The sequence below is a fragment of the Pelophylax lessonae genome (genome assembly GCF_965119305.1).
Source record: "Pelophylax lessonae genome assembly, chromosome: 4".
NCBI classification, from domain to species: Eukaryota; Metazoa; Chordata; class Amphibia; order Anura; family Ranidae; genus Pelophylax; species Pelophylax lessonae.
This window is the reverse complement of record NC_138771.1, coordinates 111,381,489-111,648,151: the sequence shown is the minus strand read 5'-3', so window position 1 is coordinate 111,648,151 and position 266,663 is coordinate 111,381,489. Positions and strand designations below refer to the sequence as shown.

Genomic DNA, 266,663 nt, shown 5'->3' with positions numbered 1-266,663 from the left:
AAAAAATAAAAAAAAAATGTCCCTCGATGTAGATCCATCATCAACCACGATACCCTCTGCACTGCCAGGCCTGGAGAAAGAAGAAAAAAATACATTTCTGGTTTCACCGCCCCCCTGTAATGTCGGTGACCCAGCATTCACTGGTTTAAGTTGCAAGCTGAGGTTTTTTGTTTTTTTACCCCATACTTATTCACATGGGTGGGCAGAATCTGGAGCAGGATCCAGATGCTGATAAGCCCCCAATCTGCAGACCCCCACAACCACAGTCCAAGGTAGTGGAGAAGAGGCCCTTGTCCCAATCAACATAGGGACAAGGTGCTTTGGGGGTGCCCTCACGTTGAGGGCATGTGGCCTGGTATAGTTCAGGAGGGGGGGGGCGCTCACTAGTCCCCTCCCTTTCCTGAGCTGTCGGGCTGCATGCTCGGATAAGGGCCTGGTATGGATTTGGGTGGGGGGGGGGGCATGTTGTTTATTTCCCTGATTTTTTTTTTTTGCCGGCAATACTTTTTTTTTCACATTCAGCTGAGCATTCAGCAAGCCTACTGACAGCTGATGACTCCATTGTCAAGGACGCGGTGGCCAGTTTCCTGGCCCACTCCTTAGCAACCAGCTACACACTGTTAAAGAGAAAAAAATGCAAAATGGATGTAAAAACACATCAAAAACACAACACTTGCGTTTTTGGTGTGGGTCCATTGAAGTCTATTATATGCAAAACGCAATCTGATGCAGGAAAAAAAAAGTCCCTGACCCTTTCCAAAAGTGCACTGGCTGAAAAACACAGACAGTGTACCATAGGAAACCATATTTAATGGACTGTAGTGCATTTGTACAAACTGCAAAAAGCACTAAAAAAATGCATAGGTGTGAACGTAGGGTAAAGGATAACTAAACCCCAGAACAAAGATGAATTATATTGCAGCTTACAGTTCTTAGATATGGTGGCTGTATTTGTTTTCCTTTTTTTTCAAGCTAAGAACATTTTCAGCAAATACAAAAAATACCTGTTTATCTTGTTAGAAATGTATGTTCTTGTCACTTCCTTTGAACTACATTGAAGAATGTCTTGCTTCCCTGTTATCCTCTGTAAACTATGAAGTGCCCTGGCAGCCATGTAATGTAGATGAAGAGATATGAACATGTTTGTAGTCCATAAATGACAACAAAACAAGGGCGCACCGGCCTAGTCCATTATCTCTTAGACAGTTTAAATTAAAATAATAGATTAAAAATACTCACAAACAAGTTTCTTGATAAAAAGCACATCAAATAGATATAAAATCCTCAGCAACAAGGCTCTGAGGAAGAGGCGTTGCCTCGAAACGCGTAAGCCTGCACAGCTTCAGGGGACAATTCAATCCCAATCTTGTTGGTGAGGATTTTATATCTATTTGATGTGCTTTTTATCAAGAGACTCGTTTGTGAGTATTTTTAATCTATTATTTTAATAAACCTGTCTAAGAGATAATGCACTAGGCCGGTGCGCCCTTGTTTTGTTGTCGTTTATAGTGTTTTCCGGACCACCCTGGTCCAGCGAGGGGCTGCAAGGCTGAAGTATTATCAAGTTGCCGTGTCATCTGTTCTCATCTACAAGCCTACAGTCAGGTTGGACAAGAGGATTGCACCACTCAGAGCGCAGGGAATAGGTGCTGCATCGACAGTACATTTGCTTGTATGTTTGTAGTCCATATCAGGAGAGCAGCCTTGTGTGACAACCATGGCTCCCTCCTTTAATACAGTGGAGGAGTGACGTAATCACCCAGGGCAAAGAGTGTTGTATTTGCAAGATTACTAGGTGAACCAAAAGCAAAAGAAATGTTAAAAAAATTAAAATAAATGCAGCCACCACAACAAGGAGTAGTAAACTGTAATTTATTACATTTTTTGTTCTTGGTTTAGATACACTTTAAGATACATTCATCTTCAAAACTGTAAAAATGGTCTTTGAACTGAGAGTAAGAAAGGCAGAAGGCCAATATAAATGAGCACCCCAGGTAACATACTAAAACCAATTTGACCACTTTGGTCAAATAACCATCATTGTTCTATTCAAGTATTCTAAAGAAGGTAAACATTATGGGGTTGATTTACTAAAGGCAAATAGACTTTTCCCCCCCACCTAATAAATGTGGTAGGTAAATACACTTTAAAAGAACACCTAATCACATGGAAGGAAAAAAAAATGTCAGAGCTTCACGTCATTTACTAAGCTAAAAAAATCCTTGTAAAATGAAATACCCTTGCAAAGTAAACAGCTTATTTGCTTTTGGTAAACCAACCACTATATATTTTTATATTTTTTATGTTAATATACCAGCCTGACAATCAGTATATGTATCAAGATCATGGATTGACCACCGATCCATGTTGCAGATCTATGGCTTGCAAGCAAGATTCCCAGATCACAAAGAGTACAAAAGGGGCATCCTTGTAATTGGCACTGTCAGATATGGCTATCATGAACTATGCCAGCTGTCAGGTATTTGGTCTTTCATGACGGCATATCTTGGGAATAATTTTCACACCATACATATGTATTTATTAATAGTTTATGTTAAAAATGGCCTAATCTGACATGCAGATCAGGACATATATGACCAATTTAACCTTAAGATTCCAGCAACACTTGATAACTATACAACTAAAGCTGACCTCCACTATTGAGTGTTTTTCTGGTACTATGAAAAACACATTTCTGAGAAATGATTCCAGTCAGTTCAATGGGGAATGGACTAAAAGTAAAGTACTCATAATAACTCTCTTTTCCTATCCAGTTTATTAATGATTAGGTGTGAACGGGGATAATGAAAAAGTATTGTGGTTTTTTTTGTACATTTGTCCTGTATGTGGTTTATAGAGACAAGACAGAACCAATGAAAGAAATATAATGACTAAGTTTAAAAAATTAACGTAAGACAGTGTTGTGCAATAGTAATGTACAAAGTGCTATAACCATTAGCAACCAATCCGCTTTCAGACTCACATACTTATTTACAAGATTATTTCCGATGGGTTGCTTTGGGTTACTTCACCTGCATATTATTGCTCATTTCTCAGCAAACCCAAATTCATCCAATAATACTTGAAACACGGCTACAATGATAGAGCAAAAACACAATGAAGTTACTTTAAAAAAATGATGTTTTTTTTAAACAAGGTGCAAGGTTTCAACTTAGCTGTTTAGCAATTCCTGCTAAACTGCTGTCTGATTGGTTGTCATGGATTTCAACAAATCATTCTTCTTTATACTTGCAATAAATACATTACAAAACACTTAATTTAGTCAAGGAATCAGTATTTAAAAGACCACTGAGAAAAATTTCAAATGGTATTAGAAAACAGATTGTTTTTCCAAAAACAAGTTCCAACTTTTAGTGTTCTTACAGGTCCGTAACTGATACTTGTCTTTCAGTAGATAAAATAGTAAAAACAAGGGTACATTGTTATGGTTTTGGAGATTAATATGGTAAATCGGTACAGGAAGACAAGATCATGATACAGTTCCTAGATGCAAAATATTATTTTGTAGGTGTTCATCCAAACCTGCTTGTTTCCTCCAAAAGAAATGCTGGCAGGGTAATAGCCTTCCACCTGTAATTGGCCCTACTGTGTGTGCATGTATGAACTTCTTCATTACAGGTGCTAGATTGTAAGCTTTTTTGGAGACATACTGATGTGAGTGGTTCAATGTTCTCCATAAAGCGTTGTGTAGAGCTGAGGAATGTATTGGCGCCACATAAATGTATAAAATAAATATAACTATGCTTAAGCCTCCACACATTACCAAATGTTGTTGAAATAACACTAAGTTTATAGGCAATTATTTATAAAGTGGTCCAGAATTGACATCTCTACAAGGGCCTTATTTTAAAGCAATTCATTGGAAACATATCTAGTGAAATATCTAAAATATAAAATATATAAAGACTATTTGGATGCTAAAATGCTTCTAACTCGGTTTAGTCGTTCTGGCTCTGGCACTCTTGACAGTCATTTATACAATGGAGTGTGATCACCAGCCTATCCTCAGCCTCCAGACTACGTTTTGCTCTCCCAAACCCTCAACAACCTCTTAGTGTTAAGCTAGCCATACACTGGTAGAGTTTATTTGAAAACTGTGGTTCTCCATACCTTTTTTCGAAGGTCAAGGTAGTCAATTTGACAACTGTTTTTGAATTCGCTGACAAGGAAAATTGAAAGAGAAGGTTGTAAAATTTCTGGTTTCTTATCTGATTGAACAAAAGTCTAACTGTGAATGTGGTTCCTATTTAGAATCAAATTCCCTTCCATCTATTCCAAATGAAATGTTACAGAATTGTGGTGTCATTTAAACAAACATTTTCAAGCTGAAATATAGGTATAGAATTCCAGGAATGGCACTTTTCACATAGTTACATTGGTCCAACTTTGTCCAACATAAGTATGTATGTGCATACCTGTGAGATCCCCCTGGGAGCTGGAAATCACTGTAGTAGGCACTGCTACTACACTGATTGTCACTAGCTTCAGCATGGGACTCCTATGGTTCCTACTACAGTGATTGCCAGCTTCAACGGGAATCCTACAGCTAGGGCATATGAATATTCCAAGCTGTACCAATGTAACTATGTTAACTTTCCATAACTTGCCATTCCTTGCCATACATTGCCTTCATTTTTTGTAGGACTTTTATATGAACTTTGTATAGAAACTGATGGCATTATTTATTGTTCTTACAATCTTCATACAGGCGATCACATGAAAATCTAACGGTAATGGAGGCTGATCGGCTTACAATGGTTGCCTTCCTTCTCCGTCTTGCTGTACAAATCATTACAGGAAGCTGTTATAATGGCAGCTTTTTACTAGCAATGTTTTAAAATAAATATATTCATTTTAATGAATACATAACTGGAGTAATTTGTAGTTTTATTATATCTGCCTGGAGTTTGTTTTCATGTCAAACTTTTCCCAAAAGTGGCCTTTTAACTTTTAAATTTGTATTACTCATCTGAATGTTGCCTGTACTTTGTAAAGTATTGTGTAATATGTCAATGCTACATAAATACAGAAGATAGTAATGGAAGTTTCTCAAATACAAATACATAAATCAATTAAGACCAAGTTAATTAAGCCCAAAAGGAAGGAAGTTGCTGATTTGTTCATGACAACTAATCAGATAATTATTTTATTTCAAAACCTGCACAAGACAGATTATAGCTGGGGTCCAGTTGGTTGATGTGTGGTTGCCGAGGATCCTTCTTCCGGACTGTATGAATCAGTCCCTATGAATGAAGTGCTGCCTTAAACTCTAGAGTCTCTAGGGAACTGTGCTGCTACCCTTTTGGCACTCAGTAGATTTAGATGGGCTTTGATTAATATAGTGAGTTGAAGTAAATTATTAAAGCTGAACTCCAGGATAAGCAAACATTGTCTAAATCAAAGAGGCATGTGTAACCCTTTTTTTTTTTCAAGAAAGAGGCATGCGTATGCTTACTTGAATCTTGCTGTGCTTTGTGTATTTTTTTTCCAGATCTATACAGTAATCCAGTGTAAAATATAATCTCTGTGCAGGAGCTTCCTGTGATAAAGACTGCTCACTTCTGAGCTCTCTTCTTATGCAGGGTGACTGGTCTTGTCTCTGCCCCCTCCTGTAGTTATTTGCAACAGCCTGTAGTTGTTGGAGCTGCTGGGCCCCTGCCACAACCCTGCTGTCTGCACAGCAGTGCCAGGACAAGGTCATCCAGTGTCTATGGTGAATATGGGAAACTGCGCCCCCCCACACTTGGTACCCCACCACCTCACAACCCCCACTGCCTATTACCTCACCACTACCACCCACCCCCCTTTAGGTAGATAAGGGGATGGGGCCAACATCGGAGTGCACCAAAATGTTTTTGGTACACTGCAACCAACTGAAAAGTTTAAAATCGATGCACAAATATAGGACTAAATGTGGCAAAGGAAAAAAATGTCCCTGCATTAGCAGGATCACTGAAATAAAAAATATGTAATTCAGTTGGTGGTGTGACTGGAATAAAAAAAATGTCACTAAGGCAGTGGTGTCTCAAAAAGGAAAAATGTACCTAGGTCGGTGGTGTCACTTAAAAAAACAATGTCTCTGAGTCGGTGGTGTCACTGGAAGGTACAATGCTCCTGTGTCAGTGGTGCTACTAGAAGGAAAAATGTCCTTTAGTCAGTGATGTTACTAGAAGAATAAAATGTCCCTGAGTCAGTTATAGAAAAAACACCATAACAAAGCCCCCCCCCCATTATAGACCTTTTCTCTCAACCCCTTAAACTCTCCCCACTTCTACATTGCCCCCCCCCCCTGCCTTCTCCCCTCAAACCCTACTGCAGGGCTCCCTCCAGTTCATAGCTCTGCCCCCCCCCCCACTACAAAGCTCTTTCCCACTTCCCCTTGTCAGTAGAGAGCTCTTAACGCAACCCCTAAACTCCCCCCCCCCCCCACAGAGCTCTCCCTTCCACCGCAGTGCTCTGTGGGAGGAAAGGCGCACTTTCATTTATACACACGGAATCCAGCACAAGAAGTCGACTTCTGTGTTTACAGAACAGAAAAAAGTGAGAAAGTGACAGCAGTGGGCACTAGTGCGGGAGGGCACAATACCGAGTACCGCCACACTTCAGAACAAAAAATGCCCTACTGACAGAAGTTACTGTATACTGTAGTCCCTCCTGTCAGTATGGAGGAAAGAGGTGAGCTGCTGGAACTCCTGATGCACCCCTGCCTCTACATAAAGAGACTGCACCCGGGGCACATTCTCGTTCTGCCCCCCTCCTTCCCCTGTACCTGCCCTGCTGCACAGCCTATAAACAGTGCAGTGATGATGTCACTGCTACCTTTAAAGGATAATAACTTTGTTTTAAAAAGCATTTGGTGCACACAAAGTGGATTTATATCCTTTGTGGCTAATGAGACATATATTTAAATTAGGTTTGTTGTGCCTGGAGTCCAGCTTTAAAACTAGGGTACTTTTACTACTATGAAAACACAGCTACAACACCGTATTATCATAAGAAACATTGACTACAAATAGTTACTTGCATTGTAAATTTACGAGCAAAATATGTGTTCATTTTGTTTTGATAAAAGACATTTTCACATCGTTTGTTGTCTACATTTTTACTTTCAAATCAGATGTATAAACCTCGATAATTCCTCACCATAACTATTGCTTTTTCTACTAATTTTTTTTTAAACAAGTTGATGAACTTCTATCATCTAACATTCCCAGTAAAAGTTGCATTAAATATAATTCAGAATCTTATATATCCACTGATATACAGTACCTCTTCTTAGAGGATCTCAACAACAATTCCAGATACTAAAAATCCAGTTACTAAGCCATGCAAGGAGCAATGCATGTTCTAAAACTAGACCTTAAAAAAATGTGCAAAGATGTTTATCCATCAAAACGACATATTAATTTGTCCTGTGCAAATTGGGTAACAGTGAAGTATTCAGTTTATGTTCTCTGCAGAGCAAAATATATTTCTTTAACCACTTAAGCCCCAGAGGATTTGGCTGCTAAACGACCAGGGGGTATTTTGCGATTCGTCACTGCGTGACTTTAACGGACAATTGTGCGGTCGTGCGACGCTGTACCTAAACGAATTTGGCGTCCTTTTTTTCCCACAAACAGAGCTTTCTTTTGGCGGTATTTGATCACCTGTGCGATTTTTTGATCACGCGCTATAAACAAAAAAAGTGCGTAAATTTTGCAAAAATAGCAATATTTTTCCCTTTTTTTTTATATGAAATTCCCCCCAAAAAAATGTAAAAATCAAAATTTTTTAACATTTTCGGCCAATTTGTTTTATGCTACCTATGTTTGGTAAAAAAATCGCAAAAAGCGTATTTTGATTGGTTTGCGCAAAAGTTATTGCGTTTACTAACAAAGGGAAAGATTTTTGTCATTTTTGTTGTTTTTTTTTTAACACGTAATGGCGGCGATCTGCGATTTTTTTTGCGGTACTGCGACATTGCGGCGGACAGATCGGACCCTTGACTGACATTTTTGACACTTTTGGGGTTACCAGTGACATTTCTACAGTAATCAGTGCTATATACAGTGGGTACGGAAAGTATTCAGACCCCCTTAAATTTTTCACTCTTTGTTATATTGCAGCCATTTGCTAAAATCATTTAAGTTCATTCTTCTTCCTCATGAATGTACACATAGCACCCCATACTGACAGAAAAACACAGAATAGTTGACATTGTTGCAGATTTATTAAAAAAGAAAAACTGAAATATCACATGGTCCTAAGTATTCAGACCCTTTGCTGTGACACTCATATATTTAACTCAGGTGCTTTCCATTTCTTCTGATCATCCTTGAGATGATTCTACACCTTCATTTGAGTCCAGCTGTGTTTGATTATACTGATTGGACTTGATTAGGAAAGCCACATACCTGTCTATATAAGACCTTCCAGATCACAATGCATGTCAGAGCAAATGAGAATCATGAGGTCAAAGGAACTGCCTGAAGAGCTCAGAGACAGAATTGTGGCAAGGCACAGATCTGGCCAAGGTTACAAAAAGATTTCTGCTGCACTTAAGGTTCCTAAGAGCACAGTGGCCTCCATAATCCTCAAATGGAAGACATTTGGGATGACCAGAACCCTTCCTAGAGCTGGCCGTCCGGCCAAACTGAGCTATCGGGGGAGAAGAGCCTTGGTGAGAGAGGTAAAGAAGAACCCAAAGATCACTGTGGCTGAGCTCCAGAGATGCAGTCAGGAGATGGGAGAAAGTTGTAGAAAGTCAACCATCACTGCAGCCCTCCAGCAGTCGGGGCTTTATGGCAGAGTGGCCCCACGGAAGCCTCTCCTCAGTGTAAGACACATGAAAGCCTGCATGGAGTTTGCTAAAAAAACACCTGAAGGACTCCAAGATGGTGAGAAATAAGATTCTCTGGTCTGATGAGACCAAAATACAAATTTTTGGCCTTATTTCTAAGCGGTATGTGTGGAGAAAACCAGGCACTGCTCATCACCTGTCCAATACAGTCCCAACAGTGAAGCATGGTGGTGGCGGCATCATGCTGTGGGGGTGTTTTTCAGCTGCAGGGACAGGACGACTGGTTGCAATCGAGGGAAAGATGAATGCGGCCAAGTACAGGGATATCCTGGACAAAAACCTTCTCCAGAGTGCTCTGGACCTCAGACTGGGCCGAAGGTTTACCTTCCAACAAGACAATGACCCTAAGCACACAGCTAAAATAACGAAGGAGTGGCTTCACAACAACTCCGTGACTGTTCTTGAATGGCCCAGCCAGAGCCCTGACTTAAACCCGATTGAGCATCTCTGGAGAGACCTAAAAATGACTGTCCACCAACGTTTACCATCCAACCTGACAGAACTGGAGAGGATCTGCAAGGAGGAATGGCAGAGGATCCCCAAATCCAGGTGTGAAAGACTTGTTGCATCTTTCCCAAAAAGACTCCTGGCTGTATTAGATCAAAAGGGGGCTTCTACTAAATACTGAGCAAAGGGTCTGAATACTTAGGACCATGTGATATTTCAGTTTTTCTTTTTTAATAAATCTGCAACAATGTCAACAATTCTGTGTTTTTCTGTCAGTATGGGGTGCTATGTGTACATTCATGAGGAAGAAGAATGAACTTAAATTATTTTAGCAAATGGCTGCAATATAACAAAGAGTGAAAAATTTAAGTGGGGTCTGAATACTTTCCGTACCCACTGTATATGCACTGTTACTGTAAAAATACACTGGTAGTGAAGGGGTTAACTTTATTTGAGAGGGAGGGGCTGTGTGTGTCCCTAGGGGCGTGATTCTAACTGTGATTGGCTGTGGCTTCAACTGTATGCAGAGTGATCAACGGATCTACATAGTAGATCCATATGATCATCTCTCATACAGAGGGGAGAATGACAGGCAGCTTGTTTACACAAGCTGCCTGACTTTCTCCCTCTCCCCCGCCGATCGCAGAGTGGCCGGCGGACATCGGGTCCGCTGGTCACACGCGCGGGGGGGTCCGTGACCAAGCGGGAGCACTCCCTAGACCCTCACAAGCTAGTGACGTAGCCCTACGTCACTTTGCCTGTGAGGGGCTGACCGCCGACGTAGATAGTCGTGCGGCGGTCGGCAAGTAGTTAAAAAAAATGTGAATGAAGAAAATACCATATTAAGGCCACTAGATGGAATTGTGGTGGGGGACACAGTGGTTATTTAAATAATCGTCTATTGGCACCTCCCCCAAGAAGAACAAAGATTGTATGTAGGGAGTGAAGGCATGTGCTGGTCTACACACAGAAAGGGTGCAGTCCAAGCATCAGGCCTGGGGGTTTAAATGTGCCACATATACTAACAAAGGAAATTATTTTCACACTTCCAAACCATGTAAAAGGTAACAGATATGATTTTATTAGGTTTATGTTGACAACAATAGGAAATGTAAGAGTTAGATGTGGTACAGCAATCATAAATACATATTATTACATTACATAAAGCCCCAAAGTGTCCGGGCTACATAGATAGAATGAAGAGCTGGAACTACGCGTTTCGCATGAGATGCTTCCTCAGGTTCCAGCAAGGTAGAAATAACAATATGTTCTATGAAATAAGCAACATATACATTAATTTATAAATAAACAAAGATATATGTTAATATTATTCATACATGTGGAATATATAGAGTCTTAAGAGTAAAGAAGATTGCCAACTTTACACTGTTTGGATCTTATCAATATATCAAGAATTATTTATCTCTATAAGATTAAAAAATATTTTATTCCTTTATTCTGACCAGTCTTATATCAATGAATATTTATTTCATATTTTCTAAGCTCTATATTCTAGAAAAAAACTCAATTAATGTTATTTCTTTAGTTAGTATACTCAAAATAATAAAAGGAAGAGAGGAAAAATAGAATAAAGGTAAGAGGAAGAGAGAGAGAAAAGAAAAAGAGAGAGAGAAAGAAAAAAAAAAGGAAAAAGGGGGGAGGGGTACCTATTAGCATATATAGTAATCCATCGGAGAAACTTAAGGGGGGGGGGGGATCTAAAGAAAAAAGAGGCCCCAATGGAAGGCCTCTTATCTAATTGGCGGGACTGGACAAAAAAAGACTATAAGGCCTTAAAAATCCTCACCGAACTAGAGGACGAATCAGGTCCCTCTTTGGATGGACCCTCCACCTCTGAATCAGCAGAGATTGTTAAAACTAAGCAGAATACATTACAATCTTTCAAACAAAAATCAAAAAGATTTCCAAGTCAAACTCATCCAAAAGTAGACTTATTTGTGCACTTAGTAACTAGAGACATAAAACAAATGAAACCTCAACAAAAGACTAAAAATCTTTCTGAAACCGAATACCAGGCTTTAAAAGATCTTCAGACGAGAAATGATATTATTATCAAGGCAGCCGACAAAGGCGGCAATGTAGTTATTTTAAACGATACACAATATACAGAAATGTGTATGGATATTCTCAACAATCAAGCCTGGTATTCGAGAGTAAGCTGTCTCGAATTACAGAAAAATCAAAGACAATTCACACAACTTATCAATCAATATTTCCAATGGGGTATCATTACTAAAGAACTAGCTGACTTCCTTATCATTAAGGAACCGACCACCCCAACCTTCTATGCGTTGCCAAAAATGCATAAGGGTAAAACGAATCCCCCCGGACGCCCCATTGTGTCCGGTATTAATAGTCTGACACAAAATGCTAGCTCGTACATAGACGCTTATCTACGTCCACACGTAGAAGCATTACCATCATACCTTAAGGATACGGTGCACATGCTATTAACAATCGAAGGGATCCAAATAGGCAAAGACACACTCCTAGTCTCCATAGATGTCGAATCCTTGTATTCAAATATACCCCATGTATTAGGGGTCGAAACAGTGGAGACCTTCCTTGACGAAAGGGGACTCGACCACAGACGTTTGAATAAATTTATTTTAGATTTATTATTTTTCATTCTCACACATAATGTGTTTGTCTTTGATGGGTCCCACTACCTCCAGGTACAGGGAGTAGCGATGGGGACTAAATGTGCCCCATCCTACGCTAACCTGTACCTGGGGGGGTGGGAACGATGGTTGTTCTCTCAAGAACACCTTCTACCATACATGGAATATATTGAAATCTGGAAACGTTATATCGATGATATTTTTGTTCTGTGGTCGGGTCCCCTTGACAAACTCAAGGCCTTCACAGAAATGCTAAATACTAACACCTTCAATTTGCATTTCACATACACCTTCGATAAATACAAAATTCCGTTCTTAGACTTGGAGATCTATAGAGATTCCAACGATACAATTGCTACAACTCTTTATAGGAAACCTACAGCGACTAATTCCTTACTGCACGCTAACAGCAGTTACCCCAAACACGTCATTGAAGGAATCCCTAAAGGCCAATACTACAGAATAAAACGGAATTGTTCACAGAACACAACCTTTGAACAAGAGGCCAAACAACTTCAAACAAGATTTCTCAATAGGGGTTATAGCAAAAAAAGTACAAAAAGGGCATACAAAAAAGCAAGAGACAGCCCCCGGGATCTCCTGTTATTCCAAGGAGAGCCCACTCCAATTCCAAATAAAACTAGGATAATAACTAAATTTTGTTCCCAAACGGACCAGGTGAAAAAAATTGTAAAAAAACACTGGCATTTACTAACAGAAGACAAGGTTCTAAATCACTTTGTACAAACCAAACCTAACCTTATATTTAGGAGGAATAAATCGGTTGGTGACTTAGTTACAGTTAGCCACTATGAGAGAATTAAAAAAAAGGACCCATGTGCAAAATTACCACATGGGACGTTTCCATGTCGTTCCTGCACATACTGCCAATTCATAGCCACTAAAACGCAACAGAAACTACCAAATGGAAAAATCTTCATATCAAGACATTTTGTCACATGTGAGACAATTGGTGTTGTTTATTTGTGGAAATGCGAATGCCCAGCCTTTTATGTAGGCAAAACTAAACGTCATTTTTGGGAACGCATTAAAGACCACGTGACATACATAAAAGGAGGGGATCTTGAAAGCCCCATAGCTCGTCACATCGCCCATGTACACAGATATAAACGGCCCAAATTTAGTTTTTTTGCCCTAGAAAGGGTCCACCCAGGCCCCAGGGGAGGACCCTTCGACAATGTTATTCTTCAGAGAGAATCTCGCTGGATTTTCAATTTAGAGGCCTGTAGTCCCCCAGGCCTAAACGATCATCTGAGCTACGCACCGTTCTTGGAAAAATAGCATTGTCCCTGTCTCTATGGGGTAACTTTGAGAGGCTAACCACCTATAACGGTAGATGGATTAAACCCCATCCTATTTCTTCCACTTCCTGCCCTGGCTCGTCGGTCATGATGCTCCTGGGGATAAAAAGTTATCCCTCTCTCCCTTTCCTTCCCCCTTTTTCCCTTCCCCTTCTTCCCATCCCTTCCCCGGTTTTTTTTTTTTTTTTTTTTTTCCCTATTTTGCATATAATTAACTATCGGGGTACCTTTTGTCCTGTTATCCTTCAAATCCACCCTATACTTTTTGAAATCTTAAGATACAAAGGCTCTTCTATGCATAATATTTACAAACAACAGAGTATTAAATGCATTAATGAATATACCTTTGAGAGGTTAAAAGATATATAAATTAATTTAATACTAGTGAATTAAACATATTATTCTGCCTTTGAATTTTTATAACATTTATTTTATATATATATATAATCTCTCTAATAATAATAAATGATCTACTATAGATACATTTTCTCTTTGGAAAACAATTGATAATCAAATGAGAAACTGGCTTCCCTCGGATTATTCTTTAGAAACTTTAATTGTTTTTTGCTGTTTCCTGTGACAAATCTTTTAAATTTTATGCATATAGTGTAGCCGAATGCCGCCCTTGGAGCGATCTGCTAAATCGGTTCTTATACAATCTTTGAACTTGATGGCTCGCTGCTTACTCCTTGAAGGTACCATCTCTGCTGACACTATAGGTGGAGCGCTACCGTCACTTCCGGTCCACATGACCGGAAGTTGACGCAAGCGTCGGATATACAGGAACGTCCTCCCGCAAGTCCGTTCTGGACAATTGACGGGCGGACGTGGGGGGCGGGAGACGCAAGAGGGCTGAAATTGGCGCCAAACTGACCTCTATTTAACTACCAAACAAATGTGCAAATAAATATGGCCAGCGTAACATACGGGACTATACTTACCTGCAAACCTTTATACTCTACGATTGACATACTCTCTCATTGAACGCTGATGGAACTAGGTAATAACTTATGAATTTTAAATACACTTTCTAGTCCATTCCTCTTTGAAAGAAAAAAAAAAAAAAGAAAAAAACTTTAGAAATTCTATTTTTGGTCTTGTTTGACCTTCTTTGCTTCATTTATGAACAAAATTGATAAATCTTTCTATACAAAACCCTTTTTTTCCTTTAGATTGGATGTCTACAATTGACTTCTTAGTCATAAGCATTCCCATACAGCGCTATTGAGAGATATGGCCATATCCTTCCAAGTCTATATCCCGGTGATATATTATATTTTTTAAATACACTATATTCACTATTTCCTTGGGTAATTCATCTATACCCTGATATATATATATATCTATCCGATATATTTCATCCCAGCTTCATTGGGTAAGTCTCTCTTTAAACAATTGGTCTTTTAAAAAACAAATTATATAAAAAAAAAAAAAAAATTATTTTCAAGCATGTACTCTCATTAACACTTTCACACTTTTAAGCACTTTTTAATCACCTTTCTTTTCCTTTTTCCTCTATTATGCACATTCTGTACTTATATCACCACTCCTTCACTTATAAGCAGCACTGTTCCCTGATATACTATTTTGGAATTCTGTAACACTGCCTAGTTTCTTTAGTAACCCCCTGCCTTTTTATATTTTCACTTGTCAACATACTGGATATTTTATCCTCTCTATTTATTTACACATTGTTTGTTAAATTAAGAAAAAAACCCCCCCTTAAGTTTCTCCGATGGATTACTATATATGCTAATAGGTACCCCTCCCCCCTTTTTCCTTTTTTTTTTCTTTCTCTCTCTCTTTTTCTTTTCTCTCTCTCTTCCTCTTACCTTTATTCTATTTTTCCTCTCTTCCTTTTATTATTTTGAGTATACTAACTAAAGAAATAACATTAATTGAGTTTTTTTCTAGAATATAGAGCTTAGAAAATATGAAATAAATATTCATTGATATAAGACTGGTCAGAATAAAGGAATAAAATATTTTTTAATCTTATAGAGATAAATAATTCTTGATATATTGATAAGATCCAAACAGTGTAAAGTTGGCAATCTTCTTTACTCTTAAGACTCTATATATTCCACATGTATGAATAATATTAACATATATCGTTGTTTATTTATAAATTAATGTATATGTTGCTTATTTCATAGAACATATTGTTATTTCTACCTTGCTGGAACCTGAGGAAGCATCTCATGCGAAACGCGTAGTTCCAGCTCTTCATTCTATCTATGTAGCCCGGACACTTTGGGGCTTTATGTAATGTAATAATATGTATTTATGATTGCTGTACCACATCTAACTCTTACATTTCCTATTGTTGTCAACATAAACCTAATAAAATCATATCTGTTACCTTTTACATGGTTTGGAAGTGTGAAAATAATTTCCTTTGTTAGTATATGTGGCACATTTAAACCCCCAGGCCTGATGCTTGGACTGCACCCTTTCTGTGTGTAGACCAGCACATGCCTTCACTCCCTACATACAATCTAAGGCCACTAGATGGCGCTGGGTATCATAGGAAATAAGTATGCTTCTCATCTACATATGGGGATCATAATGCGGTATTTTCCCCATTCAAATTTATACATTTTTTTCAATGAAGACTATTTGATCAACAGGGATTATAAACCTAAAAGATAAAGGGAGTGTTTGTAATAAGTATTCAATTTTAAATGGTACCGACATCCCTAGTTGTCATCGTTTGAATGGTGGGAATCACCCCAAAAGAAGAAAAGGAGGACAGACTTAGGTGATAGAGCCTGTCGACCTAAAGTGCAGTAGAATTGAAAAATTGTGAGGGCTAAGTGGGGTTTTTCAGGTGGTACTGTACTATATCATGTAGAATGACACATAAGCAAAAAAATAAAATGTATAGAATTTATTTATCCAAGGTTTAAAAACCATACAAATACAAAAAACATTATAAAATACAAAGAAACATCAAGGAGTTCTCAGTGCTTAGTACGTTCGATATGAATATCGGATATTGGACCCGACCATGTTTCGCAGTTATATCCAACTGCTTCTTCAGGGGTGTACAGTAATATGGTAGCAATGTTATCCTGAGTTTTCCTGTAAAACAGACAATAGAGTAAGTTATCAAGAATTATATCACGAAGCAGGCAGCATATCTGCATAGGGATCCGATGTCTCAGTGCACTCCCCAATGAGCCCAGAGCACCCCAGTGACAATGTAAGATTTATTACCAGGTTTTCCTCACATGAAGATCTGCTACGTAACATCTTAAAAAAACACTGGCCGATCTTGACTCGGGATCATATCCTAACTAAATACCTCAATCCACAACCCAATCTGTTCTTTAGAAGGGCTACCTCTTTACGAGACCGCCTTACTAAAAGCCATTATACTACCAAAGAGGGATGTCAGATTTCAAGAAGTGGTACCTACCCCTGTGGTTCTTGTAATAAATGCCCCTGGGTCAAAGCTGGATCAGGTGTCCGTCTGCCCAATGGCAAGTGGCACAAGTCAAAGCAATTTGCCGACTGTAATACCCAGGGCTTGGTTTACCTTATGACCTGCAATTGCGGAGCGTTTTACGTCGGTGAAACTAAACGCAAACTCAGCCAGTGGATAGGAGACCATATCTATTACTCCGAAGGAGGCACCATTCAAACAAGTGTCACCCCACACATAGGCCTGTACCACAGATACGACAATACGGTGGTCTTGTTTTTTGTTTTGGAGGTGATACCCCCAGACCCCGAGGGGGGGACTGGGATAAACGCATACTCCAAAAGGAGACCCTTTGGATAGAGCTTTAAGAAGCTACAAGACCTCCTGGGATCAATGAAGCGTTGTCCTATAAGCCCTTTTTGGGCTAATGATATATATACATATCTATAAGTACTTACTCAACTCTAAATGTCTCTTAACCCGCCAAAATCAGTTTTTTCGTTTTTTGTCCACAAATCTTTATTCATACTGATATAACTAGCTTATATAGTGGCAAATCCTCTTGGATACTATAATTGCGTGCGTTTGCGCGCTGGTGGGCGAATGGCTGGCGTCCTCATAGATTAGGTCTCTTGTACAGACAAGACAAAAATTTAATTTGTATTCATAATATTTTGCTTTTGTTTTTGTTCCTGTATATTTGTGTATTCTTTCTAATATGTCTATACCCGTTCCAGTATGATGCTTTTTTCTAAGCATTGGCACGGTTTGAGGGCCTCTCCTCCCCTTTTCCCCTATATAACCATGCCCTTGTGTGTATATAAGTACAAATTAGGTTTCATGTGGTTGCATGATCCCTTTAAATTTAATGATGTATAATGGTTGATATACATATTTATTATATGTTTCTCAAAAAGGTGTTTCTCATTGACTAGTTTTAGTCATATACAGTGCCTTGCAAAAGTATTCGGCCCCCTTGAACTTTTCAAACTTTTGCCACATTTCAGGCTTCAAACATAAAGATATAAAACTGTAAGAATCAACAACAAGTGAGACACAATCATGAAGTGGAACAAAATTTATTAGATATTTCAAACTTTTTTTAACAAATAAAAAACTGACAAATTGGGTGTGCAAAATTATTCAGCCCCCTTAAGTTAATACTTTGTAGCACCACCTTTTGCTGCAATTACAGCTGTAAGTTGCTTGGGGTATGTCTCTATCAGTTTTGCACATCGAGAGAGTGAAATTTATGCCCATTCCTCCTTGCAAAACAGCTCGAGCTCAGTGAGGTTGGATGGAGAGCGTTTGTGAACAGCAGTTTTCAGTTCTTTCCACAGATTCTCAATTGGATTCAGGTCTGGACTTTGACTTGGCCATTCTAACACCTGGATATGTTTATTTGTGAACCATTCCATTGTAGATTTTGCTTTATGTTTTGGATCATTGTCTTGTTGGAAGACAAATCTCCGTCCCAGTCTCAGGTCTTTTGCAGACTCCATCAGGTTTTCTTCCAGAATGGTCCTGTATTTGGCTCCATCCATCTTCCCATCAATTTTAACCATCTTCCCATTCCCTGCTAAAGAAAAGCAGGCCCAAACCATGATGCTGCCACCACCATGTTTGACAGTGGGGATGGTGTGTTCAGGGTGATGAGCTGTGTTGCTTTTACGCCAAACATAACGTTTTGCATTGTTGCCAAAAAGTTTGATTTTGGTTTCATCTGACCAGAGCACCTTCTTCCACATGTTTGGTGTGTCTCCCAGGTGGCTTGTGGCAAACCTTAAACAACACTTTTTATGGATATCTTTGAGAAATGGCTTTCTTCTTGCCACTCTTCCATAAAGGCCAGATTTGTGCAGTATACAACTGATTGTTGTCCTATGGACAGAGTCTCCCACCTCAGCTGTAGATCTCTGCAGTTCATCCACAGTGATCATGGGCCTCTTGGCTGCATCTCTGATCAGTCTTCTCCTTGTATGAGCTGAAAGTTTAGAGGAATGGCCAGGTCTTCGTTGATTTGCAGTGGTCTGATACTCCTTCCATTTCAATATTATCGCTTGCACAGTGCTCCTTGGGATGTTTAAAGCTTGGGAAATCTTTTTGTATCCAAATCCGACTTTAAACTTCTCCACAACAGTATCTTGGACCTGCCTGGTGTGTTCCTTGTTCTTCATGATGCTCTCTGCGCTTTAAACGGACCTCTGAGACTATCACAGTGCAGGTGCATTTATATGGAGACTTGATTACACACAGGTGGATTCTATTTATCATCATTAGTCATTTAGGTCAACATTGGATCATTCAGAGATCCTCACTGAACTTCTGGAGAGAGTTTGCTGCATTGACAGTAAAGGGGCTGAATAATTTTGCATGCCCAATTTTTCAGTTTTTTATTTGTTAACAAAGTTTGAAATATCTAATAAATTTCGTTCCACTTCATGATTGTGTGCCACTTGTTGTTGATTCTTCACAAAAAATTACAGTTTTATATCTTTATGTGAGAAAGGGAGGGAAGGTACTGGGCGCTGCCAAATTGATAAGGTTTAAATAAATGTAGGGAATTGATAAAAAGTGTAGGAATCTCTCAAAGGAGTGGTGCAGGTGCTAAAGTGCTGAATGCAGTATGATGCAATAAACTGAAAAATTGATAAGATGTCCTAAAAATCAATGCACAATAAATACATGTATAAACAAATAAGTTGGTAAAAAACAATGTCCCCAAATTGATCGATAAAGTGCAATGGAGTGGTGTAAGTGCTAAAGTGCTGAGTGCAATATGATGCAATAGGCAGAAAAATTGATAAAAAATCCTAAAAATCAATGCACAATAAATACATGTATAAACAGACGAATTAGTAAAAAAACAATACCCTCAAATTGATCGCTAAAGTGCAATAGTGATAGGTGCAATAATATAAGAAAACTTAGGTGCTAGAGGATATGGCAAGTGGGGTGAGTTGACTAGTGCTAAAAATATATTGGTAGCAAAAGAGAGAAAAAGTGACAATCCTCCTATGTGGAGAAAAAGGGGGGGGGTAAGGGCACCCCCTGAGATGGCAAAAAAAGAAGAAAAAGGGCCAAATAGTGAATTAATTCAATAATTCAAATCGCATAAAGTGATACTGTGAAAAAAAGGTATAAAGATATGTCCCAAAAAAATGGACAGGACAGGAAGTAAGGCAGAAGTAATTGATATGTTTGGAAACATCCATGAAGACAGTGAGACTTCACAGTTGCAGTACTAGTGTGGAGTAGTTGGAGTAATGTTTTTAACCTTAAGTTTGATATAAGAGATTGACAGGGTCATCCCCCTGGCTTCTGGCAGCTTTGAGGACCGGTATATCTGGATCCAGAAGGACACCGAGCGATGACAACAGACTTCTGCCTTCATGTAAGTGTGATGTTTGCCATTAAAATACGTTGCATTTGCCTCACTGAATGGCGCCTTTTTTTCTTCTCTCGAATCTTGCAAATGCAAGTGCATGCGGGTGCACCAAAATGAAGGTACCGCAGAACTATGCGGCTTGGTGCAGCGTAATCTTAAAAGTTGCACCTGCGGTAGTTTTGGAGTGTTCCTGTGTGTTTGTCAGCCCATTGAATCTAATAAGCTTTAAATCAAATAAAAAATGTGCCACATGGGAACATGAAAAACCGTGTGAGTGCAAACACACTCTGTGAACTGGCTCTTAAAGGGTAATTCCACTTTCGCGGGGAGAAACAAATAGTGAAAAAACAATATAGCGTATACAATTGTGACACAAATCATATTGTAATTGAATGTTATTAAAAATGACCTTTCCTTTTTAATCTGCCACTGCTGTAATTTTTTAAAAATGCAATGCAATATGGCTACCTGGAAGTGTTCTGTACACAGAATATGTACTGACCACCACCAGAAACATAATTTCCTGCTTGTGTGATTGGCTCACAAATTTTCCCAGAAGTCTGCCTAAGATACAAGTCAGATTTCTGGCATCCCCTGCAACAAAAATGTCATTTTTGATGAGATACCCCCAATAGGAACACATCTAAGCTGATAGATAATTATGAAACCACTCCCATTAGACCCACTCAGCGCAGAGCAGACAGGTGCTTTTACTAGTGGAAGGCATGGATTGGTGTCCCTGCTTTACAGATACACAGGATCCATGCCTTCTGTAATGCCAGACTGCCATTCTGCCAGTGTACCGAACGATCAGCCGGTGCTGGTGTACATCGGGTCCGTGGGACCCACTGATCAGGTCCCTGTAGCAGTAAATCTGGTATGGGGTGGTCAGGAAGTGATTAATCAATACAGTTATCATTGGAAAATACAATACAAATACACTACAACACATTACATCACTTCTGATTTTTTATTCTGTTGTATGAGAATTTTTGTAACTTTAGTAAACTCTTCATTTTCAATATGCAACTAGCATGCAAAGAAAAATGGATGATCTATCATGCGAATTTTGGATCATGTGTACGGGCCATTAGACATATCTCACCAAAAATGGTATCCCTGATATCTGACTTAGTGTATTTTAGTGCCATCTTCTGAGAAAATCAGTTAGCCAATCACACAAGCAGGAAAATATGTTTCAGTGGGGCGTTCTGAACACATTTTTTGTACAGAACACCTCCAGGTAGACATAATGCATTGTGTTTTACAGAAAATGACACAGCTGTGGATTGAAAAGGAAAGGTAACTTTTAATAACATTCAAATACAATATGATTATATTATTAGAGTCGCTAATGTATATGCTATATTATTATTTTTTATTTATTCTTTTTCTTCCCACAGAAGTGGAGTTATCCATTAAGCTGAAGTTTAGTTTTGCACATTCCACAAGTGTGCGCAATTAAAAAGCATGACATGTTAGGTATCTATTTACTCGGCGTAACATCATCTTTCACATTGTGCAAAAAATTTGGGCTAACTTTATTGTTTTTTTTTTTTTTTCATGAAAATATATTTCTTCCCAAAAAACTGCATTTGAAAGACCGCTGTGCAAATACCGTGTGACATAAAATATTGCAACGATCGCCATTTTATTCTCTAGGGTCTCAAAAATATATATAATGTTTGGGGGGTCTAAGTAGTTTTCTAGCAAAAAATACAGATTTTAAATACATAGTGTGGGATTGTGTACACCCATTTGAACTATCTATTTCTGTTGAACGGAGATGGCCACACTCGGAAAGAAATTTGGCTGGTCCCGGCTGAACAAGCTGAATTTCCATCCATTTCTGGCCAGTGTTTGTCTATCCAAAACTAAACAAAAATAACAAAAAACAGTTGGGTGGAGCTAAACCTGTTATATGTATTGATAGGAAGTATATGGTTATCGTAGAGTAAGAGCAATGTTACTGGAACAATTCCATTCACCACTGCACGTACTGGAATTAGGCACGCTTCCATACACTTTCCCAGAAAGGGGGCCAACAACACATATGCCATTAAGGCTGCTTTCAAACAGAGAAGTTTTTCAAACGCTTTTGCGTTAAGAAAAAAAAAGCACCTGAAAAACTCAAGAAAAATGCTTCCCTTTAAAATCAATGAACGTGTTCACAATAGGGTGGTGCAGCTGGTTTTGCACAGAGCAGCCCCGTACCTCTTCTTCTCAGGTCCCTGGCTGGAGCTCCTGGACCCTTGGGTGCCCCCATAGCAGCTTGCTATGGGGGCACCTGAGCCCAGCTGCTGCTCAGTGTATCAATTCAGACACGGAGCTTCCCTTTGGCCCCACCCCCCCACCCCCTCTCCCCCTCCTAATTGAGTTTGATTAACAGCAGCGGGAGACAATGGCGCCACTGCGGTGTCTCAGACGAACAGGGGAGAGAGTCCCGGACTGAAAGAAGAAAACGAATTCTAAGAAAGAAAGGAGAAAATAAAGGGAGGGATAAGAAATAATGGAATGTTGGTTCTTATCCTTCCCTACTCTATTCAAATAAAAAAAAAAAAAAATTTGATCAGTAATTCCACTTTAACCACCTCAATACTGGGCACTTTCACCCCTTCCTTCCCAGACCAATTTTCAGCTTTCAGTGCTCTCGCACTTTGAATGACAATTACTTAGTCATGCTACACTGTACCCAGAAAAAAAGGGGGGGGGGGTAGGAAAGGATTGGATTAAAAAGTACGAAGGACAATTGGCACATAGCATAACATGGGTAAAATCACATGATAAGTGGACAAATCCACAACGTAGTAATAATATTATTATAGCCAGTTGCCACCATCCCTGGTACAGGAATAAAAGGAAAAAGGGAATGAGGGGGAAATTGGGACTATGTGTGAAGTGTGTGAAGACGATTGGCACATGAACAGATAGAATAATAATCCAAATATATACAGGCGGGTCTAACATGGATGGCATTAATAAATATATGTGGTAAACGCATCAATGGCATAATGATGTATCAAGTCGTATACTGTATATATAAGCTGACTAAGTGTAAACTGGAATGGAGCAATAGCCACCAAAATAGCATAAGGGAATCCAAACATAGTAGAATAAAAAATGCATCATGGGCAAGCTCTGCGCGTTTCATAGAATATGTTCCACTTCTTCAGGAACGGATACATCATATGCCACTGTAGGAAAGAAAAGATCCTTTTTACAGACAACATGGGAAAAAGATAACTAAAATGTATAATAGTAAGGCAGGGATATAAACATCCCTAACCTGGGTTATCTCCAACCAGTGTACTCACAATTCAGCAATAATGTCAATACATGGTATTGTGGACCGCAGACATTTGGGGAAACACCTGCACCTGGAACTGTGGAAGCCTGATCCGCGGCCACCAGGGCACAATAAGAGGACCTCAGAGAAGAAAGTATCCCCATTGGATAGTGGATAGTGAATGGTGTCATAGAAAGCAGTCGCAAGGAAGTTCTATAAACAAATATTCCATGTAAAAACGAAATACATTAGTGAATTCACTGGTGCTTACATGACATAGGTAGTGTGACTGCTAGGAAGAAACCTTAACCAACAAATAGATACTGAGTTTAAGAAAGAGCACCAATAGTACACCAAAGGAAATTGATAGTGCCAAGGATTGGATTGAACCGTAAGTGAAGAGTGTATGAATTATACAAGTAATTACTAAGAATAGCCTAAACCATAGAGTATCCATAGAGTGATACAATTATCAATCCAATAAAGGTATAATATGTCACTCAAAATCCTATTCCAATCCTTTCCTACCCCCTTTTTTTCTCTTTAAATATTAGGGATGGAGGCACTTAGTCCTAGATAGGCAGTGTCTATAAAATATAAAGTCCCACAACTTTTACCTTTTTTTTTTTTTTTTCTACACTGTACCCAAATTAAATTTTTAGCATTTTGTTCACAAAAAAGAGATTTCTTTTGGTGGTATTTATTCACCACTGGGGTTTTTTTTTTTTTTTGCAATATAAGCAAACAAAGAGAGAACATTTTGAAAAAACAAAATTTTCTACTTTCTGTTCCAAAAGAAATCCAATAAAATCAAAGTTCATCATAAATTTAGGCCAGAATGTGTTCTGCTACATGTCTTTGGTAAAAAAAAATCCTGATAAGTGTATGATAATAGGTGTGTGTGAAAATTGATCAGTCCTACTGTACTGACTACCTATCTCATTTCTTGAGGCCCAAAAATGTCAGGACATTACAAATACCCCCAAATATCCCCTCTTTGTAAAGATGACAGTCCATGGTATTTAGTAAGATGCATAGTGAGTTTTTTGAAGTTGCAATTTTTTTGCCCACAATAGTTTGGGTAATGATGATATTTTTTTCCCACAAAATTGTCATATTAACTTGTTATTTCTTACACATGGCATAAATAAACTTGCAATTACATCCCAAAATACATTCTGCTACTCCTCCTGAGTATGGCAATACCATATGTGTGAGACTTTTCCACAGCCTGGCCACATACGGAGGCCCAACATCCAAGTAGCACCGTCAGGCGTTCTAAAGTCATAAATTAAACATTTCATTTCCTGAGTACCTATCACATTTTTGAAGGCCCTGGAGCACCAGGACAATGGAATTACCCACAAAATGACCCAATTTTGTAACGAAAACACCGCAATGTATATTCTACGAGGCATAATTAGTTTTTTGAACATGTCATTTTTTTCCACAAGTTTTTGGAAAATGTGGAAAGAAAATGAAAACGTATTTTTTTTACACAAAGTCATCAATTTATAAGATATTTCTAACACATCGCATATACATAGCAAAAATTACACACCAAAGTAAATTCTGCTACTCCCCCTGAGTATGACAATATCCCATTTGTGAGACTTTTCCACAGTCTGGCCACATACAGAGGCCCAACATTTAAGTAGCACCGTCAGGTGTTCTAGGAGCATAAATTACACATTTCATTTCCTGAGTACCTATCACATTTTTGAAGGCCCTGTGACAGATGTAGATCACTGGGATGTGGCAGATGTTCACTGGGACAGATGTGCCAGATGATCACAGACAGATGTGCCAGATGATCACAGACAGATGTGCCAGATGATCATAGACAGATGTGGCAGATGATCACTGGCAGATGTGGCAGATGATGTGTGCCAGATGTGCACCAGATGATCATGAACAGATATGGCAAATGATCACGGACAGATGTGCCAAATGATCATGGATAGATGTGGCAGATGATCATGGACAGATGTTCACTGTAACGTTTTTTTTTACTGGGACAGATGTGTGACAGGTATTTTCATTGTGTTGGGGACACTGTGTGTTGGGGACACTAGCGGGGTGATCAGTGAGTAAATCAGTGAGTAAAAAGTAGTAAAACAGCTCAATACTCATTGATCGCCGCCTGCCAGCACAGACCCGCTCACCTTCTCCTCACTGTGTGAGGAGAAGCAGAGCCAATCGCCGTGACAACGGCTGTATTGACATCCCATGACGGCTGTGATTGGACACAGCCATCATGTGATCAGAAGGGCCAATTACAGAGTCCTCCTGCTGAGCGGTGTTTTGCTGTGTCCTGAGGATATAGGCACACCGAGATCGCGCAGCTGCGCGTACACCCGGCCGCACCATTTTCCTCCATCTGAAGGACGTTCAGGAATGTCCACTCAGAAGGAGGAAGCTCCCACCCAGCCGTTTATATGCATTGGCCGGGTGGGAGGAGGTTAAAGTGGTTCTAATGGCACAAGGTTTTTTACCTTCATGCATTCTATGGTAATGCAAAAGGTAAAAAACCTTCTGCAGCAGCTCCCCCATGACTTACCTGAGCCTTGTCTCTCTGGGGACTCACACTCCTGATTGGGAAGAACTAAGGGAAACATAGTAGAGAAAAAAAGAAAAAGGGGAAAATAAGGAAACAGAGGATGAATTAGAAACAAAAAGGGGAAGGAAAGGAATCATGGAAGGAAAAATGTAGTCATGGGGGAATGGATTACAGTGAGGGATGGGAGATGGGGAAGGAATGGAGAAATGAAAGTGTAAGATTCTGGTACCTCTGGTACCCTTAATTTCCATTTCCTTTCAATATGCGTCCCACCTTTCTAATTAGGTGGTACGCATACACCTTTAAGACGGATGACGTCACCGCCGAGCGCCGCTCTGAGCGGCTATTTCAACCGCCGGCGTTCTCTCTCACGTTGTTCGTTCTAACCGCCTGGTTAGTTCGTTCAAGCCATCTGGGAAGCAGCCATACTTGATGTCACTCGCTCCTGTATCTCGCTACCTGAACTAGTTTCATTACTGATCCCGTATCTCGCTACCGGATCACTCTTGGCTTACTGCTTTCACTCTCTATCCCTGTGCCTGTGCCTGTGCTTATGTGCCTGTGTGTCTACATGCTTACAAGCTTGTCTCGCTGCCGGAACCTCCAGCTATTTGCTTTTACCTGGAACAGACCGGAACCTCGCTACTGATCCCTGTATCTCGCTACCGGATCACTCCCTCACTACTGGACCCCTCTACTACTAACCTTACTAGTTATAAGTACCCCACAGGGGAATCCTCCATAACCTAACTTACACTACCTACCTCTGCACATTAAGGATTGTTACTATCTATGCATACTAATTCTATCATCTGCACTGTTACATAGATTGCTAGCTCTTGAGTCTACTACCATCTATCCTTGCACTGGGTTAGCCTATCCTGTATTTGTCATCTGCTGTCCTTACCACCTGTTACCATACTCGATTACTAACCTATCTGCATTCTACCTAAATACCATCTAATACTCTCCTGAACATTTCTATCAAGTGCTTACCATCTCTGTCACTGTTCACACCTGTCCCTTCAGCACATCACCTTCATACTATCATATACATCCTATCACTCCAGGAACATCTAATTGAGTGTGTGTATATCTGTATGCTGAAGCTGACGGGCCCACAGTGATGAGTCTGGAGAGTTGGATCTGGTTATTCAACACATCTCTACATGACTACTGAGTGGAGATTCTGCAGCTGCAAATCCAGCCTACTACAAAAACGCAGGAGCGTTACAGAAAGTAAGAATAAACAATGTGAAAGGAAAAAAGGAAGAACTGTAGTAAGAAAAAATTTGAGGTAAGAAAGGTAAGACCTGAAGGGAACAAGAGGGGATTTGGTGGGACTTTAAATGAGGCGTGTGGTTAGAGATGACCATCAAAATTATATGTAAAAAAGAGAGTATGTGTGCATACACATCCAAGCAAAGAACATGAAAGGGTACACATGTAATCTGATTTATTTTGTATGCACAATGGTAACATAATAAATGCAATAATGACATACACTGGATCCCAGTAGACATAGCATATCACAAACAGTTACATATCATAATAGGTATAAATTAGATTCTAAAACATTCCGTAACAAAGTAGTGGATACTCCATAGTAATTGCATCGTGTATGCTCGACGCGTTTCGTGTATGTATAACACTTCCTCAGGAGCTGGTGCAATGGATTAACTATAAGGGGGAGAATATAATGGAAATCACAATGTGTCTAATAGTATGGACACCCAATTAAAAATATGTAGTTTTGTATGGAAATGCTTACAATGGAGTAAAAGCTGTAGCCTCAAGGAATTTGCCATGGAAGGAACTCCATATCGTCCGCCCCGGGAGCTGAGGGAGCAGTACCAGGCACGCACGGGGGCGAACACAAACATTGCAGTAAGAGAATCTGAGTAGTAAGAGGAATGACAAGCGTCTCAATAAGTCATCTCATAAGGTATCAATAGTCAAATTAGATATATATATATATTGCACTGAAATGTGCATTACATTACACAAAGTAATGGAGTAATAAGAATAAAGAATATTGAGAAGATGGGTAAACTCCTAGAACCAGAGATAGAGGACATGGTGAAAAGATCAATATAGGATACCCCATAGAAAAAATTGTGAGGATGGTACGAGTATCAGTGGTTGTAAGGAACCAAGTGAAAGTAAATAAGTGAAGACCGTAGAGTGAGTGTGGGGAGTGGTCAGTATGACCCAAGATGGAAAACTAAACCAAAGTGAATGGGTAGTAAAATAAGCCAGAGTGATGTAGAAATAATATAGGGGAACAAGTAGTTAGACAAAAGATGAGAAGCGTGAAAAAGTGGGAATATGAGTAGAGTGGCTGAATTCTCAAAGTATATTGCCCAGTATCGATAGTGCCTTGAGAGTAATGAACAAAAAGCTAGACCGTAGTAAATGGGTGATGAAGTAAACAAGTGTGGAATAAAGACAGCATAAGAAACCAATCACAGAGTATAGTTACCAAATGTGAGTAATGCCTTGAAAAAATGATCCAAGGATGTAGTGTTCAGCCCAAGCCGTACACCGGGACAGCTCCCAGCGTCACGCAGCCACTCCAAAGGAGAAGCACCGGCGGCTGTCAGCCGCAGCCCAGCGGGAGCCGGCGCCTCGTGGAGGGACATAGGTGGTAAATCAGCGTGTCGGTCAGACCGCCAACAGCGCGGCGTCTTAACCAACACGGAAGGGGCGTGGCGCCGATGCGCCATGGCCAAACACGCCCCCACCCCCGCATCACTAGGATAGAGGAGGAGGGGGAGGGGAGCCAGGGCGCATCGCAGCTCCCGGGGCAAACAAACAAGGAGAGACCGCAAACAATGGCAAATACCAAAGGAGGGGGATTATGCTATGTGGAAAGTGGACATTGTCAAGTAAATAAAAGTATATAAACTAATATGGGTCATATAGATAATACAGTGAATGCTGGCCACTAAAAATTAGGTGCCAGTGCCCTGATTGTGACAAGTCGTTTGTACTAGTACAGGGTGATAGCATAATCCCCCTCCTTTGGTATTTGCCATTGTTTGCGGTCTCTCCTTGTTTGTTTGCCCCGGGAGCTGCGATGCGCCCTGGCTCCCCTCCCCCTCCTCCTCTATCCTAGTGATGCGGGGGTGGGGGCGTGTTTGGCCGTGGCGCATCGGCGCCACGCCCCTTCCGTGTTGGTTAAGACGCCGCGCTGTTGGCGGTCTGACCGACACGCTGATTTACCACCTATGTCCCTCCACGAGGCGCCGGCTCCCGCTGGGCTGCGGCTGGCGGCCGCCGGTGCTTCTCCTTTGGAGTGGCTGCGTGACGCTGGGAGCTGTCCCGGTGTACGGCTTGGGCTGAAAACTACATCCTTGGATCATTTTTTCAAGGCATTACTCACATTTGGTAACTATACTCTGTGATTGGTTTCTTATGCTGTCTTTATTCCACACTTGTTTACTTCATCACCCATTTACTTCGGTCTAGCTTTTTGTTCATTACTCTCAAGGCACTATCGATACTGGGCAATATACTTTGAGAATTCAGCCACTCTACTCATATTCCCACTTTTTCACGCTTCTCATCTTTTGTCTAACTACTTGTTCCCCTATATTATTTCTACATCACTCTGGCTTATTTTACTACCCATTCACTTTGGTTTAGTTTTCCATCTTGGGTCATACTGACCACTCCCCACACTCACTCTACAGTCTTCACTTATTTACTTTCACTTGGTTCCTTACAACCACTGATACTCGTACCATCCTCACAATTTTTTCTATGGGGTATCCTATATTGATCTTTTCACCATGTCCTCTATCTCTGGTTCTAGGAGTTTATCCATCTTCTCAATATTCTTTATTCTTATTACTCCATTACTTTGTGTAATGTAATGCACATTTCAGTGCAATATATATATATATCTAATTTGACTATTGATACCTTATGAGATGACTTATTGAGACGCTTGTCATTCCTCTTACTACCCAGATTCTCTTACTGCAATGTTTGTGTTCACCCCCGTGCGTGCCTGGTACTGCTCCCTCAGCTCCCGGGGTGGACGATATGGAGTTGCTTCCATGGCAAATTCCTTGAGGCTACAGCTTTTACTCCATTGTAAGCATTTCCATACAAAACTACATATTTTTAATTGGGTGTCCATACTATTAGACACATTGTGATTTCCATTATATTCTCCCCCTTATAGTTAATCCATTGCACCAGCTCCTGAGGAAGTGTTATACATACACGAAACGCGTCGAGCATACATGATGCAATTACTATGGATTATCCACTACTTTGTTACGGAATGTTTTAGAATCTAATTTATACCTATTATGATATGTAACTGTTTGTGATATGCTATGTCTACTGGGATCCAGTGTATGTCATTATTGCATTTATTATGTTAACATTGTGCATACAAAATAAATCAGATTACATGTGTACCCTTTCATGTTCTTTGCTTGGATGTGTATGCACACATACTCTCTTTTTTACATATAATTTTGATGGTCATCTCTAACCACACGCCTCATTTAAAGTCCCACCAAATCCCCTCTTGTTCCAATTGATATTAGGGATGGAGATACAATAATTTGTAACCTCATTTAAAGTCCCGACCTTTCCCCCTTTCCTCGTAAGACCTGAAGGGCATGGTATGGATTTGGACGTTTTTTTCCTGATTTATTTTTGCCGGCAATTCTTTTTTTTACATTCAGCTGACAGCTGATGACTCATCAGTTATTAAGAATGTGGCAGCCGGCTTTCCAGCCCGCTCCTTAGCAACCAGTTATTTACAGCATTTTAAAGAGAAAAAAAATAAAAACACAAAACACATCAAAAATGCATCAAAAATGCAACACTTGCATTTCTGGTGTGATTCCATTGAAGTCTATTACAAGCATTCTGCTGTGGGGAAAAAAGTCCCAGACTCTTTCCAAAAACGCGCCAGCTGAAAAATAGATGTGAATGTGTACCATAGGAAACCATGTTAAATGGACTGTACTGTGTTTCTGCAAAATGCAAAACGTACAAAAAAAACACATGAGTGTGAACATAGGGTAAAAGTAAAGTCAGAAGAGAAGGGAATTAAAAAAGACAGTCTCAGCTTTTGAATAGTTGCCGATAGAAATGTCTGTCTCTTGGGTTGTCATTGCTTTTGAATGCTGATATGTGAGTGCCACTTGACTATTGCAATAAATACTACTCATCTATTACTGTTCTGTGGGCAATGCTGGGCAAAATATTCAAACTGTACCCCCCCCCCCCCCAGATGGAGGAAGCGGTATCTTGAATTTAATTTGTTGGGTGAGTGGAAGCCATTGGAGGGATTGGCAGAGAGGAGTAGCAGACGCCAAGTAGTTTGTAAGGTGGGTGAATGTGGCAGCAGCATTCATGATGGACTGAAGGGGGGATAGCCTATGTGAGGGTAAGCCAATGAGGAGGGAGTTGCAGTAGTCAAGATGAGAGATAACCAGAGAGTGGATTAGAAGCTTTCTAGTGTCATTGACTAGGAAGGGGAATATCTTGGAGATGTTGTGGAGGTTGAGACAGCAAACTTTGGACAGTGATTGGATATGGGCCTGATAGGACAGTTCAGAGTCCAGGATTACACATAGGACCTTGGCATGGGGGGGGGGGGGATGGTTTGATAGTTAAGCCGTTGATTTTGACAGAGAAATCAGGAGAAGAGGAACATGGCAGAGGAAATATTACAAGCTCGGTTTTAGACAGGTTACATAGTTACATAATTAGTCAGGTTGAAAAATGTCATAAGTCCATCTAGTTCAACCAAAAAAAAAACAAAAAAACAACCATACAATCCCATATACACAATGCTATACCACCAGTTGGACGGTGAAAAACCCCAACAAAGCATGATCCAATTTACACCAGCAGAGGAAAAAGTTCCTTCCTGATCCCCCGATAAATATTTAGTACCAAGGTACATTATGTTTATTTAGGAAAGAATCCAGGCCTTTTTTTAAAACAATCTACTGAGCTGGCCAGAACCACCTCTGGAGGAAGTCTAATCCACATGTTCACAGTTCTTACTGTGAAGAAACTTTTCCATATTTGGAGATGAAATCTGTTTTCCTCTAGACGTAAAAAGAGTTTCCCCTTGTCCTCTGTGATGACCTTTAAGTGAATAACTCAATACCAAGTTCACTATATGAACCCCTTATGTATTTGTACATGTTGATTATACTTAATTTCCTCTTCTCAAGAGAGAATAACTTCAGTTCCTCTAATCTTTCCTCTGAGCCTCTTATCAGTTTGGTTCCCCCTCTCTGCACTTTCTTTAATTCCCTGGTTGAGCTTGAGGAAGTGGTGTCACATTCAGGCTGATATGTTTGTTAGTAAATTAGTGATGCATTAGGATACTGATGGAGTGAGCTGAGGAGTAGAGAGATAGATTTGGGTGTTATTGGCGAAGGAATGGTATTGAAAGCCATGGGAGGCAATCAACGGATCCAGGGAGGAGATGTAGACTGAAAATAGGAGAGAAAATGAGAGACACTTTAGAGGGATTCCCTCTCACTACTTGTCTTGGCTATGGCACAGGAAATGAAGGGAAGTCTTCCCAAAGGGCACACGGATGGCATATCTCCCAACTTTGTGAGATGGGAATGAGGGACACCTATTACCAAAAGTATGTAGGCATAGGACACACCCCCTGCCACACCCCCTTAGATGAGAATTGTACAAAAATAATGATTATTTAACCACTTTGCCAGCCATATCACTTAGTTATACTGCAGTAAGGCGGCTCTAAAGCGCTGGATCACGTACCTAGCGCCCGTGGGTTAAGGACGCCCAGGCACCCCGCCGGTGGCCTGTTACCACTGTGATTATTGACAGCGGGAGCCGATCAGTGGGTACCATGGACTCGATGTCTGCAGTTACCCGCCGAGTGTTTGGTACAGAGGCAGAACGGCAGTCTGTAAACAAGGCAGATCACTGATCTGTCAGTAAGAAAGACATGGATCCTGTGTTCTTGCATAGCAGGGACACGGCCAGTGGCGGCTGGTGCTCAAAATTTTTGGGGGGCTCAAACAGAAAAATGTAATAGGCATTGCTTTCCGGCACTAAACGCTGTAAAACATTGCGTGACTTTGAGGTCACAAAAGTGTGAAAAAGGGCTTCAGTAATTAAGGTATAGCGTGCCCCCTTTCAATGCACAGTGACCAGCGTGCCCCCTTTCAATGCAGTGACCAGCGTGCCCCCTTTCAATGCAGAGAGACCAGCGTGCCCCCTTCAATGCAGAGATCATCGTGCCCCCTTTCAATGCAGAGATGACAGTGTGCCCCCTTTCAATGCAGAGATGCGAGCGTGCCCCCTTTCAATGCAGAGATACCAGTGTGCCCCCTTCAATGCAGAGACCAGAATGCCCCCTTTCAATACAGAGATGCCAGCGTGCCCCCTTTCAATGCAGAAATACCAGCGTGCCCCCCTTCAATGCAGAGATACGAGCCTGCTCCCTTGCCCCCTTTCAATGCAGAGATACCAGCGTGCCCCCTTTCAATGCAGAGATACCAGCATGCCCCCTTTTAATGCAGAGATGCCAGCGTGCCCCCTTTCAATGAAGAGATGCCAGCGTGCTCCCTTGCCCCCTTTCAATGGAAAGATACCAGCGTGCCCCCTTTCAATGCAGAGATACCAGCGTGCCCCCTTTCAATGCAGAGATGCCAGCGCGCCCCCTTTCAATGCAGAGATACCAATGTGCCCCCTTCAATGCAGAGACCAGAGTGTCCCCTTTCAATGCAGAGATGCCAGCGTGCCCCCTTTCAATGCAGAAATAACAGCGTGCCCCCCTTCAATGCAGAGATACCAGCCTGCTCCCTTGCCCCCTTTCAATGCAGAGATACCAGCATGCCCCCTTTCAATGCAGAGATACCAGCGTGCCCCCTTTCAATGCAGAGATGCCAGCATGCCCCCTTTCAATGAAGAGATGCCAGCGTGCTCCCTTGCCCCCTTTCAATGGAGAGATACCAGCGTGCCCCCTTTCAATGCAGAGATGCCAGCGTGCCCCCTTTCAATGCAGAAATACCAGCGTGCCCCCCTTCAATGCAGAGATACCAGCCTGCTCCCTTGCCCCCTTTCAATGCAGAGATGCCAGCGTGCCCCCTTTCAATGCAGAGATACCAGCGTGCCCCCTTTCAATGCAGAGATGCCAGTGTGCCCACTTTCAATGAAGAGATGCCAGCGTGCTCCCTTGCTCCCTTTCAATGGAGAGATACCAGCGTGCCCCCTTTCAATGCAGAGATACCAGCGTGCCCAATTTCAATGCAAAGATACCAGCGTGCCCCCTTGCCCCCTTTCAATGCAGAGATACCAGCGTGCCCCCTTTCAATGCAGAGATACCAGCGTGCCCCCTGCAATGCAGAGATGCCAGCATGCCCCCTTTCAATGCAGAGATGCCAGCGTGCCCCCTTGCCCCCTTTCAATGCAGAGATACCAGCGTGCCCCCTTGCCCCCTTTCAATGCAGAGATACCAGCGTGCCCCTTTCCAATGCAGAGATACCAGCGTGCCCCCTTTCAATGCAGAGTGACCAGCGTAAGCGTGCCCCCCCCCCCCGGTAGACCAGTGCACTTATCTCAGGCAGCGGCAGCTTCTCCTTAGTCCCCCGGCGTCTCCTCAAGTCCTCAGTCCTCCCGCCTCCTCCTCGGCCAATGGCATGGGGTTTACTTTTCGGCCAATCAGGAAGCGGGAGGAACCGCTTCCTGATTGGCCAGGAGGAGGATCCGTGTGACAATAGCAAATTTTCATTCGCTATTGTCACACAATGGGTGGGCTCGGGGCGCACTGCTCTGCGCCCCGGGTCCACCCTTTGCTGATGCCTATAAGAGCCTCTGGCTCTAATCCGGTGATTAAAAAAAAAAAAGCACCATTGAACTCCATGCATCCGGCACCCCGCATGTAGATTAGGGGGCCGAACGCATGAATAGGGGGGGGGGGGCGGCGCCCCCAAAGCACCGGCCGCCACTGGACACGGCTCTATGTCTTCCCCTAGTAAAAGCACCTCCCACAATTAAGTTAAACACAGGCTAGGCATACATTTAACCTTTTGATCGCCCCTGATGTTAACCCCTTCAGTGTCATTAGTACAGTGATAGTAAATATTTTTAGCACTGATCACTCTATTAGTGTCACTGGTCCCCAAAAAGTGTCAAAAGTGTCAGTTAGTGTCCTGACTGTCCACCACAATATCACAGTCCCGCTATAAGTCGCTGATTGCTGCCATAATAATAAAAAATATATTAAAAAAATAATTAAAAATATCCCATAGTTTGTAGATGCTATCATTTTTGTGCAAACCAATCATTATACACGTATTGGGATTTTAGTCACCAAAAATATGTAGCAGAATACATATTGGCCTAAATTGATAAAGAAATTACATTTTTTTTGTTTTTTTTTATTGGATGTGTTTTATAGCAGAAAGTAAAAACATTTTTTTTTTTTTTTTTTCAAAATTGTCTTTTTTTGTTTATGGCGATCTAATACCACCAAAAGAAAGCTCTATTTATGAGAAAAAAGTACATTGTTATTTGGGTACAGCGTTGCACCACTGCACAATTGTCAGTTACAGTAATGCAGTGCTGTGTAGCACTACTCCCTGGGGAGCTGCTGGTGACGGATTCCCTGGGTTACCCATAGCAACAGTACAATAGTTCAGCGACTTCAAAGTGCTTGGCTCAGTCAAGAAACAGTCTAGGGGTTTTGGTTTTTGTGGTTTTATTGAGAACTTGGATAGGAGAAGGGAATGAGTGGGATACTCCAACTTGAATATACTATGCACAATTTGCTGGGACGTTTAACTGTACTTGACTGTGGTAAGGCCGCTGCTTCACCTTGTCAATAGCGATGAAGTAGTAATAAATGAACCGCTTTAGATAAGCTGTACTGAACTGCAGAACACTCTTCTGGGCCCTTCCCGGCACCCCTTTTGTTCCTACTCTTCGGGGCTTTCTACACGGCACCCCTTTTATTGTACTTCTCTCTGTGTGAGCTAGCTCCTTGATCCCCTGACTTCACTGGAGTGGTCCCCCTTCCTGGACCAGACCCTTTGGCAGGTCCCTCAGTACTCACGGACACTGTTTTTCCCAAAATAATCTGCCAGCAGTTCCACCGTCAGTTCCACCGGTTCCTCTGCAGCTCAGCTCCACACCTGGTTCACTAGGCCGACCGCCTAAGACCACCTTCCTCACACACTGCAGTAGGAGAGACAGCCGTCCACCTCCTCCTGGGACTCTGCTTCCCACGAAAGACACCCTGCCACATGCCCCCTTCGCTTTTATGAATAATCCCAGGATGCATTGCAAGAATGCCCTCCCACTGGGACTCCCATAAAAGCTAATGTGTCACTGGCCGGGTTTCCTCCACTGTCCAACAAGCTCCCTCATTGGATACAGTGGGGATAATCCCTGCGAATCACACCTGGAAACATGTGACAGGCAACCCAATAGATCAGGCTCCCCTGATAAGCAGAAGGAGTATATATGCATTTACCTACCACCTACCTACCTAGGAGGGTGCTACAGCTTTATCACAGAAAATGGCCTGATCATTAAGGGGGGTAAACCTTCCAGGGGTCAAGTGGTTAAGCCCACAAGTGCTTTTTCACCACTATTATTTCTTTATACTGGCTTTTGAAATATACAAATGCAGCAATTTATAAACTGGATGAAAGGCTAGCACTGGGAAACACTTTTTGAAAGATAAATAGTGCATTTTATATACATCTATATAGATCAGACCAAAATGAGGGACACATGAGGAGGAAAGAGGCACAGAGGGGGGCAGTCCCTCGAAATAAGGGACAGAGCTATGCAGATGGGGAAAGAATGTGACTGGGACTCCTTCACTATCCAAAGTAGGGGAAAAAAAGTCTGCCTTTAGAGCTTCTATAGGCTGCACTCTCGCTCTTGGGCACTAGATGGCGGTGCAGCACGTGATGAGCGGCGCCCATGGCTGGTGATTCTGCACATGTGCACAGGCTGTGAAGAGAAAGGGACAGAGTCACAGGAAATCAGTGTGAATGCAAATACAAAGTGCGTGTGGGAGTGAGAGACACAGGGGGAGAGGGAAATGTCTGGCCTGAGCTGGAACAAAAGCCAGAAGCTCGCAGGCATGGAGGGGCAGGCTGTACCAGTACAGGGAGGGTAACTGAACTTATAGGGATCCATCCCAATCAGTGCACATTGCAGGGATTACAGCTCCTCCATAGGGATCACACCTCTCATAGGGATCACACCTCTCAGCAGGATCACTTCTGTGGATATCCACAATGTTCTCCATGAAGCAAGCTAAACCTACCTTCAGATCGTACCTTCTGCCTCCACAGGTAGGTGCTGGGTCCATGGTATTGGGTGAAGCCAGGGGGGAGGGGAGGCCTGGGGGTTCCAAGTGTCACTTGGAGTTTGCATGGACTTGCAGAGTGGTGGGAGTGTGTAGATGGCATGCTGTGTGTGTGTGTAGATGGCAGGCTGTGTGTGTGTAGATGGCAGGCTGTGTGTGTGTAGATGGCATGCTGTGTGTAGATGGCATGCTGTGTGTGTGTGTGTGTGTATAGATGGCATGCTGTGTGTGTGTAGATGGCAGGCTGTGTGTGTGTAGATGGCAGCCTGTGTGTAGATGGCATGCTGTGTGTGTGTGTGTGTAGATGGCATGCTGTGTGTGTGTGTGTGTGTAGATGGCAGGCTGTGTGTGTGTGTGTGTGTGTGTAGATGGCATGCTGTGTGTGTGTGTGAGTGTGTGTAAATGGCAGGCTGTCTGTGTGTGTGTGTGTGTGTGTGTGTGTGTGTAGATGGCATGCTGTGTGAGTGTGTGTAGATGGCATGCTGTGTGTGTGTGAGTGTGTGTAGATGGCAGGCTGTGTGTGTGTAGATGGCATGCTGTGTGTGTGTGTGTGTGTGTGTAGATGGCATGCTGTGTGTGTGTGTGTGTGTGTGTAGATGGCAGGCTGTGTGTGTGTGTGTGTGTGTGTGTGTGTGTAGATGGCATGCTGTGTGTGTAGATGGCATGCTGTGTGTGTGTGAGTGTGTGTAGATGGCATGCTGTGTGTGTGTGTGAGTGTGTGTAGATGGCAGGCTGTGTGTGTGTGTGTAGATGGCATGCTGTGTGTGTGTGTGTGTAGATGGCATGCTGTGTGTGAGTGTGTGTAGATGGCAGGCTGTGTGTGTGTGTGTAGATGGCATGCTGTGTGTGTGTGTGTGTAGATGGCATGCTATGTGTGTGTGTGTGTAGATGGCATGCTGTGTGTGTGTGTGTGTGTGTGTGTAGATGGCATGCTGTGTGTGTGTGTGTAGATGGCATGCTGTGTGTGTAGATGGCATGCTGTGTGTGTGTGTAGATGGCATGCTGTGTGTGTGTGTGTGTAGATGGCATGCTGTGTGTGTGTGTGTGTGTGTGTGTGTGTAGATGGCAGGCTGTGTGTGTGTGTGTGTGTGTGTGTAGATGGCATGCTGTGTGTGTAGATGGCATGCTGTGTGTGTGTGTGTGTGTAGATGGCATGCTGTGTGTGTGTGTGTGTGTGTGTAGATGGCATGCTGTGTGTGTGTGTGTGTGTGTGTGTAGATGGCAGGCTGTGTGTGTGTGTGTGTGTGTGTGTGTAGATGGCATGCTGTGTGTGTAGATGGCATGCTGTGTGTGTGTGAGTGTGTGTAGATGGCATGCTGTGTGTGTGTGTGTGTGTGTGTGTGTAGATGGCATGCTGTGTGTGTGTGAGTGTGTGTAGATGGCAGGCTGTGTGTGTGTGTGTAGATGGCATGCTGTGTGTGTGTGTAGATGGCATGCTGTGTGTGTGTGTGTGTAGATGGCATGCTATATGTGTGTGTGTGTAGATGGCATGCTGTGTGTGTGTGTGTGTGTGTGTAGATGGCATGCTGTGTGTGTGTGTGTAGATGGCATGCTGTGTGTGTAGATGGCATGCTGTGTGTGTGTGTGTGTGTGTAGATGGCATGCTGTGTGTGTGTGTAGATGGCATGCTGTGTGTGTGTGTGTGTGTAGATGGCATGCTGTGTGTGTGTGTGTGTAGATGGCATGCTGTGTGTGTAGATGGCATGCTGTGTGTGTGTGTGTGTGTGTGTGTAGATGGCTGGCGGTGTGTGTGTGTGTAGATGGCAGGCTGTGTGTGTAGATGGCATGCTGTGTGTGTGTGTAGATGGCAGGCTGTGTGTGTAGATGGCATGCTGTGTGTGTGTGTGTAGATGGCATGCTGTGTGTGTAGATGGCATGCTGTGTGTGTGTGAGTGTGTGTAGATGGCATGCTGTGTGTGTGTGTGTGTTTAGATGGCATGCTGTGTGTGTGTGAGTGTGTGTAGATGGCAGGCTGTGTGTGTGTGTGTGTAGATGGCATGCTGTGTGTGTGTGTAGATGGCATGCTGTGTGTGTGTGTGTGTGTGTGTGTGTGTGTGTGTAGATGGCATGCTATGTGTGTGTGTGTGTGTAGATGGCATGCTGTGTGTGTGTGTGTGTAGATGGCATGCTGTGTGTGTAGATGGCATGCTGTGTGTGTGTGTGTGTGTGTGTGTGTGTAGATGGCATGCTGTGTGTGTGTGTGTGTGTGTGTGTGTAGATGGCATGCTGTGTGTGTGTGTGTGTGTGTAGATGGCAGGCTGTGTGTGTGTGTGTGTAGATGGCATGCTGTGTGTGTAGATGGCATGCTGTGTGTGTGTGTGTGTAGATTGCTGGCGGTGTGTGTGTGTGTGTAGATGGCATGCTGTGTGTGTAGATGGCATGCTGTGTGTGTGTGTGTGTGTGTAGATGGCATGCTGTGTGTGTGTGTGTAGATGACATGCTGTGTGTGTGTGTAGATGGCATGCTGTGTGTGTGTGTGTGTGTAGATGGCATGCTGTGTGTGTGTGTGTGTAGATGGCATGCTGTGTGTGTGGATGGCATGCTGTGTGTGTGTGTGTGTGTGTGTGTGTGTGTGTGTAGATGGCTGGCGGTGTGTGTGTGTAGATGGCATGCTGTGTGTGTAGATGGCATGCTGTGTGTGTGTGTGTAGATGGCATGCTGTGTGTGTAGAAGGCATGCTGTGTGTGTGTGTGTAGATGGCATGCTGTGTGGATGGCATGCTGTGTGTGTGTAGATGGCATGCTGTGTGGATGGCATGCTGTGTGTGTGTAGATGGCATGCTGTGTGTGTGTGTGTGTGTGTGTGTGTGTGTAGATGGCTGGCGGTGTGCTTTGCACATGTCTTGTATCTCAGCGTCTGTCTCCACACTTTGCACACCCGATCGGTCTGTCCTTCTGTCCGTCTCATGGAAATTGTCATGTGTCTTTTCCAGCATGAAGATAAAGTCAGCCCGGAGACCAAGGTGAAGAAGCTGAAGGCGGTCTTGCTGCCAGGTAAGGGGGAGAAGTGTGCAGGTGCTGGGGACCGCACTGGGGACCATTGTTTAGTCTGTTTTCTGTCGCTGGCTCCCATCTGTGGATTGGTCTCCATCCAGGTTTGACAATTTGCTTCGTCTTCCATGTTTACAGGTGAAAGACGGAGGATATCAGGAAGCAGAGACCCCTGTCTGTCCCAAAATAGAGCAGATACACCTTCTTCTTTATTTATTACAGGTACCTATATAGCCCCAATAATTTACATATATATTGTACATTCACATCCGTCTCTGCCCTCAAGGAACTTTACAATCTAAGCTCCCAACTCACATTACATAAAATACACATACTAGGGTCAATTAACCCACCGGCATGTCTTTGGAGTGTTGGAGGAAACCAGTACAGGTTCAGGGAGACCATGCAAACTCCATGGTTGGATTCTAACTGACAACCCTAGTGCTGCCAGAGAGAAATACTAACCACTTAGCCACTGTGCTGCCCACTACAGGAAGCCAAATGCATATAGGAAGACTGGCAGCAGCAAAGTGGTTGGCACTTCTGCCTGGCAGCACTAGGGTCATTGGTTTGGATCCTAACCACAGCAATACCTGCCTGAAGTTTGCACATTCTCTCTGTGCCTGCTTAGGTTTCCTCTGGGTGCTCTGATTTCCTCCCAGAAACGAAATACATGCTGGTAGTTTAATTGGCTCCTGTCTAAAATTGGCACTAGTATGTGTATGTATGATGTGAGTTAGGGACCTTAGATTGTAAGCTCCTTGAGGGCAGGGACTGATGTGAATGTACAATATATACGTAAAGCCCTGCTTAAATTGGCAGTATTATATAAATACCTGTAATAAATAAAAAGATGAACTGGAATTAGGTGAAGTGATGCCTAACAGCCCTTTAAAGCATATGTTCACCTTGTAAAAAAAAAAAAAAAAAACAATGCACATGTTTTTTCAGGTTAAAAAAAAAAGGAGCTTGCATGGCATTGCACTTGCAATCAGCGGATTGTAGGTGCAGTGTCTGGCGTCTACAGTCTTCCAGCTTTCTTGCTTGTACCTCTGTACAGGCTTTCTGTTTAAAAGCCGGAGGAAGTGTCAATGAACTACGAGGGCGATCGTCAGCACCCTCCATAGTTCACTGAGAACTAGAAGCCCTCTGCTGTGGTGGATGACAGGACTTGTAGTTTTTCTAACCGCTTGCCGACCGCCCACAGTATATTTACTGTGGCAGTCAGCCCCTCCTGGACAAAGCGACGTAGTACTACGTCGCTCGTCCAGAAACCTGCAGGGGGCGGAGGCGAGCGCGCCTGCTCATTCACGGGCATCCCCGCGCGTGTGTGACCGGCGGCTCCGATGTCCGCCGGCCACTCGCGATCTCCCGCTGGAGAGGGAGAAAGGCAGACGACTGATGTAAACAAAGCCGCCTGTCATTCTCACTGAAGTAACTGCAAATTTTTCAAATTTTTTTATAAGAAATTCCCCCAAAAAAAATGTAAAAATCAAAATTTTTTAACATTTTTGGCCAATTTGTTTTATGCTACCTATGTTTGGTAAAAAAAAAATCGCAAAAAGCGCATTTTGATTGGTTTGCACAAAAGTTATTGCGTTTACTAAGGGAAAGATTTTTGTCATTTTTTTTTTTTTTAACTAGTAATGGCGGCGATCTGCGATTTTTTTTTTTTTTTTTTTTTTTTGCGGGACTGCGACATAGCGGCGGACAGATCGGACCCTTGACTGACATTTTTGACACTTTTGGGGTTACCAGTGACATTACTGCAGTAATCAGTGCTATATATATGCACTGTTACTGTAAAAATGACACTGGCTGGGAAGGGGTTAATTTTATTGGAGAGGGAGGGGTTAATGTATGCCTGGTGCTTACTGACGTGTAGGGGGGGAGGTGACTGAGTGAGTCATGGACAGATCGGATGTCCAGCTATGCTGAACAGTCCGATCTGTCACTCCCTGTCACTATGGAGATCCGTCCGCTTGTGTTTACACAGGCGGGCGGATCTCCACACTAGATCCCCGGCGATCGGGGCAGAGCTGCGGCGATCGCCGCTGCTCCTCCCCTGGCCCGACTCCCGCTGTGAATGAAAACAGCGGGAGCGAGCCTCCGGCGGCGCGCAAGCGCCGCCCAGAAGGGGGAGTGTCTGACGACGTTAATACTACGTCGTCAGACGATAACGAGCCACTCTGCCGCAGTAGTATTACTGTGAGCGGACGTAAAGTGGTTAAGGTGACCGTACATAGAGCCCACGCCTCGACTCTATTTGCTCGTTAGTACAGAAAGCAAAGTCTAGCTTGCAGTCTCAGTGTGATTGTTCAGAGCGTGAAGCCAAGTTAGACATCTAGACTACATTGTATCCAACTATGTTGCTGTTTGCCAAGAAACTCACGAGTCGCTGTACTGTGATTGATAGCTATCTGTGAATGTGGTGTGACTTGTTTTCGTAATTTGTATTTCGCTGAAAACATTTCATAACCAAATTCTTGTAAACACAATAAATTAAAGGAGGTGTTCACCTTTGGAATAATATAGACTATATCAAGGGGTCACAGTAGGTTAAAAATATTGCGAGGTCACAAAAATGTGAGGACTACTGTACTTTACATGGCCCAAAATGAACTTCCCTATTAATCTCTATACGCGCTGGATGTGCGGTAATACTGTACCGGTATGTACCGTAGCTTCAGCTACATACAGTATACCACGCTAAACCAATCACGGTGAGCGATGTATTCTATTTTTTAATAGGAAGCCTGCTTGATGAATTGGCGTAGTCAGAGAGGCAGGCTGATGATGTTACTCTCTCTGACTCAGCCAATCCGAGCAGATTTTGTATTCAATAATAGAATACATTGCTTACCGTGATTGGCTCAGCGCGGTATACTGTGTGTAGCTGAAGCTATGGTACATACATATTACCGCACATCCATCTCGTTTGAGCGATTAATAGGGACGTTAGTCTTAGGCCATGTAAAGTACAGTAGTCCTCATATTTTTTACTCTGCTTCGGTACATACATATTACCGCACATCCATCTCGTTTGAGCGATTAATAGGGATGTTAGTCTTAGGCCATGTAAAGTACAGTAGTCCTCATATTTTTTACTCTGCTTCGGTACATACATTATTACCGCACATCCAGCTGGTTGAGAGATTATTAGGGACGTTCGTTTTGGGCCATGTAAAGTAGTCCTCACATTTTATACTCCGCGTATAAGACGACCCCCCCCCCTATTTTGGGGGGATTTTTTTAAGGTTACAAAGTCGTCTTATACGCCGGCATATACGGTACATTTTGGAACAGCTTGGCCACTGGGGCTGCTGCGATAGATAGCAGTAGAATTGGTTACATACAGTAAATGGCGCTGTGTTTTTGGCACCAGGAAGAGACACATCCTCTCTGCTACCAAGTATAGATCGAGTCGGTGTTCGTGCATCTCCACCGTTCTGCCAGGGTGTAACATGTAACTTGATCTAACAACCACCCCCACCCCCCGGTGAAAGCGGGTGGGAGTTCCTCCCACATGCAGCCGCTGTCACATTTAAAATTGGTGGGGTGCAGGGCTCCACCTGCGCGACCGCTTCATTCATTCACAGAAACTCATAGCCCACTGATGCTTCCTGCCATTCATTTATCCACTGCTTTAAGTGCTCCAACTTAGAGACTGGAAACTGCAGTATACAGAGGAGCCCTGATTAGACACTGCGGCTTTCACATACTGTGTATCTGTAAATGTGTGCGACTAAATCCTCTGTTTTTACTGTGAATTGTTAGACAGGATCAGTTGTGTTTTTTTTTGCCTTTTTGCTTTTTTTTTTGTTTTGTTTTGTTTTTGCAGATTAGCTGGTAATGCCCCTTTCACACAGGCGGACTGATTGGACCATCCATTGCCCTCAATGATGGTGGTCGTCAATGGACATGTGTCTGACACCTGCCGACATCTCATCCTATCAGACAAAAACAGATGGTTTGGGAATCCGTTCCCCATTTGTCTGGCAGATCGGAAGGCTGTTGGGTGTAAACGAACGGGCAGTCCGTTTACATCCGACCGCCCATAGAGGAGAGCGGGCTGTGCCTGTATCTGCTCTGCAAAAGTGAAGTGGACACGGACCTGTCATCCGTCTGCTCAGCCGGGATTAGCAGAGAGATCCCCCGCTGAGCAGGCAGATCCGCTGGAAGAGTGTAAAAGGGGCCTAGACCCTTGTTCACATTGGAGCGACTTATCATGCAATTTGACAGATCAAATCGCATGACAAGTCACACTCTATTGCCGGCAACCATAATGTTCAAATTGGTGCAATGGCAACTTACTGATGTCACGCTGATTGGAAAAAGTAGTTCCTGCACTACTTTTGGTGATTTCAGGTGCGACTTGCATAGACGTCAGTGCATGAAGCCGCACAGATGTCTTTCAAGTTGCACTGACATGCGGCTTTGCAATCATTAAATTTCATCTGAGTCACAGTCAATGTGAACGAAGGCTAATGCCCCGTACACACGCGTCGATAGTTGGCTGTGAATTTTCGACCAACGTCCGATCGGCCGATTTTCGGCTTGTTAGTATGATGCTTCCGACAACCGACTCCGACTTTTCGGCCAAAAAAAATCTGGTGTGCATGCTATAAAATTTTTGTTGGCCGTCACCACAACGGCCGATTTTCCGTCAGTCAGTACAGATTTTGGCAGACAAAAATCTGATGAGAAGGACTGGGCATGCTCAGAGATGAAAAAACACACGGAAAGTCAACCAGCACATGACATCACTTCTGAAGTAGATTTTTGTTGGCCGAGAAAATTTGTGTTCAGTCTAGCGCACATTCCAACCAACAAAACAACACTGGACAAAAGTCAGCCGATCGGTCGGCCTATAATCGTTGCGTGTGTACGAGGCATAAGGCTTCTTTCACACAGTCCGCCTCCGTAGGCAGATCCGTGCTGCTCAGCGGGGGATTGATACACTGATCCATGCTGAGCAGGCAGGTTACAGCTCCCTCTCCGCTCTGTGTGCGGAGAGGGAGGTGTCAGAGCCCCATGCATCTCTATGGGGGAATCAGATGAGAGCGGACCGCCTGTCCGCTCTCATCCGATCCCCTGGACGGATGGAAAATAGGGTTTCCATCCGACAAGATTTCACGGATAGGATCGGATGCGGATGGCAGTGGGTGTCAGTGGACATGTCTCCGCTGACATCTGCTGCCCCATAGGGATGCATGGGGGATCCGATCAGATCCGCCTAAAAAACTGACAGGCGGATCTGATCGAATCGCTCGTGTGAAAGGACCATAAAGCAAAAAACTCAGCCTTTAAAAACTGCAAAGTGTATCTCACCCTACTGGGGCCCTTGACTACGTAGTCCATTTTATTTCAAGGGTAAGCTTATACTTTAGGCAACTTTCACTCATGCAGACCGTTCATTTAATCAGTTCAGTCACGTCAAAATGGATGAAGTATTCATCAGTTTTTCATCAGTGCTCATCAGTTTTTTTTTTACATCCACTACCAATGCAAAAACGGGTGACAAACTGACAATTTGTCAGCTTACATCCGTTTTTCGTCCGATCCGTTTTTTTAACGAAAGAAAAATAGATATTCGATCAGTTTAAAAAAAACGTATGATGATGGATGCGGATGTAAACTGATGTAAATGGTTGATTATTCATTTACATCCATTTTTCATCCAAAGAGATGCATTGATGTCCGTTTTTCATCCGTTAAAGGATGGATGAAAAACGGACAGCATGTGTGAAAGGGGCCTTAAACTCTTTAGCTGCTATTTCGATATGGTTGTCTACACACACCGCTCTCACAATCACAATCAGTGTGATGCTTGGTGCTAGTGCTACTGAAATGGTACCTGAGAGAATGTCCTGATGTAGACAAGCAATAGTGAATTCTTTGTGTAAATGTAACAAGGGCTGCGGCATCATAATTTCCAATTTCCTCCCCTCTTAAAAAAAATGTAAAAGCTAAACTACTGAGAAATGCAAGGTTTGATAGTATGATTGACATAGCTTTATGCTAGAGAAAATCCCTTTTAGCATATGCAGTTATTTGGCTTTCTCCATTTCCCCTTCCTTGCTAAAAAAAAAAAAAGATAAGCAGCAGCGTACATTTTTTTTTTTTTTTTTTCTTCTTTATTCTTTAACTCATTGCAATATTTTCAGTATTGTTATTGCCATCTTCTCAGTTTAGTCATATTGAAAACCTACATATGTTATACACACACTCACAGAATATGAGAAGTTCTTTGATGGTAACATGTGACTTCCACATATGTTTGCAAGTGTGTGCAGCTGAGATGTCTGGTGGTGTTAGTGCTTGCAGCAGGTTTTAATAAGGTTTCCTCTCCCCACTAACAATAGGCTGGAGAATTTCTTTTATGCGTTTTTTTTCCTCTCTCTTCCCTGTATCCATGGAGCACTTTACAGAGTCCATAAAGCCATTCATAGTTCAAGCCGTGGAGGAGCTTACAATCATCTCTTCTCACTGCACAGATACAGCGGTGCCAGTTTGTTGAAACCAGATAAAGTGCCTTGAAGTATTTATAACCTTGTCCACATTTTGTCATGTTACAACCAAAAACGTAAATGTATTTTATGTGATAGAACAACACAAAGCGCCACATAATTGTGAAGTGGAAGAAGGATCAATGGTTTTCAAAATTTTTACAAAAAAAAATCTGAAAAGTGTGGCGTGCATTTGTATTCAGCCCTCTTTACTCTGATACCTCTAACTAAAATCTAGTGCAGGGATCCTCAAACTATGGCCCTCCAGCTGTTGTGGAACTACACATCCCATGACGCATTGGAAAACTCTGACATTCACAGACCTGACTAGGCATGATGGGAATTGTAGTTCCTGAACTTGAGGGCCATAGTTTGAAGACCCCTGATCTAGTGGAACCAACTGCCTTCAGAAGACCTACTTAGTAAATAGAGTCCACCTGGTGTGTAATTTAATCTCAGTATAAATACAGCTATTCTGTGAAGCCCTCGGGTTTGTTTGAGAACCTTAGTGAGCAAACAGCATCGTGAAGGCCAAGGAACACGGCAGACAGGTCACGAAATAATGTTGTGGAGAAGTTTAAAGCAGGGTTAGATTATAAAAAAATATGCCAAGCTTTGAGCATCTCATCCGCAAATGGAAATAGTATGGCACAGCTGCAAGACATGGCCGCCCACCTAAACTGACAGGCCGGGCAAGGAGAGCATTAAACGGAGAAGCAGCCAAGAGGCCCATGGTAACTCTGGAGGAGGTGCAGAGATCAACAGCTAAGGTGGGAGAACCTGTCCACAAGATAACTTAATCGTGCACTCCACAAATCTAGCCTTTATGGAAGAGTGGCAAGAAGAAAGCCATTGTTGAAAGAAAGCAATAAGAAGTCCCGTTTGCAGTTTGCGAGAAGCCATGTGGGGGGACACAGCAAACATGTGGAGGTGCTCTGGTCAGATGAGCCCAAAATTTAAATTATTGGCCTAAAAGCAAAATGCTTGGTGTGGTGGAAAACGAACATTGCACATCACCCTGAACACATCATCCCTGTTGTGAAACATGATGGTGGCAGCATCAGGTTGTGGGGATGCTTTTCTTCAGCAGGAATAGGGAAGCTGGTCAGAGTATATGGGAAGATGGATGGAGCCAAAATACAGGGCAATCTTGAAAGAAAACCTGTTGGAGTCTGCAAAAGACTGGGGCGAAGGTTCACCTTCCAGCAGGACAATGACCCTAAACATACAGCCAGAGCTACAATGGAATGATTTAGATCAAAGCAAATTCAGGCATTAAAATGGCCCATCAAAGTCAAGACCTAAATCCAATTGAGAATCTGTGGCAAGGCTTGCAAATTGCTGTTCAGACACTCTCCACCCAATCTGACAGAGCTTGAGCTATTTTGTCAAGGATAAATTGGCAAAAATGTCACTCTAGATGTGCAAAGCTGGTAGAGTCATACCCAAAAAGACTTGCACCTGTAATCGCAATGAAAGGTGGTTCTACAAAGTATTGGCTCAGGGGGGCTGAATACAAATGCATGCCACACTTTTCAGATATTATTTGTAAAAAAAATTGAAGACCATTTTATAATTTTTCTTCCACTTTACAATTATGTGCCGCTTTGTGTTGGTCTATCACAAAAAAAATCCCATTAAAATACACTTACATTTTTAGTTGTAACATGACAAAATGTGGACATTTTCAAGGGGTATGAATACTTTTTCAAGGCGCTGTATCTTTCCAGAATTGTTTAGGATTGGTGAGGAAACTGAAGGAAACCCACACATAGGAAAATGTACAAACTCCATGCATGTAGTTTTCATGGTTTTCATTAGATCCTAGGCTCCAGCTATTGTAAGTTTGCTAACCGCTTAGTCGTTGTGCTGACCACAGCAAGCCCATTATAAATAGATGAGCCGCTATGTGTTTTTTTTTTTTTTTTTCCTATACACTTCTGTATATCAGTCCTAGTGATAACAAATGGTATATTAAAAATACAGACTCAAGTATGCATTGTTGGAGTGAGGCCTTCACAGTAAGGGCTCATTTAAACTTGCTTCAACTTCATCATACAACAAAAGCAGTAGTAAACCCATCCTGTTAAATTTTCGGCATATTACTCATTCTAAACTTGTCAACTAGTTGCTGTGTGTAGACTGTTTCCTACCTTCTTCCTTTCAGTGCAATCGTTCATTTTCTAAGCAATGTGGTCATCGGCGCATGCGCAAACAGTTACATTTTTCCGGAAAGCTCTTCATGACAGAAAAATTGTGTTTACATGCCAGGCTATGTCATTTCCTTTGCCTGGCATCAGCCCCAAGATCCTGTGAGACTAGCTTCCCAGTCACAAGCAGAGTGGTAACTCCATGTGACTCGGTACGTCACAGGGGTTGTAGAGGTGGCAAGCGCAACACAGGAGAGAGAGCAGTATTACACAGTAAAGCTGCACTGCTGTAGTGCGCACACGCGTGTTTATGGACATGGCGAGGGAGTATGGGCAGAAGTTAGAATGTTGTTGGACACGGAAGACAGCAGTCACTATGGCTGCAACTAAAAAAGAGCTTTCAGAAAAAGCATTCGATATACTTTGCCATGGTGGCCCTTGATTCACAATAACTTTATACATTGCACTATATAAAATTTAGGGTCGAAACATCTGAGTTTACTACTGCTTTAATGCGCCTACCACGTCAACGTGCTTTCTTGATGTGTTTTTGGATGCTTCAGTGATGCTTCGATGATGCTTTTTTGAAGCTTTAATGAAGCTTGGCAAATGCCCTGTTAGTGTTGATTTTATATTTGTTTTAAAGGGGCCCAGTAAAACCCCAGCTCAGTAGAACCCCCCACTCAACAGATCCCCAGTTGACTAGTACCCCTGTTAAGCAGAACCCCCAGCTCATTGGTACCCTCGTTCAGCAGATCTACTGCTCAGTAGTACCAGCTCTGCTGAAGCCCCACTCAGTAGTAGCCACCAGCGGTGCTGATTGCCAGTTCACTGGTAGCCACCAGCGGTGCTGATCCAATTAACTTGTTGGTTTCCCAGTGCCTCCTGGGATATCTCATACCTGCAATATCTCCAAAACAAGAAGCTAAAGCTGAATAAAAGTGTCTCAAAAGCTGCAGGTGCCGCTAGCAAGCTTTTTCATAAACCTCTATGGAGGATTTGGAGATGCTTTGAGGCGACATGGGTATAATTTCTGATGCAAAGCAAACACTGTGTAAATAGAACTTTAGGGTAACCATTTTATTTGGTGACGGGCTTTGATTGGCATTCAGTCCAAGACCACGTTTTGAAGCATGTGTAACCGAACCCTAGGGCCTTTTTCACACAGGCACCTCCATTTTTATCTCACCAGATAAATCTCCTACATGTGTGACATCAGAGCCCGTTTGATTCTACTGTTTTTTTTTCTACTGTTTTTCCTCCAGCTTGTGGGAAACCAGACCCATGTCATCCTTATGAGCAAATGGATGTATACAGGCGGAAGTCAGTTTATATCCATTTACGTCCATTCTTTTCCGTTCAAGTCTGCAAGAGTGGATCTGGATGCAAACATATTGTGTTAGTCCAGTAAGAGTCCAACTAGCGCGACTTGTCAGGCGACCAAGTCGCGGTGGGTCGCTCGCCATTGAGTAGTACAGGACCCGTTCTAATAGGAGCGACACAAGTCGCTCCGACTTTGAAAAAGGGTCCTGTACTACTTTGGGGCGACCTGGAGGTGACTTGCATTGACTTCAATTATATGAAGTCCGTGCAAGTCTCGCCGAAGTTGCGGTGCACGCTGTGCACCGCGACTTCACAGATCGCCCCACAAAATCGTGTCGCACCAGTCTGAATGGGTGCTTACATCTGGTTGCTCACTGAAGTCAGTTTTTGATCTGCCATATCACGGGTCAAAAACAGACTGATGGAATGCCCATGTGAAAAGGACCTTAAAGTCAGCCAATATTGGTGCATTAATGAAAGTCTAAACTGCTCTGCTACAAGTACCTTTACCACTGCTCCTCTGTCAAATGGGTGAAGGCTTTTAGTGATTTGCTTGTCACTTTGGAAGATCCATCATAAAAACCTTGTATAAAAAATAATTGTGTACTTGGGATACTAAAGTGAACCTTTGCTTTGCCCATGCAGGGTAATTCATTTTAAATCTGACCCCACCAGTGATTGCAATTGCTGTTTAGCTCCTAAAAACTAGAATTCCAAACATGCTACACTGAATTCTACAGATATTTGAATCTGCACAGTGCACATCTTTGTATTTTTCTTCTACTTTTAAGGGTTTTTATGTCTTTATGGGAGTCATAAAATCCAGCAGTAAAATGGGATTTATGTAACATAAGGGACTCTCTATCCATACACTGGTCATGAGGGTATTATGCATAACTTGCATGGAAATTGGCTGTGCTAGCTCATTGTTTAATTCTGCGTACTGCAAACACTAAATTATCTGAGACTGAGCTGTACTCCTCCAGTAGGTATTAGAAGTATTTTATTCATGCTATAACCGGTGACCAGAGCAGTGTTCATCGCAGTCTAGATCTCTCTTTAACTTAGAATCAAAATCCAGGCAAAATGTGGATAATATATTTAACCAAATGCAAGTAAATACTGATGCAAATTAAATTTTAAAGGATCGTCTATACTCTAAATATCCTCTTCCTCCAACAAAGAAATAGATAAGGCATATCTATGGTCAAAATGAAAAATCATATATTTACTTTCACATTGTATTATATTAATTATTTTATTTAGTCAAGACAATTGGGTTTAATTTTACAAAAATGAGTATTCAGCCATATTGTCTGAGACACACAGACACCCTTCACGATTGATAAGCAGATTGTCCCATCATACTTTACTCTTAGACCTAGCCCTCTTTATACAATTTGAAAACAAAAAAATGAAAAAAAAAAAGTTGTTGCCTCATCAGGCAAACCTTGTTAAAGCGGTTGCATACTAGCACATTATGAAATACTTACCTTAGAATGAAACCCCGACACGGTCGCCCGGACACCGCCGAGGGAGCAGACATGTTTCCTCCGCGTCTATTCCAGGTTTGGCAGCTCCGGAGCTGTGAGTGGCTGGAGCTGCGATGACGTGACTCCCACGCATGCGCGTGGGAGTTCACTTTCCGGCAAGGAGCCTACACGGAGCGATGAAGGTCCGGCGTATCTTGCGCGTCCGGCGTATCAGAGCACATGCGCCGCTGGTGTCAGCGGCTGCATGCAGGGTGAATATCTCCTAAACCGCGTAGGTTTAGGAGATATTAATATTACCTACAGGTAAGCTTTATTATAGGTTTACCTGTAGGTAAAAGTTAAAAAGCGGAGTATACTACCGCTTTAAAGCCAATCTTAAAAGGATTGTAAAGTCTTGGTTATTAAAAAAAAAAGAAAAAAAACTTACTACTTGCCTCCTCTGTGCAGTTGGTTATGCACAGGGCAGCCTGGATCCTCATCTCGGATTCCTCTTTTCTGCTCATAGCCCCTCCTCTCCTGTACAGTGCCCCCACAGCAAGCAACTTGCTGTGGGGGCACCTGAGCCGAGCTGCAGCTTCGTGTGTCCATTCCGTTTGGCCCCCCCTCTCCTGATTGACAGCCTCAGGAGCCAATGGCGCCACGGCTGTAGCTCAGCCAATCAGGAGGGAGAGCCCCGAAGTATTAATGGGGGGGGGGGGGTGGGGGCTGAGGGCAGCTGCTGCACACAGAAGGCTTTTTATCCTAATGGATAGAATGCATTAAGATCAAAACCCTTCTGACTTTACAACTCCTTTAAGGCGCCGTCCTCAAGATTCGTTATATTTGACGAATTGCACCATGTCTTGCGGAATCATTCTTCTTGATACCGTAAAAACATTCCTCCATTTTTATTGTTTTATCAGTTATTTGTAGCCTACTCCTAATAATCTGAAGGATCTTTAAGTTTATAAACTAAGTTGGCCATACACTGAAATTTGTCCAGGTTCTGTAAAGACCGACTGAATTTTGATCAGTGTGCAGCCTCCTCGACAGCCGCAGTTCAGTTTATTCTGACGGGAAGTGCTGAGAGGAGGAGTTTCAGGAGGCGGGGCCAGTACAGGAACCACTGCTTGCAGACAGCAGGGTAACATGGGATGTGTAGAAAAGTAAACCGCGGAGGAGAAGCTGCAAAGCATGTAGGGAATCGAGGTTGTGGAAAGAGAAGGCAGCATACAGACAGACATGAAAGGAGATTTTTTAAGTAAGCAAATACTGAATTGTAAAATATAACAATTGTTTGATTTGTTATTACAACACTGATTATATAAAATGAAAGCATATGCTGTGATCATAGAACTTTAAAGCACTTGGTATTTTTATGTTAAACAGGAATAAAAAAGTAAAACAGTCTGTGCATCATGCCAGATAATAGCAGTGTGACAGTAAATGAGCAAATGGTAATAAAATATAGTCCCAATTCTTAGAAAAGAACTGAAGTCTTCTGCAGCTGTCCCTGATTGGACCATGCATAAGGGAATCTGCTGAGCAAAAAACAAACGAGGAAAAACGGAAACACACACCTTGCTCAAATAAACCATTCATTTTTAAAATCCTAAAATCAACAATGGCTGCACTCACACATTTCATATACTTAAAGTGGGAGTAAAGTCCCATATAAGGTTTTAAAGCGGAAGTATACCGCTTTTTGTGACTTTTAACTACAGGTAAGCCTATAATAAGGCTTACCTGTAGGTATAATTAATATCTCTTAAACCTGCACAGTTTAGGAGATATTTGCACGGCATGCAGCCGCTGACGCGAGCTGCGCATGCGCTCTGAAGGTCCGAGGGGACCTTCAGAGTTCCTTGCCGGGAAGTGCCGGAAAATGACTCCCGCGCGGGAGTGACGTCGTCGCGGGTCCGGCCACTCACAGCGCCAGAGCCGCCGAACCCGGAAGAGACGCCGAGGGATCATGTCAGCTCCCACAGTGGTGTCCGGGGATCCGTGTCAGGGCTTCGCTCTAAGGTAAGTATTTCATAATGAGCTAGTATGCGATGCATACTAGCTCATTATGCCTTTGTCTTGCAGGGTTTTTTTTTTTTTTTTTTTTTTTTTTAGTATACTACCGCTTTAACCTATAGGGTAAGCCTATGATAAAGCTTACCTATAGGTACTGTAAATATCTCCTAAACGCATGCGCCAGTACACCATTTAGGAGATATTTACTTTTAGATGCTGTCAGTGACATCACCGGCGCATGCTCTCTGAAGGAACGGTATACCCGTGCATGTGCAGGAGTGATGTCATCATCGGCTTGGCCAGTCAGATAGCCAAAGCCAGCGAACCCAGAAAGAAGACTGGGTGAAGATGGAAGTGCCTTCAGCAGTGCCTTTAGCTTTTAAAGGTAAAAAAAATTGGGGTCTTTTTGACCCCAGATCTCAACATAAAGAGGACGTTTACATTCCTTCTAATAGGAATAAAAGTAATCAAAAAGTGATTTAAAAAAATAAAAAAAAAAACAAATTAAAGGGACAGTGTAAAAAATAAAGTAAAATAAATAAGAAAAAAGTGCCCCCATCCCTACGTGTTCGCACGCAGAAGCAAACGCATACGTAGGTTGAGCATGCATACGTAAACGGTGTTCGCACCACACATGTGAGATATTGCCGCAAACGTTAGAGTGAGCGCAATAATTCTAGCACAGGACCTCTTCTGCAACTCTAAACAAGTAACCAGTAAACATTTTGAAAGCTTCGCCTATGGAGATTTTTAGGTACGGAAGTTTGACGCCATTCCACAAGCATGCACAATTTTAAAGAATTACATGTTAGGTATTGTCCTACTCGGCGTAAAATCATCTTTCATATTTTACAAAAAAACATATATATTTAAAAAAATTAAATAATTAATAATTAAAAAAATAATAAATATAAATAATTAAAAAAAATTGCGTTTGAAAAACCGCTACATAAATACCGTGTGACATAAATTGCAATGATCGCTTTTTTTTTTTCCCTAGGGTTTTTAAAAAATATATAATGTTTGGGGGTTAGAAGTTAATTTTCTAGTAAAATATACTGATTTAAACTTGTAAACAAAAAGTGCCAGAAAAAGCTGGGTACACACCGTCCGTTTTTTTTTCGCTGAAAAACTGACAGATTCCTATATCCACACAAGTGATGTCGATGCAAAAAAACATCCCCTCCCATCTGCCTGGACATTGTATTCTAACAGCAGGGACTCCATACTGTCAGAATATACTGATCAGCACTGCAGCCTATTTGCTGCAAGCCACTAATTGAACAAGGTTTTCCAGCAGTCCCGTTCGACAGAAGCCGATCTAACGACTGCTGAGCCAGCCAAATTTTGGTCCATGTGTACCCAGCCTAACTAACCTTAAAAATGTCCCCTCCCCCCTCCTCCACATATGCTGATGAACCTGTGTGTCAGAAAGATGTATATACTTGCCAATTTACAGCCTGTTCTGGTCCAGTCACCTGATCCAGCTCCCCTGTGTCAGCCAGTGGCAGCTGCAGGGGAGAAGAAGGAATACCAACAATGGATGGGCAGTGGGAACCTATAGATTACGTCTCCCCTCTAGGCTTTACCAGCCATTGTTGAGCACTCTCTCCTCTCCCCTGCAGCTGGCTGACACAGGGGAGATTTCGTGATTGGCGCGGCTTGGAAATAAGAATATACATCTTTCTTACAGTGGTTAGTCAGCATAAGTGTTAGGAGGGGGAAGGGAGCATGTTTAACCACTTTACCACCGGAGGATTTTGCTGTCTTCCGTCCAGGCCACTTTTTGCGATTCGGCGCTGTGCGACTTCAACTGACAATTGCGCGGTCGTGCGACGCCATACCCAAACGAAATTTACGTCCTTTTTTTCCCACAAACAGAGCTTTCTTTTGGTGGTATTTGATCACCTGTGCGATTTTTACTTTTTGCGCTATAAACAAAAAAAGAGCGTTTATTTTGAAAAAATAACTATTTTTAACATTTTTTTTATATGAAATTCCCCCCAAAAAAGATGTAAAAACCAATTTTTTTAAAAATTTTTGGCCAATTTGTTTTCTGCTACCTATGTTTGGTAAAAAAAATCACAATAAGCGTATTTTGATTGGTTTGCGCAAAAGTTATTGCGTTTACTAACCAAGGGAAAGATTTCTGTCATTTTTGGTGTTTTTTTTTTTTAACGCGTAATGGCGGCGATCTGCGATTTTTTTTTTTTTTTTTTTTTTGCGGGACTGCGACATTGCGGCGGACAGATCGGACCCTTGACTGACATTTTTGACACTTTTGGGGTTACCAGTGACATTACTGCAGTAATCAGTGCTATATATATGCACTGTTACTGTAAAAATGACACTGGCAGGGAAGGGGTTAATTTTATTGGAGAGGGAGGGGTTAATGTATGCCTGGTGCTTACTGACGTGTAGGGGGGGAGGTGACTGAGTGAGTCATGGACAGATCGGATGTCCAGCTATGCTGAACAGTCCGATCTGTCACTCCCTGTCACTAAGGAGATCCGCCCGCTTGTGTTTACACAGGCGGGCGGATCTCCACACTAGATCCCCGGCGATCCTCCCCTGGCCCGACTCCCGCTGTGAATGAAAACAGCGGGAGCGAGCCTCCGGCGGCGCGCAAGCGCCGCCCAGAAGGGGGAGTGTCTGACGACGTTAATACTACGTCGTCAGACGATAACGAACCACTTTGCCGCAGTACTATTACCGTACTCGGTCGGTAGTTAGGTGTAAGCTGAATTCCACTTGAAATGCATTTTTATATAAACTAGTAGAAATATCACAATAAGCCTTTATATCAGATTCATGCTGTACAGAGGAACATAGGGTGGGATCAGGAGGGGTTGCGTTATAAAATGATCTGCTTCTATAACTCTGGACAGTGTTGTCAGTTTCACTCCGTCTGGGGAAATTTCATATAACTCCTTGCCATTGAGATACCCAGGGCACCGGTATCAGCTGAACTTCAGTTTTCCCCCTCTATGGAGTCCATTCTCTATATATATTTCCAGTGTCATTGTCCCCTTCTATGTTGCCAAGAAAAGAACAAGAAGAGCGCTCAAGAGAAAAATTAGGAAATGCAGCGGGTAGCAATGCGCTGGTCTTCAGTGACACAAAGGACGGGAAGAAAAGAAGTGAGACACCAGTAAAACCTGAAAGAGGATATAATCCTTACTTGGGACTTTTAGCTGACCCACCCATCGTATGCAATCTAGATTCTGCCAGAGGCTGGGTTTCATCATTGCTATGATGTGTCACTAGAAGAATAAGTTGGCTCCATGTAGTCACTGCAAACAGAAGTGACCTAACGGCTGCTCTGTTCAGGATAAACACCCAGTAATAATTGTTTGGTTTTGTTCAGAGCTGAAATACAGTAACAGTATCAAAGGCTGAATTGCACACATTTTCAGTGCTTGTCCTTTTTAGATTCAATAGTAAGACTTTTCAGAGATTTTAGGGGAAAATAGAACTATACAAAATCTATTTTTTTAATTTGTGTTAATATGACCTTTTAGATATAAATATTCTGTAGTCTTCTGTCCAGCCAGCATCTGGAGATTTAGAGTCGGTTCACACTAATCCGACTCAAAGTCGCCCAGACTTCGGGCCACTAATGAAGTCGCTTGTGCAGCGCAACTTCAGCGCGGCTTGCAACGACTTCTCATAATAGAAGTCAATGCAAGTCGCTCCGACTTTGCAAAAAAATAGTGCAGGAACCTTTTTCTAAGTCGGAGCGACCTGAGTCGCTCTGATTAGAACGGTTCCATTGCACCGCTTTGGAAGCTAATTGTCAGGCGACCAAGTCGCCTGACAAGTCGGATCAGTGTGAACCGGCAGTTATTCTTCTTCCACTATTTTCTTAGCTAGTGTGTAGTTTGCAGCTCAATAGGGCAAGCAAAATTTTACACAAAGTAAGGGTCCTTTCACACAGGCTTTCCGCCCGGCGGACTCCGTTTTGCTGATCCCCGCTGAGTAGGCGGATGACAGGTCGGTCTCCATTTACTTTGCAGAGAAGGGCCTGTCAGATCCCCGCTCTCCTCTATGGGAGATCGGATGAAAACAGACCACCTGTCCATTTTCATCCGATCCTTCAGATCAGGGGTCTTCAAACTATGGCCCTCCAGTTGTTCTGGAACTACAATTTCCATCATGCCTAGTCATGTCTGGGAATCTCAGTTTTACAATGCCCCATGGGATGTGTAGTTTCGCATCAGCTGGAGGGCCGTAGTTTGAGGATCACTGCTCCAGATGGATGGAAAATAGAGTTTCCATCCATCTGGATTTCATGACCGGATCGGATAGCAGCGGGTGTCAGCGGACATGTCACGGCTGACATCCGCTGCTCTATAGGGGGGCATGGAGGATCCGATCAGGTCCACCTGAAAAACTGACAGAAGGACCTGATCGGAAAGTCCATGTGAAAGGACCCTAATGGTCAGATGAGTGACCCATCCCTTAAAGCAGAACTTTAACAACTTGATAAATATTAATGTTCTTTAGCAAGGAACATTCATTCCACATGAATAATTATGCTACCAAAATAAGTATGTGCTGTAAATTGCCATCAGCATTGGTTCTGTTTCTTCTTGCTGGAGGCTGCCATTTTGCTGAAGCCCAGAGACCCTGAACAGCAGTTAATCCTTAGGCTGTCAGCAGATCGAGCTCTACAAAAACAGTGCCAAAAAATAAAGAGCAACTGAGCATGTGCAGAGCATGAGGAAACAGAGTGTATTACTGGATTTTAAAACCTTTGGGCACTTATTTTTAATGTTTTATATAGCTATAACCTGCAAAAAGGGCTAACTTTAAAGCTGGATACACACTATCCAACTTTTGTGGTTAGATTTCCTTCAGATTTACCTTTTCTATGTAGTACAAGGGCCTGCCAGATTGCATACAAATTGAAAGTGTTTAGGTTTGACCTCATATTATATGGTTTTGTTAAATCTAAAGCAAAAAGTCTTCAGAAAATCTTATAGTGTGTATGGCCCATAAGTGATCTATCAGGACCTAATTTTCTGCCTAGAGTTCTGCTTTAAGATGACTCAGTCCAAGTTTTCAGTTAGACAGAAAAGGCCAAAAAGCAGACTGCTTCTGCTAGCTCTTTTCCTAGGTAAACCATGGTGCTCTGGAAATCATTTGTCATTTTCCTAACGCTGAAGTTTAGCGTTTTTTTTATAAATACAAGGTTAAACCAGTTTAAGACTATATATAAGCCTAAAAATAACTTTACTCCAAACTAAATCTATTTAAAATGTAACAATCTTTTTTTTAGTTTTGGTTGTGGGGAGAAAAACAGTGTTGGGGTTTGTTTACACCTTTGTTGTCCTCTGAAAAGTAGCCTATGTTGGATTGCTAGACAGAAAGCTTGAAGGCGATATGTCACCACCTGTTTTGGCCCTGTAAATCCTACACCACTACTCCGCAGCCACTTGCGAGTGACCCCATACTCTTGAATTTAGTGGCGGTACTCCCCGCCAAATGCGAAAGAAGGTTTAATTTTCTCCACAGCTGCTCAATGTGTACAATCTCTCCAACCATTTTAGATTGGGGGGGAAATGGCGGTAAAACTGCTACTCCTTAACCTGTTTTTCCTGCCCCCTGAAAACAAATGTAAATGAGGCCCTAAAAACGAATAATGCTTCTTACTATCCTCGATTCACTAATATTAGAATGTTTTTTAATGCCGTTGTGTCCCAGATAGACGGACTACCCATCACTTCCTACATGGATGACCACATTTCCAGGGACAGGAAGTAAAATAAAATCTCCCTACTGGGGTCAAAGAAAACCCAATCCTATCCAAAAGTTTTAAAAAACAATAGGTACTTCAATGTATTGCCATTCTGACTTGTGTATCCCAATAAATGCAGAATACCCATTGAATATTTACCTGACTGTGCCCACTTGGAGAAGCCATAGAAAACAGCCAGCTGCTTGTACAGTCCAGGCCGCCATGCCTCTATGCTGTGCTCTCCACCCAGGCGTGAAGTGATGGAGTAGTTAGGTAATGGATGTTTGGCAGGGTTCAGAACTGCCTGCCAAATGCCCACATACTGGCACAGTGTGATCGAGCCCCAAGGCAGAGCAGACACAGACTGTCTGGCTAATCTGCATAATATGAGTCCTTCCAGTTTCAGAAACTGACATTTATTAATAGGTGGCTGATTAAATTTAAACATGCGTCCTACCCGGACTATTTCTTCTGATTGGTGCAGAATATTGGATCTCTTTTTAGTTTGCACGCTAAGGATATTTTCTTCAGTTTTGTCCGCTGCAGTTGAAAAATCAGCAGTCTGTTTGGCTGCAGTTTCATCATTTATTTTGCCTGGCAACATGAACCAGCTATGCTGTTTCTAGGGAAGAATGCCGGCATGCTGAATGGACATTGATTTAGCCTTTTACTTAATGCATGCTGGGAGTCTGCGAAGGAATTATGTGCTTTGAATGGTTAATGATTGGATGATGTCATGTTTCTGCTCCATCTCCGTGGATACCTGTATATAAAATATAGAGCATTATGAATGCCTTTATAGTATTAATACCATATAAAGGAATAAAATAAAACTTCAATATCCCCAACTGTAAATTTTAATTTAAAGGGGATGCGCGCTTAGATTGTCTATATTCAAGTAGATCCTGCAGTGCTTAATATCGCAGAGTTCTTATGTTCACCTTTTTACGGTCGGCCTCTTTGTGTTTTTTTTTTTTTTTGTATTTTATTTTCCCCTCAATCTCAAAGTCAATCTCATTTTAGCAGTTTAATAGCCAGATGGTATCTGCCAGTGGCAATTAATGCCTATTTTAGGTCTGGACATATGCCAAGAGTCAGGCAGCCACAGCAACTAACATTTTTGGCTCTGGTATTTCTTTTTTTTTTTTTTTTTATGGCTTGTTTAATAATTCAGCACAAAGAGCAATAATGATATGCAAAGTGCAGTCTGGAATCTGTAGTGCTTTTCGGGAAAATGGCAGCAAGGTTTCTCCGAAATATGGTTATTACTCTTCATGCCAGTAAGCTGATCATTCACCCTGATAATGTATATTCTGGTATGGCAAGATTGTGTAGCTAGAGGTAAGATATTTCAGCCATTTATTAAATTGTTTTACAAATAAGTAATACATAGAAATCTTAATTAGGAAAACAGAATTTTACATACGGATGGGACATATGATAAAGTATACTTCTTCAGAGTAAAATATGTAGGCTGTCATTGCTGACCACCTTTCCAAGATACTAGATGCCTGGCTGCCATGTTTAACTCTCACTGCAGTATAAAATGTTAATGTTGCATGATATTTGAGTGACTTATATTTTTAGTGCTTGAACAAGAGATTTTCCAGTCTATGCCACTCCTACCTATAGCCAGAGAAAGCAATACAAACTGTCTCCTCCCACAGATTACATAAGTGTTCTCCAAACTGCGGCTAGTGGGCCAATTACAGCTCTTCACTTGCTTTTACCTGACCCTCAGGGCACTGTTCCTCCCAAATGACACCGGCGATGGGGCTCTGTTCCTCCCAAATGACACCGGCGATGGGGCTCTGTTCCTCCCAATTTCACCGGCGATGGGGGGGGGGGGCTCTGTTCCTCCCAATGTCACCGGCGATGGGGGGGCTCTGTTCCTCCCAATGTCACCGGCGATGGGGGGGCTCTGTTCCTCCCAATGTCACCGGCGATGGGGGGCTCTGTTCCTCCCAATGTCACCGGCGATGGGGGGCTCTGTTCCTCCCAATGTCACCCGCAATGGGGGGCACTGTTCCTCCCAATGACACCGGCGATGGGGGGCACTGTTCCTCCCAATGACACCGGCAATCCTTTTCTCGGGTCCCTTGCTGGCACCCCTGGCTCCTCTCTCCTGCTGAGTGCCCCTACAGCAAGCAGCACCTTGCTCTGAGGGCACCCAAGCAGGTGTGCTCCCAACCTGTGACTGTGTGCCCATTCACACATGGAGCATCTGTTTGGCCCCACCCCCTCCATCTCCTGATTGGCTCACTGGCTGTGATTGACATTGGCATTGATATTGCTTTTGGCTCCCACTGCTGCCAAACGCCAATCAGGAGTGCGAGTCCCCGGAGAGGCAAGGCTCTCGTGGACATCGCTGGATTGAGAGGGGGCTCAGGTAGATAATAGGGGGGACTGCAGGGCTCCTGCACACAGTTTTTTAAATTCATGCATAGAATGTATGAAGGCAAAAAAAAACCTTGCGCATTTACAACCACTTTAACGTTAACTGTAAATGATGGCCCTAGAATTATTCCTCGCTCTGTGTCATTCACAGCAATCCCCAATATGCATTACCTGATTGTTGCTTTGTATGCCTTCCATCCTCTCAAGTTACTGCGGGAACTTCTTCGCAGGATAGAGGTGGAGGGAATTCCAGTTATCCTGGTAATTCCGGACTGGCCTCGTCGAGCCTGGTACGCCAAATTGGTGAGGCTAGTCGCGGACGCTCCTTGGAGACGTCCTCTCAGGGAGGATCTGCGGTCTCAGGGAACGATCTTCCATCTTGCTTTACAATCGCTGGCTTAATGGCCTGGCCATTGAGACCCAGGTACTGAAGGACAAGGGATTGTCAGCTTCAGGTATTCCTACTCTAATTAAAGCAAGGAAAGCGACTGCCAGCACATGGAAGTCTTATATTGCGTGGTGTGAATCTCTTGGATCTCCTCCACGTACTTATTTGTATGTGTGGGGTTGTGGTGGCCGTTCTTTACATTTTTGCTAATTTATCTTATTAATTAAAACCCTTTAAAGTCGTCTTCGTCCTCCCCCCCCCCCCCCCCCCCCCCCACTTGATCTTTTTAGTCTCATAAGGAGTCATGTAAAAAAAAAAAAAAAGTGCAACCCCTGATGTATCCTATGCGCTGAGGACAAAGAGGCCACGTTTTTCTGCCCCGTGAAAGTAATAAAACATCTATGCAGCCGCTCAGATCGTTTCTACAACATAGAAATTTTAAATCAACATGACCAGCGTGGTTCTGTGAGCTTGTTTTAACACATTGGATGCCATGATTGGAGCACGCCCTTGAAGAGTTAGTTTAGCTTAAACTTTTTTTAGTTTTAGAGGACAGATCTCCAGTGAGGATTTGGTCTATGTCTGTACTGGGGAGATTCCTGGGGAACCTTTGTTTTGTTTCTATTACTGTCAATGTGTCCATATCCCGGAGACAATGCTACCCAACCTGTTCTGCTATAACAGGGACAGCATTCCCTCCTTGATCATGAACAGCATTAAACACCTGGCAGACTTCTTTACTCTTCCCGACTTCTTCAAATACTTTGAAAAAAAGTTTTGGCTGGAGTTGGGCTTCCACACCTGATTTCAATACTACTTTGAGTCTCTGACCTGGAGCAAGCCTGTAGATCTGGAGTTCAGGGGTTGCATACCTGGCTGAGGTCAGCAATGGTAGCCTGCATATTTCTCTCATGACATGCTTCTTTCAAGTAAATGTAAACCATGATTGAATGACGTTTAGTGCCGGTTCACACATGCGATGTGAGACATTGCATGTGATTTGCACCGCACCGCACTGCTATGCAAACATGCGATGTCGGTGCGATGAGAATTCAGCCATACAGATTGCATGGATGAATTTGCATCGCATTCGGACCAATGTAATGTATGCCTGTGCGAAGGGCAGATAGATTCCAGGAAGTAAATTCTACATAAATCATTTTGCCCTTACTCAAGATGGCTACAACCAGAAATGCTGGGGGATGATTTTGCAGCAAAACAAAACATGTAGATACAGATGGGGGTGTTTTTGCTTTGAAAAAAAAATAAATAGAAAATAAATAAATAGAGACGTATGCTTGCTGTCGGCTGAAAACAGGTCACAGGGAGTGCAGAACCAACTGCACTCCTGTGATCCCAGGAGAAGTATGGCCAAAATAGCTTGGGCCATACTTCTCCTTTTTTAAACCACGTTTTGGTTTGTGGTGCTCAGATACAGGGCAGTTCCTCTTTAATTGGAGCAGAGGGGGATCAATGTCATTTTTGTGACAATTTTGTTTTGCTTACATATTTTTCCCTACTGTTATGACTACAGGACAAGGAAAATCTTCCTAATGGGACACAGATGAGCAAAAATATCTGCCAAGGGTTTTAAAGGGAAACTCCAGTTTTTCACCCGCCATTTTTGCCATTTATAGATGGAAACCTGCTGATGTGCACAATGGTGGTTCTGCTATTCTGGACTTTTGCTTCAAGTACACCTGTTATTTTCTTGAACCTCAACAATAAATCTTACAAAAACGGATGTGGCACAGGTGATGATCAAACCAGTGATACGGGAACACCCTGAAATCTGGGTTCTTGCAGTAACCAACTTTAGAAGAAATGACACCTGAAGTAGGCCCACAGCACATCCCACAATGACCTCAACCCTATTGAGTGGATATCTACATTGCATTGTTGGAACTCTGGGGTGGGATGATTCCTTTAACCACTTCAATACCGGGCACTTTAACCCCCTTCCTGCCCAGGCCAATGTTCAGCTTTTAGCGCTGTTGCATTTTGAATGACAATTGCGCGGTCATGCAACGCTGTACCTAAACCAAATTTATGTCCTTTTCCCCCCACAAATAGAGCTTTCTTTTGGTGGTATTTGATCACCGCAAGGTTTTTTCTTTTTTGCTATACAAAAAAACCGAAAAGTTTGAAAAAAAAACAAAAAACGTTTTTTTGTTTGTTTATAAAATGTTGTAAATAAGTTTTTTTTTTTCCTGCACTGATGGGGTGGCACTAATATGCAGCACTGATGGGCACTGATAGGTAGCACTGATATGGAGCATTGGTGTGCTCTGATAGGCGGCACTGATAGACTACACTGGTGGGCGGCACAGATTGCAATGATGGGCACAGGTGGGCGGCACTGATAGGTGGCAATCATAGGCAGCTCTGATGGGGAGAGCACTGAAAAGGTCCCTGAGCCCTGATTGCCATCCCTGGTGGTCATGGGTGGGTAATCTCTGGTGGCTCTGGTGGCACCCCCCCCCCCAAGGGTCTGCACTGGTAATCAATGCTCTTATTACCAGCACAGACCCCCCCCCCCCCCCCTCTCAGGAGAGCCGCTGATTGGCTCTCCTCTACCTGTCAGGCGGCAGGCCACGAACTGAGGAAAGCCGATCAACGGCACTTCCTATTTACTATGTGACCGGCTGTGATTGGACACAGCTGGTCACATGGTAGAGAGCCTACGTCATTAGGCTCTTTATCGGGATCAGAGATGCGGTGAGTCAGAGTGACACACCTTACCACCGATCGTCGTTCTGCGTGGCCCCCGGGTGACGGGCCAGTCAGGATAGTGCAACCACTTACCGCTGTCAATCTGCTATAGGGCGGGCGGCAAGTGGTTAAAGAGTGGAAAAAAAAACAAACTATCCTGTCTGGGTGATCGATGTTAATTGCAGTAATTTAAAGAAGTTCAGCCAAAGCTCGTTTGGCTGTAGATCTCCTATGGATCACAGAAGTGCAGTTAGTCTTGCACTCCTATGACCTGTTTTCAGCTGAGAGTGGTCTGAAGTCCGCTCTCTGCTGACGTCACAGAAGTCGGTCCAGGCTCTGCGTCATCTTGACCACGGAGTCAGGATCTGCCAGATCCCTGGACTGACACCGGGCTCTGCCTCTTGGCAAGCCGTTGACAGCCTGAGCCAGCCACTCCGCTCCCTCCACAACCCATCGATCCAATGAGCAAGGAGGGGGCAGTTAGCAGCTCTCTGCTGGGGGAGCTGTGAGAACCCGAGCGATCAGTGGTATTTGATCGGTTCTCATTGTAGAGGTGCCGGAGGATTGGTGCTGCATCCGCCTAGGTAAGTATGAATTTAAAAAAACAGAAACCCATACTTCTCTTTTAAACAAACTTCATAGCAGATTTCTACATGGTGCTCTCTTGCTGTTCTAATGAGAATAGCTGAAGAGTTTGCATCAAGGGACACTTCTAAAGGTAGAAGTATTTAAACTTGGGGAGTATCTCACCAAACCTAAAACTTCTATTGTTGGGGGTGCCTAAAATTTTACTTGGTGCAGACTTCTGAGAAAATCAGTGAGACAATCGCAGAAGCTGGAAATGACATCTCTGGGGGTGTTCTGTACATCAGCAGTGTACAGAATGCCTCCAGGTTGCCATTTTTCATTGAATGTTACAGAAAATTACAGCACCCGCAGACTGAAAAGGAAAGGTAATATGTGATAACATATTACAATATAGCTTGGGTAGCAATTGTATATGCTAGGTTTTAAATTTGCCTTTTTTTTACGTGAAAATAGAATTAGCACAAGGAACCTTGCTTACATTTAATTTGAAGTGTCCCTTGTGCTGGTGCCATCTGTAAAAGTGGAAATCCAAAGTCCTCTGGGCCATTCCCATACCCCACAGCCGTAATCTTCCAGTGCTGGACCTGTGACAGGCGCTCCTCAAAAATGTCAAATATGCCCACCTTCTCCGCTCCCCTTCTCCATTCAAAGAAGCAGTACTATTGCATACATACTAGAAAGTACTCTATGAATGGGGGAAGTGGACTTTTCATTCATCGGCCCATACTCCATTCATAGAATGCTTTTCATTCATGAAATCTATAATGCAGTCTTTATGAATGGTGAAGGGGGCAGACATAGTAAGCACTCTGGATGTTTATAAATCACTTTTATATTCTTTCAGATATTTTTAAATAAATAAATAAAGTGCTTCTATGTGTTCATGTAACTTAATTCATCATGTGGCAAAATTCCATCACTTTTCCAAATTAATAGAATTGATCAATAAATAAATATTGCAAAACCATAGACAATACCGTAAAGTGCTTAGGTGTCAAATATCACAGAACTATTAAATCTAAACCATAAGGTGCTTATATAGCTTAAAGTGAATCCGTGCAAAAAAATAAAAATAAAATATGAATATATATATATATATATAGTGTAAAAATGGTGCAAGTGCCTCTATCCTGTAAGCATATATATATTATATACACTTGTGTTCCAATAATGGTGAAAGTGAAAGGTAACTTGTGTTAAAGTGTCCAATCTGTAAATAATTATTCCAAGTACTGTTTATCTTCCTCCACCTTTACTCTCTGTGATTAGGGGATTTCCAGTGTTATCACATCTAGGTGTCCTAAATGCTCACCTCATTGAGCTTTAATAATACGCCTGTATTATTAGGCCTGCAATGGATGCGACTCCTTTAATTCCTTATCCTAACGCAGTCCTACTCCTTCCGGGGGGATCCACGTCTGTCCCGGCCTGGTTCCGTCGCCTTTTATCTATGGTGGGTTTCCTAAAGGGGCTGTGGGTCCTTCTGGGGTTCGTTCTGGTGGGTAATACATCTGTTCCTTATGGCTTTAATTCTAATCCTGGCATAAGGATATGCTCTCCTTCGTTCTTACAAAGGATACTCTCCATTTCTGTTACAGTAGATGGAAGCCTCCAGCAACTTCCATCGCCTCTCCGCTCTATACTCTCAGAGAAAAGAGCGTACCCAGTATTTCCTGCAAACCAGATTTTCTTCCGGGTTGTGCGTTTCAACAGCTGCCTCAGTGCTGTGCGTTCCAAAATCAATATTTATTTATTTATCAATTCTATTAATTTGGAAGAGTGATGGAATTTAGCCACATGATAAATTAGGTTACATGATACACATAGAAGCACTTTAATTATTTAAAAATATCTGAAAGAATATAAAAGTGATTTATAAACACCCTTGAAGCGCATACCTAATATTCCTAATGGTTTAAAGGTATCAGTTACTGTACGTGCTGCATCAGGGTTACTTGCTTATCCGAGATAGTGCAGGAGTCGCACTCCTAGAGTAATTTGTAAGCACTCTGGATGAATGCATATGACAGTTCCCTTGTCTGTTATCCCTCATGGCACCTGAAGATTATGGCAGCGGGGGTAGGAGATTAGAGGAGAAGGATATTTTCAACTAAAGCAGGAGCAAGCAGCACAAGGTACACATCGCATTGATAGTAAGTACCGTCCCTTGTGCTGATTTTTCATACATTTTTGTTTCCTTAATCTTCGGTTTTAAACCTGTAGTAAACACCACTTGGTGACTTGTAGCTACAGGTAAGCTTATAATAAAGCTTACCTGTAGGTACAAGGAATATCTCCTAAAGGCACACCCTCTCTATTTCTGCATCTGGTGACGTTACCGGCGCATGCGCACTGAGATATGAAGGGCATACTGAGTATGGGGTCCCTTCAGAGCATTGTGGCTCCCTTGCACATGCACAGGAGTGACCTTATCGTGGCTCAACCGTGCAAATGGCCGGAGCCCCCAAACCTGAAAGGAAGACCAGGGGAAGATAGAAGTCTTGTCTGCATAGAAAGGCTTGGTTTTAACCACCTCCTGCCCTATTGTCAAATGACGGGCAGGTGGCTGCTCTCTTGTTCTGGGACGTAGTCCCACTCTCGGCGCGGCGATCAGTGGTCCCTGGGACACAGCACATCACCGATCTGGGTAAGGAGCCGATGGCGAGGCCCTTTACCCATGTGTTAGCTGTGTCCAATCACAGCTGATCACATGTAAAGAAGGAAATGTCAGTTATTCGGATTCCATCAGTGTGAGGAGAGGAGAGCCTTTCAGAGGCATTTCCTCACAGGTGAGATCTGCACAGATAATAAGGGTACTGATTATCAGTGCAGCGCCAACAATGCCCAGCAGTGCTGTCCATCAGTGCTGCAAAATAGTGCAGCCTCATCAGCGCACATCAATGAAAGAGGAAAAATTACTTATTTACAAAATTTTATAACAGAAACAAAGACATTTTTTTTTTTTTTTTCGAAAATGTTGTTCTTTTTTTTTCTTTTTTTTCTTTTTTTCTTTTTTTTTTTTTTTTTTTAGCAAAAAATAAAAAAACCCAGTGGTGAATAATAACCACCAAAAGAAAGCTCTATCTGTCTTAAAAGAAAAAAAAAAAATCACAAAACTTTTGTTTGGGTACAGCGTTGCATGACCGCGCAATTGCCATTCAAAGTGTGACAGCGCTGAAAGCTGAAAATTGACCTGGGCAGGAAGGGGGTTAATAGAGTCCAGTAGGCAAGTAGTTAAAGTGCTACTAAACCCAGAACCTGCATTCACAATATCTGGTCTCCCACAGCACACAGAACATGGAAATACAATTATTTTAGTAAATATAAATGGAAAAATATATTTTCTCATCGGCACTATATAGCAGCCTGGTGACTTCTATCAGTTCCTAGTAAAGCTTGTAGGAGGAGTTTTCATTCTCCCCTGATCCACTGTCTGGACAGTGCTGATTGGCCCTGTGCTGATCACATGCACTCACCAGCAATACACACCAAATTGAGCATGTGCAGCCCATCCCCTGGCTCTGGAAATATCAGCTTATTTTTTGGAGGCAGTGAAAGAAGGGGAGAATCAGAGAAGACAGGATCAAACAGCCTTTATACACAATGTGGAGTATTAACCCCTTAGGTTCCAAAGTGAGTATAACAAGCATGCTTTACTGCTTATAAAGACTGATTTTACTGTTGTGGGTTTAGTAACACTTTAACCACTTGCCGACCTCCCACAGTAATAATACTGCAGCAGAGCGGCTCGGCTGCATCCAGTCACGTAGTACTAACTTGACTTGAGTGCATGTGGTCTCGGTGTTTAGACACAGCGGGAGGCAGGCCGCGGGAGGAGAGGCGGCAATTGCCGCCTTCCTCCCATGATCGTCTGGGAAATGGAGAGAAGACCTGCCTGCTTATGTAAACAAAGCAGGTGGATCTTCTGTGAGACAGGCAGGGACAGATCAGCAGTTTCAGCTAAGCTAAAACTTCGATCTGTCTGTGCCTGTCATAGAACCCCCCTCCCCCCACACAGTTAGTAAGCATACAGGCATACATTAAGCCCTTTGATCACCCCCAGGGTTAACCCCTTCCCTACCAATGGCATTATTAACAGTTCATATTTTTAGCACTGATTACTGTAGTAATGTCACTGGTACCCCGAGAAGTTTCAAAAATGTCAGATAGGGTTCCGATCTGTCCGCCGCAATGTCGCAGTCCCACTAAAAATCGTAGATCATTGCCATTATTAGTTAAAAAAAAACAATGAAAAATTACATAAATCTTTCCCGTATTTAGTAGACGTGATAACTTTTGAGCAAACCAATCAAAATACGCTTATTGTGATTTTTTTTTTTTTTTTTACCAAAAATATGAAGCAGAAAACTAAAAATGTTAAAAAAATGTTGGTTTAAAATTTTTTTTTTGGGAATGTCCTATAGCAGAATGTGAAAAATATTGTTTTTTTTTTTCACAATTGTTGCTCTTTTTTGTTTATAGCGCAAAAAATAAAAATTACACAGGTGATCAAATACCACCAAAAGAAAGGTCTATTTGTGGGAAAAAAAGGACTTAAATTTTGTTCGGGTACAGCGTCGCACAACTGCGCAATTGTCCATTAAAATAACGCAGTGCCGAATCGCAAAATAGGGCCTGGTCAGGAAGGGGGTAAAACCTTCCCGGGCTGAAGTGGTTAAGTCTTTCATAATGTGCTAGTATGCAATGCATTTTTTTCCTTTTTTTTTTTTTATCCCCAGACTTTCCTACTGATTTTAATGGATGCTGTTGATTTGATGCCCAGCAGTGTCTAGTATTTTATTTGCTAGGTTAGTTGCAGGATTGAGTTCTGTGCACAGGCCATGTTTTCTGAGTCACACCGACAGATTGTTCTGCAGAAGCAGGATATATATTGGGGTTCAGTGGGGATGGTAGACGGAACCCCCATTACTGCTATCCTGGAAAATGGAATATTCTGAAGGTTCTGTGTGTGAGCAGCATAGGGATCTCACAAAGCATTTTTCTTTTTTCCTTTCAGTGAAAGGCTTGTTTTTCGTCCTTCATTTTATTGGAACCATTTTTTATGTAGCAGCTGTAGATACACGCAGGGCTTAGTGGAGTTCGGTATAAACCTGAAGAAGTGCAAGTTTCTGGTGTCTGGTTCTAGTTGGCTGTGTCAGAAACAATAACGGTGCGCTGCTTGTAAATTTCATATTGAACAAAGCTAATGTCATTTCCTGCAGGCACCATGTTGTGATCTTTTATAATGCTTTAAAGAAAGACGTTTATAACTTTGTAGGCTTTATGAATAAGATTTTGTGATAAATGAATAGGGGGTCATGATAAAAAAATAAAAAAAAAAAACTTTAAAGTAATTCTGTTAATTTTCTGCTGTTTTCAATTTGTGATTCAACTTTAAAGGTCTAATACTTTTCTTGCTTTTGATATATAAAGTTGTATTGGGGGATGATTGGCTGAGAGCGGATTGTCTGCCTGGCCTACCTCCTGCTTATGTCAAACCTTTTTTAGGATAATATGGCCTGCCAAGCAAGTAAAATGTAACTAAAAATGTACAATAAATTTCTAATTCAGTTTTCTTCAAATAAGAGCTTCACTCCCTTTTTAATTTTTTTTTTTTTGTCAGCAGCTACAAATACTGGCAAATACTGACAAGCTGGCATCATTTTCTGCTAGCCAAGAATTGAGAGATTGGAAATAGATACCTGCTCTGAACAAAACAATAAAATTAAAATGTGCAAATTATTTAAAAGGCAGGCGGAGGGGAGGAAGAAGTGGATCAGTGATACATCACTTCCTGGCTTGCAATGATTCCTGGGAGCTGAACGTCATCGCTCCCAGGAATCAATGCGCATGCACCGGCCCCGACGTCAGTTCCGGTGCAGGTGCCGTCATACCTTGCTAAACAGCTTCTGGGCATGCCGCTGTGGCACCGGAAGTGACGGCGGGGCCGTTGCAGTGCATCGTGGGACCGAAGAAGACGGAAGAGGACACAGAAGAGAATCGCTCTGGCTTCAAGCTGCCCACACCTGAGATGGCAGCGCTGGACAATACATTTTCAAGGTAAGTATTTCTTCTAAAAGGTAAGTGCAACCCAGGACAGATCAGAGGCTAGCCATTGTGGAATGCAATAGCCCTGACTGTCCCGGGGGTATTTTTATTAAAAAAAACTTTCCCAGGTTGGAACTCCGCTTTAAGATTTATTTATTTTTACTTTTGGATAGAGCGGAGAGGGATTAGAACACCGTTTTTTTATTGCTGTCTAAGCCCCCCTCGATCAATCAACTTGGGTACATTCAGCCTGCCCATACATGGTTCGAATCGTCCCTGCTGAACCCGCCGAAATTCAAACCACCTATGGCTGGCTTTAGTGTTGACGGGACAATCCCTCCTGCTCAGCTACTGTGTACTTCTGGTGGGTGCTCTAGCAGTTGTCCCCGGTGTCTCCCCGGAGAACACAGTCATTAGCGTCTTTAGGTCCCTAGAGGGTTAAAATTTCAGCCAGTCCTTGTTGAACCGGCTGAGATTTGAACCATCTATGACCGGCTTAAATGTCCTAAGGTGTAGCCTACACTTCACTGGGGTTTGGTAAACAATTGTTTTTAGAGGACATACAGTGCCTTGCGAAAGTATTCGGCCCCCTTGAACTTTGCGACCTTTTGCCACATTTCAGGCTTCAAACATAAAGATATAAAACTGTAATTTTTTTGTGAAGAATCAACAAGTGGGACACAATCATGAAGTGGAACGAAATTTATTGGATATTTCAAGCTTTTTTAACAAATAAAAAAACTGAAAAATTGGGCGTGCAAAATTATTCAGCCCCCTTAAGTTAATACTTTGTAGCGCCACCTTTTGCTGCGATTACAGCTGTAAGTCGCTTGGGGTATGTCTCTTATCAGTTTTGAACATCGAGAGACTGAAATTTTTGCCCATTCCTCCTTGCAAAACAGCTCGAGCTCAGTGAGGTTGGATGGAGAGCATTTGTGAACAGCAGTTTTCAGTTCTTTCCACAGATTCTCGATTGGATTCAGGTCTGGACTTGGCCATTCTAACCCCTGGATATGTTTATTTGTGAACCATTCCATTGTAGATTTTGCTTTATGTTTTGGATCATTGTCTTGTTGGAAGACAAATCTCCGTCCCAGTATCAGGTCTTTTGCAGACTCCATCAGGTTTTCTTCCAGAATGGTCCTGTATTTGGCTCCATCCATCTTCCCATCAATTTTAACCAACTTCCCTGTCCCTGCCGAAGAAAAGCAGGCTCAAACCATGATGCTGCCACCACCATGTTTGACAGTGGGGATGGTGTGTTCAGGGTGATGAGCTGTGTTGCTTTTATGCCAAACATAACATTTTGCATTGTTGCCAAAAAGTTTGATTTTGGTTTCATCTGACCAGAGCACCTTCTTCCACATGTTTGGTGTGTCTCCCAGGTGGCTTGTGGCAAACTTTAAACAACATTTTTTATGGATATCTTTAAGAAATGGCTTTCTTCTTGGCACTCTTCCATAAAGGCCAGATTTGTGCAGTATACGACTGATTGTTGTCCTATGGACAGAGTCTCCCACGTCAGCTGTAGATCTCTGCAGTTCATCCAGAGTGATCATGGGCCTCTTGGCTGCATCTCTGATCAGTCTTCTTCTTGTTTGAGCTGAAAGTTTAGAGGGACGGCCAGGTCTTCGAAGATTTGCAGTGGTCTGATACTCCTTCCATTTCAATATTATCGCTTGCACAGTGCTCCTTGGGATGTTTAAAGCTTGGGTAATCTTTTTGTATCCAAATCCGGCTTTAAACTTCTCCACAACAGTATCTCGGACCTGCCTGGTTTGTTCCTTGTTCTTCATGATGATCTCTGCGCTTTAAACGGACCTCTGAGACTATCTCACAGTGCAGGTGCATTTATACAGAGACTTGATTACACACAGGTGGATTCTATTTATCATCATTAGTTATTTAGGTCAACATTGGATCATTCAGAGGTCCTCACTGAACTTCTGGAGAGAGTTTGCTGCACTGAAAGTAAAGGGGCTGAATAATTTTGCACGCCCAATTTTTCAGTTTTTTATTTGTTAAAGTTTGAAATATCCAATAAATTTCGTTCCACTTCATGATTGTTTCCCACTTGTTGTTGATTCTTCACAAAAAAATGACAGTTTTTATATCTTTATGTTTGAAGCCTGAAATGTGGCAAAAGGTCACAAAGTTCAAGGGGGCCGAATACTTTTGCAAGGCACTGTACTTGAAAACAGCACTTCATAGCTCTCAAAGTACAACCTACCCACCACACTACACTTTTGGCTTCTGCAGCTGCTTTGGATGCATGATTCAGACTAACTCAGAGTTCAACAGAAAACCCATCTGCAAGTCTGTCAACCTGCTGAGTGGCTTTCCATTGGACATTACTATGGAATTCTTCGCAGGTGTTGGAGAAAAATAGCTCCTTGGAAGATTTTGAAACATGACTGGGTAGGTTGCACATAGATCATTTCTGTAGGGAAAGTTTAACCTGTTTCAATAACACTAGGAGCACGCAAGTGATTATTTTAATAAATATTAACATACCTTATCTCATTTCTGCTACCAGAGACTGAGTAGACCCAGCATCCATCACATTTATTCCTGATATTTACAGACTTCATGTCATGCAGCAAAAATTGAAAATAATTTGCCAAAGTGCGCTTGCCATAAGTTTAGTAACTCTGGCCAGAAAAAGACTAGAGAGGATACGAACAGCTCCAGGCCCTGTCACCACAACGAGCAAGGTCCAGTAAATACAATTCCAGTCCAATTAAAATAGAAATTTACAGTAAACTTCTTTTATTCTGCAATTAGTTCATCCTAAAAAGAGATATCAGCTCTGGTATGGCCTATTCACACCAAACACGTTAAGGTGATGCATATTAAATGCGTCGGTACACTGCTATGCTGTTCATTGTAAATGGCACCCCAATGCACATGCCCTGCAAAACCCTGCAACTCCTTTCGAATATACTGTCAAAACATTCCACAATTCTGCATGCCGCAGTGAAATGGGCTATTAACACAGAGAACTGACGCTTGCTGGACCTAAAGAATCCTGTGACTACATCATCACTGTTACTGCTTCAAGTAAAAAAATTCTCAAAAGAAAACACTCTGGGTCAATGTTTTCTGAAACGGTCATCACGTAAATCTGACGCCTGTTCAGCCCTGGTTGTGTTTACAGATGTGTTCCTGGTGTTCTGCCGAAAATTCCAACTTGCCGAGATCTCAACCGACGTTTCTTCCGGTGACTGTACACCAGGAATAATTTGAGATTTCGACCACTTGGGGTTTTCACAGAACACCAGCAGCCTTTACACTCTGGTAGATGCTATAATTAGTGGAGATTGTTAGTCCACCCACTAGTTGTCGCTGCCTAGGAGGCGGCCATGTTTTTGGTTGCTAGCAGGCAGAGTAACAATCTGCACTAATTATAGCATCTACCAGAGTGTAAAGGCTGCCGGTGTTGTGTGAAAACCCCATGTGCTCCAAATCTCCAATTATTCCTGGTGTACACTCACCGGAAGTAACGTCGTTTGAGATCTCGGCAAGTTGGAGTTTTCGGTAGAACACCGGCTTCAGACTGAATTGCTACAAAGGTAAAATGTTACAGTATACTTCTTGGGAGGGGGTTGGAAGACTGAGGAATTCCTTCCTACCACCTGCAGCAGACTGATGAGATACTCCTGCCCTGACCAATATTGTCTTGACTCAAGCACGAGAACAAATCTTTTCAAAGGTTAGATGGTTTGCTGTATGTTGTGACAGGTCAGGAATTTCTTCATGCAGACTAAGCTACTGAAAGGTCTATTTTAGAAAGGAGATTTTGGTATGGTGCCGATGTAAATGGTGCAGTATATTTACAGATCATTTTATTCAGAAAACCTATTATGGACCGAGAAAGTCGAAAATTGTGAATGCAAGTGAAGGCGTTTTGGCTATGCATTTGTCAGGGATTCAGTTTACACAGAGCGGGTTGTAAATGCTGTATTTGGCTCGCTGTTGGAATTCATCCTTGCTAGCTACTAATTCCTTTTGATTGATTGTCTTTAAGTGGATATGATTTATTAGTGGAGTTGTTTAAGCTCTGAAAACCCAAGATTTACAAGATTGTCTTGGAACTATTAAGCTTTTCTGATGGAGATAATAGAGGGACTTGTCCAACTTGTAGGTTGGTTAGAAACATGGTGTTTGTGATTTGGTTAATCAATTTTTTAGGATTGTCAATTTAAAGAATGTGTATGTGTGCTAAAAAAAAACAAAAAAAAACAAAAGCAGTTGGATTATAGTACTTGGATAGATAAAAGAAACAGGTACATGGAGAAATATGGAGATTTCCATTGCTGACCACCTCCTAAAGGCACTAGTTGCCTTAGGCCCCTTTCACTTGAAGGGTCAGATCAGGTCTGCCTGTCAGTTTTTTACACCTTCACCCCTATGGATCGGGGGGTGTAAACAGACTTTTAGAGCTGCCTACATCCTATCCGGTCGCAAAAAAAAAAAAAAAAAAAAGGAAGGGGATCTGTCCTCTTCCATTTCGTTTGATCAGAGAACACTTAGGTGTTAAGCACTGCAGAGTCCGTTTACTCCCAGCCGCCCATAGAGCAGACTCTGCTTTGGCTCATTCACCTGCTATGCTCTGATAAGCAGGGGATCAGCAGACAAATCCCCTCCTGATCAAAACGGAGTCTGCCCCGTGTGTAAGGGACCTTATTGTCTCGGGTTCCAATACTTTTAATCTGTAAACTCCTCCATCTGTTACGTGTTACTGGTCAGTGACTCAAAGTACTGAAAGTAGAACTGCACATTTGAGAACCTCTAAGGGTCCATGTACACGGGACGTTGTTAAAAGTCCCTTTTGAATGCTGGAATTTTTAGGACGTTTGAAACGTCCGTTCGGTCGCGTTTGTACCCGCGTTTAGCGGGCGTTTTGCGGGCGTTTGCGTTTAGAACCGTTCCTAGAGGTCAAAAAAATTATTCCCCTTTAAAATGGAAAAACGCGAACGCCAAACGCGGGTCATCGCGTTCGGACGCGTTCGGTCGCGTTTTTGCGTTTGAAACACACGTTCGAACGCAAATAATTGCGTTCTAAAAAAAGTCCCTGAACGCAACTGCCCGCAAACGACCTGGTGTACATGGACAGATAAGATAAAATGTAGATGGGTTCAGGCGCTTCTAAAAAAAAAACCCAACTGCTCACTGCTCCTAAACGGCCATTTCCAGCGTCCCATGTACATAGAGCCTAAAAATGTTGGTATATGTCAAGGCAAAATGATTTATTTTTATTGATGTCTGTGTCCCCATTCTGGAAATTCGTCCCACTTTTTGACCTTGTACATTGTCTGTCACCGAGAAAGAAAGCAAAGGGAATTTCAACATTTTATAAATGCCCATCAGGGACACCTGTTCTGGGGACAGTTATCTATTGAGGGGATTTTCTTCTTGAAGCAACCTGATTGTGTTTCTAAAAACCAGGGATTATACTTTTTATATACTTGTCACAACCTTTAGCTAGGGATCCGTTGCCCCCATGTCCTTAGCCAGGGGTACACAGTGAAGAATATGCTTACATATAGGACACCCAACACAGGGGCTTGGTTTTTTAAGCTTTTTCTTGGCTCAGTTGCTTACGGAGCTTTGAAGGGATGAAATGGTAAAGCCCAGTCCCAACCCCTTGGCATTTTACACATAAACAGGTTCCAGAAACATCACATCTGGAGGCTTGGTCAGGAGCATCATTTAAAAAATGTACATTCTCAAGGCCTTGAATACTTCTGGTGGTCTCAAGTCTGGTCCCTAGGCAAACTTTGCCGAATGTAAGAGGACATTGTTGCAGAAGCCCAAAAATCCTCGTTTGTGTGTGCATGGAACCTACAGACCACTCCACTGCCAGAGCTGCGTTCTCCAGACAATCTTCTGCTCCCAACCTGAGCCGGCTGCTAAAAATACAGGTATTTGCTGTGCTTCTTGCCTTCAAGAGCACACAAGATTTCCTGCTGTAAAATCACTAATTGTTACATCCATGCATCATTAGCCGGTAACAAGCCTTGCAGTGACTATGATGAAATGTTTTTAAAAAATTTTTAAAATGGTTTACAAACTGTCATATCTACTATGCACATTTCAGTCCCAAACATGAGTCCAAACAGTACGGTGCAACTTCAGTAACATGGCTCTTAATGCACTCTAAAAAGTCTCACTAAACACTTCTCGGGTGGGGGTGCTGTGGTGCTCATTTGGTCATATTAGCAAAGCTGTTCAAGCTACAAAGTCTTCAGGCCTTAGACCCAGGGGAAGAACTTGACCTACTACACCTTCTACATGGCTGCTGTCTTTTCACACACGGACCCCTATCAAAGCTCCTTCCCAACCTTATATAAGAAAGGTAAAGGGCCTGAGAGAAGACACTCCCCATGTAATAAGGAGTGTGCAAGGGAAACCCCCCACCTTGCATACTATAAATGCAAGCGTCTACCACCAGCACCATTGTGCCACCAGCAAAATAAGGATGTGTTCTTAAGGTTTGTTCAAGGCAAGTAAAAGTGGGAACCTTTTTACAGATTTCTTTGTGTTACCTTTTAGTTGCGATATTGAATGTGTGAGAAATTTGCAGAGTAGAAGAGTTTTGCTTTAAAGGGGTTTGCCACCAAAACAGAAAATCTCCTCTCTGCTTAGCATGATCTTCCTATTCCTCATGTGGAAGGATTTGAAATTGCCTTTCGCAGACCATACAAAAGGGGAAAGTGAAAGTGTGGGTAGACTTGTAGGGCTGCTAGTCTGCGTTGCTTATAATAGCCAGCCATTCGGTTTCCTATTGTGAACTGTGACAATAAAAAAGGAAATGAGGATCTAAGTGGCTGATAGCAGTACAGATTCTCCGAGACAGTCCTTTCCTCAGATGCTTTGATAAATGGTTCCCAATAGAGGTGCACAAAATGGAAATTTTGGTGCCTAAACCTGTAAATTCAGGATGCACTTTGCCAAAACTGAAAATGACCGTATATATATATATATATATATATATATATATATTATATATAATATATAAATTGTTTTCTTTTATTAAAAATGGTATTATATTTGACTTTTTAATTAATATCATGAATTTAAATTAATATGAATTTGTTGATCATTATCGGCACCTTTTAAGGCAAGAGTGCAAGAAAAATACATCCTTTTAAATTCTATGTGTCTTTACACTGGTCTTTTAGGCTTTCATTGTGGTGTTAAAAAAAACTTGCTTGCTGCATTTTTGGTCAGTTAAAAAAAAAAAAAACTGCACCAAAAATGCACCTCCCGATTAAAATGCATTAAAAATGTAGCAAGAATGCACTAATAATGCACCCGTTACGTTTTTGAGTCACATGACTGCCTTTTGTTTGACTTGACCCTCCCTTCTAGATTGTAAGCTCTAACGAGCAGGGCCCTCTAATTCCTCCTGTATTGAATTGTACTGTAACTGTATTGTCTTCACCCACATTGTAAAGCGCTGCGCAAACTGTTGGCGCTATATAAGTCCAGTATAATAATAAATAATAATATGACTAAAAAAAAAAAAAGCACACCTCAAGTACAGTAAAATTGCAGGAAAATCACGTGCGTTTTTGGTGCCATTATCGGTTCCTTTATCTCTATCAGCAAAATGACAAAAACACAATTTTCTGCTGTTATATGGCCGCCTAAATTTCTATGCATCTCTAGTTCCCAATGTAGATTATTTTGTTGTTGAAAACTGACATTTTCCCCGGAGTTTGTCTCGGGTTTGTGGGCTCCGGCACTGTGATTGGCTGGAGCTGCGATGACATCTTTCCCGCGCATTGGCGCGGGAGCCGCAGTTCTCGGCACGGGGCTCGGAACGAGCGCCACTCGTGGCCGTTCCTTTAGAGCGCATGTGCCAGTGATGTCACTGGCTGCATTTAATATAAATATCTCCTGAGCGGTATACGTTCAGGACGTTTTTTCATCACCTATAGGTAAGCCTTATTATAGGCTTATCAATAGGTAAATGTCTGCAGAGGAAGTTTACTTCCCTTTTAAATAATATAATAGTCTAGGCCAGATATTGTGAATGTCAGAGCCGTGCTTGAGTAAGTCAGAGGAATCTGAATCCAAAACGCTGTACAATAGTAAACCCATTTTGTGGCTGGGATCCCATGGCTGGGGCAAAGATGTGCAAAAGGTGGGGGGGGGGGGCTTTGATTCTATATTAGGGCTTGTGCACAGCCTGGCTTTGAGGGAGCTATTGGCAGGCAGATCTGATCCTTGCCAAGTGTCTCATAAATGTGTTCATTGAACCGAAGGCCTCGGTTCATACACCAGCCTTCAACAAGCAGGGTTCTGCATGGTTTTCATTTGTTTCTCCCGTAAGAAAGAGCAGTTCTCCTGCAAGTAGAACACTGACCAAAAATAGACTGAACTGAAATTAGGGATGAACAAATTTCTTTTTTAAATACAGAAACGTGTATTCATACCTAATACTGTTTGTTCATGAAACAACGCTGCTCTTTGCCTCTGTGCAAGAGCTTAGGGCAATAAAGACCTGTCACTGCTACTTTCACTCCTTGTACAGGACTACTGGTCATGTATCCGCCCCTCCTGTAGTTTTCTACAGGCAGCCTGTAGTGGGTGGACCTGTTGGGTCCCTCCCACTGCTTTGCTCTCTGCACAGGCCATGTACACCACAGTGATGATGTCACCAATACTTTTACTAATTATTTTCTGGGTTTATATTCAAAACACAGAAAGTTTTCGTGTATTTTGAGTTATTCATTTAAATTTTGTTTTTGTGCCTGGAGTACAACTTTAAATTTAACTTCTGTATGTACTTTTCAAGACTTTCCTTACTCTCAACCACAAGCGTTCCAAAGGATCCTTTTCCCTGTTTACCAATATAGAGTGGAATAGAGGGCAGGTGTGTTGCACGTAATGGCTCTTGATGCTGGTGCCTCCTCCAGGATACTGTAGGCATAAACAGATTGGTGCATGTCAACATCTGGCACCAGTACTTGGTTGACAAGTGATTGTAAAGTCTTGTGTTTTTTTTTTTTTTTTTTTCATAAAATACCAAATAATATGTTATACTTACCTGCCATGTGCAGTAGTTTTGCACAGAGCAGCCTAAATCCTCCTCTTCTCGGGTCCCTCTTTGCTGCTCCTAGCCCCTCCCTTCAGTTGAGTGCCCCTACAGAAAGCAACTTGCTATGGGAGCACCCGAGCCGAGCTGCAGCTCTGCGTGTCCATTCAGACACGGAGCTGCCGTTGGGCCCCGCCCAATCTCTCCTGATTGGCTGTCTGGCAAATTGACTTTGATTGACAGCAATGGTACCGCTGCTGTATCTCAGCCAGTCAGGAGGGAGAGTCCTGGAAGGCTGAGGGACTCGTGGACATCACTGGACAGAGATGAGGCTTAGGTAAGTATGAGGGGGTGTTGGGGAGGCTGCTGCACACAGAAGGCTTTTTATCTTCATGCATAGAATGCATGAAGATAAAAAAACCTCTGCCTTTACAACTCCTTTAAAGAACACTGTACAGGCGCACAGACGTTGCAAGCTTATGACGAAATGCATAGGGCTGTACATCCCTTCCACTTTCTTGGAACGCACACTGGTTGGCACAGCAGTGTTTCCGATTTCAGTTTCTAATGGCTTGGGTCTACTGTTTACACTGAGCAATATTCTATTTTATTGTGGGGGTTTTAATAAAAAAAAAAAAAAAAACTGATTACATAATGAGAGGTTTCCCTTTTTCTCTTTAATGATCCTGCTGAAATAATGTCTGTTGGTCCAAGAGGACTTAACTTAAAGGAACAGTAGAGTAATCCCTAACTTGATGGAGGATCCAGCTAATGGCCAGAATACACAATAAGAAAATCGGCCGAAAATTTCCGTTCAGCGAAGGATCAGCCAATATTCTACTCGTTAATGCCCAGCCATCAGTGACCATATCGATATTGTGAACGAAAAATCCAGTTTGTAAAAAACCCGAAAAATTCTGTCATCTCGTTTGCGAACGAATGATATTCTATGCGTTGTTGTTAAGGTCGTTCATTTAAAATCTGTAGAACATCATCATCGATGGTCGGCGGTCAAACGGTCGGGCGATATTCGGCCTGTGTATGTTGGCAACGTTTTCGACGCACCAACACTTTTTTATAAGTCGGTGGTCGAATGATCGGGCGATATTCGGCGCGTGTATTCCAGCCATAAGGCAGCGCAGTTTGAATTTCTTGTTTTATACAAGGAGTCAGCATGGTCTGGTGAGTGCAGTGTGTGGTGAAGTGGTACACATACATACAAGTTTTTTTTTTTTTTTTTTTTTCTTTAGAGCACGTGGAATAGCACGCAAATTTTATATGAACTTAATAAATATTGTTTAATATTTTATTACGTTTACAAGTATCAGGTTGGAGATTGTAGTATGTGTAAAAGTGCTGTCTTGCCCAATATCTCTGTAGGGGTTTATGATGTGTTTTTTTTTCTATGTGCCAGCAAGATCTGCATAGATCAGTATTTCATTGTGTCAGTGCACATACTTTAATTATTAGCACTTCAGTATGAATTATTGTATTTTCCTTGTAAAATGTCTTTATGGTCAACCTCAGTGGATGGGGTGAATGGGACACTTTCTTGGCTTTAAACGGGTCAATAAAGCTCCATTTCTCACCAAAGAACAGATGTTGGTAAATGTTTGTGATGTACCCAATGCGGTAAATGATTTGCGACAAATGTCTTTATCAGTATGTTCCCCAAGACTATATTGTGATACACATACAAGGGCCATTGCTAAATTTGTTTGACTCCACCTTGACATATAAGTCTGTTAATCACCTCTAAGTTATATTTCTCTTACGTCCTCCGACAGTCGCCGCCTCTTCATATTCGTCACATATGGGGGTATTAGACTTTGCTCCGAAGGAGTAGCTAGGCAACAGAATATGTTAACAATAAAGCTTTTAACATATCCCACCCTCAAGGGGTGGTCCCCTCAGTCAATACCCTCCTACTTCCTGAAACCATATCTCAGTTTTAATGTCTAGCTTGTCAGGAGTGGCTGGCTTTTTCTGTGCTGGGGCTTTCTGCCCCAGACTCTTTCTTCTTTTTAAAATTTTGTTTGAGTTTTCTCTCTACCTTTACCTAGCTGTTATTTTTGTCAGCATTAGTTAGTTCTTCGGATGAAGAGGATCATGCAGACTGGGTCTCGGGCTGATCCCCCTGATCGCAGGTCGTGGGTCAGTGGCTTCCCAGTCTGCCATCGAGCGTTCAGCCAGGTAACGCTCCTGGCACAGTGAACGACCCATCCCTGTTCGGTGCAGGGATGATTGGTGAGGTGGCTACCTCACTGGACGCTGTGCGGTTTCTTAACCCCCATTTTGTGCGTCTTGAATGCGACTCTCCCTGCCTCATGTGCAGCGGTTTGTTCGCCTGTGCGGGTTCCCCACGCCATGTGAGGTAAGTGTATTTATGTGGGGACCTGTCTGTCTGGGGGGGTGTCAGTCTGGGACTGTGTAACCTGCCTTTAATCACACTGCTTGTCTCCCTATCTCTCGGCTGCATGCTGTGGGCTGCAAGGGGGGGGGGGAGATGTGTGACACTGTCTGTGTCAGGCTGATCAGTGTGTGAAGCTGTGTGCTGTGGGGCATGTTTTTTGGCATGTTTGGGCACTATACAGCGATCGCTGCGGCGATCTGACATGTATTCTAATACTGGAATGTAATGTGTGTTTTTTACTGCACTGTGGAGCGGCGGTTTCGGCGCCAAATGGCGCCATTTTGCCTACTACCTCTCCGGCCGCATGTTTTACATGCATGGCGGCCATTTTCTTGTAGCCTCCATAGGCTTACATAGAGCGCCCTGGCAGCATCACTTCCTCTTTCCAGGAACACCGATCGAGGCAGCAGCAGCGGCGAGGGTCTCCTCAGGTTTTACCCTTCTGTTCTTGCTATCCATTGCCTGTGTTCAGTTTGCATATTCCCTGTGGGGGTCTTATTGTGCTGAGTGTGGTGGGCTTGCCGCGCTTGCTTAAAAGGGGCAGTTAACCCTTTGTTGTCTGGCATTACAGGGGCAATGGATTCTCAGGAGGGAAAATTTCCTACAGCCTTGGTGGAAAGCCAGGGGACCGCTGTCTCCCCCCCAGGGGGGGATTTGGCCACTATTGTGGCTGGCCTTGCTGCTCAGGTGCAGATGCTGGTGGCTGCTCAATCTACTAAAAGGCCCAGAGTTGCTCTTTCCTCTGATTCTGAGGGTGAAGGTGATAGGGCTGTTATGGCAGGGGCCTCCTTATCGGGGTCCCGCTCCTCTCTTGATCTAATAGGGTCTGAGGTGGAGGCTGAAGTTGAGGGGGTTGATAATTCTCCTCCTGGCTCGCCTGAAGAGCTTGCAATCATGGATGAGTTGATTGCTTCCATAAAGCAAACGCTGCGTTTGCAGGATGAGGTGTGTCCCCCCGCCGCCTTGGCGGCTTATGGGACGCAGAGAAAACGCAGGACGCCGCAGGTTTTTCCCTGCAATGATGATTTTCAGCGCGCTGTTAAGGAACAATGGCGCAATCTGCGCAAACCTTTTGCTGTACCAAGTAGATTCAAGCTGCGTTATCCTTTTTCACCTTCCACTGATGAAAGGTGGTGTGTGCCACCCCCAGTGGATCACGCAATTGCGGTTTTAAACAAAGCCACTGCGATTCCTGCAGAGGATTCCCCTGTGTTCCGTGACGCCACGGATAGGAGACTGGAGTCTCTTACCCGTCATACTTATTCTGTTACGGGTTCTATGCTTAAGGCTCTGTTTGCTTCTCTCATGGCGGCCCAGGCGATCGCAAGTTGGACGCAGATGCTTAGGCGCGTCCTAGTGGCCGATTCGGCCTCACCGGCGACCCTGGATATGGTGGATCAAATCCACCAGGGTGTCATGTATCTGTGTGATGCGGACCTGGACCTGGTTCCGTTGGCTGCACGTGTGCACAGTGTGGCGGTGTTGTCTCGCCGCCTGATTTGGTTAAAATGTTGGTCGGTGGACCAGTCTTCGCGTAAGACCTTAGCCAATCTACCTTATGATGGGTCTCGCCTTTTTGGGGAGTCCCTGGATGTGTTGATTAAGGGGATCACCGGGGGTAAGAGCACTCTCTTGCCCCATTTCCCCAAAGCTAAGGGGGCTTCTGGGAAGAAGCATGCTAATTTTCGGCCCCCTCAGGGGTCCTTTCGTGCCTTTCGGCCGCACTACAAGGGCAAGCCGTTCAAAGGTCAAGGCTCTCAGAAGAAGCCCTGGTCTGGTAAACAGAAGTCCGGCCAATCCGGCTCTGCAGCCCATAACAGTGCGGCCTGAAGGGGCGCCCTCACCCAGTTTTGGGGTGGGGGGACGCTTGCTCGGTTTTCTTCAGCCCTGGTTGGCCCGTGTGCGGGACAGATGGGTTCAGGAAATCGTTCGATCTGGTTACAAGATCGAGTTTCTTTCTCGGCCGGAGAGCAGATTTTTTCCCTCAAATCTTCAACTGTCTCCAGAGCGTTTGCGGGACCTGCACCTGGCGGTGCGGGACCTGAGGGCTCAGGGGGTGGTGGTTCCGGTGCCTCATCGGGACAGATTTCGGGGGTTTTATTCCAATCTGTTCACCGTGCCCAGGAAGGAGGGCAAGGTTCGTCCAATTCTGGACTTGAAGTCTCTGAACCGCTCTGTGCGGGTTCGCAAGTTCCGCATGGAATCCCTGCGGTCGGTGGTGGCTGCCCTGGTTCCGGGGGAATTCATGGCCTCCATCGATTTGAAGGATGCGTACCTTCACATCCCCATTTTCGAAGGTCACCAGAGGTACCTTCGATTCGCCATTGCGGAGGATCACTACCAGTTCGTGGCGTTGCCTTTTGGTCTCGCCTCGGCTCCGCGGGTCTTCACCAAGGTGCTTGCACCGGTTCTGGCATTGTTGAGGGACCAGGGCATTTCTGTCCTGGGGTATCTAGACGACATCCTGGTTCGGTCTGCGACCAGCCAGGGTCTGGAGGAGGACCTGTCTGTCACGATGCAAACTCTACAGGAGTTTGGTTGGACGATAAATTTTCCGAAGTCGACACTGAGTCCGTCGGTTCGTCTTCCCTACCTGGGAATGATTCTGGATTCGGTACAAGCGAAGGTCTTCCTGCCGGAAGACAAACTCAGAACTCTTCAGGAGGAAGTCGGGTCCCTCAGGGACGTTCCGCACTCGTCTTTAAGGACGTGCATGAGATGTCTGGGATTGATGGTCTCGGCCTTTGAGGCGATTCCCTTCGCCCAGTTTCACACGCGGGGTCTCCAAGCGGAGATCCTGTCCAAGTGGGACGGGCGACCTCAATCTCTGGATCTTCAGATCTCGTTGAGTCATCGCACCAGAAGAGACCTTCTGTGGTGGCTCCAGTCCCCGATGGTGTCCGGGGGCAAGTCGTTTCGTCCTATCTCGTGGACGGTGATCACCACGGATGCCAGCCTGTCGGGCTGGGGTGGTGTTCTGGGCGTTCTGTCTGCCCAGGGGACTTGGTCGGAGGGAGAGAGTTCCCTTCCGATCAACATTCTGGAATTGCGTGCGATAAATCTCTGTCTTCATCACTGGACGGACCGGCTGCAGGGCTGCCCGGTTCGGGTGCAGACGGACAATGCCACGGCGGTGGCCTACATCAACCACCAAGGGGGCACCAGGAGTGCCCGGGCGGCTCGAGAAGTGGCCGACATTCTGTCTTGGGCCGAGACTCATGTCCCGGCGATAACGGCAGTTCACATTCCGGGGGTGGAGAACTGGCAGGCGGACTATCTGAGTCGCCAGACCCTGGATCAGGGGGAATGGTCTCTTCACCCGGCTGTCTTCCAGATGTTGTGCGCGAAGTGGGGTCTTCCAGATGTGGACCTGTTCGCGTCTCGTCTCAACAACAAGGTGGGAAGGTTCGTGGCAAGGACGCGCGACCCTCGGGCAGACGCGTCGGACGCGTTAGTGGCCCCGTGGCATCAGTACAGGCTGATGTACGCGTTCCCACCGATTCAGTTGCTGTCCAGGTTCCTTCGCAGGTTACACTCGGAACGCAGCACGGTGATTCTTGTGGCACCGGACTGGCCTCGCCGGTCCTGGTACGCAGACCTCGTGAATCTGGCGGTCGACGCCCCTTGGCGTCTACCTCTTCGAGACGATCTACTGTCTCAGGGACCGATTTACCATCCTGCTTTACAGTCGCTGGCTTTGACGGCCTGGCTGTTGGGACAGAGGTCCTGAAGGAGAAGGGTCTCTCTCCAGAGGTCGTTCATACTTTGATCAACGCGAGGAAGTCTTCCTCGGGGAAGGTTTATTACCGTACTTGGAAGGCCTATTTTGCCTGGTGTGAGTCCAGGGGGTTTTCACCCCGCACGTACTCGGTTTCCCGTGTGCTGTCTTTTCTTCAGACGGGTGTTGATCAGCGTTTGGCGCTGGCTACGATAAAGGGTCAGGTGTCTGCGCTGGCCGTTCTGTTTCAACGTCCCGTGGCTTCCAACTCCTTGGTTGGCACTTTTATTCAGGGTGTGCGGCATCTGGTTCCTCCTAGGAGGGATCCTTTGCCCCCTTGGGACTTGAATCTCGTTCTATCTGTGTTACAACGTGCTCCTTTTGAACAGATCAGGGAGATCTCGTTGTCTATGTTGTCCAAAAAGGTCGCCTTTTTGGTGGCGATCACTTCGGCTCGCAGAGTGTCGGAGCTGGCGGCTTTGTCCTGCAAGTCTCCGTACCTGGTTATTCATTTGGATAAGGTGGTCTTGCGACCTAATCCTTCTTTTCTTCCGAAACGAGTTTCGGAATTCCATCTTAATGAGGATATTGTCTTGCCTTCGCTGTGCGCGAAGCCTAAACATCCAAAGGAGGTGAGATTGCATTCTCTGGATGTTGTTCGGGCGATAAGGGTTTACCTTAAATCGACTGAGTCTTTTCGTAAGACTGACTCCTTGTTTGTTCTTCCAGAGGGTCCTCGGAAGGGCATGGCGGCTTCGGCCTCTACCATCGCCAAATGGATCAGGCAGACCATTGAACAGGCCTATGCTTTGCAGGGTAAGGCTCCTCCTGTCCCTGTGAAGGCGCACTCTACTAGATCTTTGAGTACGTCTTGGGCCTGTCGTCATGGGGCTTCTGTAGCCCAGGTGTGTAAGGCGGCGACCTGGTCGACCGTGCACACTTTCACAAAATTCTACAAAGTAGATGTTCAGGCATCGGCGGATGCTTCCTTTGGCCGCAAGGTTCTTAGTGCGGCTGTTCCATAGGGTCCCTTGTTGGGGACTCCTGGCTGTTGGGATAGTTTTTTGTATCCCCTGGTTTTTTGTCTTTTCCTGGGTTGTTGCTCCTGTTGAGCACTTGTTTTGTGCTGTTGCCCAGCTGGTTTCCTTCCATTGGTAAGGTTCCTTTCTTTGATGCAGAGACTGCGTTGCCTTTTCGGCGCGGATGCGTTTCCCACCCCTCATGTTTGCACTGCTTTGGGACGTCCCCATATGTGACGAATATGAAGAGGCGGCGACTGTCGGAGGACGTAAGAGAAAACTGAATTTTTGTAAAATCTTACCTGTAAAATTCCTTTCTCTGAGTCCTCCGACAGTCGCCGCCCCCGCCCCTCTTTTGGGGTTTGGTTGTGTACTCTACTGCTATTCCACTAAAACTGAGATATGGTTGCAGGAAGTAGGAGGGTATTGACTGAGGGGACCACCCCTTGAGGGTGGGATATGTTAAAAGCTTTATTGTTAACATATTCTGTTGCCTAGCTACTCCTTCGGAGCAAAGTCTAATACCCCCATATGTGACGAATATGAAGAGGCGGCGACTGTCGGAGGACTCAGAGAAAGGAATTTTACAGGTAAGATTTTACAAAAATTCCGTTATTTGGCATCCAGTGCCATTATGTGCAGAAGAAGATCCTTGACCTGCTGAGAAACATTATACCCCGCTCATAATAGCCTGTTATAGGTGTGGGGTTATCCTTGACATCTGCTGTCACGTAATGTCAAATAGTCAGTTTAGTTTTATATAGAGAAATCAAGAATCTGTTAAATATTTGGTTTAGTTTTTTTTTTTTCGGAGGCAGTATGCAGAATTGGCATGAAGACAAAAATGTGTCTGTAGATGGTGTTGAAAAAATGAACACTAAAAATCGAACTCATGTGGACAGACAAGACTTGGCTGGTTACAAGGCAGAGCTGAGCCTTTGCCTGAAACGTCCCAATTTATTCCAAAGTTCTTCGTATTTCAGTAGGAGGGTGTGGAGCTGTGGTCGCAGCTTGGGCTGTGAATGTTTGCTCTGCTCCCAGTTTAGGATGTAACTAAATAAAAATAAACCTTTACGTCAATTATCTCCTTCCAGTGAAAACATAGTGGGTTTAAAAACGTAAACTCTGAGGAAGGTACTTGCTTCAGAATAAACACTGGGTTGCGAGGTCCTTACAGCTGAATTTTAAAAAAAAACTCGCACAATTTACCCAATGTAATAATAAAAAAAGTACCTAAAATTTATATTCTTTATGGAATTTTTTTTGCTGATTATTTACAAGGAATCCAGTGAAAAAGGTGATTATATTTGTAGGGCAAAGGTTGCCAATTTTAACCAGTCAGTGCTGTTATTTTATTTTTAATATTGCTGTCGATGATTTTCTCTCACTCCAGCCTCTGTGACACCAGGACAGGTATGACAAATGTTTGTCACAGATGTAAAGCTGACCACACACTATTTAAGTGGTTGTAAACCCTTATATATATATATATATAGTGAAGTGACTGTCCTCGGGTGATAGACAGAGATTAAACAAATCCTTCTACATAAGTTGTACCTGTTTATCTGCAGTTTTCTCTTCTCTACATCCGTTCATTGTCCAGAATTTATTGTCTGAGCTGTCAGAACAGGGGGCGGAGAGCTGAAGGTTACACTCTGCAGAGCCCAGTGAGGAGAGCTCTGAGAGCTGATTGGAGGGAAGGGACACACCCCCTTTCCACACAGCACACAGGAACAGAGCTGAGGCTGTCAATCAGCTTGAGATCCCTTCCCTGTCACCTTTTTTTCTTTAGATGTCAGGGAAACCTGTCAGAATTGATTCATGCTGATAGCAGAGGAACGAAGAAGCAGACAAAAATGGCACTTGGTGTTCTTCATTGAGGCAAATACACACTATATAGCAGCCTTTCTCAACTATTTCAACACAGAGGAACCCTTAAAATACATTTCTGGTCTCGGGAAACCCCTGTTAAAAATAAAAAATCTACAACTCATGACACATTAGTGTGACAGTCAGTGGGATAGAATGCTCCTTACGCTTGACAGAATTACCCCTTACAGATAGCAGAGAGGAACAATGGTGTCATTGGAAACTTATCTGAGGGGCAGAAATTGTCCATTGCTCAAGGAACCTCTTGCAACCTCAGGAGGAACCCTGGTTGAGAAACCCTGCTATAGAGGGATATGCTTTGTTCAGATTTCATGTCTTAGGTTTGCAACCACTTTAAGTTTAGCTTAATTCGCTTTATTTTGTTTAGCCCGCTGCATCCACAAAAGTAAAGTGGATTCAAACACACCCCACCTCCCCCTGTAGGGGCATTATATTTTGACAGCAGAGACTCTACACTGTTAGAATACACTAAACAGAGCTGCAGCTAAAAAAAAAAGGTTTTCCAGATGTCCAATTTTATCAGCATCTGTATATCAGGGAGGACTGTGCGCACCCAACAAATTTTGATCTGTGTGTGCTCAGCTTTTCTTCCGTTCAGTCTGTGGCCTAAACATAAGATATCTAACGGATTCCTCTATTCACCCTATTCAGCACATATGGATGGATTTTCCTGCTGGGCTATTTTATTCTTAAAGCCACTGTGCATGTCAGAATACCCCTGTGGCTGAAAAATTTTCAAGCATGTTCTTTCAACAAAAGTCAATTGCACGATTGACTTTTGTTGAATGGATCGCGACTGGCAGGCTTACCCACTGAGCGAATTTCAGATGGTTCCTTAGGTACTGGCTGAAACTCGCTCAGTTTATAGCCAGCTTTAGAGGACATGGCAATAAAAAGCTGATTCTATGAATAGTTACTGGGAGGTAAGTGATTAGCTCATTTGAAATGCCGGGACTTGCATAAAATTGAAATTTGGGTACAGAAAAGTATGGCAAAAAAGTGGGCTGTTTGTCACCAGCTGTTCTGTACAATATCCTCATCGGAAGAAGACCTTTATTGCCTCATTCCTTCTATCATAAGAAGATTAGAAAGATCTCCTTCTGAAAATGTTGATTTCTTGGCTGTGTTAATCCTTTTGTTTCTAGTACATTCCTGGATCACTGACCGAAAACAAGTGAATTCACTTAAGTGGGGTACACACTAGTAGAAAATCTGCTGAAAATTCCTGTCCGAGGTAAAATCGTACGATTTTCGGCTAGTGTGTACACAACTTTCAGCAGCCGATGCCGACATTTTCAACGAAAAAAAAACCGGAGAGACTAACCTCAAAATTTTTATCGTCTGTCCCCAGACGACCAATTTTCATTTAATGTGTATGCAGTACGTCCGTGAAAAAATCTGATATGAAAGACCGCTCATGATCTGAAGTTGCTGACGACCCGGAAGTCTAGGAACAAATGTCCCAAAAAAATAATAAAAATCGGACGAGAAATTTTGTGAACATTTATGCACTGTCAACTAAAAACGGTAATGAACGCTGAGCAAGAGAGAGAAAAATCGTAGGTTATTTCATCCGATTTCCGTCAAGTGTGTATGGGCCTTTACTTCATGCATGTACTAGTTCTGTGACTCATAAAGGTGTTGAGGGTACAAAGGGGCAGATTTTTTAAGAAATCGGCAGCTGCAAATACTGAGCAGCCCAAGAGCCTAGCGCACTCTTCACTAGGGCTGGTTTATTTGCTGGTCTTTGTATCCCTGGTGCCGCCATTGTGGGAGTTGGCAGTGACTTCCTGCTATATCACAGCCGACTCCCCACTGTGCATGCACAAGATTGAGCTATGCTGTCAGATGGGACCCACAGCCTCCTGGGTTGTGACGTGACCCAAGAGGTTGCAGGCAAGGAGGGGGTGGGGGGTCGGGAAAAGGTTATCTAGGTGTGAATTGCAGAAGTGGGAATGGGTACCTGTCAGAAAAAGGTAAAAAAGAAAGTGTCAACTACCCTAACCTATATGGAAGGGCTACGCACAAACAAAGATTTCCCAGGATACTTACCAGCTAGTCTGCAAAAAAAAAAAAAAACACCAAGTTGGCCCTCTCTAGTGATTCACGTTAAAAACAGAGGGTTTGTTTGCACACATTTGCAAATATATGCGTAAACCGCAATGCCTTCATCAAGGCTCCCGTGTCTTGTGCCTTTAAGGAGGCATGGGCTCCCTCCATGCAAACCTGCACTTAAATCTATCCACTGCTATAATGTGCTCCAACTTGGTTGACTCTGAAACGTATAGAGTTAAGACCGCAGTATACAATGGAGCCTTGACGTAGACATTGCGTCTTATGCATATATTTGCAAAGGTGTGCAAACAAAACACTGTATTTATCTTAAACTGCTAGACAGGGTCAATTTGCTTTTTGCAGGCTGGCTGGTAAGTGTGCTGGGAAATCTTTTATTTGTGATGGGCGCCCCGTGCTTCCCTGTGCCTTTAAGAAAGGGTGGGTACCCCGTTCTTCCCTGTGCCTTCAAGAAAGGGTGGGTACCCCGTGCTTCCCTGTGCCTTCAAGAAAGGGTGGGTGCCCCTTGCTTCCCTGTGCCTTCTAGAAAGGGTGGGCACCCCGTGCTTCCCTGTGCCTTCAAGAAAGGGTGGGCGCCCCTTGCTTCCCTGTGCCTTCAAGAAAGGGTGGGTGCCTCTTGCTTCCCTGTGCCTTCTATAAAGGGTGGGCGCCTCTTGCTTCCCTGTGCCTTCTATAAAGGGTGGGCGCCACTTGCTTCCCTGTGCCTTCTAGAAAGGGTGGGCGCCACTTGCTTCCCTGTGCCTTCTAGAAAGGGTGGGCGCCACTTGCTTCCCTGTGCCTTCTATAAAGGGTGGGCTCCCCGTGCTTTCCTGTGCCTTCTAGAAAGTGTGGGCTCCCCGTGCTTCCCTGTGCCTTCTAGAAAGGGTGGGCTCCCCGTGCTTCCCTGTGCCTTCTAGAAAGGGTGGGCCCCCCGTGCTTCCCTGTGCCTTCTAGAAAGTGTGGGCTCCCCGTGCTTCCCTGTGCCTTCTAGAAAGGGTGGGCTCCCCGTGCTTCCCTGTGCCTTCTAGAAAGGGTGGGCTCCCCGTGCTTCCCTGTGCCTTCTAGAAAGGGTGGGCTCCCCGTGCTTCCCTGTGCCTTCTAGAAAGGGTGGGCTCCCCGTGCTTCCCTGTGCCTTCTAGAAAGGGTGGGCTCCCCGTGCTTCCCTGTGCCTTCTAGAAAGGGTGGGCTCCCCGTGCTTCCCTGTGCCTTCTGGAAAGGGTGGGCTCCCCGTGCTTCCCTGTGCCTTCTAGAAAGGGTGGGCTCCCCGTGCTTCCCTGTGCCTTCTAGAAAGGGTGTGCTCCCCGTGCTTCCCTGTGCCTTCTAGAAAGGGTGTGCTCCCCGTGCTTCCCTGTGCCTTCTAGAAAGGGTGGGCTCCCCGTGCTTCCCTGTGCCTTCTAGAAAGGGTGGGCTCCCGTGCTTCCCTGTGCCTTCTAGAAAGGGTGGGCTCCCCGTGCTTCCCTGTGCCTTCTAGAAAGGGTGTGCTCCCCGTGCTTTCCTGTGCCTTCTAGAAAGTGTGGGCTCCCCGTGCTTTCCTGTGCCTTCAAGAAAGGGTGGGCTCCCCGTGCTTCCCTGTGCCTTCTAGAAAGGGTGGGCTCCCCGTGCTAACCTGTGCCTTCTAGAAAGGGTGGGCTCCCCGTGCTTCCCTGTGCCTTCTAGAAAGGATGTGCTCCCCGTGCTTTCCTGTGCCTTCTAGAAAGGGTGGGCTCCCCGTGCTTCCCTGTGCCTTCTAGAAAGGGTGGGCTCCCTCTAGAGTTATCAGTGTTTTCATTTATTTTTCATTGCAAAAGTTTTTAAAACTGGAGATAAGACATATTGAAGGGTGTGTTTTTTGTTCTATGCTTGCTCTGTTTTTGCAGCTTGTCTCTGCGGTATGATGGGTGACATCTGACTATGAGCTGAGCTGGCTTGAGTAAGCTGACCAGTCTCCTATAACTCTTCAGAAGACGGAAAGTACACATACAAGTTCAAGTGTTTGTTTACTTCTGTGTGCAGTGCAGCTGGGAGGTTTGTCTGGTGCTTGGAAGCCAGGGAATCGTGTATTGCATAAGGCATGTTTATTATTAAGTGTGAAATGGGAGTAAAAAGCTTTGTGGCTGCTAAAACTTGTCAAATGTGAATCCCGGAGCATGTGTATGGGCAAACCAAGAGAAATATTAAATCTAAAAACAAATTACAAGTTTTCAGTTCTCAATTGAAACTCCGTGTACATTTAGTCCCCATACATACCTTGAAATCATTCCAGAGATCATATGTATCCGTTCCCGTTATGCCTACTTGCTCAATATCTCACTTTGTAGTAACATATTCAGATGAGGGGCCGTTCATACCACAGCGCGGTTCGTTATACCCGCTCTCCGTGTGTTTCCCACACCATATTCAAAACAAATTGCACTTGCAATCTGCAGCAGGTGTCAATGTTCACCTAATGACACCCCAAACTTGGGTCACAAGCGCAGTGCTTTTGCTTGGAATGGGTCTCATGGTACAGAAGTACCTTGCTATCCCTTTGCTCTGCGTTTTAGTGCATGCACTACTTTGCACCACACTGATTTGAGCCATTACCGCACCACATGAACTGCAGAGTGCATTCCTGTGCAAGTCCTTGTGTGGACCGGCTCTGAGAGCAGAAGAGTGTAAGTGATGATGAGTCCGAGTGAAAGAGCACATCCCTAACAACCCGTTAGACAAGCAGTTGCCTGATTACTGTTCCAGAAGCAAGGTCTCAGAATGTAATCAAGCAACTGATGAGCAGGCTGCATATTTAAAGTCTACACACTATGCAGTGTCCAGCTCCCTTCCTGGAACATGCACATCTAAAAGGTGCCTGGGGATGTGTTCTTTAACATTTGCAATCAGGAGGAAGTTGAGGTAACCCTCCTGACATTTTGTGCTGGAAATTAATGCTCTTTTATAATACTTATTGTAATGAATGTGACTTTAGTACTCTTTTAACTGATGGCATGAGCTCTTGCTTATTTCCTCTGGCTTGTTTATATTTCTATAAGCACACACAACTGTTTTATAGATCAGATGGAGATAAACATAGCGGGACAACTAAGTAGCTTTGTTGAGGTGAAAAGACTGGATTGTTAGCCCAGCTTGGAAGAATATAGTTTTGTATTTGTATAAACTGAAAATTGAAAAATGGTGCTAAAAGTGCCTGTAAATGACTGGGTAAAGCCCCGTACACACGTACCGATTGTCGGGCGTAAATATTCGGCCGACGACCGATAGGCCGATTGTAGGCTTGTTAGTATGATGCTTCCGACAGCCGACAGCGCATTTTCGGCCGAACAGAATCTGTCGTGCAAGCATTAAAATTTTTGTTGGCCAACACCAGAACGGCCGATTGTTCGCCAGTCAGTACAGATTTCGGCCGACAGACAGCAGATTAGCAAGACTGGGCATGCTCAGAAAAGAAAAAAGACAAGGAAAGTTAACCATCACATGACATCACTTCTGCAGTCGGCTGTTGTTGGCCGACAAAATTCGTGTGCAGTCTTTTGCACTTTTCAACAGAGACACGACAGCCCTGGACAAAAGACGGCCGATCGTTCGGCCGACGATCAGTACGTGTGTACGGGGCTTAAGTCTACATGCAGTAGGGTAGTTTGGCCCATCGTTATCCAATCCCAACATTTTCATGAGCCCCGAAGGCACAGGTGCAGTCAGCTGTTAAGATATATGACAGGCTGAAGTACGCAGTGGCTGGATGCTGTACCAAGCAACACTTACATTTAGGGTACTCAGATTAAGCTCAACTCCAGGAATTCTATTTTCTGTATACTAAAATTGGGGCCAGCTTAGCTCGATGTAAGTATCCCATATCTGATTTCAGAAGGGCTGTCGGGGGTTGCCATGATCTTCCAGGTTCTGTATAAGCAGCTCCCCTTCTGCAGGCTGACCACAGTAGAATGCCTTATGCTTTTTTAATAATGGAAAGCATTCCCTGATTGGACTATGTAGAGATTGTGATCCCCCCATCTTATCCAATTGGAGAACTTCTTGTGTTTATTGAAGAAAATACAAGGCATTCTATGAGTAGTGGAGGTGCCAAGTAAAAACGATCCCCTTTTTAGTGTGCAGAGATAAAGCCGCTCGGACAGAACTTGGAAGATCATGGGTGTCTCTGCATGTAGTGTGGGCAACTACAGAGATTACCAGCCCCCCCCCACCAGCAGCCCTCTACATATCAGATATGTATACCGACATCGAGCCAAGCTGTCCAAATGTGAGTATGTAAAAAATAGATCACCTTGTTTGGGTTTGGGTGGCACTCCATATGGCGAGTGCTGAAACGGAAAACTTCAAAAACGTAGCATGAGCAAAGTCACTGGAAGTCACCGCCAAAATGAAATGGCCACAACACATTCACTAAGCACTGGGGAATATTCCCTTGCAAGGTGCAACTTGCCATGCAAAGTGAACAGCCTATTTGCCTTTAGTAAACCCACCCCATTGTGTATTCCAGTGGATGTATTCTTAATATTTTTTTAAATAATAATTCCACTTGATACAATGCTAGAAGATAGTAAGTTTCCTGAGCAAGTTTTGTCACCATGGTGATACCAAAGTCATAACTAATGGAGAGAGAAAACATGCTGAAATAATATCATTCAGTAGTACTAAACCGCTATTTCATGAAACCTTCCTTTATGCATATTCATTCGTTTTTATGGGTTGTCACCGTTGCCTAGAAACGCACTAAATTATAAGGATGCCTTAATTCCATGCTAATGAGGTCTGTGGCTTCTTTTGCAATGGGAGATGAGTCACAGCCGCTACAATCAGAAAACTATGCTACTTTCCTTGATTTATTTTTTCCTTTGAGGTGGTAGAGAATGGGGCATATGGCCAGGAATTGCAAAACTCTTTAAAATTTTGTAATCATTAAAGCGCATAGTTTGTGAATTGTTCTGATGATAGGTTTCCATATACTGTATTAGCAGGAAGATGAAACTTGCTGAACCTATTCCCCTGTAATTGAATTAATCATTTATTTGTTCTCAGATCCTGTATATTCTGCCAAGGTCAGACAATGAATTGTGTGTTTCTAGACCTTTCACAAAGTAGAATGTTGCTGGCACAGCCTTGTAAGGATGACTAAGAATTCATGCATGTGTCAGCCATTCTGCCTGCCAAGATGCCAAGAATTTCTGTCCGAATCAAGATCAGGGTCTGAGTCTTTTCACTTTACATTTTATAAATTCCTCCCAATTTTTCTGTGTGTGAATATACATATATGTACACACGTACACACACATATATATATCATATATTATTGTGTGTGTGTATGTATATGTATGTATGTATGTATGTATATATATATATATATATATATATATATATATATATATATATATATATATAAATTAGTGATCGACCGATATAGGTTTTTCATTGCCGATACCGATATTTTGGTCATCGCATATCGGTATCTGCTTATATTTTCAGACATTTAAAAAACAATTCACAGGTACTCTTGTGGAGGGATCTGGGGGTCTAAAAGACTCCCAAACCCCTCCTTTGCACTTAAAAGCATCCAAAACGCCAAGTTTGGCTGTTTTGAATACTGTAATTTTTTTGAATTTGGCACAGACTACCCGAAAGTGATGTCACGACATCACTTCCGGGTTTTTACAAGGAGACCTGATCAGAGCCGAATGCGGCTTTGATCGAGTCTTTTCTTCGGCAAACTCTAATCAAGAAGTGGAAAATGAGGGGTTCTGTTGAAACCAAACCACGGTCAGGTAGACCAACTAAAATTTCAGCCACAACTGCCAGGAAAATTGTTCGGGATGCAAAGAAAAACCCACAAATAACTTCAGGTGAAATACAGGACTCTCTGAAAACATCTGGTGTGGCTGTTTCAAGATGCACAATATGGAGTCACCTGAAGAAAGATGGGCTGCAGGGTCAAATCACCAGAAGAAAGCCATTACTACCGAAATGCCACGAAGTATCCCGTTTACAATACGCCAAACAGCACAGAGACCAAGCCTCAAACCTTCTGGCACAAAGTCATTTGGAGTGATGAGACCAAAATTTAGATTTGTGGCCACAACCATAAACGCTACATTTGCAGAGGAGTCAACAAGGCCTATGATGAAAGGTACACCCAGATCTGGATCAGGGGAAAACTGAGCTCCTGAACAGACTGAGGTGCAACCTGGTGGCGTTGAATGGACCAAAAACATATTGTCCCAGAGGTGTTCTATGGATTAGGTCAGGTGAATGTGGGGGACATTTTAATGGTATTCCTTCATCCTCCAGGATCTGGCTGCCTACTCTCACCACATGAGTCCGGGAATTGTCGTGCACCAGGAGGAGCCCAAGACTCGCTGCGCCAGCGTAGGGTCTGACAATGAGTTCAAGGATTTCGTACCGATACCTAATGGCAGTCAGAGTTGTCTAGCCTGTAGAAGTCTGTTCATTCCTCTATGGATATGCCTCCCCAGACCATCACTGACCCACCACCAAATCAGTCATGCTGAATGATTTTACAGGCAGCATAACGTTCTCCACGGCTTCTCCAGACCCTTTCATGTCTGTCACATGTGCTCAGGGTGAACCTGCTCTCATCTGTGAAAATCACAGATCGCCAGTGGCGGACCTGCCAATTCTAGTGTTCAATGGCAATGCCAATCGAGCTCCACGGTGCGTGCTGGGCAGTGAGCACAGGGCCCACTAGAGGAAGTTGGGGCCTCAGGCGATCCTCCATGAAGTCTGTTTCTAATTGTTTGGTCAGAGACATTCACACCAGTAGCCTGCTGGAGGTCATTTTGTAGGGCTCTGGCAGTGCTCATCCTGTTGCTCCTTGCACAACGGAGCAGATGCGGGTCCTGCTGATGGGTTAAGGACCTTCTACGGTCCTGTCCAGCTTTCCTAGAGTAACTGCCTGTCTCCTGGCATCTACTCTATGCTCTTGAGACTGTGCTGGGAGACACAGCTACTCTATGCTCTTGAGACTCTGCTGGGAGACACAGCAAACCTTCTGACAATGGCATGTATTTATGTGCCATCCTGGAGAAGTTGGACTGGCTAAGCAACCTCTAAAGGGTCCAGGTATCGCCTCATGCTGCCAGTAGTGACACTGACCCTGGCCAAATGCAAAACTAGTAAAAAAAAACAGTCAGAAAAGACATTTTTTTCCCTACTTATAAGTGGCCTATAAAACCATTCCTGTTTTGGATGTTGTCTCATTGTTGCCCATCTAGTGCACCTGTTATTTAATTTAATTAACATCAAAGCAGCTGAAACTGATTAACAACCCCCTCCGCTACATATCTGACCAGACCAATATCCCAAGAGTTTAATTGACTTGACGCTATACTCTGATTAAAAAGTGTCCCATTCATTTTTTTGAGCAGTGTATATACATATACATAATGTATGGCCTGAAGTGATGAAAACCTAATTACAGTAGTTACTTACAAATTTAAATTTGACGTTACTTGAAACATTTATATGGAGATCAATCCTCCATCAATCAATTATCAATAATACATTGGGGCCTGTGCACACCCTTCAAGTTGTAATGTATTTCTTATATGTAATAAACACATGAGAACGGCATTCAATTACATAACTTGATAGGAATGCAGTGTTTTATGGCAACCATTTACTCTTTTCTTAACACACTTTTAAAGCAGGGCCATCTTTTAATATTGATTGGACCCTGGGCAAACATTTTCTTGGTCTCCCCCCCCCCCCCTTATGACTTGTAAGCAGCACAGCAAGTCCTTATCCTGGCAGCAACTTCATCCCTCCACACTCTGGTCACACTCTGCACTCTCTGGTAGCCCCACACACGGCAGCGAGCTTCTGGTGGCACAGGCTCTCTCTCTCTCTCTCTCTCTCTCTCTCTCTCTCTCTCTCTCTCTGAGGGTTAGAGGGCGTCCTCTCACACATTCTACCTGGGTAGCCAACTTGAGGAGCAAACTTTGCCCAGGAAAGTCTGGTTCTCTCCTCCTTACTGCTGCAAAGCTTGGTGGGGGGGGGGGGGGGGGGTGTAGGTGATCCTCAATTTTTTTTTCAATGGGCAGCATGTCTCTGGGGACTACATGTTCCATGACGCTCCTCTCCTCCCTGCTGACCCATTCCTGTGGCTAGGAGGGAGGAGAAAGGAAGACACAGCTGGTGGTGGGCTGGGATTATTACATGCAGGCTGCTGCCACTTCCAATTAAGTGTCCTTCTCCGGTCCTCTCTGATTTTTTTTCACCCAACCCCCCCCCCCCCGTTGGCGGCAGGAGAAGGAGGTGAAAAAAGTCTACAGTGGTGAGAGACGTAGCGGGTGGTAAGCAGGGAATTGACTGTGGTTAATCTCTGCGCTGCTGACAGGAGGGGAGGGGGGGGGGATAATTAGGGAGTTACACAGATAACACGCAGCTCCCATGTCACAGTACAGATGACTGCATGCACAGTAAATTAGCATAGAGGCAAGGCAGATGGGGGGTGAAGAGCATCGGCTGCCTAGCTATTCTGGGAAAACAATTTGTGGGCTCAATATGCAATTGCTCTGGGCCCCACAAAAATGACTGGGCCTCAGACAACTGCCCGTTTTGCCCTGCATTAAAGACGGCCCTGCCTTAATGGAAATGGATGGTCACAGCATTCACCTTCACTTTAGAATATTAGCCTTGTAATAGCAATGCAATCACTAGGTCTAATACTGTATAAATGTACTGGAAAAATCGTTCATGTTGTGAGTGCTGCCTGTCTACTGGTCTTCTCTTTCCACAACTTCCTAACTTCCCTGCATGCTTTGCAGCTTCTCCTCTGCTGTTTACAAATTCTAAGGACTACATACCTCATGGTACCTTGCTGCCTGCAAGCAGTAACTCCGCCTCCTGAAACTCCTCCTCTTCCTCTCTGCACCATTTGTAGTTCAGAAGGCAGACTCTGTAAAATGTGTGAAACAGCAGTACCCACTCACAGGGCATAGTGAATACGTGTCACAGAATTCAAGTAAATGTGTGGGAAGAGCCTGAGGAACATGACGGACTCTAGGCGCACACTGACAAATGTGTCTGTATAGAGAGCTGCAAGAAGGAAAGGGCTCTTACAGGAGAGATCCTGCGGAGTTGATCAGAACAGCATTGAGGCTGGTTATGGGGTGAGTGTTGCTCTCACTGCCAATCTGCTACCTGGCTGAGCTCTTCCTGTGTGAGCACCTACCACCACCTGCCACAGGAGCCATGCATTAGTTCTTCACTATAGGTCAGGATCTGGAGAAATCCCCGCTTTAGCTATCTCAGTCTCTCTCCTTCCAGTCACAGTGCTTTACAGAGGGCATTTGACAGGCAGCGAGGAGGTGTTGTTATAACACCTCCTCGCTGCTTGATTTAACCATATAATTCTGCACCACCATGCTGTAATCACGTGCATTGCTTGCGGTTGTGGTGCTGCCCCATTGAACGTAATGGGAGAGTTTGACAAGCGTTGCTACTTGTCATGCTCTGCACAGGCTGCGGTAACTTCGACTCAGGATGCAGAGTCTGCACCCTGAGTTTGTTATTGTGGCCTATGCACAGCCCGGTCCAGCTGTTACTTCACAGTTCAGGTGGGTAGCCGGCAGGCAGTAAAACTGTGGCTCAGCTGCTCCTTTTCACCACCCTCCAACTGCCTGTCTAAAAGAGACCTGTTCCACGACCCAGTTTGTATCTAATAATTCCTAGCACTAGGTGTTTTTCTATATGTTTACATACTTAATGGACCTTCACAGGTCCAAAATTAAAGGATAAGTTCACCTTTTTTTTTTTTTTTTTTTAAATAAATGCACGTGTTTTTGGATAAAAAAAAAAAGTGCAAGTATAATTTTTTAACAGGAACCTGCAGAGCATTGCATCTGCAATCAGTGGATCACGGGTGCAGTGTCAGGCTCCTGCAGCTCTGTTGTCTTTACCTCCCTGCGGGCGTGCTTTCTGTTGCAGAGCTGTAGGCAGTGTGAATGGACCACGAGCGTGTTAATGGGCACACTGCGGGCCATTGAGAACTACAAGCCACCTTCCGTGGTGGCAGGATGTAGCTTTCAGATTGACCGATTTCAGTGAATGAATGATGTAGCTGTGTGGGCGGAGCAGCTCTGGAGCATGTTACACCCTAAATATGGGTGTAACATGCTCCAAAAGGTGAACTTCTCTCTAATATTAAGCAGAATTAGGTTTGGCCTGCCACAACAGTTTCAGTTTCATGTGAAAAAAATGAATTGCCCAACCTTGCCCCAGAGGCTCTCCCTAGCGAGTAACTTGCATGCATATTTTTAGTTCCCAAGTGCAATGCTTTACATCTCCCTACATTGAACATCATCTGCTATTTAGCTGCCAACCCCTATATCTTAACTAGGTCTTACTATGAAGTTGTTATATCATATTGAAAAGTTATTGCCCTACAGTGGTACTCAACTCCGGTCCTCGGGGCCCACTAACAGGTCAGCTTTGCAAGATAACTAAATTACATCACAGGTGATCTCATTTGCTGCTCAGTGATTGCAGTATTCTAGTCTGCATCTCCCCAATAATAAGTAATACTTAAAATCTGGCCTGTTAGTGGGCCCCGAGGACTGGAGTTGAGGACCACTACCCTACAGGAGTAAGTTTACAAACCTAAAGATCATTCAAATTTATAGAAGGGAGCTATAAATTAAAATATCAATTTACATTTTAACTATAGATAGTCTTTAAAGGAACTTCAATCTGCCTGCCACCCCCACTCCCCCCCCCCCCCAAAAAAAAAAAATCACTACCTAGTCATAGGCTTTGCAGGGTCCAGGATGACCTGAGCTGAGGAAGTGGGTTGAATAATGCAAACTATTAGACTGGGGACATGTAGCAGCAGAAATACAATTATGGCGGGGAAAATATCTGGAATGAAGGTGAATGTAGCTGTAAAAGCTAGTTTTTGTTATTTTACCTTTTTAATCGGCTATTCATTTTTATCTTGTTGTTTTTGGCTGGAATTCTACTTTAATTTTGTAAGTTCACAACACAGCTACTGTGTTTTTCTATGAGAGCAAATCTTGGTTTTCAAGCTGAAGACTGCAAAATGCTATGGCCATATCAAATTCGGGTACTGCTTGCATATAGAATATATGTAATGATATATTCATAAACCATTGCCGCAGTAATTTGCGCTTTATATCTGCCTGCAGTTTAGCTTAAAAAAAATAAATAAATCTGGTATTTAGCCCAGGGGTCTCCAAACTTTTCAAACAAAGGGCTAGTTTACTGTACTTGAAACTTTAGGGGGGCTGGATTGTGACCAGTGAGGGTAGAAAATGTGCTGGGCCTAGCATCAGTGAGAATACACATGGCCTCAGTTTGTGGTCAGTAGGAGGGGAGGAGAAGTAGTGCCCCATCACTGGTATTAGTGGGCGTAAGTGCTGGTTCACATCTCTGCAATGTGGGAACCCTGTGAATCCACTGCGGGTTCCTGCATTGCATTCAACTCGCAGGCAGATATAGATATAAAATAATCTATGATCCCAACGCCTTTTTAGCCAGCATTATTTGCTGCATAGATCAACACTTTTAGTAGATGAGCTGTTGAAACTTTGCATCTTTCTGATCACTGTTGGAATACCTGAACTTTGAGGAGCTCATTTACTGGTTCTCTTGCTCCTGAAGACTACAGTTGATCTTTGGATGTCCCCGCAAATCTTCCTCTCTAACCCATCTCTCATATCTAACCTAAATTCCGATCTCCCGTTTGTACTCATGTGAGCTACAGGTGGGAAATAACTTGACCTGCAGCTCATTGGAGTACAGTATGCAGATATTCGAGTTAGAGATAAGTTCGGAGGGCGCCCTAGCTCCCCTTTGCTTGTTAAGAGAACTTTTTTTTTCTATTGTCTTTTACACCCCTATCCAAGCCTGCTGTCCCTTCATTGTGGACAGCTGCCTTTCTTCCTTCCACTTGTTAGAACTGTGATATACCTGAACAAATGTAAATGTCCTGCTGCTGGACTATCTTCATTTGTATTGAGGCAGTAGTATATGTCACTCTCCGAGCCCCTGTTTTTGTTGTCTTCTGTATGAGAACTGGAGTTGTCTACACAGAATGGTATGCAAGTTACTTGTCAAATTGGGTTTTGTATTTTAACAATGTTTTTTCTTAGAGTGCCTGCCTTGGATCTAATACAGTGTGTTTTTTATTGTTACGAGTCACATGCCATTCAACTCCGTGTCTGGGACAAGTTGTATCCATTTTGTTTAAGTAGAACAATGTGTGCCACTGATGAGTAGTGTTTGGGAAGATTTTCTTGGATACAGAAACATCTGGATAATTAACCATTCAGAGACTCCATTTATGAGGTGCAAATTCACATCTGTAGACTGATTTTTATCTTCTATTTCTTTGGAACAAGGCTATTGCTTGCCAAACTAACTGGGGTTTGAAACACTTTAGACTATTGAACAAACTTGTCATTTGATTTCTCTAAGTATTTAAATGGGCATAATTAGCCACATTACAAAGGCCAAAAGAGAAAGCCGGTATAGATTGTAAGCTCTAACGAGCAGGGCCCTCTGATTCCTTTTGTTCCAAATTGTATTGTAACTGTAATGTCTACCTTAATTTTTTTTAAGCGCTGCGCAAACTGTTAGCGCTATATAAATCCTGTATAATAATAATATATCCCTGCTTATAGCTGTAATGCCTAATTGCATTAAGTTCTCCCTGTAGTTCTCCATGACTTGGAAACATACGTAGTACGTCTTCTTGGGTCCAAACAGTTGCTGATATTTTTGAAGCCCCCGCCAAAGTATTTCCCACGCAAAATCCACCTACCCCATCCTGAAACTGGCTATATCCGTGTGGATTGAGGTTAGATGCCTGACTTCATTTCAGAACCTCTCAGATAACATCCTTGGGACAACCCTATATGTGCACAACTTGGTGCGCTTCCAGATATTGTCTTATAGAAAATTCACATTACTTTAACTTTTTTGTGGACATTACCAGGAGGGAGCAAAGTACCTTTTCATACAAGTACAGCAGAGGCAAAATTCACCCCATAGTTTCTTCTGTAGATTTCTACATTTGCACTATGGCTTGGAAGCACAATTTAGGGGTAGGATAAACCCATCTCTGAATACCCACTAAAGTCGCAAGGTCCCAGAGGGTTAGTATCCACTCAACTTCCACTTGCTACACACTAAACAGGGTAAGATTCCACTGGCTTTTAAGACCAAATGGCAGACCCTACTATGTCTCCAGAGAAATGGGGAAGATATTTGCTGCTATCTAATGTTAGTCTCACTAGTGGTAAATAAAGATTTAAGTGATTCTAAAGGCTAAACCATATTCTCTTATTTAATATAAAAAAATATATTTTCCTAAAAAGGTTGTAAACCGTCATAAGAACCAATAATAGGGAAGCCCAAAAGTCCCTTATTGAGCAACTTTAGTTCCACACGATCAGTGAAGAAAATTTGGAAAGATTCGCTTCAGGTGATAATTCCTTCACCCACAGGACAAACACTGCACTCCCCACACTCCAATGACCTCTGTGTTACCAGCAGGTCATGAACGCTTTTCCCAATCAGAGGGATATAGGGTAAGTACAGCGGTGGTGAACTCTTTAACCCCAGCTCAATCCCAGCCTCTTGCATAGACACACCCTGTGTACCTGGGCGAACGGTACCTCCTGACCTCCTCAGCGGGATATTGCGAGAGTTACCAGGGACTTCTGGTCGTCGGCTCAATCCATGCACATAAATAAAAATAAGTTCTCACTGTTACTCAAACCTTATACTTTTATCACAGTGTAAACTCACACAGTGATCCTCTTGGATAACAGCAAATCCATAAAAAACACAGCGCTGATCTCCTGTCAGAACAAGATAGCATGGAGGAGGAGCCACAGTAGATGTCATCTACTGTGACTCCTCCTCCCATATGCGTTATGTCCTACAGGACTTCATCAGTGGGGTGGAGCGATATCACCCCCGCTCTAATATACATTGCAGGCTACCATGGAAACCACATACATTATTGCAGGGGATTCCCATGGAAGCCACAAATAGCATTACAGCCAAAAGAGACTTCTATTGGCCAATTATGAGTATATCCAAGTACACCTGAGGCCACAATTCCTTCTACTGGGAATCTCAATGTATATACCCAAATTGCTTGTATGTAAATTCTCACTATCCTAATAGCTAAAAAAAAAAAAAAAAACTTTTGAGAGCCAACGCAAAGGACAAATATATCTTTAAAGTACATAAAATATATAAAACCAATATCTATTTGTGTACACCCTCGGCTATCCTTTACATAGTACAATGCACACCCCATACCAGCAAAAACATTGTAAGACACAGAATACCTATAAAAATATTACAATTCCCTAATGATAAAAGTTACCCCTTAAGTTAAAGATAAAGTTACCCCCTCTTCAGTCCCTGTTAACTCTCAATTCTCCAAAATCTTAAACCTCTGGGATTCCTTTTATGATGATACCTAAAATGTTAAGGGACACTATGGGTTTTGAGACCTATTTTAATACTGTTGATATGTTTCCCTACGTGTATGGCTCCTCCCTGCTGACGAAGTCCCGTAGGACGTAACGTGTACGGGAGGAGGAGCCACAGTAGATGAGGTCACCTGCTGCTATCCCGTTCTGCTGACAGATTGGCGCTGTGTTTTATGGATTTGCTGTTATCCAAGAGGATCGCTGTGTGAGTTTACACTGTAATCGGCGTATAAGGTTTTAGTAACAGTGAACACATAAATCTTTTTATTTATGTGCATGGATTGAGCCGACGTCCAGGAGTCACTGGTACCTCTCGCAATATCCGACTGAGGAGGTCAGGAGGTATCGTTCGTCCATGTACACAGGGAGTTTCTATGCAAGAGGCTGGGATTGAGCTGGGATTCTAGAGTTCACCACCGCTGCACTTCCTCTGCATCTCTCTGATTGGGACAAGCATTTATGACCTGCTGGTAACACAGAGGTCATTGAAGTAAGGTGAGCGCAGGGTTTGTCCTGTGGGTGAAGGGATTATCATCTGAAGTGGAGCTTTCTAAATTTTCTTCATTGATTGTGTGGAACTGAACTTGCTCAATAAGGGACTTTTGGGCTTCACGATTACTGGTTCTTAGGACGGTTTCCAACCTTTTTAGGAAAATATATATTTTTTTATTTTTAATATAATGCGCTGCACTGTTTGTTTATGCTTGAAGACTGGGCTAAGTGATGTACTCTTTTAGTGTTCAGCTTGCAATTTGATCTTTTTAGTGTGTGTTTGCATCAATTTTTTTTATCTGTGTACATATTCTCTTATTGCATTCCCTGCATTAAGGTAAAGCATGTTCCAGTAACTGTATCGTCCCCTCCGCCCCCTACACTTACCTGGGCCCCCACTCTATCCAGCTCTGTGGACATCTGTAGTGGCTCTCCCTAATCTCACAGGCTTTGTTGAGGCAGCGATAGCCATTGGATCCCCCTGCTGTCAATCAAATCCTGTGACATGGAGGGGGAGGGACCAAGTCGATCCGCATTGTCTGTCTCTTTGAACTCAAGCAGCACACCATGAGATGAGCCCACAGGTGTGCCACCGTAGGAAGGAGCTTCCTATGGTGGCAGACCTAGAAGAGGAGGAGACAGGGGTGCTGGTGGGGGACCCCAGAAGATGAGGATCAGGGTCACTCCCTGCAATTCTATTGTGCAGAGTACATAACATGTTTGCTATTTAAAAAATAAAATAATACATTTAAAATCACTTTAATTCAGTTGTATATTATACATCAAACATAACTATTGCCTGTTTGACTACATAAAATGCGTTGTTTGTCCACCACAGATTTCTTGCATGTCATTGGGGTTGTCAGGTCATATCTGACTACAAGCAGCAAGTGGTTTCTGTGCTCAACACCTTACTGCAGCTATCTCTTTGTACACCAGTGTTAATTTTGGCAGCAAATTTCAATTTAGTTTTAGTCTTAGTCTTAGGACTAAAATGGCATTTTAGTTTTAGTCCTATTTTAGTCTTCTGCAAGTGTTTTTAGTTTTAGTCGTATTTAGTCGACTAAAACTCAAGTATATTTTAGTCTACTAAAACGCCCTACATTTTAGTCGACTAAAACTCATTTTAGTCATCTATAATCGAATGGGTGTAGTTCAATTGTAATTTGTAATGCATTATTTAAGCATTTCTCTACAATTTCCAAACTCATTATATACTACTGCTGGTCCTGGAGTGAAAAATCTAATATGTTATTATTTATGCTTTGAGCATGCACCAGTGTTAATTTTTGGCAGCAAATTTCGATTTAGTTTTAGTTATAGTCTTTTGACTAAAATGCCATTTTAGTTTTAGTCGTATTTTAGTCTTAAGACTAAAATGCCATTTTAGTTTTAGTCGTATTTTAGTCATCTGAATTGTGTTAGTCGACGAAAACGTTTTAGTCGGTTTTAGTCGACGAAATTAACACTGTTGTACACTTGATGTTTGTTTCATATACTAGACGAAGAATATTAGCAAAGCCATAACTGTTAAATGGATTATCTCAGCCTGCTCCACTGTATCCCAGTGGAAATCATTGATTAATTAAAGTATCCCTTTTAATTATAAATGGGATTATACTGTTATTGATAAACAGTTGGTTGCGCTTCATTTTTACTGCCCCTTTAAGGCCCGTACACACTTGATGGAAATCGGATGAAATATCCTCCGATTTTTCTCTCTTGCTCAGCGTTCATAACCGTTTTTAGTTGACAGTGCATAAATGTTCACGAAATTTCTCGTCGTTTATTTATTTTTTTGGGACATTTGTTCCTAGACTTTCGGGTAGTCAGCAACTTCAGATCATGCGCAGTCTTTCGTATCAGATTTTTCACGGACGTACTGCATACACATTAAATGAAAATTGGTCGTCTGGGGACGGACAATAAAAATGTTGGTGTTTGTTCCTTCCTTTTTTTTTTTCGTTGAAAATGTCGGCATCGGCTGCTGAAAGTTGTGTACACACTAGCCGAAAATCGTACGATTTTACCTCGGACGGGAATTTTCGGCAGATTTTCTACTAGTGTGTACCCCACTTTAGCTGCAAATCCAGCCATATGGGGGTGTATCCATGCAGCAGAAAAAACGATCCCCTCTCTCAAGTTTGATGGGCAGTACTGCTGCCAAAAGGCAATGCATTCAAGGTAATGGGGCTGCGCTGCAACCGCATGTAATGCACGCATTTGCTGAATGGTGATGCAGCACTTAGAGGGTTAAAGCAGACGGTGGGGAGGTGACATCCCCCCCCCCCCCCCCCACTGCCTATCAGATGCCTCCGATCCACAGTGGATCGATTTTTTTTTTTTTTTCTGAGGGATGGCAAGCACTGCGGCAGTTAGCCCCCGTTCACACTGGGGTGACCTGGTCGCCTGACAGGTCGCCGTAGGTCGCCTGGCATAGAGAAGCTGTGGACCCGTTCTAATAGGAGCGACACAAGTCGCTCCGACTTAGAAAAAGGGTCCGGAGCTTCTTTGGGGCGACCTGCATTGACTTCAATGTTATGAAGTCCGTGCCGGCCGCTCCGAGGTCGCGGTGCGAGCAGCGCGCTGCGACCTGTGAGGTCTCCCCTGGAAGTCTGATCGCCCCAGTGTGAACGGGGCCTTACCCATGTGAATGTAGCCTTATGTTACCTTTTTTTTTCTTTAGTATGTCTGTGACTTGCTCATGTTGCAATAAAATATTGGGTGGATTGCCACACTATATTTATCTGCAGTAGATCAGGGTGGAGATATTTTCTGATTTGAGGGATGTAGTAGATATCACAGAGCTCAGGCTGAAGAGTTTTTTTTTTTTTTTCTATCTATGTCCCTGTGTATGACTGCATTGTGGGGGTGAAGTGTAGGATTATTTGGCACACAACATTATGATTATGGATGAAGAGGTGGAGGCATAAAATAGCTTAAAGGGCAGGAGTCGAAATTTTTCTAAATCTGTTAATTGATGATGAAGTAAGTTGCAAAGTGATTCACCTTGATTATTTCTGACATATGTCTTTCTGGCTGGGAAAACAAGGTTCGTGCTGAATTTAATTATTCATATAAAGTATAGATCTGTGCCAATGAGAAATTTTGTCCAGGATCCAGATTTGAATATCGTGTCAGTTTTTCTCAACCGGGGATCCTCCAGAGGTTACTAGAGGTTCCTCGAGCTGTGGCTAATTAACCTCCCATCTAATGATGCCTACATTGTTCTGGATCCAACTTCACTTGGCAGAGCCAATGGCATGACACCTATAATCTTTTTACCTGTTTATAAGGGTGGCATTCTGATCATCACTGTAAGAGGGGCTTTCTTCCCACTGACCTCCAATGAATTATTTAGCAGGGGTTCTCAGAGACTTGAGATTTTATTGTAAGGTAATTAAATATTTAATGTAAACCTTTTGAGAGAGGTTGGTCAAAACTTGCATAAGGCCTTATGCACACTGCTGCTGATAAACAGATGTTAAGGCTGCATTTACACCTGAGCGTAGCATATTTGTACGTTTTTATGAGCGTTTTTGGCGTGTTTTTGAGCGACTTTGGTGCGTTTATGCATGTTTTATGCTGCGTTTTTGCTCTTGGGCGTTTTTTTATTAACCAATAGATAAAAGATCATCTGTGTCATCATTTGTTTCTATGTTCTTCATCCACTTCCTGGATCAAATCTCTTCTTCCGGGTGTTCATTGTTCTTTCTGGACTTTGCTGTGTTGTGTGGTGTTTCATTCTCTGCAAACATGAGCGATGATGAGATTTCGTGTTTTGTGGCAGCATCCGTTGTCACATCCTATTTCTTTCGAGCAGAGAGTGAGAAGAGGAGGCCACGAAGATGCTTGATCCATCCAGTAATCACTGATCAAGAAACTTGAGCCCAGTTCTGGGCCATGTACTGTGACCTACGAGCTCATGAAGATACATTTTTTGAGTACACCAGGATGTCCAAAAAAAGGTAAGTAAAACTTCTGTTATTACTTTTGAATTATGATTGTTGTCATTGTTGCTTTCTTATCATGTCTAATAATCCTCCCTTCTTTTTTGACAGTTTCGATGAGTTGCTGGGTTTACTCAGTCCTCGTTTGCAGCGAATGGACACATACTTCCGAAATACTATACCTCCTGTTGAATGACTAATCACAATGAGGTAAAATGAATTCGCTTGTTTCAATGCATATTCATAAACTAAACACCAAACACACATTTCTAAATTAATAAAAAATATATATATTTGAAAAAATGTATAATATGGATGTATAAAAAAGCGTTTTTGCCAGGCCAATGGGTTAACTTTCGATTGAGTTGTAATAAAGATAGAGGAAAGGCCTATGTTGTAGTGTATCTAGAATTCTTCAAAGCTTTTGACTGAGTACCCCATCAACACTTAATTTACAAAATTGGGTCTGGTGGCATTGACCATTGGCATTGTACCAGTATAGAAAACTGGTACATGAGCCTGACCAAAGGGTGGTGATAAATAGAGTATCTTTTGGAATGTTATAGATTTTTCTAGGGACTTTCTATTTAACTGGTTCATAAACGTCATAGAGGTTGCTTTAAATTGCTTAAACTAATTTTTTGCGTTACCTTTATAAAAATATAAAAATAAATATATATAACCTATATTTTTTTTTTTTTGTAGGTACCTAGCAACCAGATCACTGGTTAGTCTACACTACACTATGCTTTTCTAGTGGAAAAATCAACCGCCAGTTAAATATGGGACACGTGCTTCAATTTGGGATGTCTTGAAAGATGTTGTTTAAAAAGCCAACAACGGAAGAATGGTCAGCGCTCTCTGAGCTTTTCCTACAACGCTGCAATTTCCCTAACTGTCTTGGTGCGATTAAAGGGAAGCACATCAGGATCGTGAAGCCAATGGGTAGTGGAAGTCGCTACTTCAATTACAAAAAGTATTTTTACTTTTGTTTTAATGGCAGTGGCTGATGCTAACTATTGTTTTCGTTATGTCGATATTGGGGCCCGTGGCAGCAACTCGGATTCTAGCATTTTTAACCTTACTTTTTTTAGCCAGTTGTTGCGTACGGATAGCCTTGACCTTCCGGAAAATAGACCTCTCCCTGGAACAAATGGCCGTCCTCTACCGAGTGTATTCGTGGGGGAAGAAGCATTTGCTTTGAGTGATCACCTATTATGGCCATATTCCGGGCACAATCTAACTGTGTAGAAGCAAGTTTTCAACTATAGGCTAACAAGAGCACGTCATGTGGTAGAATGTGCATTCGGAATCTTGTCAAACAAATGGTGGTTACTGCACACACATACACCTATTGTCCTCAACATGCAAAACGCAATCTGTGCTGTGAAAGCTGCTTACTATTTTGTTAGGCAACGGGATGGATTTCAGTTTGAGGACTCATTGCAACACACTATGGAAAGAGCTCACTGGACTGGAGTTTGTGGAACCAAACAAGGTACACACATCGGCGGATATGTACTTCATGTCTCCAGCAGGACAGGTTCCATGGCAGCTTGAGGCCATCAATTTAATTGTACATTTTGACAAATAATGATTTTTCAGGTGTTATTGGTTACCAAAATTGTATTCTAAGCTGCACTGAATAATAAAAAAAATTTCTGATAAGCCTCATTTTTTTTACCGTATGTATGTATATGTAGCTGTACTTGATCTATACGATATCATTTTCAAGGAATGCAGAGACCAAAAACATATAAACATGTAAGTTTTGGGCGAATAGACAGAAGGTTAATCATCACACTGAGATAAGTTGTGTCTAAACACGAAAGAACAACCCCCTAATTATTGTTTGTGAAGCTCCAAATTATTTTTTATCTCAGCTTTAACAACAAAATCAACCAAAAAATATAATATTTTGTGTGAAAACATTTCTTTTTTAGAACAGCATCTAGTGGGTGTTGGCTGCACCCTGTTGTCCCTGAGGTAATTGCAAGCACACGTGCAACACAAGGGAAGACTATAATGCCGAAATTTCACAGTATGTTGGACATTATCGCCACAAAAAGATCACCGGTGTCTATAGGTGATGATAGGTGGTAGCTGGTGAATGGGCAGGGTCATTTGGTGCTAGCACATTCATGGCCTTAACATAATGCTAAGGGGTGGAGGAGTGACTTGTGGGGATTATAAATTGGAGCTGTATTTATTTGGGAAATGGTGGTTGGAACTGAAGGAATGACTGGTGGAAAAGGTTGGTGTTGGGTGACTGTCTGGAAATATGATGTTGGCTGATTAGGCAGCGATGGTGGTGGTGCTGCTATAGATTGTAAATTGCAAAAGGACTATATGGCGGGATGAATGTGTTTATGTCCCTCAATACACCTGCCCACATCATAGGCTTTAGTTCAAGGGGAACTCTAGCCATAATTCCCTCTAGACACTGGCCAAAATATTCCTCTGTTCCCGTCATAGGGTCAGCCATAAAGGACATAATGTCCAACATCCTGTTGAAATCCGGCACTGTTATTCTCCCTCTAGTTGCACGTGTGCTGGGTGAGGTGCACGTACACGTGTGGTTGGTGTAGGGTTAGAATCCTCATCAGGAATTGGGGTTACAGATGAGGAAGTTGTTCATCTCCGTAGTTTTCCACTGGTTCCTGATGGGTTTCTTGTGTAGCAGAATCCTCCCAGCTGGTCTGGTTTCTGTTCTGTAAATCGAAATTTCTTGTTCAATCATCCCAAATAACTAGATAAGAGACATAATTGTAAATGCTAGCTTACCTCGCTGTAGACACATTTGGCCTGAGGCCTTCATTTCCTTGGCGTGCATGTGTTATGAGGGTGGAAATGCTGCAGCTCCACTACTATATTCGTGCACTAACCTAAGGTGATGCCAATAAGCATCCCGTAAGCTTTTCCACTTTATTTTCAGCAGTTTAACTGAGAAAAGAAAATTATTTTTTAGTTTATTTTGAGGTGCCTTGCTGCAACTGGTCAATTTATTACTAGATTTAGGCAGTGACAGGTACTCTTTTTTGCTATTAGACCCCAGATCTCTCCTCTGCCTTTTGCTTCAGATCATACCAATATGGGTAGGATTAGATGCTTTTTTTTTTAAACTCATCAGGGTTTGTTTTCCAGATGAAATGCTCCATTGCTTCTGTTTTCGTCAAGGTCTTAATTTTATAGAGAATATTTGCTATTTTTACAAATATATCTACAAGCAGCCTGTATGCTAAACTCAAGTTAAAAACCAAGGCAAACATGCGATCAATACCATGCAGTCACATTTCTAAACATGCACAATAATTGCTAAACTCACTTTTGTCATTTTTCACATTTGCATCAAACCTATTCCAGTCTGGAGAAAACTTGCTGGCCAATATTCTCCCAGGCCCTCCTCTTCTTTGCCCTGCTTTTGTAATTTGAGTCCTCCTTGTTGTATACGCAGGGGTGCGCCTTGACCATGCGTATGAATGACTCTGAATCGAACAGGGTTTATATATCCTCCATTTTCCAGCTGTAAAGTATGGGTGCTTTGAGTCTTCCTGCTAAAATGTTGTCATTTGTTTTTGGGAGGTAACTTTTTATTTGTGCATAAAAAGGTGCAAAAAGCACATAAAAATGTGTGAATCACGCGTTTCTATGTACTTCTATGGGAATAAAAATGCTCAAATCTGCCCGATTCGAAAACTTTTTTGAGCTTCAGGCGGTTTAGAGAAGAGATGTGAGCCATCTCCATAGAGAAGCATTGATTTTTTATTTTTTTTTTCTTCAATGTTTTGTAGCTTCAAGCTACAAAACGCTCAGGTGTGAATGGAGTCTAAAGCCCCGTACACACGCAACGATTATCGACCGATCGTCCGTCTTTTGTCCAGAGTTGTGTTTTGTTGGTTGGACTGCACACGAATTTTCTCCCCAACAAAATTCTGCTTCAGAAGTGATGTCATGTGTTGGTTTGCTTTCTTTGTGTTCTTTCTTCTCTGAGCATGCCCAGTCTTGCTCATAAGATTTTTCCCTGTCGAAATCCGTACTGACTGCACGAAAATCGGCCGTGTTTTGACGGCCAACAAAAATTTTATAGTCTGCACACCAGACATCGGAGTCGGTTGTCGGAAGCATCATACTAACAAGCCGAAAATCGGCCGATCGGACGTTGGACGAAAATTCCCTGCCAATTTTCGATGCGTGTGTACGGGGATTTAGGAGCAGTTGGGCGTTTTTTCTATAACAGCCCCTGAACTGTCCTCTGTTATCTTATCTGTCCAAGTACACTGAGTTTTTCTTTAGTGGTTTAGAGGCATTTTCTTGAAAACAAAATAATGCATAGAGGACGGAAGTTTATAGGCATTTGAAACGTCAAATGCTTCTAACAGCTTGCAGATGTGTTAAAACCTGGTATAAACGTTTATAGGCGTTTTTGAGAAGGAGAGAGAAACTGGTAAAAGTGGCATAAAAAAAGTCGTCAAACGGACGTTTTTTAACTTCGTTCACTAGCTGTCATGTTCCAGCATCCACAAGAGGTTTCCAAACATCCAGTGTACCTGAGGCTTAAATTTTGCAGTCGGAATATGCATGTGTTGTGATCAGTCCAGGGTTGAGTGAGAACCTGATAGTCAGTAGTTTTTTTTTTTTAATGCATTACCCAAGTAAAAAAAAAAATTATTAAAGGACAATAGAACCAATAAAATGCATATTCATAAAAGTGCAGCGTAAAACATGTAAGTTGGAAGATGCCATAGGATGCAAGGTGCAAATGCTCCAACAACCTTCCTTGTACTAGCAAGCTGAAGCGTTTCGGGGGCGTACCCTCTTCCTCAGAGCTGTGGTAGATGGAGTAAAGTGGACTGCAAGCACATGGCTAAATACATGAGTAAAATACATTTTATGTCTACTGTTTTTACTGCCAAAGGGTTTTTACCAGTAATAGACTGTTATTCTCTGTTAGCCATTGATTCATGCAGAAGGTTTAGAGTTTAAGCAATGTCCTTTATTGGCTAGCTTAAGTTATTAACAATGCCAGCTTTCTGGATGCCTTTGATCCTCTCTTTATAAGGCCCTTTCACACACGGAGTCCGTCAGACGGACTCCATTTTTCTCAGCGGCGGAGACACAGCTGTCAGGTCCCCATGCATCTCTATGGGGGAATCAGATGGAAACGGACCGTCTGTCCGTTCTCATCTGATCCGCTGTACGGATGGAAAATGGGGTTTCCATCCGTCCAGATTTGACGGATCGGATGTCAGCGGACATGTCTCTACTGACATCCAATGCCCCATAGAGATGCATGGGGGGGACCGTTCAGATCCGCCAAAAAAAACTGACAGGTGGATCTGAATGGTCCGTCTGTGTGAAAGGGGCCATACACTTCTGAAAATTTGACAACCATTCTTGTGACACACACACTTGTCAGGAATATCACTTTACTGCCTCCTGGCTCCACTCACTAAACAGAAGTGATGATGATGTTGATTCACTGGGGTTGATTTACTAAAGGCAAATAGGCTGCTCGCTTTACAGAGGAAGTTGCACTTTGCAAAATAGTTTTTCCTCAGAGCTTCGTAAATGTGGTGAAATTTTACTTTGCAATTAATACCCAGTCAAATGCAAGGGAATATTTAAAAAAAAAAAAACAGCATTTTTGCTTCCACATGATTAGATGATAGAAATCCGCAGAGCATTGCCTCATTAATTAAGCTTGAGACTGCGTGGGGGTTCTTCACCCGTGCATCAGCTATCACTCTTGAAATTGCCATGGCTGTGCCACTTCATTCCATGAGATCAGTGAATGAATGAACTACAGGTCCCATAAACAGACTTGTAGTTCTCAATAGACTTTACGGTAATTGGCTATTAGTCCATTGGCACTTCCTCCAACTCTCCAGCTGAGAGCCTGTATAGAATACAGGCAGAGAGCTGGAAGAAGAGTTTGCCTGACATTGCCCCCGACATCCACTGATCCAATGCTTTGCAAGCTCCTGTACAAAAGCTAATTTTTCTTGCAAAAAACATTTGCATTTTTTTTTCCAAGGATGAACTTCGCTTTTAATTAAGAGCCAACTGTGTCTCCCTTCTGTGTGGAAAATGTGTAATCATAAGATTGGCTTTACAGAATTACAAATTTGAGTAAAACCCAGTGTATATCTCAAATGTGTTTTTAGGTATTTGCTTTAAGTTTTGTTTATTTTCTTAAACTTATCCAAATGAATTCTAACTCTACTCTTAACCTAACCTAACTTTTAGAGCCGGTCCACACTAGCGCGACTTGTCAGCCTGACAAGTCGCGCTCCCTCGCAGTCCATTGACCGCTACAGGACCCGTTCTAATAGGAGCGACACAAGTCGCTCCGACTTAGAAAAAGGGTCCTGTACTATTTTGGGGCGACCTCGGAGCGACTTGCATAGACTTCCATTATGTGAAGTCCCTGCAAGTCGCTCCGAAGTCGTGGTGCATGGTAATGCACAAGTCGTCCCCAAAGTAGTAAGGAGTCGTGTCGCCTCAGTGTGAATCGGCTCTTAAGGCAGGCCGAACATTATTCATTTTTTTGTTTTCTGGTCAGAAAAAAAATTAACTGAATACAATGATCAGGGTTGTTGGCTATAGCCGATGCCACTAATTGTTCAGAAAAACCTGACTGGCTGGTTGAACACAACTCTATGGACAGATCAACTTGTGTACAATCAGCTAGCCCATACATGTATCGAAATTCAGCCGGGCACTTCTGAACCAGATGAATTCCGATCCATGCATGGCCGACTTCACACATACTGTGAATCCAGGGCTGAACAATACTTCTGGAGCTAAAACCAACTGCTGATCAGAACTGGTGATTCTGTTTCACTCGTCTTACTTACACCTCCATGTTATTTATTGATGTATGACCTACTCCTTTCTGGATAAGGTATTGGTTATTTGACTTTGTGTCTTTTTAATTAGGTTTTTCATTTTTGCTTTCTTAGGTGAAATAATTGTGAATGAAGTGAACTTTGTCAGGAAGTGCATTGCATCAGATACAAGTGTCCATGACCTGTGGGGAAAACTGGTGTGCACCAACTTCAAGCTTTCCTTCATTACAGATAATCCTGTGCCATTTCAGGTATGCAGTTATGAATTTGGAAGCCGTATATATTTTTATGCTGACTACATCTGCAGAAATACACCATTCATTGGCCAGTTTTCACATGCTAGAATATTAAAGATAAATCCCAGGTATGATGTATTTTTGTGCTGAACGGCGGACTTCCTGTGTTCACAATGCATCAGGACAGCCGCTCAGCACTTGACCTGGAAGTAAGTGGTGATCATTGGAGTAGCAGTGTCTAAGTCAGGAATTTCCATGGGCCATCTATGGTATATAGATTGTTACATTGGCCCAAACTGGAATACCAGAACTGGAATTTATCCTTAAGCCCTCATTCACATTGAATGCAGCTTTGAAATCGTGCGACTTCATCTGAAATTGCACAATTTCAAAGCCGCATCTCAGTGCAACTTTGAAGACATTTGTGCGGCTTCATGCACAAATGTCTATTCAAGTCGCACCTGAAATCTCCAAAAGTAGTGCAGGAACTACTTTTTCAAATCACTGCGGTACCGCAAAGTCGGCGTCCTATCGATTTTTGAACGTGGCCAAAGCCGACAATAGAGTGCAACTTGTCATGCGATATGACTTGTCAAATCGCCGGAAAGTCACTCCAATTTGAACGGGGGGTAAGATCTTGTGGAGCTTCTTCAGTAAGCCTGTTTAGCATATTTGTATTGTCTAAGGCTGATCTATACATGTGTACTGTATATGCTTTTATTCCAGTTTTCCCAGTTATGATGCCATTCCACACTGCAGAGGCTGTGTTCATTGTTTAAGATTTAATAGCAGCTCTGCATTGGGTAGGATGACTGACGGGGAACAGAGGATTCTATTTAAATCGGAGTTCCGGGCACAAAATCGACCTAATCGATTTTGTGCCCATCCGCTTGCTTTGCCTCACCTGAAAAGGAATTGGATAGTTAGGATTATTTTTTTTTTTTTACTTTCCTTGTAATTGTAGAAAGAAATACTCACCTTTCGTCACTTCTCCCTCTGCGGCCTCGGCCCGCGCCGTCTCTTCCGGCTTGCAATGATTCCTGGGAGCTGAACGTCATCGCTCCCAGGAATCAATGCGCCTGCACTGGCCCCGCTCGTCACTTCCGGTGCGACGCCGCATTCCCTGGTAAATAGCTTCTGGGCATGCCCAGAAGCTGTGTAGGAATGCGGCGCCGCGCCGGAAGTGACGAGAGGGGCCGGTGAAGGCGCATTCTGGGAGAAGACGACGCAGAAGAGGATCCAGCTGGCTTCAGCTGCCCACAACAGAGATGGCAACGCTGTGGAAGAAATTTTATAAGTGAGTATTTCTTCTTGCAGGTAAGTGCGAACCGGGACAGATCAGAGGCTAGCCATTGTGGAATGTACTAGCCCTGACTGTTCCGGGGGTATGTTCACTGAAAAAATGTTTCTGTGCCCCGGAATTCCGCTTTAACAGGTAGCAGGAAATAAGCCTACCAAAAATACCCAATATGAGCACAACTATTGGGGAAGAAAGCCTCACAGACTCCAATAACAACCTTTAAAGAGAAGTGAGGGAGGGAGGTAAGAGAAGCCAAGCCCCTTGCATAATCCCATAGAGGTCCCTGCTAAATGCTAGGGACCCAATCTATCTGACTGCTTAGCTACCAGCTCTGTGAAGTGTCTTTGACCTCACGTTGCACCTTCCTTGCAATGTATTTTTAGGTGTTTCATACAAGTGCCTTTTGGTGCTTTACAAATATATTGTACATCTTGTACTTTTCTATCCCTGTTATGTTCCATAATCCTTAAACAATGCATGAATTTACAGTGTGTGTGTATATACACTATATTGTCATAACTATTAGGTTTCTTGCCTTTACACACACACAAAATTTTAAAGCCATCCCAGTCTTTGTCCGTTGGGTTCATTATTGAGTTGGTCCACCCTTTGCAGCTATAACAGCTTCAAACCTTCTGGGAAGGCTGTCCTCAAGGTTTAGGAGTGTGTCTATGGGAATGTTTGACCATTCTTCCACTTGTGTATTTTAAGTGAGTGCCTTTAAAGTCCCAATACTAAGGGAAAACTTCTTCTTTCTGACCATTCTTCCAGAAGCACATTTGTGAGGTCAGGCACTGATATTGGACGAGGCTCTCAGTCTAATGAGACTTTAATTCATCCCAAAGTTGTTCTATTGGGATGAGGTTAGGACTCTGTGCAGGCCAGTCAAAATCCTTCACCCCAAACTCACTCATCCATGTCTTTATGGACCTGACAGATAAATAACAGATATATAATTTTGTATATAGTGTTCCAGAACATAAAGGCAGTGTTTACATAAATGATATCTATGCTTATATCCTCTGTGTCATGTATTTTAAGAAGGCATGTGGACAGAAATGTTGGAGCCGCCATTACGGTCTTGTTTTTGAAAGGTCATGCTCCGGAGATGCACCCTTATTTTTCCATCAATGCTTAGCGAGTCACAGACTTGGAATAGGCATGTGCATATCTGCTATCACAATACTTTGCATGTTTGCTGAAGGTATGTGACTTACCAAGTAGTGCAAGCCCAGGAGGACTAACATTCCCCAACAGATCAGTAACTGCAGATCCCAGATTTCTGTCATGACAGATTGCTTGTAAGGGTTCCTCTACACAGACATGAAACTCTTGCCTACAAATATACGATAACTCTGATAATTCTGTGTTCACCTGTGTGATGATATAAGTTCCTGAATGGCATGGTCCATTTTGGCACAGGCCCAAACAGGTAGACACAGATTTCAGGCATTTGAATTTTGTATTTATTTATGAGTTCTGCTCATGCACCTGTACAAAGGCACCCTAAGAACTTTATAAAACTATGACCTCAATCTCTTTCCAGAGCTGTGTTGTAATTGACACCAATTTTTTTATGCTGGGTCAGTTTGCTTGTTACCTGTAGGAACAGTACACCAGCATCTTTACATTTTGATTGACAGAGCCTCCTGGTGGTTCACTCTCCGGCCTGTCATGGGTTGGTAGCTCCTGCTGTAAAGACCTTAAACATTTTACTTTTTAATCCTCTCCATGTCCATTTTCTTCTCCTCTCCATTTTTTTTTTTTTTTTAAATAAAGGAAAGTATGTTATTGTAATTCATTTCATAGAACGAGTCTGTTTTTAGATGTTTTGTCTGTCCATTCTCTGATTTGATCTTTAAAGGATGGAATGGGGTCCAAGAAGCATAGAGTTTACTACTCCACCTGACCACTTCATCTGCTACTGTAAAGCATGAACTGCCTTCACTCTTTTTTCCCATAAAAATCTGAGGCTTTCTGTAATATTTTCAGACCTTTATTTGCTTGAAATGCCAACTCTGGGCACAATATTAAAAAATGACCCTTACAGTGGAGGCCCCCCCACACTATAAGATATAGATGGTCGATAAGTCAAGGGGGTTGCGGAAGAGACTGTATTAATTACCTGACTCCCTGCTCTAGCAGGCTTCTTCGATCCGTGTAACCGGTCTGTCAAGGTTCCCTCTATAAGCTGCTCCTAGCTGTGGTTGCATGCTCACCCCCCCCACCATGTACAATGCAGGCTTATTAGCCCTACATTGTGTACATGATGAGGCTTTGTCCACACACTGGAGATAAAGGCAAGTATTACAGCCTCTTTTGAGCCCCCCCCTAGACTTGACAAGCATTTGAGGGGAGCATTGCAAAAGTTTTTTTTTTTTGTTGTGCTCATTGTTGGGCTTTAAAGTAGCATTCCAGTCAAATACTAACTATTTCGGAACCTGCTCCCATGCCTATTCTAACTACCCTGTAAAGGAAAGAGGTCTATTCTTACCTGTTCTGATGGCACTCCTATCTAGTCACATGATCGGTAGGGATGATTGAACTTTTGAAAAGTTCGGTTCGGCCAGAACATCCGAACTTCCCGAAAGTTCGGCCCGGATTTCAGAACCCCATTGAAATCAATGGGACCCGAACTTCGGTAAATAAAAAAACACAATTTTTAAGCCCTAAAACCCAATAAATGCCCCTAAAAAGTGCCTAGGGTTCTGGGTCATGCCCCATTAACTATTAATCACACAAAAAAAAGTTCTTAAAAATTGTCATTTTTGATAAAAAAGCCAATTATTGAAAAAAAAAAAAAAGAGATTTTTTGATTTTTTTTTTTTTTTTGATCTTTGGATTTAGTATCTGGGGGGTCTAAAAAGTGTACATGTGAAGTTTCAGCTCTGTAGCATGTCCAGAACCATGAAAAAAAAAAGATAATTTTTCAGTAGAACAGGGATGTGGGACCCTCCTTTAACACCTATATGATCTTTTTTTCTGGTTCTGGACATGCTACAGAGCAGAAACTTCACAGGTACACCTTTTAGACCCCCCCAGACACAAAATCACACAAAAAAAAGTTCTTAATTTTCATTTTTGATAAAAAAGCCAATTATTGAAAAATTTAAAAAAAAAAAGAGATTTTTTGATTTTTACTTTGGATTTAGTATCTGGGGGGCCTAAAAGGTGTACATGTGAAGTTTCAGCTCTGTAGCATGTCCAGAACCATAAAAAAAGATTGTCTGTATTAGAAAACTTTCAGCACAGGAGGTTGGCTTTGCTGCTGTAACACCTTGCCGGTTTAATAGCAGGCATTTTTTTGGGTTCTTTGCAGTCAGGAAAAACATCTGAACTTGTGTATAGTGGTACTGTGCACAAGTTCTGATGTTTTGCCTGCCTCCAAAAACCCCTAAAAAATGCCAGCAAAAGCACACCTGGGCATTTTTTTTTTTTTTTGACGCTAGCGGGTTTTTTTGGCATTTTTTGGGGTTCTTTTGAGGCAGGCAAAACATCTGAACTTGTGTATAGTGGTGTATATACACACATACATATATTTATATACACACCTAGACATATATAGGTGTGATAGTAGCAGAAATATATGCTTGCGCTAATGAAATCATTTACAGTAATATATTTCTGCTACTATCACACCTATATATGGCTAGGTGTCTATATACATATAATTATGTGTGTATATATACCACTATACACAAGTTCAGATGTTTTGCCTGCCTCAAAAGAACCCCAAAAAATGCCAAAAAAACCGCTAGCGTCAAAAAGAAAATGCCCAGGTGTGTTTTTGCTGGCATTTTTTGGGAGTTTTTGGAGGCAGGCAAAACATCAGAACTTGTGCACAGTACCACTATACACAAGTTCAGATGTTTTTCTTGACTGCAAAGAACCCAAAATAATGCCTGCTATTAAACCGGCAAGGTGTGGAAACCGAGAAGCCATATTGGTGATCTGAAAGTGTTCTAATACAAACGATCTTTTTTTTTTTTTTTTTATGGTTCTGGACATGCTACAGAGCTGAAACTTCACATGTACACTTTTTAGACCCCCCAGATCTGAAATCCAAAGTAAAAATCAAAAAAATCTCTTTTTTTTTTTAAAATTTTTTCAATAATTGGCTTTTTTTATCAAAAATGACAATTTTTAAGAACTTTTTTTTTTGTGTGATTTTGTGTCTGGGGGGTCTAAAAGGTGTACCTGTGAAGTTTCAGCTCTGTAGCATGTCCAGAACCATAAAAAAAAGGATTGTTTGTATTACAAAACTTTTAGCACAGGAATATGGCTTCTCTGCTGTAACACCTTGCCGGTTTAATAGCAGGCATTTTTTTGGGTTCTTTGCAGTCAGGAAAAACATCTGAACTTGTGTATAGTGGTACTGTGCACAAGTTCAGATGTTTTGCCTGCCTCCAAAAACCCCCAAAAAATGCCAGCAAAAACACACCTGGACATTTTTTTTTTTTGACGCTAGCGTTTTTTTTTTGCATTTTTTTGGATTCTTTTGAAGCAGGCAAAACATCTGAACTTGTCTATAGCGGTATATATACACACATAATTATATGTATATAGACACCTAGACATATATAGGTGTGATAGTAGCAGAAATATATTACTGTAAATGATTTCATTAGCGCAAGCATATATTTCTGCTACTATCACACCTATATATGTCTAGGGGTATATATACAGACATATATTTGTATATATACCCCCTATACACATGTTCAGATGTCATGTCTGACATCAAACATGTCCTCAAAAAAGCACTGGCAGTGGCAGCCCCTGCAGCATGAAAAATGCTTGGCTGGTGAGAAGCCATATTCCTGTCCCGAAGCAACTCAGAGAAATAATCATTTCTCTATAGCGGTCACCCTGCTATGGAAGGGTTTTGTCACCCTTCCATAGCAGTCACTGTCAGTTAACCCTACACTACACTACGGTCCCTTTACACTTAACACTTTCCCTACAGAAACTAAATTTTTTAAGCTAACTTAAGTGTAAAGGAGCACTCTAACTACACTAGATATCCCTTTCCTCACACTAATAAATGCTAAATGACACTTGTAAAGTAAAATTAACAGAACTGCTTCCACTCTCTTCCATGTCCAGTATAACAATGCTAGGAATATGGCGGGGGCGATCTTATATACTGGGGGGGCGTATTCACTAATGATTGGTCTAGGGACCCCCTAGTCACTCCAATCACATTCCTAGCATTCTCCTGCCCCCTCAATTGGCTTTTGCTAATGGTTCTGGTCCAATCACGGGCTTTTAAAGCCCATTTCCTGAAGCATTGCATTTTGGTCGGTTCTGGTTGCCGAATTCCGAACTTTTTGGGCAAAAAGTTCTAAATTCGGCCGAACCTCGAACACCCAATGTTCGGGCCGAACCGATGGTCGACCCGAACCATTCGATCATCCCTAATGATCGGCTCCCAGCACCAGTTTCAGTGAAGAGGAGGAAAAGCCGACAACGGAATATTAAGTCCGCGACGTCATCGCACAGGCTCTGCAGCCATTGGCTGCTATTCTGTGATGCCAGCCGCTGGAGAAATCATGTGACTGGACTGTAACGCCTTCAGAATAGCCAAATATACACATCTCTCCTTTACAGGGTATCTGGAATAGGCTTAGAATGGGGGTGGGAGCAGGTTTTAGTATATTTCATATTTGACTGGAATTCTACTTTAACTTTGTGTGTAGGTGTTGTATCCTCTTAGGGAAAAGTTTATGGGCGGCACATTGGTGTAGTGGTTAGCACTTTCACCTAGCAGCAAGAGGGTCACTGGTTTGAATCCCAACCATGACACTACCTGCCTGGAGTTTGCATGTTCTCCCTGTGCCTGCGTGGGTTTCCTCCGGGTACTCCGGGTCTCCTCCCACACTCCAAAGACATGCTGGTAGGTTAATGGGATCCTGTATAAAAAAAAAAAATTGGCCCTACTGTGTATGAATGCAAGTTAGGGCCCGTAGATTGTAAGCTCCTTGAGGGCAGGGACTGATGTGAATGTGCAATGTATATGTAAAGCGCTGCGTAAATTGACAGCGCTATATAAGTACCTTAAATAAATAAATAAATAAAATAAGTATTGTTTGGCCTGTACATTTTGATTATTTTTTTTTCTTTACTCTAGAAATTCCACTATAAGAATCTCCTACTGGGTGAACATGATGTCCCACTAACGTGTATAGAACAAATTGTTGTAGGTATGTAATGTGATGCACGTCAGAATCAGATGTGTATGTGTTTGTATATTAGCCCTAGTAACGGGGTAGAATAGTAACTAAAATGTATGACCAGGAGAGCTGGCATCCGTTTCACTAACCATTGCTTCTTATTTATGGAATTGCAGGTAACTGGTTAAAGCAGAGCCCCACCCAAAAGGGGAAGTTCTGCTTTAAGGCCTCCTTCCTGGCTCCTGTTTGTGAAATAGAGCTTTTGGGGAGGAGGGGGGGAAATCGGTACCCAATTTTCACAGGTACCCGCTCCCGCACTGATCACCTTAGGCCAGGGGTGTCCAAACTATGGCCCTCCAACTGTTCAGGGACTACAATTCCCATGAGGCATTGTAAATCTCTGACATTCACTGACATAACTAGGCATGATGGGAATGTATTGTAGTTCCTGATCAGCTGGAGGGCCATAGTTTGTACATAGCTGCCTTAGGCGATCGGAAGTGGAATTTCTCCTTCCAACCCCCCCCCCCCCCCCTCGAAGTCTTCTGGGTCACATGGCAGGCCCCAGAAAACTTTGTGACCGGTCACAGAGTGCAGCACCACTTTTTCATGTGCAGTGGGCACCCTGCTGTGAAGCCGCAAGCTATTACACTCGGGTGCCCATAGTGAAGAGGGTGGGCACAAGGAGGACAGGCCTGTGGTGAGTACTCCGCTGGATTGTGGGACAGGCGAGTGGCTGTTTATTAAAAGTCAACAGCTGCAGTTTTTGTAGCTGCTGACTTTTATTTTTCACTTCAGAGACTGGAGCTCCTCTTTAACTAAAGTTGTGATTCAAAGCTTTTAAACTGTGGCATTCTAGAAAGCTTATGGACTCTTTGCATTAGGAATTCATGGTCCCTTATTTGTGACATAAAATTTAAGGGCTCATCTATAGATGGCTTGGGACTGCCAGCACAGTTCCAGCGCAAAACAAAGTAAAAAGAGGGCAGAACACAAAAAATGTCAGCTGAATGAAATTTGGCATGCAGTACATCTTGATGCAACCCAATCTACTGCATTACACCACTTGAGGAATTTAAAAAAAGTTTTAACAACAAAAAAAATTGATCATGGTAAAGTTTCAAAACGGAGTAGGATAAAATAAATTGGATACAGTCCATGTTTCAATTCTAGGCCACAAATTATCAATGACTTTTGACTAATTCTGTTTTAGGAGTCTTTGGAGCTATGCAGGTATACAGTATTGTGCAAAAGTTTTAGGCAGGTGTAAAAAAAAAAATGCTGTATATTACTTTCAGAATAGGAAGTGTTAATGGTTTCTGTTGTGTTAATTGATAAAAAAAAAATGAACAGAGGAGAAATACAAATCAAATCAATATTTGGTGTGACAGTCATTTGCCTGCGTCAATCCTTCTGGGTACACTTGCACACAGTTTTTGCATGTAGTTTGTTCCAAAAACCTTGTGGAACTAACCACAGATCTTCTGTGGATCTTGATTGCCTCAAATCCTTCTGTCTCCTTTATGTGATTCAGGACAGACTTGATGTTGAAATCAGGCCTGTTTGAGAGCCAAACCATCACTTCAGGACTCCTTGTTCTTCTTTACACATTGCCTGGGGTCGTTGTTGTCCTGATGCAGAATACATCAACTACGCATGAAAACATAGGAACAGGGTGCAGAAAAATGGCAGCAGGCGCTCTAGACTGATGATCCCAAATGTTAAATATTTGGCTGTAGCAGGAGGCAGTTTGCTCACAAAGGACTAGAGAGCAGAACATTTCTGCAGATGGTGTCCTCAATGCTGAGACCCTAAACATACAGCAAGAGTTATTGAGATCTATCTTCAGTGTAAAGAAGAACAAGGAGTCCTGGAAGTGGTTTGGCCCCCACAGAGCCATGATTTTAACATCATCAAGTTTGTCTGGGATTATCTGAAGCGAGAGAAGAATTTGAGACATCCTACATGCCAGAGGCATAACTAGAACCTTCAGGGCCCCTGTGCAAGAAACCATGAAGGGGCCCCCCCTGACCCTGGAGCAACCCAGCGCCATGCGTCACTCCTGTACACCTGGATAGAAGGGGCGACGGCTTATAGAACAACCGATCCCCTGCATTTTCTTCTTGCAGCGGAGAGGGGAGTGGTTCCTCTATATGCCGCCCTTCCTATCCAGGTGTACAGGGGTGAGGCATGGGCAATGGGGTTGAAATGAGTCTCAGCGGTGGTTGTAGTGATGGGGGGAATGGAATGGGATAAGTGGCAGCAGTGGTGGAGGGAATGGGATCTGTGGCAGCAGTGGTGGTGGGGTGGATGGAGTGGGATGAGTGGTGGTGTGGGGATGGGATGAGTGGTAGTGGTGGGGGGATAGGATGGGATCAATGGCAGGTGTGGCGGTGGTGGGATGGGATCAGTGGTGGGGGATTGGATGGGTGGTGGTGGCAGTGGTGAGGGGATGAGTGGTGGTGGTAGTGGTGGGGGAATGGTTTGGTTTGAGTAGTGGTGAGGGGATAGGATGAGTGGCAGTGGGGGGATTAGGATCAGTGGTGGGTGGGATGGGATGAGTGGCAGTGGTGGTGGTAATGGGATGGGATCAATGGCAGCGGTGGTGAGGGGGGAGGGATCAGTGGCAGCAGTGGTGGTGGTGAGGGGGGTGGGATCAGTGGCAGGAGTGGTGGTGGTGAGGGGGGGGGGGGGATCAGTGGCAGCGGGTAGTGGTGGTGAGGGGGTGGGATCAGTGGCAGTGGTGGTGGTGAGGGGGGTGGGATCAGTTGCAGCAGTGGTGGTTAAGGTGGTGGGGTCAGTGGGAGCGATGGTGGTGAAGGGGGTGGGATCAGTGGCAGCGGGGGAGAGGGATTAGTGGCAATAATGGTGGTGAGGGAGGATGAGATTAGTGGCAGCAGTGGTGGTGGTTAAGGGGGTGGAATCAGTTGCAGCAGTGGTGGTTAAGGGGATGGGATGAGTGGCAGTGGTAGTGGGGGGATTAGGATCTGTGGCAGCAGTGGTGGGTGGGATTGGATGAGTGGCAGCGGTGGTGGTAATGGGATAAGATCAGTGGCAGCTGTGGTGGTGTGAAGGGATCAGTGGCAGCGGTGGTGGTGTGAAGGGATCAGTGGCAGCGGTGGTGGGATTGGATCAGTGGCAGCTGTGGTGGAATGGGAAGAGTGGCGGTGGTGGTGGTGAAGGGGGTGGGGACCTGTAGCAGCGGTAGTGGTGGTGAGGGGGGTGGTATCAGTGGCAGCAGTGGTGGTGGTGAGGGGGGTGAGGATCAGTGGCAGCAGTGGTGGTGGTGAGGATCAGTGGCAGCGGGTAGTGGTGGTGAGGGGGGTGGGATCAGTGGCAGCGGTAGTGGTGGTGAGGGGGGTGGGATCAGTGGTAGTGGTGGTGAGGGGGGTTGGATCAGTGGTGGTGGTGAGGGGGGTGGGATCAGTGGGAGCGGTGGTGGTGAAGGGGGTGGGATCAGTGGCAGTGATGGTGGTGAGGGAGGATGAGATTAGTGGCAGCAGTGGTGGTGGTTAAGGGGGTGGAATCAGTCGCAGCGGTGGTGGTTACGGGGGTGGAATCATTGGCAGCGGTGGTGGCAAACTGGGTGGGATCAGTGGCAGCGGTGTTGGTGAGAGGAGGTTGAATCAGTGGCGGCGGTGGTGGTAAGAGGAGGTTGAATCAGTGGCGGCAGTGGTGGTGAGAGGGGGTTGAATCAGTGGCGGCAGTGGGGGTTAGGAGGGGTGGAATCAGTGGCGGCAGTGGGGGTTAGGAGGGGTGGAAGCAGTGGTGGTTAGGGGGGTGGAATCAGTGGCAGCGGTGGTGGTTAAGGGGGTGCGATTAGTGACAGCAGTGGTGTCATCCTCCCACCACCACAGATCTCATTCCTATTCCTATCTGTTGTAGAGGTGATGGGGGGGGGGGGGGGGATAGGGATGAGATCTGTGGTGGTGGTAAGGTGGCCATCTCAAAACCAGGATACACATTAATTACACAGGTTCTGTGGCTGATTAAAGTGGTAATTAAACTCTCTTAGTGCCTTATATTAGCCTTAGAACCTGTGTAATTAATATGTGTCCTGGTTTAAAGGGATGGGCTGGCAACCCTAGGTGGTGGGATCAGTACGAGGCAGAGGTGGTTGAGGTTGGGATCAGTTGCACTAGCAATTTGTCAGTTACTTTGTCAGTCAGTCGATTCCCCCTTAGTATTCCTGTGCCTCCAGGGATGCCTCTGTATCATGGGGTCTCCTTGCACAAGGGTGAGCTCCTCCCCCTTAACGCTATTGATGTCAGCTGACGTATATATTTTTTTTTGCAGTGTCCACCTCAGCCTCCCTACACGGCTTCTCTCTCTCACTCTGGAGAGGATAGGTGGGGCTCCAGACTCTGGAGACTCCAGTGCTCAGCCTCCCCTCAGCAGGCGGCTGCACCCCTCACATGGTGAAATGAATAGACAGGCTGGTGAGCGGCCCTTCACAGTAGCACAGCCACAGTGGCGGACCTCCAGGGCCCAGTTTACAGCTTTTCACATCTGCCTAAAACTTTTGCACAGTACTGTACATATCAAACTAATCCACTGACGCAAGATCTTTTTCCATGTGCTCTTATTGGGGACTATGTTCTCTGGTCACATGATTCTTTATTGTAAATTGTTTCTGAGATACAGCTGTAAACCTAGAATAGGATAAAGTTGAGGAAGCGTGACTTATAAACTGGTGTTTCCAGAAAACCGAATTACAGGCAACAAAGTTTTTTTTTTTCTGTTCACAGTTGAAATACATTAACATATTTTTATTGTTATTGTGCAGACTTAACAGTGAGTGCAATAGGCTACAATCAATTGTTACCTTTCTAAAGTCAGGCCTGTGAAAAGTGGGTTCTGACCTGGTATGGCATGGAGTCAAAGGAGACCGTTTCTTGCTGTCCTGATATGGCCTTATTATTATTTGTTTATTACGAATACTTGTAAACCGCCTTCAATTTACACATATATATTGTACATTTATATCAGTCCCTGCCCTCAAGGAGCTTACAATCTAAGGTCTCCAACTCCCATTCATACATACACATAGTGGGGCCTATTTAGAAAGCAGCCAATTAACCTACCAGCATGTCTTTGGAGTGTGGGAGGAAACCCACACAGGCACAGGGAGAACTTGCAAACACTAGGCCTTGATGTGAAATACCTAACCTTTTACCTTTAGTGTAAATTAGAAGTTAATGGTAGATCTTTTTCTTTTATATTTTAGTAAATGACACAAAGAGAAAACAGAAAATCCTTTCATCCAACAAAAAGTTGAAATTCAACCCAACAGAGTTAATAATTTATTGTAAAGACTTCCGCATTCTCCGCTTCCGCTTTGACGAATCTGGTCCAGAAAGTGCAAAAAAGGTAATGTATTTTTCAACAAAAAAAGTATTCCCTTGACAGTTCTAGAAATACGTGTTTGTGCAGAATAATATTGTGTGGCTTAAATTTATATATATTTTTTTTTTTTGGATGGGGAGGGCATGAGAACAGGTTGCGGGGTGTTTTTTTTTTTTTTTTTTACCTTAATGATGAGAATGAATGTAAAAAAAAAGTTTTAGACTTGAAGTAGAAGTTCAGCTTAAAACTAGCTAACTCTAAATCTGCTCACAGCAACAAGACTAACCTATCTAGCCCTGTAAAGAAGAAGTCTCTATACATACTTCTTCTAAAGCTGCTCTGGTCTGGTCCCACGCTGAGCTGTCAGCGGGTTCTCTATGGGGGCGGGTGCAGAAGATGCAGCCGACAACAGACAAGAGGCAGCCGACAACCCTATAGATGTCCTTTCCCAGGCATTTCTCAGTCCTTGTCAGCTGTCTCCTGTACACAGCATCCACTGCTGGAGAACCGGACCAGATCGGCTTCAGACAAGGTAAGTATACAGATTTTTGCTTTACGGGGGTTATAGGTTATTCTTATTCCCCGTACACACTATAAGAAAATCGGATGAACATTTTCATCTGAGGAACGATCGTATGATTTTCTGATAGTATTTACACAACTTTCGACAGCTAATTCCGACCTTCTGAACAAAAATTTCCGAAAGGAAAACCACCAAAATGTTTCTCGTACGGAAACAGAGCAAATGATTTTCGTTTTAACGTGTACTATTTTCGTACAAGAAATAACAGATACGTATGATCAGATGCAACAAATGTAAAAAAAAAAAAAAAGTAAATAAATGAAAGCCTTTGTCATACAAGAATTTTCGTACATTATTTCTATCCTCGGTTCCAACCTTGCTGTGAAACATTGAGGAAATCCGGCTTATCGTTCGCCCAATTTTTCTCATAGTGTGTACGGGGCATTAGAATATGGCTGAAAGTAGATTTCGAGATAGTTTTAGCGAGAGCAGATACATTTTTCCCACATTTTGTTATTGAATAGTGTTTTGCTATATTTGAACACCTGTGTCTGAATGAGTACAAGAAGTTGTGTTTCTGCCAGATTCCTGCTGGAATACTCTTGCTTTCCCAGCATACAAGAGCCATTCACTGATCAATAAAATCTGTACAAATCTCCTGGACATGATGTGCAAACTGACGAGATTTTTCTTTGGCATAGAAATACTGTTCCTACTCTATGCAACCTGCCAAACTGGTGTTTGGGAGTTCAGGAAAGGGTGAACAACAGGATTATTCATCGGAACTTCCTGAAAACATGGCTGCATGGTTGTAGTTCAGTGAATCACTGCAACCTGGCTTGATTTTGGAATGAATGACACAGCCCGTGTTCTGAGAAGTGATCTGGTACAAACGCCTTATTTTGGCTGATCTGTCTCTAGTGATTCCTACTAAAGAGTGCTGCTTGAATATGAGCCAGTAGAAAATATTTTGATACACATTCCACAATTTATCATAATGTGCTTCGGTTGTAAAATGCAGTAGTCCTCTAACATTAGAGGATATTTTAGTTATGTTTTCAGCAATATTTTAGAAACTGAATGCATGGGAGTGCAATCAACCCCGCACACAGGGAGAGTCCCAGAATATAAATTGAGCTGGGCATTCTACAGGGGATTACAAACGGGCAGGTAGGTGTAATTTACTGGAGATAATTAAATAAAGTGCGCTATCTTCTCTGTATGTGATCAAAAATCACTGCATATATTAAAAAGAGCTAGGAACATGGACCAATTAATGAATTCACTAAGATGTAAAAAGTGATACAATCATTAAAGTCAATAAAAACTGTTACAAATAACATAGATTGTGTCTGGCCTCTTTCACGCGGGCGTTCCGTATGTCCGTATATCACCCCATCCGTTTTGCGGGTGATATACGGACATAATGCATGTCAATGGGATTGCGGATGTCAGCGGATGACCATCCGATTTGCGTCCTTTCAGTTCTGTTCCGTTTTTTGGAACGGAACAGAACCCTATTTTTCTTCCGTTTTAAAAAACGGAAAGGACGCAAAATCAGATGTCAGCGGTGTCATCCGCTGACATCCGCAATCCCATAGACATACATTATGTCCGTATATCATCCGCAAACGGATGGGATGATATGTGGACATACGGACCGGATGATACAAGTGTCATCCGTGTCCTAAAAAAAAAAAAAAAAAAAGTGCCGGAGCGGATGGCAATACGGTCCGCTCCGTACGAAAGAGGCCTCTCTCTGGTTTTATGAAACTGTGTAACAGTCTTTAACAGATTCCGCAATAAAGGTGAAATATCAGATGACATCCAAAGTGAGGACGGACTAAGGCAATAGCCTCTTACCAGTTGACTGGGGGTAAGCAGCGTTGAGATACAGGACCTCTCCGTGGATGGATGGATGGATATCCCTCTCCGTTGCTGTTTGCTGGCCGTTTTGCTTGTGTATTGTGGCTCGTATGAACACGGGCTGGCCGACTCCTCTGTATACTCAATCCTCCTTCACATGATGCTCACAGCTGAGATGATCACTGCACCAGCTGGTCAGCTCAGTGAGCAGAAAAAAACATGCAGGGAAAGGAAGAGGCTGACAGTGCATTACCAATAAAAGAAGTGCACTTACATCAATTCAAAACATTCAAGCGAAATGTGTAAAAATGACAGGGCCGCCTGCAGTGCGGACCGTGCAAGGTGACAGACACTGGCTACTCCTGTCCAACGCGTTTCCCCTTCTTACAGGCTTCAACTGGGAATGGAGTGGAATTTACTGCAGAATGTGTGCCTGGTCCTGCAGCATCCTAGGAATACTTGCATCACTGCTCCCAGGAGGCTACATACTCAGACGCACTCATAAGCCAGGGGGCAGGCGCTGCACATCATTGGTAGCTGGCTTTCTATACCATACCAATTGCAATACTTTTACATATGAATTTTGCCTGCATTAATACATTTGCAGTGCTGCTGTGGCAGACGCTACCCTTACCTTGTGCTGCTTTTGTGTTTTTGCATAAACCACACTCCAGCATTATTCAGTGATACTTCTGCTGACATGCCTCAATCATGTAAATGACTGGATGAGGGGTTATGGGATATGTAGTTTAGGCAGGGCTTCAGGATAGTTCAATGAAGTGCTTGGATAACCCTGTCTGCAATTTATTTCAGATGCAAGCGAAGGGAGCTCTAAGAAATGTTTTTTTTTTTTAAATGTTTTTCAAGGTGACCAACATTACAGGCATAAGAGCAACTGTAACTACCCGAAGCTGATGGGTTGCAACAGTTCTTTAACTGATTTTAGTTGTACTTGTATGGAAACAACTGTACATTCAACTGAATACTGTAGCCAAAACTATGAATCTCATATATGCAAAGGTATGCTTTTGTAAATGTTGCGTTTGTTTTTTCTTTTTAGGTATGTCTTGCATTAGCACATTATTCTCAGCCAACAGACCTCCAGCTTCTATTTGCCTTTGAGTATGTTGCCAAGATGTATCACAATCCAGGTGAGCATTGCCCTGGTAAATTATATTTGTTTTACTTTGGTGCTATTCTACTTCCACAATCTAAGTACTGAAGTGTGATCTTTATAACCGGTCCGGTTGTGGGGAGATAGCTTTAACTTACAGTCTCAGTAGCTTGGCAGACAGTGACTTGATATAAATTACCTCTTGCAGATCATAGAAAGCTTTAATTCAACAACTTGTGCAGGTCATAACAGATGAACATCAGAACTCTCAGAGCAAAGAGAGCTAGAGAGGGCAAAATGAGTCCCAATTCTGCAGAGACACCAATCCGCTTCTAACCTCAGCTCATTTATTAAGCTTTAGCAATAAAACCTGGAAGCTGATTGGTTTCTCTGCAGAATTGTGACTAATTTTGCCCTGTCTAGCTTTATTAAATAAACCCCATAGTTTATAGCTCCAGCAGAATACAGTGCATGTGGTGGATGGAGGGTTGTGCATGAAGAAGGGTGGGACTAACTACATAGAGCATCCCCTAGCTATGGAGTGAGGTATGGACAAAATGATTAAAGACAAACAAACAGACAATGAATGTTTAACAGGATGTGCAACATGCATGTTTTAAAATTGTCATGTTCTAAATATAGTGGCAAATTATTTTTTTCTTCTTTTAAAATTATAGTGGATAAAATCAATGGTGTCGATCCAGGAGGTGGAGGAGATAGAGGTTCAAAAACACCACTATTTGAAACTTTTTGTGACTGGGATCGAGAGATCAAGCGAACCCGAGCCACTGACTGGAGAGTGTGTTCTGTAAATGAAGGCTACATGATCTCAAAATGGTAAGCATCCATCCAGAATAACTATTATGGCATTACAAACTAAATCTTTAAACCTTTCAGTTCTGCTGGTCATTTAGTCTATGTGACTGCTTTATAGCATCTAGAATCTCAAAGAAAATAGAACTTTTACCAATGATAATCAAGCAGGCGTTGGGATATTACTTCAAGAATTTAATAAATAAGGCCCCATTCAGACAGGCAGTAAAAATCGGCATGTTTTTACCACCCACTGGAAGTCTAACTAGGCAGGCAGTACACTTACTGCAGCTGAGATACTTTTTGCAGGAATGGAAAATTAAAATTTCCAAGTTTGACTGGTAGCACTGCCTGTCAAACTCGTCCATTGAAGTCAGTGGGACTGTGCTGCAACCATGATTGCAGTTGTGACGCATTTGTTTCACGCAAAATCTGTTAAAGAATTAAAAAACAGGAGTTGGCAGTATCATCTCCTGGATGGCTGGAAGTCACTTCTCTAACACGCTATGAAAAGCAATTCACTGTGATCACTTTATAGAGGGCCAGTGAAGACTGCTGCCATGTGAACCTAGCCTTGAGCATCAGCAGTGTTATGTATATACAGTAAACCCCCCTCCATCACGGGGTTACGTTCCAGACCCACCCGCAAAAAATGAAAATCCATGAAATGGACCCTATTTAAATACTCTAGGCATGTTTTTATAACTTTCACTGTACTTTTAAAAGCATTTTAAGGTCTTTAAACACACTTTTAAAACAATAGAAACACATTTAAACACACAAAAGATATTGAGAGACAGAGCAAGAGCAATGGAAAACACAAAAATATTTAATTAAAGCGGAGTTCCGGGCACAGAAACCATTTTTCAATAAACATACCCCCGGGACAGTCAGGGCTAGTACATTCCACAATGGCTAGCCTCTGATCTGTCCCGGTTCGCACTTACCTGCAAGAAGAAATACTTATTTATAAAATTTCTTTCGCAGTGTTTCCATCTCTCTTGTGGGCAGCTGAAGCCGGCGAGATCCTCTTCTGCGTCTTCTTCCACGTCCTCTTCTCCCAGAATGCGCCTGCATCGGCCCCTCTCGTCCCTTCCGGTGCGGCGCCGCATTCCCCCACAGCTTTTGGGCATGCCCAGAAGCTGTTTAGCAAGGAATGCGGCGTCGCCCCAGAAGTGACGAGCGGGGCCGGTGCCGTCGCATTGATTCCTGGGAGCGATGACGTTCAGCTCCCAGGAATCATTGCAAGCCCGGAAGTGACGGCGGAGCCACGGCCCAGAGGGAGGAAGTGAAGACTAGGTGAGTATCTTCGATCTACAATTACAAGGTGAGTACAAAAAAAACCTAACTATCCAATTCTGTTTCAGGTGAAGGTGAAAAAGCTGACGGGCACAAAAAAAAGAGATCTATTTTGTGCCCGGAACTCTGCTTTAACAATGATTTAATTAGTAAAATAATATAAATAGGTCTTACAGAAAAAAAACGCAATATACCTGGGCCGCATAAACTGAACCGCAATATAACGGGGGTTTACTGTGTATAATATTATTTATTTATATATATATATATATATATATATATACACATGTATATGTGTGTGTGTGTGTGTATGTATATATATATATATATATATACAGTAATCGCTCCATCGCGGTTCAGTTTTTGCGGTCCCGGTATATTGCGTTTTTTTTTTGTAATGTTATTTTACTATATAAATCATTGAAAATGAAATATTTTTGTGTTTTCCATAGCTCTTGCTATGTCTCTCAGTATCTTTTATGTGTTTAAATGAGTTTCTATTGTTTTAAAAGTGTGTTTAAAGACCTTAAAATGCTTTTACACGTACAGTGACAGTAAAAAAAACATGCCTACAATGCATTTTAATAGGGTTTTTCTATTTCGCGGATTTTCACTTTTCGCGGCTGGGTCCGGAACGTAACCCCCGCAATGGAGGGGGGTTTACTGTATATGTATGTATGTGTATGTATAGATTTTTTTTATTTTTTTTTATAATTCTGAACCACAGGCGGTTTGGATTTTCTAGCAGTCTTGTCACTTTTCTGCAGGTAAAACAAGTAAACATATATTCCATTTGAACATCATTGGGCGGGTCAAAGCAGGTGACTGTTCTCTCCCCGGAGTGAAATGATGCTCCCTGAGGGTATCTTATCGTCTTGACTCCGTTCAGGCTTATGAAAAGGAGTGTAATACACTACAATGCAGATTAAAGCTAAGCCATTTAAGGGTTTCTATTCTAGGCTCTCTTCGCTCCACCATATGTTCCTCATATAAAAAAAAAGCGATCCTGAGTACAAAACAAATTCCTGCTTCTAATGTGTATAATTCATAGAACCATGTGGCAGACTATAGAGTCTAATTTTTTTCTAGCATTTATTGACAGCCAAGATCTGTCTGTTTTCATTGTGAACCAATTAATTAGTAGTGCAATTCCTCAGGGACTGGTCTTGTTAAAAGCTTGTCAGTTGCTGCTTATGAGCTTTATTCCACAATGCTATCACAGCCTCTGAGTGTGATTCAAGTAATTGCAGAGCATATGGCAGTCTGATATGCTCCTCCCTCATTTTCTTTATTTTTTTTTTCTCTAAATTATATTCCTGACTGTTTATGACATGTGTGAATCTTCACACAGTACAATAAAGACAATGACTGTCCTTTTTATAAAGGAATTGTTGTTTTTCATGCAGAATAAATTAGTACTGCACAATGAGATTTAGTATATTTTAGATAGGCAGTAAAGGTGGCCATATGATATGCATTCCCTATGTGGATGCCCCTGTCGCCACCCTCCCACCTGTCATTCTTTTCATGAATAATCAAGGGAGCTGGACCAAAACTTTTGGCCAAACAGCATACAATCAAATGCACCTGTTGTTCAGGTATTCGGACAGCCACCTGTGGGGTCTGTTAAAAAACAGGAGATCATATAGACGGACAAATTTGATATAAATATTTTTTTTAATCAGCCTGTAGGCTAAACAAAATCAATATAACAGTGTATGACAGTTTAAGTTGGTTTTAAACCAACTGAAGTGATTTACCCCAGGTGATACACAGAGATGAAACAAATCCTTCTACATGGGTTGTACCTGTTTATGCACAGCCTTTTAAAACGCACAGGTCAAAGGCTTTTTCTCAGCTGCAGAAGGCAGGGATCTATTATCACACTGCACAGCATAGAGCAGGGAGCGGAGCATAAGTTAAGACCCTAGTGGACAGAAAAGCCACCCCCCTCTCTCCACAGTCCCATAGGGTAATGTGGACAGCTGAAGCTGTCAATCACCTTCTATGTACTGGGGGGGCCGGGACTGTCTTGCAAGAATCTGTGGTGTTGGTATAACCTGTCAGAAATGACTAATGCAGATAGCAGAGAAAAGAGAGAGAAGACAGAAATCCCCCTTAATGCTTTGGATTGAGGCAAGTACACTATAGAAGGATATGCTCTGTTAATTTTCCATTTCTAAGCTTTACAAACACTTTACATGTGGAAAAACTGCCTAAAGCCTAAAGCTTGGCTAAAGCTACTGCCAGGACTCCTATTTAGATCTGTATTTACCACACTTGGACTAAAGCTAAAAGATACTTTAAAGCTGCTCAAAAGCTTATGAAGTGTTTTGCTGTAGCTGATACTTTTAGGGTAACATTTGGTTGCAAGTGGGTAAACAGTACCTATGTGGTGTTAGTTTTGTGTAATAGTTTGATATGGCATTTGATCATTTGATGTAAGAATTAAAGAACATTTTATAGCTGACTTGTCTCATAAAAGGTCTAATATAAAATGTGTGGCTAGAACTATACAGCCGTGGCCAAAAGTTTTAAAAAAATGACACAAATATTAGTTTTTACAAAGTCTGCTGCTTCATTGTTTTTAGATCTTTTCGCCAGATGTTACTATGGTATCCTGAAGTATAATTACAAGCATTTCATGAATGTCAAAAGGCTTTTATTGACCATTACAATAAAGAGGAAATAAACTCTTCCTTTTTTTTTTTTTTTCTTCCCTGCAAAGTAAATGCATCGCATACTAGCACATTATGTGACACGTACCTCCAAACAAAGCCCTCATCGTCCCCACTATAGGCCGCATACATCTTTAACCATCTTCCTTTCTGGTCTGCGGACTTCGGCTATGCTACTGGCCGGGAGCCGCGTGATGTCACTCCTGCGCAGGAGCCGCCGGTCACAGCACAGGGCTCTGAAGAAATGGCCCGTGCGGACGTTTCTTCAGAGCGCATGCTCCGATAACGTCATTGGCTGCATGAAATGTAAATATTTCCTAAACGGTGCAAGTTTAGGAGATATTTACTGCACCTATAGGTAAGCCTTATTAAAGGCTTACCTATAGGTAAAAGTTATGAGTGGGTTTACAACCACTTTAGATTTATGCAAAGAGTCAATATTTGCAGTGTTGACCCTTCAAGACCCCTTCAATTCACACTGGCATGCTGTCAATGAACTTCTGGGCCACATCCTGACTGATGGCAGCCCATTCTTGCATAACCAATGCATGGAGTTTGTCAGAATTTGTGAAGTTTTTTTTTTGTTCACCCGTCTCTTTAGGATTGACCACAAGTTTTCAATGGGATTAAGGTCTAGGGAGTTTCCTAGCCATGGACCAAAACATTTCAATGTTTTGTTTTGTTTTGCAAGCCACTTGTTTATCACTTTTGCCTTATGGCAACATGGCCCATCATACTGGAAAAGGCATTGTTCCTTACCAAACTGTTCAACGATGGGGCGCCATGTCTCCCACTGACACCAACGATGGGGCGCCATGTCTCCCACTGACACCAACGATGGGGCGCCATGTCTCCCACTGACACCAACGATGGGGCGCCATGTCTCCCACTGACACCAACGATGGGGCGCCATGTCTCCCACTGACACCAACGATGGGGCGCCATGTCTCCCACTGACACCAACGATGGGGCGCCATGTCTCCCACTGACACCAACGATGGGGCGCCATGTCTCCCACTGACACCAACGATGGGGCGCCATGTCTCCCACTGACACCAACGATGGGGCGCCATGTCTCCCACTGACACCAACGATGGGGCGCCATGTCTCCCACTGACACCAACGATGGGGCGCCATGTCTCCCATTGACACCAACGATGGGGCGCCATGTCTCCCATTGACACCAACGATGGGGCGCCATGTCTCCCATTGACACCAACGATGGGGCGCCATGTCTCCCATTGACACCAACGATGGGGCGCCATGTCTCCCATTGACACCAACGATGGGGCGCCATGTCTCCCACTGACACCAACGATGGGGCTTCATGTCTCCCACTGACACCAACGATGGGGCGCCATGTTTCCCACTGACACCAAAGATGGGGCGCAATTTCTCCCCCTAGTGCTAAATGTGGCTATGTTTACTCCCACTGATGTCAAGAAAATGTCCTCTCCAGCTGGCCACAGTCCAGCTCCCCCTAAAGTCTGAAGGACCATAAAATAGCCCTTTCTTTAGAAAGTATAGTGAAAGTGTAACGTGAAAGAAAATGTTATTTGTTAATTTAGTCTGGTAAGCATGTTTTGTAAATGCCACAGTGATTAACAGACTGCATTCTCGGTCAATGTGTTTGAATATACACACAACTAATAGCAGGTTTTCCGTGTATTTCTAGCCTTCCAGAATACTTTGTTGTTCCCTCTTCCTTGGCGGATACAGACCTAAAGCAGTATTCATACTCATTTTTTGGAAGACGCATGCCAGTGAGTATGTATTGACTGAAGCCTTTTACAGGCAATGATGACTTTCTAGATCTTAAATTATTCATATACAGCATTTAATGCTAAATAAGCTTTACGTGGTTGGTAAATGACCCATCCAAGACTTAAAGCAATAGGACCACTAGAGTCCAGTTTAGGCAGAGAAGGTGTAACGCTTGTCGTATTGGATGTGATCTTTTCTTTATTTTATGCAGCTGTGGTGCTGGAACCATTCTAATGGAAGTGCACTTGTGAGGATGGCGAGTATCAAGGATCTGTTACATCAGCGCAAAATAGACCAAAGGTAAGGGGGTTATAGGACACAGAAAGGGAAGGTATTTTGTCATTACCATGAAAGCAGCATACTATTATGTGTTGGATATAGGTCACTTGTGGTACACATCCTTGTTTTGGTGGTACCTGGAAAACTTCCCCTTGGGAGATCCTGAGAGAGGAACAAAACTGTAGTCTAACTCCACACTGACTAACAAAATCTGAAGTATCTGTTGAGAATGACCCTTGAAAGAAAAACAAGTGAAACTGTCATTTGTTTTTTAAAAAAGCACCATGAAGATCATGTTAAGTGATCTTAAATATGTGCATGGATGTAAAGCCGGCCATAGATATTTTCAATTTCGGCCAGTTCAGCTGGGACTGGCTGAAACGTGATCCATGTTTAGGCAGGCTGATTGTACCTAAGTCAATCCATCATGTACAACCATCATGTCGGATTTCCAGTATGCAGTTATTGGCAGTGGCTATACCTGCTCGCAATAATCTCTCATGCCCCCCTGCCCAGGAGAACACAAAAGCTCAGTGGAAGGGATACCCCATCCTCTGATGCAGGAAAGGAAATCGCATCTATGTCCTGCCTAAAGTTCCAGTGGCAGTGTTTCCATGCTGGACAGTGAAAGAACACTAAAAGAGAGCTGGGGTTGAAAGGGAAAACAAAGACTATTGTATTTAAACTGGTAGCACAACAGGAAAAAGATTTCAGAGCAGGAACATGAAGAAGTGCAATGCTGAGCAGAGTAGTACAAAGGGGCTCTGTTAAAAACTGCAGGTTCTATACCATATGAATAGAAAGAGGCACTTGTGCATTGTTTCTATTCTGTGTACATTTTGATGCATGAATATAATTAGATTATTGCACAGGTTGTTTTTATCATTTTGTTTGTGGAAATGAATTACCACTTCTGTCATTAAACTTAAAAGACAAACTAAAAGCACACAATAGGCAACCTTAATTCCAGTGGTCCGAGGTCGCTTGCCAGTGCTTGCAACTACTCCCATGATTCTTCAAGGTTTCAGTTTTTGGCTGTTTTGACTAGCCAATGTGGGATGATGTCACTCCCGTGCATGCGCAGGAGTGCAGCCATCCCAGCAAAGTGCCAGAATATGCATGCGCAGCTCAGTGGGAATTACGCAGAGGATTGCGAATAGGCAGGTAAGTGTACGTACTTGTAGAATAGACGCGTCTTCTGCAATAAAAAGGCTGCCTGTGCACAATATTTTTCTTTTTTACATTTAGTTCCACTTTAAGAGAGTTTGCTATCTTGACTGCCAGACCTCCAGTATATTATACTATTGGAAGTTATGATTTTATTTCCCTGTGAAGGCAATTTCCAAAGCAGAAAGGGAGTCTACCTTTTGATCTCCACATAAAAGGCAAACTTTCTGTGCTTGGCATTGGTCCATACACATCAGAATTTCTTTCTGCTGCCAATTTGATAACACCTTGTGTTTGCACCTTCAACTTTATCAGAAGAGTTATCTTGATTTAAAAAACTCATAGGTTGCCTACAAGCATACTAGAAGATCTTCAAGACTATTTAAACCTTCGTCTTAAAGATCAACTTTCTTTTCTTTGCTTAGGGTGTGTGGTGGAATCACCCGTAGTCACCCACTGAGGAGTGATGTTTACAAATGTGACCTAGACCATGGCCTCCCAACTATCCAGGACCTTCAGAATGCTTTTAACAAGCTCAAGCAGTTGTGTGTAAATGGTGAGTGCACCATACGTTTTACTTCTGTTTTCCATTTCATGTTTCCCCTTTTCAACTTATTTTGTTTAGCTTACAGAACATTTAGCAGCCAAAGAATAGGCACTATATTACAACCATTCACTTGTTTTCAGCACGTTAATGCAAAGAGCAGTAATTTAAAGAGGCTGTAAACCCCCCCAAAAAAATGTTTTTCTTTTTGTAACCTGAAAGAGAAACACATAATGAGCTAGTATACATCGCATACTAGCTCATTATGAAATACTTACCTTAGAACGAGCCCCCGCCATGCCGTCCGCTTACCTGTATGACGGGTGACATGTTCAGTCGCCCGTCTTCCGGGAACGCGGCATCCGGCCATCTGATTAGCCAGAGCCGCGGTGACGTCACTCCCGCGCACGCGCGCAGGAGCCGACGGTCACGGCACGGGGCTCTGAAGAAACAGCACAAGCAGCTGTTCCTTCAGAGCGCATGCGCCAGTGACGTCACTGGCTGCATGTAAGGTAAATATCTCCTAAACGGTGCATGTTTAGGAGATATTTACAGTACCTATAGGTAAACCTTTTCATAGGCTTACCTATAGGTACAAGTTACAGAGGAGGGTTTACTTCCTCTTTAAGATTGGTCAAAATCATTTCCTAACCCATCCGACTGCAGTAACTGCACATGACTATAAATTGTATCATCATGGCTCTTTGTACTGCTTTGCTGAACAGTCATGATTTATATATAAAATGTTTGACTGATTTAACATAGTTCTAAAGGCTGAAGGTTTCTTTTACATTCATCCAGCAATGTACACAAGAGCCGAGGCTCTCGAGGGACTCTCTCTCCCGATTGGCTGAGACACAGCAGCCAGCGTGTGTGTCAAACACAGACAGTGAAGAGGGAGAGGGGGTGGGACTGAGCCACACCCTGTTTATCCCATAGACACACAGAGGTGGCTCTGGAGTAGTGTTAATTTTGACGTCAAATTTCGTTTTAGTCATAGTCTTTTGACTAAAATGCCATTTTAGTTTCAGCTGTATTTTAGTCATCTCAATTGTTTTAGCCGTATTTTAGTTGACTAAAATCTACAGAATTGCCTAACTCATTATATATTCCTGGAGTAAAAATCGAATAACATGTTATTTATGGTATTAAGGTTTGAACATGCACTACAGAAGCAGGTTCACAAAAGCCCGATTTCAAAGTCGCACGACTTTGTAGTACGACTTGGATGTGACTTTTTACAATCTGTGGCATTGAAGTTGTATCAAAGTTGTGCAGAAACCTTTTCTAAAGTCAGACAGACTTGTGTAGTATCAGTTAAGACAGCTGTCATAGGGAAACATTGAATTTCACATGTCATTAGACTTGGGGAGCAATAATTCTAACCATAGACTTCCTCTGTAACTCTAAACTGGTAACCTGTAGAAATTTTTCAAGGGTCACCTTTTGGAGATTAAGTACCAATGTTTTTCGCCATTCCACGAGCATGCGCAATTTTAAAGCATAACATGTTGGGTACTATTTACTCGGCATAACATCATCTTTGACATTATAGAAAAAAATTGGGCTAACTTTGCTGTTTTCTTATTTTTGAATTAAAAAAAGTGTATTTTTTCCCAAAAAAATATGCGTTTGTAAGACCACTGCGCAAATAAAATACGGTGTGACCTAAAGTATTGCAACAATACTTGGATTCTATTCTTTGGAGTCTATGCTAAAAAAAAAAAAAAAAATATTATATATAATGTTTGGGGGTTCTAAGTAATTTTCTAGCAAAAAATACTGATTTTAACTTGTAAACAATAAGTGCCAGAAATAGGCCTGGTCCTTAACCACTTCCGCCCCGCCCACCGCACATTTACTGTGGCAGTCAGGCGCTCCTGGGCAAAGTGACGTAGTACTATGTAGCTCGCTCAGGAAACTCTAGGGGGCGAGCGCGCTGCGGCGCGCTCCCACCCCCGCTCGTTAGCTGGGGAGCCAGCGTGTGTGACCGGCGGCTCCGATGGCCACCGGCCACTCGCGATCTCCTGCAGCAGAGAGAGAAGGACAGACGGCTGATGTACACAGCCGTCTGTCATTCTCCCTGAAGTGATGACCGAGGCTATGTGATCCTGCTATATAGAATCGCATGCCTCTGTGATTACGCCACGCCCCATGACAGTTAGAATCACGCCCCTAGGGACACATTTAACCCCTTTATCACCAGGACAGTTAACCCCTTCCCTGCCAGTGTCATTTCTACACTAACAGTGCATATTTTTAGCACTGATTACTGTAGTAATGTCACTGGTACCCCCAAAAGTGTCAAAAATGCCAGTTAGGGGTCCGATCTGTCCGCCGCAATGTCGCAGTCCCGCAAAAAAAAAAAAATCGCAGATCGCCGCCATTACTAGTAAAAAAAACAATAAAAATGACATACAGTAAATCTTTCCCGCAGTTAGTAAACGCAATAGCTTTTGCGCAAACCAATCAAAATACGCTTATTGCGATTTTTTCTTTTTTACCAAAAACATGTAGCAGAAAACAAATTGGCCTAAAATCTTAAATTTTGATTTTTACATTTTTTTTTTTTGAGAATTTCATATTAAAAAAAAATGTGAAAAATATTGTTGTTTTTTCAAAATTGTCGCTTTTTTTTTTGTTTATAGCGCAAAAAATAAAAATCGCACAGGTGAGCAAATACCACCAAAAGAAAGCTCTGTTTGTGGGGAAAAATAAACGTCAATTTAGTTTGGGTACAGTGTTGCACGACCGCGCAATTGTCCATTAAAATCACGCAGTGCCGAATCGCAAAATAGGGCCTGGTCATTGAGCAGCCAAATCCTCCGGGGCTAAAGTGGTTAAAGAAAGAAAAACAAGGCTTTAGATCTGCTTTAAGGTGCAACCTTTTTTTTTTTTTTTGTCAATGTGATCACAAGTTAGTGTCATGAAATAAGGATCTCAATGTATTCTTTGTGCTTGTTGGTAAGTTTTAGCATCTTGCTTTTTGTTGTGTGAGGCTGGACAGGCGTGTTTACCTTTTTCTTCCATGCCAATGAACAAAATTTGAACCTTGCTCACTGGGCACTAAAGCCTGTACAGGCATACACAGCAGCTTGATAATTACTATTTACAAAGGGTGCTGTTTTTTTCCTCTATTTACACTACCTTTTTATCTATAAAATAAATTTACCTTGTCAGTTACTGACTTGGGCTACACCTGTCTTGTTGAGATGTTGAATACTTCTGTATTACCAAATTCTCTTTCCTGTTTTGAATGTAAATACAACTGGACTGAGCATTGTTTTGAGTATTTATCAGGCTTTAGTGCCGGTTCACATTTGTGCGATGCGGGAACGCTGCGAATATGCAGCGTGATCCCGCATCGCATCCGCACCTCTGGCAGTTCACACTGCCATATGCGATATGCAGGGGGTGTCAATTAAAAGTTGACAGCCCCAGTTGCGATCTGCAAGTTTGCACAGAATTGGATCGCATTAGTGTGAACCGCTATGGGATCCGATTCTGCTGCGAATAAAAAAAAGCCTCATGTGCGAGTTTAGTGCGGATGCTGTGCGAATTCAGCCATGCAAAGTGGCTGAAACTCGCACTGCACATGAGATCGCATGTAATTTAGGAACAGTGCGCTCCGAATTACATGCGATCTCCGCAATCGCACAAATGTGAATCGGGGCTAAACTATTCCAGGAAAAAAGTAGGAATTTAAAATCTGCTGGCACACAAGTATCTGGAGCCTATTCACACAGTATGCAGTTACCTTATGGATAAATGTAGGTAATTGCAACAACACACAGAAAACAGTAATTGTCTGTGTCATGTTCACAGAAGAACGCAGTTTTTCTGTACTTAAAAGGAGATGTGCAATATTATGCTGCATGTTTGCATAATATCGCACCTCTCTGGATGGCCATGCATGTCACTGCACAGCAAGCGCTATGCAACACGCTGCTGTGCGGTGACACGAATAAAGTAAACTTTACCAAAAAAAGTAGCTGTGTGATGCAATAAAATGCACATCACACCCCCCCCTGTTGCATGTGTTTGCAGTCCAAAACCATGTGAATGGGCTCTTACTTGCAATGAGATGTATACAATCTTCTGGAGCTATACTTATGGTGCTCCAACACCCTATCTGCCCTGCTTGCTCCTCCTCTCCTTTTGCCCATTCATAGAATGCTTTACATAGTAAGGGCTCTTTCACACGGGCGTTCCGTATGTCCGTTTTTCATCCCATCCGTTTGCGGATGAAAAACGGACATAATGTATCTCTATGTAAATATGGATGTCATCGGATGATCATCCTCTGACATCCGTTTTTTGTCAGTTCAGTTCAGTTCACGGAGGAGAACCCTATTTTTTCTTCCTTTCAAAAAACGGAACGGAAGCAAAAACGGATGTCAGTGGTGTCATCCGCAGACATCCGTATTTACATAGACATGCATTATGTCAGTTTTTCATCCGCAAACGGATGGAATGAAAAACGGACATACGGACCGGATGACACAAGTGTCATCCGTGTCCGTTACAAAAAAAAAAAAAGGACCTGATCGGGCAAAAAAAAAAGGAACGCCCGTGTGAAAGAACACTAAGGGAGATTTACTAAAACTGGTGCAAACAGAATCCGGTGCAGCTGTGCATGGTAACCAGTCCGCTTCTAGGGTTTTTTTTTTATCAAACCTAATTGAACAAGCTGAGATTAAGAGTTGATTGGTTACTATGCACAGCTGCACCAGATTCTGTGTTCACCAGTTTTGGTAAATGCCCCTCTCTGTAAACCTATTCATGGAACCTAAAGCTTTCTGTGAATGGACATTGGAGAGTAGAGACAGACAAAGTGGTTGCTGTGTAGAAGAGCCATATCTATATTATTTGCTTTCAGTGAAACTGTAAATTGTAAAAGAGAGAGAGAGATTCAGGAGGTGACGTAAATCTTCTTGCTTTTGATATCTTCTCTGCTAGCAGATTTGAAATGCTTCGTTTTTTTTTTCCTGGAGTTCTTCTTTAAATCATATTTGTTATTTGAGGATATGCAGTTCTTTGTTACAGTAGACCTCCAGTCAAAACAGTCTTATAGAGTCGGAAAAGGTTTAATCTGTAGTTGGGTTATTGCTGCTGTGTGTGTCCTTATTGGACAGATTTTCTACCATTTAATTGTTTTGGTGAGAGAAGAAGAAATAAAGACTTCTCGATGGAGGAGGCAGCAACAGAAACCTGATGGGGGATCTATGTCCTTCCATGCTACTATGAAAAGTGCTTTTATTGCAGTCTGTGCCCCTGCTGAAGAAATTTCTCCTTGCTTCCTTTAAGTGGAGAAGATTTTCTCACTTGGTTTTGTAGAGACATGGACAGCAACAAAAGCTCAACTGATGTGTCTAATGCTTTAGTTCAGTTTTCTGAACCTTTTTTCAGTCAAGGCACCCTTTAAAATGATGCACAATCTCAATGCACCCCATTCTAAAATGTAAAAAATGTAACTAATAGATTTACAACATCGGCACATGTAGGACACCCAACACTTGAGGTGATTTATTCTTACCAAGCAAATATGCCTTTGCACACTAGTGCTGATTAGTATTCCATTGTTTCTCTTCTGCCTCAGTTTCTCTCCATCACTCAGCCAACGTCAATCCAGAGCTAAAAGAGGGAGGCAGGGGAAGGGCAAAAAAGGATGCTGTGCAGGTGCCCGACATCCACCTTATTAACCAATGTCACAGTATATATAGATGTATATACACTATGTGTGGCGAAAAAGAGGCACAGCACACCAACATCAAAACCTCATCCCAACTGTGAAGTATGGTGGTGGGAGCATCATGGTTTGGGGCTTCTTTGCTGCGTCAGGGCCTGGACGGATATCTATCATTGAAGGAAAAATGAATTCTCAAGTTTATCAAGACATTTTGCAGGAGAACTTAAGGCCATCTGTCTACCAGCTGAAGCTCAACAGAAGATGGGTGTTGCAACAGGACAATGACCCCAAGCATAGAAGTAAATCAACTACAGAATGGCTTAAACAGAAGAAAATACGCCTTCTGAAGAGGCCCAGTCAGAGTCCTGACCTCAACCCGATTGAGATGCTGTGGCATGACCTCAAGAAAGCGATTCACACCAGACATCCCAAGAATATTGCTGAACTGAAACAGTTCTGTAAAGAGGAATGGTCAACAATTACTCTTGTGCACGTCTGATCTGCAACTACAGGAAACGTTTATTTGAAGTTTTTGCTGCCAAAGGAGGTTCAACCAGTTATTAAATCCAAGGGTTCACATACTTTTTCCACCTGCACTGTGAATGTTTACATAGTGTGTTCAATAAAAACATGGCAACATTTCATTCTTTGTGTGTTATTAGTTTAAGCAGACTGTGATTGTCTATTGTGACTTGGATGTTGATCAGATCACATTTTATTACCAATTTGTGCAGAAATCCATATCATTCCAAAGGGTTCACATACTTTTACTTGCAGCTGTATTATGTGACGGTAGAGTATTTCCTTTTTTTTTTTTTTTTTCACACACAACACATTACCATTACCACAGCCAATCAGCTTCTGCAATTTAGTGCAAGAGAATTTCCTGAGGGTAGAGGAGAGTTTGACCTTCAAAGTCTGCAGCAGAAGTGTGAATCGGTGTATATTGATTCTTTGATGGCCAGAGAGTGTTGAACTGTCCTTGCAATATTACAGCAAAACTTTCAAAGTTTTTATGTGCCAGGCTATAGACACCAAACTGCTTGGCTCCTCCTGTCATTTGTAATACTATGGCCAGGTTTGTTTAGTGTGACCGGTCTGACTGCACAGCAATGTGCTGAGTAGCTGGAATCAGCTAGCAAGGCCCCAAGGCAACCTGATCCTATTACCATACTTATCACACTGAGTTATTGTATTCAAACCACAATCATCAATATAATTAAGCTGCTGCCATTCTACAGAAGCTGGAATGAAGTGTGTGTATATGTAAAATTCAGCTTAAGATGTGAGACTAAACAGTGGCTTAGTCATTTTAGTGAAGTGCACCTACCTCCTATATAGAAGAGGAAGTAGGAGAGGGAAAAAGGGCAGGAAGGGAATGCACTAAATAGAGAAGTGAGATTCTGGGCATTTATACTATGTATAGAAGTCCAGATGTCACACTTCCTGCTGGTTTTGTAAAGGACTTTCCTTTATATCTTTTACAACTTTTCTTTAGTCCACAATATAGATTTTTCTTTTGTGACATTTACCCTTTTTGAGGCTTAACGTAATGACACCCTTTAAAAAAATTCCTATTGCTGTATACATTTGTATATAACCTACGACTATATAGTTACCAGGACCTTGATTTGCTATTTCCTGAACTGCACTTAGTTGAAACTAAGTAAACTTAAAGCCCATCTCCGGGTAGAACACATTCTCCCCTGCAGTAGGGCTGCCCCATATACTCCTTTAGGTTTAGGGGGGGATTGCTTACTTACCCAATCCTCTGCTCCACCAACAGCCAGCACACTCCACTACTAGTGGACTTTCCTTCAGTGCTCTCATGTTCAGCGCAGAGTTATTGTTATTGGTATTGATGGTGTCAGAAGGCATATGGCCACCAGAGCGTAGGTGAGACGAGGCTGTGCGGACCGGTCTTAGATTCTGGAGGAACAGAGGATGAGGTAAGTAAAAGTGCTATTAGCGGTCCCCTGGATCTAAATGAGCAGCCCTACTGCAGGGGGGCACTTTTTTGTTTTCCCTGCAGTTCAGCTTTAAATTGCACCTACTTTTCGTAGATTCTGCATGTATGATATGGATTCATAGGATTTTGAGAGGATGTTTAAAAAGTACATGGATGTAAACTAAGCATGCAGGCTCCACTGACTTTTTTTTGATGCAGTTCATAATGCAGACAGTAGACAAGTATACTAATTACACCGTTGCATAAGCAGGGACCAAAAAAAAAAAAAAAGCCTAACCCCTGTGGCAAAAAAAAAAAATAGAACCCTTCTGTTATGTTGACTATGGTAGGTTGACACCCCTCCGTTATCCAGAGGACATTTACCTATCTCTTTGCTGTGGCAACTCACTGCCACCTCCCCACTTCTCCTAATGCTGGGTCACATCAAAGCATTCATAGGCTGCAGGAAATAAATGTCTCCAGCAAATCATAGGCTGCGAGTACTGTAGAGTAACAACAAGATAAGTTAGAACTTCTGCACATAAGGATCATAACAACTAGAATGCACATACATAGGGCTTTCATTCTTGCTGGTGGAATGAATCGGCATGGGAGGGAGGAACGGGGAGCTTATACTGCTTTGGAGGAGGAGAGTTTGATGACCTTTTTTTTTTGCCATGCTTGGTAAAGGGCAAGATCACTTCAAGAAAAGAAAACCTCTGCCCTAATCATTGTTTTTTGTAGAGCATGATGGGCTCTGTTTGCATGTAAACTATACTTATCTTTGCTCCGCCTTCCTCTCCTTTCAAGTGACACTAAACTCTGGTTTAAAAAAAATATATATTTATTTACTTTTGATACTGTGATCTGACTTCCTGTTAGAGGGTGGCTACATTTTATTCTCCAAGGTCTCGCTGTATTTAGGAATGTAGCCTCACACTATTGCTAGTTCCTGAAATAAATGTAGGCACTATGGGATTTGCATCGTTCATATAGCAGTGCAGGTGACCACACTTCTGTTATGGAACTCACTAAGGATATTACAAGGAGGCAAGAAACGCAGCAAAAAACTTTATAAAAATAGATTACAGGGCCAAGAAGTAGTGAATGTGTATGGAGGATTTTACTAAACCCCTAAAGAATAGGGATATCATTTAGTGTCGCTTTACCTGCTGCGGTCAGGCTGTATTGGATGATTCTGATCAAACTCAGTGGATGTGTCCTGAAACCTTGCCAGGCAGCATAGGAGCAAGTCTTTGCTCCAGAAGTAAATAGAAGTTTGAGCAAAAGTCCACACTCTCTGCTTTAAAAATATTGGTTTGAGGGTAAACCTTTATTGACTCTTAATATTATTTTGTATATTATAAATCTACATAGCATTTATTTTGACTCTTAATATTATTTTGTATATTATAAAATTATATAGCATTTATAACTGTTACCAAAGCACAAATATTTTTATGTAGGTTACAGCCTGTAGCCTGTGACCTGTACTAAAAGGTATTTATATCTAGAAGGCAGACAAGTGTACATCTTTAAATTTAATTAGTGACCATGTGCTAGCTAATGTTGGAATTATTTTAACAACATTACTGTGGTAATTACTTGTAATAGCGATGTTGTAAATGTCAGTATAATTATACAGACGATAACTACACTGTAGAGGTTAGTCAGTGCCTGGGTTTATACTTCCCAGATCTATTTATTCATCCAGACTGGGGTACAGGTATGCCAGTAATTGGTACATATTACACGCTCAGTTTTTTAAAAGAAATCTATGTGTGTTTGTAAAATTTGGTAAAAAGTGGAACCTGCTTTATGCTATATAATCACAACTAAATGTGTTATCTGGTAGTTAAACAGGCCTTCACAGTGGTAAAACCTACAAAGTTGGCCATACAAAGATTGTTTTCATTCAGCTTGAAAGCTGAACAAAATAAAACCCAAATTCCTCTAACCATGGTAAATTGTGTGTGTCGGGGCAAATCTCCCGCTGTGGCTATTTTATTCTGATAGCTGGCACCAGTGGCTGTCCGATTACTGAAACAGCAGCTGCATCTGATTGGATCATGCTGCTGTTTGAGTGACAATTTTCCACCCAGCTCCTTTTCCAGGAACATAGTGACAGGGCCATCCATGTTGCAATTTTCCTCTAGTTGTTTAGGAACCAACTAAAATTCCCATGGTGTATGACATCTGCATAGACGTTCTCATGGTTCATTGTATGATGGCCTATTTCACCCAATCTAATACTGGGTGGGAAAGTTGCAGGGGCAGTGACTGTGAGGTCTAAAATCTTTCTCTGCAAATAGTCCACAGAGATGAAAAGCTGGTCATGGTTTATACAGGGTGGACATAGTTCAGTGACTGTATATGTCACCATTATATGTAAAGGGATGTAGAATGATGAGGAAGAGAACTATATAAGAACAGCAAAATCCATCTTACTAGGTGGGTTTAGGTTGGACACCTGACCTTACACAACTGCACAAATATTCAGATATATCCATCTCCTGTTAATGTTCTAATTAGGCAACCCCAAACTACATCTGTCTGGGAAGATTTATTAGACAACTGCCTTGAATTTATTGGCTTAACTCCAGGCTGGAGCAGAAAAAATACACTTGCAGTTCCCATCTCCTGCACACTGCAAGGGTTAAATTCTCCTTATGCTTAGGAGTACCAGAATAAGGAGAAATACTTACCTTATTCCATGCTCCAGCATGCTCCCTCTGTCCATGCAACCAGTCCAGCAAGATTTCCTCTGTGAGCTGCTCACAGCTGTGGTTATTAGCCCTGCATTGTATATGATGACTTTGAAGCACCACCCAAAGGCCAGAGTTTCTGGGAGAATTGGACAGCGCTGGACTGGAAATTGGGTAAATAATAGAGCTTCTACCTCTTAGAAATAACAAACTTTTAACCCTTGCAGTGCAGGGGGACCCCACTGATAGGGTATTTTTGGTGTACCAGCCCAATGTTCATCTCTAAAGTGATTAAAAGACTGAACATTTTTTACCCTAATGCATTCCCTGCATTAAGGTAAAAAATGTCCCAGCAGTTGTATCACTCCCTCACCCCTCTATACTTACCTGAGTCCTATTTTGATACAGCACTGTGCCTGTATGCAGCAGTGCTCTCCTCTCTCTTGTCTTACAGGACATTGAGGCAGCAGCGAGAGCCATTGGCTCCTGCTGCTGTCAATCAAATCCTGTTAGGAGAGAGCAGGGGGGTGGGGCCAAGCCACACTGTGTGTGTCTATGGATCGTGAGTGAGCCTGGAGGTGCATGGCTTTCTATGGGGGTGCACAGAGAAGCGGAGCCAAGAGCGCTGGTGCGGGACCCCAAAAGAGGAGGTTCGGGACTGCTTTTTGCAATACCATTGCACAGAGCAGAAAAGTAGAGCATGTTTTTTTTTGTTTGTTTTTTTAACATTTACAGCAACTTAAAGTGGAAATGCTACATAAAATATAATACGCCATTGTTTAAACATTTCGGATAACTGCTGCAATTACTGTATTAGAAACAACTTTGTAAATAACTGCAATGAAATACAGATAAGGAAATTAAATTGGCCTTTAAATATCTTTCTTCAGTTCCCTTCATGCTTTGTTGCTATCTAATGAGTTCATGTGATCCTACAGATTTTATCTACTCTACAAGTTGTTGGCTATTACACCAGTCATTTATCATAGTGCACAGAGCGGCGTCTTGCATAGCTTACTGAAATAATAAACGTTTCTATCCACTTAGAACCATATGAAGAAACAGAGGAGCGGTGGTATTCTTCCCTGGAAAACACACGATGGCTGGAGTATGTCAGGTATGCAATATTTAATGTAAATTTAGTTATTTATAAAAGTTAGATTATCAAAGAATAATATATAATAACAGATTTCCTCAGCCTAAGAATATTTCAATGCAAAAGAAAAATTTTAGGGGATCCAGATGGGATTAAGTCATGTTTGTGTTTCCTCCTTTTTTAACTTTTACTCGATAAAGCAATAAATATTCTGTACAGCAGCAAAACCTATATCAGGAAGTGAGTTTGTTGAACTTGTAGAAGACAATGACCTTATAAGCTGGGTAATACTTAAGGCAGAGTTGAATGTGTCAGTGACGGGATCATGGTGTGGCTGGAAAACAGAAGAAGGATCAAGATGAAACTGCTCTTTTAAAGAGACCGTGTTTATTTTTACTTTTTTCTACTTTTACTTTGAAATATTATTTAGAGAATGTCTTTAATTAAGGTAAATAGTTTACTGCAATACATAAAGATAGCTTTTATTTATTTATTTTTTTAAATGAAGATAGCTTTGATGTGGTTATGTGGTGACCACATCAAACATTAGTTACTGCTAATACATAAGGCTCTGTTCAGTCCTGTGTGATGCGGGAATGCATGTTACACTGTGTTATGCACTGCATTGCTATTATTGTAACTAGCACCCCAACACACCCAGCCATCACAGGTGCATTGCATTGTACCGCATTGCATTGCACTACATTGCATGGTAACCTAATTACTATGCCTTGTGGTGCATCATGATTTAAAAAAAAAAAAAAGGGGTAATTTTGCTTCTTTGGCGCTATTTAGAGATGGTAGGCAGTTCATTCAAATTAATGGGGTGTCTATACGCATAAAAACAGGCAGGGACACATATGAGCTGGTTCATCGCACAGATGTAAACCCAGCCTGAAACAAAATCGAATTTCGTCCTTGTTAATTAGGGGCATGGGAATTCTAACACCTTCAGGTTATACTTCAGGAGAATTAGACCCCCACCAAAGGAAACAATTGTAGGCCAGCCAAATATAACCCCTCCCACTACCAGCATGCCTCAGTTCCAAGAGGATGGACATTTTATTCTATAGATATGCTGTGTTAGGACTAACATTCTTTTGGTAAGACCCTTTTTTCTTTTTTGGTATTTGTGTTTCTCAAGCTTCTTCCCTACATTGCTGCTAAAACTTCGTCTCTTCAATTGCTTTTTTCTGGTGCGGTCATCCTCAGCTTGGCTTTTGGAATTTCGCTTCTTTACCCACCTGTACTGGATATTCAGGAATAGCCTGGAAGTGACTTTTGGGCACTGTGCTCCATGTAGATCGCTCTCCAGGTCCATTGACATTTTGGGTATTCTTGTTGCACCATACTGGCCTTGGCTGATGTGGTAAACTCACCTGGTAAGAGTCAATGCAGATGCTCCATGAGTTCTACCGAATTGTCAGGATCTTTTATCCCTAGGTGGGATTTGCCATCCTGCTTCTTAGTTGGTAGCTTTATTAGCTTGGCTGATGAAGCCCAGTTTTTGAGGGACAGGGTATCTCTGGGTGAGTGAATTCTAGTTAAGTCTACTTCCCACAAGGTTTGTCATCAGACATTGAAGGCATAATAACTTGGTGTGAGTCGTCAGTCATCCACTGCAGGATTGCCGAATTCCTTCTTTCCTTCCTACAATTGGGTGTGACCTTGCATTTGGCCCCTATGTTTTTGTCCTTTCTATTGTTTGATACTGTTGACATCTCACACCTGATTAAGACTTTTATACAGGGTATCCTCTATATAGCTCCCTCCATCTGTTTTCCTGTGACTCCATGAGATCTAAATACATGGCGGTGGTCCTTGTAGCCATCACTTATTCAAGGCGAAGGTCTGGTGTGGCTGCCCTCTCATGCAAGGAACCTATTCTGGTTCTGCATATGGGCAAGGTGTTGTTGAGGCCTAGTCTTTCTTCCTGTTGGTAGTTTTTGCCTTTCGCCTCAGTCAGGGTATTGTTCCACTGTCCCTTTGTCTGGCTCCAGTTCACCAAAAATAAATTTTGCTCCATTGTTTAGATGTGGTTCAGGGCTCTACTTTTTTCCTCCGTGGACCCCATAGGGTTGCAGTGGCTTCTCTTTTTACCATCTCTCAGTGGTTGAGACAGACCATTAGCACAGCTTGTGGTCTCAAGGATCAGGTTCCACCCTTTTCTGTCAATGCGCACAGTACTAAATCTGGGAGTTCTTGGTCTTTTCTACATTGGGCAACTGTTGCCCAGATTTGCAAGGATGCCATCTGGTTTTCTGTTTACACTTTTCTCCAGGTTGAAGTTTAAGCCTCATCTGATGCCAACTTCGGGTGTTAGGTCATTCATGTGGCTCTGCTGCAGGCAGTGCCTACGTCTCTATTGTTATATTGGGTTTGTTAGCATTTTGTTGTATTGTCTGCTGTTCCGTTGGACTGCTTTTAGAGATCTGAAAGGTTAAAGCTGTCATTTGTCCCTCAATGGATGAGAAAGAAAACAGGATTTTGTACTCACAGTGAATTCCTTTTTTTGGAATCTGTTGAGAGACTCTGGTCCCACCCCTCTGTGAATATTATTAGGCTCTCGTTACTGCTTTGCTACAAAACTGAAGCATGCCGATATTGGGATATTGGGTTGTCTTGGTCTGGCCTACTGTGTTTTTTTTTTTTTTCCTTTGCCAGTGTATCATTCTGATGCATAGGCTTCAATCTTTTTTGGGAATATTCTACATTCTTACTAGTCTTTCACTATACTTTAGACTTGGATATTTTGAGACCTTTAGGTTTAGCTTGATGATCAGCTGTTTAGAGAAATATGGAGGCAGTTTATGGTTCAGATGTCTTATGGGTGACTTTTTGGGGGGAACAATCAACTCGATGGGTTAGAAAGCAAGAAGATTAATGGAAAGTTCCCAGTGCTCCGGTTAACATTCTAAGGTTAGCAAACTTTTCTTGTCTGTGGTACAATCAATCCAGGACATAGACTCTGATCCTGAAGTCCCTAAGATACAAGAAACAGACTGAAGATTTCATCTGCTTACTTAGCTGTGCTTTAAATAAGCTGAGTTACTATTTGTTTATGTTTGCAGGGTGTTTCTGAAGCAGGCGGCGGAGCTGGTCTATGTAATGGATTCCAGGAGACTTTCTGTTGTCATTCAAGGTTACTCTTACTTTATACTATTTTTTTTTTTTTTTTTTTTTTTTAGATTGTTATATAGTAAATGAGTCATTGTACTACCTCACAGTAGAACATACAAATAATTTTGTTTAACAAGTTGTGGACATGGGCTGTGCTACATATGGCCAAAAAGACCTTCTTCCAAGTGCACAGTGTGTGTATACCAGGCCTGGCCTCGGCCAGCTGTCAAAATTATAGCCAGGAGTTTCTATATAAATACAGCAGCTTCCAGCCACTGCTGTCACAAAATGGACCTTCTGACACAGTGTTTAAAAACACTATCAAACATGGAGAGATGAAAAGTAACATTTTTACTTTTGTATTTACTCATCTGCAGAACAAAAGAGTGAACGTCTCTCTGCATATGATGCCAGTTTCATCCTATTTAAAGTGGACCTTTAGTCATTTTTTCATCTTTCCATCTATTAAATGTTCTGCCCTTGCTGTTGTAACTTTGGATAGTAAAATATGTATTTTCTGCCAATAAATACGTTAAACAGCCCACTTCCTCTTTCTTGTCTGGTCATTAGCCTAGGCTAATGGCATCATGCACAGCTCTCTCTCACTCTCCTGTGAGTTTGCCAGCAAGGGAGGAAGGGTGAGTCATAGGAGAGCCAATGAGAGCTGCAGAGCTGGAATGGGCTGGATGAGGGTGGAGACTGCAGAGATCAATTAATATTCATCAAGAAATATGCAGGCAAGCAGTGGTGAGAGTGTGCCTATCTGTATATATGTGTGGGTGTGTCTGTATATAAGTGTACGTGGGTGTGTCTGTGTAAATCCCAGAAGTAAACAGGCAGCAGCTTCAGCTGCCCATAGTTAAAATGGCTGCAGCCAGACTTAGTGGAGGGAGATTTCTGCAGCATATTTGGCAAGTACAGAATCACAGTATATATAAAAAAAAATATATGCAAAGTGGTTGGAGGGAAACTTCAGAATGGCAAATATGTTTTCATTACAAATTATGTGAGCAGACTGCAGCTTCTCTTTAACCACAGCCTACCTTTATCAGTCCCAATTAACCCCACCTTCCCCCTCTCCCCATGGCTATTGTTTTCCCATAGATTTTTTTATTATTCTGTTTTTGTAATCATTTACATTTGAACTTTTCGTTCTTATGAATTTTGTTTAATTTGCTTGGTCTTGAAGTGCAAAATTGGTGTGTGTGTGTGTGTGTGTGTGGCCTTCCTCTTTTTTCTTTTGTAAATAACTTTACAATGCTTGCTACCAGAATCATAATTTTGGTGTCATTTTAAACCGGAGAAATTACAGGAAAAAATGTATGCTTTTATCTACAGTAACACTCATTTCTTTTAAGCCAGCACTAATGAAAGAAGAAAACTACTACTCTTGTTACAGTTTTTGTCTATTGATTACATAAATAATAAAATCATTTTTGCAGGAAAATATTACTAAAGGAAAGTGTTTGTTCAAAAACACAAAACAAAAGCCTTATTCTACTTAAACTTTTATAGTAGAATCTAACACCTATACTTACTACTCTATGGGGAAAATAAGGCATATACTTAACTATTTTCAGGCCGCTCTGATCCGGTTGCCTGATCTCCCCTGTGTCATCCAGCACCAGGTACAGGGTAGAGGATAGAGTGCCGAAAACAGCTGGAATACCTAAGCCATTACATCGGTGCTCCCTCCTCTTTCCTGAAGCTGCTGCTAGCTGACAGAGGGGAGCCGATCATGTAACCGGACCAAGGCGTAAAGTAAAAGAGTCTTTCTTCTACAGGTTGGTTAGTATAGGTGGTAGAAGGGGGGTGGGAGCAGTTTTAAGATTGGGTAGTTATATCCCAGAATTCCACTTTAAGCAATGGCAGTTGCTGCTGACTAAATAGCCCCATATCAGAAATGTGAAAAATAGGTGGCGTACAGATGTAAAAACTGAAGTGGTTAAAATTCTTCTTCTAATTTCACAAATCAGAGCCCCTTTTTCATTGCACATTAAAGATATTCCCATACCACCATACCATGTAGTGGACACTGACTGGCCCATACAGTGGAGTTAGGATACCAGGGATCCCCATTGACCAGCAGTACCTATTGTGGAGGAGTTTCTTGCTTAGTAAAATAAAAAGCCATTTAATTCTGCCAAGTACACAGAAATGGTTTGTTTTCTTAAATATAGCTGTGTTCGGGGTGGATCTCCATGGCTGGCTTAACCCTCATAGACGCATCAGGAACATTTTAATAGAAAACTGTGGAAATGTTCAGTATCTAATTCTAACTAGTGGCATTTTCAAGAAATCTAGTTTAAAATCTTGTCAATATATACACACCCATATATATATATATATATATATATATATATATATATATATATATATATATATATATTTAGTTATTAATATAATAGTATCAGCTTTAGGCTAGCTAAACCACTTTACTTGGGTAGGAGTGACAATCACACATCCCCCTATTTGCACCTGCTGAGCATAGCAGCAATAAGAGTAGGTTATGTCAGCACAATTCTTGCCCATTAACAAAATGTCACCTTAGAATCTACTGGTGGAATGGATATATGATGCTTCATGCATATGCTTGTATTTCTAGGAGTGCAGGTTGGAATATCAGACAAGCCAAGATCACCTTTGTGTAATGGAACATGCATGCATAACAGTGGATCGATTGCGTAAACTCTGCAGGTGCCTTTCTCTAAAATAGACAAGGACAGGGTGATATTTAAACTTAATACAGGGCTGATGCATGTTAGCAGCTGAACTTTGCGAAAGCACTTAGGGCATGTGAAAAGACCCATTAGACGATGTCCCAAATCACCTTTCCCTTTGCTTGTTTTTTTTTTTTTTTTTTTTACTAGTGAGACTTTCAATACTTCTAGATTCAGATGCTTAAACCTATCAATGTAAAACTGTGGCATTGTGCTGAATATGGGAACAGGAGCACCAAAGGTTTATATTACAATTAAAATAATGTACATTTACACTTGTTTAATAATGGGCAGAATGAAGCAATCAACCTGCAGATGAGAAATCCAGTTTACAAAAAAACCCACTCAAGTGTTTAAAAGGCCATAGTGAAGGGACTGGAAGCAGAGGTCAATCTTTATGGTGCCAAGGATCCACTCATGACTTTGCAGTGGGAAAGCTAGGATTCTAGACAAAAAAAACAAACAAAACAGCAAGAAGGGAGTTCCAACCTAGTGAATTACTTCAGACACAAGTAGCATATACACCCACAAAGCTTGTATATTCACAAGCATAAATGAATCATAGGATTGGGTCTCTTGGCGCCTCTGTGGCCTGAATAACCGATATAGAAGACCTTTTCAATACTATACTGCAAAAAGCATGTATACGAACAAAGGGACGGGGCTCATGCCCCCCCCCCCCTTTCCTGGTCTGCCTTTCTGCATGATCCAGATAAGGGTCTGGTATAGATTTTGGGGGGGCATGCCTTATTGAATAGGCCCATAAATGTTACCTTGGGAACGCTACAACTAAATAAGACAAAAAGGGTTCTTTTTCAAAGTTACTTTACCAGTGAATATATGTCATAACTTCAATTATTTGGAAGTTGGGGTAACCATAATTAAATGAATAAGAAAAGGGAAGTGTTTCAGATAAATTAGAAAAGGGAAGTAAGCAAGGTTTGCTGCTTCTTCTATTTTGCTCATCTAAAGCCTTTTAAAAAGATGTTCTGTAAACGGAAGATGGTAGAATGAAGAGAGACATCCAATATGTAAAAGTCTGAGGTTTAGTCCCAGGGAAACAGTGGCTAGTGTTTGCTATGGGTGGAATTCAGCTCTGTATGTAGGATACACAGGGATTTCCCTCTCCAGCACAGCGATATACAATGTATGACTCATTCCACTTCTTGCCAAGTCAACTGATTGGCAAGGCTCACACAGCTGTTGAGTAAGAAAATTACTATTTTGGAGAAACTGTTTTGCATCCCCAGCCAAATCATTACATTCCAGCTCCTTTTCAAGCTTCTCTTTCTGTAGATCTGCCCTATCCCCTGAATATGACTAGATCTTACTGTGTAAAAGATCAGACACAGCCCCAGTGTTGCATTTTAATGCTTTATTTTTAGACGTTTATATTTTTCCTTATTGTCTATCTATAGAAGTTTGAATTAATTTGCCTATCCATCCAAAGGTAAAGAACAGCTGTAAGCACCTTTATCCTTTTTATGTGTTCCTTTTTAGAGTCAGATTTTTTTTTTCTCATCTAGCTTGTGATGGATTGGCAAAAAAATGCAAAGCTCTAGGTAGAAATCAGCTCTAAACACTTTTTACTTTACTTTTGCATTCTCTCAAAGGTTAGGTTTTTTTTTAGTGGGTACCTCCAGTTACTTAAAACTACACTATTTTGTCAAAAGTATTGGGACTCCTGCCTTTACACACACATGAACGTTAATGGCATCCCAGTCTTAGTCCGTAGGGTTCAATATTAAGTTGGCCCACCCTTTGCAGCTATAATGGCTTCAACTCTTCTGGGAAGGCTGTCCACACAGTTTAGGAGTGTGTCTATGGCAATGTTTGACCATTCTTCCAGAAGTGCGTTTGTGAGGTCAGATGGTGATGGTGGACGACAAGGCCTTGTTCGTACTCTCCGCTCTAATTCATCCCAAAGGTGTTCTTTCTGGGTGAGGTCAGGACTCTGTGCAGGCCAGTGAAGTTCCTCCACCCCAAACTTGCTCACTTATGTTTTCATGTACCTTGCTTTTTTGCACTGGTCCAAATCATTTGGTGGAGGGGAGATTTTGGTGTGGGCTGTTTTTCAGGGGTTGAGCTTGGTCCCTTAGTTCCAGTGAAGGTAACCCTTAAGGCGTCAGTATACGTAGACAATTTAAACAATTTCATGCTCCCAACTTTGTGGGAACAGTTTGGGGATGGCCCCTTCCTGTTACAACATGACTGCACACCAGTGCACAAAGCAAGGTCTATAAGGATATGGATGAGCACTCCGGTTTGGTCACATGATCGGCTCCCATCACTAGCTTCGGTGAAGAGGAAGGGCAGCCAACAATGGCTGCTCTATAGTAAGCCTATGGGTGATGTCACCGTTCAGGCTCTGCAGCTGTTGTCAGTGATCTCTCCTCTTCACTGAAGCTGGCCCCTGGAGAGTTCTCAGAAGAGTTAAGTATAGACCTCTTTCCTTTACAGTGTTGTTAGAATAGGCTTAAAATGGGGGTGGGAGCAGGTATTTGACTGGAATTCTACTTTTAATCATTTAATGTAATTTCCCCTTTAAATTTATAGAACTAAAATGTCTTACACTGTGCCAAATAGAGCAATATGAACATGTTCCCCAGCCACAAGTTAGCAATGGTTGATGTAGTGATGGGATGTTTTTTGTGTGTTTCAGAAGAGGAAGGTCGGGACCTCAGTTGCCTGGTGGCCTCTCTTATCCAGCTGATGTCAGACCCGTATTTCCGGACCATAGTTGGATTTCAGAGTCTCATACAGAAGGAGTGGGTCATGGCTGGGTATCCCTTCCTTGATAGGTGCAACCACTTGAAAAAATCTGACAAAGAGGTACAGTACAATATACAAAGTGATTTTACTTTTATTCATAGGGGGCAGGTATTTAAGTGTTTAGTTTGGCTCTGCCTATTACAAAAGGTTTCTGTTACCACCACTACCAGGTTGTTGTTGGTGTAGAGAGGAGTGCTTCAGTGTATGTTACTGGTTGAAGACAGTCTACGCAGGTACAGAGTAATCTGATATATGTTCCTGCTTTGACTGGTTAAAGGAAGTCTGAAACTGTAAACTCTGCTTCATTGCATGTTCCTGGGTGGTGTAACTGGTTGAAAAACGTCTAGACATGTATACATAAAGCTATTGGGTTTCTGATGGGGGTTTTGATCATGTAAAAAAAGCAGGATAGCAGAGAACATTACACTGCATTGTTAGATGCAAAACAGATGAGTGTGGTGATTGTTAAACATCTGTTTTTCTTCCTCAGTGTCCCCTGTTTGTGCTATTCCTGGACTGTGTTTGGCAACTGCAAGAGCAATACCCAGCAGCTTTCGAGTTTACAGAGACCTATCTAACTGTGTTACATGACAGCACATGCATCTCACTCTTTGGAACATTTCTCTTCAACTGTCCCCACCAGCGTGTTCAGCAAAGTACAGTGAGTACAAAGCATTTCTATACAAGGGCTTTAGGTGTACCTTTACCTGTGACCTCTGAAGTGGATTCAACCTGCACTAAGGAACATGTAGGCTGCCTCCTGCTGATGCTCCTCTACAAATCCTGCTTGTCTAGCTTCTGCTTATATCCAGTGACTTCTGTATTTTTGTGTTACTGACCAGGACAAGCATGTATAGCAAAAGTTATGACCTCTCATGGAGTCATCTGATGAATGCTTGTTCAATGTAATGACTCAAAGCGGTATTAAAACCAAAAGCAGAATTTCCAATATTTCTAAGTCCTTGACCTTTATCCCCTGTCCTGCCACTTCCGCCCTCGATCCCACCCCCCCCTGTATCTTCCCTTTCTTCTCTTCCTATCCCTTACAAAGAAACAAAATGCTACTTTGGTGTTGCATTTATTACAATAGTTTGGTAAGAAGCATGGACTACACAGCTAATATTGACCATCGAGCCTACATGCCTCTTGACCCTAGTTATGTCTCCTTCAGCCAGTCCTTATGTTCTTTATAACTGTGTTCCTCACGGCTCCCCTGATTTTTCTCCATATCTGAACATTTATATTGTTGTTATGCATGCAGTGGTGTATTTAGGTTTTGTGCTGCCCTAGGCCTGACTAAACTTGGGCAGCCCCTAATTTAAATAGGACCCACCCCTTCCTGTAAAGGCCACACCCTTTCCTGTTTATGACCTGCCCTGTCATCTGTAAACCACAGACCACAACCACAGTCTATCAGTGCTCATTAGTGCAGCCTATCCGTGCATCATATCAGTGCCCATCAGTGCTGCCTCATCAGTGGCCATCAGTGCAGCCTATTAGTGCCTGCAGCCTGTCCAAAAGTCCTCACCGGCCAATATTCCCATACCAGGAGGTAGCAGTGTGACCGCTTTATGGGGCTGCCAGACTGACTTGCCTCCTGGACCCTGTCCCCCCAGCCCAATTTGCCCCATAAGACTGACACTATACTAAAAGTGTAGCGCAAGTCAACGGAGACCCTTTTCATGTGGGAGAAGGCTGTTTTTTTTTTTTCTTGCGGGTTGCAGCTTTTTTGCTGCCTCCCTACAAAGTGCTGCCCTAGGCCTGGGCCTTGTTGGCCTAGGCCAAGATACAGCACTGTTAATGCATGACATATCTACACTCCATGATATTGTATTATTGCACTTTATACTGTACAATGGTCTTTTGTGCTATTCTCCTTGAAATTAACGACTGTATTTTGTCTTGCTGTTGATTTTTGTCACATACCATTAAATAAAGAATTAAAAATGATTTATTATTTTGCAGCTTACAAATTCTTAGAGGGGATGTCTGCATTTATTTTCTTTATTAGGCTTTCCTTCCTTTAAAGCGGTAGTATAGTGCTTTTTGACACTTTTACCTACAGGTAAGCCTATAATAAGGCTTACCTGTAGGTACAAATAATATCTCCTAAACCGGCATGGTTTAGGAGATATTTACAGTACATGCAGCCGCTCGCGCGAGTGGCGCATGCGCTCTGAAGGTCTGGGGAGACCTTCACTTTATTTGCCGGGAGCTTGCCGGAAAATCACTCCCGCGCGCATGCGCGGGAGTGACGTCATCGCGGCTCCGGCCAATCATCGCGCCGGAGCCGTCTCTTCCGGCCAATCACCGCGCCGGAGCCGCCGAACCCGGAAGAGACGGCGAGGGATCATGGCAGCGCCCGCAGCGATGTCCGGGGGTCCGTGTGGGGGCTTCGTTGTAAGGTAAGTTACACATAATGGGCTAGTATGCGATGCATACTAGCTCATTATGCCTTTGTCTTGCAGGTTTTTTTTTTTTTTTATTCTAGGGTTTACAACCGCTTTAATTTCACCTAATGATTTAGCCAGTCAGTGTTTTTTAACAGATCAAGCTGCCATGCAAATGTTACAGGGTTGAGACAAAATATTTAACACCGATGGGTGTATTAAAACGGCCATCTTTTTTTATTTATGTAAAACCCTTATCCCAAAAGGAACACATTTTGTTGCTGTAACTACTTATAAAGTTTAGGGTAGAGTTTGGCTTTAATTTGTTTAGGCTAGGTTCACACCTGTGCATTTAGTGTGGCCGTGCTTGTGCAGGCATTGCAGCCCATTCTAATGAAGGCAGGAAACACAGGAAAGAGGACCTGCACCTTTTTAAAGCCGCAGGGAAATCACATGATGCCTTTGCACCCAACGATTTCCCACTCCAGCAAATGCACTACTTTATTAGATGTGTAGGGGTGCCATTAAGAATGAATGGCAGCCCTGCATGTCTGTAAAAAAGAAGTGTATCTAAACCTGCCAGTACATCTAACGCTACTCTCCATCCCCAGACTGACAATGCTGCTAAAACCAAAGGTGTCTCTGTTGAAAATACAGAAACTGTGTTACTGGCCAGATCACCAGGGGAAAACCGAGGGGAAAAAAGCCTAAAAAAAGGAAGCAAATGCAGCCACCACATGGAATGATTGGTGAACCACAATGTATTACATTTTTAGTTTTGGGTTTATTAACTCTTTAAGTATTGAAGACATGTAGCCAAGTACCCAGCAAATAAGGAGGTCAGTAGTGGCAGCCTACATATTTCTCTTAGTGAAGTTGAGTGTATAGATGTAGGAGTGTAGCTGTAATTGTAGTTTTATAAAGCACACAATGGTCTCCCCACCTACAAAGATACCCATCACTTTTGCATACGTTTTCATCTTGTATTTAAAAAGTATGAACCCAGCATGCAGCATTTTCTCTGCATTTTATTCATTTTTTTTTCCTGCACAATTTATTTTCCAGGAGTTTGCTATAGGGAAAAATATTCAACTGGGGGATGAAAAAGGCCTGAAATTCCCCTCTGTGTGGAACTGGTCTCTGCAGTTTTCAGCAAAGGATCGCACTCTGTTCAATAACCCTTTGTACATTGGAAAGAGCGTGCCCAACATTCAGAATGGAAATTCAAAGTTTTTTAAAAGGACAAAGGTAAGCTGGCCACATTAAATGAATGTAATATTATATATTGTTTACAGGGTAACAACCAGAAAAAGGATTGATGATGTGGGTTTGTTTGTAATTTTAGGGGGTTTTCCACTTAAGTGAAAATAACCTTTTAAGTGGGAAGTAATACTTAGTTTTGGGATCCTATTCTCTTAACTCTGCTATATGAAACCAGCCTGTGGCTACTGCTGGACATTGTTTTTCTTAATTGCTCAAATTTTATTTTTTTTTGTTTGCCTTTTTAAATTAACCACTTCAGACCTGGAAAGTTTACCCGCTTTTATGACCAGGCAATTTTTTGCGATTCGGCACTGCGTTACATTAAATAAGTGCAGGGTTATGCAACCCTGTACCCAAATAAAATTGATGTCCTTATTTTCCCACAAATAGAGCTTTCTTTTGCTGGTATTTGATCACTGGGCGACGGACTGGATATTTTAGACCCTTACAGTCTCCCCAGTATGGCCAGTGAGCGCGACCTGACCTCAGCTCAGCGCTAGGTTGGCCGCAACATAGCTCCATTGGACAGGGGTTGGCCGACAAGTTAAACGTCTCGTGAGGACGCACACGACCTGGTCATGGCCTGAGTTGCAGTATGCCTCTGGCCCACAGTTCAGATGGTGCGGTGGTCTGCCTGGAGTGGTGCCCACCGGGTTCCGAGGTATGGGAAGTAGTGTCCCCGCTCTCCCCCTTGTGGATTTTAGAGTGGACGTGGGCCCCTGCCTGGGACGGTGGGACCCCCAGGTTCCCCTTTTCAGCACCTCTAGAGTCACAGTGTGTCTTCTGTACCCCCCACCCTCCCTTCCCTGGAGGTTCTGAGCTGGCTTTTGCCATGTGCTCTGATGGAGGGCTTCCTTTTTCTGCGGGCGCTCCCCGGGGGTTACAACTGGGTCCTTCATCACCCTGGGGGGTTGGTTACCTGGTCAGGGGGGTCCTAAGGGCTCCCGGCTGTTGTGTTGGGCTGGGGGAGCAGATGGCTTCACAACCGCAGGTCCACGCCGCATGCAGCAGAACACGGCCGAAAATTTGGGCTGCAGCTTTGCGGCCTACCAACCGGACGCTTTTTGGGGAGGCCCCAGTATGGGAGGCTGGAGCCACCACCCTCTGTTCGGGCATCCGCCCATTGTTCCTGGGCAGTCGGCTCCAGCAGGCTTCGTGCCCAGGCGATGGGGTGCCCTCAGAAATTAAGGCTATGGGCTAATAGGCCACGGATTGCAGCCTACTGGGCGTTGCGGCCCAGTGGGAACTCTTGTGGGGTGTCCTGTGGCCTCCCACCCGCCTCCCCTTGGATGTGATCTGTGCGGGTGGGCCTCCACCTAAATTTAGGCTGCTGCCTGCGGCCTACTAGGCCATATGGCCAGCTTAGCGCCTTCCCTGCCGGGGGCGCTGTGGGGGTGGTCACCTTTGTTTGATAGCATACCGTCAATTTACGTAGGGCACCCCCCCCTTAGCGCTGCGGACCCACTGGGTACCTTGCCTGCTTGTCTGCGTCACGGCGGGTGTCCCCCTTTAAGGGGGCCATTTATTTTCATTCGGGTCTCTATGGAGGGGCTCGGAGGGCAACCTCGCCTTTTTTCACGGTGTCCAGTAGGTAGTCCATTTGTGGGCCCTAGGTCGGAGACCCCTTGCGGGATCACAGTCGGCGACCCTCACCTGCCTGTATTGTGTCTATGCAACAATCCTGATTGTTTTGTTTCAGGGTGAGCTTATCGGTGCGGGCAACTTTAAAATTGGAGGGTGAAGTTGCCAGTCGTCTTTGGTAACCGCAGCTCCCCAAAAGCTGCAAAAGTTGTCCCCTTTTTCTGCCTACTTGCCAAAATTGACGCAAGTCAGTGACCTAAACGCATTATGTCGATGCCTAAGCATTTTTGCTAGACGGTATTCCTTTGAAGAGTCCCTGTTTAAAAAAAGTGGATTGTCCCACCTGTGGTGGATTCCGACAGTCTATCCCATATTCCTAGTGACAGGGACAAAGTGGGGCAGAGAACTCCTGGTCTGTCTTTAGCTCGTAGCCACATGAGATGGCTGATTTGGGTGTTTGGTAGGTGCGATGATTCTCGCAACATCCATATCGGATAAGGCCCCTTTGAGTGGTACCGAATCAAGTTGAGTTGGGCAGCATAATAATATTTCACTAGATCTGGAGCCCCCAGACCCCCCTTAATTTTAGAACAAAGAGAGTGCCTTAGTTCACTCTAGGCTTCTTGTCTCCCCATATAAATTGTATGATTTTCCATTGAAAAGCTTGCAGGTCTGTCATATTAACTATTATCGGTAATGTGTGGAACAGGTATAACAGTCTAGGCAAAATGTTCATTTTACAGAATTCAACCTACCGAACCACGACGGTGGGTTAATAGCCCATCTATTGTTTAGTGTCAGTAAGTCCATTACATCCAAATAACATTCCTAGTGTAGTGTTTTTGATAATTTGGGAGCAGCTCATTTTAGTAAGCCGTTAGTGACAATTGTAAATCATTTTATGTAGTGATATCCTTGGGGTAATCTCTTCTTGGCTTTTTTTTTTTACATTGCAGTAAGTGCACCAATTTCATGAGCCAGTGTTTGGGGATTACCTAAGGTTGTGGCTCCCTGGAGCCAGGGTAGTACAACAAAGATGGCCTCTTTAGTAAGGAAATATAGAATATAATTTTGCCCACCTATTGGCTTGTTATAACATTAAATATTGAAAAAAGCTGATCAATTATCTAGCTAATAAAAGGGTAGTGCACTCCTCTTATTAAGGCAAAGCACATTTACTTGGAAGTCTCAAACGCAGCTAGCCGCTGATCACAAATTTTGTTTTTATTGTCTCTTTTTCTATTATCTTAATCTAGTATCCCTTCTCCTAACTCAATCAAATTGCTTAATACAAAACTGTTGTTTTCTTTTGTGTAGCACTGGGGAACCCAGACAACACGAAGTGTTCCAGAACAGTCCCATCTGAGTGTCAAACCAAATGTAAGTATCATACTATTTGTACCTTCATTTAGTGCAGCCATGGAAAGCCTAATTTATGTATTACCTGTGACCATATAGGGAATCCCTAGGGAGGGATATTAAGCAATTTTGACTGTCACACAGTGTACATAAAGGAGCACCAGTCTTTCTTCCTTCCCATCCCTCTTTAACCTTTGTGTTTATACTGGTATTTAATGGAAATATATCCTGGAGCTGATATATAATGAAATGAATATGTTAAATATATACTGATATACAGTTGTGCTCATAAGTTTACATACTCTGGTAGAATTTATGATTTTGTGGCCATTTTTCTGAGAGTATTAATGGTAACACACAAACGTTTCTTTCACTCATGGTTAGTGTTTGGCTGAAGCAATTTATTATCAATCAACTGCCATTACTCCTTTTAAGTCATAATGACAACAGAAACTACCCAAATGACCCTGATGAAAAGTTTACATACCCTGGTGATTTTGGCCTTATAACATGCACACAAGTTGACACAAAGGGGTTTGAATGGCTATTAAAGGTAACCATCCTCACCTGTGATCGATTAGCTTATAATTAGTGTGTGTATAAAAGGTCAATGGGTTTCTGGACTCCTGACAGACCCTTGCATCTTTCATCCAGTACTGCACTGACGTTTCTGGATTCTGAGTCATGGGGAAAGCAAACGAATTGTTAAAGCATCTGCAAGAAAAGGTAGTTGAACTGTATAAAACAGGAAAGGGATATAAAAAGATATCCAAGGAATTGAGAATGCATATCAGCAGTGTTCAAACTCTAATCAAGAAGTAGAAAATGAGGGGTTCTGTTTAAACCAAACCACAGTCAGGTAGACCAACTAAAATTTCAGCCACAACTACCAGGAAAATTGTTCGAGATGCAAAGAAAAACCCACAAATAACTTCAAGTGAAATACAGGACTCCCTGAAAACATGTGGTTTGGCTGTTTCAAGATGCACAATAAGGAGGGACTTGAAGAAAGATGGGCTGCATGGTCGAGTTGCCAGAAGAAAGCCATTACTATGCAAATGCCACAAAGTATCCCGCTTAAAATATGCCAAACAGTAAAGAGACAAGCCTCAAACCTTCTGGCACAAAGTCATTTGGAGTGATGAGACCAAAATTTAGCTTTTTGGCCAAAACCATAAACTCTACATTTGGAGAGGAGTCAACAAGGCCTATGATGAAAGGTACACCATTCCTACTGTGAAACACAGCGGTGGATCGCTAATGTTTTGGGGATGTGTGAGCTACAAAGGCACAGGAAATTTGGTCAGAATTGATGGCAAGATGAATGCAGTATGTTATCAAAAAATACTGGGGGGAAAATTTGCATTCATCAGCCCGGAAGCTGCGCATGGGACGTACTTGGGCATTCCAACATTACAATGATCCTAAACACAAGGCCAAGTCGACCAGTCATTGGCTACAGCAGAATAAGGTGAAGGCTCTGGAGTGGCCATCTCAGTCTCCTGACCTCAATATCATGGAGCCACTCTGGGGGAATCTCAAATGTGCAGTTCATGCAAGACAGCCCAAGAATTTACAGGAACTGTAGGTTTTTTGCCAGGAAGGATGGGCAGCTTTACCATCTGAGAAGATAAAAAGCCTCATCTACAAATACTACAAAGGACTTCAAGCTGTCATTGATGTTAAAGGGGCAATACATGGTATTAAGAACTGGGGTATGTAAACTGTTGATCAGGGTCATTTGGGTAGTTTCTGTTGTCATTATGATTTAAAAAGAGTAAACACAGTTGTTTCAATAATAAATGGCTTCAGCCAAACACTAACCATGAGTGAAAGAAAAGGTTTTGTGTTCTCATTCATATTCTTGGAAAAATGGCCAAGAAATCATAAATTCTGCAAGGGTATGTTCTGGGCGCACTTGTACATGCTTGCTTCCAAGCCAGCTTTATGTGTCCATTGACAGACCGAGCGCGGCTCAGCCAACCCCACGTTCTCTTCTCAGTGGGCGTGATTGACAGCAGCAGGATCAAGTGGCTGCTGCTGCCTTTCTGTACAATGAGGAGAGAGAGAGAGCCAAGAGAGTGTTCTCGTTTACATCGCTGAATTGGGATCGGGCTCAAGTAAGTATTTAGGGGCAGCTGGAGGGGGGAGCTACATATTGAAGGATTTTTACCTTATTGCATAGGCTGCATTTAAGGAAAAAAACTTGTACCTTTATAACTTCTTTCAGGAGTGCAAGGTTGGGAAATTCTTTTTTTCAACCTGACTGTGTAACCCATCGGTATTGGAGAGACATTTGTTTTTTTTTTTTGCATACTCTTGGAATCTTTAATGGTCTCTTTAGGATTAGCCTGGCTCATGTCTTCCTGACATCCTAAACCTGCCTTTTTGCACCTGAATTCTATATATTTTTTCCTATTTCTGCAATGACTGCACAGTCTCTTGGCTAAAAACATAAATGGAAAAGATCAGTAACCTTCTTATCCAGGGAAAGTCCAGATTTTTGCCCTGTGTAGTGTAACTTTAAACTACGGCCCTCCAGCTGTTGCAGAACTACATGTCCCATGAGGCATCGTAAAACTCTGACATTCACAGACATGACTAGGCATAATGGGAATTGTAGTTCCTGAACAACTGGAGGGCCATAGTTTGGAGACCCCTGGTGTAGGGTATACTGAACCATACAGTATACAATGTAAATTACCAGTGCAGTGTGAACACACACACACCCCTTCCTATCCAAGGAGCTCCTTGCTGTGGTCACATTCCTTTCTTCTTCAAATACAATGCAGGGTTAATACCCCAGCATTGTAGGTGATGATGCTGAAGGACCAACCACTGCCTGGAGCACTAGAGGGAGAAGCAGACAGTACCAGATCAGGAGTAAGGTTAGTAATGCCACTTTTTTTTATCTTCCACTAGATGTAATGAGGATTTAACCCTTGCAATGCAGAGGCCCTACAGACCCAATGTAAGGTGTTTTTACTTCCAGCCTAGAGTTGGGCTTTGGAAAGAATGAAAGGAGAAGTGGGCCCTACTTCCCCTGTGGGCCACAGGAGTACACTTAACTCTGCCTTTCTGTCACCTGCATTCAGCTGACAGCAGGCTAAAATCCGCTGCTGGCTGTCGTCACTCAGCTGCTCCAGACTCTGGAGAGGTCCCGACTTTATTGTCAGGATCCGCCCAGATTCCTGAGCAGCAGCTGGCCCAGCCTCTCATTGTGCTGCTGAGCGCCAAGGCCCGACCCAGCCACTTCGGTCCCCTGCTCACCCCAACACTCCAGTTAGGCTGGAGGGGCAGAGCAGAGAATCGGTGACTGACAGTCACTGGCTCTCTGATCACTAAAAACTGAGAACTTAGCGATCATTAGTCTTGGATCGCTCAGTTCTCAGTCTTGGAGGCAGTGGGGGACAGATGCTGCATAGAGGTGAGCATGACGGAATGTTTCTTAAAGAGAAGTATGGGATTTTACCAAAAGACATTAGGTAATCACAACCCTGTACATAAATATTTAAAGGTTCTCTGTAAGCCATTGTTATGCTGTGGCTCTGGTGCCTTAATGTATATGTCCTCTCTATTCCCTATAGAAGTAGGCTTGTGGTATGCCCTCCCCTGTAGCACATACTTGCCATTTACTTCTACTGCTCTGACTTCCTTTCCATCTTCTGCTAATCGGTAATATACTGTAATCTGATGTCAAGTCTGTGTGAAGAACCAGGACCATCTGTGAAGATGCATCTCCAATTGTATTGTATCTAATATTTTTTGTTTGTTCTATTCCCTCTCAGAAAAACTACAGTTCTACGTTACGAGGAATGCCAGTTTCCCTGAAGAATGGTATTCTTCCCCAACCAGAGATCATGCCACGTAGGAACTCTTTGATACTAAGGCTGAAGCCTGAACTTGTTCACCATGTGCCAGAAATACAGAACAATGGACTAGAACAATATATTAGAGACTGGTTTTCCAAGCCAGTAGACCTGCATGGAGTCTTGTTACCAAAGTTATATGGACTAGATATAAAACTGTGGAAGCTCTGCTACCTTCGATGGGTTCCTGAGGCACAAATTAACCATGGTGGCTTTATCACTGCTTTCCATAAAATCTCTCTACTAGCAGATGAGATTGAAATGCTGCAGACAAACCTCCGTCAGTACCGATCTTATCCACTGTCTCAGGCCACTTCCCCAGAAAGCGAACAAAGCCGAATGTTTTTCCGGGCGGATGACTTACACAGTAGCTATGAAAGTTTGGACTTCCTCTCGTCTTCTTTCCCTTTCTCTCCAGTCGGGAACTTGTGCCGCCGTAGTATAATGGGGACTCCTCTAAGCAAGTTTTTAAATGGTGCCAAAATTTGGCTCTCCACAGAAACACTTGCCAATGAGGACTGAGGAATATTTCACTGGTAGCTTAGGTAACCAAGTGCTGCATTTTTTTTCCTTTTAGCCAGACACTGATTTTTTTTTTTTTTGCACATATGCTAAAAAAGGAGAATTTTACGCACAATGTTGCAGGAACAGCAGTCACAGGTGCAGTCCTTCATAACTGGATATTGATACAGACAGTGATGTGATGTTATAGAAGGTATTATGGTGGTGTCTGTCTTTTTTTTTTTTTATGCAAAGTGTATTTACCCCTTGCAGATACTATTAATGCTATAAGGCAGGACAGTGAAATTTTCAGCTCTGTACAATGGTTTCTCTCTGGTGTCCATATATCTGCAAAAGAACAAACAACCAAGGGTGCACCAGCCACCTAGTGCATTATCCCGGGGGTACTTAAATTGTGATAAAACATACAAACGGTATACAACATTTCAAGCCACTGTCTCGTGGCACACTGCAGTGCATAGTGGGACCCAGAGTAGTCCAATGCAAAGAAGAGGGTTGGCTCTGATGAAGAGGGTTTACCCTCAAAACGTGCAAGCCAGTTCTGGATCCCAAACAGCACCTTCTTGGCGTTGGACTACTCTGGGTCCCACTATCCACTGTGCCACGGGATGGTGGCTTGATATGTTGTATACCTTTATTGTTACTATGTTTTTATCTTTTTTTTTTTTTCTCAATTGTACTACCTCTGAGTTAATGCACTAGGTTGGTTGGTGTGTTTGTTTTTTGCAGTTAGCTATAGTGGGCTATCCCAGTTGTTTGAGGGCATCAAGGCCTGGCACATCCCTAATGCTGTTTCATAAGAAGGCTCATGTTAATTGACCCTAGTCTGCCACACTTGTGCACAGGAGGTGTTACATCATTTCAGTCCATATACTGTATCTACATAGGCTTTGGAAGTGTCCTTTATGTCCTAAAGAGAATGTTAAATTTTGCACCTTGACATTGGGGGGGGGGGGGGGGGGGTACTGTGGGCATGGCTGTGTACAATCTACAGAACTGTGAAGACCTAGCTTTCTTGCCAAATCTTCTTGGCAAAGGATTTGCTCAAGAGCTCTTATCTGTATAATGAAAATCTGCAGTGCATGTTAACAACTACTTTAAAATGCTAGTTGGCTGTCTCTGAATTTTATTCATCCTTAATTCTTAGTCATTGACTCTTGAGCTGTATACTCATTCTAAAGCCGGCCATAGACGTTTCAAAGCATGTATGGGCAGGCTGAATTTACCCAATTTGATTGATCAGTCAACTTGGGTAAAACCAGCCTGTTGGAATATACATGCAATTATTGCCAGCGGCTTTTATAGCCACTAGCAATAAATCGCTGTGTTCTCCTGGTGGGGATGGTTTCCCCTACCCGCCGGTAGAATACAATAGCTCCGTGGGAGGGGTTCCCCTGTCAGCAATGTCTGTCTGTCCGTGGTTGCAGGAAAGAAAATCACTCTGTCTATGGTTGGCCTAAGTCGGTAGCGCAAAGTACTAAAGCTTTTGATTCCACATGACAACCAGGCAACTTCCATTTCAGTAGGAGGTTAAAATGGCAGCCCCCTTATTTCTCTCAATATTTGTTTTAAGGATTCAGTACTGATGTATGAGCAATAATGGCAAAATGTATTTCCCTTTCCTGCCTTATAGTTTTAAACTTAACAGAAAGATGGATAAGGACTATTATACATTAAAATCTAGCAATTTGTAGGCTGATCCAGTATTACTGCTAGGAAAGCTGTGGGAAATGCATTCCTAATACAAACCAAACCACAATTCCATCTGAGGATGGCTACCTCAGTCAAACTGATGTCAAACCCGCTCTCTGAGGTCTGTGCCATCCAGTGCAGGCAGGTCCTTGTCGTTTACTTGCCTTTCATGGAAGAACCTCAAAAGATCATCATGGATGAAATGAAAGAAAAGGGAATTTTTATATAAATCAGTACTTCTGTATATGGAACATTAAAAAAAAAAAAAAAAGATGTTGGTCCTTGCAACCAATTGGAATTTAGCTGGATTTTTCTAGTGTAGAATAGAAATGAAAAACAAGTTTGTTTGCATTAGGTAATAGAATGTTTTTTTCCTTGCACCAGGTTTCATAAATGTCTGTTCATATAGTTGGAGGTCATTGCACATTAGCTTGTAATTGACTTTTTATGCACATGGCAGTCACTGGTTCACAAACTAAATCGGTTCTGTAGATTTGTTCTTAAGTTGAATTTAAATGCAATTTAGAACAGGTATATTTTCTTTAACTTTTTTTGGGATAGTAAAAGGAAGGATTAAAGTGGGAGTAAACTCCCATCTCTGACTTGTACCTATAGCTAAGCCTATAATAAGGCTTCCCTTTAGGTACTCTAAATATCCCCTTAACGCACACCGTTTAGAAGATATTATTATTATACAGGATTTATATAGCGCCAACAGTTTGCGCAGCGCTTAAGATATTTACTGTGTAATGCTGCCAATGACATCGGCGCGTGTGCTCTGAAGGGGTGGGCATCTGGGTCATTCCGTCAGAGTCCTGTGCCGTAAATGGCAGCTCCCCCATGCAGGCGTGATATCATCACGGCTCTGGCCAGTCACACAGCTGGAGTCTGCAGACCCAGAAGGAAGACGGGTGAAGATGGAAGCGACCACCACCGGTGACAGCGCTTCGCTGGAGAGCTTTGTTTTCAGGTAAGTTTCACATAATGTGCTAGTAGGCGATACAGGTCAGAGAAAAAAAAAAAAACACTCATCAGTTTACTTCCGCTTTAACACCCCTGTAATGTTTGTTTTGTTGTCTGTACCCCTGGTCAGAAGGTTTCACCTCACTTTCTGTCCCTATGACAATTGGATTTTGAACATTTTGGGTTGTTGTGGAAGCAAGGATTGGTAATAAAGCTTCAGCGGAGACACCTTTTTCCCATAATACCTCTTACAGGAGCGAACTTCCCTTCCTAGGGGGAGATTTCTCCTCACTTCCTGTTGACTCCCTCCATTGATAAAAAAGGAGTCCTTTTGTAACTCTGGTACTGCCTGTAATGCACAGAAGTCAGGTTTGCTTGGTGAATAATCAAAATGTTTCCAAATTGAAGGATGGGGACTGCTTTCCTGGGCTGGAATAAATTGTACATAATCCCTAGCTGCCACAATTATATTCATGGTTTTCAAAGAATCCACACTTGATCCTGGAATATAGTCACAAACTCAACCAAAATGTGATTTTTACCATGTTTTTGTAGGCTTAATATTATGTTGTATATTTGAAGTTAGATCTTACCCAGAGACATGGTAAATGAGTTCTCCCTGCCTCTCAACAGTATAGGAGACAATGAAGTGCTCCTGTGAAATTTGGTCACCCATGTGATTCTACCCAGGGATGGCTCTGCTCTTTGGCAGGCTGGCCAAGGGAAGCCTCCAGCATCATGGACACCTGAAAATTATCTGAATTGTTTTCCATGATTCGTCCACAATGGCATCAGACAGACATTGTTGTGGATTCAGCCATATGGAATCATATTCATCTTAAATCATAATATGCTGAAGACCTGCTTCTCTAGCCGCATGCTGTAGTTTCTCCTACTACTTGTATATCACTACAGGACATACAAGCCAACAGGCTGAACCGGTGCATGCAGCAGGGGAAGCTGGTTTTTAATACACCTAGAAGTGTTGGATATGTGCAGTGACCACAGATCGGCAAAGTGGCTTTCTGGATACGTCCTCTTTTGACAGCTCCGGTTTAGTTAGGACCCTATAGTGACAGGGTCACTTTAATGGTATAAATCATATTACAAATTGTGGCAGTTAGGGTGGTTGTAAACCCGTGCATATATACCCAGTGAAGTGACCTGCCTCAGGTGATACACAGAAATGAGACAAATCCTCCTACATAAGTTGTACAGGTTTATCTGCAGGATCTCTTCTCTATAGCCTTCTAAAGCGCACATTGTCTCTGAGCTCTAGCAAGCAGGGGGCAGGGGATCTGACATCGCACACTGCAGAGCACAAACTAAGTGGACACACCCCCTTCACACAAACTCATAGGGAAAATGAACAGCTGGGACTGTCAATCACAGGCTGTGTGCTGCAGCTCCCCCCCCCCCCTTCCACACTAGCTGTCATAAATGCCTAGGGCAGACAGAAATCGTACTGGTTGCTTTGGATTGAGGTAAGTACACACTCTAGAATGATATGCTTGGTTCATTTTTCATGTCAGGTTTACAACCACTTTGATTTAGGATTTTAAAATGCAGATGTTGGTCTTTGATACAATAAATATGAGAGACACCTCCAATTCTCACCTAGGAAGAACCTCTTTATTACATGATCTTGTACACACAGGTGTCAGCTTGTATAAGAGCTGTGTGTACAGTAGCTTCATTTAAAGGTATTCAGTTTTCAGCCCAATTTGGTAATTTTCAGCATTGTTAGGAGTAATGGCTATAACTTTGCACAAGCTGCTAGCAGGTTTCTACAAACTTGGAGACTAATTGTAACTTGTTAAAAGCTTACTGCTTAGTTTATGAAAAGTAGCAGACATTACTCTTATTTCATTTAACAAAACTGAAGCTTAAAGTGACTGTAAAATCAAAACCTTTCTATAAAAAAAAAAAAAAAAAGAGACTTATACTTACCTGTGCTGTGCAATGGTATTGCACAGAGCAGCCCCTTACCTTCTCTCCTAGGGTCCTCTGCCAGTGCTCTCTGCCTCAGCCACCATAGTAAGCCACTTGATATTGGGGCATGCATGCGGGTGAGTCCTCGAGCAGGCTGCGTGCATCTATAGACACACAGTGTGGCTCAGCCCCCCCCTTACTGGCTGTGAAACCAGGAAGAGGGGAGAGAAGACCTGAAGCCAGGCAGAGCGATGGGTCAATTAGAGATAAGTGCTTAGAAAAGGAGGGTGGGGGTAACAGACAGTGGAAGGTTTTTATTTTACCTTAAAAGGGGAAATACAGCCAAAGCTTGTTTGGCTGTACTTCTCCTGTGGATTACAGGAGTGCAGATTGTTCTGCAATCCTGTGACCCGTTTTCAGTTTTGGCTGATGTCACAGAGCCTCTCCAGGTTGGGGAAAAATCATGACCATATGGTGGGGATCTGCCCACAATGCCTGGACTGGCACCTGGCTCAGCCTCTCAGCGAGCTGCTGAGAGCCTGAGCCAGAAGCTCTCGTCCCCTTCCACAGCCCAGCTCAGAACCCAGCGATCAGTGGTGATTGACATCTCGGTTCTCAGCCTTAGAGCCAGCGGGCGACAGATGCAACATCCACCAAGGTAGGCATGATTAAAGAAAAAAAAAATTCCCATACTTCTCTTTTAATGAAGAAAATGCATTAGGGTAAAAAATATTTGCGTTCAGAACCATTTTAAGGGTGAATTAGGATTGTGTATTACTACTATTTATTTTGAATGCCACTCCAGCATGCCTCCTCCATGACTGTAGTGGACTTCAGTGTAACCACAACCTTGGCACTGTAGTGTGAAGAGGCCCTTAATGACTTTAAAGTGAAGTGAATAGCCTCAGGTGATGCACAGATATCAAACAAATTCTTCTACATGTTTATCTGCAGTCTTCTCTTTTCTACAACCCTTCAAAAGATCACAATTGTGATAAAATCCTTCTGCCTCTGCAAGGAGTACAGAGGAGGGGTGGAGAGCTGCAATTATAGCTCTTATGCACTGTGAGAGCTGATTGGAGGAAAGTGGACACACCTCCTCTCCACATAGGCAGAGGAAGGCACATGCAGCGATGTATTCTGAATAGACAAGCTGTGTGCTTATCTTCTGCCCATCTGGGAAAACTTGTCAGAAGTGACTAATGCTGATAACAATTACTTGTTTAAAGCTATACAAATATTTAGTAAAAGTGGACTTTACATACAAGCAGAAATCTGTGTGTACAAGGCCGTTCGATAATGAGTTTCTATATCGGTTATGTATGCCCAGTAACAGCAGTACAGCTCAGAGCCCAAGCGTTTCTGTAAATGATTGCAGTTGTGGTTCAGTGGAAGACATTTCTTCATAGAAATTACTGAGATACTTCTTATTTATCAAAACTGTGTTTAAAAATTGTTCAAGTGTAATCCAACCACACGCTAATAAATAAGTACACTGGCCGATTACATGCTAATAAGAAAAACCCGATGTTGGACTGCACCTCGCTATACTCAAACATCCTCATTCTTACGCTCATACATTTATAGATATGAATGAATTTGTAAAATACTAAATTAGCAGCTTGTGTGTCAAATCTTTGAATGGTTTATAGTTTTCTCCTGTGGAATAATCTGTAGCACCTACAGTTGAGTTCTTTTTGTTACTTTTTTTTTACCTTCAAAAAGCAATTTACTAGTGAGTTTTTCTTTTGGAGACTGAAATCTGAAGCAACTGAACAATTATTTAGATATATATATTTTTTTTTATAGATTATGATAAAAGTTCAGTAGTGGAAAAATCTAGCTCTGCTTTTGTGCTTGTTTGCAGTAAACCTGTATGATTCTTATGTAATAAGCACCTGGCCCCATACCAGTACTTAGACAGCTGGCTGTGTCACCAAACCTCCCATGACCGGTGCCTCTGTGTCTGAGCAATCTATCACAATGCCTATGTTGCTGTACACATGGGGAGCACATTTATGCTGATGCTTCCTACACATTGACAGTATTTGCTTAGGACATTTGGGGTTGATTTACTAAAACTGGAGAGGGAAAAAACTGGTGCAGCTCTGCATAGAAACCAATCAGCTTCCAGTTTTTTTTTTTTCAAAGCGTACCCACTTCAGCTCTAGAAGGTTTTTACCCCCTTAATGACCAGGCCATTTTTTTTTTTTGCGATACTGCACTGCGTTACGTTAACTGACAATTGCACGGTCCTGCACCCAAATAAAATTGATGTCTTTTTATTTTTCACACAAATAGAGCTTTCTTTTGGTGGTATTTGATCACCTCTGCGTTTTTTTTTTTTTTTGTGCTATAAACAAAAAAGCCACAATTGAAAGATTAAATTTTTACTTTCTGCTATAAAAACATTTCCAATAAAAAAATTTAAAAACTAATTTTTTTCATTAATTTAGGGCAATATGTATTCTGCTACATCTTACTAGTAATGGCGTCAAATCAACAGTATTTAACGGCGGACAAATCTAACACTAAGTGACACCAATATAGTGATCAGTGCTAAAAAAAAAATGCACTGTTACTGTATAAATGACACTGGCAGGGAAGGGGTTAACACTAGGGGTGATCAAGGGGTTCAGTGTGCTCCTAGGGATTGATTTCTAACTGTACTGGGGGAAAAGAGACCAGATCTCCCTGTGCCTCTGTGACATTCCACGGAATGATCATCGGATCCCGGTGGCCATCATGGCCGCCGGACCCGCTGATTGGCTCCTGCTGTGTCCAATCACAGCGAGAGTGAAGCGCAACCCCCCCCCCCCCCCCCCAAACCTGTTCACAAAATTACGTACATGTACATAATTTTGCGCACCCGGGCTGCTCTGCCGCAGTATATATATGCAGTGGGCGGTCTGGAAGTGCTTAACTGAACAAGCTGAAGTAAGAAGCAGATTGGCTACCATGCACAGCTGCACCAGATTTTACACACTCTAATCTTAGTAAATCAACCCCTGTGGTAGAAGGCTGAAGAGGAGCAGAACAGTAATGATAGCCTAACACTGATAATTTTTTGGCCAATTCTGCTTAAATTGGAGATGAAGATGGCCTTGCCAGCACCACCTGGGTCTACAAACTTAAATATGAAAATCAAAGAAGCCGGGCAAAAAATTCTTTACTGTAGTAATTGAACCCAATCCGCAGTGGAGCAGCGGCTGTCAGAATACAAAATAGGGGAATCCACTGATTTCTGTTCAGCCCCATGGTGAAAGGGAGAAATCCTAACGAGTAGGACTTGCTTAAAAAAGGTATGTGTTGTCACTTTTGAGGTGCTGCACAATTGTAGTCTTAATTTATATTACTCGAAGAAAGTGCAGGTTTACTGTATAGCTGGAGCACTAAACCCTAATCAGGAAAGGTTCCAAGATTACAAGACCGCACAAAGTGGGGCTCATTTACTAAAGGCAAATTAGGCTGTTCACTTAGCAAGAATGGTTTCCCCAGAACTTAGTGAATTTGGCAATCACTTTGCAAAGAATTCGCCTTCACCAGCACAAAAAAAAGAAGAATGGATGATGGAAGTCAGCAGAGCTACACTTCATTTACTAAACTTTCCCTGCAAAGTGAACAGTTTATCTGCCTTTAGTAAATCAACCCCAGTGTGTAATAAAGGAGAGTTCCCCAGACACAGAAAACATTTGTAAGACTAGTAAAACTTACAATTCTCTACTAAACACCTGCAGGGACTCAAGACTCCTAAAGGACCATCCACTTGTTTTCAGCAATGACAACTGATTTGGGATTGAAAGAACAGTCACATAGCCGATGACTGTTATGGCAAATAGCAAATGTTTTTACAGATTAGTGAATCCAAACTTTGGTATTTTTTGGCATATTCACTAAGTCATGAAATTTGAAATGATGTGCACTGTTAACCTCTGCTGTAGATAAGTCTTAAATGTATAATATAGTAGAAGTGCCTTTTAAAACATTAAATTAAAACCTGTATATAGTGCAGATTTTTAGTGAACGGGAGTTATAACCTTGGTACTCTTTGCAATGAATGCTTACTGAACTGTGGATGTGACTTATTTAAAATGGAATTAGAAAACCCATATTTTGTTTAATTTTTATTAAACACGAATATTGCAGCTATTTGGACTGGAGTGTGGTGTTTTGACAGATTATCTTGTTTCCAAATGCTGATGTTAAGGGTTCAGGCAAAGCATTAAAGATATATATGTTATGTTTTGTTAAAAAGGAACTCCAGGAAACCTGGATTGTGCTCCACCCCATTGATAACGAAATGCATTGGGTAACATGGCCTAGTGGTGATCAGATGTAGGGCAAGAAACAAAAAAAGGTAATTGGCGATAGCTTCCTTTTGAATTGGGTAACTAAGCACAATATAGATAATTGTGGAAGAAACACAACCCCTGGTAACCTTCAGTTCCGACGAGAATGTCCCTTGAAGTATTTGTTCGCATCCTTAGTTTTAGTAACTGGCTGGTATAGATGAACAAAATCACATAAATAGACCGGGGCCAAATAAGAAAAAAAGAAATTTTATTAGAAAATAATATACCTAAATTTTGTGACATTTAATTAAATCTGTTACTCTTTGCTCCAATGGCAACAACATGACACACTTCTGCATCTGCCCCCATCTTCTTCAGTTCATGCAACCAAACAATCTGCTTGTGTGATAGACGATCACTTGGCCCCTTCACCTCTACCATCTGCAACAAACAACACATGGACATCAGGGTAAAGAATAAAACAGTCATGTACAAGCTGGTCCAAATGAACTGTTTACATCACTAACAGTTGCTGGGGCTGGGAGCACGATATAAACTATTTGTAGCCTCAGCTACATTCAAGATACAGCGCTGTGTTCCGGAAGCGGGATGAGAACAAAAGTGAGTTGGGCTAAGTGCTGCTCAGCTCTTCAGAGGAAGCTTTGTATTCTATGAATGAATACATTTCCTCTAATTGGCTGAGGCAGAATTTGTGATTATCTACCCACTTCAGCTAATCAGAGGAAGCTTTGTATGAAACCTAAGTGATTGCATTGTTTACTGCTCTTGAAAAATCACTGTTTTCTGGCTGCTATACTGATGGAGTTGCAAAGTGCATTTGCTCCAGGAACTTGGTAAATGAGATAAAGCTTCACTTTAAAAGAATACCCAATCAAAATAAAATAAAAAAAACTGCATTTTTGCATGCACATGATTGGGTGATGAAAGCCAACAGAGCTTCCTTTCATTTATAAGCCCTGGAGCAACTGCACTTACAAAAAGTGCACAGTCTATTTGTCTTTAGTAAATTAACCCCACTGACTCAAAATACTGCAGAGGTACTCGCACTGCTAGGCAAGGAGTGTGTTAGAAGTAAGTCAGCAATGATGGCCTTCAGTATTTCTTTAAAGGGATTGTAAAGGTAGAAAGTTTTTTTTTTTTTTTTTTTTATCTTAATGCATTGTATGCATTAGGATTAAAAGCCTTCTGTGTGCAGCAGCTGCCCCAGCACCCCCTAATACTTACCTGAGCCCCATCGCTATCCAGCGATGTCCATGGGTCCCTCGGCTGTCTGGGACTCTCCCTCCTGATTGGCTGAGACACAGCAGCGGTGCCATTGGCTCCCTGCTGTCAAAGTCAGCTAGCCAATGAGAAGAGAGAGGGACAGGGCTGAACTGCAGCTCGGGTGCTCCCATAGCAAGCTGCTTGGGGTGGGGGGGACGTCTTTGTTTCTTTCCGGATCCGTGGACCTTGCTCATTCAGGACAAAGGGGTCCATGAACTGATTCAGTTCAGTTAAAAGATTGTTTTGGTCCTTGCCTCCGGCAGGTTCTTTCCTTCCAACTTACAACTGTCTCCAGAGCAGTTACAGGGCCTCTGCAGACTAGTGCAGGACCTGTTAGCACAAGGAGTTACTAAGCTGGTTCCAGAGTCGGAACGTTTCCAAGGTTTTTATTCAAATCTGTTTACAGTTCCCAGGAGGGAAGGCAAGGTTTGCCTGATCTTGGATCTTAAGGTTCTGAATCACTTGGTGCGGGCTCAGAAATTTCGGATGGATTACATCTGCACAGTAGTAGCTTTCCTTCATCAAGGAGATCTGATGGCTTCTATCGATCTCAAGGACGCTTACCTTCATATTCCAATATATGTTGGGCATCAGCGTTTTCTTCGTTTTGCCGTGGGCGAGGAGCACTTTCAATTTGTGGTGTTACCCTTTGTTCTCGCTTCAGCTCCTCGAGTGTTCACAAAGGTTTTGGCCCCAGTGTTGGCCTTGTTACGGCAGAAGGGGATCACGGTACTGGGTTATCTAGGCGATCTTTCTCGACTCTAGAAGCCGATTTGGACGTTACGGTGCAAACTCTGCAGGAGTTCGGTTGCACACTGAATTTTCAGAAATCGGCACTGTCTCCATCCACAAAGCTGGACTACTTGTGTCTGACGCTGGACTCAGCGCAGCCCGGATGTTTCTTCCTCAGACAAAACTACAGGAGGCTGTTTGGCTCCTGTTGTCAAACCATCGATCGTCATTCAGGACTTGCATGCAAGTGCTGGGTCTGATGGTCTTCACCTTCGAGGCAGTTCCACACCAGACCTTTGCAAAGGGAGAATCTGATCAAATGAAACAAGGATCCACTGTCATTGGACAATCTGATTCTGTTGAGTCAGGGTTCAAGGGAGTCTTTCCTATGGTGGCTCTTCTCCCTGGTCCTACATCTGGGGAAATCTTTTCTTCCCCAGTATTGGACTGTAATCACCACGGATGCCAGTCTGTCCGGATGGGGAGGTGTCTTGGAAGTGTGTTCGGCCCAAGGTGTCTGGACTCAGGAGGAGTCCAGGTTTACAATCAACATCCTGAAAATTCTGCAATCAGAATTTGTCTGTCTCAATGGATGGAACAATATGTTCCGGCCCTCTCTGCTGTGCACATTCCAGGGGTAGAGAATGGGCAAGCGGACTATCTGAGTCGGCAGACGTTGGATCCGGGAGAATGGTCTCTTCACCCAGAGGTATTTCATCAACTGTGTCTTTGGTGAAGGGCCCCCCCGATATGGACCTGCTGGCTTCCAGTCTCAACAAGAGGCTGCAGAGGTTAGTGTCAAGGTCTCGGGATCCTCTGGCAAAGCACAAACACTCTTGGGGTTAGGATCTTCTGATTTACAGCTTTCCTACAATTCAACTTCTGTCGAGACTGCTACGCAGAATCAAGGTAGAAGGAATTCCAGTCATTCTGGTGACACCAGACTAGCCTCACCGGTCCTGGTACAGTTGGGAGCAGACGTCCCTTGGAAACTTCCCCTCAGGGACCAATCTTCCATCCTGCTTTACAGTCGCTGACTTTAACGGTGTGGCTATGGAAAGCCAGGTGCTGGAAGACAGAGGGCTGTCCGAGTCAGTGATTCTTACGCTGTTGAAGGCTAGAAAATCTACTTCCAGGAAAGTTTATCATCGAGTTCGGTGATTCATAGGGACAAAGTGGTGTTACGACCCCATCAGGTGTTCCTCCCTAAGGTTGTCTCAGGGTTTTCATTTGAATGAAGACATTGTGCTACTGTCTTTATGTCCTAAGCCTAAACATCCTAAGAAAATTGCCTTACATTCCTTAGATGTGGTAAGAGCGAATGAGGTTTACCTGGCGGTGACTGGACTGATTAGGAAATCTGATTCTTTGTTTTTTCTTATGGATGGACCTCGTAAGGGGCAGGCCCCATCTACTGCAACCATTTCCAACTGGATCAAGTAGACAGTGGTACAGGCCTACTCCATTAAGGGTCAGTTTCCTCCTTTCCCTGTTAAACGCTTAGTGCCTCCTGGACCTTCCGTCATCAGGCGTCAGTGGTTTAGGTGTGCACTTGGCTACTTGGTGGTTTGTACACACATTCACAAAATTTTATAAAGGTGGATATACTTGTATCTTCGGATGCGGCGTTTGGCCGCAAAGTATTGCAGGCTGCGGAGGCTTCCGCTTCTTGAGGGTAAACATTTTTCTGGTGGTGAGCTCCAGTTGTTCCTAGTTGAGCTCCTGTTACCTGGTTGGCTATATTAAAAGCCTTGTTGGGAATTCTGCATTTGCTATGTTTTTCCCACCCCTCATGTTGCACCGCTTTGGAACATCCCAATGGTCTGAAGACTTAAAGCTGTGTCTGTCAGTGAATGAAAGAGAAAACTGGATTTTTGGCCTACTGTAAAATCCTTTTCTCTGAGGTTCACTGACAGACACAGCACCCTCCCACTTTTCCAGGAATAGGAAAGGGGCTCGAACCACTGCAAGAAGCTAGACACAGAGAAGAAAGATTTGTTCCTCCTCTGTGAAGAATGATCCCAAAAGCAATGGAGATTTTGTAACTTCTGCTTTCAATTTTTGTTTACTGGCCTTTATCAGCTAGGCAAGTATCTGATAAAACCAATCTCGGTTTTGTCAGATTCTTTGGAGGGTAGAGGAGGGATCAAATAGAGCTCATATTTACCTCTAGCCTGGAAACCTAAAAAGGCTTTTAAAGAGTTGCCCATGGGTTGTTTACTATTTTACTGATGTGTTCTGGAATTTTCTGCTGATCTCACAGCAGCAGATTAGCCTGGCCAGAGTTCTGCTGACCCTTTATAAAAAGGAACTAGTCAGGATAGCATAGACGCTGTCACTATGGACTTTTTAAAGGCACACCTCTGGAGCTGCAGTCTTCATTAAGGCTTTGCTAATTAGTCACTGACGCAAAAGTAGAATGCAGCCAGTAAAATCAACACTCCCAAACAATGAAACTGATTTAAGGCTGATGGATGAAAATGTGCTGCAGCCAATCAAGGTTGTGGAAATAACTATTGTAAATGAGTTGGCAACAGGAGATACGTCTAATATATCACCACCACTGCCATTACCAAAAGACAAACATACTGCAAACCACTTTTTCAAGCAAACTAAAGGATTTCAGCTTTAAACAGTTACACTGTAATAAGTATGTGAGAGTCACATTTTCACCAAGATCACAGCAATAAACCTAACAGGAGAGCATATCTTCCCTCGCTAACCATGCCATTCAGCTGAAGCAGGTTGCCATGTGAGACATCAACAACCTGTACATGATATGCAAAAAGGAAAAAAAAAAATTAAAAATCAACTTGATTTATTAGAACCACCAAATTTGAAAACCGACCTCAAAGCCCATGCCTTGCCTAATTCACCAGAAATTAATGATAAAAATCGGGAGACCAAAGCCAAAAAAAAACACTCAAGACACAACTTCTGTAAAAAAAAAAAAAAAAGTTAGCTGCATGAGAGTCAGATATTTATCTTTTTTCATGATTGTTTTCTAGAACTATATAATCAGAATTTCTGTGGAAGCCCTAGAAAAGTAGATATTTTTTACAGAAGTTGTGTCAACCTTCTTTATTAAAGTATCTTACAGAAGAACTGGCTATGTCGCCTATGAGCTAATCCAGACCGTTGCCTAACCAGTTCACATAACTGTCGTATCATGTCCCCATTGGGCTCACCTTACTCCTGTAAAATGTTTTTTTTGCCACTAATATCTTAAAGCTGGGTACACACTATACGTTTTTTTTCTGCTCAACCCAAGGGGCTGAGGAAAAAAAAAAAACAGATCGCCGTACTAACTCACGATACCTTTGTTCCAGAACACACTACTGATCAGCGCTGTAGCCATTGGATCGGTTGCTGGTTTTAGAGCGTGCTCGTTCGACATAAGGCTGGCTTCTGTAGAATAGACAGCAGTATACAGGGGCCGATTTTCAGCCAGTAAGCACCCAGCTTAAGGGTGCTATCACACTTGCTTTCAACGGGGCTTCCTTAGTCACAGGAACACCCCACCCCGGCCGGGGTTCTAACATGTATTCACCAGCAAGGTGCATTCACAGGTGTGAATGAACCCTAAAGCTGAAGTTTAACTAAAAATATTTCTAGCCCTACAGATTTTGTCACATTATTTACCCGTTACAATGCATGTACCACATCATGCAAGCATCTGGATGCTGGAAAATCTTTACTCCATGCTGCCCCATTTTATTCCTGTCTCTGAACCTACGACACACAGGTGGTTAATAGCTTCATTGTCTGGACTAGGCAGCAGTACAAAAAATAAAAAATAAATAAAAGGGAGCTCCCGATGAGAACTCTCCCCCTTCATTGATAACATTTCTTTGATGGTAAAAAATGGTGTCGTGCTAATCAACATATAAATTAAGCTGACAATAAGGAGCAAACAGGTTCCAAGTATGAAAAGTCCAATCCACATAAATCCCAGATAAAAAAGGGGTGCAAGCAGGAGAGCCCGCCACCAATCAAAATACCAAGGTACTCTTACCAACTTTAGAGACCCCACAGGGTCAAACACGTTCTGAATGTGTATAAACAGGTAACAAAGGGAAACCAATCACATCGGTTCGTCTCCTCCCAGAGCGACCAGACCGGTGATTGGTTTCCCTTTGTTACCTGTTTATACACATTCAGAACGTGTTTGACCCTGTGGGGTCTCTAAAGTTGGTAAGAGTACCTTGGTATTTTGATTGGTGGCGGGCTCTCCTGCTTGCACCCCTTTTTTATCTGGGATTTATGTGGATTGGACTTTTCACACTTGGGACCTGTTTGCTCCTTATTGTCAGCTTAATTTATATGTTGATTAGCGCGACGCCATTTTTTACCATTTCATTGAAGATAAGGTTTACTGTCTTTTTGTGTCAGCTGCTTTTCTTATTAAGGATTACACCGTTTGCCATATCATTGTTTTACTTTTTAAATGTATATAGAGCAGCGATCCTACACCAAACATTTCTTTGATTACTTTCCCTGCATGTGACACAATCTGTGAACGGGGGAAGAGTTTGAGGAGTTACGTGAATCTTTCCCCTATTTCCCATGTTACGTGCAGTAAAAGCAATCCACAAACTTCACTCAATGGAGGGGCTCCTCCTCAGGAGCTTTTTTTTACCACTATTCAGCCTGGAGCCCCTGTAAGCCAGAAACTCAGAGACAGGAAGAGAACAGACATCCCTGCAGTGAAGATTTCCCCAGGGTCCAGCAGTCTGCCAGCGCTTCTAGCAAAGTGCTTAGGGACCCCCGACAGTGTGTTTGGGGGAACCCCACTGACTTGCGACAATATTGTCATAATAGGCGGGAAAGGGGAATACCTTTGCCGCCTTGGAGGTTCTGTAGGTACAAAACTGCACCGTCGCAGGTCTTTACTCCTGACTAGGCAGAAAAAAAAAACTGAAGTCCTATAACAGGAAGTGGGTGTATACCCTCTGGGACTGCCCTATAGGCATGGTCAAATTTCTTTCCGCTTAGTGTCCTACTCCTATGGAGAGCAGCATAAACCCATCGGTCAAGAAGATATGGAGCTGTGTCAAACAATGAACGAAAGAGAAATAAGTTTTAGAAAAAGAACAAAGTCCTGATAATTAGTATACAATGTAAAACATCCTAAATTATGTATATGCTTCTATATCAACACTTGCATTCATGATAGTGAGGATGTACAGTTCTAAAAGATGTACATCACTTTATTCCGTTACCTAGGGCATTTTCCATGTTGTCACCAGAAACCCCTTTCAACATATCATAAGGAGTGTTTGTTTGAATTGTGACATCTAGTGGCATACAATGAAATGCAACGTATAATATGCACAGCATTAGACTTAGTACTAGTTGAGAAAGCTGACAGAACTATTCCAGAAGTTAATTTTAGACTCTGCTTCTATATAAAGTACAGAAGTGGTCATTTTAAAGCACAGAATTCTGCTTCAATTTGGCTTGTCACAACAATAATGCACTTTATTAGTGTTGTAAACCCTTCCATATACCCACTAATGTGACTGGCCTCAGGTGATGCACAGAAATGAAACAAACCCTCCTACATAAGATTCCAATTGCAGAAGGCAGGGGGGTGGGGATCTGATGTCACATACTGTCACAGCATAAAGCAGGAAGCAGAGTGTAATCTGAGACCTAAGTTGAGGGGAACAGATGCGCCCCCTCTACACAGTCTCAAAGGGAAACATGCCAAATTGAGGTTGTCAACCTGCTATGTGATGGGGAGGGAGGTGCAGCCCTCACCAGACTGATTGTATAAAGTGGCTCATGCAGATAGCAGAAGAATGAGAGAGAAAGGAAATAAAAACTAGGTGCTTTGGGTTGAGGCATGTACACACCATAGAAGGTTATGCCTTTTCATTTCAGAGGTTTACAACTACTTTACTTATAACACAAGCAGGCACTAACAAGCAGGAGCCCATTTACCTTATAGATTTGCTTTTGCCCATTCCACACCACCAGATCGGGGAGGCCTCCTCTACAGTGCCGAATGTCTTTGGACATTTTCCTACATAGCCCACTTAGCAATGTTCCTCCAAGGCAGGACACCAGGCTCTGAAATGAGATGAAGTTCGAAAAAGAGAATTAGGACACATCCACCTGAAGTAATTGCTCATAAGGAAATGATCCCGGACAGCTGCACTTCTAAAAATCCTTTTATTGAAGCTTCATATGACAAGTGGTTGACAGATGGAGCAGGGGACAAAGAGGTAGACGCGTTTCGCGCAAATTTTAGCGCTTTGTCATTACCCAAGTAATTGCTATTACAAATTAACAAAAATACCATGGCCTCTGTATGCAGCAACATATGCAGTCTTCCTCGGAGCACAGTCCGCAAATTCACTGGAATCAGGAGGAGAAATCTGAGCTGAAATATCAACTGGCATCCATGACTACCAAATTAAATAGCAGCACTCCATGAGGATGATTTACATTGACCAGAGAGTGCAAAGTCTGGAGCAGCTCTGCATAGAAACCAATCAGCTTCCAGGTTTTTTTGTTAAAGCTTAACTGAACAAGCTGAAGTTACAAGCTGATTGGTTTCTATGCACAGCTGCTCCAGATTTTGCACTCTCCAGTTTTAGTAAATCAACCTATGTGTGTCAAGGTGGAGCCGAAGTAAACAGTGGGGGCCTCCCCATATTACTACCCAAACGGGTCAGAAGAAGGTGTCCAAGATTAAACTATTTCCAATTCATGTACTGAAGCCTAAATTAAAAATTCTTCATATCTAGGATTCTCAGTACAATAGTGAGCAGTGTGTGTTAAATCACATAGTATTTTGGACTGTTTTATGAATTATTAGTATACATAAAAAATGTCCAGACATATCCATTTACAATCTTTAAACCATGGGGTTGGTACAGAATTTAACAAGAGTCATAACATTGATTTTATGCCATACCTGGATTGCTCAAATCTTTATAAACTCATTGAAAACATTTACGGTCCCATGGCAGAGGAAACAGACTGCCCCTGCTAAGCTCCTCGGAAAATGCTAGTTGCCTAGATGTCTATAGCTGAAACATGGTCATTCACCAAGCACACAAATGCAGTTGTGAGGTTTAATAAAAATCCTGATCGACATACATGTTCTGGGTCAGTGACTCAGTACATACTGAAGTTACTGGGCCAACATAACTGGGCAACTAGCATTTTTAAAAGGAAAGGTCAGCAATTGCAGCCTGTGTATTTCTCTCTTTATAGGTTTCCTTTTAATGATTATTTGTGATTTTATAAAGTGTAGTTCCACCTTTGCATTTGAATTTTAGAAACCTCCACTATGTTTGTTATGTGTTCCTATTCACACGGCATATTTAAAAAATATTTCTAACTGTCACACTTACCCCTAACACAGGTGGTCAGACACTATAGCTAGCTTGTGTGTTCTTCACCTATAGCAGCATCCTTTCCCATAAGGCAAGCAGGCCTGCTGGTACTCGATTACCCTCAGACTTAGACACATTGCTATAGTGCCTGGCCATCATGCTGGACCAGGGCCAACAGAACAAACTAAACAGGTACTTGCGGTTGGTAGGCAAGGTTCAGAGACTAGTCGATATCCGATCTGAGGTCGTCAACAAGGAAATCCAAACAGCAGAGCAGGACAAGCAAACAGAGAGCTTTGAGCACATGTTATAAATAGAGATTGGGCTCAGGCATGTTCCAGATCCTAGTCCCAACCCACCTGCCTGATCCCACCAGGAAGCTGACACTGTACACCGCTAATCACAGGCAGTTAGACATTTCCCGATCTGCAGCTGCACTGTCTGGGAAATGTCTCAATGCCTGTGATTAGCAGTGTGCAGAGTTGGCTTCCTGGCGGGATCAGGCAGGAGGGGTTGGGACTAGAATCCCGACCACGCCTGAGCCCATCTCTAGTTACAAACGCATTATCACAAGCATGAGACTGCAGGCTTGGCCAGCTTAAATCCCGTTTGGTCTCCAATCGGAGACTGGCCACATCAATCACCTTCCAGGTGGATAGAGAGAGAGAGAACGTATCACACCTAAAACCAGAATGCTGGAACCAGCAGATATGATGGAGTAGGTGCGCACACGCTCCGGACTCTATCCTTTCTAGTAGTTTCTGTGGAGCAAATTTTTACATAAAGAGCAGCATGTTTTGTTCAGAATACCTTGCACTCCCAACATGCTTGCCTGGCAACATTTTATGGGCAGATTGCTTTAAAAGAACATTAACATACAAGGTACCACCCAAGTCTTGAGATCGTTACCCTTTGTTAGGAACAACAGTGAGCACATCTAGTTTACAACTGATGATGGAGATCTGCCAGCACAGTACAAACAGGTTTTTATGGTAAACAAGATTCCCCAAGCCCCCTTCCTAACATTACATAGAGGGGGGAAGCTAAATAGGATTTTAAGCAAGTAAAAAGGTTAGCAGCAAATTTGAATTCACATAGTTATGCTAGAATGGGAACATGTAACAAATATAAAGTAGGAGTTATCCTAAGTTTGGCTGCAAAAATAGAAATCCACTTTAAAGCACAGGGCCGGCCAAACCATTTTCCTAGTTTTAAAAACAAGGTGGGGAAAGGGTTACAACCGTTTTTTTTTTTTTTTTTTTCCGCTTTCTTTGTTGCCACTGGAGAGATTTATCCCCCTTTCCAGTCCCAGAGACAAGAAAAGGAAATCTCTCAAAATTTACCAGAAATTGCAGCTTTGACATCTGTCACAGAGTGTCCCTATTGACAGGTTTTCCCTCTGCTTCTGTTCAGGTGACAAATATGAAATCATATTGTTTTCCACCTCTCCTGGTGATTATCACCATCAGTACAAAAAGGAAGCATAAACCTCTCCAAAACAGGAACACAGCAACAAAAACTTTAACAGAGATTATTTTCTCCTCCACCACATAGCAGGAAAAGAAAGTTTTTTTTTTTTTTCAGTTCTACTTTTAAACATCTACTGTCCATTGTAACGCAATTATCCGCTATAATCACACAGATGAAAACGTATGGCTTTAGGTTACCTTGCCAGGTCACAAGGAATGTTTGTATTCTCTGCTGGACTGTTAATAATTTAAAATTCTTCTGATCTTTCATAAAATCCTGGCTGTTGACTAGTAATTGCATCATGTCTGGTTACTGTGTAACAACACTTCATCCTACCGAGTGTTTACCTGGGCCTGTTGCAAAGAGGAGAACCGTTCCCAGCTGACGAGCGCAGCGGCCTCACCTAGGTGTTCATTCCACACGTCAGCCATCAAGCTGTGCAGCGTCTCCGTGGAGGACTCCTGGAGCAGCTGGAGCCGACATTCAATGGCTTCCTTTCTGTTCTCATAAAAAATGTCTGTATGTAGGTCCAGGGGGAATGCCTGCAACAAAAACATTACATGCTGCCATTAACCACAACTACAATCCAGTGCTTCTATTATATTTAAAAGCCTTTCTATACATCTTCAACGGGCTTTTCTTATGCTTCTAAGGAAGTCCTATTTATCATTTCAGTGATCTAACATCATTATTGATCTTGGAAGATGTGAAAATAAAAAAGGTAGCTGTAGACAGACGCTGCAGAAAAATAAAACAATGGATGGCAATACCTGACTCAGCAGGTATACTATATGGTGCAATCACAACATATTTCAGGCACTATGTATGGAAGAAGATGACTAATCAGTTTCTCATCAGACATACCTGGTAGGAATTCCTAAAGACATCAGGAATCCCCTCCATAAATATTATATCCCACATGAACAAGCCATACAGGGTACTGAACGTAGAACCTTCTCCATGAATTCCTGCAAATACATGGAAAGTCAATTACTGAAGAATGACATGCCAAAGGCTTTTATCCAAGATACACATGCATCCATAAGCAGAACACATCCTATACTTATCACCGGGGTTTTACTTTGCCTCTTGGTTCCAGTCTAACATAGGGATTGCATGTTCAAAATAACAGAAAGCTGAATAATTTAGGAGGGAGGGGTCGTAAATTGTGGTGCTGCATTTCAAATAAAACACTAACCTTAACCTTAAAAAATAAAATAAAGAATACATTTGGATGATGAACTCCCACATTAAAGGATAAACTCACATAAAAAAATTAAATAAATGAACGTTTTTTGCAGGAAAAAAAAAACCTTGCATTTATTTATTGATGTAGTAGGAGCCTATAAAGCATTGTATCAGCGATCAGCAGATTGATGATGCCATGCAGGTCTCCTACACACTATCAGTGTTATCTGCTTGCCCGTACATCCCATACGGGTAAGCCGATACTCCCTGACAGGAAGACTTAATGAACTACCACAGCGTTCCACAGTACCGTGGTAGTTCATAGAAAACTACAAGCCGACAGCCGCTAAGGATGCCAGGGCTTGTAGTTCATTCAGACACACAGAGCTGTGTTGTGTATGAAAGACACGGCCATGTGGGCGGAGCCCCACACAGTCACACTGTTTTTAAACAGTGACAGCTAGTACGGGGAACTTCTCCCTGTACTGCTGCCAGAAAGAAGGGAGGGGGCAGCAGGCTGCAGCAATGGGAACATTTGTAACATGTTCCCAAAGGCAAACCTATCCTTTAAGGGCTTATTCCCATAGGCAATATGTATAAAAGGCTAAAAATAAAACCTATGTGGTTCACGGCCAAAGTTAAAAAAGCTATAAATAACAGTTTTTAAAAAATAAAAACATGAAGGAACACTATCATCATTTAACTGTTACAAGAAATTTAACAGAATATGTAAAAGAAAATCAAGGCCGCAAAAATTCAAAAACAACAACCGTTTGCAAAATATAGTAAAACAAACCTTAAAATAATAATAGTAAAAAGGTCAGGTTTGAGCATGTAGGCCATTTACAAAATAATCTAATCTACAGTGGGTGATAGGCTTGTGACGGTATCAGATTTTCATGCTGCGATTAATTGATTAAGGTTTTGCCACGGTATACGGTATTATCACGGTATTGTATTATTAAATTTAAATTATTAAATTTCCACCTCACTTCAATTTCATTGCTGAATTTAGGGGCTTTGGTTCACTTATGCACATTATTATATAGTCAGTCAGTACAGACTCTGTGAACCAGGCCTAAAATAGGTCATCAAGCAGTGTCTGGCCAAACTGGTGATAACTGGTCCTGGCGCTCGGCTCCGATCCGATGGCCTGGTCATTAAGAGGGCAAATCCTTGTAGTCAAGAAGTGGTTAAACCTGAAGGAGGTGTTGTTTATAAATTACTTTACTATTGCTTTAGGCCTGGTTCACATGTATGCGGGTTGGTGGTTCACATGTATGCGGGTTGGCGGTTCACATGTATGCGGGTTGGCGGCCCACATTTGCACAGGCATAGCAGCCCATTGATTTGAACGGGCTGCTATGCCCTCATTTTCCGCAGAAAAAAGGTGAATGCAGCATTTTTTTAAAATTCAGTGGCCTTGAAATCCATCCTGCTTTTGCACCATTGCTCTGGCAAGCTTTCTGCATTTTTTGTATACGTGGGCACGGCATTTAAAAACAGTTTGCGTGTGCAGCAACGGCAGGTAAGTCGCATGGTGAAAAAGAAGGATGGATTTCATGGCCACTGCATTTTTTTAAATTCTGCATGCACCTTTTTTCAGCTGAAAACGCAGGCATAGCAGCTCAAGCCCATTCACATCAATGGGCTGCTATGCCTGTGCAAATGTGGGCCCCCAACCCGCATACATGTGAACCAGGCCTAAAGCAATAGTAAAGTCATTAATTGGTTAAACCTGCAGGAGGACAGGTGTTTTTATCGGCTCGTTCACGGAGGAGTGCGGGAGTGTGACTGGCGGACCCGATGTCCGCCGGTCACACTACGATCGCCGGTACAGCGGGAGAAAGACAGAGCGGCTTGTGTAAACAAGCCACCTGTCAGTTCTCCCTGTGTAAAAGTGAAGATCAAACAGTTCTACTATGTAGAACTGTTGATCTTTGTTTTTACACTAGAAGACCTGTCCCTGCACAGTTAGAAACACGCCCCTAGGACACACTTAACCCCTCCCTGTCCAATACTGTTAACCCCTTCCCTGCCAGTGTCATTTTTGCAGTAACAGTGCATATATATAGCACTGATTACTGCAGTAATGTCACTGGTACCCCCAAAAGTGTCAAAAATGTCAGTCAAGGGTCCGATCTGTCCGCCGCAATGTCGCAGTACCGCAAAAAAAAATCGCAGATCGCCGCCATTACTCGTTAAAAAAAAAAAAACACCAAAAATGACAAAAATCTTTCCCTTTGTTAGTAAACGCGATAACTTTTGCGCAAACCAATCAAAATACGCTCTTTGCGATTTTTTTTACCAAACATAGGTAGCGTAAAACAAATTGGCCGAAAATTTTAAAAAATTTTGATTTTTACATTTTTTTTGGGGGGAATTTCATATAAAAAAAAGTGAAAAATATTGTTGTTTTTGCAAAAATTACGCTCTTTTTTTGTTTATAGCGCGTGATCAAAAAATCGCACAGGTGATCAAATACCACCAAAAGAAAGCTCTGTTTGTGGGAAAAAAAGGACGTGAAATTCGTTTAGGTACAGCGTCGCACGACCGCGCGATTGTCCGTTAAAGTCACGCAGTAAAAAATCGCAAAATAACCCCTGGTCTTTTAGCAGGAAAATCCTCCGGTGGTAAAGTGGTTAATAGATAAAAACACCGGTCCTCCTGCAGGTTTAACCACTTCTGGATCGCAAGTATTTGCCCCTTTAAAGACCAGGCCATCGGATCAGAGCGCCAGGACCAGTCATCACCAGGTAGGCCAGACACTGCTTGATGGCTATATAATAATGTAATGTGGGCTGCTATGCGTGTGTGTGTATATATATATATATATATATATATATATATATATATATATATATATATATATTAGAGCTGCACGATTCTGGCCAAAATGAGAATTACGATTTTTTAGCTTGGAATAAAGATCACGATTCTCTGTGTAACAAAAAAAAAAATTGGGATAACTTTACTGTTACGTTTTTTTTTTTTTTTTATTCATTAAAGTCTATTATTTGCGTTTGAAAGACTGCTGCGCAAATACAGTGTGACATAAAATATTACAACAATCGCCATTTTTTTCTGTAGGGTCTCTGCTAAAAAAATATATAAAATGTTTGGGGGTTCTAAGTACTTTTCTAGCAAAAAAAAAACTGATTTTAACTTGCAAGCAACAAGTGTCAGAAAAAGGTCCAGTCTTTAAGAGGTTAAACTTCCTTTCTCCCTGGCAGAGGGAAGGAAAAGATACAATGTAATCATTTTTGTTTATAGTTACTGGGAGACTCAGCCCCCGTTCACACTGGGGCGACGCTACTTCGCACCGCGACCTCCGAGGTCGCGGTGCGAGCAGCGCGCCGCGACCTCGGAGCGGCCGCCACGGACTTCATAACATTGAAGTCTATGGCGGTCGCCTCCTGGTCGCCCCAAAGAAGCTCCGGACCCTTTTTCTGAGTCGGAGCGACTTGTGTCGCTCCTATCAGAACGGGTCCGCAGCTTCCCTATGGGAGGCGACCTGCGGCGACCTGTGAGGCGACCAGGTCGCCTCACAGGTCGCCCCAGTGTGAAAGGGGGCTTAATGCTGAAAGGCGTTAGCTGTGTGAGTGAATGAGTCATCCAGCTCACTGAAATGTATCAATTCACAAGTCAGACCCAGGAGCAGAGAAACTCGGTATTTTAAAAATGCCACAATAACAATACCGTGGCTATGCAATACCGCGATATATCGAATTACCGAAAACCGGCATATGTCTAGTGGGTGACTGGCGGACAGAGAGAAGGCAAATTTACTAAATACCTTCTTCAGCTCTGTGTATACAAAGGAGCATGGGGAAACTCATGTCTATAATGGGAAGGATATTGACACAGCCCCAAATGATCCACTATGGCTCAAAATTGATATGGTCTAAAAATATTTAGACAGAATAATTGTGAAAAAAGCATCTGGACCAAATGTCACACCCACGAATCCTAAAAAAAAAAAAAAAAAAAAAAATAGAGCTCTGTCATTTCAAGACTAATTTTTAGACACCAGTTATGACTGGCATAAGGCCAACATGGTGCCTATATTTAAAAAGCGGTTAGTTTAACTTCTATGGTCGGGAAGATACTGGAGAGTTTAATAAAAGACAACATAGACGAGTTTTGTGCTAGGAAAAAAATAAATAAAAAATTTAAGCAAAATTAAGCAAGGGTTTATGAAAGACAGAAGTTGTCAGACAAATCCGATTTCTTTTTATGAGGTGACCAAAACCTTAGATAGAGGGGTGGCTGTGGACATAATATACTTGGATCTTGCAAAAGCATTTGACACCGTTCCCCGCAGCGCACATAAGGAAGTGTCCTGGACGTGAGGTGACGCTGCTGAGGAAGTCTTATGACGAAACGCGTACGGCGCCGTCACACCACTTCCAGTTCCGGACTCGTGTGGAACGCATCGCGTTCCGGATACCCAAACCTCGCTGTTTTATTATTTATGATATGCGAGTACACCACCTTTACTTTTAATGAAACTGGTTTGCAGTATAATGCTATGTCTCCCCCCCTTGTTCATTCTATGTGACAGATACACCATCCCATTATTCGAGGATAGGCTGGGACTAAGCCTTAGCCGGGTAGCTGAGGACCCCCACTTGGGAACTAGGAACCCAGGATTACCATCCAGGACCACTCAGGACCGGGCATCCCTATAAAGCATATACAGCAACCCCCCGTGTATATCTCTGCCTAATACCCCTGTGTGTGGGGTTGGGATTTCTGGTGAGTGCATCTAATACTAGAGGGAGCTTGAGCACTCAAACGCCACAGCATCACCCCCAAGCATAGTCGGGAATTATCGCATGAGGATTATTCACATTACTGGATAACCACAAGATTGTGGACTTTTTTTGTGATTTATTCACTATTCACCCTATAGTATATTTATTCACCATTTATAGGATCTGGATGTTCACCCACATTTGAGTATTTCCATCTGATTGTTTCCTTCAGTTATTGGATTCACTGCATTGGTCACCTTAATATCTTTCTTTTACGCACCACTTAGTCATTTTGGATTGTATATAAATTTTTTTAATTCATCTACCATTCTTTTATTATAACTCATGCACTCAGTCACTGTTAATGGGCTTTCATTTATGATACCCAGTGCTGCACTTTATTTGCACAGCCACTTTATACCACCTATTCTTTTGAGTCCTATTTTTGTGCAATTTTGTGTCACTTAGTCACTTTACTGGGCGCACATCTAGGTTGCCCAGACCATTGCACACATCAGCACCAGTCACTTTATGTAATATATATATATATATCGTCATATCTTTTAGCTTTTTTTATTCTTATTTGTTGGATTTGCACTGTTAAGGTTCATCCACATATGGATTTATGTTTATTATATACATAAGGTATTTTCATCTACCATTACTCTACTCCTACTTCAGTGGATATCTTCCCTTACACCCTTTTCCCAGGCAGCGCCATATTCCCTCACTTGAAGTTTACAGTTCCCCACATATGGCTAATGTGCAAGGTAAAATATACAGGCCTGGAAAAATCAGTTTGTAAATGGATAGAAAACTGGCTAAAAGACCGTATTTAGAGAGTAGTGGTTAATGATTCATACTCTGAATGGTCCAAGGTTATCAGTGGTGTACCCCAAGGTTCAGTGTTGGGACCTTTACTTTTTAATATATTTAAAAAATATATAGGGTCTGGAATTAAAAGTACCATTTGCAGTGTACACTATGCAGTGGAATAATGTCCTTAAGCCCGGTACACACTAGTCGTTTTTTTTAGTTCAACGCAGCAGGCTAAACGAAAAAAAAAACCAGACAGCTCAGGTCCGAGCCGCTGTACTAACTACTGATGTTAATGCAGCAATCTACCCTGCTGTTCTATTGTGTTCTGACAGAGGGACACCTGCCCCCTGCTGCAAGAACACTCCAGTCAGCGCTTTCAGCCATTGGCTGAGAGTGTTGATCGCGAGTCGATCGTTAGATCTTTTTCGGTCATGCACCTTTGACAGAGGCCAGCCAAAGGGCTGATATCCGTCGGACCGACTGCAGTACACGAGGGTATAATGTCGGCCGGTTTCTACTTAACCGACCTATGCCGCCCGACATTGGGCCTGTGTTTACTAGGTCTTTACAGGATGTCTCCAACTTACAAGCCAACCTCAATGCACTGTTTAATGTGGCAAATGGGGTTTAAAGGTTGATAAATGTAAAGTTAGGCACTTGGGGGCTAAGAATTTTCATGCACCATACATACTAGAGGGAGTAGAACTGGGGGAATCAATAGTGGAGATGGATCTGGGTGTTCTGGCAGATCATAAGCTTAATAATAGCACACAATGCCAAGCTGCGTCTTCTAAAGCAATCAAAATCCTCTCTTGTATAAAGATCATTAATCATTAGTAATACCTCATCTGGAATATGCAGTTCAGTTTTGGGCACCAGTTCACAAAAAGGATATCGGGGAACTGGAGAAAGTGCAGAGAAGAGCAACCAAACTGATAAGAGGCATGGAGGAAAGATTCAAGGAACTGAATTCTCTCTTGAGAAGAGGAGATATGATCAACATATATAAACACATAAGTGGTCCATATAGTGAACTTGGTGTTGAGTGATTTACTTTAACCAGTTCTGGACCAGAAGGTTTTGTCCCCTTAATGACCAGGCCATTTTTTGCGATTCGGCACTGCGTTGTTTTAACAGAAAATTGCCCGGTCGTGCGACGCTGTACCCAAATAAAATTGATGTCCTTTTTTTTTTTTTTTTTTTTTAACCACAAATAGAGCTTTCTTTTGGTGGAATTTATAGTGCAAAAAATAAAAATCGTAGAGGTGATTAAACAAAAAAAAAAAAGAGCGACAATTCTGAAAAAGAAAAACAATATTTTTCACTTTCTGCTATATAACATTCCTAAAAAAATTAAATCAATTTTTTCATCATTTTAGGCCAATTTGTATTCTGCTACAAGATTTATGTCTTTTTTTTTTTTTTTCTTACTAGCAATGGCAGCGATCTTTCGCAGGACTGCAACATTGCGGCAGACAGATCAGACATCTACAGTAATCAGTGCTAAAAATATGCACTGTTACTGTAATAATGACATCGGCAGGGAAGGGGTTAACACAGTGGGTGATCAAGGGGCTAAATGTAAGCCTAGGGGAGTGATTACTGTGGGGGCATGGCTTTTGAAATGAACATAGAGCCCTATGATCCTATATAGAAGGATAACAGCAGCTCTGTGATCATTCCAGAGAGAAGAACAGTCAGCTGTTTTTACAACAGCTGCCAGTCCTTCTCTCTCAGTGGGGAGCCATCGCAGGTGGTCGGCAGCAATCGCGGCCGCCGGTCCCGTGCACCAGGCGCTTGACCGACGTAGTCCTACATCAATTCGCGCAGGAGGGGCTGCCTGCCGCAGTAAAACTGCGACGGGTGGTCCGGAACTGGTTAAGGTCATCACAGAGGACAAGGGGGCACTCTTTTCGTCTGGAGGAAATCTCCAAATACTGAAAGGCTTCTTCATAGCAAAAGCTGTGAAAATGTGGAATGGGCTCCCTTAAGAGTGGCTTCTGGCCAACTCATATTGTTTTAAGAATGGCCTGGAATCCTTCCTAAATGCAAATATTATAACTGGATTCTAATATTCATAGGCAAAATTGATCCAGTCAATATCTGATTGCCTCTTGGGGGATCAGGAAGGATTTTTTTCCCATGCTTGAGCAAATTGCATCATGCTTTATTGGAGTTTTTTTTGCCTTCCTCTGGATTAACAGTGGGTAAAGGATAGTTTACATAGAGGTTTTTATATTTGATGGTGTTTTTTTTTTTTTTTTTTTATTGTCTGGTTGAACTGGATGTGTCTTTTTTCAACCAAATGAACTATGTAACACAGGATAAAACTTGGATGGACACAGAGAAGGCAGTGACTTCATAGATCTATATTAGAACCAGTACTGCATTCTCTACGTGGTGTAACAACCTGACAGCAGTTGCTGAGCGTCAATGGAGCTATGAGATTAAATGACAGCTCTCAAGAAGTTACAAACCTTTGTGGCTGAGAATCAAGACTATGCATACAAGTGTTCCCTGGGTGCTTCACCAGTTACAGGTTTATGGGAAAGTGGCAAAAAGAAAGCTACTGATAGCTAAGCCTTACATGACATCTTGCCCGCAGTTTGATCTAGGGGTCTGAAGCTAGGACCTCAACACTAAGGCCATAATGATAATCATTATGTCACCATCCTATCCAATATTACCTACAAATTAGCTGATCACATACCTTGATCATAGCCGAGTTCTCGATAATGGGCCAATGCTAATTCTTCTACGGAACACATGACTGTAGAGAGTGTAATATCCTCACCCACCTCCTCTGCCACATTCTCCATTAGAAAGACCGATTTCCCCATGCCGGTCTGTGGGTACATCTTGCCTTTAATGGTAACCTGTTCATTGCAAAATAATTAATCATTATTGCAAAGCACTAGATCAATGTGTGCCCCAGAGCAAATAAAAAGGAAAGAAACAAAAAAAAAAAAAAAAGAAGAAGATTCCTGTGTATGCCTTATTTCATTTTCCTTAGCTTGGATTGATCATTATTGCTATATGTGTCTCCTGGGGCTGACTCAAGGGAAAGGCAAATGAGACAACCACCTTGGACATTTCAGAAGGAGAAAGGAGCTCAAAAGGAAAGATCCTGCTGCTAAAGTTGTTCACAGCTCATGAAGGGGGCCCCTAAAAACAGTGTGCGCCCATGAAATGGCCACAAACTTGGGTACCCTAAATTATCTATGGGCATTGTTTTAAAAGCCCTTACAGGTCATCATTTTAGAGTTACCCGTGAATAAAGGCCCTAGTATTATTGCTCTCACTCCAGCATGCATGGCTACATGTAACGTGTAGGATCAACATTCTTGGGGGGTTAGGGGGCCACAGTGGCCAGGGAAAGGGACAGTAGAACCCAAATGATGTAAAGCATGTTGTTTCCATGTTCTTACTAGGCAGGGGAGTTCAGTGAATGACTGTCCACTAGTCTCTCTCCCCTCTACTGGGCCACATGGGGTTCCTAAGCCCAAAGATGACAGAGAGGAGCCTAGAAAGTATGTATATAGGAGAATGTATTGGTGGAAGGAGGGTGGTGGAAGCACAGATCCCTTTGACCTAAAATCCAACACACATACAGTAGCTGAGGGTGTGTGTGTGTTTACACCCCCCCCCCCCCCCCCCACTGCTGCTGCTGACATAACATACTTTGATGGCAGCAAAATGGGTTAAACCCTGTGTGTTTCTAAACTATACGTTATAAGGAATAACCCTCAATATCTATGATGACATTTGCAGATCATCTTTCTTTCTACCCATCCAGCACAAATCACAGGGATAACAAGAAAAAATAAATAAAAAAAGTGAGTCGGTATTCTCACATGAGGGACATCCTCCACAATGATCTGTGGTAGATTGTCGAACATTTTGTGGAACTTCTTGCAGCTTGGGGACTCTCTCATTCTTACAGCCCGTTGGTACAGAGAGAGCTGATGACCGGTACGTACATATGGATCTGACAATCCCTCCAGGATAAAGGTGACTGCCTGGGAAAACAGCATTTAGGTAACAATCACTTTTGTTTTTTTGTCATTTCCATTTTTGCAAGGCTCATACTGTAGGTTGTAACACTAATTGGGTAAATTGTAGAGATGCAATATTAAATACCAACCCACTATTTGCATGTAACCGGTGGAAAATCCACTACATGGAGCCATCACTCCACCAATCAGATGTCTGAACAGCACTGCTGACCACCTCTGTGATTACTACCCTCCTCCAATAGCAGTTTAAATTTGTACAATACAGTGTGCCTGTCTTTAGAGCTAAAATATTTTGTCAGTGCTTACATAAAATTTGGTTGATCCTGCATGCAGGATTTACTCTAAGCAGAGATGAATATTCGAGGCAGCGTACAACTTTCACAGAGACTGCTGAACAGGTCAACTCCACAAGCCAATGTAAGTTACCATGGGGTCATTAAATCTTACACCAAAGAAAATAAGCACATGCACAACATGCTCCGACATCAGTTTTGTCCACTAAACTATGGAATAACCCAAGAGCAACAACAATGCACAGTTCTTAACTCATCATGCTTTTATCTTACTGCCACGTAGCATGTGGCAGTAAGTTAAAAGCAGTAAGCATGCTCTCAGAAAATTGCTGAAATGTTCAGTTTGCCACTGAGAAGCCAAGCATTATAAGCACATACTATAGTTGCCTGCTAGAAAAATGTCCTAGAATTTAAAGGATAAACACAGGGCAAAGTTGACCAAAGGGGTGTTTCCACAAGATAACACTCCATACCACACATCCGCAGTTCAGATGGGTAGTCTTGGACGCAGTGCAGGAAACAACATGTGGACCTTCACAGGGACCATGGATAAAAATAGTCCTAGTATAATCTTCAATAGCGAAAAATAAAAATACTGTATTTTCTGGCGTATAAGACTACTTTTGAACCTCAAAAAAATCCCCCAAAAATGGGGGGTCGTCTTATACGCCGAGTAGAATATCTCCAAGGTAACCTAAGTATAAGTATTACCGGTAGATGAAAATTAGGGGGAGTCGTCTTATACGCCCAGTCGTCTTATACGCCGGAAAATACGACCTAGTATTGAAAAAGGGGCTTGACCCATTAAAATGCATTGCGTAGAAGCCTTCTGATGAAAGAACGTTCAGGCAGTGACTTGCCTCTGAGCTGCGAAGACGCCGCTTCTTACAAACTCAGGCATGCCCTCTGCTCTTAGTAATGGAGACTGTGCTGACTTCACCTATTCGCGCACAACCCTACTGCTAGCCATAGAAGGTGAAGGATGTAATCTTTTCCGCAGTTGTTTCAGGCATCATTTTCGTGACAGCAATATCATTGTTTCCATACTATAAAATGCAATCCGTTTTTGGTGCATTAGAACATTTTGCCTTATGTTCCGATATTTTTTTTACACTCAGTTGTGAGCATAAATTCTTCTATTTACTGGGAGAACTTCTGGGAAAACCCGTGTAGGCTGCTTAACCACTTCAGAAAGCTTTACCCCCTTCATGACCAGGGCATTTTTTGCTATTCAGCACTGCCCTACTTTAACTGACAATTGCATGGTCAAGTAACACTGTAAGCAAATAAAATTTATATCATTTCTTTGGGTGGTATTTGATCACCAATGGGTTCTTTTTAATGCAAAATAAACTAAACTAAAAAAAGACCGAACATAAAAAAAAAAAAAACACAACACAAAAACAATATTTCCTTCTTTGTAATAAAACGTATACAATTTAAAAAAAAAATCTAAATTTCTTCATAAATTTAGGCCAAAATATAATTCGCTACATGTCTTTGGTAAAAAAAAAAAAAAAAATTTCAATAAGCGAATATTAATTGCGTTGGGGAAAAGCAACAAACTACGGTCTATATACTAGAATTTACACAGCTATGGTACTATACTGGTAATGGTGGTGACCAGCAACTGATGGTGGGAGTGTGATAGTGTGGTGGGAAATCTGGTGCTAGCTGGCGCAGGCTGGAGAGTACACTAACTGATCGCGATATCAATAGTGCCACTAATACAGTACACTGACACTGTACTGACACTGACTTGGAAAAGGTTAACATCTAGGGGCAATCAAAGGGTTAAATGTGTGCCTAACAATGTTAGGGAGAAGAGACAGACCGATGCTGTTCACAATACACAGAGCTCTATGTTTTTGTAAACACAGAACTGTGTGTGTGATGGGCCACAGCTGATTTCTGTCCAATCAAAGAACAGGTTAGCAGGGGGGCCCTCGTGTGGGCCCTGAACCAGGAAGAAAAGCCATGACCTACAGGAGCCTGGAGCTGCCACCCGCTTGCAGTACAACTACTGTGGGCAGGCAGCAAGTGGTTACGTTGACGATGCCTAATGCAAGTTGCCTGGTTGTCATGTTGATCCAACTGATTCAGTATTGCAGGTCAGGGAGTTTTCCTTTCCTGATCTGCAGGCTTCTTTCTAAGTTAGTAAGTCACAAAATCAGGCAACTAGAATTTTCAATGACTGCCACAGTATTTCTCTTAGTGCAACTTGTCATTATTAACAATACAGAAAACAAATGAAGTGCACTTACTTTCTGTGTTTGCTTCAAATGCTGGTGTAAATTGAGAACCAGTCGATCCCACCACCGCCCTCTGCTGTCCGGACAATATACACTTTGAGACAATAGTACTTGTAGTAACTCCACAGCTTCCTGCAATTTAAAGCCACTTTGCATCACAAGTGTTGTTAAGCATTACCGTACTTAACTCTCGGTGTCAAAAAAACAGCCAGTGGATTGAAGGTGATTTTACAAATACAAAAAGTAAAGAAAACTATTTGATTGGTGTGATCTCAATTGTATTTTATATGCACTTGGTGAGAACATATGCGGCACCATAAGGTAAAATATAAACACAACAAAACCGATGTGGCGGCAGTCGCTATTTTTAATACTTGTAATTACTCAGCACAAATGTTAACAAAAAGCAAAAGAAAAACATAAGACTGTTATTAAAATGTAAATGCTTTGAATAGATTTTCTGGGCATAAAGCACACAGCTAATATCGTCATACATTGTAATGTAGAAAAACCCAACAAGAAATATACCCATTAAGGGCCAGATATATCATACCTCATAGAGATGCAATCTCTGTAGGATTTCTACACCTCGACATAGGATCCTTGTGTATACCCAGCCCACAGTAAAACAGCGCAGGTATAATGGCAGCTCTGCGTGGTACCTGTACAATGGACACCATGATAAATACCTGCACACTGGAAAATATTTTATACACAGATCAGTTGTAAGGCATTTTCCAATGCACGGCATTTCTGTTATTAAAAAGAAATGCACTCAACCATATGTTACATTTTCACATAACATATTGACAATTCAAGAATGAACATTTCTAAGGCCTCTTTCACACGGGCGCTCCGTTTTTGTCATCCGTTCAGTCCCTTTTTTTTTTTTATTTTAGGGACACGAATGACACTTGTGTCATCCACTCCGTATGTCCGGATATCAACCCATCCGTTTGCGGAGGATATATGGACATAATGTAGGTCTATGGGGATTGCGGATGTCAGCGGATGACACCGCTGACATCCAATTTTGCGTCCTTTCCTGTTTTTAAACGGAAGAAAAATAGGGTTCTGTTCCGTTCCAAAAAACGCAACAGAACTGAAAGGAAGAAAATTAGATGTCAGCAGATGGTTATCCGCTGACATCCGCAATCCCATTGACATGCATTATGTCCATATATCACCGGCAAACGGATGGGGTGATATACAGACATACGGACGCCCGTGTGAAAGAGGCCTTAAGGTAAATACTTGAAATCCATGAATGATACTGTTAACTGAGTCTCACTATAACAGAAATGTTTCAAGTTCATAAACTGTGTGATTACATTACTGCTGGCCATATAAAGAGATCTGCTTAGCCAATTCCCCATCACCTAATAGCTATGATAAAGTGGATAACAAGGTACATCAACTTACTGCTTCAGCTAAACGTTGATTGGAGGAATCAAGTAATTTAACAGTGCAGATGGAGGAATTCCCCATGCCAGCTGTTGTATTTAGAAAGCCCCAGCGCATGCAGCTGTTTGAATGTTGAATAGTAACTGCCTCAGACCTGACGCAGTCACTGTTTGCCGACAATTTTCTGCCCGGTTTCTTCTATATTTCATTTGAATTCTGTCAAGCCCTGTGGTCCTGACAGGGCCACTCACAGCCCAATTTATGCCAATTCATCAGGCATCAGCTGAAATTGCAGCTGTGTATGGCTAGCTTAAAGTAGAACTATGTGCATTTTTTTTTCTTTCATTTTGGGTAGAGCAAGTGAAGGTTTTTACCCCCTGTAAGATTTTTTTTTTTTTTTTTCCGCCTTCTGTCTTCTATTGTGGAGACTTCCCTTCACTTCCTGTCCAATAGCCAAAACAGGAAGTGAGATTAAATCCCTTCAAATTATGGGGAAATTCTCGGGGACCCCAAGGTCATCAGAACTAGTGTCCCCATTGGAAGATTTCCCCTCTATTACTTCTCAGGGGACAACTCAAAATTTGGGATTTTCTTTTACTTGGTAAACAGGACAAATAGAGAAGCTGAATCTCCCTAACTGGGGCACAGACAGCAACAAAAACTGACAGGTGTTTTATTCCAACTCTACTCTATCTAAAACTAAAAGAAAAGATTTGCCTTAAAGTGTTACTAAACCCACAACAGCAAAATCTGTAGATGCAGAATAGCATGCTTGTTATACTCACTGTGTAACTTAAATGATTAATCCTCTGCACTGTGTAAAAAGGCTGTGTGATCCTGTATGCACAGATCCTCCCCCCTCCTGCATATTCACTCTGGACAAGTTCAGATAAGACACAGTAAGGGTCCTTTCACACGGGCAAACAGATCTGCCTGTCAGTTTTTAGGCGGACCTGATTGGATGATCCATGCATCCCTATGGGGCAGCAATGTCAGTGGAGATATGTCCGCTGACACCCGCTGCTATCTGCTTCCAATCCTGTCCGTGAAATCCGGACGGATAGAAACCCTATTTTCCATCCATCTGGCGAATGGGATCGCATAAGAACGGACCCTTTTTTCCCCAGGACAGTCCCTGCAAATAGGAGCCTGTCCCAGGTAATTTATATTGTCCCTAGAAGCACCTGTTAATCAGTCTGCCCAAAAATGTTACGCAGAAGTAGTGCAGCTGAATGGGAGACTTATTCCAACTCTGCTACTTTGGCCTTAAGTTTGAAATTCCCTTTTTAATTTCCTGTAATTCTCTCTATATTGAGAAGACTCTATAATCTGATAAGTAGGCTGTCATCCGCCTGCTCAGCGGAGATCGGCGGACCGGTCCCCCGCTGAGCAGAACGGACCTCGTCGGACAGTGCGCCGTGTAAAAGGACCCAAAGTGTAGTTCAGCTGCACATGCTCAGTTTGGTCTCTATTGCTGGATAGAACACTTCCTAGTTTTAGCTGAGCTATTCAGGTCACATGGTATTTACCATCACCACATTTGGGCGTGTATACAGATCCTAAATGACAGCCCAGTCCCTCCCTCCTCCCCTATGCCCAGTAACTAAAAAAAGAAAACAGTGGGTGGGATGTCACATCTTGATTGATGGATGATCCGCCTCCCATAAAAGCATGAGGACACAGGCTATACAGGATTTCAAGAGACAGTGAAATCTCCTCCTACATAAACACTCAGGACTCGGGCGGTCCCTGCAGAGTATCACGTGAATGCTGTATACAGATCAGCTAACAAGGTATATAGCTGCAGCATTTTAATGTAAAAAGATTATTTAAAAGCTGTGGGTAGTGATGAACATTTTTTATATTACTGGGTTTAGTAACACTTTAACCACTTAAGCCCCGGAAGATTTTACCCCCTTCCTGACCAGGGGGTATTTTGCGATTCGGAACTGCGTGACTTTAAAGGACAATTGCGCGGTCGTGCGACGCTGTACCTAAACAAATTTGATGTCCTTTTATTCTCACAAACAGAGCTTTCTTTTGGTGGTATTTGATCACCTGTGCGATTTATTGATCATGCGCTATAAACAAAAAAAGAAGAGCATCAATTTTGCAAAAATAACAATATTTTTCAAATTTTTTTTATATGAAAATTACCAAAAAAAGTAAAAAAATCAAAATTTTTTAACATTTTCGGCCGATTTGTTTTATGCTACATATGTTTGGTAAAAAAAAAAAAAAAAAAAAAAAAAAAAAAAAAAAAAATCGCAAAAAGCATATTTTGATTGGTTTGCGCAAAAGTAATCGCGTTTACTAACAAAGGGAAAGATTTTTGTCATTTTTGTTGTTTTTTTTTTTTAACGAGTAATGGCGGGGTGGTGTGTGTCCCTAGGGGCGTGATTCTTACTGTGATTGGCTGTGGCTTGAAGTGTAGGAACAGTGATCAATGGTCCTACATAGTAGAACCGTATGATCACTGTTCATACACAGGGGAGAATGACAGGCGGCTTGTTTACATCAGCCACCTGCCTTTCTCCCGCTGACATCGGATCCGCCAGGCACACGCGCGGGGGGGGGTTCCGTGACCGCGGGGGAGCACACCTCCGGCGGCGCGCACTCGCTCCCCAGAGCCTCACAGGCTAGTGACGTACCCATACGTCACTTTGCCTGTGAGGGGCTGACCGCCGCAGTATATGTACTTGCGGCAGTCAGCAAGTGGTTAAGTTATACTTTAAGGTTTCATTCCTTCATATGAAGTAATTATTTTCTCCCTCTATATATGGCAACATTGTCACAGTTGTGCTCTAACTACTCCTACCGTGCAACTTTCATGTGGCTACTTGTAAGCAAAAAAGTACGCTTTTTAACAGTTGCATTGCAGATCAAAATCACTTCCTTTAAAATGAAACTATACATGCTTATTTAACTCTAGCATGTAGTCCCTATGGAGCAAATGCATTCAGTTCCCATTCATTTTTACAATGAGAACCAGCAACAGGGTCAGCGTACCCGACATCACAATCTGTCAAACTGATCAGTATTCATTTCAAATTAAATTTCATCTCTTGGGAACAGCAAGTTTATGCCTTGTGTCTCAATGTAGAACCCATGCATTACAAGCCAACTAGACTTAAAGTGGTAGTAAACTCTGCTATCCCAATGCTGTTTTTCATATAGTTCATTATAATCCATTATTATCAAACATTACCCAGTATAATCCAGGCCCAATCACATTTTACTCTTTTAGCAAACTTTTAAAAATCTCGTCTCGATAAGGTGGCACTATCTTAATTATGGTTTTCCCATGCAGAGCATTTCTGCCCTTTTAGGTTTTCCTTGCTGTAATCTCGCGCAAGCGTGATTACCGGTACTTCTTAGCTAAGCCGCGTTCTTGATCCGATGTTCCTATGGCAACAATTTACTTTGCCTTTCTTGTAATGTGTGCCCATCAGTCTGCTGAATGCTGAGGCTGATCGCCACTATAGCATGCAGTACGATACCCAAATTTACTCCCAATGTGACGTCACACAGTCTCATGGGGTGTACCAGGAAGTTATGAATGAATCTGCAATCTTGCAGGCTTTGCTTGCAGTGCCCAAGAGAGGGGAAATCACAGACGTGGCACCTTGTCAATTGACAGACGGCACACAGAGCGTGCTGTGAATCAGGAAAGAGATGCGCATGTGCCAGTGACGCCATTACACAGAAAGGGATGAATTACAAGAAAACACAGGAAGTAAGGAGACATCTACAAGCAGCGATTGTTACATTAGTGTTTTTACTACCACTTTAAGCAGCCCATAGATGAGGATTTTTTTTTCTGGTTGAACGAAAGAGAAAAAAAAATTACTTGATTCCCCCATCCACACCAAACGTGGATGGGGGAATCCCCCTCGCTGAGCCTTTGTATTCTGACAGCTAGGAGACTTCCTCACCGTCAGCATATCAGAGTACACTAATCAGCACTGTCCACTAAAGCCTGTGGTGCTGATCGAGTGGTAAAAATCTAACAGGCTGGTTGTACAGGAGTCAATTGGTAGATCGACTTCTGTACAACCAGCCTGCCCATGTGTGGATTGACATTCGGTCCCTGCTGAGCCAGCCAAATTTTGACCTATGAATAGCTACAGTTGCAATTGTAGCCATACAAGAGCTGACGCAGTGGGGCACAACATCTAGACTAATTAGAACAGATAGCATACCTTAATGTGGGCTGGTTCTTCAGCTGATCCCAGACCTCCTTGGCATTCTGATACAACACATGTGCTTCTTTCCAGTTACCATTGGTCATTGTAACTACAATGTCCACCAACTTGTGCATTGCAGATTCATACCTAAAGAAAGCAGAATAAGCTGATACAAAAAAAAAAAAAAAAAACAACTCCAATATTCTTTTTAATGCCATCTATACAATATGCCAAATGCTGCATGTTTTTGCTGAACAAAATACAGAACTGTACAATAATAAAAAATGAGAATGGTTAGCATGATATACTGTATATGCATTGCAGTTCTATTCAGGTATGTTCAATGTTCATTCCTCCAAAATTACATCAGGTTCTGGGCATGTTTGACTATGTGTTTGCTTATTGATTCTCTTAGAAGCTGTATTGTATATGTATCTCTACAAACAAGCGGCCACACAAAGTAGGAATAGACCGATTATCAGCAAGGCCGATATGCACTTTCCCCGATAGATCAGTATCGGCCCCGGAACTGGCCGATATTTTTGTGACGTCATTCTGCCTTCTTAGGGCGCCTCCCTCGCCTCGGACAGCCTCGTCTGGAGTCGGGACTAGTCTCGCGGGAGTGCATCACAGCCATACACTCACAAACAGCAGCCCAGTGCCAGCCAGCCACCCACATCAACAGGCCCTGAACCAGCCAGCCACCCACAGGCCCTGAACCAGCAAGCCAGCCAGCCACCCACAGGCCCTGTACCAGCCAGCCACCCACCCACAGGCCCTGTACCAGCCAGCCACCCACCCACAGGCCCTGTACCAGCCAGCCACCCACAGACAGGGTGCCAGACAGCCAGCCACCCACAGGCAGGGTGCCAGACAGCCAGCCACCCACAGGCCCTGTACCAGCCAGCCACCCACAGACAGGGTGCCAGACAGCCAGCCACCCACAGACAGGGTGCCAGACACCCACCCACCCACAGGCCCTGTACCAGCCAGCCACTCACCACAGGGTGCCAGCCAGCCAGCCATCCACCACAGGATGCCAGCCAGCCACCCACCCACCACAGGATGCCAGCCAGCCACCCACCCACCACAGGGTGCCAGCAAGCCATCCATTAAGCATTAAACAAAAATTAACATGTTCAATACCAGATGTGTCAAAAATTGTCTTTGTCTCTATTTTTTAAAACTTTAAATGTACAAAATATCGTCCGATACTGATACGTTGTGACCAAAATATCAGTATCGGCCCTTAAAAAAACATATCGGTCTATCCCTAATACAAAGCCTAACAATGGTGTTACATTTCCCCTACAGATTCTCTTTAATAAGGATAAACCAATAATGAAAACCCAGCTACTAGAGAGTTGGGGTGGAGGCACACATTATTGCTGGGAAATTTCACTGTAATCTACTAAAAAATTAATTTGGTGGGTAAGCCATTCCAAAGGTGTCCATAGATTGATAGATTTTGCATATCATTTGCATGACATTGCAATGCAGTGTAATATTTTTTCTCAGTACCTAATGAGATCTTCTCGGTCCTGGAATATTTTCATACTCCTCTGCACGGTGTACTTTGGGAATGTCATGCGGCCCATGTTTACCATTAAGACTACAGAAAGCAGGCTCTGCCCCCCACTAGCAGCTTCTTCTACTTCCATAGATTGTGTCAAGGAAAACAAGAGGAGGACTCTGGAAAATACAGCCCTGGGGGCTCTGCAAACCCGTACTGCTCGACCAGCACTGTCCTTGGCTCTGGAAATACAAGACAACAATTTAAACAATGAAAAAAAATATTAAAATTCCATTATAATGACCCATTCCAGGCAGATTTGTATCTCCATGTCTTACGGGAAAACAATTCAATTACAAAAATATTTTAGGCTGCAGATTTTTTTTTTTTTTTAAAAACTTTAATAAATAGTTCTTTATTTTCTCCCTCTAGAGGTTACCTGTATGACAGATAGTAGAATGAGCAATCATGCTTAAATCCTACTAGCATCAGTTCAACAACCTAGAGATTGTATTGTGTTTTAAAAATTAGTCTTAGGCTATATTTGCACCGGCAGAACAAAACACGTCATGCAGCGATCATTGCTGGTAATCAATGGTTAGCCACAAATACCTGCAGCCACCACCAACCTGCCATTAAAGTGATATTAAACCTTTGTTTTTAAATTAAAATAATGAACGTCATACTTGTGCAAAACCATTTCACAGAGCAACCCCGACCCTCCTCTTTTTGGATCCCCCACAGACACTCCTGGCTCCTCTCTGACGAGTGCCCCCATTGAAAGCTGCTTTCTATGGGAGCACTTGTGCGGGCTCACTCCAGAGCCTCCGTCTGCATCTATTGACACAGACAGGGAGGCTCGGCCCCACTCCCTCATCACAGAATTTGATTGATAGCAGCGGTAGTTAATGGCTCCCGCTGATATCAATCTGCCCAGTAAGAAGGAAGAGATTAGTGAGAGCTGCTGCTCACGTGCACGTCGCTGGATCAAGATCAGGCTCAGGTAATTAGAAGGGGGAGGGGGATCTTCTGTCACAGAAGGTTCTTCACCAGCCAATAGCTCCCGCTGCTGCCTCAGCCAATGAGGAGAGGGAGTCCCGGGACAGCCAAGGCTCTTGTGCACATTGCTGGATCAGGATGGGGCTCAGGTAATTATTAGGGGGGGGGCTGTGGGGGGGGGGGGAGCAGCACACAGAAGGTTTTTTTACCTTTATGCATAAACTGTACAAAACCTTTAGCCTTTGCAACCACCTTCAAGTCTACTGGCTCAGTGGGCACAGCTAGCCAATCACTGTTTTTTTTTAAAAAAAAGCAGCAGAAATCAGCAGATTCCTGCCAGTATCATTGGCATGGAGCCAAAACCGCTGTGCGAAGATAACCTTATGTTAGCCATACACGGGTCAAATTTCAGCAGATTCAGCAGACCCTGTCGGCACCAGCCAGCTCAACAAATAATCTGAAAATTGCACAAGCCAGGTAACAAATTCTTGGCTAAATAGTGACAGCAGAAAATAAGATGCAGTCACTGTTTGGGTATTCTGACAGTTGCAGGTAATGCAGCAGTTAAAATACAATATCTTGGCAGGGGAGTTTTAGATGAATAGCCTTACACAGCACAACTTGGGTGAGAAAATATAGTAACCCTTAAGTACATACAGTATAATGACTGAAAACTATATAGAGAAACACAGTTACTAAATTATTATTACATAAATAAGATGATCTTGTTGGCATATATCTATAGACAAACACACGCAAATATCACTTTTAAAATCTATTTATTTTAAAAAACAAAAAGGAGAATTCCACTTTTACTTATGAAAAATGTAGATAAAGTCAAGCAAGTCTGTCTGTCCTGGCACTCTAAACAGCTGTAGTTTAGAGAAGGATTTCAGCCTCCAAGCATTAACTTTATGAGGGTCAGTGTGGAAGTTTATTTTACATGCATTTATTTGACATGCAATCACATTTGCACAAGTCTCAAACTAACTACAACTGATCTTAAAAGTTGAAAGCCCCATTAATCCCAATGGATTAATCAGTGTTTATGAATGCTTCAACAAAAACAGCAGTAATACGGCCTTAATAGTTTTGCTGTCTATTACAAAAGTTACATAAACTCATATGTGAAGTTACTTTTTAAGGATGGTTGCAGCGATGCCAGACTGTTTGTTACTCATGCCGAATATGGAACGTTGTTTGGAAAGTTTCATAAACTCCTCCACCAGCTGTTGCTTTTGAGCATTAGGGTTTTTCAAGTGAAATGATTTTGCTAGATTTTTTAGTTCTGGGGCTGATAGAAGATCCAAGGCTTCAGTAAGGTCCTCCAACTCACAGTCTAAAAAATAAAATAAAAAAATTACCCAGAAAATATCTGTATACATCAGAAAAATAGGTAAAAAATACTAAAGCTGGATACACACTATACAACTTTTGTTGTTAGATTTCCTTTAGATTTACCTTTAACTATGTAGTGCAGGGGCCTGCCTGATTGCATAAAAATTTAAAGTGTTTAGATTTGACCTCATATTATATGGTTTTGGTAAATCTAAAGGAAAAAATCTAAAGACAGTTGTATAGTGTGTATGGCCCATTAGGCCTCGTTCACACCATACATGCAAAAAAAAAAAAAAAACTGATGGAAACTGACGAGCAGATTTTATTTGCAGCGACATGAGCCTTAATTAGTTTTCATACATGTTTCAGTGAGTTTTATAGACTTTGCAGATTCCTGGGCAGAAAAAATCTGCACTTGATACTACTGTTGTGGTGTGAACAGGACACATAGATAACAATTGTTCATAGTATTTTGTGCCCTTGCAGAACGTATGCAGAAAAACTGACGTCTCTGCACATGGTGTGAATGGGGCCATACGTTTCCAGGGTATTATAAAAGGTCGCAATCATTTCCTTATACTAAATTGGGACTTATGTACAAATATCACTTAAAATAATTGCTTTACAGCCCATTCAGACTGGCGCGATCCGACTTCGAGGGGCGACCTGTGAAGTCGCGGTGCACGCTGTGTACGCATAATGGAAGTCTATGCAAGTCGCTCCCAGGTCGCCCCAAAGTAGTACAGGAGCCTTTTTCTAAGTCGGAGCGGCTTGTGTCGCTCCTATTAGAACGGGTCCTGTGCTAATCAATGGACTGCGACCGACGCCTGACAAGTCGCGCTAGTCTGAATGGACTCTGCCTATAGCTACAAGATTTTCTGTTTGTGTCATGACTACTAAAAAGCAACAAATATTTTTAACTAGTTATTCTCTGAATCACTAGGATCACACAAGAGATTTTAATGCTGGAAACTGCATGCCTGCAATCCTGTTGGGTTAGCAGACCTGTGAAAACAGCTGCTGGCCAAACACCATGAGAGCTATACCCTTAGAAAATCACCGCTCAACTTTACTTAGGCTAGCCAAACACTGATTGAAATTTGACCAGTTCAGCAGGGACCAGACAAATTCATAATTACATAGTTGGTAAGGTTTAATAAAGACACCATTCCATCCAGTTCAGCATGTGTGTTTTTATGTTACTACTATTTCCCCATATCACTGTATATTGCATTTGTCAAGAAACAGATTTAAAAAGTTTTCTAAATTTATCTATACTCCCTGCTGACACCACCAACTGTGGAATGGAGTTCCACATCCTTACTACTATAACAGTAAAAAATCCCTTATGCCACACGTGTGTCAAACAGAAGGCCCGTGAGCCGAATCTGGCCCGCCAGGCCATTTCATGTGGCCTTCACACCTCTTCTGCAGCTGCGGCAATCCCCTTGTCTCTACCCCTCCCTCTGTCTCAGCAGTCAGAAGCTAAGAGGAAGACAGAACTCCTCCTCCAGGTACTGCGCCTCCCTGTGCAACCACAGCACCCCTGGTCTCAGCATTCAGCAGACTCTGGCAGCTGACTCCAGCTCCCCTCTGGTTCTCCTCTACCCCTCACTTTCTGCTTTCCAGATCCACTCTCAGCTTCTTCCCGGCAGCAGTACATGGTAAGGGGGTACAGTGTGATATATGGGAGTGTGGGGGGGACTCTTGATATCTGAGGTAAGGAGGGTGAGGTGCTCTGGACATCTGCATACAAATACAACTGGCCCTTTGAGGGCAATCATATTGCTGATGCAGCCCAAAATGAAATGGAGTTTGACACTGCCTCACGCAGTCTAAACTTAAACTGCTTCTTGTCCAACTTCATTGCGTGGCTGTGTGTCCTCTTAAGGGACCTAAGATTGAATAGTTTTCCCTCAATGCTAGAATCACCATTGAGATACTTGTATATATTGTAATCATATCTCATCTTAAGCATCTCTTCTCCAAGGAGAATAAGTATAATAAGTATAGTTGGTTTGATTTACGAAAACTGGAGAGTGCAAAATCTGGTGCAGCTGTGCATGGTAACCAATCAGGTTCTAACTTCAGCTTGTTCAATGAAAGGGATTGTAAAGGCAGAAGGTTTTTTATCTTAATACATTCCATGCATTAAGATAAAAAAGCCTTCTGTGTACAGCAGCCCCCCTAATACTTACCTGAGCCCATCTTTATCCAGCAATGTTGCTGGAGTGTCTCAGCTGCCCGGGACTCTCCCTCCTCATTAGCTGAGACAGCAGCGCAGCAAAGACTAGCTTCCGCTGTTGTCAAAGTCAGTTAGCCAATCAGGAGAGAGAGAGGGGGTGGGGCTGGGTCACGGCGCCATGTCTGAATGGACATAGGGAGCTGTGACTCGGTTTGGGTGCCCCCATAGCAAGCTGCTTGCTGTGGGGGCACTCATCAGGGGGGAGGGGCCAGGATCAGAGAAGAGGGACCCAAGCCACTGCACAGAGCAGGTAAGTATAACATTTATTTTTTTTTTTTAAAACAAGACTTTACAATCACTTTAAGCTTTGGCAAAAAAAAAAAAAAAAAAAGAAAACCTTGAAGCGGGATGGTTGCTATGCACAGCTGCACCAGATTTTGCACTCTCCAGTTTTAGTAAATTAACCCCAGTGTTTGCAGCCACTCCTCATAACTGAGGTCCTAAACCCCCCTTATAGGCTTTTTTTCCCTTCTCTGTGCTCTTTCCAGTTCCAGCACTTCCTTCTTTATAATCGTCGACCAAAACTGGATGGCATACTCAAGATGGGGCCTAACCAGGGTTTTGTACTGTGGTAGAATTATAGTCTTATCTCTTGAATATGTACTCATTTTATGTATAATAATGCTTTGCTAGTCTGGCTTGCTGCAGCTTGGCATTGCATGCTATTGCTGAGCCTGTAAATTTCTAGAACCCCCAGGTCCTCTTCCATCCTTGATTGAGTTGACCCTCTGAGGTTTACCCCTAGCAAGTAACTTGCATTCAAAGTTTTAGCCCCCAAATGCATTACTTCACATTTTTCAATATTAAACCTTATTTGCCATGTAGCTGTCCACCCTCCTATTTAATCAAGGTCTTATTGTTAGGATGCTATATCCTGTTTTAAAGTTTATGCCCTGCTTAGCTCTGAATCCTCAGCAAACACGAGACTGAACTATTTATACGAATCTCAATCCATGGAGTTCCAACTAATGTGTGGCTGGACAGAAGTTAAATCGACTTCTGTTTAACTACCTCAATACTGGGCACTTAAACCCCCTTCCTTCCCAGACCAATTTTCAGCTTTTAGCGCTGTTGCATTTTGAATGACAATTGCGCGGTCATGCAACGCTGTACCTAAACCAAATTTATGTCATTTTTTCCCCACAAATAGAGCTTTCTTTTGGTGGTATTTGATCACTGCCAGGTTTTTTCTTTTTTGGTGCACAAATAAAAAAATACAGAAAAGTTTGAAAAAAAAAAAAAGTTTTTTTGTTTAGGTTATAAAATTTTGTGAATAGATACGTTTTTTCCTGCACTGATGAGCACTGATGACGCCGCACTGACAGGCACTGATGAGGAGACACTGATTGGGTGGCACTGATGGGGTGGCACTGATATGCAGCACTGATGGGCACTGATAGGTAACACTGATATGCAGCACTGATGGGCACTGATATGTGGCACTGATAGATAGCACTGATATGAAGCATTGGTGGGCACTGATATGCAGCGCTGATGGGCACTGATAGGCAGCACTGATGGGCACTGATGGGCACTGATAGGTGGCACTGATCGGCACTGATGGACGGCACTGATTGGCACTGATGGGGGACACTGATGGGCACTGATGGGGGGCACTGATGGGCACTGATGGGGGGCACTGGTGGGCAATAATGGGCACTGGTGGGCAGCACTGGTGGATGGCAATAATGGGCACTGGTGGGCAGCACTGATATATGGCATTGGTGGGCATCACTGATAGGAGGGCACCACTGGCAGGCTGTTTGCCATCCCTGGTGGCCATGGTGGGCATCCCTGGTGGTCATGGGTGGGCATCCCTGGTGGCTCTAGTGGCACCCCACCCCCCCCAGGGCTGCACTGGTAATCAATGTTCTGATTACCAGCACAGACCCCCCCTGTGATCAGTGAGTACTTAGAAATACTCACTGATCACCCCAGCTCCAGTATCGATCCTCTTCTTCTCCTCTCCTGACAGGATCTGTCAGGGAGGAGAAGAGATCGAAGCCGTTACAACGGCTGTATTTACATTGCATGACGGCTGTGATTGGACACAGCCGTCATGTGATCAGGAGGGCCAATCACAGGGCCCTCCTGACGCATCTTGTTGCTCTGTGTCCGAGGGACACAGGCACATCGAGATCGCGCCGCTGCGCGTGCACGCGGCGGCGCGATCTCGCTCCTTCTGAAGGACGTTCCGGAACGTCCATTCAGAAGGACGAGACTCCCACCCGGCCGTATATCTACAATGGCCCGGGTGGGAGGTGGTTAAGGATCATGCTGGAAAACTTTTCTTGGTCAGCGGCTGCAGCCACTGATTAGTGTATTCTGACACTTGTAGGACCTACCATCAGAATACAATCTGCAGCAGGGGAGTTTCCCCCATTCATCTAATTTCAACCAGCCGGCTGAACAAAATAAAACTTACAATGTATGGCCAGCTTTAAACTGAAACCTCTTGTGTGACCCTGCATTAAAAGTGTGGTAGGGAAAAAACAAAATCTTCAGCTCAAGTCTCCTAATTCTGCTGCATTCCAGGGCTGCAGCCCATGTCAGTCTCCTCAGCATTTAACATTTCCAGTAGTGGGGGAAGTCTGGGTCCCTCCCCATGTGCCATGGTTTCATCCGCCGGCCCCCAAAGCAATGATGTAGGGATCAGAAGATGGAACGATAGTCCCAGAAGTGATGAATGCCAAGAAGACTTCAGCACCTGAATGAATCATAGGTAGGAGACAAGGGCCCACAGTGAGTAGTAAAAGTTCTTAACTTGCAGTGCACCTTGCTTTAGGACCCTAGCAGGGTCAACATTAATCCTACAGCTACAAATTACCTGTATAGCGTAGCACTACAGAATGGGAGAAAGCCAAAAGTACCAATAATATAATCCATACCCGACTGCAGGAAGCCATTTCGAATTAGTTCTTCAATATAGGGAGTCAAGTCAGAACCAATCTCAGAATACTCAATCTTGTTCGTTTTTATCCAGTATAACTTGCGCTGAAATAGTCGAACATATAACTTCTGTCCACCAGCTTTAAAAAGAAATTTGAGAGAGGGGATTAGACATTAAGAAACACTAAATGAGGAATTTTATCAATGTGGTTATATTTTTCTTAAAGCGGAGTTCCACCCATTTTTAATACGTTGGATTACATAGATGTATATGTAATCCCCTTTAAAACAACTTTTACCAATGGAAACTTTTTTTTTTTTTTGCTAGTAAATACCTTATTTTCTTGTTTATTCCTCCTCTCCTCACTTCCGGGTCCAATCAGCAATGACGTCATTTGGCGATTCGCAGTGTGTGCTGGGATGTATTCCATGCCAGAAATCTCGCAGTATTACACAGGAGCTGAGCTGTACTGCGTGCTCCGCACCGCCTCCTCTCAGTGAGTTGTACTGTATGCATTGTATTCAGGCCGTTCTCTGCCCCGCCTCCGCCCCACCTCCTCTCAGTGAGCGAGGACTGAAAGCATTATATCCTCACTGAGAGGAGGCAGGGCGGAGGCGGGGCAGAGAACGGCCTGAATACAATGCATACAGTACAACTCACTGAGAGGAGGCGGTGCGGAGCACGCAGTACAGCTCAGCTCCTGTGTAATACTGCGAGATTTCTGGCATGGAATACATCCCAGCACACACTGCGAATCGCCGAATGACGTAATCGCCGATCGGACCCGGAAGTGAGGAGAGGAGGAATAAACAAGAAAATAAGGTATTTACTAGCAAGAAAAAAAAAAAAAAGTTTCCATTGGTAAAAGTCGTTTTAAAGGGGATTACATACATCTAAAGTTACGAAAATGGGTGGAACTCCACTTTAAGACTCGACATTATGTGGTTGATGCATGGGAGCCAATCAGCTTCAATTAAAGCGGTTGTATACTCAGGAAAAAAAAAAAAAACCCTGCAGGAGAAAGGCATAATGAGCTAGTATGCATTGCATACTAGCTCATTATGAAATACTTACCTTAGAACGAAGCCCCGGCACAGTCGTCTGGACAACGCTGAGGGAGCTGACATGCTCCCTCGGCGTCTCTTCCTGGTTCGGCGGCTCTGGCGCTGTGAGTGGCCAGAGCCGCAATGACGTCACTCCCGCACATGTGCGCGGGAGTTTCACTTTCTGGCAAGATCCGACAAGGAACTCTGAAGGTCCGCCGGACCTTCAGAGCGCATGCAGGTTGAATATCTCCTAAACCGTGTCAGTTTAGGAGATATTAATTGTACCTACAGGTAAGCCTTATTATAGGCTTACCTGTAGGTAAAAGGTATATAGCGGAGTATACTACCGCTTTAAGCTTTACCAAAAGAACTTGGGAGTCCGATTGGCTTCTATGCAGAGCTACACCAGATTTTGCACTCTCCAGGTTAGGAAATCAACCCCTATACGTTACATTGCCACATGTTAAGGTGAGCTGTGATCATGCAGCCTATACATTTTAAATGGGCTGGTAGTGCACCTTAACACACACCAACAAATCATACTATTCAAAATTGATGGCAAAGTGCTACACAACATACTGCCGAATGTGCCCTCAAACAAAGCGAGACTTTTTCTAAAATTTCCAATCTTTTTTTTTTTTTTTTTTTAGTACTTAACCACTGACATTCATATATTACCACTAGTTTGACACATTATAATGGAGTGATGCTTTTTTACACACACAACTGGTGAAATCTTGGTGTTTTTAGATCCCCTCCACAAAAATTTGGCACAATTAATTGTGTAAATACCCAATAAGTGGTTAAGTTTCCTCTTTTGTTATGGTGTAAAAAAATAAATAATTATTTAGTTTGTTGTATAGAGCAGGGGTGTCTGACCTTTTGACTTTCCTATGCCACATTGGAAGAAGAGGAATTGTCTTGGGCCACACATAAAATACACCAACAATAAGGCCCCTTTCACACGGACTTTTTGATCAGGTCCGCCTGTCAGTTTTTCAGGCGGACCTGATTGGATGCTCCATGCACCCCTAAGGAGCAGCGGATGTTAGCGGTGACATGTCTGCTGACACCCGCTGCTATCCGATGCGGTCTGTGAAATCCAGATGGATGGAAACCCTATTTTCCATCCGTCTGCAGGATTGGATCAGATGTAAACGGACAGGCGGTCCGTTTTCATCCGATCTCCCATAGAGGAGAGTGGGGATCTGACAGGTCTGCTCACTGTGCAGCGGATCGATCCCTGCTGAGCAAAACACGGAAAGCCCGTGTGAAAGGACCCTATGGGCTCTTTCACACGGGCGATCTGATCAGATCCGCCTGTCAGTTTTTTAGGCGGATCTGATCGGATCCTCCATGCAGCTCTATGGGGCAGCAGATGTCAGCGGAGACACCTCCTCTGACACCCGTATCCAATCCTGTCCGTGAAATCTGACGGGATTGGATCGGATGAGAGCGGACAGGCGATCCGCTCTCATCAGAACCCCCATAGAGAGCAGCGGGAGCTGTGACACCTCCCTCTCCGCACTGCAAGCGGAGACGGAGCTGTCATCCGCCGGCTCAGTGGGGATCGGCGGATCGATCCCCGCTGAGCAGCACGGATCCGCCTACGGAGGCGGACCGTGTTAAAAAGCCCCAAGGATAGTTGAGGAGCAGAAAAAGTCAGGCAGATCACAAGTTAGCGATCACTGATAGATAACGTGCCTATCTATAAAACTTCAATTTTTTTCTATCCCTTGAATTGCATTCACGTGTGTTTTTTTAACCATTTGACCTCTAGAAGATTCATGATCAGGCTATTTTTTGCTAGACGGCACTACATTACTTGAACTGACAATTGCACGGTCATGCAATGCTGTACCCAAATAAAATGTATGTCCTTTTTCCCACAAATAGAGATTTTGGTGGTATTTGATCACCTGTGTGCTTTTGTTTGCGTTATAAACAAAAAGACCGATAATTTTGAAAAAAAAAAAAAAAAAACAATATTTTTAACTTTCTGCTATAAAACATATCCAATAAAAGAAGTGTAAAAATCAAATTTTTTTAATTAAATTTAGGCCACTATGTATTCTGCTACATGTTTTGGGTAAAAAAATCCCAATAAGCGTATATTGATTGGTTTGTGCAAAAGTTATAGTTTTAGTTATAGTCTACAAACTATGGGATATATACTGGAATTTTTATTCATTTTATTTTTTTTACTAGTAATGGTGGCGATCAGAGACTTATAGTGGGACTGGAATATTGTGGCAGACATTTGGACACTAACTGACACTTTTTGGGAACCAGTGATCGGTGCTTAAAATATGCACTATCATATGTACTATTAGAAACCAAATAAGCAGGGGCAGCCCTCATATCCCTATCCTCAGCCTAGGTTCACACTGCTGCAACGTGGCACATCGCAAGTGCTTCATACAGGAATCACACCGCATTCCTGTGCAAATGACATGCAATGTTTGTATGGTGCGATTTAAGCCATTCATTTTGCATGGCTCCAATCTCACTGCAAAATGGTGCAGACCCTTTTTTTAACTACACTGGAATCAGTGTGAACACCCATGCGATCAGATTCAGGCAACACACTGCGTTCTGCGACCTGCATTTGGGGTGTCATTAACTTTGAAAACCGGCAGCAGATCGCATGAACACAACGAGATTCCCAGCATTGCACCGCATAGCAAACGCAGCAAATCTTGTGCGTTTCCCGCACCACAACAATGTGAACCAGGGCTCAAAGGGTTTGCTTTATTTTATAAAGTGGATAAAATAAAAACCATGTACCTGACAGTTGATTAAAATTTGTTAAAGTGTTTGTATCTTCTTCATTAAAAAGACTCATGTCTTCATCATTCTCCATCACAGTCTGCAGCACCATTAGGAAGTTTCGTAAATAATATGGATGTCTACCAAACTCCAAAGCATTTTCTTTATTGTTGCCTTTGTCTGCTTCATCTGCTTCATCTTGGCCTTCTGTGTCTCTTGGCTTCAGAAATTCAAATACATTGGAATCTTCCATGGGAAGAAGTCTACTTTTGTCCTCACTAGAAGACACATCCAAAGGATCAGCACAGTTCTGGGTGGAAGCAGACAGATCAGAAGAGGCCTCCTGAGGGTCACTAAACTTTGCCTTTTTACCATTGTTGGTTGCACTTGAAAGACGTCTAACCGACTTACGTTTTAAAGGTTCACTGATATTCTCTGGCTTACAAAATACATCTTCAGCACTAATAGGTACTAATTCTGGTCCGTCGTCAATAACTAGATTGCGTTTCTGATCACTATTAACCTCAGCGGCATCACTTATAGAGTCCAGACTTGAAGGCAAAGTTACTTTGTCAGTGCAATGTGTACCTTCATCCCTGTGCAGGCCATTACTTTTACCAGGTGGAGACTCCAGATAAAAACCGTCTGACAGACCATCAGAGCACTCAGCGTCCTCCTTGCTTTCAGCCCTGCCAGTTCGATATCTCCGGGATAATTTAGAGGAAAGGCTACCCAGTGAAACAGTTTTTACCACCTGCACATCATTTGGAATATCTGTCACAGAGGGATTATTCTTAAAATATGGGCTGTCTTGTTTCGTATTTGTTGTCTTTTTACATTGATCGGCTGTCTCACCAGTTTTTGTAGCTTGAGTTTCTAATTTTTGTGGCAGTGGAGAAGCTGCGGTAGAAGAAGACAGCTGCCTGGATCTTCCATCTTCTACCAATAGGATATCATCGTTCTCTGATTTCGCTTTGGGGCAATCTTCATCAATGTGTTTGTTCAGACTAAAGCGAGGGACCATTTCCCCACAAAGAGGACAAGAAAGTTTGGCAGGCGGAGCATTTTTAAAGAGGGAAAGAATGGATGGAGATGCTGCACCAATAACTGGCGTTGAACTGTTTCGATTTTTAGACAAAGAGAGGCTTTTACGTTTCTTCTTTTCAGGAGTCTTCGCCTGTGACATAATGATGCAAGATGAGTTTGTTCAACATATTAAGAATCAATTAGGGTTGCACCTTGAAAAAAAAAAAAAAAAAAAAAAAAAAAAAGATATTAATTCTACAACATCCATTGAATGGAATTTAACAGTTTTAAGACCAGGTCTTCTTCTGACACTTTCTGTGTAAAATCAGCATTTTTTGCAAGAAAATGACTTCGAACCCTCAAACAACATATATTTTCTAGCTGAGACCCTAGAGAATAAAATGACAGTCACTGCAATTTTTTGTCACACGGTATTGACGCAGCGGTTTTTCTAACGCAAATTTTTGTGGGAAAAAACACATTTTATTTAATTTTATTGCACAAAAAACACAGTATATAACCCAATTTTTTGTTATAATTTAAAAGATGTTACGCCGAGTAAATAGATACCCAATATGTCACCTTTTAAAATTGCGCACACTCGTGGGATGGCGACAAACTATGATACTTAACCGCTTGCCGACCGCCGCACGACTATTTACTGCGGTGGTCAGCCACTCACAGGCAAAGCGACGTAGGGCTACGTCACTAGCCTGTGAGGCTCTAGGGAGCGGGCGCACTCCCGCAAGGTCACGGACCCCCCCCGCGCGTGTGCCCGACCCGATGTCCGCCTTGTACTCACGATCTTCTGTTAGACCGGAAAAAAGGCAGGCGGCTAATGTAAACAAAGCCGCCTAATGTAAACAAAGCCGCCTGTCATTCTTCCCTGTGTAAGAATGGAGATCAGACGGTTCTACTATGTAGGACCGTTGATCTCGGTTCTTACACTAGTAGCCACAGCCAATCACAGTTAGAAACACGCCCCTAGGACACACTTAACCCCTCCCTCTCCAATACAGTTAACTCCTTCACTGCCAGTGTAATTTTATACTAACAGTGCATATGTATAGCACTGATTACTGCAGTAATGTCACTGGTAACCCCAAAAGTGTCAAAAATGTCTGTCAAGGGTCCGATCTGTCCGCCGCAATGTCGCAGTACCGCAAAAAAAAAAAAAATCGCAGATCGCCGCCATTACTCATTAAAAAAAAAAAAAAACAACAAAGATGACAAAAATCTTTCCCTTTGTTAGTAAACGCGATAACTTTTGCGCAAACTAATCAAAATACGCTTTTTGCGATTTTTTTTTACCAAACATAGGTAGCATAAAACAAATTGGCCGAAAATGTTAAAAAATTTTAATTTTTAAATTTTTTTTTTGGGAATTTCATATAAAAAAAAATGTGAAAAATATTGTTATTTTTGCAAAATTGACGCTCTTTTTTTGTTTATAGCGCGTGATCAAAAAAAAAAAAAAAAAAAAAAAATCGCACAGGTGATCAAATACCACCAAAAGAAAGCTCTGTTTGTGGGAAAAAAAGGACGTCAAATTCGTTTAGGTACAGTTTTGCACGACCGCGCAATTGTCCGTTAAAGTCACGCAGTGCCGAATCGCAAAATAGGCCCTGGTCAGGAAGGGGGTAAAATCTTCCAGGGCTTAAGTGGTTAAAATTCTCCAAAGGGGACACTTTAAACATTTTTACCGATTACCAGTTTAGAGTTACAGAGGAGGTCTAGCGCTAGATTTCTCTCGCTCTAACATTCACAGCGATACCTCACATGTGTTGCAAACACCGTTTACATATGCATGCGAGACCTACATATGCATTTGGTTCTGCACACAGGCACAGAGAAATGGGGGAGCTTTAAAAAATGTTTTTTTTTTTTTTACACCGACCTTTTAGGTTTTTTTCTTCATCACTTTTATTCCTAGCACAAGAAACATAAACATCACTTGTGGTAGAAATAAGGGATGGCAGGTCCTCTTTATGGAGACATCTGGGGTCTATAAGACCCACAAATCTCTCCTCTACCCTTAAAAGCATTTAAAAAAAAAATTTTAATTTGATGCTTTGAAAAAATAAATAAAATGGTTTACATCGGCATTAGACCGGGAAGTGACAATTGTTCAAGTCCTCCTAGATTAGTTGAGAGGTGAGGAGAGATGAACTGGTCTCTTCTCACCACTTCTGTCAAGCTGTGAAAATTGCCAGATCGTTTCCCGGGCATGCCGTGAGAACAGTAAACCCCAGAAAGACCGGCGGAGGGTGGGAACGACCCCTCCTGCTGCTTCTAAAAGCGATCCAGCAGCTATTTAGCTAAAAGAGAATCGACGGCTAAAAAAAATAAAATAAAAAATACTAGGTATATGGCTGATAACTTCAAACCTGTAACCTAAATGTACATTAAGGGATCTTGAAATGGTTAAAGGATAAGATCACTTTTCAGAGCATAATACATGTTACACCCATAATTTGGATGTAACATACTCTAAACCTGCCCCCCCCCCCCCCCCCGCACCTCCAATTCCCCACCTTCCTTGTGACAGGGAGCAGGGGATCTTCTTCCTGCACCCGCTGTCACATTTTTAAAATAGCATGGCTGTGTAGGGCCCTGTCCATATGGCCGCATCATTCATTCACAGCGATCTGCAAATGAGAGAACTACAAGTATCATCAGCCATTGCAGCTGATGGCTTGTAGTTCTCAATAGACTGCAAGGGCACTGATGAGCGCTCTCATAGTTCATTCACAAGTCCTGCAGCTCAAAGTATCAAAGGTATGGGCTGAAAGCGGCAGGATCCTGACATTGCATCGGTAATCCAGTGATCATGGGTGCAATGCTTTGCATGATCCAGAGTAGAGATGGGCTTGTTTGAATCCCCACATGCTGGATCCTGCTAGAAAGCCGACACTGCACTCTGCTAATCAAAGGCAAGGAGACATTTCCCGATCCGCCGCTGCACAGACCTGGAATTGTCTCACTGCCTGTGATTAGCAGGGTGCAGTGTCGGCTTCCTGGCGGGATCGGGCACCTGGGGACTCGAATGAGCCCAAGCCCATCTCTAATCCTGAGGAAAAAAGAAATGCATATTTATTTTCACTGCAAAAATATGTGCATTTATTTTTCTTTCCCAAAAGGTGAACCAAGCCTTTAACCACTTGCCCTTCGGAAGATTTACCTCCCCCCTTTATGACCAGACCATTTTTTGCGATACGGCACTGCGTTAATTTAACTGACAATTGTGCAGTCATGTGACGTCGTACCCAAATAAAACGTTTGTCCATTTTTCCCCACAAATAGAGCGTTCTTTTGGTGGTATTTGATCACCTCTGCAGTTTTCTCTTTTGCGTTATAACCAAAAAAAAAAAAGACAATTTTGAAAAAAAAACGATATTTTTTACTTTCTGCTATAAAATACATTTTAAAAAATGAACAATGTAATTTCTTCATAAATTTAGGCCAATATGTATTCTACTATATATTTTGGTAAAAAGGAAATCCCAATAAGCGAATATTGATTAGTTTGCGCAAAAGTTATTGCGTCTGCAAACTATGGGAAGGAAGCCATCACTGCACACCGCCAATCATGAGGTGTGTGTGTGTGTGTGTGTCCCCCAAGAAATGTCTCACTGCCTATGTGTGCAGTGACGGCTTCCTGGTAGAATTGCTCAGGTCAGTTGGGACTACGATTCAAACACGACTGAGCCCATCTCTAGTTCTGACCGCTGCAGACGGGGACCACCCCATAAGAGCTGCAGGTTAGGAGTTTCTCAACTCCGGTACTCAGGACACACTAACAGGCCAGATATTAAGTATTAGCCTGGGGAGACGCAGGTACTGCAATCACTGAGCAGCAAATTATATCCCCTGTAATGTATTGCAGTTTTCTTGCAAACCTGGTCTGTTAGGGCTCTTTCACACAGGCGATCCGATCAGATCTGCCTGTCAGTTTTTTAGGCGGATCTGATTGGATCCTCCATGCAGCTCTATGGGGCAACAGATGTCAGAGGAGAGACCTCCACTGACATCCGTATCCGATCCTGTCCCTGAAATCTGGACGGATGGAAACCCTATTTTTCCATCCGTTCAGGGATCGGATCGGATGAGAGCGGACAGACTGTCCGCTCTCATCCGATCCCCCATAGAGAGCAGCGGGAGCTGTGACCCCTCCCTCTCCGCACTGCAAGGGGAGACTGAGCTGTCATCTGCCAGCTCAGCGGGGATCGGCAGATCGATCCCCCCTGAGCAGCACGGATCCGCCTACGGAGGCAGACCGTGTGAAAGAGCCCTTAGTGTGCCCTGAGGACCAGAGTTGAGAAACACTGATTTATAATTTGGCTCTTGTCAAAGTTGCTCATTTTTTTCCTGCTTTCAACAAATCAACTTCGGGGACAACTTATTCACTTGCTGCCTTATATATCCCACAGGTGCCATAGTTATGAGACAATCAATGTTATTCACTATATATATATATATATATATATATATTATTATAGAGTGTGAAGTGTATGTCAGTGAGAGGGACACACAGGGGTATGATGGTGTGTGTCATCCATGTATTATAGGAAGTGCATTGTGACATAAATCATAGAAGAGTATAGTAATGTATGATATACCTTCCTCACACCAATCCCGACCCCGGGACAGCCAGCAGCCAGGGACACCACACTGCAGCCAGTATTCTCACAGTCCACACTGCACCCGCTCATTCTCCATGGCCGCCGCCATCTTGGTTTCAAACTCCAACCACAACTTTATTAAAAAGAACAAAAGCAAACCTGAAAAAAAAAATGTGAATTTTTTTTCACTTGGTTTTTAAGACAACTGAGACTGACGCCGGGTTATGGCAGGGAATGGAAATGTGAATACCAGAAAGTGGAAGCAACCATTGCTATGCGGAACCCTATTGCGGGGGTTTCAGTTTCCGGCCGGGTGGGTTTGGAAGGGACACATCCGGTGTGGCGCCGCACATGTGACATCTGAGCACCTGGGTGATCGGGGAGGATGGCGAAGGTTTTGGGGCAGAAGCTGTGGCGGAGTACGGCGGTGCTGGAGACGGTCAGCGCTCACCCCGAACAGCTCCTCAGGTATGACCGGTCCTCCATTCACCGACATCGGTGTGAACAGAGCCGGGGGGGGGGGGGGAATGGATGGTTGCACAGACAGAACAGCAGGCTCTCTATGGGGTATGATACACACATATGTAATCCTGGAGCAATCTCATCATATCGGTGTACTTTACAGCATAGGGAGCTATTGGTTGTATCTGCTCAGGTTTACCATACACATTACAATCTGATTGTACAGTCAATTCTAGATTTACCTAAATGATATGAGGACCTATTCATTCAGGGTGCCTTGTACTTATCAGCTGATAGCAGATCTCAGGCCTCATGTACAAGGGATGTATTTTGTGCCTATTTAGGGCTCCTCTGATGAGCGATCAGACCCATCCTCTGATCTCAGCCTGTGAATCCAGCTGTGAGTTCAGGCAGGCAGTCCATAGAAGAGGATGCAGCACAGACACAATCACATGTCAGGAGTGAGCGCACCCATCCAAATGCACTGTCCGGGTTCAGATCCGTGTACCCGCTCCTGTACACATGTCAGATTTTGACATGTGATTGTGTCCATCACCGCCTCCACTTCTATGGGATGCCTGCATGCAGGTCTGAGGTGGATTCACACGCAGCAGACAGCGGCTCCGATTGGAGGACGGGTCTGATCGTCTATCTGAGTCCTAAAACTGGGTACATATATACAGTCCATTTTCTTTTTTTTTTTTGTTCAACCAGCAGATTGAGTAAAATAAAAAAAACCCGATAAATCCCCCTCATCAACGCAGGGGTCTCTCCCATTGAGACATTGCGGGAGATTTACTGCAGCTGTGCATGGGAGCCAATCAGCTTCTAACTTCAGCTTGTTCAATTAACCCGTTTCCGCCCTTGCTATAGCCGAATGACAGCTACAAAACAGGCTTACTTTGCTAGGAGGGTGTCTATTGACTTCCTCCCATGATCGCGCTGCCCGCACGTCCGCTCTGTAATTGCGTAGTTCTTCAGATACAGCTGATCCCAGATCAGAGTAAAGGGCCAATCACAGCAGCCCTTTACCACGTGATCAGCTCTGTCCAGCTGTCTGACAGCTGATCACAGATGTAAACACAAGCCTGTTATCGGCTTGTCTTTCCTCACGCTGACAACGTCAGGAAAGGAGAGCCGATAACTGGCTTGTGTTAATGGACATTGACCCTGATCATCAGTGCAGTCCCACCAGTGCTGCCAATGTGTGCCCACCAGTGCTGCCTCTTCAGTGCCCATCAGTGAAGCAGAAAAATGACCGGTTTACAAAATTTTATAACAAACCATAAAAAATATATTTTTCTCTATTGTCCATTGACAGACGCTTCCCTCATACTTCTGAAACCATTGGGTTATGCTGCCCCCTGCAGGAGTAGTACTAGGCAGGAAAAAAGCAATTCACCACACCCATGGGGCTGTCCCTATAGGCATAACCCCACACACCCTGTTCCAGCATATGTTTTTTTTCTGCTTAGTGAAGGAGTAGGACCTGCTGGGACTTCGGTCTTTATTCTTTTAGGCTCCGTTCACATCTAGGCGTTTTGGGGCGTTTTTCTGCTCTAGGATCAGCTCTCAAAACGCCCAACAAGACAAATCCTATTCATTTCAATGGCCCCTGTTCACATCTGAGCGTTTTGACGCTGTATACAAAACGCCCAACGCTCAAAAAAGTACATGAGCTTCTTTTTGGGCAGATTACAGGCGTTTTCCATTGATCTCTATTCAATCTAAAAACGCCTGCACAAAAATCGCGGTAAAATCGCGGTAAAAAACGCCGCAAAAATCGCGGTAAAATCGCGGTAAAAAACGCGCGAAAAACGCTACGCTCAGGTGTGAATGTAGCCTTAAGAATATTTTGTTTTATTTATCTTTACTCACTTTGCTAGTTAGTGTTCAGGGGGATCCTCCTGGTAATCTACAAGCAATGCCGGCTGGGGTTTCGCTCTGGATAATCTTGATCCTTAAGGTCTCCCAGCATGGCCTACGAGCAGGTTCTAGTCCCGCACTAGGCCTCGCCACAACGGAGCCCCTTTTTGGATGGGGACAAGCCTGCGAGTGGATGTCTCGCTGGTACACGATGACCTGGAATGCCCTGAGTCGCAGCATACCTCTCGGCTGGCGGCACCCCCACTCCGGGTGGAAGGTGGTCTGTCCAGAGTGGAGCCCACCCGGTCCATGTTATAGTGAGTAAATGCAGCTCCCCCATTGTCCCTTGGTGGACGTGGGCCCTCTCCTGGGGATAATGGGACCTAGACTTCCTTAAAGATCCCCCTGGTCTGTCAGGTTACCCAGCCTTGTGCCCTGCCCCCCCTCTTCCGCCCCCCTGGGGGGTGCTATTGTTGCGGCTCCTGGCGCCGGGGGGGTGGAAATGGTACATTTTCCTGCTGGGTTCTGGTTGTAGATCCCTTGTGGCCTTCATATTTGGTGTCCCTGATCGCATGGTGCGCCATGGGCGCCGCAATCTTTAGTGTGGGCAATATGACTTTTTCCCCCATTGACTTGTATGGGGCAGCCATTTTCCCTGTGCTTCCTATAGACTCGCATTGGCAGCCAATTTTTTGTAGCCCTGTGGAGCTAAATAGGCAGTGTGACCTTTCACATACCAGGCTGATGTCATATCCTGTTCACTTTCCTGCTGCACAGACCGATTCAGGAGGGTGGGGACCGCGATTGGCACTTTTAAAGTGACAGTACTCCTTTTTTTTCTGTTGAATTACTATGGAGTCCCAGGTAGTGATTTCACCCTCAGACCCCCTTAGTGCGACTACCGGACTTTCCGGATCGCAGTCGCTGACCGTGATTTTTAGCAGCACTGGAAAGCCAGACGACCAGGGTTGATTTTGTTATGAAAAGGGTTACTAGCCGCAAACGGCTACTGCCTTCACCATCATTGGTGGGGTCCTCTTATTCAGACTGATATGGACGCCCCCCTACCTGAGGACCTGGCCTTTTCAGCTGCAGCGCGGGAATGCTCTTTGGTGGAAGCCCACAGTTTTCAGTAAGGGAAACTTTGAAAATGGCAGATGAGCCCATGCTGGCAGGGACATGGGTGTCTTTTGGCTTCCGCAAGACCCAAAATCGGGCAAGGTTTTTCCTTGTCCTGAGAATTTTTATGATGTTAATTACCAATGGCGGCGCATCAAGCACATGCTAGTCGTGCCTAAGCGCTTTAAATGCCGTTATCCCTTTACTGAGGACGGTACTGCGTAAGGTGGATCATCCTGTTTCTAGGTTAAATAAATCTACTATAGTGCCTGTGGAAAATTCTACCGTTTTTACAGATCCGGTGGGCAGGCAGGTGAAATCACTTTCCCGCCACCTTCATGTGTTGGCGGGTTCTATCCTGAAACAGTTTTTTTGTGTTGTTTTGGTGTCACAGATGGTTACGGAATGGGTGAAGGTTCTGAAAGGGAACTTGGATCCTGACACAGTTCCCCCAGAGCTGATGGAACTTATGGACCAGGTGACCCAGGCCCTGATGTTCCTGTGTGATGCGGCTCCCCTGGTGGCCGGAGTGTCGGCTGTGGGGATTGCCTTGAGATGCATGGTTTGGCTGAAGAGCTGGTCGGCTGACCAGGCTTCCAAGAAGGCCTTAACCGATCCTTCTTTTCTGGGAAAGCGATTATTTGGTGACTCACTGGATGAGTTGATCAAGGATCTGACTGGTGGGGAGAGTACTCTTCTTCCTCAATCCTCCAAAGGTAAAGCACCCCGTAATAAGCGGGGACCTTCCTTCACCGCTCAGACGTTTTTTTCGTGCCTCCGGGGCGCAAGAAAAAGGTAAGCCGTTCAGAGCTTCTGGAGGGACTAAGAAGCCCTGGGGCAAGCCCAAGACCAGTGAGTCCGGTTCTGCGGACAGGTCCTCTTCAGCATGAAGGGGTGCCCTCACCCGTTTCTGGGGTGGGGGGACAACTGCGCCTCTTTCAGGAACCCTGGATTTCCTTCGTTCAAGACAAGTGGACTGGGTTCACAAACTGATTTGTTCCAGGTACAAGATCGAATTTCGATCCCGGCCGGCAGACAGGTTCTTTCAGTGAAATCTTTGCCTGTCTCCGGATCGTTTATAGGATCTCCGGGAGGCTGTGCAGGATCTCCTTGCTCAAGGAGTGATTGTGCCGGTTTCTCCACAGGAATGCTTTCAAGGTTTCTATCCTTTTCACGGTGCCCAGAAAGGAGGGCAAGGTGAATCCAATCCTGGATCTCAAGGCTCTGAACCGCTTTGTGCGGGTGCAGAAGTTTCGAATGGAAAAACAGAAAAGTGAGACTTTGAATGAGGTCAAATAGGCATAAGAAATGAATTAAAAATCTATGGTAAAGGGGCAAAGTTACATAGACACATATAAGGATCAGGCATTCTGTAGATTAAACAGTACATATTGAATCAAAAATAAATACAATATTTCTAGGACCAAACATGCATCACTCAAGAATATAATGAATACAATAAGACCTCAAAATCTCTGTGTGCTCACAATCTTAATAATATATCACATAACAGTAAAACATATGAGTCATATTTGTAGGCTCGACGTGTTTCATGGTCCTCTGTCCATTCATCAGGAGCTTGAATATACATTTTTATTTCTAAAAAGAGAAAAAAAATTAAAATGTGGATTGTGATATACTTTGATAAAATGCTAAACTATGATGGGGAATATGGTGGCATAAACACTACCTAAAAGCAGTGCTGTATATCCACGAGAAATCCAGTGTCAAAAGGGAGATGGAAGCAGATCCAGGAAATGCCTGACCCGGGGCTGAGGCACGGATAACATCCAGCACACAAGGGCAGCAGAGAGGAGAGGATCATAGACAGGGTAGAATGCCAGTTTAGAAAATCCAAGGGTAACACTCCAGGAGGTAATAATAAGGGCACATTGGGGCCAGAAGCAGTCTGAAAGTGTATATAAAAATGAATTGTATATACTGCGAAAATCAGTTTTAGGATGCATATAAATAATGAGGTATATATATTCAGGCAGGTAAACCCAGAAGAGGTGCCAAAGGAAAAAAAACACCAAAATGAATATCCACATGGGAGATATCAAAAAGTAGTGCATAAAGAGTGCATGTAGGGTGCCAGAATGGATCAGAAAGGAGAAAAAGGGGTGGACTAAAAACGTGAGGAAAAAGGGGGAGGGAACCGGAGTAGCGGAGATCACCACCAGGGCTCTCCCTATAGAACCCCAGGAGAACACCATCCATAAGGACCCTAGGAAAGATCCATATCCCCACAGAGGCTATACAAGTGCCAGATACCTAGAGCAATTGGAGGCTACCAGGCAGACCTTGAGGGACCCATCATAGGACCCCCGGAAACATCGTTATATCCCCTAAAGGCTTTGTTACAAGAAAGGGACAGGTGAGAGGCCAACCACATAGTCAGTGGGCACTCCCCTGCACTTTCTTCTGAGGTACCCGGTAAAGTAAATCTGCATGCTTACCCTGGATAGAAATTATTATAAGCACTCCTTACCTGGTTTAGAGAAACCACAAGAATCCTAGAACCACAAGTGAAGAGATTTCTATGGAGTCATCGCTTAGTTCACCCAACCACGCACAAAAAGGACACTCTACCTCTTTAGAATACTATCAGTTATCACATTATAGTTATTTATTTTTATTTCTTTACTTTGTCACTCCATTGCTCATTGACGGCATAAATATTTCTTTATGTGTGGCTTATACTCGCTTATCTCCCGAGATATTTAACCTCACAAGCCAGTTTAAGTGATATCATTTGCCCTATTTTGTTGCACATGTGTAGCATTTAATTATATTTTTCCTCAGTCCATCCCATTGCACTAGTCACTTTTTATAGCTAACTTTGCACTTCTTTCTCAGCACTTTATTGTGGCACATTGATTATGTATTTCATTTGATGCAATATTATTTGTACATATCCACTTTTATTGTACTATGCATACTTTTTAGTGCTTTTTCGTTTATTGGTATTTTATTTATGAGATCATTTACAGGCACTTACCTATTACACATCTCTAGAGAGTGAGACACATAACACGGTGTATTTTGTCATATATATATATATATATATATATATATATATATATATATATATATATATATATATATAATTATTGCATATTCTGCACCAATGTGCAAAGAGGCAGCGCAGCACTACCACACACCACTCTGAATCCATCATGGCAGCTTCCTTGACAAAGTTCTACATTGTTTGTAAGTTTGTCCCGGCAGGGCGCATGGAGCTCTCATAGCCGATCAGTCTTGAAGTCTTGTTTTGGGCAGGCCAGACTGGGCTTCTTGGTCACCCTGTGTCCCTAATAGACACAGGGGGACTTACACATAAGAGGGGCCTAGGGGGCTGAGAGAGCGATTTCCCAACCTCTCTTAAGGTAAGCTGTGTTTCACAGACCCTCCAACCAAAGTGACTCCCATCACAGGGTATGAGTGCCCAGGTAATCAAGTGGTTACACATTTGGTGCCCAGAAAGTCCATGGACTGCAGTCAGATTCAACTTTGATTGTGTATATAGAGACTGTATGGGGACGTGGCACAGTTGTACTATTATGGGTAACAAGCGTCCATGGTGCCACCAATGGCCCCTTGTTCGATAATTTATCTAGTAAAATAAATTCCTCCAGTCTCAGCCAAAAGCACCAGCCCAGGATGCAGGTGTAAAAAAGAGGGCTTTGACCCAAGTGCCATTTTTTGTGAGTTACCTCAAAGTTAATTTTTCTGGCACCATATACTAGGACCAATCAAGACAGGAGCCAATTAACCTACCAGCATGTCTTTGAAGTGTGGGAGGAAATCCATGCAAGTACAGAGAGAACATACAAACTTCATGCAGGTAGTGCTGTGGTTGGGATTTGAACCTATAACTCAAGGCCACTGTGCTGCCCATATATTCATACCATGTACAGAGTACACTAGCCGTAACAACCAGAATTTGTTGGCATTACATTTTATTACTGTTTAGAGCAACTGTCGCCCTCTTGAATGTGTTTTGTATTGCAAAGTGCAAAAATTTTATATTTTACACAAATATCTCCATCTCAACTTGCTTTTTCATTATCTTTTTTTTCCTATTTTAGTGTTCAAGAGGAATTGGCTTCTGAGTTGTCCAGCTTAACAAAGGCTCTTTTTGACTTCCATAAGTCGGAGGCTGCTCTTGGTGTTGGAAGCCCTCTTAATAAACTCATTACTGAAAATTTTGATGAGGAGCAAATTTGGCAGCAGATCGAACTTCAGAACAATGCTGTTCTTGGCCACTTCAAGAAGGCAATCAATAACACTGTGAAGGACAAGGACTTGTATATTTTGCAGGTTTCTGAAGAGGAAGAGGAGGAGGAAGAAGAATCCAAAAATGCTAATGAGGAAGAAGACCAAGAAGGAGAATCTGAAGAAGACCCTGAACCCATCTCTGACCATAGTGACATTAAAGGAAAAAATCATAGAGTATCTAATAGTAAAAATGCCAAAAAATCCTCAGCGTTGGAAAGATTCAGTGATGATGATTCAGATCTGGACTTTGATATTAATAAATTGGAACAAAAGAACAAGAAAAAAATCAGTAAGAAACCTCTGAAACAGCCAGCTGAAAAGTCCATTGTGGATGACCAGTTCTTCAAGCTGGCAGAAATGGAGGCTTTTTTGGAGGCAGCTGAGAAGGAAGATGGTAGGGACGATGAGGATGATGATGAAGAGGAAGTGGATTATTTTGAAGATCCTGACTCTGATTTTGATGATGAAGATGAAGAAGAGTTTGAAATAGGAAAAACACAACTGGTAAAATGTGTTCATTGCTTTTTTAAACAGGCATGGTGGGATAGCTAAATACATATTTGCTGAGAGGCAATTGGTGTTCTGTACCAGATCTTTTTAATGTTGGCATGAGATTGTTACATTATAGGATGAAGATGAATCAATAGCTGATTTAATTTTTATCACTTTTTATGTATGATGAATAGAAAGGGCAGCTATAACTATGTAAAGGGTAACCACTTTCTTGGGGGGGAAAAAATAATATACCATATACAAGTCTTATTGTAGTTAAATGTTCTTAAAAATTACCTTTCCTTATCAATCTGCTGCTCTGTAAAATGCAGTATGGCCACCTGGAAGTGTTCTGTACACAGTAGGTGTACAGAACGCCCCAAGAAATGTCAATTCCTGCTTGTGTGATTGGCTTACTGATTTTCCCAGAAGTCTGCACTAAGATACAAATCAGATTTAAGTATATAAACAGTAAGAAAGCGAGGCCAGAACACATTGGCCCCATAAAAGACGATAAGGGAGTTTTGGCCACAGAGGACAGGGAAAAGGCGGAAGTGTTAAATAATTTCTTCTCTTCAGTCTTCACAAAAGAATTGGGGGGCTACACTAACCCAGTTTGTAAGGCTAAACTAAATAATACACCTCAGGAAGTACCGCCATGGCTAACAGAAGATAGACTTAGAACTAAACTAGAGAAACTTAACATAAATAAATCACCGGGACCGGATGGCTTGCACCCGAGGGTTCTTAAAGAGCTCAGCCAGGTGATTGCCAGACCATTATTCTTGATCTTTAAGGATAGTTTACAGACGGGTATGGTGCCAGCTGATTGGAAAAAAGCCAACGTGGTACCAATATTTAAAGAGGGGCCGAGATATATCCCGGGTAACTATAGGCCGGTCAGCCTAACATCAGTAGTGTGCAAGATTTTGGAGGGGATGTTAAGGGACCACATACAAGACTTTAGTAATGAAAACGATATCATTAGTAGTAATCAGCATGGATTCATGAAAAATTGTTCTTGCCAAACCAATCTATTAACCTTCTATGATGAAGTGAGCTGCCACCTAGATAAAGGTAAGCCTGTGGATGTGGTGTATCTGGACTTTGCAAAGGCCTTTGACACCGTTCCCCACAAACGCTTACTATACAAACTAAGGAAGGTAGGTATGGACCATAAGGTGAGTACCTGGATAGAGAACTGGCTCCAGGGGAGGTTGCAAAGGGTGGTGATTAATGGGGAGTACTCGGATTGGGCGGGTGTGGAAAGCGGGGTCCCCCAGGGTTCTGTCCTGGGGCCAATCCTGTTTAATTTATTCATAAATGATCTAGAGGAGGGGATATCGAGTAAAATCTCAGTATTTGCGGATGATACTAAACTAAGCATGCCAATATCTTCTGGGCAGGATGTGGAAACCTTACAAGTGGACCTGAACAAAATTATGGGGTGGGCAACTACCTGGCAGATGAGGTTTAATGTTGAAAAATGTAAAGTAATGCACCTGGGTGCCATAAACCATAAAGCAAGCTACTCACTGGGGGGGGGGGGGGGGCTCTGGGTGAGTCTAGGATGGAAAAGGACCTGGGGGTACTGGTAGACAACAGGCTTGGCAGTGGCATGCAATGCCAAGCCGCTGCAAGCAAAGCCAACAGAATACTGGGATGTATAAAAAAGGGGATTCACTCCAGAAATAAAGAGATTATTCTCCCGCTCTACAAGACTCTGGTCCGGCCACATTTGGAGTATGCTGTCCATTTCTGGGCACCAGTCCTCAGGAAGGATGTGCTGGAACTGGAGAAAGTCCAGAGAAGGGCAACAAAAATAATTAGGGGAATGCAGGACATCAGCTATGAGGAAAGACTACAAGCACTGAACTTATTCTCTCTGGAGAAGAGACGATTGAGGGGGGATATGATATCAATGTACAAATATTGTACTGGCTACTCTAGCATATGGAAAAACCTATTCAGAGAAAGGAAATGCAATAAGACACGTGGTCACTCACTAAAACTAGAGGAAAGGCGGTTTAACCTTAAAATACGTAAGGGGTTCTTCACTGTAAGGGCGGTAAGGATGTGGAATTCTCTTCCACAAGCAGTCGTATCAGCAGGGAGCATTGATAGTTTCAAAAAACTATTAGATGGGCACCTTAGAGACCACAACATACAGGGGTATACAATGTACGGTTAACAGCAAACACACACACACATCATAGGTTGAACTGGATGGACTGATGTCTTTTTTCAACCTCACTAACTATGTAATTTTGTGCATCCTGTGCAACAAAATTGTCAATTTTGGTGAGATACATCCAAAGAGAAATCGCATCTAAAGGGAAGCAGACCCTGCCACTGATTGATAATTATAAAACCACTCCCATACAGATTCACTCTGAACATGGACACAAACATCTATATCTTCAGAATAACCAAAGGCAGGAATCTGCAACAAAGTTTTTTTTAAAATTCATGCAATGCACATGGATCACCCAGAGGGAAATATTTTATTTTTTTTTTCACCAAAAGTGGAGTTACTCTTTAACTTTCTGCTTTATAGTGCTGTACAATCATTAAAGCGGCTATGCTGTTCTGTAGTGCTCTTTTAAGCACATACTCACCCACGCAGAAAATCTAGCATTGTCCTGCTGCACTCTGCTGTTTGGGTGCCATACAGTAGGGCCTGTGGGGGAGAGAAGTATGGAAGTTTGCAAGAGTTGTACCCCCCCCAGAGGAGAGGGAGGAATGTGATGCCAGACTCAAGGGTCGGGTAGGGAATTTATTGAGAAAAGTTATGGGAGTAGTAAAGTTATATCAAGACCGGGTGGTAGAAAGTGGGTTCCAGAGTTTCTCGAATTTCGCGATTCTGCCCTGAAGGACAGCCTCTAACTTTGCATGTATCATTGCTTGGGTGGTTCTGTGCTTGGTCGGGAGTATACATAAAGAAGGGGATTTCCAGGCCTTAGCTATGCTCTGTTTTGCTGAAGTAGTGACTTGGAGGAGAAGCTTAAATTGGCGATGTGTCAGGGATACGGGTTTATGGTTCAGGAGAGCTACTGATGGGTCTGGAAGGATTAGGGTAGAGAATAATTTGGAAAGGATCTTAAAAACTTCTGACCAGATAGTTTATGCCAGTGTTTCTCAACTCCGGTCCTCAAGGCACACTAACAGGCCAGATTTTAAGTATTACCTTGGGGAGATGCAGACTAGAATACTGCAATCACTGAGCAGCAAATGATTTCACCTGTGATGTATTTCAGTTTTCTTGCAAACCTGGCCTGTTAGTGTGCGTTGAGGACTGGAGTTGAGAAACACTGGTTTATGCTATGGGACAGTTCCACCAAATGTGGAGGTTCACTTCAGCCCCGAAAGCAATGAGATGGGTATTGCAGAAGGAAATTATTAATTCTGGCAGGGACCAGGTACCATCGGGTGAGTACTTTGTAGTTAGTTTCCAGAGCAGTGATGTTAGGTGAAGACTTGGTCGCCTGCCATATATGTGCCCAGTCTACATGGTTGAGGGTGAGGTTAAGGTCTCTTTCCCACTTGCTATTGTACGTTGGGGGTTTGGATGCGTCGGAGGCGAGAAGATGGGCGTATAAGTCGGAGATTAGTCCACGTCTATGTGGATCTGATTTGCAAGTTCCTTCAAAAAAAGGAAACATTTTGGACTGATGGGTCAGTGGGGGTGTATGGGGTGGGGGAATTGTTTTATTTGTAGGTATCTAAAGAGCTCCAAAAGATGGGGAGGTTATGTGCTTCACAAAGTGTTAAAAAGGGTTTGAAGGTAATAGAAGAGAAGAATTGGTGTGATCAGAATAGAATTGCCCTAGACCAAGCGGTAAACGGTGATGTGGAGGACCAGGCAGGCAGGGAGGAAGGAAGGGTTGCGGAGAAAAGAGAGTAGGGAGTTATGGAGAGATTGGAAATGAAAGCAAGTTTTAAGCCTATTCCAAATGGTCAGGCTGTGTCGTGTAATTGGGTTGGTAATAGGCCGGTGTTGAGAAGGGGTTAGCCAGAGTAGGTTGGCCGTAGAGAAGGGATCACAGTCTACAGATTCTATGTCAACCCAAAGGGGGCTCTCAGTGGAGGCATGGTATTTCGGGAGTTGGGCCAGCTGCGCTGAATAGTAGAATTTGAAAAAATATAGTACTTCAAGGCCTCCTCTGATTCAGGGGGTGTAAAGGGTGGATTTGAGTAAACAGGGTTTTACTTTACCCCAGATGTAAGAGGATACACGGCGTTACAAGTTCTGTAGGTAGTGGGAGGGGATTATAACTGGTAGAACTCAGAATAGGTAGAGGATTTTGGGAAGAATAGACATTTTGACAACTGCAATTTTTGCCTAACCAGGAGAGGGGTAGATGGGGCCCAGTTGGACATTAGGGACGTGAGGTATGCTAACATAGGAGGGAAGTTTACAGCATAGAGGTCTTGGGGGTTGGCCGTGAATTTAATGCCTAGGTAAGGGATGTGCCCATCAGCCCAAGTAAAGGGGGAACCTTACTAAGCTGATCATGCAAGGGGTTAGGTAAGGTTATATTCAAGGCTGTCGATTTTTTTTTTTTTTTTTTTTTTTTTTTTGTGGGTTAATTTTTAGGGCTGAGATATTCACACAAAAAAGTGTATCCAATTGGTTGGGAGTGGAGGTTAGGGGGGAGGTCATAAAAGCAAGATATCGTCTGCAAAGAGTCAAAATGTGTGAGTGTGACCCAAGGTCCTGGATGTTGGGATTCAAGCGGATGAGCATGGCTAGGTGTTCAATTGCCAGTGGAAAGTGTGCAACCCTGTCTGGTGCCCCATTCAACAGGGAAGGAGTCGGAGCGGAAGCCAGCGTAAGAAACAAAGGCCAAAGATTTTGTGTATAGGGCTGTGATCCATAATGGCCAAATCCCCAATTGCGTAGGATACAATGCAGGTAGGGTCAGGAGAGCGCTTTGTGGATATCCAAGGATTTAAAGCATTAAGGAATTTGGCATGTGCGGAGGAGAGTTCCGCTTTTATTCTTGCTTATCCTCTTATTTCATTGCAGGTTTATCAGACAAGGTGTGACTGATCAAAATGAATAGACTCTACAGTCTCCAATAACATGAAATATTATAAATGGTCCTGGCAGACAGAGAAAATTTGATCTAGGTTGCCTAGATGTTAGACACATGCAGGATCAGGGGGGGCAGCAGTTTGGTAAAGGTGGCATATGTTACATTGATTCGTGTACAGGAGTTGTTGCGGTAGATCCAATTTAAGTGGCATGCAAAACCAGCAGAGCAACAACCTGTGAATGAAAAATGAATTGGTGCTGCGCTGCTGATTACATCAAATAGGAACCTTGCAATAAACACCCTGTAGGGATGCTAATCCCCGGGGAAAAACCAAAATCGGTGAACACAAAGCAATGAATGAATAATCTGTGGCAAATGGTTCATGTAAATACAAAAATCAGTGCATATAATAATAATAATGTACAAAAAATAAAAACCCTCCATAGATGTAACTCCACCAAATAAAAACATGCAGCAAAAATCGAATAATCCAAAAATGCGTACAAACGTATAGCAATAAAAGGCACATCAAACATCCTCCAGGGGTGTAATCTCCAAAACTTAAACTCAAATAATAAAACATTTTAAATCTCGAAAAGTGCAAGAGTGCAAATTCAATCTCTTCAAACTAAAAATTATATTTTATAGTAATAAAGCAAGTGTCTATTATAAAAAGTCCAAATGTCAAGTTACTTCGAGTCCAACACCTGTTCTCCATACAACACACAACGTGACTTTCATCCTCCACTGGTCAGCATGCACACTTACCTCCAGCAAACGACCCCAAGGGTCAGTAAACACTTATTAGTAAAACTCCAATGCTTGGCTTGGGATGGGATAAAACCACTCAATTCATGATATTCCCAGGGTATTCCACTCAAGGAATAAAAAAGGCACTTCCATAGTGCAGTATATTAAAAGATTATAAGCATTAAAAAAAAAAAAAAACGCATAGGTGTATTTAAAGAGGTTGTACACTCGTTTAAAAATGTTTAATTTTTTTTTTTACAACCTGCAAGAGAAACGCATAATGAGCTAGTATGCATCGCATACTAGCTCATTATGAAATACTTACCTTAGGACGAGCCCCCGCCGTGCCGCTCACTCACCTGTATGACGAGCGACATGTTCAGTCGCCCGTCTTCCGGGATCGCGGCATCCGGCCATCTGATTGGCCAGAGCCGCGGTGACGTCACTCCCGCGCGGGAGCCGACGGTCACGGCACGGGGCTCTGAAGGAATGGCACGATCAGCCGTTCCTTCAGAGCGCATGCGCCAGTGACGTCACATGTTAGGAGATATTTACACTACCTATAGGTAAGCCTTATCATAGGCTTACCTATAGGTACAACTTCCCGAGGAGGGTTTACTTCCTCTTTAACATCAGACTCAATAAAACTTCACTAGGAGTACCAGTATGGCCAACTTCGGTCTTGACAGGAAGTGACGTCAACCGCTGCCGTTCCTACGCATTGCGCCACATGACACGTGACTTCACCAGGGATCCCTGATGAAGTTATGTGACGCAACATGTCACACCCAAAGTCGGCCCTATTGGTATAAGCTTACTTTTGAAATCTACTTTCATGTTGTGAGTGCTGCCTGTCTGCTGGCCATCTCCTCCCACAGATTCCTGGATTCTCTGCATGCTTTGCAGCTTCTCCTCTGCTCTGCTGTTTACGTTTAAATTTTCAAGGACTATATATCCCATGGTACATTGCTGCCTGCAAGCAGTAATTCCTGTACTGACTCCGTCTCTGTAGCTCAGAAGGCAGGCTCTGTGAAATGTGTGACAGCAGCACATGCTCACAGGGCATAGAGACTACATGTCACAGAGTTCAAGGAAGTAAATGTGTGGGGATCTTCCAAGTGTACAAACTTCAAGATTGTTCAGATTAATAGGACTAGGCTAGAAATAATTGAAATGCAATGTGCAAATGAATGAGTTTATATTTTGACCATAAATAGGTTTGAAGGTAATTGCAATTTCATGTAACATCTGAAGACCCTAACAGCCTGACAATGATTTGTATAGGCCTCCTGTCTGCTGCTACTCATAACACCGAGCTGTACCTGTCGCAGAAACGCCAGCTTGAACAGAAAGCTTTTTCAAAGTGTTTTCAGAACTTTCGGCAAGCTTTGCTGACGCTTTTAAAGTATCATTCAGCCCTATTTGATAAATTCTGACTACAGATCCTAATGGAAGTACTGATTACCACGTTAGGTCTGGGTTCACGCTGGTGTGATGCGTTAACTACAGCGATTCCTGTGCGGGTTCCCACACCGCATCAGCATCGCAGGCAGTTCACAATGCTCTCTGTGAACCACTGCGGTCAATATAAAGTTAATGACAAATCGGTTCGCAGAACGCAGTGCGAATTATGGTCTGAAAACCCGTGCAATCCGACAGTGCGGAAAAAGTGTCCTGTACCATTTTAGTGCGAATGAGATTTCAGCCATACAAACTGTATTTCTGAATTCGCACCGCACAGACATCGCATGTGATGTGCATAGGAATGTGGTGCGAATCACATGCGATGTCTGCAATCGCATGAGTGTGAACTCAGCCTAAACAAGCTGCTAGCAGGCTTCAGCACTTCTTGTTGGAAGCCTGCTAGCGGCTTGTTTAAAGTGGTAATCAGTACTTCCATTAGGATCTGTGTATAACATTTCTAAAAGGAGCTCAGGGGAGCTTTAAGGGCTGGGAGAAAGCTGATCGAAGCTTGCTGACAGTTTCATTAACGCTTGCTGTTAACTAGGGATGGGCGAACGGTTCGGCCCGAGCATGATTTTGGGCTTAACGGTTCGGCCCGAGCATGATTTTGGGCCGAACATTTACCTGTTCGGCCGTTCGCTGAACACCCAAATTTGCAGCGTGTTCGCCCTGACGAACACTCTGCAATGCACTGAGCGCTGCACAGTGCATTCTGTGCCCTGATTTGGCAAAGCTTTGCCCAATCAGGGTGCACTGTAAGCTGTCCCTAACAACTGATGAGTCCTCAGCTGTCAATGCGTTTCCCTGCTGACAGCTGAATAAAAAAGTGCCGGTAAAAAATAAAGAAAAAAATGGAATGGGGTCCCCCCCAGTCCATACCAGGACCTTTGGGTCTGGTATGGATTTTAAGGAGAACCCCACTCCAAAATCCATACCAGACCCTTATCTGAGCATTCAGCCCAGCAAGTCAGGAAAAGGAGGGGGGATGAACGAGTGCCCCCCCCCCTCCCCGAATCCTACTAAGCCACAGGCACTCAACAAGGGGGGTGCCTCTGCACTCTCCACCCTAAAGCACCTTGTTGATGGGGACAAGGGCCTCTTCCCGACAACCCTGGGCTGTGGTTGTGGGGGGCTTATCGGAATCTGGAAGCCCCCTTTACCAAGCCCCCAGATCCCATCCCTCCTGTGTGAATGGGTGTCGTGTACAATCGTACCTGTCCCCATTCATCAAAAAGTATGAAACACAGGATACAGGTTTTGGGAAATCCTTTATTAAAAAATAAATAAGAAGTGTCCCTCAATATAAATTCATCGTCAATCACGACACCCGCCAGACCCGAAAAATTTAAAAAATAAAAAATGCATCCACGTCCTGGGAGGCCTCCCGCGGACTGCTCTCTCTTCGCTTTGGCAGTTCTTATATAGGCATGGCGCTCGTCCCCCACCCCTTTTCCTGACCTGCATGCTCAGTTAAGGGTCTGGTATGGATTTTAGGGGGGGGCACACGCTGTTTTTTGTTTTTGGTGTGGGGTTCTCCTTAAAATCTATACCAGATTCTAAGTGCCAGGTATTGACTGGGTTTTTTTTTTTTTTTAAATAGCTGGGTGTCAGCAATTTTAACCGCAAATCCTTTTTAAATGGGATTTTTTTCTATAGAAATGTCTTATTATTATATGCAACAAATGCGCCACTTTACAGGCACATTAAGGGGACCCCCCAGGCACTATATTTTTAAAGGAATTTTTCATTGTTGCAATTTAAGCATCATTAAATCACTGCTCCTGAAAAAACAATTTTTTTTTTTTTTTTTATACATGTCCCCCAGGGCAGTAACTGGACCCCCATACCCCTCTTATGGCCAATTACTTGCATATAAGCCTTTAAAATGGGCACTTGATTTTTCTTGTTCGGCTCCCATAGACTTCAATGGGGTTCACTGTTTGGGTTAGGACATTTCCCCTGTTCGGGGGTTCTGCTGCGAACCGAACAGGGGGCTATTCCGCCCATCCCTGCTGTTCACACTGCTTTTATACAAGCTTAAGCTTGTGTGAAACAAGCCAAACGCGCTCATCTTTGCGGTGCATGGTCCTGTACAGCAGTGTGCATGAGCCCTTACAGTGACTATTACAGATACAAACCGTAATTAAACTTTTTTTGCTTCTTTTTAGGCAGCTAAAAGTTCCAGGGACCTTCAGTATCAAGATTATTTCGACCCAGTAGAAGGGGGTGAAGATGAGACAGACAGACATCTTGATGAAGAAGAAGAAATTGAAAATTCAGATCAAGAGGAAGAAGGGGGAGAACAGGGCAGTGAGGAGGAGGAGGAGAACATAGAAGAAGCGTAAGATCTTTTTTTTGGGGAGATTTGCACTTTTCTTCTATATATATATAATGGTTAGACTGCATCATTATCCAGCCAATATACTTTTTAATAAGCAGAGCAACAGTCCAGCCGTTACAAACTGCAAGCAAGCAGGCTCTTTATTGCAGAGGAAACATGCAATGTCTCTGTTGCAATAAAATACACTTACTGCCTGCTTGCTGTCTTCTCCATCTTGTAAACCGAGCTGCACATGCACAGCTCAGCTTGCATCTCCAGCACAATCCCTGTATGCTGAGATGACTGGCTCCAGTGCATGCGCAGGAGTGACGTCTTTCTGAGCCAGCCAGTGAAGACGGCTGAAGACCAGAACCCAGCAGAAAATGCCAGCGGCTGCGAGGAATGGGGTCCATTGAAGGAAAGGGAAGTATTTTTGAGTTGGTATTAGCCTCGCAATCATCTATATAGGGGCAACAAGACTGGAAGAGGGTGGAACAGGACTGGAAGTCCATCTGTTGTGCTGACAAAGAACATGTTTTAGGAGGACAAAGCAGAGTGAGTAGATAGATGGACCTCATCAGTCTATAGGTGTTCTTTTACTGTTCAATCAGAAAGCTAGACCAAGCTCTTTTTTTTTTCGTTATGGAAAGAATAGGCAATAGTTGGAACTCAGGTTGGAATTTTCTTCTTTTTTTTTTTTTTTTTTTTGCCTTCGTTTTTCCATCTAGACAGATTTTCCTTTTTTTTTTTTTTTTTTTTTTTGTCTAGACACAACCAGAAGTGAAAGATCTCCACAAAGAGAGCCAAATTCTCTTTTTTGACCGTTTCACTGGAGCATGTGCTTCTATTGGAAGATTTCCCTTCCTTTTTATGTTCCAGTGACAACTCCAACATTTTTTGATTTTATTTCACTTTTAGCCCACTGACAGTATTCTCAAAGATTAAAGGGTGAATTTCCCCATATATTTTGAGGTGTATTTTCTCTTTCTGTGAAGACTCATTATAAACTCTTTTTTTCAGGAGTGAATTGGATGAGGACGATGAAGAGGAGGATATGATGGAGGAAACCGAAGAAAGTAAAAAAGCAAAGGAGGCCTTCAAGAGGGTGACGTTCGACCTGTCGGATGATAGTGAAGGGGAAGATGTTGGTGACATACTTGGTGGCAAGAAGAATCAAGAAAAGCCTCAGGAATCAAAGTCTTCATTTGAGAAGAGGGAAGAGAAGGTTGGTGGAAGAGACTCTGGATAAAAACTTTATTTTTTTCTATAGTTTTGTTAACCACTTCAGGTCTCACCCATAGCAGTTTTACTGCTACAGGGCGCAACCTGTGCGCCTGATCACTTAGATATAGGAACAAGGATCCATGCCTCGCCTAGTAAAAGCACATCCCCCACAGTTTAGAAAAAAAACACTGGCTAGGCACATATCTTTGATCAACCTTGATGTTAACCCCTTCCCAGCCAGTGTCATTAGTACAGTGACCATTGGGTTATGCTACCCCCCTACAGGAGTAGGACACTAGGTAGGAAAAAGCTTTACCAGGGGGTATATTCCCACTTCCTGCTATGGGCATTTTTTTTTTCTGCCTAGTCGGGAGTAAGAACTTAGTTTCTTGCTGGGATCTCTGGTTCCAGCATTTTTTCTTTTTAAACAGATTTTTTTCCCTCTTCTTCTTTTCTTTTTTTCCCATTATTTTCTGTTTCCGTGAGAACTACACTCAAGTGTTGGACTGGGCGATGGACTGGATATTCTAGATCCTTATGGTCTCCCCAGTCTGGGCAGTGAGCGTGTGCAGACCTCAGCTCCACGCTAGGTCATCTGCTACATAGCCCCACTGGACGGGGGTTGGCCTGCGAGTTAAACGTCTCGTGAGGATGCATATGACCTGGTCCAGGGCTGAGTCGTACCGTGCCTCCTGGCCCGCAGCAACCCCATTCCGATGGAGAGGTGGTCTGCCTCGTGCGGTGCCCACCCGATTCCATGGTATGGTAAGTTGTCACACCCCGTTCCCTGGTGGCCTTTCACGGTGGACCTGAGACAGTCGGACCCCTGGGTTCTCCTTCTTTCCACACAGCGTTCCCTCCCCCCCATATGTCTGGGATCCCCCATAGAGGGCTTCCATACCTGTCCAGGTGCGTTTTGGGGGGTGTCGAGGGGGCGGGGGGGTGCACCGCCGGCAGCTGAATGCGAATATGTAGGGAAGGGGGGGAAGTCCTGGTGGGGGCTCCTGCAAGGGCCCCCTTGACCGTACAGACATCCCTTGGTGTCACCTGTGGGTCCCAGGAGCCGCCATTTTGCCGTGGATGGCTAGCTGTGTATTCGGCAGCCATTTTCTTGTAGTTTCCTGTTGAATAGCACGGCGGCCATGTTTTTGGAGCCTTGTGAGCGGTGACTGTGGCAGTGGACTTCTAGTACTGACTCCTGGGCTTCCTCTTTCTCTCTGATCGCCGCATGGGTACAGCATCCAGCGCTCTGCTCTGTGCTGACCGGGGATGGTGAATTATTGTGGGTGCCCTAAGGGATCTCCCTCTATAGCAGCGATTCAGCTGTGCTGGGACTTGTAGTGCCACTAGTGCGGCGGTGGGGGGTCACTAGCAGTGTTTTTTTTTTTCTAAATTGCCTGTGTGATTCCCTGGAACAAATTTCACCGCCTGATACCCTCTCAGAGGCGGCGGCCCTTCTGGGTCCCAGTTCACCCTGTCTGCAATGGCGGCAGGTCTGGAGTCATTAGTGTGCAAGATTGATTTGGTCCTGCAATTCAGACTCAGCAAAAAGCATCCATCAAATTAGAGGATGCCACTGCGTCGGAGACGCCGGTCACCTTCGTTACCTGAAAATCATCAAAAGTTTTTCCTTTTCCTGCCTATTTTGACAAAATTGTTGAATCAGTGGGGTTTCCCTAAACGCAATGTTCCTAAGCGTTTCGCTAGAAGGTACCTCTTTGAAGAGTCCCCGTTAAAAAAAGTGGATGGTCCCACCTGTGGTGGATTACCTGGTTTCCAGGCTGAACAAATCCTCTCTGATTCCCGTGGAGGAGTCGCCAACCTTTAAAGACCCTTTTGATAGGAAGGCGGAGACCTTGGTCTGGCACATGTTTACTGTGGCCAGTTCAGTCCTTAGGCGGGTGTTCACCATTTGCCTTGGTGTCCCAGAAAAAGGATCCAAATCTGCTTGGAACGTCTCTGGAGGTTCTAAGAGGCCCGGGCCTGGTAAGCCAGGAGCAGGTCCTTCCAGACCTGCAGACAAGTCCTTTTCTGCCTAAAGGGGCACCCTCACACGTATCTGGGGTGGGGGGATGTCTTCGTCTTTTGTCCGGACTCGTGGACCTCTCTGATTCAAGACAGACGGGTTCACAAGCTGATTCGGTCTGGCTAGAAGATTGAATTTCGGTCTTATTGATTCGGTCAGGATCCTCTACCCGACGCCGCAGAAGCACTGGTGGCTCCTTGGGGGCAGTACTGTCTGATATATGCCTTTCCCCCTGTCAAACTTCTGCCGAGACTTCTGCAAACAGGGTTTGTTCCAGCTTCTGGAACTGTTAGACCAGTTGTTCCAAGACCTGGTGTTCATTTGTGATACGTCCCTGGACTTGGCCTTATTGGTGTCCAGGACGTCAGCAGTGGGGGTTGCTATTGGATGCCTGATATGGCTGAAATGCTGGTCGGCTAACCAGACTTCTAAAAAAGCTGTTGCTGATCTCATTTTACGGGGTGAGAAGCTATTTGAAGCCTCTCTGGACACAACTTGCTGTCACAAAGTGTAATTGATCCGATTCCAGCTTCAGAATGCTTTCAGGGGTTTTATTCAAACCTGTTCACCGTGCCCAGAAAAGAAGGCAAGGTGCACCCCATCCTAGATCTCAAAGCCCTGAACCGCTTTGTGCCGGTACAGAGGTTTCGGATGAAGTTCATCCGTATGGTAGTGGACATCCCCATCTACGCTGGACACCAGCGGTTTCTTTGCTTTACGGTAGCGGAGCAGCATTATCAATTTGTGGCGTTACTCTTTGGCCTCACCTCTGCTCCCAGGGTGTTTACCAAAGTTCTGGCTCCGGTGTTGGCATTGCTGTGCCGGAAGGGGATTGCAGTACTGGGATACCTGGACAATCTTCTGTTGAGAGCGGTCTCTCTATCGGTTCTGTTGGAGAATCTGGAGGTCACTGTCCGAACTCTACAAGAGTTCAGTTGGAACATAATTTTCAAAAAATCCGCATTGACTCCGGTCCTGAGGCTGGAGAGCCTAGGCCTGAATCTGGATTCAGCCTTGGCGAGGGTTTTCCTCCCCTCAGACAAGCTTTGTCTGAGTCATTGGACGACTCACCTACGCTATTGACCGGTTCGGGTTCAATCAGACAACGCCATGGCTGTGGCTTACATCAATCGCCATGGGGGTACCAAGAGTGTCCTTGCGGCCAAGGAGGTAGCTGGGATTCTGACTTGGGCAGAAAGATTTGTTCCAGCCCTCTCTGCTGTACACATCCCAGGTGTGGAAAACTGGCAGGCGGATTACCTGAGTTGTCAGGTGTTGGATCAACGGGAGTGGTCCCTATACCTGGAGGTGTTTCACCTACTGTGTATTCGGTGGGGGACCCCCGAGGTCGATCTGTTTTCCTCCCGCCTCAACAAGAAGGTGCAGAGATTCGTAGCCATGTCTCGAGATCCTCTGACCAAAGCCACAGACGCCCTGGTGGCTCCTCGGGGTCAGTGGCTGATTTATGCATTTCCTCCGTTGAAGCTTCTGCCGCGTCTTCTGTGCAGGATAAAGGTGGAAAACATTCTGGTCATTCTGATGGCTCCAGACTGGCCTCGTCAGTCTTTGTACGCAGACCTCATAAGATTGGCCACCTTGGAGGCTTCCTCTCTGGGAAGATCTGTTTCAAGGTCCGATCTTCCATCCTGCTTTAGTCTCTGGCTTTACCGGCATGGCCGTTGAAAGTCGGGTGTCGAGAGATAGGGGTCTCTCTGAGTCTGTAATCCTCACTTTCTTGAAGGCTAGGAAGTAGAGTTCTCGAAAGATCTATTATCGCACGTGGAAATCGTACATTTCATGGAGTGAATTGCTGAAAGTGCACCCTCACTTGTTTTCTTTCGACAACATAAAAAGTCCAATTTAAACGAACTTTTGGGTGCATAAATGATGATGAAGAAAATCCAATCATGAAAGATGGTAACAAATGATGTGACCAAGTTGTGCAGCAAATCCCTACACCAATGACGGTAAGAAATAGATTGCGCTCCCCAAATGAATAGGACCCCAAATACCTTATGGCAAAGAGGTCAAACAGGCTTGAAGGAAATGATGTAGTGTCCCCACAGGATTCACCGTCCACGATGGGCAACGTGCAGCTCACCGATGGCAAGAATCAAACGGAGACTCCACTTCCACAGGGGATGGTATATCAAAAGAAAAAAGGGGGAGCACATAGCGTAATATTGCTAAAAATAAGTGTAAAAACGAATTGTGCAGCTAATCCCTACACCAGTGAAGGTATAAAAAAGATTGCGCTCACCAAATGAATAAGACCCCAAATGCCTTATAGCATAGGAATCAAACGAACTTGAAAGAAGTGATGGAGTGTCCCCACAGGATTCACCGACCATGATGGACAACGTGCAGATCCCCGGCAGATGAAATCAGTCACGGAATCCACTTCCACAATGGGTGGTGTATCAAAAAGAAAAATGGGGGACATATAGCGTAATATTGCTAAAACAATTTATTTCTAAAAACGGCTGATACACTTACAAACATCCATGACAGAAAGACGTGTAGAGTATAAAACAGCTGTGCTGACTGAGTCCTCTTAACATGTTTCGGCATACGTGCCTTTTTCAAAAGATCTCTTGTGAAAGAATGTTCAATCTGAAGTATATTGCAACCTGCGTTAAAACACGTGGCATTGTACATCGACAAACTTTGGCTTGAAATTTTCTGTGTTTTCATGGATTTCAGTGGAATACACCAGGCAAAATGACGCCAAAACGCAAAGGTGTGAATGGGCCTTTAGAGGGTTGTAGACAGCCTTGGTTTTTTGTTTGTGTGATTTCAGATTAACATGCATTTTCTTACAAGGCATACTTGTTAAACACAAAAGTGTATAAAAACCATCTACTTCTTTGAATGGAATCCGATAAACAGGCAGTTAAACCAAGATGTAAAATAAAAATTCACTGGTTACCATTATATAGACATGTAATTATTATATTATTATTATTGCTTCACAGATGAGTGAGAAGATTCAGACACTCCAGAAACAAATGCTTGAGGAGAAATCCTGGCAGCTGAGTGGGGAGGTGACCGCACAGAAGAGGCCAGAGAACAGTTTGATGTCCGAGTCCTTGGTCTTTGACCATGCCTCCAGAACGGGTAGATTTTTGTTTCTTGCAGTTCATTTATTTTTTGTTTATTAAAAGATCATAATAGTGTGCATTTGGGTGAAATGTAAGTGGTTAAAAATGTGTGTGTGTGTGTATGTGTATATATATGTATGTGTGTGTGTGTGTGTGTGTGTGTGTGTATATATATATATATATATATATATATATATATTATATTATATATAAATACACACACACTATATTGCCTACCTTTTACATGAACTTTAATGGCATCCCAGTCTATTGGGCCATACACACTATAAGATTTTCTGAAGACTTCTTTTTCCTTCAGACTTACCAAAACCATATAATAGGAGGTCAAACCTGAACACTTTCAATTTGTATGCAATCTGGCAGGCCCTTGCACCACATAGAAAAGGTAAATCTGAAGGAAAAAGTCTTCAGAAAATCTTAGTGTGTATGGCCCTTTAGTCTGTAGAGTTCAATATTGAGTTGGTCCACCCTTTGCAGCTTTAACAACTTCAACTCTTCTGGGAAGGCTGCCCACAAGGTTTAGGAGTGTGTCTATGGGAATGTTTGACCATTCTTCCAGAAGTGCATTTGTAAAGTCAGACACTAATGTTGGGGAGAAGGCCTGGCTCGCAGTCTCTGCTTCATTTCATCCCAAGGTGGTCTATCGGGTTGAGGTCAGGACTCTGTGCAGGCCAGTCAAGTTCCTCCACCCCAAACTCGCTCTTCCATGTCTTTATGGACCTTGCTTTGTGCACTGACCCAAATCATTTGGTGGAGGGAGGATTATGGTGTGGGGTTGTTTTTCAGGAGTTGGGCTTGGCCCCTTAGTTCCAATGAAGGGAACTCTTAAGGGCATCTCTTCAGGCACCTCCTTCAGTTTGGGGATGGCCCCTTCCTGTTCCAACATGATTGCGTACCAGTGCAGAAAGCAAGGTCCATAAAGGCATGAATGAGTGAGTTTAGGGTGGAGAAACTTGACTGGCCTGACCTCAACCCGATAGACCACCTTGGGATGAAATGGAGCAGAGACTGCGAGCCGGGCCTTGTCATCCACATAAGTGCCTGACCTCACAAAGATGCTTCTGGAAAAATAGTCAAGCGTTCCCATAGACATGCTCTTAAAGCTTGTGGACAGTCTTCCCAATACTTTTGACAATATAGTGTGTGTGTGTATGTATATATATATATATATATAATATATATGTGTGTGTGTATGTATGTGTATGTGTGTGTATATATATATATATGTGTATATATATATATGTGTATATATATATATATATATATATATATATATATATATATATATATATATATATATATACATATATATATATATATATATATATATATAGTGTGCGAGAGACATATAGGTGTGTGTATGGCAGACTAGGCTTGTCTCTTCCTGTGAGTTTGTATCCGGCTTGGCGTCCGCAATCTGCTGATCACAGGTACAAGGCTTTCTACGCTCCTAGTGAAAAAAGAAAAATGCACATTTTGTTGCCTCCGAAATGATGTGCATTTTATTTTTTAAAAAGATGAACTCGTCCATTTACTGCTGGTGAGTCTTTTAGGTCCATGTGTTTTAAATGACTCTGATTGATCATCATCACTAAACATTTGTTGATCTATTTCCCTAATCATTCGTCGTCATTGTAATTTTTTTCTTTATGAAGAAGATATCTTTAAATGACTCTTGGGATCTTCTATGCATTCCTATGCGTATAAAGTAATCAAACCTACAATACATGAGAAAGCCCCACCTAAGTGTTTCAATTAAGCTTCTTCCTGTCACATTAGACATGTTTTTTTGGGTGTAAATCTTGTCTCCTTTGTAATGTTGGTTTAGGTGTCTGTCATATGCATCCTTATTATTTTTTCCACACTTCTTTACAGCACCAGCAATCACAGAGGAAACCACACTACAACTTGAGGATATTATCAAACAGAGAATAAAAGACCAGGTCAGTGCTTTTTTTTTTTTTTAACTTTATTTCACGAATTGGTCTTTTTGGCATTTCGTTTGTTCTCTGAGGAAAATATGTCTACTATGTGTCAAAGACTGAAACAACTTTTAAATCGAATTACGATTTACAAAAAAACGTAAAATATATTTAACATAAATGATTTACCAGTGTGCTCTTCTGAGTATTGTCGGTATGAGTTCACAGCCCTATATCATCCTTTTAAAGCTGAAGCTTAGGTATAGATGTTTTTTTCTATAGTTACAGTGGTTCAGTTCAGACAAATGTAAGTTTCTATGCGTCATACCTGGCCAATCCCTGAGGATGCTGGAAATCATTGTAGACACCGCTACCACAGTGATTGCTGCTACCTTCTGGGTTCCACACCATACAGCTGCTTAGTGAACATATGGGATTGTTCGTTTGGCACTGGCTCCATTCAGAGAACACTTTGTATTTTCTCAATGAATGCAAAGTGTTCTCCGATTGGACAAGCAGAGATTGTGATAGAAAAGTGTTTTTGGTACACACCGCTCAAAGGTTCAATTCAGTAATGAGTAAGCACAGGAGTGTGAAACGCTTCTTAATGACCGGTGGTGGGCTACGTGTATGTCGCCATGTAACTTTTAATGGACATCAAATAAAGGAATTGCTTTTATCCTTGGATGTGCTGAATACTCTTCTTTCTTCAATAGAGATTGTGATGACCCACATCTCCACCTTGTCGGGTCAGAGAATGCTCTGCATTTTAAAGCTAACCATATATATCTTTTAAATATATTTTTTGAAGCGTTCACATGTTTTCTGTGCTGTAGAAGACAGTTTATTTTTTTTCCACTTAAATTGGATTGTATACGCTATTTCATTCAGAACTATTTTATGATGTTTTAGGGTATTAGATTTACTTTTCACCAGCAGATGGAGCTGTGGTAGGAAATGTGTCTCATAGTATAGCATGGTTACTCTCTACTGCTACATTTTCACTTTGAGACATAAACAAGGTTGGAAATCCAGAAGTTTTATTAAATTGAAAGTATATCCAGTGTTGTTAAAAGAATACTAAAGATTCAGCTCCTTGCACTGAACAGCCCCCATCCTCCTCGGATCCACCCTTGGCTTTCCTGGCTCATGCCCCCCAGTGCAAACTGCTTGCTTGCTCCCGAACTGCCTCTGTGTGTCCATAAGACACCGAGCACAGCTTGGCTCTGCCCCAGCTCCCTCCTCACTGGCTGTGATTGACAGCAGCAGCGGGAGCAAATGGCTCCCGCTGCTGTGTCTCAGCCAAAGAGGAGGGAGAGACCCAGGAGAGCAGCTATTCTTGTGCACATCGCTGGATCGGGCTCAGGTAAGTATTAGGGGGTAGCAGCATACTGAAGGTTTTTTTTTGTATGCTATTTATCCTAAGCTTTTATTCTCTTCATTTCCAAGGTGTGGGATGATGTGGTCCGCAAGGAAAAGCCAAAGGAAGATGCCTTTGAGTACAAGAAGCGACTTACTCTGGATCACGATAAGAGTAAACTGAGTCTAGCAGAGATTTATGAACAGGAGTACCTAAAACTTAACCAGGTAAGAATTTTCAGTTCTAAAGCCATAAGCTGATGTTCACCCTTGAAAATTTTAAAATCAGTTTCCACCTCCCCATCCCCTAGCTAAACACACATTCCTGGTAAAGGATCAGCCGACCAACCCCCCCCCCCATCCTCCCTCCTCGCCTAGGCAGGTGATGTGCGGTCCCCCAATTCCTCCTGAAATATGTGACGTGCATATCTCAGGAGGTACCAGGAGCACTACAGTCATTCTATTAATGAAACTAGGAGGGGTACAGACCCCTAGCAGGGCATCATTGGTAGGTGGCTCCTGAACCCTGAAGAGCCAGCAATCACAAAAGAACATTGCGGCGTGGGCCTTGAGTGGTGGCTGCAGAGAAGGAAATCTCAGCAGGACAACGCTGGTTCTGTTGGTTGGGTATCTGAATTGTGAGGACTCCAGCATCAGGTAAGCAGGGAAAATAAAAATGAATGGGGGGGTTGGGGGTGAAGTTCCTCTTTAATGTAAAAGGTGTTGATATACTTATCTAATTTATGCTGTTTTAAATGTATAAGTAGTATATGTTAACAGTCTGTTACAGCACTGATGATGAAATAGCTGAATTCAGTTTTTTGAATAAATATCTCTCTGATATTGGGCTATAGTTGCATATACATAGCGGGTCTGGATGTGAATTTAGCTTTGTGGGATGTAAAAAAGATTTGCATTTAAATTCCTTTAGTCCTTTCTCACCTTAATCTGTATTGTACTGTCTCATTAAGCAGTCTGCTATAGGTTTCAGTTGTCTGAACATTTTTCTTTTTTTTCTTTAGAAAAAAGTGGAAGATGAAGAAGATCCAAAGCATGTAGAGATACAGAAATCGATGGACAGCCTGTTCCTGAAGCTAGATGCCTTGTCAAATTTCCATTTCACACCAAAACCAGTAATACTTTTTGTATTTTACCAGTATTTTTTGTCTTTTTTCTGTCTTGTTGCTGACTGAATTTGATTGTAAATATAATACATATGCTGAACACATTGCGATGTGTTTAGTTGCTGAGCATATCACAGCAAATGAAGTGCCAGCACACCTGCCCTGCATACTCCTATGTCAATTGCTAATTAGTGAAGCAAGCATAAAACATTAAGAAACCTGCATCTTTAAAAAAAAAAAAAAAAAAAACAAGTCAACAACAATAGCGCAAATATTTGTTGTTCCCTTTAAATATGATATTGCTAGGGTAACCCCTTTAGTTTGGATCTAGAAATCCTTTTCTTGTATGATTTTGATGAATAATGAAGAGAAGAGGAGAAGAGCAGTTTTTTTGCTGATTGAGGTACCTGTCTGTATCAGCCCACGTTTTCCTTGGGCCTGAAACTTGGGAAACTTAGTTATGCATATCTGGAGATTGGAGTTGATCCTTAGATTTCCGGCAGATATCTAAGTAGATACATTATCTTATCACCACCTTCACTTCTGCAAAATAGCTGTTTAACCACTTAATATTTTTCACATTTTTTTTTATATGAAATCCCCAAAAAAAAAATGTAAAAATCTAAATTTATTAACATTTTCGGCCAATTTGTTTTATGCTACATATGTTTGGTAAAAAAAAAATCGCAAAAAGCGTATTTTGATTGATTTGCGCAAAAGTTATCGTGTCTACTAACAAAGGGAAAGATTTTTGTCTTTTTTTTTTTTTTTGCGGTACTGCGACATTGCGGCGGACAGATCGGACCCTTGACTGACATTTTTGACACTTTTGGGGTTACCAGTGACATTTCTACAGTAATCAGTGCTATACATATGCACTGTTACTGTAAAATTACTCTGGCAGTGAAGGGGTTAACTTTTTTTGAGAGGGAGGGGGTGGTGTGTGTCCCTAGGGGCGTGATTCTAACTGTGATTGGCTGTGGCTTGAGGTGTAGGAACAGTGATCAACGGTCCTACATAGTAGAACCGTATGATCACTGTTTCTACACAGGGGAGAATGACAGGCGGCTTGTTTACATCAGCCGCCTGCCTTTCTCCCTCTGCACCGACGATCGCCGTGTGACCGGCGGACATCGGGTCCGCCGGTCACACGCGCAGGGGGGGGGGGGTCCATGCGCTCGCTCCCTAGACCCTCACAGGCTAGCGATGTAGATCTACGTCACTCTGCCTGTGAGGGGCTGACTGCCGACGTAAATAGTCGTGCGGCAGTTGGCAAGTGGTTAAGTTGACTCAAAAGAGTGAGGAGTCCTGTTCATTTTGGGCTGATAAATATGCTATGGAATGTTTTAGAGTTGGGCACATTTCAAATGGGCAGAGCGGACCGGTGCCCATGTCAGTTTTTCAGGCAGGCTGTATCGGACCCTCCAGTCTCTCTTCTATGGAGCAGCGGATGTCAACAGACATGTGACTATAGACACCCGTGGACATCCAATCTTGCCTTCCCTCATCTGTCTGGTGGATCAGATGGCAGTTGGGTGTTAACAGATAGGCAGTCTGTTTACATCTGACCGCCCATAGGGGAGAGCAGGCTGTGTCCTCCAGGGATCAGCATACAGATTCCCTGCTGAGCAGGCGGACTCCAACCGAGCCTGCCCCGTGTGTAAGGGGCCTTTAGGTGAACTGATGTTTAGATGTAGTTAATGGATCTTGTATATAAAAGGATTAAAAAATTAACACATTTAGACACAAAGGAAGGAAAACGTGTCACTTTAGTCTTCCTGTGATATAATGCAAAACTATTTGAGTACACATACACTAAAAAGGCACTGTAGAAATACATATTCATCCTGATGTATGAAATTCTGCAGCCCCATCTGATGATCTTAATTCTTGCATAGTCACATGTAAACTTGAGCAATGTATGCACTATTGTTATGCAGCATCTGTTCAACATTGATCTACAGGTAGCCAAGCTTGTCAAAAAATGAGCCTGGTTAGTTAGGAAATTAATTTACTGGCTGATTAGCAAACTAAAAAATGATTATCCGTAACCAACTCTTTTGTCATGCAGCCTGTTCCAGAAATGAAGGTGGTATCAAATCTCCCTGCAATCACTATGGAAGAGGTGGCACCAGTGGGAGTGAGCGAAGCAGCTCTCCTGGCTCCGGAAGAAGTCAAAGTAAGTAGAAGAAATGTACTAGATCTATAAATTTATACACATAACCACATCATGTGGGACACAGTGATGGAAAAATGCCAGTGCTCAATCTGAATGGTTCATATTTTATAGGAGAAGAACAAAGCTGGAGACCTAAAAACAAATGCTGAGAAGACCGCCACAGATAAGAGACGTGAGAGACGGAAAAAGAAGATCATGAAAAAGTTTAAAATTAAGGAAAAAGAGAAACGTCAGAAGCTAGCAGAGAAACAGAGAGCGGAGAAGGGGAAGCAACCAACAAAACAAGCAGCAGAAGCCAACATCAAGAAGCTTGCCAAAGACGGAAAGGCCACTGTGCTGAAGGTAATTGTCTTTTTCCACCAGTTATTGGCTATTTCACTGCTTTTAACCTCTAAATGGGCAATTCAGCTCATACCAGGTTTTCAAACAAGAAGGTATCATACCTGTTCTTATCAATTCACAATGTTGTCATTGTTGAGTGAAAGGTTGCCTCATATGGCCTATTTGTATCTGACAGCATGAGAATAATAAAAACATTCCCAGCATATCAAAGATGCCCAATTTCAAAGCGAGTGCCCAAAGGTAGATAATAAAACAGGGTCACCACATCCCATATATTCATGCACAAAAGAGGGGAGAACAATCAGGACTGCCCCATGAACGCATGAAACCAATATCGTAAAAGACCTCAATATTTATTGCAAAGGTTATTCAAAAGTTAATTGGTTACATTCAAGACAAACCTGTGTATACATATTTAAGGGAATGCTTCCCTGACATTCTGGGGCAGTGCCCCTATACAGATCTACCAAAAGCTCTTGTTAAGAGCACTCCTTGCAGCTTCAAAAAGTATATCTTATGAGGGCACGACCCCAGGTGAAGTTCATCCTTAACATGTTTTGTGGCAAAGCTGCTTCCTCAGGAGTCCAAAGGAGGGAAACATATCTAGAGAAGAACAGCAGCTTTATAAATACAAATACAGAATACATGGGAGCCAAATACCACAGGAATGGTTCTAATATATCCGCTGCAAAATATGTTGTAAGCAAATTGCAGGAACCATTTAAAGTAGTGTGTATACATTTAAACCTACCAGAGCATACATAGATAGGGTGGACCCCACTCCACAACTAATGTGCACCTGCGACATAGGAGCAAGCTTCTAGGGACAACCATAGATTTGGGGGGGAGGGGGGTGCATACACACAAGTACAAATGGCTGGTGCTGCACCTTTTGGCAGTCAGTCTGCTGCTCATAAGAAAGATTAGTGCCTTTGTCTGAGGACAGGCCTTCATATTTGAGTAAAAAACTTGAATCCTGTGTTAATTGTCTGTCTTTTTATCTTTTAACTACCTGGAGATTCGAGAGGAAATCTGACGTCTTACCATATTTAACCACTTGCCGCAGTTTTACATCAGTACTTTGACGTTAGTACTGGGGTTATGGCAGCAGATAGGCGCCAAAACCCGGTATTTTATTCTTACAGGGTGGGTGGTCCTCTTTCACATAAAAGTGGTCCCAGCGGTCATACCTCGATTTCTCCTGATGGCCTTAAAGGTCCCATTTTTTTTCATGATGGAAAAAAAAATAACTTTTTTTTTTTTTTTCTTGCTTTTTAGTATAAATGCGATATCTGAGGTCTTTTTGACCCCAGATTTCACATCAGAGGACCTGTCCTGCTTATTTCTATTTCAATATAAACTATATGCTTGTAAATTGTATCTCCACTCTGTAGAAAAAAAACAGCTGTCTTTGGTCCCTTTTATACATTAACATGCATTTAACAAATTGAATCACAAAGTCCTTCTTTGCTATCATTTGTATTAAAACACGGACATGGATTCCACTCATTTGCTGTATCCACTTCTTCCTTTGTGTTGAATGGGAGGGTCTTCTTGCTATGGTCACATCATCCAATGAGGCAATCTCATGAGCTTAAAGTGACGTGTCTGGCGGGGGAATGTCTCCAGGTTGTTAGATTACAAAGAAACAACATTTAGGCCTTGTTCACCCCATATACAGAGACCTGAGTTTTTCTGCAAGAGCACAAAGAAAGCAATTGGTGCCCTGTTCACACCCCCAACACTGATCATGTGCAGATTTTTTCTTTGCAAATATCTGCAACGGGTATCCGGTTTTCTGGGCAGAAAAAAAACCTCACGACATCCACATTGAACAGTGTAAACAGGGTGCATGGAGAACAATTGTTTTCTTTGTGCCCCTGCATAGGATTTATGTAGCAGATTCCTGCGCAGCAAAAAGTCACGTGACAGCAGTAGCATAGTGTGACCAGGGTACATAGAAAACAATAGTTGTCTTTGTGTCCTTGCAGAGACCTACATATAAAAAAAAAATGTTTGTGCACATGGTGTGAACAAGACTAAAATATTTAATATGTGGTTTTTCAGTTTGATCAGTTTTTCTGCACGTATGGTGTGTAGTTTTAGAAAACCACAATGTTGTAAATTCACCTATGGGGAAAATTTTACATATTCCACCCACAGCGTCTCCCCCTTAGGGATCTTCTCCCTGTACCCGCTGTCACAATTTAAAAAGTACGCTGCTGTGCAGGGCCCCCCCCCGCGTAATTTATTTACAGATTTCTATGGGTGGGAGATCTCCAAGTACGAACAGCCTTTTGTGGCTGATGGCTTGTAGTTCCAATGAACTACTGATGAGCATTTTAGATAGTTCATTGATGATTCCTGTCATCTAGTAAGTGCCTGCTCGTAGGAGCAGACAGCTACACAGACAGTCTGCAGGAGCCCGAGATTGCACCCATGATCTGCTGACTGCAGATGCAATGCTGTACAGGCTCCTAACAAATAAATTCATATTTCTTTTTTTTTACCTGCAAAAAGATGAGCTTTTATTTTTTTTGAAAGGTGAATTTATCCTTTAAATAACAATAGATTACAAAATGCCTTGTGTATCAATTGTATATGGTTCTTATACTCCATTCCAACCAAGCACAACTGCAACCTTAATGCTTTGCTTTGGAAAGTGCATGGAAGGGGTAAAGCCTGTGTCAGGTTTTAATCAGCTGTTTGTAACTCCCGTTGGGAAGATTTCCCCTTAAATTACTGAAATCTTTCCTAAGGACACACAGATTAAAATATATGTTAAGTAGAATTGGGAAGGGTTTTTAATGCCGTCTGCCTCTTCCTGTCTCAATGAAATGTGACCTCCCATTTCATGTGTGGGCATCAAATTGAGGGAAAATGGAAACCACTCTGTCACAGCACCCAATGCAGTTGATTTGCTAAAACTGGAGAGTGCAAAATCTGGTGCAGCTCTGCACAGAAACCAATTAGCTTCCAGGTTTTTTTTTTTTTTGTGCTGGAGTTTAATTGAACGAGCTGAAGTTAGAAGCGGATTGGCTACCATGCACCGCTGCATCAGATTTTTGCACTTTTCAGTTTTAGTAAATCAACTCCAAATGTCTTCTATGACAGAAGCAGTTTTACCCTTTGTTACAGGGAGATTATTATCACAATGAATTTGTTCATCTCTACTCCTTATCTTGTTTTGGGTATTTTAATAGTGTAACTTTGTGTTTTGTTACAGGATGAAGGAAAGGATAAAGTACTGAAGTCATCACAAGCATTCTTTTCTCAGTTGCAAGATCAAGTCAGATCGCAGATCAAAGGTGCCAAGTCTGCACATAAGAAACCAAAGAAAAACCATGAACTGTCTGCCCACAAACTTAAACTCTAACAAATCTTTATTTTAGGAAAAGGTGACATTTGTAGAGAAATCCCTCCCCCCTCACCCAAATCTTCCACTTTTTAAGCCATGGAGTTTGTAAAAATCTAACAGAGTTTATTTTATACTGCCTGGACTGACTTGTTCAGAGTGCATTGAATGCTGTACATTGACCTTTGTAAAATGTGGGAATTATTTAAGTAACCATCTTTTGCTGTCCATTTTGCTTGTTTCATTAAAAAATAATTTTCCATTTGTAATTTCTGGACTGTTGGCGCATCAAGTTCTGTAAAAATAAGCATGGTCACTGTAAATGGTATAGAAATGTTCAGAAAACATGCACATGTCAGCCTTCTGAGCAGAAGCTTGGATATTATGTGGAGTTACACCATACCCCATTCTGCGATTTTTTTTTTTTTTTTTTGTCTGTCAGTTTTTTGTCTGTCAGTTGGCAGACCTTTTAGGCTAGGTTCACACTGATGCGGTGCGGGAACCACAATGATTCCTGTGGGGGTTTCCCCACAGTATCAGAATTGCAGGCAGTTCACACTGCGCTCTAACTGCTGTGGGTGTCAATATAAAGTTGACACCGCTAAATCAGTTTGCAGAACAGTGCGAACTGTCCTGTTCAGACCCATGCGATCCGATTCTAGTGCAGACAAAAATAATGTATGGCTCAATTCGCACCGCACTAAAGGAAGGCAAGGTACGTCCAATTCTGGAACTCAAGGCGTTAAACTGCTGGTGTGAGTACAGAAGTTTTGCGTGGAGTCCATTCACACGGTAGTGACGTCCCTACAGGGGGATTTCTTCTCAATTCTATCGACATCAAGGACGCCTACCTGCACATTTTAATATGTGCCGTTCACGAACGCTTCCTCCACTTTGCCATGGGCAAGGAGCATTATCTGTTTGTGGCATGGACCTTTTGGTCTCACCTCTGCTCATTGGGTCTTCACAAAAAAGTGTTGGCCCCGATGTCGGCATTGTTTGAGTCAGCACTGGGGTACCTGGTATCTTCTGCGAGCAGAGTCTCCTACTGCTCTGATGGACAACTGGAGATTGCTCTGCAAACTCTGAGGGAGTTTGGTTTGATTCTGAACCTTCAGGAGTCTGCTTTGGTTCTATCCATAAAAACTGGACTATATCAGTCTGACTCTGGACTGAGCCAGAGTGTTTCTTCCTCTGGAAAAACTCCAGACATTGCAGGAGGCAATTCAGCAGACTGTCATCCCTCCAGGCTTGCATGCTTTTGCTGGGCCAGATGGTGTCCACCATCCAGGCGGTCTGTTTGCACAGTTCCACACAAAATCTCTGCTAAAGAGATTCTGGTGAAATGGAACAAGGATCCACGGTCTCTAGAGGTGGCTTCATTCTCTGGCACTTCGAAAGGGGAAATCTTTTCTCTCCCGGTTTTGGACGGTTGTCACCACCGATGCCAGCCTGTCTGGGTGGGGAGGCATCCTCAGCA

General features: G+C 42.9%; 3 protein-coding genes and 1 pseudogene across 4 annotated transcripts; 3 read left to right on the top strand and 1 right to left on the bottom strand.

The window, feature by feature from the left end:
- The first annotated feature begins 37,173 nt into the window (after positions 1 to 37,173).
- On the top strand, positions 37,174 to 173,815 carry MTMR10 (myotubularin related protein 10). The gene is made up of 17 exons (XM_082253291.1): positions 37,174 to 37,271; positions 40,218 to 40,278; positions 117,638 to 117,774; positions 125,190 to 125,262; positions 130,460 to 130,602; positions 134,028 to 134,118; positions 134,759 to 134,918; positions 140,547 to 140,634; positions 140,847 to 140,935; positions 142,507 to 142,637; positions 154,015 to 154,084; positions 157,135 to 157,205; positions 162,566 to 162,735; positions 163,166 to 163,336; positions 166,131 to 166,313; positions 169,227 to 169,289; positions 173,057 to 173,815. Exons 1-17 carry the CDS (start codon positions 37,215 to 37,217, stop codon positions 173,657 to 173,659), a joined length of 2,361 nt encoding a protein of 786 aa, XP_082109417.1. The 5' UTR covers positions 37,174 to 37,214; the 3' UTR covers positions 173,660 to 173,815.
- LOC309554541 lies at positions 111,617 to 112,235 on the top strand (annotated as a pseudogene). The gene has a single exon. The product of its transcript is annotated as an uncharacterized misc_RNA (transcript).
- Positions 173,816 to 182,826: 9,011 nt separating the features above from the next.
- Positions 182,827 to 230,776, bottom strand: FAN1 (FANCD2 and FANCI associated nuclease 1). The gene is made up of 14 exons (XM_082255407.1): positions 230,735 to 230,776; positions 225,108 to 226,327; positions 221,273 to 221,413; positions 215,939 to 216,140; positions 213,811 to 214,044; positions 212,305 to 212,436; positions 207,252 to 207,360; positions 206,711 to 206,830; positions 203,992 to 204,156; positions 202,848 to 203,013; positions 194,238 to 194,341; positions 193,721 to 193,915; positions 190,501 to 190,629; positions 182,827 to 182,979 (listed from the first exon to the last, which is right to left on the bottom strand). The coding sequence occupies exons 2-14, from the start codon at positions 226,273 to 226,275 to the stop codon at positions 182,842 to 182,844; spliced, it is 3,003 nt and encodes a 1,000-aa protein (XP_082111533.1). The 5' UTR covers positions 226,276 to 226,327; positions 230,735 to 230,776; the 3' UTR covers positions 182,827 to 182,841.
- Positions 230,777 to 231,079: 303 nt separating this feature from the next.
- MPHOSPH10 (M-phase phosphoprotein 10) lies at positions 231,080 to 265,270 on the top strand. The gene is made up of 11 exons (XM_082254676.1): positions 231,080 to 231,205; positions 238,276 to 238,969; positions 248,379 to 248,551; positions 249,551 to 249,755; positions 254,756 to 254,897; positions 256,778 to 256,845; positions 258,274 to 258,411; positions 259,206 to 259,316; positions 261,379 to 261,486; positions 261,598 to 261,828; positions 265,055 to 265,270. Exons 1-11 carry the CDS (start codon positions 231,123 to 231,125, stop codon positions 265,202 to 265,204), a joined length of 2,103 nt encoding a protein of 700 aa, XP_082110802.1. The 5' UTR covers positions 231,080 to 231,122; the 3' UTR covers positions 265,205 to 265,270.
- The last annotated feature ends 1,393 nt before the right edge of the window (positions 265,271 to 266,663 follow it).

Coding starts and splice junctions, on each gene's coding strand:
- MTMR10 (XM_082253291.1), top strand. CDS start 37,215: ATGTTCTCCATGAAGCAAGCTAAACCTACCTTCAGATCGTACCTTCTG. Junction 130,603..134,027: donor GTCCAGAAAGTGCAAAAAAG/GTAATGTATTTT, acceptor TTTTCTTTTTAG/GTATGTCTTGCATTAGCACA. Junction 157,206..162,565: donor ACTTTCTGTTGTCATTCAAG/GTTACTCTTACT, acceptor TGTGTGTTTCAG/AAGAGGAAGGTCGGGACCTC.
- FAN1 (XM_082255407.1), bottom strand. CDS start 226,275: ATGTCACAGGCGAAGACTCCTGAAAAGAAGAAACGTAAAAGCCTCTCT. Junction 221,414..225,107: donor AAATTTTAATCAACTGTCAG/GTACATGGTTTT, acceptor TTCTTTTTAAAG/CTGGTGGACAGAAGTTATAT. Junction 214,045..215,938: donor GCTGCAACCATCCTTAAAAA/GTAACTTCACAT, acceptor TTGTATTTCCAG/AGCCAAGGACAGTGCTGGTC.
- MPHOSPH10 (XM_082254676.1), top strand. CDS start 231,123: ATGGCGAAGGTTTTGGGGCAGAAGCTGTGGCGGAGTACGGCGGTGCTG. Junction 259,317..261,378: donor TCCATTTCACACCAAAACCA/GTAATACTTTTT, acceptor TTTGTCATGCAG/CCTGTTCCAGAAATGAAGGT. Junction 261,829..265,054: donor GAAAGGCCACTGTGCTGAAG/GTAATTGTCTTT, acceptor GTTTTGTTACAG/GATGAAGGAAAGGATAAAGT.